Source organism: Dipodomys merriami, unplaced genomic scaffold, assembly GCF_024711535.1.
Source record: "Dipodomys merriami isolate MVZ:Mamm:240054 unplaced genomic scaffold, mDipMer1.0.p SCAF_15, whole genome shotgun sequence".
Taxonomy (NCBI): domain Eukaryota; kingdom Metazoa; phylum Chordata; class Mammalia; order Rodentia; family Heteromyidae; genus Dipodomys; species Dipodomys merriami.
This window is the reverse complement of record NW_027202826.1, coordinates 24,171,088-24,415,449: the sequence shown is the minus strand read 5'-3', so window position 1 is coordinate 24,415,449 and position 244,362 is coordinate 24,171,088. Positions and strand designations below refer to the sequence as shown.

The following is a 244,362-nucleotide window of genomic DNA, read 5'->3' as shown; positions in this document are numbered from 1 at the left end:
AGGAACTAACTGAACTCCTTTCTGCCTGAAATTAAAAACTTGTTTCATCCTATGTAACTAATCAGATTAAGTACTCTGTGGTTGCCCACTTGAGCTGTTAGATTTCAGTTTCCTTTGTGTTTAACAATTTATATACTTAGAGGTAAAGAGTAACCTATCCCCTCTGTATTTTCATATCTCACTCCCTTACAGGTATCAATATTGTTTGGTGTAAATCCTTTTAATGCTTTACTTTGCTTATACAAACATCCATTCGTACAAATGTATATGTATGCTTGTTTACAAATGTTTGAGGTTTCTCTGGCTTTTTTACTTTGATTTTTTTTTGGGGGGGGGGGGGTCCAGTCGTGGGGCCTGAACTCTGGGCCTGGGCGCTGTCCCTCAGCTCTTCAGCTCAAGGCTAGTGCTCTACCGCTTGAGCCACAGTGCCACTTCTGGCTTTTTTCTTTTTGCTTATGTGGTGCTGAGGAATCAAACCCAGGGCCTCATGCGTGCAAGGCAAGCACTCTAACACTGAGCCACCTTCCCAGCCCCGGCTTTTTTACTTTGAAACAAAATAGAGAATATATTATGTATTATCATTGTGTTACATATAACCATTGTGTGTGTATAAGTTATATAGCTTGCTTTCCCTTAAATACCATACTATAAATCCCAGGCTAATAATCCTAGGTCTAATTTTACTAATATCTATATATTTTGCCACATAGATATACCATGATCTACTCAACAATCTATCCTACATTTTGGTACATGCATAGTAATTAATATTGTGTAGTAACAGTAATAATGATCAGTAAAGTAACTGGATTCAATAGCTCATTAATCCTGTAAAGCACAAGTTAATTTTACTATTGTTTTGCTGTTATAACCAGAAAAAAATGGATCACAATCTAATGTGACATGCATTGTTAGAATGAGAAGGTATGCCCTAATGTCTTTTGTCAATATTCTTTATACCATGTAAAATTACTCAAATAAATACCACTCGTTAATTTCTTACAAATCAGTACTACCTGAGAAATTCTTTAATGTGCCAAAGGTAACAGTGCAAGCATAGATGAGAACCACTAGAGGGCTGTATTTGCCCATTTACTTACTTTAATTTTATAACTGAAGATTTATCTCTTTTCTCATATAAACTCGTTAGGAATAGTTGATAGTTTCAAATCTTATAGACATCAGATATAAAAGTAGTACTTATTTTTCTTTTTCGCTGATGGTAGAGCTTGAACTCTGGGCCTGGACGCTGTAACTTTGTTCTTCAGCTCAAGGCTAGTGCTCTACCACTTGGGCCACAGCACCACTTCCAGTTTTCTGAGTGTTTTATTGGAGATAAGACTCTTCATGGACTTTTCTGCACGGGCTGGCTTTGAACCACTATCCTCAGATCTCAGCCTCCTGAGTAGCTAGGGTTACAGGCATGAGCCACCAACGTTGGGCTTAGTAGAACTTTTAGGAGTACCTATAGCTAGGTGCTGCTGGTTAAATCCTGCAATCCTAGCTATTTAGGAGGCTGGAAGCAAGATGATCTAAGGCCAGCCTGGGCAGAAAGTTTCTTGAGATGCCATCTCAGCAGCTGAGTGCCAGTGGCTCACGCCTGTAATTCTATGTATTAAAATTTGAAAGCCTAGCCGGGCCCTGGTGGCTCACGCCTGTAATCCTAGCTACTCAGGAGGCTGAGATCTGAGGATTGCGGTTCAAAGCCAGCCCGGGCAGGAGAGACCATGAGACTCCTGTCTCCAATAAAACCACCAGAAAACCGGAAGTGGCGCTGTAGCTCAAGTGGTAGAGCGCTAGCCTTGAACTGAAGAGCTGAGGGACAGCGGCCAGGCCCAGAGTTCAAGCCCATGACCGACCAAAAAAAAAAAAAAAATTTGAAAGCCGGGCGGCTCACACCTGTAATTCTAGCAACTGAGGAGGCTGAGATCTGAGGATGGCAGTTCAAAGCCAGCCCGGGGAAGGAAAGTCCATGAAACTCTTACCTCCAATAGACCATAAGGAAACCGGTGGCGCTGTAGCTCAAGTGGTAGAGCACTATCCTTGAGCTGAAGAGCTGAGGGACAGTGCTCAGGCCCAGAGTTCAAGCCCCACGACAGACAAAAACAAAAAACAAAAAAACCCAACACAGGTGCATTGTCTATATCCCAAGCTATTCAGGAGGTAGAGATCAGAAGGATCTTGGTTCAAGTCTAGCCTGGACAATAAGTGAGCAATTTCAACCAATAACACTGTGCTTGGTGATGAGTACCGGTCACCTCAGCTATTACATAGGAAATGGAAATAAAATCACAGCCAGTCTGGTCAGGTAAAAACCCTCTGGATGTGTGGCTCAAATGGTACAGCATGGAATTAAGCTCAAGTCAGGTGCCAGTGGCTCACACCTGTAATCCTAGGATCTAAGGATTGTGGTTCAAAGCCAACCGGGGCAGGAAAGTCATAAACCACCAGGAAACCGGAAGTGGTGCTGTGACTGCAGTGGTAGAGTGCCAGCCTTGAGCTGAGGGTAGCCCCCAGGCCCAGAGTTCAAGCTCCATGGTGGACAAAAAAAGTTTAAGCTCAATGACCCCCATCCTGTACCACCAAAAATGAAAGGCTGGACAGCTTGTTCCTATAGCTGAGTTTTAGAGATAGAAGCACAGTAGGTAATTCCAAGTAATTATGTTTCCTGCATGAGTAATACAGAAAAGCTATATTGGGAGGAAGCTCAGGTATGTGAATGTAAGTGTATTGTGTTTATATAGCCCACAACACTTAAAAATTTCATCTCTTTCCTCAATCAGTCAAATAGCAACCTTCCTCATACTTCTTCACAAAGGTTAAAGTACCAGGAAGTATGCATGCTAAATTTTTGTTGCCCTAACAAGGACATTTTTGGCATGAAAGCAATCAAGAATGCTATTCAGTTAGCAACCAAAAGATATAAAATGTGATCATCAAAGTATCTTTTACAACAGAATTTACTGATTATTACCACACTACCAAATTCAATGCTAGGCTCATAACTATGCCAACTTAATTCAAAACATGAAATACCCCAAAGCAAATTCTGCATATTACTATAGAAGGTCAAATGAGATATGGAAATGTTTAAAGATGGTCATTGACCAAAAAATAATCATATATATATATATATATATATATATATATATATATATATATGGGAAATGAACAAAGTGGCTTCCATCATTTCCATTTTAGTTTAAATACTAAACACCAATAGTAATGTTGAACTATTATCTATCCTCTGACAGTACTATTCTTATCTATGGTTAGGACTATTTACAAACTGCTGGGCTGGGAAGGTGGCTCAGTGGTAGAGCGCTTGCCTTGCATGCCTGAGGCCCTGGGTTCGATTCCCCAGCACCACATAAGCAAAAAGAAAAAAGCCGGAAGTGGTGCTGTGGCTCAAGTGGTAGAGCGCTAGCCTTGAGTTGAAGAGCTGAGGGACAGCGCCCAGGCCCAGAGTTCAGGCCCCAGGACTGGACCCCAAAAACAAAAAAAAACAAAAAAAACCACAAACTGCTAATACTTTCACCCCACTGATTTGGAATCTGCCATCTTTCTGAAGCTGTAAAAGCAATATCCCCCCCTTCCTGTATTATTCAACATTCATATTTATGTTCTATGTATCTATTAATCCTGCTACAGTTAATAAGAAAGGATACCTAAAATCCAAAATATGAACCCACGCAAAATTATATGAACATTTAAAAATCAATCATTCCGAGGGAGGGGGGAACAATGTTCAAAAAGAAATGTACTCATTATCTTGCCCATGTAATTGTAACCCTTCTGTACAGTATTTTCACAATAAAAAAATAAATTAAAAAAAATTTCATTAGATTTTAAATTAGGACAAATAAAGTTCCATCGTGATATGGCTCCTAATAAATTCAATTTAAAAAAAAAAAGAAATGTATTCATTACCTTATGTAACTGTAACCCCTCTGTTCATCATCCTTACAATAAAACAAAATAAAAAAAGAATCATTCATGTGAAAAAATTCAAAAATATCGATATTTCCTTCTGAGAAGTAACAAGGAAGAAAGCAAGTCAATAGTAATGGGCAAATGGTTCCATACTGAGGTATTCAAACATGCTATTATAGTTACTTCTTAATACTAAACTAGTAATGGAGACCCAAATCAATTTCATTTTAACAATCTCAGTGTCTAAACATGTGCTAGGGATCTAAATAAATACAGTAATGCCTTAAACTTCTATAGAATCACTTTATTAAAAAAGGAAAGAACCTTCAGTAAGGCCTTCAACATCACTGAATAATGAAAATAGAATTTTTCTTTGGAATTATAGTTCTTACTTAAAACCAAGCTACTCAAATTTTAAATTGCACATTAGATTCTAATTTTATAGTCATAATCATTATTAATAACCACACAAAAATATTTCAATTGAAGGTATGGAACTTGAACACAGGGCTTATGCTTGCTAAGCAACACTACATTTGAGCCATGCCTCTTGCCCTATAATCTATTAACTGCCTTTAGAAAACGGCTTTATTCTATATACTAATGCACATAAGTGAACTAGTCTTCTCTCAATTAAAAAGGCAAATATTTGATAGAGGTGCTAACTTATAATCTCAAAAGTATTGCTCTACTAGCCTGTTACATGGAATATTCTAAGTACATAAACATTCCCTTTCTATAATCTCCTGGGTTTAAGCTTAAATTCCTTCAAATGTCCAAAAGTTAGTTTGTTTAAATAAACACACTCTAAAGAATTTAAAAGGAATAAAATGTTTATTTAAAAAATTCAAAATATGGTTCAAATGAAAATTCCTGTCCATTTATTGAGCACCCACGGGGTGCTAGGCATTGTACCACACTGTTAAGACTTGTTCCTGCTCTTTTAATCGATGGTTCCAATACATCTGACTTTATATGATGTTGCACTGAGTCCCACTGTCAAAGACTGCTATCTCCAAATGGCTCAAGACACAAGTTCCTTATCCACAGTAGAAGCAGATCACTCCGTCATCACAGAACTCAACTGGCCAAGTCTGATTACATCTAATGTCCTCTCCCTAGTCAAAAGAAAAATCAAAGTGTTAAGGAATATTTAATAAACAGAACTATCACAGTCAGTATCACACTTAAAATCAATAGTAGTTTCTTTAATATCCAATAAAAAAACCCTAAGTTTAACTGTAATACTATTACATATTGTTTAAACTAATAGCAACGTAAGTTGAAGGTGGTGAAAAATTAAAAGGGAAATGCAAAGAAGAGTGATTAACAAAGACATTAGTTAAGCAAAAACATCCATGTGCTGTATCAGTGCTAAGAGAAGAAAATAAAGACCTATAGAGAAACTGACAGTTTCTTTCAGTAAATAAATCCAGTACTTCACATAGTCTCATACTCACCTCGGAAGCCACCACCCCCTCTTCCTCCTCTGAAGCCTCCACCTCCTCTCCCACCTCTAAAACCACCTAGAACAGAAAATAAAATACTAAGTATCCATGGTCTTCCATATTCCAGTAAATTCAACAGATTGTTATAGTCATAAAGAATGTACACTCTCTTGTCTAGTTTTAAACATTTTTTAAAAGATAAAATACAGGGCTGGGAAGGTGGCTCAGTGGTAGAGTGCTTGCCTTGCATGCATGAGGCCCTGAGTTCGATTCCTCAGCACCACATAAGCAGAAAAAATAAAAAGCTGGAAGTGGCACTGTGGCTCAAGTGGTAGAGCACTAGCCTTGAGCTGAAGAGCTGAGGGACAGCGCCCAGGCCCAGAGGTCCGGCCCACGACCGGATCCAAAAAAAAAAAAAAAAAAAAAAGATAAAATGCAAACAGCAAGTGCAGTGGTACAACACATGTCACTTGGGGTTTATGGGTTTGGTTGTGAAGATTCTCTGAATAACTTGTTGGACTACATATGGCCCAATGTGTTTGAGACATCTCCCCATGTAATCCAGACAGTTATGGGAGCCCTGGAGGGTCTGAGAGTTACGAATGTTACAGTATTGTCTACAGGGTCTGTTTCATCCAGCTTGGAAAGTCAGAGATGTATATTGGAAAATTTACAACTCCAGCTACATTGGTTCAAAGGACGCTCTCACAGCACATTACCCAAGAATCTACAATGATGCTAAGAACACCTATATTTGTTATGAACTTGACTATATCTTGTAACTTTGTTTATTTTGTGTCTAATACACAGCTGTTTTACACCTTAAACTTGCTTCAATTTGGTGATGTAAACTTTTAAACATTGCAGATCAGTATAGAGCTGGTCATAGAGGAAGAACTAGAAATCCAGTAGCATTATTTTTAAATAACCTGTCTTAGTTTTTGATGTTAAAACAGTAAACAGTAGTGACCAAGAACTCAGTGATTACACACGCTATACTGGAGGGATTTCATTTTTAGTTCATCTTTATGAAGATTTAGAATTCATTCCTTGTGTTTAAAGGGAATGTTTAATTGAGAAATAAACATTTGTGTACAAAATGCTAAAAAAAAAAAAAAAAGACAAAATGCACCAGTGGCTCATACCTGTAACGCTAGCTGTTCAGGAAGCTGAAACCTGAGGACTGAGGTTCAAAGCCAGCCTGGGCAGAAAAGTCTGTGAGACTCAAATTAATCATCCTCCGGGAAATGGGAGTTGTGGCTCAAGTAGTAGAGTGTTAGCCTTGAGCACCAAAGCTCTGGGACAATACCCAGAGCTACTGGCTTGTGTTTCCTCTGTTGTATTGGTATTATAGTGTATTCCTTTTGCTTTCTAAAAAGTTCGCTGTAAAACAGTATGCCACATGGTATAACAAAGATCTCATATTTACTGTCTCTCAACTGCATCAAGAGCCCATGCTGAGTGAATAACCCACACCATGTAGATTTGTACAATTTCCCTTTATGATAGTTACACAACAATGAAATTGCCTGATAATTCATCTCCAGACTGCATCTCTCTCATTAAGCAATAAAGGATTAATTTATTAGAATCCCTTAGACATCCCCTCAAATTAAAATACCTTAAAGTACACTTAAGATTTTTAAAGGTGTTAAAAAAGCATTATATACAATCTGCCAATATTTGAAAGGTTTACTGAAATAAATATTGAGAAGTTTGCCTACAAGTAGAATTATATGATATGAATTAAATGTGTCTATGAAATCTGATTAGAAAATTTCCCCCCAAAACTTACCACCTCTGCCACCGCCTCTGCCTCCTCCGCCTCGGCCTCCTCCACCTCTTCCTCCTCCTCTACCTCCCCTGCCACCACCTCTCGGAGGTCCTTTTTCACCTGGAGGCCGAGGTAAAAACCTCTGCAGTGGCAAGAGCTTGTATGGGTCTATGTAAAACTGAAAGTTTAACAGAAGCAATTAGGCGATGACTTACTTGGGAATAGCAGAATACAATCAAAACTGCCTGTGTTTAAAGCCACCCATACCACTTAGTGTGTGTAGCTATGGGCAAGGACTTATTTTATACTACCTGGTTTTCTTACCTATAAAATGTATAGAGCAAAATACCCATCACCGTATGTTTTGTGTAAGGTTAGCAAAACGATGTTATTATCAGCACTGGTCTTCACACTAATAATCCAGGCTGGATCAGGCAGGGCTGAACTTAAACACAGCAATGAATTGGAAATGGAATACATGCCCAATTCGTTAGACATGACTTAAAAGAAAAAAAAACACTAAATAACATATCCTCAAGTAAATAGTAGTGTGAGAAAAGTCTGGGATGCAAATCAACTCAGGTAGCTCTAAGGAGCACTTTATCTGGTTACCAGGTGATCTATTCTCAACACTGTTTATCCGTAGACTCTTCAGCCCCAGGCACATCTTGTTAAAGTTTTCACAACAGAAATGCCTTCCATTTCATTTCTGACTCTATAGTCAGAAATGGGCCACCACTCCATTGGCCACTAGTGCTTAAAGTCTTTAACCTCTATGTTGTTGGTAAATCCAGTGAGTCCCTTCTAGCACTGTGCCACAGTTGAGTGCTCCCTCTACAGATACTCCCTTCTATTACAGATTTTACTTTTTGTTGTTGGGGCTTGAACTCAGGGCCTGGGTACAGTCCTTAAACTCTTTTGCTAGCACTCTACCACTTGGAGCCACAGTCCCACTTCCCAGTTTTCTGATGGTTAATTGGAGATAAGAGTCTCTCAAACTTTCCTGCCTGGGCTAACTTTGAACAGCAATCATCAGATCTCAGCCTCCTGAGTAACTAGGATTAAAGACATGAGCCACCAGTACCCAGCATACTGCTGCCTTTTTAAGTTGTTCACTGTCTCAGAGATTTTGCCTAGTTTTCTGTAATCAGAACACACCTTTCCTGTGAAGAGCTGAGTGGGTTCCCAAGTGCTTGTCCAACTGCATCAAAATTATTCAGGAGCTTTTGCTTTTTAAAACTGAATCTTGAGCCCTATTTCAGAGCAACTAGGTCACATTTCTAGTAATAGAATCAATGTAAAAGGACATTCACTATAAAAGCTCTTCCTTCCTCACCACTAACTGTAATAGGCTAAAAGACTTTCCTAGTTGGGGCTGGGAAAGTGGCTCAGTGGTAGAGTGCTTGCCTCACATGCATGAGGTCCTGGGTTCGATTCCTCAGCACTACATAGACAGAAAAAGCCAGAAGTGGCACTGTGGCTCAAGTGGTAGAGTGTTTTGCCTTGAGCTGAAGAGCTCAGGGACAGCACCTGGGCCTGGAGTTCGAGCCCCATGACCGACAAAAAAAAAAAAAAAAGAATGAGACTTTCCTAGTTGACTTTCAGGTCTCAGCTTTAAGATCACTTCCTTAAGGAAGCCTACTATAAACTAACATGGTCCCACTGTGAAGGTTCTCACAGTAGCTTGTATTCTCCACAGCACACATCATGTCACTGCAGTACTTGTGTAATCCTTTAATATCTACCTCCTCCAAATATGGGGTTTTGTGGTGCAGAGAGGAAAACAGAGCAAATTGGTGCCTTATACACACTAAGCAAGTGTTTTACCACTGAGCTAACGTTCCCAAATATGATTTATAATTCAACATTTTGCTTAGAAGGTTTTGCTTCTATAGGCTTTGACAGGAATTTTAAATAAATTAAAAAGCATAGTCAAATGTTGCTAATATGAGTAAGGAAAGCTATATCAATTGCTCTTAAAGATTAATGTCAATGTTTTAAAGTACAGAACACATCAGTGTAAGAGCTTCAGTAGTGATACACCAGGGAAGTATAAAGTGACCCGAGTAGCACTATCTCTCGTAAGGCATCCCGTGGCTTGCACCTGTAATCCTAGTGACTCAGGAGGCTGCAAGCTGGAGGATGATGTTATAAAACCAGACAAAGCAGTGAAGTTTGCTAGTCTCCACTTTCAAACAACAGCAAAAAACCAGTGGTAAAAAGCCACAACTCCAGTGGTAAAGTGCCAGCAGAGCAACCACAAGGACCTGAATTCAAACTCCAGTACCAGTAATAAAAAAATCAAAACAAGGATCCAAATTTTATAAGCTTAACTCACCTTCTGTAGTTTTTTAAAGGAACCTGCCTTCATGTTTTCTGACAATTTAACTGAAAAATACTGTTAGTTTTATTAAGGAATAAATTTAAGATGAAAGATATTAAGTCTTCTGAATTCATGTATAATTTAAAAAACAAAATTAGAATGTATAGACACATAGGAAAGAAATGAGTTTCCAAGAGGAAAGAAAACTTTCTTTAAAATACAAAAAAAACTTCCAATTCTACCATACTATTATAATGGCACCGTCACATCCAAAGCACCCCAAAAAATATCCCTGTGTCCTACTCTCCCAAGTGGGAAAGTTTATAGAACTTTTGAAAAATAATCTCTCTAGGGTTTGTCATTTCCATACATGGATGAATACATTCTCTCCTGATTCTTTTCATTATCTAATTCTGTAGCATTGTTATTTTAGGCAATAAATTTAATTTGTATTTAATCTTAAGAAAATAGTAGATTCTCAATGTACTAGATCACGCAATTAGTAAGGATACAAAATCTCTAAGTTGTCCAAATATTTCATCCACCTTTCCAATTTGTTCTTTGTTTTCTAAATAAACAGGGGCATTGAAATAAGGAACCTTATTTTCTTCTGTGGTACATTTACAAACTATGTCATCTTCACAGGGATGCAGGAATTCTCCTAATACTGAAATGGGAAGAAAATATTAAAAATATAAAACATTTTTTCAAGTAATATTGACCTCTCCTTAAGATTCCATCTTCCACTTGGAATTTTATCCTATCTGTTCTCCTCTAAAGTAGATGAGCAATTACTAACAACACATTAGCTATAGCATTCTTTTAAATATGGGACTAATAACATTGTCAGTCACATGTACACCTGACCAAGTAAATGAATGTCAAGTCCTTTGAACAGTGTGTGGCAGACTAAGACCATTCAACCTATGACAGTTACTTATTATAGCTACTATGATTTCATTGAACACCATACTTCATTCTCCTTTCTTCAGCTCCTAAACGGGACTCATTCTTTGCTCTTGTCTATTTTTCCCACGCTTTGTCAATGATTCTTAGTTAGAAAAGTCTACAACTCCAAAATAAGTACCTTCGTTTCAACTAAAACATCACAAAAGTAACTCCCTAATCCCTACAGCCAAGCTTTTATCCCCACTATTAACTAAGTTCTCCTTATTTTCTTTCCTTTGAAATCTTTCACCTAATCCTTTTTTTTTGGGGGGGGGGCTGTAACATATTAAATCATGCTTTCAATGTCTCCTATACAGATTGTTTCAACAGTTTGTAGGGTGAGACCTTTGATTTGAGCTATTGCTTCCTTCAAACCACGATCATACAGACCCACACACTCTTAAATACTGTCCCTTCCCTCCCCTTCCTTTTTTGTATTTATTTACGGTAGTACTGGGATTTGAACTCGGGACCTGGCACTTAGTGGGCAGGAACACTACCACTTGAGTCACATGCCCAGTCTTCTTCTTTCCCCTTTAGAAAAAGTTGCTACTAGCTGGGCGCCGGTGGCTCACACCTGTAATACTAGCTACTCAGGAGGCTGAGATCTGAGGATCACGGTTCAAAGCCAGCCCGAGCAGCAAAGTCGGTGAGACTACCTCCAATAAACCACCAGAAAACCAGAAGCGGCGCTGTGGCTCAAGTGGTAGAGCACTAGTCTTGAGCTGAAGAGCTGAGGGACAGTGCCCAGGCCCAGAGTTCAAGCCCCACAACAAACAAACAAAAAAAAGGTTGCTACTACCCAAGATGTCTTTCTTTCTACGACTTCCTTTAATGAGGTCTGTTTCTTAGTTTTCTTTTCTCTCCTGTAGGTTACTTCCTGAACAATTTTTATTTCTCACAACTTACTTCTTAGTAACTGAAGCACAGACTATGGAGTCTGAAAAACTAGTTTGCACTTAAACTGTACCATTATGTGATCACTTATCACTCATCTGTTAAAAAGAGCAGCCCCTTCTAACAACCTCCAATGCAGCATGCGATATTGCCTAATTTCATCCTTTCCTAAGCTCAAGTTCCACCTACATCATTGCATTTTTCGGTATCCTTCAGATTTCTTCACTACCTCCACGTACTCTGGAGTAAGAACTGCAAGTCAGTTTACAGCACAGTCCACACAGACTTGTTTCCCCGACCAAACTGCCACCACCATGGGAGAGCCAACCTTCAGCCCCCAACACCCACTGGCTAGTAACAGCAAACTCGCCAATAGCACAGACCCCTAGGCTAAGCCTGGAAGCCGACGTACGGACTACGTGATCCGGGGGCCCTTGATCTTGGCCTTTGTTAAAGCCTCCGCGGCCGCCACCCCGGCCGAATCCTCCTCGGCCGCCGCCGCCGCCGCCTCTGAAACTGCCGCCGCCGCCTCCACCTCGGAAGTGGTTGTTGCTACCGCCGCCCCGGTGGAAGCCGCCACCTCCGCCGCCCCGATTAAAGCCTCCACGACCGCCTCCTCGGAAAGACATCGCTCCTGCAACGCAAAACGGAACAGTCCGCTCCTGCCGGTGACTGTGTTCTCTCAGGGCACACCGGAGCTTCGCTCCCAACACCAATCGCAACGCTGTCACGGCGCCACCTCCATGCCAAAGCCTACGAGAAGCGGGCGACCTGCCCCGGGCCCAGGGCGGGCGCCGACCGGCTCCGCGCCATACGTACTCAAACGCTCCATCCCCTTCCCTCTTCCCACCCCAGCACCCTCCACGCCGCGGCTCCCGCCAACACTCACCGGCGCCACGTGCGGCCCGGACTCGGGCTCAGAGCGCACACCCACCCGCCGGGCACTTCCGGCCCGCCGGGACCTCCTCGGCCACCGTACCGGTAGTTAAAAGAAAAAGAACACGACCAGAAACTCAAAGAACTAGTTCCAAAACGAAATGAAATTAAACAAAGCCTGCCCCCCCCGGAAGACCGGGCGGTCCTAAATGCCAAACAGAGTCCGTATAACACCGGGAAAGGCAGCGACAGCTAACTCCCGTCGCTACGAGAGCGAAGACCACTTCCCGCATGAGGGCGGCGGAAGTGACGTCAAAGGTCCGCGTCCCTTCGCGCCGAGTCGCTCCCGGAAGTGCCGCGGCGTTGGCGCCGGGTGGAGATGGCTGTTGCGGGAGGCGGAGCGGGGGCCGGTGTTGGTATCAAGCTGGGTTCGGGGGCCTGCGGTCGGGGGACCCCCTTGCTGCTCAGCCGGCCACGCGGTCCCCCCAGCCTTGCCTCTTCGCTCTGCTCGTTGCCCGCTGCCACGGCGAGGGCGCAGCCGGGGCGGTCGGAGCTGCGCTCTGCCCACAGGTGGGTCCGGCCCGTCCGGGGGGGACTCTTCTGCGGCCCGGTCACCGCCCTGTCTCTTCCTGATTGTCTTTTTTTAATGATGTCCTTTTGCGTGCTGCCCTGTGGCCGTGGTTTCGCTGGTTTTATTTTGTTTTTGTGCCAGCCTTGGAGTTTGAATTCAGGGCTGTCCCTGAATACTTTTGTTCAGGCCGAGCGCTCTGTCACTCGAGCCACGGCTCCACTCCCGACTCCTTGGTGGTTAATTGGAGATAGGTATCTCACAGACTTCGAACCACCATCCTCCTATCGCAGCCTCATGCTGTTATTAGTTAAAGCAACAAAAGCCGTGTATGTGCACGCGTTTAAGGAAACTGTTAATCTGGTAGAAAACCAAACTGTCATTGAATGTTTTGTACCAGTTTATTCGCTCATCAAATAACTTTTTTTTTTTTTTTGGTCAGTCATGGGGCTTGAACTCTGGGCCTGGGCGCTGTCCGTCAGCTCTTCAGCGCAACGCTAGCGTTCTTACCTCTTGAGCCACAGCGCCACTTCCGACCTTTTCTGTTTAGGTGGTGCTGAGCAATCGAACCCAGGACCTCATGCACGTAAAGCAAGTGCTGTACCACCGAGCCACCTTCCCAGCCCCTCAAATAATGTTTTGAGCCTTGGTAGTTCTGTGGGCCAGCCTGTTCTAGAAGCTTCCCGGCCTGGCCTTGAACCTTTGATCTATGACAACTCTTCCCATTCACCTTCGGTCGTGGGGGCTGAACTCTGGGCCTGGGCGCTGTCCCTCAGCTCTTCAGCTCAAGGCTAGTGCTCTAGCTTGAGCCACAGCGCCATTTTTTTTCTTTTTGCTTATATGATGTTGAGGAATCGAACCCAGGGCCTCAGGCATGCAAGACAAGCACTCTACCACTGAGCCACCTTCCCAGCCCTAGGCCTTTGCCTTTATATTTGATATAGTCTACTTCCACTTCTTTGACATTGATACCCACTTTACATGGGGTTTGAAAGACCTTTGTAAATTTTTTTATGGAAATACTAGGAATTCCTTTAAATCATCTAATATCTAAGCTTCCTAAAGGAGCGCCGAACAGCTCCGTATACACATGGAATTTGGCAAATTATTTATTTTTTGTCTATGCTGGGACTTGACCTCAGGGCCTCTAGTGAACTTGGGTTTTTCACTCATGGCTGGTGCTTGACCATTTGAGCCATGCCTCCAGCCCAGCTTTTTGCTGGTTCATTGGATGGAGATGGAGTCTCACAGACATTGCTGCCCTGGCTGGTATTGAATCATGATCCTCAGACCTCAGCCTCTTAAGCAACTAGGATTATAGGTGTGAGACACTGGTGCCTGGCTGTTTCTCTTCTGTGAAGGACAGAATGCTTTTCTTTCACAGAAATACAGAACTTGTAAAAGGGCAACCAATATGTTTACTTTCTGCTTACAGTCATTAGTGCACAAAGTTCACCTTCTCTCACAGGTGTTCAGGCTGAGAAGAGTCAGGGAAGGGGCCCTCATTAATTCATACACATGTGTCAAGGTGAACAAAAATACGATTTAATTTGTTCTCTAATTCTCCCAAATAGTTTTCAGAAAGACTTAAGACTTCCTCATTCTCAACTCCAAGCAGAAGTGGAAACATTTTGAAACAAATATTTTTTGCAACATGACTTTTTCCAAATATTCAATTTCCACTTAAACTGAGAAATATTGCTGAGTGCAAATATTTTCTCTAGGTCCTTGAAAGTACTTGTTTGACTAGTTCATGTGATAAAACAATATCTGTCAAGTAGGCTTGTTTCTACAACCATCCTTTAAAGCATTTTACAAAGTCTGGACCTACTGTTTTCTGGGAATTACTCCTATAATTCATCTTACAACTCAAACATGCTTTGAAGAACTAAAGCCTGTATTTCTCTTACCAGGTAATAAATTACCCTGACACTTGGTGACCAAAAGAACAAACATTGTCTTATATAGTTTCTGTAAGGCAAGGATTCTGAAATATTTAGCTGGGTGGTTCTGTCTCAGGGTTTTTCAGGAAGTTGGAATCAAAATGCCATTCTTTGAAAGCTTGACTAGAACAGGAGGATTCTTTTCTAAAGGAGCTTGCTGCCAAGCCTGGAAACCTGACACTGCTCACCTGCAGGAAGTCTCAGTCATGTGCTACAGGGGCCTTGTTTTTTGATGGTACTGAGAGCTTGAATTCAGAGCCTTGCACTTAACTAGTCAGGTACTCAACCACTTTAGCCACATAACCAGTCCTTTTTAGATAGGGTCTTAGGCTAGTGTTGGACCATGATCATCCCAATGAGCTGTGATTACAGGCCTGAACCACCTTGCCCAGCCCTGCACAGTTTTCTTTATGGTATGTCTGACTACATGTCATCAACTGCCTTCTTTTAGAACAAATAATCTCCTAAACCATGAGATTTGACAAGTATATGTTGAATATGAAATGACCCCACAGGTTCATGTGTTACATGCTGGCTTCCCCACTGGTAGCAGTATTTTGAGAGGTGGTAGAAACCTTGGGATATGGGACCTAGCCACAGGAAGGGGTCCCTGGGAGCTTGATTTTGAAGGTTATACCTCATCTCACCTTTCTTTGCTTCCAGGCCACTGTGATGTGAGCTGTTGTGCTCTGTGCCACATTCTCCCCACCATGATAGACCAACACCTCTGAAACCTGGAACCAGAATAAATAATTCTCCCCTTAAGTTGTTTATGTGAGTTATTTGGTCAAAACCACATGGAAGTTGGCATCATCCAGAAGTTTTATGTTGTTTTGGGTTTTGTTGTTAGTTGTTTTTTTTCTGAAACAGGGTCTAGATATGTGACCCAAACTGATTTCGAGCCCATGATCTTCCCACCTTAGCCTACTAAATGCTGGGACTACAAATGTGCTTTATACACCCCATTCATTCATCCAGAACTTTTTTCATTTCAGTACCAGGTCCTGACATCAGCATTTCTGTGGAAATAAAGCATGTGCTGTAAATACCTTGCTTTTATTTTACTTTCTTTTACTTTCTTTCCTTTTCCTTTTCCTTTTCTTTTTTCAACAAAAGGTGAAACCTAACAGGGAGTTGATCATTAATGGGCAACATCCATTCAGATATCGACATACTTCTTCCAAGATAAGCCTTTTATTTTCAAAATGAAGATAACACTAAATATATCTTCACCTTTGCTTTTGGGGACAGTATTTTATTTTATTTATTTTTTATCAGTCGTGGGGCTTGAACTCTGGGCTGGGGCACTATCCCTCAGCTCTTCAGCTCATAGTGCTCTACCACTTGAGCCACAGTGCCACTTCTGGTTTTCTGAGTGGTTTACTGGAGCTAAGAGTCTCACGGACTTTCCTGCCCAGGCTGGCTTTGAACCGCGATCCTCAGATCTCAGCCTCCTGAGTAGCTAGGATTACAGGCGTGAACCACCTGTGCCTGGCTTGGGACAGCATTTTATAGCAGAAAATATTTCTTGAATTTTGCCCTGATTTTCAAATATTACAAATACTGCTGTTATTCAAGTCTGATGATTCATCAACTTGGATAAGAACTTGGGGTTTCTACTGCTTTACTATCTTGTGATGTGTCTTCAGTCTTACCAGTTTATCAAACTTTGAAAATGAAACCTTTCAGTTTCCATATTACATCATGTCCTTAAATTTATGATCTATAATTGTACATGCTAGTACGTGAGGTTTTCACCAGCGGTAAGTGAGGGTTTATGGTTAAAAAGATAAAGTTGGCTCAGTAGTAGAGTGCTTGCCTTGCATGCATGAGGCCCTGGGTTCAATTCCTCAGTACCACATAAGCAGAAAAAAAAACAAGTGGTGTTGTGGCTCAAGTGGTAGAGCACTAGCCTTGAGCTAAAGAGCTCAGGGACAGTACCCAGGCCCAGAGTTCAGGCGCCATAACCACCCCCCCCCAAAAAAAAATCTAAATAATTTACTTCTATACCTTTTTATTAAAGGTCATGTTAAAAAGTTAAAGCCAATTTCTTTATTCTGGGCTTCCAAGTCACCAAGTTTTCTGTTTATTGTGACTCATAATTAAGTGCCTTTCCAGTTTTCCCAAAGCCATTGCTTCATTTATAAGTCAGAATTCTTTTTTTTGTGGGGGGGAGGGTCCAATCGGCCTTAACTCTGGGTCTGGGTGCTGTCCCTCAGCTCTTCAGCTCAAGGCTAGTGCTCTACCACTTGAGCAACAGCGCCACTTGTGACTTTTTTTTCTGCTTATGTGGTGCTGAGGAATCAAACTCAGGGCCTCATGCACGCAAGGCAAGCGCTCTACCACTGAGACACCTTCCCAGCCCATAAGTCAGAATTCTTTATCACGATTCTCTTCCTTGTTCTAGTTCATCAGAAATCACCACCACATTTAGCTGGTTGTTGTGGCTCACAGCCTGTAATCCTAGCTACTCCAGAGGCTGAGATCTGAGAATCTCCATTCTGTCAGCCTGGTCTGAAAGGTCTGAGATTCTTATCTCCAATTAACCATAAAAAGCTGGAAGTGAAGCTGTGCTCTCAAGTGAGAGCACTAACCTGGGCACAAAAGCTCAGGGACAGCATTCAGACCCAGAGTTCAAGCCTCAGGACAGAAAAAAAGAAAGAGAGAGAAGAAGGAAGGAAGGAAGGAAGGAAGGAAGGAAGGAAGGAAGGAAGGGGGAGAGAGGGAAGAAGGGAGGGAGGGAGGGAAAAGAAAAAGAAATCACCATGTTAGACTAAAGTTGTGTTTATAAAACAAATGCTAATAAAGGAAGGAAAAGAAAAGAAAAATCACCACATTAGACTATAAAGTTGTGTTTATAAAACACAAATGTTAATAAAGAGTATTGTTGGCCTAAAAGGTAAATTGAGCCACACCAATTATGAAAATACCACAGTTTATTCCAGCCAAAATGAGGATGATTAACAGGAGAGAATCATCGATGCTCCCTTATATGACAACTAGGGTTTTTTTTAATATAAAGTTTTAAAAAGAAGAAGAAAGTTACAGCTAATTTGTTACAACTGTATTGGTTGGCAAGAACAATATAGGACATTGATTGGTGATTGATCACTTACTCTTCTAGGTACAAATTGTGATAGGAAGGAAAAGGCTTTTTAGTGAGTTAAGTTTTTTCTTTGTGGCATCAGGTAGTCTTTAGAAACCTGCAATGCTAGGTCAAAATGACCCAGGTAACTAAGGTCTGTGCCTTATGTTTCTCTGGCCTAAAGAAGTTTATACTGGTGAGATTAAAAATTGTTTTAAAAAAATTGTTTTAAAATATTTTCTGTACTAAGATAATATAATCAAAGCACAAACAATGTATGGCAAAAAAATAGATTTTTTTGTTTTTCATGTATTAGAATGTTTTCAAATTGATGTGCTTGTACTCGTGTCTCTTTCGGAGTAATTTATGTCTTGTATAGAAAACAAGGCTGAGATGTGACTAAAGACTAGGGCAGTGATCTTTCCTGGAGTCCACAGTTCCTATTGGTTACCTCCGTCTGCTTGTTATTGGGAAAGCTCATTTGGTTTCAGTTCCAGTAAAACTCTGGGTTTTAGTCCATTTAAGAGTTCAAAAGTACAAAGCACTTTGGGAGGCTTTTTCTTTTTTAAATATTTTTTCAGAGGTTAAAAATTAAATTTCAAAAGCCCATCTGGGATGGACAAGAGTCTTCAACAGAGACACCTTACCTGAACACCTCCGACATGAAGCTCATTCATATTGTTTTGTTATTTTTGTGCTTCCACTTAAATCTTTGTGTGGTAAGTAGTTCAATCTTTATGCAGATTATATTAAGTAAGCATTTTAAAAATTATAAAAATATGGCAAAATTCTTAAGAGATGTGAGTTAGATAAATATCACATTTCCATTAATAAGAATGCTAAATAGTAATAAGTATGTTAATTTCATTAAAAATTAAAAGTATTATATGCTTGTGTATATGCATAGACATTAAACTGAACAGGAATTTTATTAATACATGCATTTCATTTATTGTCACATTAAGTCAACAAACATTTACCACACTCCTATATATGTAAGGTCCTGTGCTAAGAAACTAATAAGTCTAATATCTTTCTTCAGTAACCTTCTAGTACAGGTATTGAAAGATAAGATAAATATATCATTGGGGAAATAATAAAGGAATTAACAATGTACTTAGGCATTATGCCCTAATAAACCCATCATAACTAGAATATGTTAAGCCAAACATGCACCATAACCTATTTTATTGTTTGATTTGTCCTTCTAGTTTTTTCTTCACTACAAACACCAGCCTATTTTATTTTTATTTGTCCTTGTAATTTATTACTGTGTCCTCAGCATTACAAACATTGTAAGTGATCAATAATAATTAAGGAGTACTCTACAATAGTTTCAGAGGCAATATTCCTTTCTGACATTTTATTAGCATATGCAATTATACAAGGGAAGTCATTGTGAGATTTTCATACATGCGTACAGTGTACCTGATGTTCACCCACATACTCTCTCGTTTTGCCTTGAAACGATTTCAGTAGGTTTCTTTTTTTTATAAACCTTATTTTATTGTAAAGATGCTGTACAGAGGTGTTACAGTTACATGAGTAAGGTAATGAGTACATTTCTTGTCGAGCATTGTTACCCTCTCCTTTGTTTTTCTCCTACTATACCTTCCCTTCCCCACCTCCCCACTCCTCTTCTACCACCACCCCACCCCGCCTCACGAAGTTGTAAAGTTCATTTCCAGCATAGTGTCTTGTGATTATCATTGTTGCAATGGGTCAGCCTGTGTCCTTGTTTCAGCGTTTTGTTATTCCCCTTCCTCTCCCCAAATTAGATAAATGTATATATAAGATGCAGGGTACCAAAATCAATACAGTGACAACAGGGGATATACCACAGGAGGAAGAACATACAAAAGAAACAAAAAAAATCACATAGTACATTAAAAACAAAAAAACCCTCGTGTCCATATCTTGGGTTCATTTTGCTTAGCATCATCTTATATGGTCATATGTACATAGCTTTTGAGCTTTTCTGCTCTTCTGATAAAATTATTCTAGATGTATACTAATTATTTGAAAATGAGAGAAAACATGAGACCTATATTTCTTTGGGTCTGGCTTACTTCACTTAATATTATTTTGTCCAAGTCTTTCCATTTCCTAACAAATGGGACAGTGTCATTCTTTCTGATGGAAACACAGAATTCCATCACATATATCTCTCTATATATCACATTTTATTGATCCATTCATTTACTGAAGGGCATCTGGGTTGGTTCCATATCTTAGCTATCGTGAATAATGCTGCAATAAACATAGTTATGCTGGTAGCTTTAGTATGGCCTTGTTTGTGATCATTTGGGTAAATCCCAGAAGTGGGATTGCTGGGTCATAGAGGAGCTCTATCTATAGTCTTTTCAGGAACCTCCATCCTGCTTTCCAAAGTGGTTGAACAAGTTTACACTCCCACCAACAATGAAGTAAGGTTCCCTTCTGTCCACATCCCCTCCAGCATCTGTTGTTGTTAGAGTTCTTGATTATAGCCATTCTAACTGGGGTGAGGTGGTATCTCAATGTTGTTTTGATTTGCATTTCTTTTATGGCTAGGGAGGTTGAGCATTTCTTCATGTGTCTATTGGCCATCCTTCTTTCCTCTTCAGAGAAGTTTCTCTTCAAGTCTTTAGCCCACTTATTTATTGGGCAGTTGTTTCTTTGAGGATTTGTTGTTGGGGGATTTAATTTTTTGAGTTCCAAGTATATTTTAGATATGAGATCCTTGTCCATTGTATGGCTAGTGAAGATCTCCTCCCAATCCGTGGGCTTTCTATTGATCTTGCTAGCTATGTCCTTTGCCATGCAGAAGCTCTGCAACTTCAAGCAATCCCATTTGTCCAACCTTTCTTTGATTTGTTGTGTTTCCGGGTCTCTATTCAGAAAATTTCGGCCTGAGCCAAGGAGACCTATTCCATCCTGTAATGTTTCTCCTATTCCATCCTGTAATGTTTTTAGAGTGTCTGCTTTGACTCCTAGGTCTTTGATCCATTTGGAGTTGATTCTGGTGCAGGGTGATAGATAAGGATCTAGCTTTAGTTTTCTATAAGTAGTTAACCAATTTTGCCAGCACCATTTACTGAAGAGGCTGTCTTTCTTCCATTCTGTTATTTTAGCTCCCTTATCGAAGATTATTTGGCTATAGGTCTGTAGGTTCATTTCTGGGTTTTGGAACAAGATGGATGCCGCTGCTGCCATTTAGGCCGGAGTTTTTAGGGAAGCTCTCTACCACCCAGACACATTCCCAGGCCACTTCATTGAGAATGTCTCAAGGAGGATGGCTGAAGGATGGATGGCTAATTTTACTCAATCTCTCTTTCTTCTTCTTTTGCCAGCCCCTAGACTGGCAAAACAAGTGGGGGAGGGCTGGGAAGGTGAAGAGCACAGAGAGAGAGAGAGACATCACCCAGCCCGAGTTTAAGCCTCACACCCGACACACACACACACAAAACATGAAAATAGCTGGGCACTGGTGGCTCGCGCCTGTAATCCTAGCTACTCCGGAAGGTGAGATCTGAGGATCTCGGTTCAAAGCCAGCCTGGGCACGAAAGACCGTGAGACTTTTATCTCCAATAAGCCACTCAGAAAACCGGAAGTGGTACTGTGGCTCAAGTAGTAGAGCCCTAGGCTTGAGCTGAAGAGTTGGGGGACAGTGTCCAGGGCCAGCCAGGGTTCAAGCCCCACGTCCCGGGAAAAACCAAAACAAAAAAACAAACAAACAAAAAAAAACCATTTCTGGGTTTTCAATTCTATTCCATTGGTCCTGAGGTCTGTTCTTATGCCAGTACCAAGCTGTTTTGATTATTATGGCTTTATAGTAGAGTTTGAAATTTGGTATTGATATTCCACCAGCAGTGTTCTTTCCATTGAGGAGCATTTTTGCTATTCGAGGTCTTTTATTGTTCCATATGAATTTTTGGATTGCCTCTTCTATTTCCTTGAAGAATGAGGTTGGAATTTTGATAGGTATTGCATTGAATTTGTAGATAGCCTTGGGAAGTATTGCCATTTTTACGATGTTTATCTTTCCAATCCAGGAGCATGGGAGGTTTTGCCATTTTCTAAGTTCTGTTTTGATTTCCTTTTTCAAGATTTTAAAGTTTTCATAATAGAGGTCCTTCACTTCTTTGGTTAATTCCTAGGTATTTTATTTTTTGAGGGGCTATTACAAATGGAGTTACTTTCCTAATTTCAGCCACACTTTTCTCATTGTTGGCATACAGAAAAGCCATTGATTTTGGGGGGTTAATTTTATACCCTGCTACTTTGCCAAAATTTTGGATCAGCTTGAGTAATTTGGGAGTGGAGTCTATGGGATTCTTTAAATACAAGATCATGTCATCTGCAAAAAGGGAGAGTTTTATTTCTTCTTTCCCTATTTGGATCCCCTTTATGTTTGCATCTTGTCTTATTGCTGTAGCGAAGCATTCTAATACTAGATTGAAGAGAAGTGGAGAGAGTGGACATCCTTGTCTTGTTCCTGAGTTTAGAGGAAATGGCTTTAGTTTTTCACCATTAAGTATAATGCTGGCTGTATGTTTGTCATATACAGCCTTTATTGTATTGAGGAATGTTTCATGGATTCCTAATTTTTCCAAAACCTTCATCATAAAGGGGTGTTGGATCTTGTCAAATGCTTTTTCTGCATCTATTGAGATAACCATGTGGTTCTTATCCTTGCTCCTGTTAATGTGATGAATAATATTAATTGATTTGCGTATATTGAACCAGCTTTGCATCCCTGAAATGAATCCTGTTTGATCATGGTGTATGATTTTTTGGATGAATTGTTGAAGTCGATTGGCCAAAATTTTGTTGAGAAGTTTTGCATCAATGTTCATCAAAGAAATGGGTCTATAGTTCTCTTTCTTTGATGAGTCCCTGCCTGGTTTTGGGATGAGGGTTATGATGGCTTCATAGAATGTGTTTGGTAGTGAACTTTCTCTTTCAATTTCATTGAAGAGTTGGAGGAGTATTGGTGTGAGCTCTGCTTTGAAGGCCTTGTAGAATTCCGCTGTAAATCCATCAGTCCTGGACTTTTCTTAGATGGGAGGTCTCTTATTGCTATTTCTATTTCTATGGTTGATATGGGTCTGTTAAGTTGGGATAACCCATCTTGGTTTAGTTTCAGCATGTTGATATTGCTAGGAAAACGTCCATTTCTTCCAGATTCTCAAGCTTATTAGCATAAAGGTTTGAGAAGTATTCCCTTATAATATTCTGAATCTTGGTTGTTTCCGTGGTGATGTTTCCATTCTCATCTCTGAATTTATTTATTTGGGTGTGTTCTCTTCTTTTTCTGATAAGATTTGCTAAGGGTCTGTCAATTTTGTTAATTTTTTCGAAGAACCAACTCTTTGTTTTGTTGATTCTTTCTATAGTTTTTTTTGGATTCTAATTCATTTAATTCTGATTTAATTTTAATTATTTCTTTCCATCTACTGGATTGGGGTTTATCTTGCTGCTCTTTTTCAAGGAAGTTTAGATGTGTCATTAAATTGTTGGTTTCAGATCTCTCCAATTTGTTGATGTAGGAGCTCAGAGCTATAAACTTGCCTCTGAGTACTGAGGCAAGGCTTTCTATAACAGACACAAGTCTACTTCCATGTATGAAGCAAGGTAGATGGGAAGTGCTGACCATGCTGAAGAACTAAGGCTAAAAGGGACCTAAAACTCCAATGGGAAAGTTTCTACTTGGTTGTTCATGCTTAGGATCCAAGTAGCTCCTCCAGGAAGAAAGGGTTTGTGTGATTGTATTTTTTAATTGTACTCTATTTGAAGCTTTCCCCCCATTTTTTGTCCCTTACTGTTTTCCATGAAAATTAGCGTTGTACTGATTGGTTAATATCATAGTAATAAAACTACCCTAAAATCTCATTGGTATTAAACCTTATTTAATATATGTTTGTAGATTGGCTGTGGACCAGATAGCTGATGTACAGTGGACTGAGCTAGGATGATTTTCTCTTCATATTTTTGCCCTCCTGGCCAAGTTTTCATTGCTATGGTGGAGAAACCCAGTGGCACAAGTACTTTCCTGGGTTCTCGTGAGTCACACTGGATGACTTCCCATTAGAGCAAGAAATAAGGCCAGTGCCAGAATTAAAGTCAAAATATAACTTGACCCAGAAAGAGGCTGCAGAGGACTGGAATAATAGGGTAAAAAAATTGGTACATTATGCAATGTACCACAATTATACATTTAACATATGTATATATAACATTTATATAGGGTCTCAAAGTCTATTTGTATTTTTTTCATTTGATCTTCACAGTAACTCTGTGAGATCATTGTTTATTTCCACATTTTATAAAAGAAAAAACAATCAGAAAGGTAAAGCCTCTTACCCAGAGTCATATACCTTGTTATCCATAGAAAGGGACTTTATAATAATTTCTTTTTTAAAGAAAAGTGGGGGCTGAGGGAAGTGAATGCTATGTGACAGGCTGAGGCAGGAGGATCTGGGACCAGATCTTAGGACCAGAGGATCAGAGGATCTTAGGACCACCCTGGGACTACGTAGTAAGAGAAAAAAATTTTTTTAAGTTAGGCATGGGGTGGAAAAAGAGTGATGGAGTTTTTCTTTCTTTGGCCATTGTTGATCATCTTTTTCCCTTTGTATACAGGATAAAAGAAAAGGCAAGGAGAGCAAAAGGGAAACAAAACCTGAAGTGAAGCTAAAGACCTGATATGGTTGTTGTTAAGGCCTAGCCTGAGAAGTTGTTTCTTGTTTTTCTAATGACTATTTTAGGATTCATGGTACTCCTGTGCAGAGGGAAAAGAGACATCATTATATTAAGGAGGAGGGTCAGAAAGAAAACGAACTCATCCATTCTGATGTAGCAGCAGCTAAGGATATAGGGTACACATTTGGAAGATACTAGGTTACTGCTGGACACTTTTGACTATGTGCTCGTTCTTAGGATATGTGAATATACTTATTTATAAATGATGAGTGCACTGCTATACAAATAAATACACCTTAAAACAAATTTTGTACATAATATTTTTAATTTAATATTTTAATAATTTTACAACTAGTCATTCATGGGATATCATCCATCATCCTTTTTACTTTGGAAGTTGTGTTTTTTTTCCATTTTGGTGGCATAGTAACTGAAAAAGATACCTTACAGAGAACAACATTTACAATGACTACACAGGGAGAGGGGTCATTATTGTTGGTATTGGAAGATAAAATAGTATTTCACAGTCTGTGCTACTGACAGTTGGAGATAAAAGTTGGCTGGCATCATTCATTCACTCAACATGAAAATTTAGAAACTGCTGGGCATGGTGGTACACATGTGTAATCCCAGCTTTCAGGAGGCTCAGGCAGGAGGATCATGAATTCAAGGCCAGCTTGGGAAATAAGTGCTCACATAGACATAAGGAAACTGTCTCAAAACAACAAACCAACCAAAACAAACCCTCTAGGGCCTTTCTTCTCCCCCTACATGGAATCCTTTGTTGAATCCCATTGTTTTACTTTGTTCAAGTCCCTCCCAAACCATGATTGCATTCTACTCTTGCTGCCTCTTCCTCCCAGGTTCTCAATCGGGCACCATTCTCAGCACCATTCACTCCAGAGTCAGGACAGCTCACTACTCCCCGAATATGTCTGTACTGTCTTTCTGCCAACACAGCCCTCTGACAATGCTACCCATCTTTCCTGGCCTTGTTCAAATACTACCTCTAGGAGACCTAGAAAGCCATTCCCCCTACTCTGTGTCTATATTAGGTAATGTTACATTATTTAACCACGGCCTACCTCACATCCTACTAATGTGAGTTTCTATCTTATTGCCTAGATATTAAGTCCTTAAGACACAGACCATGTCATACTAGCTTACCAAGAGGTCAATAAATTATTTTGCATTTAGCAATAGATGAATAAATGTATGCATCTAATTCAGTCCATGAGATTAACTTTAGCACCAAGTTTGACCCTCCTTTTAATAGGACACCAGAGACTCATCAGTGTGTTAATGACTGGATTTTGTCAGCCCTAGGATATTAATAGCTCCCACTAACTGTATGCCTTGTGTGTGCTAACCATTACACACATATTACTTATACTCGTTAAAATAAAACTGCAGAAACCAGGAGATATTTATCATCCTCATTTTACGGATTAGGAAATGCATGTTTCATGAGGGTAACTTGCCCTTATAACTCCAAGTATCCCAAAACTGGGGCTAGCAGCTAGGTTTGTCTGGTTCTTAAAACAGCAGACCATAGCATCCTTGTGTGGGCTGGGTCCATTTTGTTTTGTGGCAGAGTTCAACGTCAGACCCATCTCAAGAGGATCCGGTGGACAGCAAGTGCTTACTGAAAAAATATACACATCTTTCCTGCACTAAAGTCTTCTGCCAGCCATGGCAGAAATGCATTGATGGAACCTGTACTTGTAAGCTCCCTTATCAGTGCCCAAAGAATGGCACCTCCGTGTGTTCAACCAATGGAAAAAGCTACCCGACTTACTGTCATCAGAAGAGCTTTGAATGTCTTCGTCCAGGGGCAAAGTTCTTAAATCAAGGAACATGCACAGCTGAAGGTAGGAAAGCTATCCTGTGGCATAAGAGGGTCATTGTATATCATTTTTTCTATTAGAAAATCACTTTACTATAAAATGTTCTGAAGACATCCCAAAAATTTAGACTCAATAGCAATGGAGAAATATAGTCACTAGAATCCAGCCATCCTGTGAATTCAGAGTACAAGATTTGAGGTGCCACTCACTACTGCCTGGTGCCTTAGAATTGTCCCCACTTTGTCTGCTTAATTAAAGGGATCATTCCCAGAGCCACTCAACTAGTTTAGACTTCAGTGAACAAGTAAGTCTTTTTTTGGGGGGGGGGGGTGTCCGGTCGTGGGGCCTGAACTCTGGGCCTGGGTGCTATCCCTCAGCTCTTCAGCTCAAGGCTAGCACTCTACCACTTGAGCCACAGCGCCACTTCTGGCTTTTTTCTTTTTGCTTATGTGGTGCTGAGGAATCGAACCCAGGGCCTCATGCATGCAAGGCAAGTGCTCTACCACTGAGCCACCTTCCCAGCCCACAAGTAAGTCTTTATATGAGATTTGTTCTTACATGTAGTAAAGTAGCCTAGCTAGGCCTCAACTCCCCTTGGATCTCTAGCCTTAGGGTTTCTTCTAGCATCTATCTTCTCAGGTCTTTCTACTCCAGGCCCAAACCATTGTCTCTGACTATCCAAGAAACTTGAGACAGCACTGATTAAGGATAACACATTCCTTCCTACCAAACTTGGCGTGTCAGGCCAGGAACTTGTCTATATTCCATGGCAGGTGATGTGGTGAGAGGCTGGGACCCTCACATGTGGGTTAGAAGATCGTTGAAGATTGGGAGATTTCACTGACATTTAGGTTGAGCTTCAGGTTCCTCTAAGTCCTTCCTCAGTTACTGACAATCTGTGTGACATCTGTGCAATGTAAAAATCAACAAAATGAGGCACAAAAGCTCTCTGCACAGTGCTCAGGGCACAAAGAAAGTGCGCATTAAATTCCAGCTCTCATAGCAAAACTCAAGTTCATGTTCTTCTGATAGGAAGTTACTGCAGATATTTCTGAATTTACAGAGGAATGCTGACACATTCTTTGTAAAGTTACCATGACACACCTCAGCCTGTGATTGCCTATTTAATTTCCTGGTGTTAAGATGTCAAGGTACTGTGGGGAACAAAGAACAAAGCTCCCTGGCTGAGCCCGTCTCCCCTCCCTGTTGACTGGAAGAAGGAAATAGTTGAGTTTATTTTGTAAATGTCTGACATTAAATGCTTCAAATTTATGAAGAGACATAAATCCTCTCTATAGTGTTGTTAATTGTTTAGCTTACTTTAGGACTGTGGACTTTGGAGTAAGATAAATGAAGCAAATGTCAATTCCTGGCTTCACCTCTGGGGCTGGTAATAACTTCTAGACAGGTTCTGTGTGTCTGAAAAAGGACGTACAGGCTCCATCTTCAGAGAGATGATGTTAATGTTTAGTGATATTTTTCCTACATGACTGGGCAGCACAGCCATTGACATAAGCACTCATAAAATGGTTGCTTTAAAGATTTTAAATTAGGGCTGGAAAGGTGCATGCATGAGGCCCAGGGTTCGATTCCTCAGCGCCACATAAGCAGAAAAAGCCAGAAGTGGTGCTGTGGCTCAAGCAGTAGAGTGCTAGCCTTGAGCACCCAGGCCCAGAGTTCAGGCCCCACGACCGACAAAAAAAAAAAAAAAGATTTTAAATTACAAGGGGAGAAAGTGAATGCCTGAGTATTGTTGGTGGTTTTTATTTTAGGAAAATTTAATGTTTCCTTGAGTTATGGGAACACAGATTCAGAGGGAATCGTTGAAGTAAAACTTGTGGACCAGAAGGAGAAAATGTTCATATGTAAAAGGAGCTGGAGCATGACTGAAGCCAATGTGGCCTGCGTTGACCTTGGATTTCAACAGTAAGCACTTATATAGATGGGGATTTTTCTCAGGGTTGATTGTATTGTCCCAACTGTTTGCTTTCTGATTATTTAATCTTCCCATGCATCACTTTCCTCCTATGTAACCTGGGAGCATTAATTTCCACCTCAGAGCCTTGCTGGGAGGATTAAATATGTTCATGTTTGTGTAACACTTAGATCCTGCTGAGCAGGTGATTCTGCAGACCACCTGTAAGCTTCCTTAAATATCTGCACTGAATCCCTTAGTGACTCTCAAAGTGTTAAATGCAGTCATTACTGTCCATTTCCACTTATTCTTATTGAATGTTGTCTGTTTATAGCCCCCTTTTATTTTTTGCCTGTCCTGGGGCTTGAACTCAGGGCCTGGGCACTGTCCCTGAGCTTCTTCTGCTCAAGGCTAGCATTCTATCACTTGAGCCACAGAACCACTTCCAGCCTTTTCTGTTTATGTAGTACTGAGGAATTGAACCCAGGGCTTCATGAATGCTAGGCAAGCACTAACCACTCTACCACTAAGCCACATTCCTAGCCTTTGTTGTTAACTCTTATGTTCAAGTCTTTTTCTATTTCTTTACTTTTAAACTTTCTGTATCTCCATGGTAAGTATTTTTCCCTCCTTCCTTCCTTTCTTCCTTCTTTCCCGCCTCTCTCCTCCCTCCATCCTTTCCTTCTTTTCTCCCCCTCTCGTTCCTTCTCTCCTTCCTTCTTTCCCTCCTTTCCTCCTACCTCAACCTCCCAAGTGGACGTGACAAACAACCTATAGTTTTAACCTAATAGTAAACTCTCTTAATCTTCAGTCTCTCGGTGTATTTTCTGTTGCCACGTTTTGCATAAGGACAAATTTCTCTGCTTTCAGCTAGTGAGAACTTCTCTTACATCCTTAAGAGCTCCTTGAGTTTATTTTATTATATTTTTATAGTATTGTTAAGTTGTGAGGTCTTTCTTATTTATCTATCATATTGTCCCAAATGGCTCTTTTTTGTTATTATGGATTAACTTCATAACTACTGTATCTTCATTATGTATCTAGAACAGTAAGGAATACAGTACCCTTTTGTTCTTTTCATTTCAATTAGTCTGAAAATTAGATTGCCATTAGTGTTTTATTTCTGGTTCCATTTGTCATAGGTATCTTCGCTTACTTTTAGTTTTCAACCTAGTTTTTCTTATTTGCTTTTAAAGAATAGCAGAAATTATTGAGTATGGTAGAAGCCCGGCTCATTGTAGGATGTTGGGGAACTGAGGCCTTCTTTGCACAAATTCTTAGCAAATTTTAAAGTCTAAGTAACAGTATAGAGATGCTAAAATCAATACTATATCAAGGTTGAATTGAAGATGCAGCTTAGTGTAAAGACAAATTGGAATGATTAGAGGTAAGCCAACTTCATTTACTATTTCTTAAGCAATAACGTGCCAGGTAATTAAGCCTTATAGTATGATGCATGTAGAGAGACTCCCATAAGGCAAAGATGGAAATCTGAGCAGAGCATACCTGATTTATATTTTCTTAAACCTCTGATCAAATTAATCTACTCCCTCTCGTGGAAAGAAAATCAACTTAAAAAGAGAAGACATGTCAGAATAGAAGGAAACCTTAGGAATGAGAAAGTGGCATTCTTCCTTAACAAGAAATAGGAATGGGAAAACTAATTGTTGATGGAGAACTTGACATTTTTTGAACCTTGGCTGGTTAGTTCACATGGAGTATTTTAGTTAATCTATACAAAGTCTAGTGAGATAGTTCTATTCACTATTTATGTATTTATGTATTTATGGAGCTGATACTGGGGCTTGAACTCTAAATGCTTTTTCTTAACTATTTCATTTAAGGATAGCACTATCACTTGAGTTACAGTTCCACTTATGGCTTTTTAGAGGTTAATTGGAGATAAGAGTCTCATGGACTTTTGCAGCACAAGCTGACTTTGAAACATCATCTTCAGATCTCAGCCTCCTGAGTAGCTAGAATTATAGGCATGAGCCACTAGAGTCTGGTTTCTATTCACTTTTACAAATGAAGCTATTAAGGCTCAGCGAATGTATAATTCATCTGCTTACAAAATAAAAGTTACCTTACCTTTTACAACAGGACTGTAAACTCTAAAGTGCTAATTATTCTGCCATTATGTTTGATTTATTCTGTTTGCAGGGGTGCTCTTAGTACTCAAGGAAGGTTTTATCCACCTACAGATCTCCATATTAACACCACTGAATGTCTGCATGTGCAGTGTCGGGGATTAGAGACCAGTTTAGCTGAGTGTACTTTTACCAAGAAAAGAACTAAGATTTACCAGGGCTTAGCTGGTGTGGTGTGTTACACACAGGATACAGGTTGGTGACTTACTTGTCTGATGTTTTCTATTCCTTCAAGCTTGCTTCTTTCACACCAGGCTTGTCAGTTCAAGGAGACTTTGTTTTGGGCTTTAGTGTCTACACTGATGCTTTCCCCCATTATTCCTTTTAGCCATTCAAATATTACTCCTCTCTAGTTCTTTGATCAGAGAAATCTTGCCCAATTCCCTTCCGCTTCCTCTAAGATCTATATTAAAGTTACTATAGCAAACATGAGGATAAGGAGAACTTTCAGCATCTCCTTTGGGCATTCTAGCTTATATGTCTTTCTTTACAATGTTCAGACAATAGCTCCCTTTCCAAGCAGTCACTGCTACTTTGCTCCTCCATCCTTTTACTGGAATATTTTGGCCATATGTTTGGTGTTAAACACCAAAGCTATACCCTGTTCAATCAACCTGGAAATGGCATAGTACACGTGTGCTCTGGAAGTAGGGGTGGCACTAGTATTGTAGCACTAAGAAGAAAAGGTGAGCACCTGTGTTTGCTCAGATCAGCTAATGCTCCTGGCTCCAGTAATTACAAATTGCCACAACCAGTACTGGTTTTTCAGAGGTATTGAAAAAGGCCCCCATCAGCCAGTTTTGACATTTATTGTCACCATCAAACACATGTCATATGTTAATTCTACCAGTAGATTTTACATCGTTTTTATCTTAATGACTCCATTGTTCCAAAACATGTGATGAGGCTATGATGTCACAATTCCATTAATAAATTTCACAAAGATCATTCCTGTTTTACAGCTTCTCCGACAGATCGGTCCTTCCAGTGTGTGAATGGGAAATCCATTGCCTGGGAGAAGGCATGCAATGGTGTCAATGATTGTGGAGATCAAAGTGATGAGCTGTGCTGTAAAGGTAGATAGATAGAAGGCTGTCCCCTGCCTCCCACATTCATTCTTCTGACTAAAAAGTTCAAGCAGTTTTACTGTTGAATTTCAGTTTCCTGTTCATTCTGTTTGTGGTGGTGGTGATGATGATGATGATGATGATGATGGGAATTGAACCTAGGGCCTTTTTCACATCTAGGCAGGCACCCTGACACTGAGCTACCCCAGCATCCTCCCCATCCAGTTTCAAGAAGTGGAAGAAACTTCTGTTTGTGTTTGCACAGGATGCCGAGACCAAAGCTTCCTTTGCAAGTCGGGTGTCTGCATCCCCAGCCAGTATAAATGCAATGGCGAGGTGGACTGCCTTACGGGAGAAGATGAAGTTGGTTGTGAAGGTAATCTAAAGTTTGTGGCGTCTTTTCCTGTTCACTTTTGAATCTAGAGATTCTGAAACTTTTTGTGGGGCAAATGAAAATCTCCTTCACCACTGTGATACCAGAGACTGAACCCAGGACCTTGCACTACGAGCTAAGCACTGGCTTCCATTTGAGCCTGGATCATAATCTTAAGTGACAGTACCAATAAGGATATTTCTGAGGAGGCATTTAAACTGTGGAATGTTCATCTTATATCTACTTGTTATCTCAAAACATTTTAATTTACTTATTTTTAATTAAAAATTTTTTTTGTCAGTCATGGGGCTTGAACTCTGGGCCTGGGCACTGTCCCTCAGCTCTTCAGCTCAAGACAAATGTTCTAACACTTGAGCCACAGTGCCATTTCTAGTTTTCTGAGTCGTTTATTGGAGATAAGAGTCTCAGGAACTTTCCTCTCTGAGATGGCTTTGAACCACAATACTCATATCTCAGACTCCTGAATAGTTAGAATTATAGGCATAAGCCACTGGTGCCTGGTTAGAACATTTTAATTTAAAAAGATTCTCACATATGCAAGAAATAAAAAAAAAACCCTGATCTTCTGTGAACCCATCCTCCAGCTATAAGTTATTGATAGCTTGCTGGTCTTGTTCATTTCCCTTCCTGCTTATTTTCCTGTCTGTGGCTTTTTTGTTACAGTATTTTCAAAAATATCTCAGATTTATATGTACATATTAGTATATGTATACATATATACTATATATGCTGAACACCATTCTCTCTTAAGTATGCCAACAAACAGTACTACAAACAATAACATCATTTAATAACAGCCACGTCTAAATTTTCCCATCTCAAAAATGTCCCTATCAAGCTAATGAGTTCAAATCAGGATTCTAAAGAATACAGATGCTGTATTTAATAAATTTAAATTTTTTCTTTTAGTCTTTAAGTTACCTCACCCATCTCCCTACTCCAATGTTTTCATGCAATGAAGATGGGTCCTATGTCTCTTAATCTGGATTTATGAAATTGGTTAGATGTAGGGTTCAATATTTTGGGCTTGAATTCTTGGAATATTTGGCAGAATACTTCCCATTACTCATAATGTCTAACTGTCCAGTTGTCTTATTTCCAGTGATGCTAACTGACATTGATCCCTGGGCAACTTTGATGGCATGATTTAAAAAAATTCCCCACATCTTTTAGCCAATGTGGCGATTGTGTCTCCATCTATTTTGTCAGTAGAGGCTATAAAATGTCTATTCCTAATTGCATGATTCTCTTTGCATATACTGACTGAAACTGTATGGGGAAAACTTTTTTTCATCAGCTATGCTTTGTTTCCATGCAATGTAATTCATAGTAGAAAAGTAGAATAATACCTATTCTCTCCCTTTACTAACCAAGTCTCAGAGCAATGAGCTGGTGTTCTGGACAGCCCCCAATGGTGAAAAATAATCTCTGCCACACAGATGGACATTTTACTCCCAGCAATGTTTTCTGAAGAGCATTTTTCTTTAGAGTATCATATTCACTTTACTTCCCCCATGAGCCTGTATTAAGTTCCTGAAATGTGTGCCAGGAGGTTTCAGTAGCAAATCACATTTAAAAAGCCTTGACCTTTTACGGATCTTATATTGCAATGAGGAAACAATGACAATAAATATGAGAAATAAGTAAAAGACAGGTTAAAAAAAGTACTAAGCAAATCTTATGCAAGGAAATTGTTAGAAGGAAATTTTTTTTTGGGGGGGGGAGGTTCAGTTGTAGGGCTTGAACTCTAGGCTTGGGTGCTGTTCCTGCACTCTTCAGCTCAAGGCGAGTGCTCTACTGCTTGAGCCACAGCACCACTTCCGGTTTTCTAGTGGTTTATTGGAGATAAGAAGTTCATGGAGGGCTGGGAAGTTGGCTCAGTGGTAGAGCGCTTGCCTTGCATGCCTGAGGCCCTGGGTTCCATTCCTCAGCACCACATAAACAAAAAGAAAAAAGCCAGAAGTGGCGCTGTGGCTCAAGTGGTAGAGTGCTAGCCTTGAGCTGAAGAGCTGAGGGACAGCACCCAGGCCCAGAGTTCAGGCCCCACGACTGGACCCCCCAAAAAAAAAAAAGAAGTTCATGGACTTTCAGGCCATGCTGGCTTTGAACCGTGATCCTCAGATCTCAGCCTTCTGAGTAGCTAGGATTACAGGTGTGAGCCACCAGCGCCCAGGTAAGTTTTGAAATTTTAAATAAGGTGTTATGAGAAGGATTCAGGGAGATGACTTCTAGGTAAAAGTCTACAGAAGAGTGCCCCAGACAGAGCAGTAGCAGTGCAGTGTTCCCCTCCCCACAAGAGCATCCCTAATTTGAAGAAGAGCAGCAAGGAAGCTAGTGTAACAGGTGGCCCAGTAATGGGATTAGAGACAAAGCAAAAGAAGTGAGGGTGGAAGGTATCAAGGTGGATAAAATAGTGAAGTCAGGCACAGTGACATAGTCTGACTTCTACTTTAAATCTAGAGTTCTCTGACTGCTAGGTGGGGAATGGTTCTATTAGGATAGAGGAGAGGCAGAGACCCAGTTTGGAAGCTACAGCAATCATTCAGAGAAGGATGTGTGACTAGGATGAGTTGAGAAACAGCAAGATTCTGCATTGTTTTTGAAGGTAGAGCCAGTGACACCTGTCAACTGATTGGCTGGGTGTTGCAAGCAAATGAGCCATGAAGAGTGGTTCCAATATGTTGAACTTCAAGTTGAAAGGATGGGGCTGCCTTCAATGAGCCTGGGGAAGGCAGGGGAGGATCAGTGTGCATAGCTACCCTATTCGTGGACTGTACCAGCGGTGTACTGGGAAATGCCTCACAGCCAGCTTTAGAGAGGAAGTAGAAGCCATGTTTTGTTTTGTTTTGTTTTTTTGGGGGGTCCGGTCGTGGGGCCTGAACTCTGGGCCTGGGCACTGTCCCTCAGCTCTTCAGCTCAAGGCTAGCGCTCTACCACCTGAGCCACAGTGTCACTTCCGGCTTTTTTCTTTTTGCTTATGTGGTGCTGGGGAATCAAACCCAGGGCCTCATGCATGCAAGGCAAGCGCTCTATCACTGAACCACCTTCACAGCCCAGGAATCCATGACTTGTAGCTTTTGCCAATGTTTGTGGCATAAATAGTCCACCATGGTAGTTTCAAGCCATTGACATGTGGTAGAAAGTTGGGAAGTAAGAGGCACCACAGGCTTTTGAGAACTGGTACCAGGCCACACCACACATCACCGGGTTATTTCAACTGCTTTTCATGGGCTTTGTGCTTGCCTTTGCTTCTCAACTGTTTACTTAAAAATAGAATCTATTCAATTATTTTCATATTTCAAATATCCTCAGGTAAGTGCCTCACACATAAGCATTAAATACAGGTCGACAATATTTGTGAGTAAATGAACTGATGTCAATCATATTTGGCATTACTGAATAGGCCAGTGACATCTTCTTTAATTTTCCATTGATATTTGATCTTGGTTCTTAAAGGACAGATGTTTAGAATATCTTTTTTTGAATTTTAATTTTATCTCATTTTTTAAAGGAGATGAGGAAAAAAATGCTTTTATGTTCAATTTAGTTCAATGCTTAGTTGAGAGAGGCAAAGAAACAAGAGATTTCATGTAGAAGAAGAGTTAGCCATAACTCCTGGCAATGAAAGTCTACACTAAATCTCACTTCTTTAATGTAATAATATTTTAGACTCTGTCCTTCTTTTCTTTTTGCACCTGCTCCCTGCTTCTATTTAAAATTATGAATATTAAGGAAAAGAGATACAATGTGCTAGTTTTATCAGAGAAAAAATGCACCAAAAGAAATAAACTACAAGCTGGGCACTGGTGGCTCATGCTTGTAATCCTAGTTACTCAGGAGGCTGAGATCTGAGGGTCATGGTTCAAAGCCAGCCTGGGCAGGGCTGTGAAACTCTTATCTCCAATAAACCATCAGAAAACTGGAAGTGGTGCAGTGGCTCAAGTGGTAGAGCACTAGCCTTGAGCTGAAGAGCTAAGGGACAGTGCTCAGGCCCAGAGTTCAAGCCCCATGACTGACAAAACAAACAAATAAATAAATCAACTACAATAGCAAACTTTATTTTCATGTAACTTCTGAATCTTTGTTAAAAAAATACACTTACACAGTTAGCATTGTTATTTCAGTTTACTCTTCCTAGCACAAGCTCCACCTTTATATCTGATCAATAGTTCTTTTCAACCCTCCCACCCAATACCACGCTAACATTGGGAAATGACAAGTAAAGGCAGAGATGTAAGATTAATACTCACTAGTCTCTTATTTAAGGGGACATAAATCAATAAATTATAAATCAAAGGACATTTGGAATGTATCTTGAGTGTTTCTCTTTTATAAGCCCTTCTTTTATTAATACACATTAAAAGTTATAAATTCTCTATAATTCTATAGTAAATTTGCCCCTGAGTGGGTATTCAAATGGACCTAAATGTTATTCTTTTAAATCTAAATTAAGATGATTTCTTCGGTTGTAAAATTGGTATATGCTTAAATGCAAGGCAAAAATTCTATTATACACTATTAAAATTTAAAGTAAATGGCATTACTGTTTGGTTTTCTTTTGCATTTAGTAACTATTCATTTTGAACTTTTATACTATGTTTCTAAAATATTAATGGTGTGGGTATATTTTACTCAAGTGAAATGATTTTATTGCCTTAGTGAGTATTTTGTTTGATTTTTGTTTTAGGAGCCAGACTTCCTGAAACTCAAGGTAAACACTCTGTGTGTGTGTGTGTGTGTGTGTGTGTGTGTGTGTGTGTGTGTGTGTGTGTGTGTGTGTGTGTGTGTGTGTGTGTGTGTGTGTGCGTGCGTGCGTGCGTGCGTGCGTGCGTGTGTGTGCGCGCGCGCGCGCGCGCGCGCGCGCGCGCGCCAGTATTGGGGTTTGAACTCAAGGTCTGGGTATTGTTCCTGAGCTTATGTTGTCCAAGGATAGTACTCTACCACTTGAGTCACAGCTAAACAACTCGTTGGTTGTTTATTGGAAGTAAAAGTCTTGCAGACTTTCCTTCCCAGGCTGACTTTGAACCATGATCCTCAGATCTCAACATCCTGAGTGGCTAGGATTACAGCCATGAGCCACTGGTGCCCAGCTAGTAAATCTGTTTTTATAACAGAAAATTTACATAGCTGTGGAAAGCAAGGTGTTTCGATCTTTATGTTATATAGAGAGAGTAATGTGTTCAGGGTTTTATTTACACACATTAAAGGAATTCAGTATAAGGGAATGGGAACTGTGTACAGATTCTCCACATTGTGAAGCAGTTCTGCATGTATTGATAGAGTGACTAGAATATACGCCAGTAAAATAAATGTACAGTTGTATCAATATGCTAACATGTTTCCCTTTGCTTTGGTAAATGTTTTGGTTTTGCTTTTCTTCAGGACTTTCACACTCTACTCAAGGTAAAATTTTACTGCAATATTACAATATTCAAATCTTGAAACAATTGCCTTTTAATATTTTAATGTCAATATTAACTAAGCATGATTTGATGTTGTCTTGCCAATAACTGAGCTTTCCCATTAGTTTGGGCACAGAGGGCTTTGGTTGAGTGATGAAACTTTCAATCTCACACTCTTATCCACCGCCTGCTGACCAGAAAATCACCCAGAATGGGACCAGCCCTGCACATTTCACCTTTGCCAAATATTTTTCTGCCCTTCCTTTAATTTTTCTGTTTCAAAATGTAGGCAGCTTCTAAAGAATTGTTATCCGATGAAATATATCATATTTTCCAGATATCCTCAAAGCCTCCAGCTCTTCGGAGCTCCTTTCCTTAGTTACTCATGTAGAATGATCACGTTCAAGCCTACAGAATGCTCATCGTTCATGGCCCTCCTCAGGACGTTAGATTTCCTGGGAACTAACCCACTCAGAGCCACTCCGTCCCTGCAGTGCCTCTCACTCACCATTTGCCCCTCTGAAGCTGCTGTTCCCTGTCCTCTCTGACCCCATTCATTCTTTTTTTGTTGTTCCCTTTCTCCTTTCCTCCCTTCTTCCCTCCCTCATCTCAGATCTCACCTCAGAGGAGTTAATGATACTGCTCAATTCATTGTATATAATCATCATTTCTTCAGCCTTGGCCCCCTCTAGCTTATTTTTTCCCCCTTTATCCCTCTACTTTATTCCCATTCCCTCCCCCTAACACACACACACACACACACACACACACACACACACACACACACACACACACACACACATCCTAATGTGATTTAATGCCTATGCCATTTTATTTGTGTGCTGTGTTTCCCAATGTTCATTATTCTATAAGCATACAGTTTTAATTCATGTGTTGTGAGTCTCGTGTTTCCTTTTTTCCTCTTTCTTTTCAAAATTTCACACCTTAGAGATCTGTCCACATTCTTATATATTCATCGAATCTATTACTTTATGCCTGTATAAAATACCCTGTCACATTCATCTTTCCCAATTTACTCTCTCTGCTTCTTCAGCCACGGACTTGCAGCCCACAATCACACTGTAATGAATATCTTCTGCTTCAGGGTGTATGGGTGCATTTCTTTGAGATATCTAACTGGGCAAGGGATTATTCAGTCTTGAGGTATGCATATCTCTAATCGGCCACTTGTACCTTCATGTTCTTAAGACAAAGCTGTTATGCAGCAGTCCTCCCTTCTACCAATACTACCTGGGGATTCTCCTCACCCCAACACCAGCTAGCACTAGCCAACTTTCTGACAACTGTCAAGCAATAACATTGTTTATTTGCTTATAGTCTGGTAAATACCAGTGATTTTTGTTATAGACTCATGGGTAGAGTAGCATTTTGAGTTTCCTCTACTTTTCCTTTCCTCTCTCCTTCCTTTCAGTAGTCCACATCTTTTGCCTAATTTTTTTCTACTGCATTGTTCTTCCTTACTGATCTCTAATGATTCTCTTTGCATTCTAGATATTCATCAATTGTCAGTTTTAGACACTGCAAATACTTTGTTCTATTCTCTCACCCCTCTATCTGTTAATTCTATTCACCCTGAAATTTGTTGAACAAAACCCCTTAATTTTTATGTAACCAAAGACATCAACTGTTTTTCTTTTGTACTTTTGAGGGTTTGTGCTGCTTTTCTAAAACCCAAGATAGTTGAGCTACCCCAGATTTCCCCCTACTTTCCTTTTTGAATGTTGCCTCTCATTCACAAGTGTACCTTGTATACTGCTGAACACTTTCTTGCCCTAGAAAACACTTAGATGCATGCTATACCAGACAGATGTAGCTTTTTCCCACAGAGAACTTGGGAAATCAGAAATATAAGCCAGGATTGCTTCATCTAAGTAACATTGCCTTTTCTGGGCTATGCTGTCTCTATCACATCCCAGACACCCATCAACATGTCCAGGCCAAAGAAATCATAATTCTATCTTCTGAAACGTGTAGAGCAGCAGAGTGAGGATGGAAACATCCTATCTAACTTCAAGCAAAATGAAGAAAAGGAATATTTCCTTTGGGATTTAGAAGTAAAAATAAATTTGCTGGTGGCTGGGAAGGTGGCTTAGTGGTAGAGTGCTTGCCTAGCATGCATGAAGTCCTGGGTTAGATTCCTCAGAACCACATACACAGAAAAAACCAGGAGTGGTAATGTGATTCAAGAGGTAGAGCACTAGCCTTGAGCAAAAGAAGCTCAGGGACAGTGCCCAGGCCCTGAGTTCAAGCCCCAGGACTGACAATAAATAAATAAATAAATAAATAAATAAATAAATAAATAAATAAATTGCTACCTCTATCTACTCCTAAAACCAACAATATATATTTGTAGGCATGACCCCTATAAGAGATGCATTATATTGTACAACATGAAAGGACTCTTAAATGATGGTTCTGCTCTCTGGTACATGCCAGTGACTGCTTTCTTTTCATGGAGTTTTGACTGCAGAGTTGAGAAAAAAGTCTCCTCTGCGTTTAATAAGGAAAAGTGTAGCATCCAGAGTATTTCAAAAAAATTACTTTAGGGGCTTGGAAGGTGGCTCAGTGTTAGAGCACTAGCCTTGCATGCATGAGGCCCTGGGTTCAATTCCCCAGCACCACATAAGCAAAAAGAAAAAAAACCGGAAGTGGCACTGTGGCTCAAGTGGTAGAATGCTAGCCTTGAGCTGAAGAGCTGAGGGACAGTGCCCAGGCCCAGAGTTCAGGACCCACGACCGGACCCAAAAAATTTTTTTATTTTATTGTAAAGATGGTGTACAGAGGGGTTACAGTTACATGAGTAAGATAATTAGTACGCTTCTTGTTGAACATGTTACCCCCTTCTTTTTTTCCTACTATCCCTTCCCCCCACCTTTCTCCCTTTCTCTCTTGCCCCCTACCTGCACCGAAGTTGTAAAGATCATTTTCAACACAGTGTCTTGTGAGTATCATTGTTGCAATGGGTCATCCTGTGTCCTTGTTTCAGCATTCTGTTATTCCTCTTTCCCTCCCCAAATCAGATAAATCTATATACAAGACACAGGGTACCAAAATCAAATACCATGACAACAAGGGTTATACCATATGGGGAAGAACATACAAAGAAACAAAAAAATGCATAGTACATTAAAGACAACAACAAAGGAAAACCTCTTGTGTCCATATCTTGGGTTCATTTTGCGTAGCATCTTCTTAGATGGTCACATGTATAACTTTCAAGCTTTTCTGCTCTTTGGATAAGATTTCTAGACCTATATTAATCATTGCAAATAAGGGAAACCATGGACCTATATTTCTCTATGTCTGGCTTACTTCACTTAATATGATTTTTTCCCAAGTCTTTCCATTTCCTAACAAATGGGATGGTCTCTTTCTGATGGAAGCACAGAATTCCACTATATATAGATATAGATAGATAGATAGATAGATAGATAGATAGATAGATAGATAGATAAATAGATAGATAGATGAGGTTGGGAAGGTGCTTGCCTCACATGCATGAGGCCCTGGGTTCGATTCCTCAGTACCAAATAACAGGGCACTGTGGCTCAAGTGGTAGAGTGCTAGCCTTAAGCTGAAGAGCTGAGGGACAGTGCCCAGGCCCAGGGTTCAGCCCCATGACCAACAAAAAAGAAAAAGAAAAAAAAAGGAAGATAGATATCTACACACACACACACACACACACACACACACACACACACACACACACACACACACACACACACACACACACACACACACACACACACACACACACACACACACACACACACACACACACACACAATTTTCTTGATCCATTCATCTACTGAAGGGCATCTGGGTTGGTTCCATATCTTAGCTATGGTGAATAATGCTGCAATAAACATAGTCGTGCTGATAGCTTTAGTATGGCTTTGTTTGTGATCATTTGGTTAAATGCCCAGAAGTGGGATTGCTGGGGTCATAGGGGAGCTCTATGTGGAGTCTTTTGAGGAACCTCCATACTGCTTTCCAGAGTGGCTGACCAAGTTTACACTCCTACCAACAGTGCAGTAGTGTTCCATTTTAGCCACATCCCCTCCATCTGTTGTTATTAGATTTCTTGATTATAGCCATTCTAACTGGGGTGAGGTGGAATCTCAATGTTGTTTTGATTTGCATTTCTTTTATGGCTAGAGAAGTTGAGAATTTCTTCATGTGTCTATTGGCCATTCTTATTTCTTCTTCAGAGAAGTCTCTAAGTCTTCTTTTTTTTTTTTTTTTGTCGGTTGTGGGGCTTGAACTCTGGGCTTGGGCGCTGTCCCTGTGCTCTTCAGCTCAAGGCGAACGCTCTACCACTTGAGCCACAGCGCCACTTCCAAGTCTCTAAGTATTTTAGCCCACTTATTGATAGGGTGGATGTTTCTTTGAGAATTTGTTTATGGGGGGTTATTTTTTGACTTCTAAGTATATTTTACACCAAAAGACACCTCCAGTTTGTGCCAGCAAGAATTTCTACCTTTATTAGCCAGAGAAAGAAAATCAGATGACATACTTTGAAAATTCTGTATAGTCATTTTAAACAGGAAGACAAATTTGAAGACGAAATTATTGTCAGAGTTTAAATGATTTCATTTTCTCTGTAAACATAACCATAAACACTGTATCTTTGTTTGCTTATTTTATCATAGAAGAAAAAGAAATAGAAGAACTTTTGACTCCTGATATGGATGTGGGTAAGTTAACATCATACTTTGTTACTTTTTACTGGTGGTTCATTGGTCTCACTTAAGTTCACAATTTTAATGTCTGTGTATGGACATTAAATATGGCTATGTTGTATTTGTAATTTATGCAAATACTACTTAACTTATATACATTTATAAAATGTTAATTGTATAAAGGAGTTTCTTTGTAATATTTCCATACCTACATCTAAATGTACTTTTATCAAATTCATCCCTACACATTTTTGGTGTTCCCCATCTCCTGCAAACATTTTAATGACTCCAATATTCCATTTTCATACATGCATATAAAGTACTTCAATCATGTTCAACATCACTTCTACCTTCTTTTCACACTTCCTTTCCCACTGATTCTGACCCCAATATAGTCCCCAATATATAAATTGAAAAATGTATCATTCTTCTTCTTTTCCTGTCACTTTTTTTGGGGGGGTCCGGTCATGGGGCCTGACTGAACTCTGGGCCTGGGCACTGTCTCTCAGCTCTTCAGCTCTAGGCTATGCTCTACCACTTGAGCCACAGCGCCACTTCCAGCTTTTTCTACTTATGTGGTGCTGAGGAATCGAACCCAATGCCTCATGCATGCAAGGCAAGCACTCTACCACTGAGCCACCTTCCCAGCCCCTCCCTATCACTTTTAAGAAAAACAAGCATGAATGGTCTTTTGTCTTTTGTTCGTGTGGCTTGAACTCAGGGCTTAGACACTGAGCTGCTTTTGCTCAAGGCTAGTGCTCTCCACTTTTGAGCCACAGTTCCACTTCTGGTTTTCTGATGGTTCACTGGAGATAAGAGTCTCATGGACTTTCCTGCTGAGGAACCATAATTCTCAGATCTCAGCCTCCTGAGTAGCTACGATTACAGGCGTGAGCCACCAGTGCCCAGCTCAGCAAAAATGATTTTGAAAGAACTACTTTTGGAAGTAGGGTTAATTCATACAATTATTCTTGAAGTAAATATTTCTCCAGACCCACATAGAGGCTTTCTATTGGATCTGAACTTTGTCAGGTTAGTTTTGTCAAAATGGCCAACTTTCAAGCATGATTTACAATGTACCTTCTGAAACAAAAATAATCGATGTTAATTGAATTAATCTGTTATTCTGCAGTGTTGAACGTCATGATAAGAGGAAGGATTGAAGATCCATATTCTGGCTAGTTTTGCATGAAAAGCCAAATTATGTTAAAATATTAAGTTATTTGTGTTAAATTTTGACTCAGTGAAAATCTTAAGTTATTTGTTATTCACTTTAGGTTATATACAATTGGGAATAAAATAGCTATCTGTTTTAGAACTTTTTTTGTGCTACACTTGGGCACTGTCCCTGAGCTTCTTTTATTCAAGGCTAGCACTTTACGACTTTAGTCTCAGTTCAACTTCCAGGTTTTTGGAAGTTAATTGGAGATAAGACTCTCACAGATTTTCTTGCCTGGGCTGGCTTTGAACTCTGATCCTCATATCTCAAACTCCTTAGTAGCTAGGATTACAAGCATGAGCCATCATTACCTGGCTATGTTGTAGGACATTTTAAATGAAGTGTACAATACTCACTTCTGATTGCCAGATCCCAAATTCGTTAAATTAAAAGAAAATCATTCGAAGGGTGACAGATTGAGACCTCAAAGCTACAAATACTAATCAAGAGCATTATTTTTTTCTATTTTTTCTTCAAGATTGTGTTACTTTTCAGACATTACCCAAACAGGCTTCAGCTGATAAGGTCTTTCTCTGTCAAAAGTCCAAGCAAATGTTAGTACTTGCCACCATTCTCTTCTTCCAACCCAGGTTTCAGATGAATGGCACCAAAAACAAAGCAAAAGAAAACTTCTATGCAGATTCCTTCTCACTTGAATATGCACAAAATCATTCATGGTAGTACTAAGTTTCCTTGCTCATTTGGGACTGAAAACAAGTTTACAAAAACTTTTCACGAAGTGATTCATATACATAGAAAATTAAGATAATATGTTGTATTTTCTTCTGTCATCGATCCTCTTTCAAGCTCATGTATTAAGCTGTGATATTCTCAGTGACAAATGTGCCCGGTGTCCATGCTCACACAAGAAGGAAATATCGTCCAGTGCCTTATGTGTCCTGATCTTTTAATTGTCCAGGGTTCCCAGCATATTGCTTCTCAGGGCTAATACGTTGCTTAAATGATGCATACCATATACAAAATACTCAGTAGGGAGTTGGATATAGAGTACTCACATTTTCATAATGTTAACATAAGTAGTATTAAATAGCTGTGGAAAGGAAAGACCGTGATAGGGAAAGGATGTAATTTTCCATATTATCTGTTTATTCTGACAATTTCAAAATGTGACCCGCCCTGCCCCACCTATCCAGAATTCTCATTGCAATGATGCCTGGACAGTGGCATTTCTCATCTGCCAGCAGCCTGTAAATGTTTAACTCCTTGGCCAGCTCCTTTTTGCCTCCAAGGCAACCTTTGGAGAAAACTTCAGAGAATCAAGTCAAATTTAATAGTAAGCCAGAAATATTCAGCAAGTATATAGTAACATTTGAAATCCAAAACAATTTACTCATGACTAGGGCTTCAACCCTGCTGATTCTGTGGCAAAGATAATCAAGAAGTGGCTGGACAGATGTTAACAGGTTCAGGATAATAACAATACAATCTTTCCTTTCTTGAAGAAAGAAAATGGACAAAATCCTTATTGCCTACTGTGTCCTGTGGGATCCCAAGAAACATGCACATCCGAAGGAAGCGAGTAGTTGGAGGAAAGCCAGCACAAGTGGTAGGCCTGCACACCAGTCACATGTTCTTCCTGGGAACAGCCAAGTCAGGAGAATACAGGGAATGGTGTGATTATAGGAGACTGGACAATGTCTGTTAGAATGGCAGTGAACGGCTGTGACCATACAAATGTCTTTTACAGGGAGAATTCCCATGGCAGGTGGCAATTAAGGAGGAAGAAAACATCAACTGTGGGGGAATTTATATTGGTGGCTGTTGGATTTTGACTGCTGCACATTGTGTCAGGTAAAAATAAATTGTCTTCAGTATGTTTTAGCTTTCCTGAAACAATGAAAAGGAGTAATGGAGACTGTGGTGGATGATAAATAAAAACATCTATGAGAAGTCACTAATTTTCACTTCATTGACTGCTAAATACTTGCTGGTGTTCAAAAGCAGGAGTCTAGACGCCAATTCTTCAGACCTTTCTGTGTTCTCCACAGACCAGATTGTTGATTCCATTGCAAAGAGCTGACCAAGTGTACAGGGACCAAATTCCTTCCTTGGCTTATTTGCTGGTGTGAAAACCAAAGTGTTTAGACCAGTTTATGACTGTTTATAAAGCTGTGATACTAACTTAGCATTTTCTGTGGTTTTGCTCAAAGAGGTTTAAAGAGCTAGCCTTACTCTGAAAACGCCTTGTCCCCAAATATAGTCACATGGGGACCCAATCTTTGTGACAGACAAAACAGTCTATAATCATGGCTAAATGGCACCATTCAAAATGTATTTGATTAATAAATTAAGATTAACGTGGAGAAGGGCAAAGTTCAAGATTCCAGTCTCAATTCTGACTTAGAGTAAAGGAAATGACATGTATTGAGTATTTCATACAGACTCAGTACTGAACCAGGCCATATCTTGTTGAGTATTCTTAAAAGTCATTCTTCCCATTTTGTAGGTAAGTGGATTGAGACTACCTAAATATTCTAGCCCTTGAGCCACGCCTCAAATTGGCTTTTAGTCCATTTTTTCAGATAGGGTCTCATCTTTTGCTACTGCCTGCCCTGGCTGCAAACCATGGACCATGATTCTCCTACCTCTGCCTCCTGATATTTGGGATGCAGACACAATCACTACGAACCATCATACCCAGCTGGCTATGGGGTTTTTGGGGAGAGAGAAGCAGGGGGTTCCAGTACCATGGCTTGACTTTAAGGCCTTGCACTTATTCGGCTTGCTTGGTAGGCTGGTGCTCTTCCACTTGAGCCTCCAGTCTATCTTTTTGCTGGTTACTTGGAGATGGAGTCTTACAGATTTTTCTGCTCAGGCTGTTTTCAAACTGTGATCCTCCAGATCTCAACTGCCCGAGTAGCTAAATTAGGCATCATCTATGAGCACCCAGCTTCCCAGCTTGTTTTTGAGACAGAGTCAGCCTAGGCTGACCTCAAACACAATCCTCCTATCTCTACCTCCTGAGCTACTTTAATTTCTAAACATTTAATTCTCAAAACTTCTCTTCTCCTCCATTATTACCCTGCTCTCTCACCTGTCATTGGGATTAAATGAACGGCCTCATATTACTTAACCTACATTCACTCTGTCTACCCACTGCCCACACCTATCTGTTCTTTCCTGTGCAGTAAGAGTACCATTGCTATACTTGGTTTTACCACTTAACACTCAGTGGTTTGCAGTCTAAACGTAAAAGAAACTCTAACACAGCCTATTAGGCCCTGTATGAAGCCTCAAGTCAAAGCCCACTTGTTGATTGAAACAATTATGTAGTGTCTGTGCTTCACCTGTTTTATAGTAGAACATCTATCTTTTTCAGTGTCATTATCTATTTAGTGTTGTATCATTTGCTGAATTCCATGAAAGCAGGGGTGATTTTTGTATTTTACCACCAATTAGCACCAGTGCCTTCCTGGTACATGTAATAGATACACCCAAAGTATAGTTGAGTAAATTGAAAGAATGAGCACATTTAACCATCAGACAACATTCAAGATCTTGGATACTGAAATGTAGCCAAAATTAATATGGAAGACAGCTTTCTTAGGACACTTCAGTGTAAATAAAAGCATCCAAACATCTCATGAACTCCTAAGACTTCTCTGTTTAAATGTAATGTGAACATCAGAATCATTAATATAGAAGGATGAATTCTGTTTAGTGTTTGTTATTTGAGACGCTGGAAGGTATATAGATAACACATGTGGGTGCCAGTGGCTCACACCTGTAATCCTAGCTACTCAGAAGGCTGAGATCCAAAGGATCATAGTTTGAATGCAGCCTGGGAAAAAAGTCCATGAGATTCCACCTTCAAAAATAATTAGCAAAAAGGTAGAATCGGAGATATGGCTCAAGTGGTAGTGCAACAGCTCAAAGCAAGTGCAAGGCACTGAATTCAAACCCTGGTACTAACAAAAAAATCCATTAGGTTGTTAGACTTGGAAGATGAAGAGGGGAGGGCCTGTTCTCCCTAACATATGTTTTACTGCTTATAGAAAATCCATTTTTTGAGCTGCTTCATTGTGGAGCTGCACTAGACTACAAGATGGTAGGAAGAGTGAGTTAGATTGGCCATCTCTTCATTTCCCAGTGATCTAGTTCTCTCCTGAGTAAATTTAATCTAACTTCTTTATGACAGCAGGATTTTTTTTAATCTAGGAAAATGAAAATTAAAAAGAGAATATAAAGATGAAGTATTACAACTCAAAACTCGTATGTTTTTCTCAATATATAGTATTTCCCTTTTCATTTCTCTTATAGACCCAGTAAAGCACACCATTATGGAATATGGACCGGATTAGTAAGCCGGGTAAAATATACTACAGCGTCAGCGATTCAGAAGGTGCAAAAAATTATTGTCCATGAAAACTATAATGGATCCACCTACCAAAATGACATAGCTTTGATTGAAATGAAAAAAAAAGCCAACCACAAAGAATGTCATTTCTCTAATTCTATCCCTGCCTGTGTCCCCTGGTCTCCATATCTATTCCAACCTAACGACAGATGCATCGTTTCTGGCTGGGGGCGAGAAAAAGGTATTTGTTTTGTTATTTGGGGTGGGAAGTGAAAGGGACTAGGAGGAATAGAAAAGCATGGGAGTAAACCTCTTAGAATTAGAGAGACACAGGCTGGGATGTTGGCTCAGTGGTAGAGCGCTTGCCTTGCATGCCTGAGGCCCTGGGTTCGATTCCTCAGCACCACATAAGCAAAAAGAAAAAAGCCAGAAGTGGCGCTGTGGCTCAAGTGGTAGAGTGCTAGCCTTGAGCTGAAGAGCTGAGGGACAGCGCCCAGGCCCAGAGTTCAGGACCCACGACCGGACCCCCCCCCCAAAAAAAAAAAAGAATTAGAGAGACACTATCATAAAGTAGAAGAGTGAGCACACAGGCGGACTGGGCTTGTGATCTGTGCATTTGCTCAGCAAGGATGTCATGAGCAGGAGAATCCCAAGACTGGCTTACTGGTTCTGCTGTCCTGTCACTACCATGAAGTTCTTCATGAGTTTTCAAGGGTTCCCATCCCACATGTCCATTTTGCACTGGGTCTTATACATCACATAGCCAGTCCCTAGGCAGACATTCAAAGGACACTTAAACCCTGATTGTGAAGTTGATATTGAGAGGTCAACATGAACCAAGAAGAAAGAATAGACAGGATGTCCAGAAAGTAAGGATTTTATGGATTGGTTGGAGTGATATAGACAGACGGTAAAAGGTTTGCAGAATAGGAACAGAATAGTGGTCCCTAAGACTGGGAAGGGAAGTGAGGAGCGCAGGGTGGAAAGCAGCTAAGGGAGGGGCTCCAAATGTCTAAAGTGGAGGAATCACATCTGTTGTTTAGCACTGCGGCAGCTAAAGCAATCTACTTTTCAAATGTGACTATTTTCAAATGAGCAATTTTGTGGAGAGCACAAAATTCCCAGCACGTAAATAACATTCATGTTTAAAGAGAAAGGTATGCTTGTGCTAATTTATTACCCGCTGTATACATATATTGAATTATGAATAATGTACCCCATAAAGTTAGCTTCTTGGAACTGTGGGTATTGAGGAAGATAACATCCAGTGATAAAATACACCATAAAAAGATTGCTGTGAACTGGGGGAAAAAATAGAGGGAGATGGGACAAAGATTGATCCCATGAGGCATCTTATCCTGTGTTCTTGTGTTTTCCTCATTTGTCTTGGTCTGAAAGTCAGTAGTACCTGGCCCCTTTCCTTCCATGGACAAATATTTCAAGAACCTAAATGGTCACTTAAATATAAGGCAAATTCTAAGTCCTCTTTCAAGTGCTTCAGATTGCCAAAGAAATGGATTTCCATTGTAAAAAAAAAAAAGTTTTCAATTTAACAAGCTTGCATGAGGTATTCAGGAGCTGTAAGATTTACTTTGTGAGAAGAGATCATTACCAATATCTAGCCAATTCCCCTGCTAAACTCAGTGACCTGAGGGGAAGGATTGTACCCCAGTGATCTCAGCATACCAGGCCTTAATTAAGCAGTAATGACTTCACCTATAGGCTTTCCCTTGACTTCACCTGCAAAGACAATTATAGCACTAAGCATTTGAAGAGCATGTGACTAAATGTGCTAAGACATTGTTCTCAAAAGTTGATATGTGGGGCTGTGATGTGGCTTGGTGGTAGAGTGCTTGTCTAGCATTCATGAAGCCCTGGGTTCGATTCCTCATTACCACATACACAGAAAAAGCCAGAAGTAGCACTGTGGATCAAGTGGTAGAGTGCCAACCTTGAGCAGAAGAAGCTCAGGGACAGTGTCCAAGCCCTGAGTTTAGGCCCTAGGACTCACACAAAAAAAAGTTAATATGTGTCTTAAAGAATATATGTCATATATATATGTATATATATATAAAGACATATATGTATTTTCATGTATACAAACATGTTCTATATTTGTGTGTGTGCCAATATTCAGGCTTGAACTTGGGACCAGGATGCTCTTTCTTAGCATTTTTGCTCAAGACTGGCACTCTACTACTTGAACCACAACTTCCCTTTCAATTTTTGCTGGTTAATTGGAGATAAGAGTCTCACAGACTTTCCTGCCTGGGCTGGCTTCAATCATCAAATCTCAAATCTCCTAGGTAGCTAGGATCACAGGCATGAGCCACTATGCTTGACTTTATATATGTTCTTTATGTTATTCTTTATATTATAGATAGATAATTTGCTACACCAATGTTTTACTAAGTTATGAGACCATTTATTCAGATTTTTCATTTGTGATTTCTAAATGTCTGTTTCCTCATTTTATTTAGACAACCAAAAAGTCTTTTCACTTAAATGGGGTGAAGTTAAACTAATAGGCAACTGCTCTAAGTTTTACTCAAATCGCTACTATGAAGAAGAAATGCAATGTGCAGGTAAGTGCCAAGTGGTTTATCTGAGACATATATTGTATTAATAAGCTGTCATGACTTTAATAAAATAACTTAAGCTGAACATTGGTAAAGAAAAGAGAGTGTAGAAACATGGGTCAAGTGGTGAAGGACCAAAGCACCAAAACTGTTGGTGCAAAGCAAGTATATGTGAGCCCCTAAATTCAAGCCCCAGTACTGGCAAAAAAGAAACGAAGCTCATTTAGTTACAGAGGCTTAAGAGCATGGTGTTGGTATCAGCTGTCATGAGCCTTTCAAGGCAATGTACCACAAAAGTTCCAGATCAGAAGTGAGGTCAACTGAAAGACAGGAAGCAGACAGGAGATATGCATTGTAAGGACTGAGGTTTGAGGTTCTGGGCAAAAAAATTACCAAAACCTCATCTCACTAAACAAGCCCCAGATGTGGTGGTTTACATCTGTGTTCACAGCTATATAAGAGGTGTAGTAGGAAGATGGAGGTTTGAGGCCTTGGCAAAAGCTCAAGAATCTATGTGGAAAATAATGAAAGCATCAAGGGCTCGGATGTGGATTCCAGTGGTAGAGCACTTACCTAGCAATCTGAAGGCACTGTAGTGCCAAAAAGAATTTTTTTTAAAGGAAACAAAAAAGCAATATGGCCTGGGCTTACTCTATCGTTGAGAACTAATTTGGAAGTCTAACAAGATCTTAATCCCTCTGAGATTACACCTCCCTGATCTAAGGACTTTTTATTATCACCACACTGAAAACCATCGTGTGTGTGTATGCTGAACAAACAGCTTTTTGCTAGAGAAATTAAAAAAAAGAGTCTGACTGATTTATCTGCCCTGGCTGGCTTTGAACCTTGATCCTCAGATCTCAGCCTCCTGAGTTGCTAGGATTACAGGCAAGAGCCACACATGCTCACCACATGAACTCAAACTACATCCAACCATGCTTTAAAGTTACTGGAGGTAGAGCACCCACCTAGTAACTCAGTACCATCAAAGAAAAAAAATGTGGCTGGGAATGTGGCTCAGTGGTAGACTGCTTGCCTAGCACGCATGAAGCCCTGGATTTGGTTCCTCAGCACCACATAAACAGAAAAAGCCTGAAGTGGCACTGTGGCTCCAGTGGTAGAGTGCTAGCCTTGAACACAGAGTGACTCGGGGATAGTGCCCAGACCTTGAGTTCAAGCCCCACAAATGACAAAAAGATAAAAGAAAAGAAAAAAGAAGGTCAAAGGTCCTGAGAAGAAATTGGCCTCCCGTATTGAAATAGAGCTCAGGATTTTACTGGGCAAAGAATTGCTTTTGTGAAGAAGACAAACTCTGAGCTCTGGTTGCCTGCAGTCTTGCCAGCCACTTGTGAGCTGGGTTAACTTGGACAAGTTAGCAAACCTCTCTGTTTATTGTCTCATTTGTAAAATGAAGAAAAGCATGAATCTTACTCATCAGGCTGTGGTGATGATGAAAACATTGCCTAACACTCCGTAAATCCCAGGTATTCTATTGCTTTCCCACTTGGTGTGTGATGCTGTGATGTAATCTCACATTGGTATACAATTGCATAGAGAACACAGGCAGAAAGCAACTAATAATTTAGGAGAACAACTAGAACACTTTCCAATCTGCCAGCCCAGGAGAGGCCCAGAGAGAGGGAGAGCCCCTGTCACATCCTGACAGGTGAGTGCAAGAAAGCCAGAGTTGCTATATTCTGGGTGTAGGAGGCAGGAAGGAAGGTGGTAGGGCTGCTTAGAACAACAGCGGGAAACAGGCAATTTCTCTCTCTCAGGTACAGAGGATGGATCCATCGATGCCTGCAAAGGAGACTCCGGAGGCCCCTTAGTCTGCATGGATGCCAACAACGTGACTTACGTTTGGGGCATTGTGAGCTGGGGTGAAAACTGTGGGAAGCCAGAGTTCCCAGGAGTTTACACCAAGGTGGCCAATTATTTCGACTGGATTAGCTATCATGTAGGAAGATCTCTGATTTCTCAGTACAATGTCTGAAATGGTGACCTCCGTCTTCCTACCCTCCTTCGCGCAGTTCCATTTGGATGGGAATAAAGCTGCATAATTAATACAGAAAATGAGGCAGAGCTTACAGCCTATTGACATTTCGCTGTGTAATTCCCGAATAAAATACTTTGGCTAAGCATGTTAGATTTTGTTGTTGTTATCACTGTTTGGTTGAGGTTTTGTTCGGTGCTGGAGACTGAACCCAGCCTACATGCTCAATACCCTCAGCCTAGGGTTTCTGTCAGAAAGCTAGATTGCCTAACCCTTCTTCACACATTGTGGCCGGGGTGACAAAATATATATGCACAAATACACACATCCCTAGTTTTTTTAAAACAAAGTACTAAAATAGGTATTTATGGCTCTCGTACAGTTCCTGGGGTTTGAACTGAAGGGTCTGGGCACCTGTTCCTGACCTTCTCTTTGCTCTAAACTAGCTATCTACCATTGGAGCCACAGCTCTACTTCCAGCTTTCTGGGTAGTTAATTGGAGATTTTAAATACGAGTCTCATTGACCGCCCAACCCGGGCTGGCTTTGAACCGTGATCTCCAGATCTCAGTCTCCTGAGTAGTTAGGATTACAGGTGTGAGCCACCAGCTCCCAGGCCGGGCTCGCTTACGTCCAAGGCGTGGCTCCAGAGGTGTGGTCACGTGGGCAACGCGGCCGCGGCGCGCTGGCGTTCCGCCCCGCCCTCTCCGCTCGCCCCGCCCCTCTCCGCTCGCCCCGCCCCGGGCCTCCCCAGCTGCGCACGCGCCGTCCTCTGCTCCGGTGAGCACGCTGGTGGCGTCGCACACCTCCCCTCCAGTCAGTGAAGGCAGCGCGGGGCCGCCAGCTCGCCCGCCCAGAAGGCGCGGGCATGGAGCCCGCTGCGGTTGCGCCCGGGGCCCACGCCGCTGCGTAGGGCTCGGCGAGGGCGAGCGGTGAGCGGCGGGCCCGGCCGCGCGGATGGCCCGGTCCCCGCGGCCCGCACTCGTGGTCCTCCTGCTGGTCCTGACGGCGGCCGTCGGGGGTCAGGAGCCGGAGCCCGAGCAGAGCCCGGACTGGCGGGCCACGCTGAAGACCATCCGCAACGGCATCCACCGGATCGACACCTACCTGAACGCCGCCCTCGACCTGCTGGGGGGCGAGGACGGGCTCTGCCAGTACAAGTGCAGCGACGGTGAGGACGCGGGGGGTCGCGCGGGGTCGCGCAGGGGCGGGGCCGACCTTGACGCCGCCCTCTGCGTGGGGCAGGCCCAGAACGGATCCCGGCACTCCGAGGGGGGCGGGTCCTCCGGGCTCCGCTGCTTGTCAGCTGCTTTATTTCATTCTTAATTATCATCATCATCATCATCATTATTATCATCATCATCATTATTATTATCATCGTCATTGTTATTATTATCATCATTATTGTTATTATTATTATTGCAATTGCACAAAGTTGCCCAAGGCCGGACTGATGTAAGAACCCTGAGAACAGACTGATTTTTAACTCTGTTTTTGCGCTGGCAAACGAGTCAGATAAACATGCCATGCTGATGGAGGATTTATGTAGTTGTTACAAAGGGGATGCGCAAAGGGGTTCCAGGTACACGAACTAGGTGAAGAGTTCACGTCTTGTGGGACTGTGTTACCCCTTCCCGCACTCTCTTGCCCTTCTGTCCCCACCCCCAAGTTGTGTCGTTTGTTTTCCACAGAGTGTCTCGTGAGTGCCCCTGCTGCATCTGTTCACTCTTCGTCCTGCTAATGGAGAAATTTTAAGTCAGGCGTCCTCTTACTAGCTTCCCGGAGGATGGGCATTAAAAGCTTTTTTTTTTTTTTTTTCCTGCAAAGCTGTGGAAAAAAATCAGTTGCGACCTTTGTACAGATTCCTCATGTACTCCACTGTTGAGAGAAGTGTAAGGGATTAATGAGAGTTCTGATAACTTGTAGAAAATCGTCCATCAAGGCTTGATAGTTTTCTTACCTTGGATATCACTGATCCCTGTTACTCATTTTTGGTCCACATTAATATATATGTGTATATATATATATATATATATATATATATATATATATATATATATAATTATTCACTTAAGGCTTTCATGTTTTAAAGCTTTGACTCAACATTCTTGTTTGGGGAAATTATGGTGGTGATAAAGTCAGTATTTCAAGGCCGAGAGTTTGGGAATGTATAAGCAGTTGAGGTTCTTTGAATGCTTAAGTGTTTTAAGAGTTCAGAAAAGAACTTGGGCTACTGTTTGGAAACATGTTAAGTTGGTACTTGGGAAATCATGTTTCCAGTAAGATTAGCCAAGATCTGAGCTAGTTAATGCCAGGAACTCCTTCCACGTCAAACTGTGATGCCACTTGTTGCCTGTAATTCCCTAAGTTATCGAGTCATTTCTAGTTTTCTGTTACTGAAGACATGGGTTGTATCTAGGATGCCTGCTAATTCTAAAGCAGGTGCTAAGCTAAAGTTAATTAGTTCTAAATGTTTCCACCATTGTGTATCAGGAAAGATGGCTTTGTTCTTGTGGAGCTTGTAAGAAGTAAATGAATAATTTAGGAATTAGATAGTAGTCTTTCCTGAGGTAACAGAGTTTTACTTAGTCATTATGCAAATATTAGTGTTCCATCCACGGGTCCGCTATTGCTCTACTAATTGGGAGATCCATCAATGAAAAAAACAGACAAAATCCCTGACATGGAGCTGATGTTCTTGTTGGGGAGAACCCATGAGCAAAGCAGTAAACAATTAAAATGCACTGAGTATGGACTGTATTCAGAGCTCTTAGTAAGCGGGTGAGTGAGAATCACTTGGAAAACAAAGACTGGTGGGCATAATGTTCAGGAGAGTATTTGAGAAGAACCTGAAAATGGGAAGGATGACATTGATTATCTGGGGAAATGTGTTCCAGACAGAGGAAGGGGCAATGCCTAGGACCTCAGAAAGAGCCTACAAGGTTGACTGAAGGTTGTGTCATGAGCCACAGGGAAGCTGCAGCTGCTATTTACAGAGATAGGGAGGACTTGGACAGAGGAGTCTTTATAAACTTAGCTATGAGTAAAGTGTCTTTGAAGTTGAGTGCATACTATTCTTATTCAATGACTGTTCTACATTTTCCTTTTACTTCATCTGGTTTCATCTTCCACCAACCCCAGATCTAATACAATTTGCCATGGTGCGGGGGGGGGGGGGGGGAGGGGGAGTCTATTTGGAGTTTAGAACAAGTTCTACAGTACAAAAAACACAAATGAACAGGAAGATTATTTGAAAGTGAAAGAGTCATGAAAGGAAAGTAGTGAGAGTCTACATTTGGAGAGGGGTCTCAAAGAGGAGCCCGATAAAGTCCACATCAGAGCTGTGCACTGATTGCTTGATGGCTTGTGTGTGCTCCCCCCTGGCTCTTTTCATTGGTTGAGCTGGCACCTAGGGCCTAGGTACCATGTTTTCAGTGAATGTAGTTCAGAGCCACCGTGTTGATAATTCCAACAAAGCAAAACATATCTATTCTTTTAATTACCATCACTTGAGACATCTTCCTGGAACAATGTTGCAAAATCTTCACCATGCTAGTGACCAAAGCAGAACCAAACAGAAGCAGACAAAACCCAGATCTAGAGGAGTACAGGGATTCCCAGAAGATGCTCTGTGTTCATTCAGCAAATCTTGCTTTACCCAAGGGCCTGGCATTATGGAGACCTGCTTCCTTACTTTTGGCCCTTGTCTGTTGGGTAAGAAAAAGGCTTTAGTAAAATGATTTAAGGAATGAAGTATGATGTTTTCCATTTATTCTTGACCTTTTTCTCCATGACAGCAGAGAATATTTGAACAAGAAAGCCTTTCAATTTCTCTTGAAAAATAGAAAACAAAATAGGCTTACAGTTTTAGAATTCGAAGTACGTTGTTAATTCATTCAGTGCCGTAAACTTTAAAGTATACTATAACAAGGTATTATACTAATGAAGCTAGGGATCAAGAGAGTTAGGGAGGGGAATGGAGGCAGGGTGCACAAGTCCAGGTAAAAGATCTTGGTGGTTTTATTAAGTCGGGAGCAACAGAGGGCCTGAGAAGTGTTTGAATTTAGATAGATTTTTGAAGGAAGAGCCACTAAACTTGCATATGGAAATAGATTGTGAGTAGGGCCAAAAAGAAAAAAATGGTGCCAGTGTTTTTAGCCTGATCAAGTAGAAGGACAGACTTGGGGTATTTAGGAAAGATGAGGATGTGTTTGAGAACTTTGGAGAATGGCTGAGTAGAGGCCCTGTTGAAGAAGAGACGATTACTGCAGTCATATCCTCAAATAAATGAGTCATGGCTTAAATCAATTACCTCAAATTCTTCCCCTCTTCTAATTGTTTTTCCCCATGGTGTAATTTCTTAGGTGCTCATTACGTGCTAGGCATCTTCTAGGTGGGCTAAAGTTCCATCCTCATAGGAACTGTTACACTCATGTGGTCAGGACACACTGGAAAGAAAAGGAAAGCCAATAAAGTGAAGGAGGAAGGGAGGAGTGCTATTTCACATGGGGCAAGCTTGGAGGACCTCTCTAAGGCATTACACTTGAGGAAACCCAAAACCAGTACTCACAACTATTTTGCGACTTATCCTAAGGAGCCAAATTACCAACACTTATATTGCATCGTATGCTATCCAGTGTTTCACCCACAGCAGGTACAGGATCTTTATCACTCAGTTTTGCCAACTTCCTTCAAGACAAGTATAAGCCCCAGCCCTGTTAGAGACAGCTCCTTCCTCCATCCTCACACCTCCATGTTCATTTTGCCTAGCCCTTATCTGTACTGTCTCTTTTCCTCTTTGTTCTTCAGTCTAGGTATGTCTGCCGACTTGTTCTTCCTCTCTTACTTTGTTTCTGATCATTTTCCCATTTAATAATAATCTTACAAAGGAGAAAATGGCTCCAGTATTAATATACTTAGATACATATGCACAAGTTATCACCACCTACTATTCTACTATTCACCTGTCAGAAAGCTTTGTTACAGACATGATATCAAGGCCTCTTTCGTTCAATGCAAAGGGAAGGAAAGACATAAGTATTGCAGTTGTATTAACATTGAGGGAAATAGCTTCCTGGTAACAAAGTAAGTAGACACCCCTCTGCCTTTAAACTCTAGGACCTTATTAGTTAGTTGTCTGATGTCATCTGCAGTGGTCATCTGATGGTGCCAGAAGTCTATAGATCGGCAGGTGAACAGGAAAGGGAGTACATATAGGACCACATAAGACAAGTAGTGTCATTTCCACTAATAGACAACATACATCTTTCTCCAATTTCCAGACAATGTTTTAGATGATACATTTCTAAATGTGAAACATTGTCTAGTTGTTAACCTGAGAGATAGAGTAAATACTCTAATTTTTCTTGTTTGCAGAAAGCATTTTTTAATATATATTTTTTTATTGTAAAAAGATACTGTACAGAGAGGTTACAGTTGCATGAGTAAGGTAATGAGTACATTTCCTATCAAGCATTGTTACCCCCTCCTTTGTTTTTCCCCTACCATCCCTTCCCTCCCCACCTCCACAATTCCTTCCCCCCACCCAAAGTTTGTAAAGGTCGTTTTCAACATAGTGTCTTGTACATCTCATTGTTACAATGGGTCAACCTGTATCCTTATTTCAGCTTTTTGTTATTTCCCTTTCCCTCCTCAAATAGAAAAATGTATATACAAGATGCAGGGCACTGGAATCAAATACAGTGAAAACAGGGGTTATACCATGGGGGAGGAACATACAAGAGAAACAAAAGAATCATATAGTGCATTATAAGTACATTAAAAACAACAGCATGAAAGATAAAACCTCTTATGTCCCTATCTTGGGGTTCATTTCACTTAGCATCATCTTATATGTGTCATATGTACATAGCTTTTGACTTTTAATGCTTGTCCTAGACATTTACTAGTTATTGCAGATAAGGGAAACTATGATTTATTTTATGATTAGTGTAGAGTAGTTTTACAAAGCACTTTTTGAACACACTAGTGCATTGTACTTTTTTGAGAAGAACAGTTTGACTTATTGTTTAATACACATAAACTATATAGTTAAAAACCCAGACAAAAGACAGCTTTCTAGAAGGAAACTACAATGGATTCCCCAAGAGTATAAATCTGATTTAGCCTCTCCTTGTGATGGATTTCAGTATGATTTGTCCCCTCCAAATGTCATGTTGCAATGTAAGCCCCATCAGTAGATGCAGTATTATGAGTGGGACTTTAAAAGATGCTTAGCCATCTTTCCTCATGAGCGGATCCACTTCTGCAAGAGGGAATCTTCTATAAGTCACTGGCTCAAATGGCTCAAGTGCCTGCCAGCAAGCATGAAGCCCCAGCACCACCATCAGACCCCCCCCCCAAGAAAAGTTTGGTTCAATCAGACACGTCTGTCTCTTACTATGTGATGTGGTCTGCACCACCTCAGGATGCTGCCAGCAAGAAGGCCAGCACCAGATCCTGCATCAGGGCTGTGAACTATCTGACCTTTGTGGCACACCTCTGTGATCTAAACTGCTCAGGCGGCAGAGATTGGGAGGATTGTAGCTTGAAGCCAGTCAGACAAAAAGTTAGCAAAGCCCCATTTCAATCAATAAGCTAATTGCAGGACATGCCTTTCATCTCAGTGATGCAGGAGATACAGATAGGAAAGGATTGTGGGGCTGGGAAGGTGGCTCAGTGGTAGAGTGCTTGCCTTGCATGCATGAGGCCCTGGGTTCGATTCCTCAGCACCACATAAGCAGAAAAAAAAAAAAAAAAAGCTGAAAGTGGCGCTGTAGCTCAAGTGGTAGAACACTGGCCTTGAGTTGGAGAGCTGAGAGACAGCGCCCAGACTGAGTTCAGGCCCCATTACTGACCAAAAAAAAAAAAAAAAGGATTGTGCAGCCAGCCCCTCCTATTAAATAACTAAAGCAAAAATGGACTAGGGGCATGGCTCTGGTGCAGGGCTACCTTCTTCTAGGCAAGGGTTCTAATGTGGCAGGCCAAGAAGTGTAGTTTCTCATGATGCTTTCAAGGGACATATAAACCTGACAAACCTTGATTCAGGTAAGATCACATAACTGCCTAAGTGGTCTAGCCAAGGGGTTAGCCATGGCTGCTCAGAGAGGGCACCCAAGGCCACTTCTGTGGGCCTTTGAATGTAAGAAGCCACATAATAAATAAGTGCTCTGCCCCCCCCCCCCCACTTTCCACTAGCTGTTTGTGAAAAGTCACCTGGAGTGGGGGGCGGAATAAGCAGCCCTGTATATCATCACTGAATGGCTCCAGTCTTCCTTAGCTCAAAGGTTTGTGTGCAGTGGAGCGTTTGCAACAGGTTGGGAAGATACAGTTCATGCCTGAGAGATTAAACCTATAGTCTTTGGGAGTTGGAAATTACAGGACAGCAGCCTGGATTTATTGCTCCTACATATGGACCCAACTGGCATGTACCTTTGAAATCGACAGTGGTCCAGAACAAGCTTCTGTATGTTTTAGACATACAAAATAATTATTAACATACTGTGCATGTACATGTAAGTGCCCTTTTGTAAAGGAGCCATATTCTTCATAGGAGAAATAAAAACGAGACAGACTTAGCATTCTTAATGTTCATTAGACTAAAGACATAATACTTTTTTTTTTTTTTTTGTCAGTCATGGGGCTTGAACTCTGGGCTTGGGCGCTGTCCCTGCACTTTTCAGCTCAAGGCAAGCACTCTACTGCTTGAGCCACAGCACCACTTCTGGTTTTCTGAGTGGTTTATTGGAGATAAGAGTCTCACAGATTTTCCTGCCAGGCTGGCTTTGAACTGTGATCCTCAAATCTCAGCTTCCTGAGTAGCTAGGCGTGAGCCACCGCCTTCTGGCTAAAGACATATACTTTTATGTCAGCATCCAACTAAATATTTCCAGGGCTAGCCTGGTATATTGTAGACCTTTGTAAGCATGTATTTTATTTCTGTTCTTTGAGAATTATATATTTATGTTTTATAGAACCCATTTGTGTTTTATAGGATCGAAGCCTTTTCCACGCTACGGATATAAACCATCCCCACCAAATGGATGTGGTTCTCCATTGTTTGGCGTTCATGTAAATATTGCTTTTTATTTAATAAGCTTTATGACTGATAAGCTATGTAATACTTTTAATAATGTAAGACTTAATGTATTACCAAGTTCACAAGTAATTTTCCTTGTGGTAAGAGTGATCGGATTCATTTTTTTTTGGCAAAATATTTAAATTATAGCAAAACTATAGAATTTTTTTTTATCTTGTTGGTTGGTGTCAGTACAATTTAAATTACATTTCCTAATGTTGTTAATCGAACTTAGAAGTATAAGGTACAAAAATAATACTATTTAGAAAGGGGACAGGGTAGATAATGCAAATTTCTATATTGAAACAAGGCTTCATGGGGTCCAAGTGTGGTTATTGTTGGGGATGGAACCTAAACCCGTAATTGTGCAGGGAAAACATTGATGAAAATGATTTCCATGCAAGGGCTTATGAGTAATTTAAAATAACTATAAGTTATAGATAATACAGAAATAGCACCTTTGGGGTACGGATAAGTACTTAAAATTTCAAAAACCTGATGTGACTTGTAATTTATATCTCTTGTATACTTTATAGAAAGTGCATTTTATTAAAGGAAAGAGTACAGAATATCACAAAAAAAATCAAGAAATACTAAAAAAAAATGTATTTGCTTAGCTACCTGAGGAAATTTTAATTTCTTGGCCTTATGCCTTAGCTGTGCACTGGTGGCTCATACCTGTAATCCTAGCTACTCAGGAGGCTGAGATCTGAGGATCATGGTTTAAAGCCAGCCCGGCAGGAAAGTCCATGAGACTCTTCTCTCCAATTAACCACCAGAAAACCAGAAGTGGCTCATGTGGTAGAGCTGAAGAACTCAGGGACAGCACCCAGGCCCAGAGTTCAAAACCCACAACTGATAAAAAAAAAAAAAAAAAAAGAAAAAGAAAAACTGTGCCTTGAGGTTTGGGCAGTTGGAAGTATGTTTGTTCCTGGCAGATGTGTGACTAAACTAACACTACAAAACAGGGAGCATGAGGCAGGTGAGGTAGGGCAGGGTGGGTGTGGCTACTGTCATGGGTATATAACGGGGATGGATAACACAAAGCATTTGTGGGCAGGAATGGGCTTTTGAATGGCCTGGGCATCCGCCATTGCCATTCATTTCTATTAAGTCTATCTGGATACAGCAGTTAAGCAAAGGGGCTTTGCACATTGCTGGCAGTAATCCATCCAATTGCTCCCGGCAGCTCAACATTGGCATCCCCTCCCTGACAAAGTGCTGCAACCAGCATGACCGGTGCTACGAGACCTGTGGCAAAAGCAAGAATGACTGTGATGAGGAGTTCCAGTATTGCCTTGCCAAGATCTGCCGAGACGTGCAAAAAACACTAGGGCTGGCTCAACACGTTCAGGGTACGGACTGGCCGGCTGGGGACGGCTGGTGTGTGTCATGGTTTAGTGTAGGATTTAGCCATAGAACTTGTGCGCATTTGTTAACTATACCCATACAGCCTCTTCAATCTCCTGATATGAGGAGCTTGGTTTTATAATCCGAGTTTCTATGTGGTCAGAGAAAACTTGGAGGAAAGTTGTCTGAGACATCTATCTGTGCCCTGGAATATGTCCGCAACTGTTCAGAGGCTGACGCTCAAAACCTGGACTCCAGTTGACTTAGTCCATTTAGGCTGCTGTGACAAACTGCAATAGGTATAAAATCAAGCCATCACTCCATACTCGTCATTCCCAGTGATACAGGGAAGTACAAATGAGAGAATCACAGTCCACACCGGAGTAGACATAAAGTGAGGCCCTATCTAGAAAAGCACCAGTATGAAGAAGGGGTAGCAGAGTGGTTCAAGTGGTAGACTGCCTGCCTAGTGAGTATGAGTCCCTGAGTTTAATCCCAGAACCCCAAGAATAAAAGAAATGGTAAGAAGTTGAAAAATACTACCAGAAATCAAACTTGAGTGGGGTTGGGAATGAAGCTTAGTGTGGAGTACTTGCCTGGCATATATGAAACCCTGTGTTCAATTCCTCAGTACCACATAAACAGAAAAAGCCAGAAGTGGTGCTGTGGCTCAAGTGGTCAAGTGCTAGCCTTGAGCAAAAGAAGCTCAGGGACAGTGCCCAGGCCTGAGTTCAAGCTCCAGAATGGGCACAAAAAAAGAAAAAAAGGAAATCAAACTTGATTTCTGTGATGGCTCATTGCCAAGTCAAAAGTAGATACTGTTCAAGGGGAAAAAAAAAACAGATTCCATTTACTTTAAGCATCTTACATGTGATCACTTTTTAGAAGCCATTGACAACAATAACATTGAGGATCTGTGTTTGTGTGTGTGTGTTTGTGCTGGTACTGGGGCTTAAACTCAGGGGCCCCTGGGTGCTGTCCCTAAATTTTTCTGTTAAAGTCTAAAACTACCACTTGAGCCACACCTCCACATCCAGCTTTTTGATGGTTAATTGGGAATTAGAGTTTCACTGGACTTTGCTTCCCTGGGTAGGCTCAAATCTTGATCAGATCTGTCTCCTCAGTAACTGGCGTAACAAGTGTGAACCCAGCTTCTGAGGTTTTGTTTTTTACACTTGATTTATTCTGCACAGAAAATACCTTCCCAGAGTTGAGGATGTAACTCATTGTAGGCCATGTGCTTCCTTGGCAGCTTGTGAGACAACGGTGGAGCTCCTGTTCGACAGTGTTATCCATTTAGGCTGTAAACCATACCTGGACAGCCAGCGAGCTGCATGCAGATGTCGCTATGAAGAGAAAACTGATCTGTGACGAAGATCTGATGGTTGGGACACACGAGCATGGGAGAGTAGAACCTTTGCCAAAGAACTGACGTTTTTCACTGTCAGTACAAGCTGCCTTACCTTTGTGGAGTTGTCACTTCTAGACCTTACAAAACTGCACGCAAAACCTCAACACAAAAAGTATGGTGACGAGGCTCCGCCCTCCCAGGTGTCCTCTCGACTTTGCCACCTCCCCATTTCTTTGCCAAGCTCAGAAACAGGTATAGAAGCGTATAGAACTCAGTTTTCATAACCATATTAGTAAAAGCAAATGAGATCGAAATATACAATGTTTCCTAAGGTTTATTCAATGTTGCCTTATTTGAAAATACAGGAAAAATCTTCACTTAGGAGGTATTACTTATTTACTATGAAATTTTGAATGTACATTAGGCCTCAAAGGAGCGGACACTTCTTTTCCCTCTATTTTAGTTACATATAGTTATATGTTGTCTTTGGTAGCACAGACATAAAGACATGCTAGTTACCAGGTCAGGGGTTCTATGCCTGTGTCTCCCTGAAGATACGACGAACCATTGCAGATATCCTCAGGGACGGAGCCAGATTGCGGAAGCTCTGTGGTGCAGCAGAAGGCGGTGTGAGCAGGGTTCAGAAGTGCAGCACCTCGGGTCTGCGTGCCCCTCTCCACAGGGGTCACATTCTGCTGGAACCTTTGCCTGACTCAGGGAAAAGACAGACTTAATGAGAGAAGGGAAGACTTGCTGGCCCTCCCACATCAGAGTACATTTGCTGTGTGCTTTGGTGTTTATTCCCTAGCACCTGTTTTGTACTGTAGATTCTGGGGTATTCTTTTTTTTTTTTTTTTTTTCTTTGTTGGTCATGGGGACTGAACTCTGGGCCTGGGTGTTGTCCCTCAGCTCTTCACCTCAAGGCGAGCGCGCTACCACTTGAGCCACACAGTGCCATTTCTGGCTTTTCCTGCTTATGTGGTGCTGAGAAATCCAATGCAGAGCCTCATGCATGCAAGGCAAGCACTCTACCACTGAGCTACCTTCACAGTCCTCTGGGGTATTTCTTAAAAGACTTCCACCAGGCGCTGGTGGCTCATGCCTGTAATCCTAGCTACACTCAGGAGACTGAGATCTGAGGAACACAGTTCAAAACCAGCCTGGGCAGGGAAGTCTATGAGACTCTTATCTCCAATTAACCACCAGAAGTGGCACACACACACACACACACACACACACACACACATAATCGGTCTTCACACACACACACACACAATCGGTCTTCATATTTTTTTCCAAGTCTGACTGTAGAGAGGGTTTTATTTGGCTGACAGTTTAGTAGTTTCAGTCTATGGTCAATCACATGGTTCTATCCATTGTTTCTGAGTCTGTGGTAAGGCAGGACTCACTTAAAAGCAGACTGCAGGCAGAGATAGATAGAGAGGGCCCTAGACAAAATACATCCTGGATAAGATCTTTCCTGCAACTAAGTCACACCTTCAGTAGTTTTCACCACTACCAATCTATTCAGTTATGAATTTATTACTGATTAACTCCTAGATGAGATTAGTTTAGTCACCTCTCAGTAGCGCCACCTGCTGGGGACAAGACTTCAAGATTGGTTTGTGGAAGATGTTACATATCCAAACTAGAACATACATTTTTCTTAAGTGTCAGAATCACAGAAATTTTATGTCTTTACAATTTCTAATAAGGAAAAACATTATAAAATGGAGTCAATACTGAACACTGACCAAAGTTAACTTTTCTAATCATTTATGAACTTATTTTTATTAACTATATCTCATTCCCAAGATAGGTAACAAGATTTTCAATACTAGTGACTATTCAGATACAGGAAGAACTGAGCTATCCTATCTGTTTAGGGTGTTAATGTATCTGAGTTATTTCAATAAAACATTTTTTTCTCGCAGGGGAGTGCAGAGGAGAGAGGAACAAACACTTGGTAGAGCTAACTTCTAGATGATTTTCATACATACAAGTAACAGTGCTGGGCCCATCCCAGAGTTCCCAGTGTCAGCCTTGGGTAGACCCAAGAATGTGGGTTCTCGGGAGGTGTTAGTGCTGGTGGCTCAGAGACCATTTTGAGATGTGGTCTTATGCAGTCTTCATTAACTAAAAATAGTGAATGTGTTGAAAACTACGTACTTGCTAGGAATTTGGGATTCATTGTTTCAAAAACTCTCTGGAAGACATTTAGTCCACATTTTATAGAACAGAATGTGAAGCTGTTTAGGTTAAATTCCATTACCTGACCAATGTCTCGAGCCAGGATTTAGGGCCCCATCAGCCTGTTTCCCAGTCCCAGGCACTCACCTGTTTACCTTGGATCATTGTTGCGTTACAAGTCTAACATCTGCTTGTAATTCTGCAGTGAGTACTACTGCGGTTTGGATCTTGAATGTTTCTCCCCCCTCAATGGCTCACATGTGTCCTTGGCCCAAGGTGTTATTAGGAGATGACAGAACCTGAAGGGTCTGGGCTTAGTGGGAAGGTCATGGCATGACCTTGAAGGGGATCTGGAGACCCCCAGCCCTTCCCTCTGCTTCACAGTTCCCATGAAGTTGAGGATCTTCCTCGGCAGCCCACTCCTGTGCTGATGTGCTGCCTTCACCCGGCCCTACTAAATTAAAACCTTCACACTGGTAAGCCACAAAGAAACTTTTTCCTTTCTTAAGCCAATTTACCTCAGGTATTTGTTACACTAATGGAAATCTGACTAACAAAATGCATTAGATATCTTAAAATGGACAAAATGTTACATTAGAATGTGTAATCCCTGCACTCAGAAGCCTGGGGCAGTAAGGTCATAAGACCAGCCTGAGCTACATAACAAGACTTTGTGTCTCCAAAACCACAAAGGTAATAAAATACGTTAGCAGTGTGTACTTGGCTAGTAGAAGGCAGGAGAATCACACATGTGAGGGTAGCCTGGACTGTAGCAAAACCTCATCTCAAAAAATCTAAACTAATAAAGTAATAAAAAATATTTTGGCATAAAATACTTGAGAGAAAAAACAATTCCTTTCCTCTCCTTTCAGGTCAATGGAAGGTCAGCCTATGAGGGTTTTCCTCTTATCCAGCAAGAATTTTTAGGACTCAGGCGAAGACCTAGAAAGTCAGACCTAAGAACAGGAAGTTTGGGTAGCCAGACAACTCACTCTGGCTGGATGCGGTCCAGAGTGCAAATGTTGAAATGCTGAAATTCACTCTGTGGCTAAATATTTACCAAACATAAACACCTTCTACTGGACCATTGACTGGTAATGAGGAAAACAGAGAGCAAGTGGGTCTGCTTTCACCTAGCTAACAGGAGACGGTGGTAATAAAACAAATAACCACTGTTTGTGTACTTTCCACAGGGCAAGCACCGTCCAGAGTGCTGTGTAACCGCCACATAAGGGTGCACTTGATAGAACATGTTGGAATTACAGACAGAATGGCTGGCAGCTGGGAGGCAGTCTTAAAGGGGAAGGAGATGGCTTGTGCTGCTACCCTAGATAATCACTGAAGGCAACATGCTCAGACAAGCATAGACTTTTTCTAGAAAGGATATAGCATTTTGTGCACATCAGGAAATGAACAAATGCCTTCATTTGAATTAAACCTCTTCTTTTATACATGAATACATGCAGGACAAAGTGTCAAGTTAGACTTTATTTTTTCTCCCAGAAAATACAGTGAGCAAACTATATAAAAAATGAACTGGTGCCGGCCACTAGTGGCTCATGCCTATAATCCTAGCTATTCAGGAGGCTGAGATCTGAGGATTGCAGTTCAAAGTTAGCCCATGCAAGAAAGTCTGTGAGACTCTTATCTCCAATAAACCACTCAGAAAACCATAAGTGTTGTTGTGGCTCAAGTGGTAGAGTGCTAGCCTTGAGCTGAAGAGCTCAGGGACAGCACCCAGGCCTAGAGTTCAAGCCCCATGACTGACAAAAGCAAACAAAAAATGGACTGGTGCAATGGCTTACACTTATAATCCTAACTACTAAGGAGGCAGATCTGAGGATCTTGGTTCAAAGCCAAGCAGACAAATCTGTGACTCTGATCTCCAATTAACCACCAAAAAACTTGAGCTGTAGAGGTGACTTAAGCAGTAGAGCACTCGTTGTAAGCACAAAGGCCAAGAAATACAGGACTTGAGTTCAAGCACTAGCACAAGTACTAATAGGTGCTGATGGCTCATGCCTGTAATCCTGGCTACTCAGAAGGTTAAGATCTGAGGATCATAGTTTGAAGCCATCTGGGGCAGCAAAGTCTGATGCTCTTTTAACCACAAAAAGCTGGAAGTGGAGAGTGGAGTCCTTGCCTTGAGCAAAAATGCTCATGGACAGCACCCAGACCCTGAGTTCAAGCTCCAGAACTGGCGTAAAAAGCAACAAGTGAATGAACTGTGTCTTTCCACAATTTCAAAACCTGACAGAATCAAATTCACATGCTGTATCAATTTAGTTGGCATTCATTTGTCAAGTGCTACTGATTTAGCTTGGTTGTCCACAGCTTTTCTATTCCAATCTTAATCACTAATATTAAATCTCAGTCACGGGATTAAAGTGACTATAGAGTTCAGAAGCCTTGTAGGCAAGAGCAGATTGCTGCTAGGAAGCAAATAAACGACCTTCAGATGATTAGATATTGACCTAAGAAACTCTTTACAGGGCTGGGAATGTGGCTTTGTGGTAGAGTGCTTGCCTAGCATGCATGAAGTTCTGGGGGATTTGATTCCTCAGTACCACATAAACAGAAAAAGGCAGAAGTGGCACTGTGGATCAGATGGTAGAACTCTAGCCTTGAGCAAAAGAAACTTAGGGACATTGCCCAAGCCTTGAGTTCAAGCCCCAGGACTCGAGAAAAAAAAAAAAGAAAAAGAAACCCCTCACAGTTGTGAGGCCTGATGATACCAAAGCGTAGTGATGGCAAGCTCAGCCGATTCAGGATACAGGTTTCCAGGGCTGCTGGATTTGGATGGATGGCAAGTCCAGTGAGTTGCCTTAAACAGGCAGCTATCAGAGTTGGGAGCCTGGCATCTGTGCATGTAAGAGAAGAAAAAGCAGAAAGGGCGAATTCAACAGCCCAACAGGCTTGGGAAGGGTGGCAAAGTCTCCTCCATCCTAGCGGAAGGGGAAATGTTGCGCTCCCTTACAACTGGGGTTTTAAACAGAAGGCAGGAAAAGCAGTCAGTAGGTATGGATGGAAGCGGATGAGATGGAGGGGGGCGGGTGAGCGATGCTGTTTGACTGAGGAGTTTCAAGATTTCAACAGCATCTGTGTCCTCCAGGCATCAGAACTTCGTCAGGCTCTCTTCCAAGACCATGGGGTGCTTTTGTTCAGGGGGAAGGGGAGGGGAGATGATTCAGTAGTTCTAATATACGGCCCTTGGGGGAAAAGGTAAGTGCTTTCAGTGTAAGTCATTTTCTATCAGTCTTTCCTTTATATGATTCAGCTGAGAGGGTCTGGTGTGTTCTAAGTTTGTGGACCTGGTCCTTCCAATATAAATTTGATATGGTCACATGACTTAGCTTGATAAGTTCATAGGTGGTGATCTTTGATTTACAGAAACAAGTTATCAGTGATCTGTACTTGCTGGACAGGTTGTGGTTATTTGCACAAACAAAATGCCAAGTCATTCTGCCTCAGCCTTTACACTCAAAATGGTACAAACTGCAGGCCTGTCATCCTAGCTACACAGGAGGCTGAGATCTGAAGGATCAAGGTTTGAGGCCAGCCGAAGCAGAAAAGTGTTCAAGACTCTCATCTCCAGTTAACCACCCAAATGCTGGACTGCAGGCATGATTCAAGTGGCTCTAGGTTCAAGCCAAGTTACCAACGCGTGCATGCATGTGCATGCACACACAAAGAAGCAAACTGCTCTTTTGTAAAATAGAATCACTCAGGGCAATGAATAATTTGGAAGCTACCATTGTATACAGTAAGAGCAGGGCACAGCCTGTTCTCCCTTATTCTTGAATATCCCTTGTATTTATTTTAATGTATTAGAAATGGCGCCTTTGAAACAGAAGAGGAGGCCCACACTGCACAGACCAGCAGAACTATATGGCTGCCAGGTATAGTGTGTGGCAGACTTCATTCCTGAGCTTGCCCTTTTTGTCTATAAGTCAGGCACTGGTGGCTCACACCAGTGTGCTCAGCACCAGGGTCCTGAGATCTCAGGGCCTCAGCCAGCCTGGGCAGAAAAGTCCATGAGACCCATATGTCCACTTAACCTCCAGAAAACGAGAAGTGGAGCTGTGGCTCAATGTTGGAGCGCTAGCCTTGAGCAGAAAAGCTCAGGGACAGCTCCCAGGTCCTGAGTTCAAGTTCCAGGACCAGCCCCAAAACAAAAATTCTCTCCTTACCCTTCACTGGTCATTCCATGTACCACTCCTAATGCTGCAGCATTATGTCCTAATAAAGCCCTTTCATATCTTTTTTTTTTTTTTTTTTTTTTTAGTACCCATGATCTCTGTCTAGAATAAAGTGGGCTGAGCTGGTTGTATTGTACTAGGAGCAGGTAACTGGCTAGTATCAAGAGCTGCTAGCACTCAAGATACTTAGCCAACTTGGCCTTTTTGTATTATTTTTATGTGTATTTTTTCTTTGTAATACTGGAAGTTTGAACTCAGGACTGTCTACTTACTTGGGTTTCTTGTTCAGCTAGCATTCTACCACTTTTGCCATGCCTCCAGTCCTGCTTTTTATTTTGGAAATAGAAGCCTCAGAGTTTTCTGTCCTAGCTGGTTTCTATGGAGGATCCTACAGATCTCATCCTCTTCAGTAGCTAGGATAAAAGGCATGAGCCACCAGCACCAGGTGTTGTTTATTTTTTAAATGACAAGGTCCAGATATTGGAGGGGGGAGGGAGAGGAAGAGTGGCCTTTCATCCAATCTGAAGGAATTGTCGGGGGAAGCAGATTTGAGAATAGCCAACCAAAGAAGCTGAAAGTTATATTCAACACTGAGCTGCCCCAAGGCACCAGAAAAGCACGTTGTTTGCGTGGCATTTAATGGGTGAGAGAACGTGTGCTCTGCCTAAATTAAAGCCAGCATCTATAGACCCTTGCAGTTCTTCCATTTTCCCCATATTCCTCCAAACTAGCAATACTTCGGCAAGCCAGATGGGAAGATCCAGGAGCTGGCTCTCGTTTCTTTCCGCCCCACGCCTCGGTACAGACAACAACATTTATTTATTTTTTCTTTCTACAATGTTACTGCAAGTTCTGTTTCCGAGCTGGCTCTGGAGTGAGCGCTGCAGGGAAGAAAGCAGGAAAACAACGCTTCTCCCTGGGGGAGAGAGCGCTGTGGGGACTCCCGGGCAGTGCTCTGAAGATGCCAGCTCTTGGTCCTGGGGTGGCAACTGGCGTTTCCCCCCGGGGCTCCAGGCACTGGGCACTGGAGGCTGGACGGGAGAGCGCCAGGGGCAACGGAGGGGGCGTGGCCTCGCGGGAGGAAGCGGCGGCGCTCAGGGGGCGTGGCCGGGGCGTGGCCTCGCAGGAGGAAGGCCGTGGAGGAAGCCGCGGTGTACAGGGGGCGTGTTTGGGGGCGTGGCCTCGCGGGAGGAAGCAGCGATGCTCGTGGGGCGTGGCCTAGCGGGAGGAAGGCCGTGGAGGAAGCAGCGATTGTGCAGGGGGCGTGTCCGGGGGCGTGGCTTCGCGGGAGGTAGGCCGTCCAGGAAGGAGCCGGGCCTGTGCAGATCCCTGGTTTGCACCGCAGCAGCAGCTGCGGCGGTGGGCAATGACTGAGCTCGGCCTGGGGTCACCCGGCCCTCGCCCTGCAGGTAGGAGGGAGCGCCGGGCGCGCAGGCTGGAGCGCGTGCGTCTGTCTACGGGGCGCGCGCACGGGGGTGCCGGGGCGGAGGTCCCCGACTCTGCGGGTCCTGGGTGGAAGCGTCCGGGTGTGGGGGCCGGAGCAGCCCTGGGAGCCCGGGGCCGCCGCCTCCTGGCAGCGGCGGGGGCGGCGGGGCGGGCGGGGCCCTGCCGCCTTTGTCCTCCCGCGGCCGGCCGGGCCATTTAAACTTTAAAGGCCGCGCGCTCCCTCCTCCCGCCGGCTTCGCTCGGGACTCGGGCCGCGGCCCGCCGGCCCCGCGAGGGCCCGGCAAAGGCGGTCGTTCTGGCGGCGGAGGGCGCAAGGCCGGCCCGCCAGGAGCAGGGCCGAGGCTTCCTGGCACACTTGAGCAACGTCAAGCCTGCAGTCGGGGCCTTGGTTTCAGATCCCTGGCCTTTCTCCAGCGTTACAGGAGGCCCCGAGGTTGTGCGGGGAGTGGCCTTGCTGGACCACAGGACGGGGGCCAGTGGCCATCCATCCCTCTGCCGCTGTGCTGGGATCTGGGACGCCGGGCCACGTCCATGGGTTCCATTCCTTTCCTCGCCTGCTTCCTTTGCTTTCCTCACACCCTCTTGTGTTCTAGACTCGAGGTGGCTTACTCTGTAGTTACTGAACAGATGGTTGGCCGAGAATATGGGCAGTGTGGAAAGGAGGTAGGGCTGCCCAGAGACTTTCTAATCTACAGGTGGCTCAGACTTCAGTCCCAGCTCCATCCACAGCGCCGACCTTGGACAGGTGTGGCCCACTATCGCTGCCCCTTAGCCGTGGAACTGCCACTGGGCTATAAAGTATCGAAAGTGGTAGCTGTAGCCTTATCTGAGAGATTATGAAAAAAAAATTTTTTTTGGGTCTGGTCATGGGGCCTGAACTCTGGGCCTGGGTGCTGTCCCTCAGCTCTTTAACTCAAGGCAAGCGCTCTACCACTTGAGCCACAGCACCACTTCCAGCTTTTTTCTTTTTGCTTATGTGGTGCTGAGGAATCGAACCCAGGGCCTCAGGCATGCAAGGCAAGCGCTCTACCACTGAGCCACCTTCCCAGCTCAAGATTATGAAATTATTATACGGGAAAAACAATGAGAGTTTTAAACAACACACACACACACAGCAGGACTAGCACCAAAGGGGTGGGTTGGAACCAAGTGGTGATAAAAACTCATGTTTCATTACAGAAGAAATTTGTAAACCTCATTAAAATTACATTTTCCAGTGTGGTGGCTCTGCCTGCAGCCCCAGCTGCTCAGGTTGCTGAGGTGGGAAGATGTCAAGTTTGAGGCTAGCCTGGGCTACACAGTGAGAACTGGCCCCCTCCAAAATAGTTTCTCCATGTCAACAAAGCTGTTTATAGTTTCAGGTTTGGGTTTTCTTTGTTACCCAGCTGTGCAGTAACACTTGTTTGTTAAGTATGTTCTTGGAAGGTTGTCTGCTTAGCACTTCGAAGTACCTCAGGGTGGTCATGCGTTGCATTCTTTTCTGCAGTCTAGGTAAATTGATCAAATTCAAAGATGTTTGGAACTTTGTTTCTGAGATCTGTCTCCATGGCTTTCGGTGCTGACTTAGTACTCTGGAATGCCCCCTGTTCCTAGCCATAAATTGCTGCTACAGATATAGGATGCAATTCTATATTATAGGTTGGATCAGAACCAAGTTGTTTCCAGAGTCCTTTCTTTCTAGGTCCGCAGCATTCATAACAAAAGAAAAGTTTGTTGCAAGTGTCTCATGCCTGTAATCCTTGCTATTAGGTATCTGATCTAAGGATTGTGGTTCACAGCCAGCCTGAGCTTTCAAGAAAGCCCCTGAGACTCTTACCTTCCATTAACCACCAAAAAGCAAGAAGTGGAGCTCACGTGGTAGAATGCTAGCCTTCAGCAAAAAAGCTAAGGGACAGTGCCTAGATCTTGCTCCATTACCAGCATGAAAATGAAATCCATAGTTCTTGACCCAGCGGGAAGAAAATTAGAGATAACTGAATTCCCACCTTAAACTGCCGTAGCCAGAAAGTCCTTCAGATCGCTCAGAGAATATGAAGAACAGCTTTGAAGACCCAGTAAAGGATACATCTCCACTGCCATTACCCTTTGACCCTGGAGTTCTTTGGTGGTGGGGTGTGTGACACAGCATCTTTCAGGTCACTTTGTGCCTCCTTAGGCTTGGTGGTGAATGGTTCCAAAATGCTAGAGGAGGTGATCTGTCAAGTCTGGCACTTGCACCCCCTTTCCAGCCACACAAGAGGGTCGGGATAGGGGAGCAGTGTCATAGGTAATGGTTTTGTTTTTTTCCTGACTCAGTTCTCTCTGGCTTAGTTGGTTACTGTATAATTGGATACAAGATGAGGAGAGACCTGGACAGCATTTGAATGTGGCAGGAGGGGAAGTCTCTACAGGTGTCAGCTGTGCAGGGACTGCAGCCTGGCCTGCCTGTGGGGAATTATAGAGGTGACGAGGTGGAGGGTTGCTATGGCTACCAGAAGGTCAGTGCTGTTCTCAGGTCTTGTGTCCCAGGAGAGAATTTCATTCAAGATATGAAATGTAGAAGTGATAGCCAAGACTCTTTAGCACAGTACAGTGTATTAGAACACACTTCTAAAGGTGCTAGTGAGTGGTCTCCAAGAAGTTGAAAACCATTTCTCCAGTGGCCCAAGCTATGACATTTAGGGGGGCTTGGCACAAAGTCTCTCTCCAGACCCAGCCAACCCAGAGTGGATGACATGAGGCTGAATTATAACACATCTCAAGAACCACTTTACGCGTGCGCTTAGGCAATCTCCAGGACCATCTGAACCATATTTGTACAATGAGATTGTGATAACATGGGAATGGCTAGAATACAGTTCTGAGCCTACTTTAACTGATTGAGGCCAGAACTTGGTTTTCATTTGAGACCAGAGGTGGGAAGATGTTTATAATTTGCAGATCAAGGTGGAGAGGAGGGAAGGCTACAAGCAAAGTCTAAACAGCCGAAGAACAGATGGGCCACATTGTATGTGTTAGTGGGGAGACTCGAGTTCTGATCCTTTTGCAAGCCTGGCTCTTCCTTTCCTCCACCCAGAATCCTCTTGTGTGTAAACCTCAGGTGTTAGCCACAACCTGGATTCAGTTTCTCTGGTGACTCAATTTCTGCATAGCAAAGCAATTGCTTGCTTCATTCCCACTCCACAGTCTTGGGCATGTTTTGCGGTGGCTGTGTTGGTGTAGTATTTTCTCCACTTCCATGTAGCAGATGCTGGGGAAGCACTGAGCTTTCATCCATTGGTTCTTGAGCAGCTTCCTTCCATTTCCAAGGGTCATACAGAGAACGGAGGGGGAAGGGAGGTCTCTGCTATATTTTACTACTTTAAATCACAAAGTCAACTAACCAAAGTCAACCTTTTTTTCTTTTTTATCATTCTTATTAAATAGGCGAGGAACAAAACATGACAGAAACAGATGCCTTTTACAGAAGGTAAAGTGTGTTCCTTTCTAATACAGGTCATTTGCTGGTCATGAACATCTTGTAAGACTCCAGCAAGAATGGGAGCTTGAGAGTGGAGTCTGCCAATTTCAGCATGTGGGGAACTGATTTCTAGATTGCTTAGTTGCTGCCCCTGGTTGTCTAGACCTGGGATGGTGTTTAATAATTAACAGAATATGGCCTAGTGCTGTAGAGCTTGCATCCTGCTAAGCTATAGATCTTGGTCACTGGATCCTGGGCAGGAGGGGGAAAGATCCCTGTGGAGTGCCCCAGATGTGATAGGAAACTCATGGGAGAGATATGCCATCCAGCATGTTAGCCATCCGGGTCCCTTAACCTGCCCAGCCCCAGCGTGCATGTCTGCCTCAACCTGGGGGAAGCCACAGACCTGCATGGTACATGTACCTTGGGTGTGGAGAGGCTCATTGTTCAATATGACTTAACAATTGTTTTTTTAAACCTTTGATCCATAGGGAAGTGTTTGATCCAGAAGAAAAATACAAGATGGACCACAAGAGGAGAGGAATTGCCCTAATCTTCAATCATGAGAAGTTCTTTTGGCACTTGACTCTGCCAGACCGGAGGGGTACTTGTGCAGACAGGGACAACCTGATTCGCAGGTAGTGCTTGCTTCTGCATGTGAAAGATGACAGACACACTGAGCTGATCTGAACTTGCCAGTGTCACTGGTAACAGGTCAGGGGCCCTACATCCCCCATATACACCATAAGGTCTGTATGCATTGGGGGTGCAGGAATGTCAAGCGCCTAGGCCCACAAACTAGCACAAAACTCAAATTGGGGCCTTGCTTCAGAACTTGCCTGAACTAGCTTCCCTCCCATTCTGTTCATCCTGAATAAGCTCTGCATTGTCATTAACATATTTGCAAATTAAATTGCTCTCATTAGGGTTAAATTCTACTGTGGTTGATCAAGGAAAACCATCACATTCTATTTTTAGGGGTAGGGAGGGGCCTCTAAAAAAAGCAGACATATAATATGATATAAATGTGTGTAGCTGGTCGCTATTTTACAACTTGGAAAAAGTCCTAAGATAGTATTTCATTTAATGTATCATCACCAGGTTTTCAGATCTAGGATTTGAAGTGAAATGCTTTAATGATCTTAAAGCAGAAGAACTTCTGCTCAAAATTCATGAGGGTAAGTCATTTCTCAGTTAAATAGTTCATCTTGCTCTGATGGGATTGAGTACTTGTGGTATCCATAAAGACAGGCACAAATTATTCATTGTGTGACAAAACCAAAGTATCATAAGCTCAGGTTTGCAGGTCCTGGTCCTGTCCCTCTTTTTGGATTACCCATCAGATCTAGAGATGCTAGCAAGTATATGTCTGCAAAGTTTATTACCATGCCACTAGTTTAGAGTCTGTTATTCTAGATAGGGGTGAAATGGCTTCTACATTTGGTTTTGCCTTTAGTAAGATCTGAGTAAGTAGCTCAGGCTGGCCTCATGTTCACAGTATATTTACATGTATCTTAATTTTTGCAACATCATTTTGTAGGAGGCATTCTGATAACTTATCAGTGCTGCATGCCGTGGATTTTCAAATCAGCTGCTAATGGGCTATTGTTATCTACATAATTATTTTGAACTTTATTCAGAGCTTTGGAGCCCAGTCTTGTCTTGACACTCCGACGCTCTGGGTGTGTAGATACACCATGGAGGCATTTGGAGTTGTTTAGGGACATCATCTGGGTCTTTCCAGTCTGCTTTACGAAAGTTGAGACAATTTATTGCAACTTACTTGGATCTTTTTTGTGTATGTGCATGCATGTGCCTGCATGGGGGCTTGAACTCAGGGCCGCATGCTCTTGCTTGGCTTTTTTGCTCAAGGGGGGCGCTTTGAACTTTAATGATGCAGATTTTTAAAGATCAGAAAGAGTTTAAGATTTTAAAAAGTTGTGTTCATTGCAAATGTTACGTGTGTCTTGAAGGGTAACAAGAGCTACCACACCATAGGAATGTATCTGTTCTAGCGTTAATAGATGGAATTTCTCTGTAAATAACAAGCATCTTGTGTTCATTTCTGTGTGCTCATATGGGGACCTGCCTAGTATCAACCTCAAGCCACGCTGATGCTGACTGCTTTTTGTGTGTTTTCCTGAGCCACGGCGAAGGCAACCACATTTATGCTTTTGATGCCAAGATTGAGATTCAGACACTAACTGGCTTGTTCAAAGGAGACAAATGTCAGAGCTTGGTTGGAAAACCCAAGATCTTCATCATTCAGGTTAGACTGATCATAATTATCAAAATGCTTGGTTTGGTCCTTCTGATGATAAAGCTTCAAAGTCTATTTCCACCATAACTTTCTCCAGCAATTAGAAAGGCTTTTGGTGAAACCTGGCCAATCTGAGTTGCATCTGGAACAGTAACATCTGGATTGACCTTTGCAATGACAGGAACGAACCCAGGAGCTGCTGTCTAGCTGGGCTGGGTGTGGAGGTAGCCATGGGAACGGGAAAATGTCAGGAAAGAGGACCATGCAAGGCAGCTTGGTCAGACTCAGTTGAGGTCTTGGAGAGCATGCCACATTGGAAATGATGTAGACAGAGACTAGTCTGGGCATACCCTGCCATACTTCTAAAAACAAGACAGCTGCCTGCCTGCCTGCCCAACTGCCCAAAGTATCTCACTTCGTATATTAGGAATATACTTTTTGGTATAAGATAATTTGGCATCTCAATAGAGATCTTTTTCTTCCTTAACTTCTTTTATTATTAAGGAGTTGTACAGAGGCGTTACAATTCCATACGTCAGGTAAGTTAGTACAGTTCTTCTCGGACAATGTCACCTCTTCCTTTGCTTTCCCTCAGTTCAATAGGGATTTCAAACAAAAGGGAGCCCCAGTGCTGCAATTGTGTGCTTCCATTAGTGGCCTGAGGGAATGAAATTGTACCACATTCTGCCCTAAAGTTGTGGTATGGGGTGGCCATGCGGAACAGCTATACGAACAGCATGCTTGAAGCTTTGGGTTCAATTCTTCAGCACTACATAAACAGAAAAGGCTGGGAGTGGTGCTGTGGCTCAAGTGGCAGAGTGCTAGCCTAGAGCCTAAACAGTGCCCAGGCCCTGAGTTCAAAGCCCCAGGACTGGCAAAAATGAAACAAAAAACCAGGTAAGATTTCTGGTTTGGACTACTTCATGGAATATCCATGTTCTGGGGAGCTGGCTATGGAAGTCTAGAACCTAAGGTAGGAGTTCTGGTGGGCTGGAGAAATAGGAAGTAATCAGGAAATGGCTGGTCTATGTGAGTCACAGCAGTAGCTGAGTTTACCCAAGTTACATGAAGCTTGCTGAAAGGAGTGCAAAATGTAAGAGATGGGATTTCGTTGTCTCCGTCCTGGAGGCTGCGAGCCTGAGATGGTGCTGGCAGGGCTGGCTGCTTCTGACGCCTCTCCATGGCTTCCCAGACCAGATGTCCTTCTCCTGTCACATGGTCTCTCTTTGTGCATGTCTGCATCCTTAGTCTCCTCCTCCTTCATTAGAACACCTGTCTCATACTGTGTAGATTCTGCATCGAGCCTTCTGACTACATGCTGTCTTAATTCCCGTTGAAGGGGCTGGAGGTAGGGCCTTGGTGTGTGTGTCTTTACAGGCAGGACACAGTTCAGCCTGTTAGTACTCAGGAGTAGAATTTTGGGTTGAAGATTTAGTTTAGCACTAAGAGCTTTTAGTGCTTTCACAAGCGTGAGGTGCTCTGGATTTGATCAACACACACAAGTTTAATGATAGTGGGCCAGAATTTGACACACACACACACACACACACACACACACACACACACACACACACACACACACACACACGTTTAATGATAGTGGGCCAGAAGTAGTGCATACAAACCTAGAATCGTTTAATGATAGTGGGCCAGAATTTGACACACACACACACACACACACACACACACACACACACACACACACACACACACACACACACACACACACACACACACACACACACACACACACACACACACACACGTTTAATGATAGTGGGCCAGAAGTAGTGCATACAAACCTAGAATCGTTTAATGATAGTGGGCCAGAATTTGACACACACACACACACACACACACACACACACACACACACACACACACACACACACACACACACACACACACACACTCACACACACACACCACACACACACGTTTAATGATAGTGGGCCAGAAGTAGTGCATACAAACCTAGAACCTTCCTTCAAAGCGGGACCCAGAGGAGAAAGGCACACTGAAGGCTGTCTCAGGCCAGGCAATGTCATCTTGACATCTGAACTGTTGCCTGATGAAAAATACTTACGTGAATATATATATATTTTTTTTTTTTTTGGTCAGTCGTGGGGCTTGAACTCTGGGCCTGGGCGCTGTCCCTCAGCTCTTCAGCTCAAGGCGAGCGCTCTACCACTTGAGCTACAGCGCCACTTCCGGTTTTCTGGTGGTTTATTGGAGATAGAAGTCTCATGGTCTTTCCTGCCCGGGCTGGCTTTGAACCGCGATCCTCAGATCTCAGCCTCCTGAGTAGCTAGGATTACAGGCGTGAGCCACCAGCGCCCGGCTTACGTGAATATTATTAGCTTTTAACACAGAGTAACTCCCAGTGCTGTGGTATGATTAATAACATCAGAAATTCTGAAAACACAGTGGGTTTCTCCTTCTCTACCGAATACTTTTCAACATAGTTTGTGTATTTGGAAATACCAATTTTTTAAAAAATTATTAACTAAAAGAAAATAAGGAAACAGCTATTCATCCCTTGTCAGCCTGAATGCTTTCTGGATTTTGTTTTGTGGTACTGCAGAATGAACCCAGAGCCTTGTGCTTGCATGCTAGGTAAGTGTTCCACCTCCTCACCCATTTTGAGGTGTTTTGTTTTGGGGTTTTTTTTGGCAGGTCAGGGGCTTGAACTCAGCCTAGGGGCTGTCTCTGAGCTCCTTTTGCTCAAGGCTAGCTTTCTACCACTTGAACCACAATGCCACTTCTGGCTTTTTCTGTGATTAACTGGAGACAAGAGTCTCAGGACTTTCCTGCCCTGGCTGGCTGCAAACTGCGATTCTGAGATAGATCTCAGCCTCCTGAGTGGCTAGGATTACAGGCGTGAGCCACTGGCATCTGACCCCCTTTGAGTTTTTGTTTTTGTTTGCCAGTTCTGGGGCTTGAACTCAGGGCCTGGGCACTGTCCCTGAGCTTCTTTTGCTCAAGGCTAGTATTCTATCACTTTGAGCCACAGCACCACTTCCTGCCTTTTCTGTTTATGTGTTACTGAGGAATCAAACCCAGGGCCTCATGCATGCTAGGTAAGCACTGTACCACTAAGCTACATTCCCAGCCCCTTTTGAGTTTTGAGACAGGCTCTTACTACCTTTCTTCCCTGGGTTGGCCTTTCATTCATTCTTACCTCCATCTCCCCAGTAGTTGGTACAGGCATGTGTCACCATTCCTGGACTAATGTACTATTTACTTATCTTGTTTCCTCTGATCTTGATACAAGTTGAACTGAATTCCACATTTGGTACACAGTAGGAAGAAAACAGTAAGCAAAGAAATGTCTCCCTCCTCTTGTAGGCATGCCGGGGAAACCAGCATGATGTGCCTGTCATTCCTTTGGATGTGGTGGACCATCCGACAGACCGGCTAGACAACAACATAACAGAGGTAGATGCAGCCTCTGTGTACACGCTGCCAGCTGGAGCCGACTTCCTCATGTGCTACTCCGTTGCTGAAGGTGAGTGGGTGTTTCCTGCAGTAAGACTGTCATGGCCACTCCTGACTTCCCCTAGGAGTGAGCTGGGTCAGGTTTTTTGAGATTGAATCACCACATCCCAACAAGTCCAAGATGTAGAAGAGCTTTCTTTGATCAGATGGCACAGAGATCAAAGTATAGAAGAAGAAAAAAAGTCAGATGCCAGTGGCTCATGCCAGTCCTTAGCTACTCAGGAGACTGAGATCTGAGAATCACAGTTCAAAGCTAGCCTGGGCAGGAAAGTCTGTGAGACTTATCTCTAATTAACCACCTAAAACCCAGAAATGGAGTTGTGGTTCAAGTTGTAGAGTGCTAGCCTTTTTAAGCACAACAAAAACTCAGGCACAGCGCCCAGACCCTGAGGACAGGCACAAAATAAAAAAGTATAGGAAAAAATCATTTCTGCAAACTCTTGACGAAGTAACACTATTTAAATGCTACCACTGCTGTCAATTCCTAGACATGGTAGTCACGGGACGCCTTGTTGAGAAATGTTTCGATAAAAGAATGTCTTCTAGCTAAGCTCTAGCCTTGTCACACTCCCTGAAAATTCCCATCTTCAGACTTTTCTCTCAGAAATAGAGGAAATTTAAGTTCCTTCATGGACACATCTTAGTCTTTTCCAGGGATCTTTGAGAACTTGGACTTGTACAGAGATGAATGAGAATGGTGTTCCTCTGTCATTAAGAACTGAAAGAAAACTAGTTTGCCTCTCTCCTTCTGTTTTAGGGTACTACTCTCACCGAGAAACTCTGAATGGCTCCTGGTACATTCAGGACTTGTGCGAGATGCTGGGAAAATACGGCTCCTCCTTAGAGTTCACCGAACTCCTCACCCTGGTGAACAGGAAGGTATCTCAGCGCCGAGTGGACTTCTGCAAGGACCTAAGTGCCATCGGCAAGAAGCAGGTGCCGTGCTTTGCCTCCATGCTAACAAAGAAGCTTCATTTCCTACCCAAAAGCTAGGAAGTAGAGGCTGTTTTATCTATATTCATATTTACCTTTTCTACCTAGGTTGAACTGTATATGGTCTAGCGATTTAAAATGTTTCTGGGTCAGAGTTTAATGCCTAGCAGAGAAGTGCCTTTTAAAAATAAAAAAAATAGTTCATGGACATGGCAAAAGGGTTTGAAATGAAGTCCTCAGGAAATACTGTACATACCGATCTACAAGCATTTATAGCATCTATAAGCATTTTTAGTAAACTGCAAATATAAACAGTAGATATATGCCTGATAGAACTTCCATTTTATATGTAGAGTTTATAATGTTTTTCAACAGTTTCACAGCCTAAGAATGATTCCTTTAAGATATTGAGAAATCATGTTTTATAAATTTAATTCCTGTTGGAAATTGTTTTATAAATTTTGTAATTCATATTCTTGCTCATGTTATTTATGGTGGACTTGTTTTTCTGGGTCAAATGTTTTACTATTACTGTCTCATATACAAAATGATTCATAGAATGACTTTTTTTTGTGCAGTCCCTGAACAATTTTGTGCTCAAGACTAGGGTTTGACCACTTGAACCACAGCACCACTCCCAGTTTTTGAGTGGTTAATTGGAAATTAGAGTCTCACGGAGACTTTTCTACATGGGCTGGCTTAGAACTGTGATCTTTAGATCTTAGCCTCCTGAGTACCTAGGATTACAGGCATGAGGAAGTGGTGCCAGGCTATATGACTCTTTATACTTTAAAAATTAATGTACAAGCTGGCTGGTAGCTCACGCCTATAATCCTAGCTACTCAGGAGGTTGAGATCTGAGGATCACGGTTCAAAGCCAGCCCCAAAGTCTGTGAGACTCTGCTCTCCAGAAGTGGTGCTGGGGTAGAGTGAGAGCCTTGAGCCGAACAGCTCAGGGACAGCGCCTAGGCCCCGAGAGCAAGCCCCATGACGGAAAAACAGTTTTATGGCATTCTGATAAAATATAGTACGTAGTAATTCTTAGGAATCTGTTAGCATCAAGAGCCAACTACACAATTACTGCATTTTTTTTCTTAAATTAACAAACGATTGTTCCAGACCACTTCCCAGCATGGCATTTTGGCGAGGGACTGGCTGGGAGGAAGTCTAGGCAGCAGGCACTGCTTGGATGGAGCCCACAGACCCTGTGTAACATGGAAGTCAGGCAAGCCTGTAAACCAGGAGCCTCACCTGAGAACTTCTCACAAGACTTCTGTTTCTCCAGATTTATTAACTCAACTATGAAACCCTCAAATGTCTTATTTTTAAGTTACAAATGAATACATACAGGAAAAATCCAATGATGCTTAAAAAGGCAAGGATTCAATGAATTCTCCAATAGAGGGCATGGCGGATCCGGTCCAGGGATTCTGTAGCCTGTTGTGGGAAAAAGAAAAGGCCTTGTAATCTGACAGAATAAGGGGCAAATGCCAAAATTAAATTTTTTTTTTTGGGGGGGTGTCCAGTCGTGAGGCCTGAACTCTGGGCCTGGATGCTGTCCTTCAGCTCTTCAGCTCAAGGCTAGCGCTCTACCACTTGAGCCACAGCGCCACTTCCGGCTTTTTTCTTTTTGCTTATGTGGTGCTGAGGAATCGAACCCAGGGCCTCAGGCATGCAAGGCAAGTGCTCTACCACTGAGCCACCTTCCCAGCCCCCCAAATTAATTTTGTATGGTTATTTTTTTCTTTTGACTGTATTGAGGCCCTAGCAAACACTCTTACCCTTACATTTTGCTTCTTCAGCTCTCTCTTTATATATATATAATTTTGGTTTTTTGTTGTGAGGCTTGAACTCAAGGCCTGGGCACAGTCTTTGAGCTCTTTTGCCCAAGGCTAAGCACTCTACCACTTTGAGCCACAGCACCACTTGAGTTTTCTGGTGGTTAACTAGAGAGAAAGAATCTCAAAAGCCAGGCACTGGTGCCTCACTCCTGTAATGGTAGCTGTTCAGGAGACTGAGATCTTAGGATCATGGTTCCAAACCAGCCCAGGCAGAAAAGTCCCTGTGAGACTCAAAAACTGGAAGTGGCACTATGGTTCAAGTGGTAGAGCACTAGCCTTGAGCACAAAGAGGTTCAGGGACAGTGCCCATGCCCTGAGTTCAAGCCCCACAACCGACAAAAAATAAAGTTTCACAAGCTTTCCTGCCCAGGCTGGCTTTGAACCATGATCCTCAGGTCTCAGCTTCTTGAGTAGCTAGGATTACAGGTGTGAGCCACCAACACCCAGAACAGCTCATATTCTTGATCTCATAAATTACCAGCTTCCTTTTTTCTAGTTAGTTGATTGCCTTGAAAAAAGTGCACAGACTGAAGATAACACCCTGTGAAATAACATTCCTTAAGAGAATCTACAGGGCTGGGAAGGTGGCTCAGTGGTAGAGCACTTGCCTTGCATGCATGAGGCCCTGGGTTCGATTCCTCAGCACCACATAAGCAAAAAGAAAAAAGCCGGAAGTGGCGCTGTGGCTCAAGTGGTAGAGCGCTAGCCTTGAGCTGAAGAGTTGAGGGACAGTGCCCAGGCCCAGAGTTCAGGCCCCATGACCGGACCCAAAAAAAAGAGAATCTACAAAGTATAATTACCGGTTTTCTAGGCAATAATTATAATTATGTATGTCTTTAATTTCAGGGAGGGGTAGTGTTGCCCCTCACCCCCCAACGCTGACACTATACCACTCAAGCTACCTACCTCTGTTTCCCTGGGTTTTTGTTTGTTTTGTTTTGTTGTTTGCCAGTCCTGGGGCTTGAACTCAAGGCCCGGGCACTGTCCCACTGTCTCTGAGCTTCTTTTGCTCAAGGTTAGCATTCTACCACTTGAGCCACAGTGCTACTTCTGGCTTTTTCTGTTTATGTGGTACTGAGGAATTGAACTCAGGGCTTCATGCATGCTAGGCAAGCACTCTGCCACTAAGCCACATTCACAGCCATGGGGTATTTTTTTTTTTTTTTTGGTTGGTTGTGGAGCTGGGCCTGGGCACTGTCCCTGAGCTCTTCAGCTCAAGGCTAGCGCTCTACCATTTGAGCCACAGCACCACTTCTGGTTTTCTGGTAGTTAATTGGAGATAAGAGTCTCCTGGACTTTCCTGCCCTGGCTGGCTTTAAATCATGATCCTCAGATCTCAGCCTCCTGAATAGCTGGGATTACAGATGTGAGCCACTGGTGCCCGGCTATTTTTTTTTAACCAAAATTTTTTGTTTAAGAAAAAGGAAGCTAAGTGTGGGCTTGAAGCTACACCCATTCCATGGCTCATTTCACAGACCCCTCACTTCCTACCAGTGCACACAGCTGGGTGAGTGATGCTAAGAACACATTTCCTCATCTGAGAGGAATACCAAGTAAGTTTAAAATCCACCACCACAGGGTTTGCATTCCTAAAATTCCACTTTGTCTTTGCTTAGAAACAGGTTTCTATTGAAAACATGCATCTTACTATCACAAGTAGAGATACTTGCATATACATTGAAAGTGTGGGAGCCTCTGGGATGGGGAGGGGTGTGGTAGCTCATACCCAAGGAAGCATGAGCCTTTGGATAGAGCAATGACCTATCTCAAAAACAAGCAATGCAGGGGCTGGGAAGGTGGCTCAGTGGTAGAGTGCTTGCCTTGCATGCCTGAGGCCCTGGGTTTGATTCCTCAGCACCACATAAGCAAAAAGAAAAAAGCCGGAAGTGGCGCTGTGGCTCAAGTGGTAGAGCGCTAGCCTTGAGCTGAAGAGCTGAGAGACAGCGCCTGGCCCAGAGTTCAGGCCCCACGACCGGACCCCAAAAAAACAACAAAACAAAAAAACAAGCAATGCAAAAAGGGCTGGAAGTGTGGCTCAAGAGGTAGAGCAAAGCCAGGTGCTAGTGGCTCATGCCTATAATCCTAGCTACTCAGAAGGCTGAGATCTGAGAATTGTGGTTCAAAGCCAGCTTGGGCAGGAAAGTCCATGAGACTCTTATATCCAATAACCACTAGAAAGCCAGAAGTGGTGCTGTGGCTCAAGTGGTAGAGCACTTGTCTTGAGCTGAAGAGCTGAGGGACAGCGCCCAGGCCCAGAGTTCAAGCTCCACAACCGCCAACAACAAAAAAAGAGGTAGAGCAACCATCTAGCAAGTGTGATACCCTGTGTTTAAACCCCAATACCACCAAAAACAAACCCTGGAACACTCTCCCCCCCACACACCAAAATAAAAAGCTATGGTGATATCAGAGTACAAAAGATGGTAAGAATAGGCTATGAAACTACTATGAGGTATGTCAACCGCTTTGCTCAGTAATCCCCAAACACACAAATACAAGGCTTAAACCTTTCAAGACGATCCAGCCTTTGCCTTATTTCCCCACACCAAGCTCTGGTTCCAGACAAAACCAGCTCTAAGATGTGTTCGCAGGAAGATACCTTCGCCAGGTCTTCTTTCAACCTGTTGTACTTCTCCACATCAAAATGCTTCTGTTGTGATTTCTTGTGGAAGAACTGAAGAAACTGCCTACTCCTCATGGATGTGTAAGTGTAATTCTAAAACAAGAAAAGAATCCAACATGGTTTGAATGCCTGAGAAAGGCAGTCCACGTAGCAGAAGCCAGCACAGGTTGATCATTGAGTTTTCTCTGAGATCAGTGACTCCTAAGAGCAAGCAAGCAAGCTGAGCTAAGAAAATTGTACATAATGGGAAGAAAAGAAAAAAAATGTAGATTCTTTTGGCAAAATATCCATGAGCCAAAGCTAAAGTTACAGGCTGTTTTGCAACACAAATTCAATGTTAAATTGTTGTGTGTGTGTGTGTGTGTGTGTGCTGTGCACGCACACATGCACGCATGCACTCTAGTAGTGGGGCTTGAACTCAGCCTCACACTCTCATTGGGTTTTTTTTTTTTGCTCAAGGCTGGTAGCATTACCATTCAAGCCATGCCTTCACTTCTGTTTATCTTTTTTTATTTTGTATTTTTTCTGGTTAATTGGAGGTTAAAATCTCTTGGATTTCAGTGCCAGGTTTCAAACACTGATCTCAACCTCATGAAGAGCTAGAATTTTCTGTGTGAGACACCTGGCTTTTGATGTTACTTAGAATAATGAAACAGAACATAAACATGACAAATTTGCCACAATGGATTCACCCATCTAAGTTATATATGATTTCCCTGTGCTGTAAAAACTCTTCAGCCTTATAGACAACAATAATAAGGTACCAACTTTATGAAAACTCAGCCAGCAGTAACTACATCAAAAGGTTTATTGCTTCTCACTTGACTTGGATAAAGTGGACTTCTCACTTACCGGTTTTGCCAACTACTCACCTGTCGCGTGGTTATAAAGTATGCAAAAAAGACCATGGAATTCGCAAATGTGAGGAAGTACGTGACCGGCTCCATGATATCCCAGGAGTACACCCACCAGGTGAGCCAGGCCAGAGCCCCACCCTGCACGGAGAGCAGCGCTAAGCCAGCCCACAGGAGGCTGCTGGTTCTGGCTTCCGACTGAGCTTCGATACTAGCTTTCACCTGGGGTAGGAAGAGCCATTAATTCACGTTACAAGCACACCAACTTGGGCAAGAAGAAAAGCAGTGTTTGAACCAGTGCACATTGTGGTTCAACCAAAGTTGTACTTTGGTTCAAAATGTTGCTTAAGGAGATCAGGCATATAGAAAAACAATCTGCTTATTCATTTCCAAATCAGTTTATTGGAAAAATCTTAGTAACACCCTAAATACTATAGAAAAGTATCTAATGAGCAACTCAAAAGTCATTCTTGGAGAACTGGAATCACAGGCCTATTTTCTTTGACCCAACAGTACCACTTGTAGATCCCATCTCTCCCGTCCCCACCCTCCTGTTTTTGTCAATCATAGGGCTTGAACTCAGGGCCTGGGCACTGTCCCTGAGCTCTTTGTGCTCAAGCCTAGTGCTTGAGTGGTTAACTGGAGATAAGAGTCTCAAGAGAACTTTCCTGCCTGGGCTAGCTTTGAACCATGGTCCTCAGATCTGAGCCTCCTGAGTAGCTAGGATTATAGACATGAGCCACTGGTTCTCTTTTAACAGTAAGAGACGATCACATGCTATCAGGATATCATATGGTAACAGGGAAGCTCTGCATAGCAAAGGAAAAGGTAAGAATTGACACAGAATTACTCACGGGTGTGGGGTCACAGTAACTGGAGCAACTTTCTAGCCCCAATTCTCGGGAGCAGAGCCTGGGCTGGGGGTTTTACTCCCTGCTGCATCTCTGCCGGGCTTCTCATTTACAGAGATGCTCTCAGCTCTGGGTTCAGACCCCCTGAGTTCACGTGATTTAAGCTCTCCCTGTGTTCGGTCCATTTTCCCTACCGCCCCACTTCCTCATGGGAACTGAACTCGCAGACTCGGGAGGATGCGAGGGGGAACGGCATGGAACAGCTCAGGTGAGGAGTCCTCAGGGAAATATGACTTTCAAAATGGCCTGACTGTGAAGCTGCCCCACCTGCTCCAGGGGCCGCAGCTGCTCCTGCAGGAGGTCGATTTTCTCCAACAAATGGTGCTCCCTCTTCTTCTGAAACTCTTCTAAGTGCAAGACTGTGAACAGCCTGTGGACCAGAAATTTCACGTCTTCCAGCTCTGCCACGTGCTCATGACCGGGTTTTTCTGAGGAAAGAGCAGGGATGCAGGTGCAGTCACCACACTGCCTTCTCCAGGGGAGGCAGAACGCGATCAGAGTTCCTGTACCTGTCACGCCAGTGACAGTGCACTGGGGATGATCCTGGCCTCTGCTCCTGAGCCCATGATGACAATTTGTAGTGATCAGTTATGGCAACAAGCTTAAGACTCGGTGTTAGCCTTGTCTTTTCTTTTCTGAGTGTTGTTGCTTTAACAGTAGATAAGGGAGAAAATTAGGGGAGTGTCTGTTGACCAGAAGGCAGGCCATTTCTCCTCATTTAACCTCAGATCTGAGTGAATGCTGAGCTTGTTTAACCTCAGATCTGAGTGAATCTGAGCTCAGCTAGCTCCATCTTTCCAACAATTATTTCAGGATCCATAGGAGACAGTGGAGCGTATACAGACACAAAAATAAAAGTAAAACACATTTGAAAAGTAGTCTGAGCAAGATGCCAGTGGCTCAGGCCTGTAATCCTAGCTACTTGGGAGGCTGAAATCTGAGGATCACAGTTCAAAGCCAGCCTGGGCAGGAAAGTCCATGAGACTCTTATCTCTAATGAACCACCAGAAAACTGGAAGTGGTGCTGTGGCTCAAGTGGTAGAGTGCTCGCCTTGAGCTGAAGAGCTGGCCGAGTTCAAGCCCTACAACCGACTTAAAAAAAAAAAAAAGGTCTGAACTTGTAGGTTCTTTTAACAAGGGAGTCACAACAGAATACTTTAGGTCCTTACAGCCTGGAAATGGCATCTGCACAATCTTACTGGCTTGGATTTCTTTTTTCTTTTTTTGTTTGTTTGGTGCTGGTCCTGGGTCTTCAACTTAGGGCCTGGGCTATGTCCCTGAGGTTTTTTTTTTTTTCTCAAGGCTAATAACACATTATCATTTGAGCCACAGCTCTACTTCTGGCTTTTGGTGCTTAATTGGAGTTAAGAGTCTCACAGACTGTCCTGTCCAGACTAGCTTCAAACTGCAATCCTCAGATCTCGGCCTCCTGAGTAGCCAGCATTACAGATGTGAACCACTGGCACCCAGTTGGCTTTTTTTTTTTTTTTTTTTTTTTTCCCCCGGTTGTGAGACTTGAACTCTGGGCCTGGGTGCTGTCCCTCAGCTCTTCAGCTCAAGACTAGCACTCTACCACTTGAGTCCCAGCGCCACTTCCAGTTTTTTGAGTGGTTTATTGGAGATAAGAGTCTCATGGACTTTCCTGTCTGGGCTGGCTTTGAACTGCAATCCTCAGATCTCAGCCTCCTGAGTAGCTAGGATTACAGGTGTGAGGCACCAGTGCCCAGCTATTTTTTTATCTTTTAATCTGCCATTAAGCAGATCGATTTTACCTTCACCCCCTTTTCTGTCCCTATATATTTGCAGTGGTTAGGAATGAACCCAGGACATTGTATAAACTAGGTGCGTACTCTAATCCCTGAGTTACAACCCCCAGCCCTCATAGCATTCATTCTAGTTTGCCTTCAACAAATCATAAGAGGTCAGGTGTGGAGTTTTCAGTAAGTTGAATTTTGGAACATTTCAGATTTAAGGTTTTCAGATTAGAATGCATAAGCCTAGCTTGAAATTGAAGCTAGGGCTTCCAGTTTCTAATGTGGTACCCCCAAGGAGCTTAGAAGTCCTTAGTACATCCTGACATCCAACAAAAAGCTGAGAGAACTGGAAAACCTAGCTCAGACCTATAAGAAAAATAAGATCCGAAGGCAAACTACATCCCCTTCAAATGAAGAGAACAGTAGTTACAGCAGCTACCTGCAAGGTTGCTATGCGAACAGGAACACTTGAACTTCACAAGGAAACTAGGATCCTCAATGTGGCAATTCAAGTTTGTGTTTTAACTCCATGAACCTCAGACCTCAGCCTCCTGAGTAGCTAGGACTACAAGCATGAGCCATTAGCACTCAGTTAGTTTTGTATTTATTTTATTTTGCCAGTCCTGGTGCTTGAACTCTAGGCCTGGGCATCTTCCCTGAGCTTCTTTTGTTCAAGGCTAGCACTCTACCTAACACTTGATTCACAGCACCACTTCCAGCTTTTTCTGGGTATGTGGTACTGAGGGCTTCATGCATGCTAGGCAAGCACTCTACCACTAAGCCACCTTCCCAACCAGTTTTGTGAATTTTACCTCTAAAAGTGTTCATGGTAAAAAACAAAACAAAACAAAACAAAGCAAAAAAACAAAAAAAAACCCCACCACTAACAACAACAAAAAACTAAGAGAAACAGCCCAGATACCCTACAATGGATGGATACAAAAAATATGAGACATATGGAACTTCACACGGCCATTAGAAAGAATATTATATCATTTGCAGGAAAATAGATGGACCTAGAACAAATCATTTTAAGCAAGGTAAGCCAAGCTCAGAGAGACAAACAGCACCTGTTTTCTCTTACATGTGGAAGCTAGTTCTAATATACACTGGAACATGAAAGTTAAATATAAGACCCTAGGATTCACACACAGTAAGACCAAAGGAGGGGATACTCTTAGAGGAACACAAAAGCTCAATGCTTATGTGCCTCTGATCATATAAGATAATATTTAGCAAAATGAACTCTAGAAGAAGTAAAAAACAAAAACTAAGAGAAACCTTCCTCCTGCTTCCAGCAGGAGAAAAGGGGCATTGTGGAATACTTCTGTGATCAGGTCTCAACTATGCCCGCTTTGGGCCCTGCAAAAGCCCTGCAGCTAAACATGAAAGTTAACACAGTTGGAGAGCTGCATTTCTTACCTTTCTTAGGACATTGTACTTCATATGCTACTTTGTTAATGATAAGTTTAAAATCCTCCATGAGTAAAACATCCATTAAAGTTGAAGCTGGAAGAGCATTGCCATCTGAAAGAAAACAGTGTGAAAACATGTCTTCGCTTTAAAATTATTAGGATCACTTTCCAACCCATAGAAAATTACCAACCCACCCACGCTCTTGCAGGGCGAGGGAGGGGGGTTGGGGGGGGTGTCTCACACTTGTGATCCTAGCTACTCTGGAAACTAAGATCAAGAGAATTACAGTTCCAGTAAGAAACTATAGTAACCAAGCTGGAAACATGGCTCAAGAGATAGGTATGTACTCATTTAGCGAGTGTGAGGCCCTGAGTTCAAATTCTAGTATTGCCTGTAAGATAAACAAAATCAGCTTTTCACTGGCTATAGTGACTCATGCCTATAATCCTCCTCAGGAGGATGGGATGTGAGGACTGTGGTTTGAAGCCCTCCTAGGCAGGAAAGCTCTTGGGACCCTTATCTCCAATTAATCAGCAAAAAGTCAGAAGTGGAGTGGGCTCAAGTGGTAGAGCACCAGCTTTGAGAGGAAAAAAAATGCAAGAGCATGAGGCCCTGAGATCAAGCCCGATTGCTGGCACGTGTATGTGTACACACACACACAGTCACACACAGGAAAAAAATCCTAGTAGCGGAAAAGCACCTCAAAGTATAACCACTGCTTGAACACGGATTCACCAACTTCCTAGCTTTGGAATATACAGTGTTTGAAAAATCCAAAGGAAAGCCGGGCGCTGGTGGCTCACGCCTGTAATCTTAGCTACTCAGGAGGCTGAGATCTGAGGATCACGGTTCAAAGCCAGCCCAGGCAGGAGAGACTGTGAGACTCCTATCTCCAATAAACCACCAGAAAACCGGAAGTGGCGCTGTAGCTCAAGTGGTAGTGCTCGCCTTGAGCTGAAGAGCTGAGGGACAGCGCCCAGGCCCAGAGTTCAAGCCCCACGACCAACAAAAAAAAAAAAGAAAATCCAAAGGAAGTGAAGTGGTAGAGATAAAAGTGAACGTAGCTTAGAGTTAATAACCCCTTTGTACACTATAAAGATACTTTCAAAAGATTTTAATCAATATCACTAAGCCTAAGAAGTAAATTTCTATTTTGTGTGGTTTATTTCATGGACATGGAGAGGCAGGAGAGATTTCTATAGCAACTTGTAATATCCCAGTGATTTAAAAAAAAAAAAAAAAAAAACCTGCTGGGTGCTGGTGGCTCACGCCTGTAATCCTAGCTACTCAGGAGGCTGAGATCTGAGGATCATGGTTGAAAGGCAGCTGGGGCAGGAAAGTCCTGGAGACTCTTATCTCCAATTAACCACCAGAAAACTGGAAGTGGCATTATGGCTCAAGTGGTAGACAGGGGCTGGGAAGGTGGCTCAGTGGTAGAGCACTTGCCTTGCATGCATGAGGCCCTGGGTTCGATTCCTCAGCACCACGTAAGCAGAAAAAAAAAGCTGGAAGTAGCACTGAGGCTCATGTGGTAGAGCACTAGCCTTGAGCTGAAGAGCTGATGGACAGTGCCCAGGCCCAGAGTTCAGGCCCCATGACCAGACCAAAAAAAAAAAAAATCAAGTGGTAGAGAGATAGTCTTGAGCTGAAGAGCTCAGGGACTGTGTTCAGGCCCAGAGTTCAAGCCCCAAGACCAACCAACAAACAAAAAAATTCTGCATTCTACTAAATTTAATTACAGGAGCTAGAGGATGGAGTAAGGGAATGATTCTCCATTAGCTGCTGCTAATAAGACTTCTCTGTTCCTGACTGTATACTGAACTTTCCACTTTAATTCCATCACCACTCACCACCTGGTCGTGGTGTCTTACCCTCAACCAATGTAGATTCAATGCAAACAACTTATGCTGTCTGCCAGTTTCTCAGTGCAAAACACTCTTAGCTACTACCTAGCTCTGCTGCTGGGAGTTGTAGCAGCTTGTCCTAGGACAAGATAATTAGCCTTTTTATCTAAATGACTCAGTCTCAAGAGTTTTGGTTTAGCTAGGAACATTTCAGAAAGCAATTTCTTAAGAAAATGTCACACACACACACATACACACAATGGAATTTTACTCATCAGGAAGATTATGTCATTTGCTGGGAAATGGATGAATCTGGAAAAAATTAAGCCAGGTTTAGAGAGACAAAAGAGGCATATTTTCTCTCATATGTGGAAGTTAGATCTAAATTATACATATATATGTATGTAAGAAGAAAGGTACATATGCACATATGCACAACATAACTAAAGTATGGTGTGTGCAGGGAGGGTTCCAATCGTGTAACTCCTTTGAACAACTGATTTACAGTTTAACAAAACAAATACATGTTCCAGGAAGCTGGAACATGTGTTGTCAGGGTAGAGGTGAGGTTAAGGGGAAAGGGTAGAAGAATGGAGAGAGGAAGGGTGGGTGAATGTATTCATAGTATTCAATGTACACATGTGAAAATGGACTTAGGTAAATTGAGGGCATGGGAGGAGCTGGAAGAGATGGGAAAGAATGAAGGGGTGACACTGATCAAGACACATTGCACTCACAGACAGAAGTGTTGAATTGAAACCTCTCCATACAACTACTTAAGGGTAATAAAAAGAGAGAAAACAAATCTCTTAGACCTTTTTTTTTTTGTCGGTCGTGGGTCTTGAACTCTGGGCCTGGGCGCTGTCCCTCAGCTCTTCAGCTCAAGGCGAGCGCTCTACCACTTGAACTACAGCGCCACTTCCAGTTTTCTGGTGGTTTATTGGAGATAGGGAGTCTCACAGTCTCTCCTGCCTGGGCTGGCTTTGAACCGCGATCCTCAGATCTCAGCCTCCTGAGTAGCTAGGATTACAGGCGTGAGCCACCAGCGCCCGGGCTATTAGACCTTTTTTAAATGCAAGATGGTTTTTGGTTGATATAGCCCACTTCTGGTTTTGCTTTTGTTTTGAAGAAAGCTACAAAGTAACCCAGGTGTTAAGAAGGCAAATTCAAGCCAGTGCTGGTGGCTCACGCTTGTAATCCTAGCTACTTAGGAGGCTGAGATCTGAGGGTCACAGTTCAAAGCTAACCCGGGCAGTAAAGTCCATAAGACTCAGCACCAATGGCCCACCAGAAAACCAGAAGTGGAGCTGTGGCTCAAAGTGGTAGAGTGCTAGCCTTGAGCAAGAGAGCTCAGGGACAGAGTCCAGGCCCTGAGTTCAAGCCCCACACCAACAATAGCAAAAGGCAAACAAAGCCACCGGATATTGAGTAGAAAACTAGTACCAGTTGGGGTTTTCTCCATCTGAGTTCTGTGTATTTTGTGTATTCTGTCTAGCCGGGTGTTTGCTCAGCTGGGGTTCAACCAACTTCTCCAGCTGTGGTGTGTGCCTGGGAACATGGCTCCTGAGGTCAGGAAGAACCAGCTGCTGTTGCCACCTGGCTCTCCATGGATCTTTTGTTCTAGAAGGCAGCATGTCAAGTCTGCACCTGGCTCTGACGCTAGAGTCTGGCTGTTTGGGTTCCTGCTCATCATCTGGGGTGAGATCACTTCCCCAGGAATTGCCAAACAATTCAACCCACACAGTGAGCAGAACTGTGACTGCTCAGAATACTTTTGAGCCCAAGCAAATTTCACTCACAGAGTCCTCTCTCTCTCTCTCTCTCTCTCTCTCTCTCTCTCTCTCTCTCTCTCTCTCTCTCTCTCTCTCTCTCTCTCTTTCTCTCTCTCTCTCTCTCACACACACACATGGGGCTTGAACTCAGGGTCTGGGTGCTGTCCCTGAGCTCTTTATTGCTCAAGGCTAAGCACTCTACCACTTTGAGCCACAGTGCCACTTCCAGATTTTGAGTGGTTAACTGGAGATAAGAGTCTCACCAGGACCTTTCTGCCTGGACAGGCCTTGAACCACAATCCTCAGGTCTCAGCCTCCTAAGTAACTAGGATTACAGGTGTGAGCAGTCAGTGCCTGAAGTCTCTTAAAAAAGCCGGGGGCAATTAGCTCACACCTGTAATCCCAGCTACTCAGGCTATCTAGGCATCATGGTTCAAAGTCTATCCAGGCAGAAAAGTCCTGGTTTGACTCTTATCTCCAGTTAGCCACTCAAAATCTGGAAGTGGTGCTGTGGTTCAAAGTAGTAGAGTGCTTAGCCTTAAGCAAAAGTGACTCAGGTATAGCACCCAGGCCCAGATTCAAATCCCAGGATGAGAAAAATAAATGTGATACCTATACACAATGGAAATTTACCCAGCCAGTAGAAAGACTAATATTTTATATAATTTACAGGGAATGGATGGACTGAGAACAAATCATGTTAAATGAGGTAAGCCAAGCTCAGACAAATGGCTTGTTTTCTCTTACGTGCAGAAGCTAGATCTGAAATACACTGGGACATGCTTTTTTTTTTTTTTTTTTATCGGTTATGGGGCCTGAACTCTGGGCCTGGGCGCTGTCCCTCAGCTCTTCAGCTCAAGGCGAGCACTCTACCACTTGAACCATGGTGTAATTTCCGGCTTTTTCTGCTTATGTGGTGCTTAGGAATCGAACCCAGGGCCTCATGCATGCAAGACAAGCACTCTACCACTGAGCCACCTTCCCAGCCCCAGGACATGATAAATTATACAGGACTTTAGACAGTCACACACAGACCAAAGGAGGAAATGCTTAAGAGAGGAACACAAAGTGAAATGCCTATGTGTATCTGATCAGACAAAATAATATTTATCAAAATGGAAATGGAAACAACAACAAAAACCATTTTATCTAACTCTCCACATGCCATTTAAAACTTATGTAGAAATGACTTCAAATGAGCTTGTTAAAATATCACTATAAGAAGAAAGCAGGTGCCGGGCACCAGTGGCTCACACTTGTAATCCTAGCTGCTCAGGAGGCTGAGATCTGAGGATCACAGTTCAAAACCAGCCCGGTCAGGAAAGTCTGTAATACTGATATCTCCAGTAAACCACCAGAAAACTGAAGTGGCTCTGTGGCTCAAGTGGGCAGAGCACTAGCCTTGAGCTGAAGAGCTGAGGGACAGTGCCCAGGCCCAGAGTTCAAGCCCCATAACCAGGAAAAAAAAAGGAAGAAGAAAATAGAAGAAGAAAGCAGGTGCTGGTCACTGGAGGTTCATGCCTACAGTTCTAGCCTCCCAGGAGGATGAGATGTGAGAATCCAGGTTAGAAGCCCATCCATGCTGAAAAGTCTGTGAGACTCCAATTAATCAACAAAAAGCCAGAAGTGGAGGCATGGTTCAAGTAGAAGAGCACCAGCCATGAGCAAAACATCTAAGCCAAAGCATGAGGCACTGAGGTCAAGCCTGAGTACTGGCACAAAAAGAAAACATAATAAAAAGAAATGAAATCAAGTAAATATGGTGGAAAAACATTAGCCTTTATACAAATGTATGACAGCAAAAATGGACAGGAAACACTGTAAAGCAGCTATCTGGCTAAATTTTTCATGTACTCTTTGGCAAGTATCTGCTTAAGCCTTCAATAAAATGGAATTAATTAATGTCAGTTCTTAGGAAAAGATCTTCCCTGAAATGATTCCCCATCGGACTAACCACACGGTTTTCTTGAAATCTTACAGAATTCTCTCTGACTTATCTTGTCTCTTGCTTTGTGTTGTGTGTCAGCAAAGCTGTTTACTCTTTTGGAAAAAGCAGGATGCCCGTGAAACTCCTTTATTTCAGTCATTTAACAAATACTTTCTGTGAACATACCTACCCTTTCCCAGTGCTTACCTGCTTGCTTTCTCTAGAAAACACTCATAATGTATGACTTAATAGCTTTCTCTCTCTCTCTTTTTTTTTTTTGGTCATGGTTGTGCTCCACACTAACACTCTTACCACTTTGAGCCACAGCTCCACTTCTGGTTTTCTGGTTGTTAATGAGAGATAAGAGTCTCATGGACTTTCATGCTTGGGCTGGCTTCAAACCATTTTCCTTACAGCACAGCCTCCTAAGTAGCTAAGATTACAGGCATGAGCCACCACCAGCACCTGGCTACTTATTACTTTTTATTTGTTGTGTTCTCTTATGAGGCTCCATGAAGGCAGGAGACTGTAACTGCTTTGTTCCTTGGTCATCTCTAGTATTGAGGGAAGGGCCTGGCATGTGTTAGATGCTCAAGAAGTATTTGTTGGATGAACAAATTCTTTCATCTCCACTTTCCAGTTTCTGTATCTATCCTGAAATTGTTTCTAAACAAGAAAAATATTTTCAAAACTGCAACAGGAATCATTAAGTAATCATTTTAAGTTGATACTGTACATTTCATATTACATGAAATATTTATAAGATTATGTCTTTGTTGCCTTGTATGTCCCTCCCCCATGGTACAACCCCTGCTTTCACTATATATGATGTTGGCATATGTGGAAGGGAAGGGAAAAAACAAATTGTTAGAACAGGGATACAGGAGGACCCATTGCAACAATGAGATGTACAAGTCCTTAAGTCGAAAAACGAACTTTACAACTTTGGTAGGGGAGACGGGGTGGGGGGGATACGAAGGGCTGGGAAGGGGAAACAAAGGAGGAGGCTACAAGGCTTGGTAAGAAATGTACTCATTATCTTGTCCATGTAATTGTAACTCCTCTGTACAGTATTTTCACAATAAAAAAATAAAAATAAAAAAATATTACATGAAAATGGCAAGGTAAACTTATTAACTTGTATCAGGTAGCCCTCTCTGCATGCTGGCCTGTAGTGAATAATTGTTCATTCTATTTTAGGGGCGACTGGTTTAAGACCGTTTCAGGCCATGGTAAGAGAGAAGTCATATCCTCAATGGGTAATAATTAATATGTCTAAATTATTCATCACCTCTCAGCATGGATGGGGCTTGAACTCAGGGATCAGAGCTCTTGCTTGGTTGTCTTGTTAGCTGGCACTCTACCACTTGAGTCCTGCTTTTTGCTGGGTAACTGGAAATAGAAACTCTTGGGTTTTTCTGCCTGGGCTGGCTTCAAACACAGTCCTCTGGATCTCAGCCTCCTAAATAACTATGATTATAGGCATGAGCCACTGGTGCAAAGCCAGTCACCTCTGTTAGGATACACGTGTGTGTGTGTGTGTGTGTGTGTGTGTGTGTGTGTATGTGTGTGTGTGTGTGTGTGTAGGTACCTTCATATGTGTGTGTGTGAAATATATGTGTTAATATGTGTGTTTATAGCAAATGTATATACATAGTCTTGAATATATATAGTCTGTCAAAACATACTAGACTACCATTTCTGCATGACAAAATAAATGTACTATGTGTGCATTTAAAGCTGTTTAAACCAATGGACTATACTTCATTTCCTAGTTACTCCAATTTTTCTGCAAATTACATCCTAATGCTGATATGGAGGGGGTGGGGAGGGGGGAAGAACCACAAGGTATTTCTTTTTTGGGGGGGTCCAGTCGTGGGGCCTGAACTCTGGGCTTGAGCACTGTCCCTCAGCTCTTCAGCTCAAGGCTAGCGCTCTACCACTTGAGCCACAGCGCCACTTCCAGCTTTTTTCTTTTTGCTTATGTGGTACTGAGGAATCGAACCCAGGGCCTCAGGCATGCAAGGCAAGCACTCTACCACTGAGCCACCTTCCCAGCCCCACCACAAAGTATTTCTAAGTTGGGGGAGCAAGTAACTGAACTTACATTTCATCCATTTTGTATTCAAGGTGGTTATCCTTTTTAAAAATCACACTGATGTGTAAAAAGGAACTCAAGAAAGGCCAATGAACTATTCTATAATGATTTACAGAACAAAACTCTTTCTAGAAAAGAACCAACACCAGGTCCAGGAGACGGAGGAGGCCGGGACAGCGGTGCGGTGCATGCATCTGTACCTGCTGTGAGAACAGCCACATCTTTGACCCCTTTGTCTTCGTTCTGCACATCCTGAAGGAAGGAGGCCACGGTGGACAGCATGGGCTTGATCACAAACTGACAGCGCTCTCTTCTGGATGGCAAGGTGAGCGTGATCACGGGAAAGCCATGTCTATAACTCACTGTTATTTCTATTAAGACAAAAAAGGGAAACGACATAGCTGTGATAAACATATGCTTTTTTTTTTTTTTAAAGCCTTTAAACTACAAGGATTCTGCACAAAAATGGTGGGGCTGGGGGTCAACAAATGTAGCAGTGGCACTCACTTGACACTGTGTGGAAAATAAACTATACAACTTGTTGGGGGGGGTAGGAAATGGGAGGGGAAACAGAGAGGGTGAGGAAGGAGGGGCAGTTACAAAAGAAATGTACTCATTGCCTGTCTTATGTAACCATAATCCCTCTGTATATCACCTTTATAAGAAGACTATTTTTTTTAAAAAATATAAGAATTCTAAAAGGAGCCCTTACACATGAAACTCCTGTCTCTGAATTCCTGTCCAAACTTCCTAGGCTCATCCGGCGCTGGTACTGCTCAGCATGGCGCGGTAGCCTGTACCACACGGTGCTATGTTTCTGCCACAGCTCTCACAGTAAGCACTGAGTGCGTGAAGGAGAAACTATCTTACTCATCTCTAGCTACTGGGGTGGCCATGTGCCAAAAGACTCACTAACTAGAGATATTAGAGGAGAAGGAAGCCTGGTGCTAGTGGCCTACACCTGTAATCCTGGGTATTCGGGAGGCTGAGATCTGAGGATCATGGTGTAAAGCCATGACAGGTCAGGACAGTCTATGAGACTCTTATCTCCACTAAACTACATATACCGCCTCTCTCCTCCCAGAAAAAGCCAGAAGTGGTGCTCAAATGGTACAACACCAACCTTGAGAGGAAAAAAATAAAAGCTCAGGGACAGTGCCAGGCCCTGAGTTCAAGCCCCAGGACGGACACCACAAATAAGAAGAATTAAAGTAAAATAGGGAGGGGGAGACACCCCAGCAGGAGGCGGAATATGCTGGGGAGGAAGGGAGGGAAGAATGAGAGAGGGAAGAAGGGAGGATAGGAGAGAGGGAGGGAGAGCCAAGTCTGTTTTGCTCCAGCCTCCCAGTTCCATTTTCTTTTTTCTTTTTTGGGTCCGGTTGTGGGGCCTGAACTCGGCCTGGGCGCTGTCCCTCAGCTCTTCAGCTCAAGGCTAGCGCTCTACCACTTGAGCCACAGCGCCACTTCTGGCTTTCTTTTCTTTTTGCTTATGTGGTGCTGGGGAATCGAACCCAGGGCCTCAGGCATGCAAGGCAAGCACTCTACCACTGAGCCACTTCCCAGCTCTCCATTTTTCTTTAGAACAGAAATCACCAATTAGCACCAGAAGCAAAGAAGTGATAGGATGCTTACCATCAGGTGGCGCCACTGTCCCATAACGGTGTGATTGGGAGAATTCTGGATTTCCACACAGCCTCACACACAAAATCTGCAAGAAATATGATGATTTCTTTATTTTCTTTTTTTGGTCAGTCATGGGGCTTGAACTCTTGGTCGGGGTGCTGTCCCTGAGCTCTAACTCAAGACTAGCGCTCTACCACTTGAGCCACAGTGCCACTTCCATGATTTTTTCTTTAAGAATAAAAAAAAAGCAGGAGATCTGAAATAAAGAAGATTCCCTCTTGTTTGAATGCAAAAGTCTTTACACTTGTGGGGCTTGCTTGCTCAGCTTAGCATTCTGCTGCCTGAGCCATGCCTCCAGTCCAGCTTTTTGCTAGTTAATTGGAGATGGAGTCTCATAGACTTGAACCATGATCCTCCATGTCTCAGCTTCTTCAGTAGCTGTGACAACAGGTATGAGCCACAAATGCCTGGCCAGAAGATTCTTTTTTAACCTTGTATGACAAGCATGATGAAAAGCAAACCTCCCATCTACACTGGGGTAGGGCCATTCAGAAACACACTGAACCTTTCTGGCCATTTGCTTGCCTGCCATTCTGTATGCTGTAGCAGTATCACTGGGACAGGATTCTCAAAGTGGGGTGTGTATCAGACATACCATAAACAAAAAGCTAAAATTGCTACCTAAGTCTTAGTCTATGTCTCCCCTGAAAGCAAACCTAAGATAAGAATTGATGAATAGTTTTAACAAACATTGTTATTATAAAAATGATTTACATAGCCAGGCACTGGTGGCTCACGCCTGTAATCCTAGTATTCAGGAGGGGCTGAGATCTGAGGATCTCGGTTCAAAGCCAGCCGGGAAGGAAAGTCCTTGAGACTCTTATCTCCAATTAACCACCAGAAAACCGGATGTGGCTCTGTGGCTTGACTGGTAAGGGAGCTCTTCAGCTCAAGGCAAGCGCTCTATCTATCACTTGAGATACAGCACCACTTCCGGTTTTATGGAGATAAGAGTCTCAAGGACTTTCCTGCCCGGGCTTGTTTGGAACCTTGATCCTCAGATCTCAGCCTCCTGAGTAGCTAGGATTACAGGTGTGAGCCACCAGCACCCTGCTTAATTTTTTTTTTTTTTTTTGTCAGTCGTGGGGCTTGAACTCTGGGCCTGGGCGCTGTCCCTGCGCTCTTCAGCTAAAGCGAGTGCTCTACCACTTGAGTCACAGCACCACTTCCGATTTTCTAGAGGTTTATTGGAGACAAGAGGCTCACAGACTTTCCTGCCTGGGCTGGCTTTGAACTGTGATCCTCAGATCTCAGCCTCCTGAGTAGCTAGGATTACAGGCATCAGCCACCAGCATCTGGCTACTTAATTTTTTTTTTTAATGATGCACATAGAGGTTCCAGTTACATAAGTCTGGTAAAGAGTTCATTTCTTTTTAGACAATGTCAGGCTTTCTCCCAGTTTTTCCCTTCTGTCCTTCCCCCCCCCCCCACAGTGTCTAGTGAGTACCCCTGCTGCATTTTGGGGAGTCATTTTGCTGGTTGGTGATCCGATGAGGAGAGAGAATGGGAGGCTTGAGACAGGAAGGAAGAAAAGACAACAGAAGAGCAAGAGCCACAGACAACAGGAGACACATGCTGCAGGACTCATGAGAAATATCTCCAACCATCAGAGGTTTCCAGAGCCAGATAAATGGTGCCTCTCTTCCCTCCTTGGAGAGGTGTAGACATGGTGGCAGGGCTAGGATAGTGGCACGGTTCCATAGCTCTTCCAGGGTACATAAAGTCCAGAGACTCAGTGAACTCCCCAAAGAGGACACGGGAACAGAAAGCAGATGGCCTGGTGTGGCCCCCATTGGAGATAAGAGATACAACAAACGCATGTAACAACCGAAGGTCCCGAGACACATGAGACACAGAGCGCCAAGTGACACGTGAACACAGGACGACTCGGGCTATTCCCAGAAATGACAGCAAGCCACTGTCCTTCCTGATCCTCCCCAAACAGTCGAGAGCATCTTGATCTAAAGTATTAAAAACAGATTAAAAAAATAAAGAGGAGGGGGAGGAAAAATCCCTGCCTACTCCTTATTATGGGCTTAATAAATATCTAATTCGATTTTACCTCTACAAAGAGGTTTAACTGTAACATTATTTATAACAGGAAAAAGCTGGAAACAATCCAACCGTCCAATAATAGTTGGAGGGTTAAATAAATTATGAATGTATAAAGTATGATGATGCATCCATTAAGGTTGTTTTCAAAGGACCAGAGATGTAGCTTGGTGATTAAGAATACCTACCTAAAATGCACAAGGTCCCATTTGGTCCCCAACATGACAAAAGAAAATTGTTTTTGCTAGGTGGGGCTCATGCCTGTTAAGTCCCAGCTACTGGGAGGCAGAGATTAGGAGGATGACAATTTTTGCCAATACAAGTTGGTGAGACCTTCTATCTTAACAATTTGGAAGTGGGTGCATGTAAGAGGAACTGGTACATGCCTATAATCTCAGCTCTGTGGAAAGCTTAAGTAGAAGGATCACAGTCCAAAGTCACCTAAGCAAAAAGAGATTGAAAAATAACACAAAAGCAGTAGCCACCGGAATTGCTCATCACAGCCTAGATGTCCTGTTCAACAAACAACTTTATGATTCAATTCGCATCTCCAAGATACCTCAATACTAGGAAAGCATGGCCTTACTTACGACAGATAACATTTCTGACTGCAATATGTATTAGTGGGGTTTTTTTGTTTGTTTTTGTTTATTTTGGAGCCTGAACTCGGGGCCTGGGCGCTGTCCCTCAACTCTTCAGCTCAAGGCTAGCACTCTACCACGTGAGCCATAGCACTACTTCCCGCTTTTTTCTTTTTCTGTGGTGCTGAGGAATCGAACCCAGGGCCTCATGCATGCAAGGCAAGCGCTCTACCACTGAGCCACCTTTCCAGCCCTATTAGTGTTATTTTAAAAGGGGTCTAAGATTTTCCCAAGGAGAACTCAGTTCTCACTAAGGCCACCCACCACGCGAACTGACAAAATCAGACTTTGAGAATCACCAAGAATCATCTGTGATCATTCAGAGGCCGGGTGCCAGTGGCTCATGCCTGTAATCCTAACTACTCAGGACGCTGAGATCTGAGGATCATGGTTCAAAGCCAGCCAGGGCAGAAAAGTCCCTGTGCAGCTTATCTCCAAGGAACCACTCAAAAACTGGAAGTGGAGCTGTGGCTCAGAGTGGCAGAGTGCTAGTCTTGAGCACAAAGAGGCTCAGAGGCAGTGCCCAGACCAAGTTCAAGCCCCATGAGACACACACACACATACACACACACACACAATCACTCAGAGGACACACACACACACACACGATCACTCAGAGGACACACACACACACACACACGATCACTCAGAGGACACACACACACACACACACACACACACACGATCACTCAGAAGACCCCCAGAGATGAGGTCAAGCCACCTCCACAGCCTCTCTACTTGGCTTCCTCCAGTACCACTATAAAGGCCTGGACTTCTTGAAAACTTCATGCTTCTGAGTTAAAAAGACTGAGCTTTGGAAAAGGAGAGTAAAGGCTGTGCTATGGCTATCCCACCCCCAACCCCCTCAACTCATATTGAAATTGAATCCTCATTGTGAAATAAAAGATAGGAGCAGTGGGTAGGTGGTGACTGGCCGGGCCAGGGAGGCTCTGCCTTCACTGAGTAGTTTCATTCATGCATGGATTAAGGAGCTAACACAGTATCTCAACAGTGTGCTATGAAAGCCAGTTTGCACTGACTCTGGTGGGTGCCCTGCACCTGCACCGTCTGGACACTGCAGTTCAAAGGCCCTTGCCAGGTGGGCTCTCGGCTAGGAGATCCTGGCCTCGTGTGTTCCCTTATAAAGCAACCATTTGGATTGTTTCCACAACTCCCAAGAGACCTTAGCAGACATCCAGACAAGAGATCAAAGAGAAGGGTCAAAGTGAGGAGGGATGGACTGGGAGTGAGAATGGAAACGTTGCAAGTTTCATTGACTTGACTGCCAATTCCACATGAGCCACCATATTTACTTTGTCTTTGAACACAGAGCTTCAATACCTTTGGTTACGAATGTCTCTACTTTTACCTTTTTATTTTTTCCCCAAATGAAGAGACAGTTTGGTGTCTTAAAACACATAGACACACAGACAAATGTTAAAGACATTCAATAGTTTTTCATGCCATAGTTAAAATGTAAGCACCTTCCCCTGCTTCCCCAAAACTAATGCCAAGCCTGGCACAACTCTTGCTTGAAATAGAATGGCTGATTGACTCTCTTCTGTATAGCAGAATGTATAATGATATATTGAAATAATTTCATGAGTTTGCATCCCTAGAGAAAGAACTCAGGCCTCATCTTGCTAAGCAAGGACTCTACCAACCTGAGCCACATTCTAGTACTTTTGCTTTTAGTTGGCTTTTGAGATAGGGTCCCAAACTTTGCCCAAGCTGACCTTGAACGGTGGTACTTCAGCACAGCTGATATCACAGGTGTGTACACCATATGCAGCCCTTACAATTATCTTTGGGCAATGAAATAAAAGCAACCACTTGACTATGGAAAGAATATATACATACATATATATGTGTATATATATTTATATATATAAATGTTTACATATATCTATAATTACATTTATATTCGAGTTATTCCTTATTATTTACATATGTATAATGTATGTATTTCACAAGGAAGTTACTGGATGTGGTGGTGCATGTCTGTAATCCAAGCATTCAGGCCAAGGCAAGAGAATTTTTAATTAATGCAAAGCCAGTCGTAGCTATATAGGTTCTGTCCATCTGTCTGTCTGTCTCTCTCACACACACACATGGTAAAAGAGCTCACGAGAAGTCTCCGTTTGAAGCTCTCAAACAAATCCTTGGTAAATAGGCCTCATTGGTAATAGGAAAAACTAATTAAAATGGATCCAGTTTTCCTGAGATGTACACTCCCGCTAGAACACCTTTCCGGTGTAAAGTACAATGCATGCTGCGGGTAAGTGTGTGTTCTGTTACAGAGCTGGGGTAGAGAACGGTGTGAGCCGCGAGGGCAGCCCTTCCCTGCCTGGGTACAATCTGGGACACCTGCTCCTGCCTGCTTGTCCCTCTAGTCTCATTTCAGCTGTGCCGTCCTGTCTTCCAGGGACCACTGAGGGACTGTCTTTCTCTCTTTTCCAACGTCAGTGTCTACTACGCTGACAACTAGTTGGTACCTGGGCGCCCTTCAAAATCTCTCTTGGAAAACCGTGGGAATCTCAGGCGAATGGGCCGCTTAGGTGCCCTAATGCCCATTCTTGAAGAAAATATGTAAATGGATGCCACTGAAACCCTCACTCAGAGCCACCCTGCTCAGCAACCCATGAGGCCTTGTTTTAGACATGGGGCCTGCCTATATATAACTCAGGCTGGCCTTGAACCCTAGATTCTCCGGCCTCTTCGCTCTGGGATTGTGTATTACAGGTATTACAGTATTACAGGTGTGCCTCATCCCATGAGAAATCACGTAGCGTGTGCTTTATGGAATGCCCAGTCGCCACACAGATTGCATCCGGTGGTATCCCATAATAAGTCTTCGCTATTTTAGAAATTCTGAGGGATCAGCTGAATTTGGGAAAGACATGACAGCCTTCTTCTCCAGGCATGAACTATAAATGGAAAGACCCAGCTATTACCTAAGTCACGCTCCACCTTTTCCCTCAGGCTCTTCTCCTTCAGCGGGGTGAAGCACGGCCTAGCCAATAATTGGGGCTGGGAGTAAGTCGACAAGCACTCTGGAGTCCTGACACCACCCTGACACGAACAGCCTCCAACATCTGGAGAGGGAGCGCGGGGGAACGCCAGAGAAACGGAACACAGATGGAAATTTGGCTCTGACTTCTTCTTTTATCCGATAGGGTGCCAGGGAGTGAGTAATTGAGCTAAATGATCTGAAAAAATATTCACTGTATTGTAGGACTAAAAATTCAAACTAGTTTAAATATGTTGTTGTTCATACGGATGCCAGCTTTCAGTCTTATTTCTCATAAATAAAACATGAATTTTATCTTAGTGATGGTTCTTTATGCTTCTCAACCCCCTCCCCTCCTTCGCTGCCCCCCCCACACCCCTCTGCCGCCTGGGGGTGATACTACATGCAAATCAGAAACTGAGCTAGAGGGAGAAGTAATCTCTTGTTTATCAGATGCCACATCTATTTGAACGTCCTGTCTGGAGTCCCACATTTCTGCATAAGTCAGTGGCTTGGGCCCCGTGGACAAGTATTCACTTGTATCCTGGACATGAATCCACTAATCCACTGGCTAGACAGCTCACACAGAGTCTGCTCTGACACAGAGCCTTGGTGGTGTGATGGGTGGGGGGGGGAGGGTGGTACAGGGAAAGACTGGCTCTTACCCGCTGCCTGTCTGGGGCACTGAAGGCAGGAAAAAGAGCAGCAGGTGAACCTGGTTCAAATGCTCCTAAGCTGTGTGACCCTGAACACGTTCCTACCTATCTCTGGGCCTTTGTGGATCCAATGCAGATGGTACATAATTACAGTCTTGGAAGATGTCAGGAGCAAATGACTCTGGCTGCAAGGAGGAACTTGGAATCCCTGTAGGCCCTTCCCCCCCTGACTCGCTGCCCCCCTTTTTCCTTTTTTTTTTTCTCCTCCAGTACTGGGACTTGAACTCAAGGCTTGGAAGCTCTTTCTTGGTTTAGATCATGATTTGAAGCCAGTGCAGGCAGACAAATCCAAGAGACTCTCATTTTCAACTAACCAGCAAAAAGCTGAAGATGGGAAGTGCATTCAAGTGGTAGAATGTCAGCCTTAAGCAGAAAAGGCTAGGCAAGAGTGCTAGGCCCTGAGTTCAAGTCCCAGTGACTGACACCAAAAAAGAAAAAGAAATACCCCACACCACAACAAAGCAGACCGGAGGGGGTGTGGGTCTCTAGAGTCTATTTGAATCTTGGTTTCAGCATCAGTTGGCCAGTGCGCGGGTGATCGGAGCAGCAAGCACTTTCCCCCAGGATTGGAGTGAGGGAACTGCAAATAGGCCTTAATGCTCTTTGCTGAAGAAATTATGCAAATGGACCCCACTGTAACCCTCACAGCGGAGCGCTCGGCAGCGTTTGATACACACTGAGTAGGAGCCATCATTCTACATTATTATTATTAATCAAAGAAAAAGAGTGCTGAATTCAGCAGCTGCTGATATTAAAACATATAAAATATGTATAAGCTTGACTTGGAGAAATTTGCTCCATTATGCCCCTGACATCATCACTGGCGCTGAGAATTTGGCGATTTCCGTTTTAATGGCTGTTAATATCAAAAGGCATCTTTTCTGCGTGTCTGGCTTGATGCGGGGCTGTGTCCACAACTCCTCTCATCCACCCCACACCCTAAATCAGTCCTGGGCTACTGCACATCCCTCCTGATTCCTCTGTGAATAAGCCTTTGTGTACAAACTCGCCTCTAATTAGCCAAATCTGAGTGGCCATCTGTTTCCTGTTGGGACCATGAATTATAAATCACTTCAAACTCTCAGCATTCTAGAAGCTTCCATACCAGACGATGTTTCGTGCTTGGAGTACTATCCTTTTTCTGTCAAGATGAAGAAAAGGGGAAAATATTCCCTTTTTATCCCATTAAATTTTTTCTTAATATTTCTTTGCTTATGGTGAGATTGAGCTTTTTCCTATGTGTGGGCACATTTTTATTCTCTTTTGATATCACAGTCTTGGGGCTGGAAATGTGGCTTAGTGGTAGGGCGCTTGCCTCGCATGCACAAAGCCCTAGGTTCGATTCCTCAGCACCACATAAACAGAATATGCCAGAAATGGTGCTGTGGCTCAAGTGGTAGAGTGCTAGCCTTGCACAAAAGAAGCTCAGGGACGGTGCCCAGGCCTAAGTTCAAGCTCTAGGACTGGCTCAAAAAAAAAAAAAAAGTCATTAGAGATCACAGTTTTGTCTTTGGCCCATTTTTCTACCAAGATATTTGGTGATTTTCTTTCAAATCTGAAGGATCAACATTATCATCATAGATGGTAAATATAAATAGGCTTAGTGTCTAGATGAAAGGAATACAGATTTACCGTCTGGATAGAAGGAACATACATGCACCCAACTTACCTTCAACAGGAATGGAAATCTACTCTAAGGATAGAGGCCGTGGCTCACAGGTTCACTTAAGCCTTCCTTGGGCACGGGCTAGAATCGGAGACAGCAGTGCTGTACTGAGGTTGGAAAGTCCTGTGGGCCCAGGGTTCATCCTCCTTTCTGTATATCAACATCACCACAAATGGCTTCTCAAGCCATTTGTCAGGAAAATAACTACCCCCAAACAGCTCCAAATACAACTCCACTCCTAAAAGGGCATCCAGTGGAGGTGGCGATCCTAGATTCAATTCCAAATTCCTAGCTCAGCCAATTGAATGGAAGTCATGTTGTACTAAGATGGCCAGTTGTGTGAAACAGTAGGAAGTTTCCAGAAAAGCAAGGTGGCAAACATAGACCACAACGTTTTGTTGATGTTTCAAAACCAAAAACATTAATATGCTAAAATAGAATATTAACCATTTTAAGGGTCACCATTCTATCTATGAAAGATCTTTGTCTATTCTTTAATAGCTTTAAGGAAACAGGTCTAAATATTAAGAAAGATATTTCCTCCTTATTCACTGCCAAAGGTACATTCAGGTAATACACTTTCTCTCCTTTGATATTTTCACATAATTGCAAGCCTAACAAGTACAGGTGTTACAATGCTTAGTCACTGGCACAAGTTCAGACTCCACTAATTAAATAGGAGCATAGTCTCACCCAACAGTGTAATCTAATTAAATGAATCTTCGTGGATTCTATATGAGGTGAATTTCATACCTGATGGTAGAGCAGCCAAGCTCAGCAAGGCTAGGACTTAGCACCACAGCGCAGCCTGCTGGCAAAACCACGTAACAAACCTGCCAACCCCAAGCCTTTACAGAAAGATCAACAACTGCATAACAAGAAAAGACAAGACCGCTCCCACAATCAAACCAACTCAAAGGGGGCTGGGGGTTTAGCCCAGCGGAAGGGCGCCCGGCTGGCGCACCCAAGGCCCTGGGTTTGTTCCTCAGCCCTGGAGAGAGAGAGAGAGAAAAAAAAAAGCTACAAAAGACCAAAACAACTCAAAGATTTTTTTTTGGTGAGCACAACAGCAGGTAAAGAATGGGTACACCAAGGGATGAGTAGCTGCCTGCTGGCTAACTTTTATCTTGAGTCTCTGAACATCAGCAGTGGGTATCCAAGGGTGCTCAGAGATCACTGGAGGTAGAATGAACCTGAGGGTTGATCAAGATCACTCTAAGCTGGGCACCAGGGTGTCTCATGCCTGGAATCCTAGCGACTCAAGAGGCTGAGGATCGCAGTTCAAAGCCAGCCCCAGCAGATAAATCCAAGAGACCTTTATCTCCAATTAACCCAGCACAATGCTGGGAGTAGAAGGGTGACTCAGTGCTAAGAGTGCCAGCCATGAGCAACAAAGCTACAAGAAAACTCAAGGCATTAGTACTAGCATATAACAATAATAATTCGTTAAACTACTAAAAAAAAACAAAAAACAAAAACCTACTGACCTAGTCTTTCCAATCTTGAGAGTGGTTTTCTTTGCAAGCAACACAGAATGACAATCTTCTGGGGCTGGGAAGGTGGCTCAGTGGTAGAGCGCTTGCCTTGCATGCGTGAGGCCCTGGGTTCAATTCCTCAGCACCACATAAGCAGAAAAAGCTGGAAGTGGCGCTGTGGTTCAAGTGGTAAAGCACTAGCCTTGAGCTGAAGAGCTGAGGGACAGTGCTCAGGCCCAGAGTTCAGGTCCCACAACCAACAACAACAACAACAAAAAGACAATCTTCTTTCACACCATACTGTCTCATATATTGGAATATAAACATCTTACCTTCTTTTTGCTTTATTCCTTACCAGATTAAAACCATGTCTAGCCTCTTCAGTCATCTCCTATATAAATCTTCAATACATGAATTCACCTTTTCTGGGTGTCTCTGTCTCCACTGATTTGTCAGTGTCCTGTTAAACTAGTAGTTTAACAAAATGTAATGGCCCTGATGCAGCCTGGTCATCCCCATAAAACGTAGAGACCATCACTTCTTCCCGAGCTGCCACGCCGGTGTTCTGGAATCCCTCATTCTTGGGGGGCCTGTAGGTGAACTGGAAGTCCCAGCTCTCTTGTGCACAACTACCAGGTTAAGTATTGGCACACCCTGTACTGTTCTCTCTCACCCGCCACTCAAAGACGCTGCCTTTTCTAGCATTGTTAAGTTGGTCTTCTTCTATGATACCTAAAGCAATGAATTATATGCTTACTGTACCCAAACTAATGTTTTGCAAAGTGAAGGGATAACAATAAGAAGTCTTCAGAAGAATATGGTTCCTAGTATCTACAAGGATATTTAATGTTTTGATACATCCAGGCTCAAGCCAGTTCAAAATGTGTTTATATCAATAATATTGTATACATCCATATATTTCCAATATAATGTATAAACATATTCTATAGTACAGTTTGTCTGTGTATGTGTGTGCTAGTACTGGGGCTTGGACTCAGGATCTAGGTATTGTCCCTTGGCTTTTTAGCTCAAGTCTGGCATTTTACCACTTGAGCCACAGCTCCACTTACATCTTTTTAGTGGTTAATTGGAAATAAGTCTCATGGACTTTCCTGCCTGGGCTGATTTCTCTCCACAGTCCTTAGATCTCAGCCTCTGAGTAGCTAGGATTATAAGCATGAGCATCTTTTTTTCTTTTCAATTCAACCTGTCAATTTCTGAATACTCTGCATTTTGATGACTGTTTACCACTTCCATCATCTTCCCCTCACTACTCCATCTAACAGAACCCATTCATCTGTTATAATACAGCTCTTTACAGCATTTTTACTTGAAGCCTTACTAATGTTTCATGGACAATTACAGAACATCCAAGTTCAAGGATACAAACTATAAAGTTCAAGGATGTAAAACATGGCTATCTATAGCCATTTGAGGATGTCAAATAATGATCATACTGAAATACCTGGAAAGGCAACAGGAAATGAAAATGTCTTCTAGTATCTCAAAAGTATATATTAAAGACTGATCAGCAAGGCACTAGTGATCTGAGGATCATGACTGGAAGCCAGCCCAGGAAGGAAGGTCTGTGAGACTCTTATCTTCAATTAACCACCAGAAAACCAGAAGTGGCCTTGTGGCTCAAAGTAATAGAGTGCTAGCCTTGAGTGAAAAGCTGACACAGAATTCCAGGCTGGAGTTCAAACCCTACAACTGACTAAACAAAAAGACTGACAATACCAATATTCAAAGCTTACAAATTACAACAAAAAGCTCCATAGAAACCAAAATAATATGGTTAAATAAATGTGGTTAGAAAACATACAGGGTTTGCTAAAATGACAGTAGATTCATCTTAGTCTTATATACTCATATTTTATCCTCCCACACTGCATCTTTCAACTATCTTACATAAGTAGGTTTTTGTTGTTGCTGGTGGTAGTCATGAGGCTTGAACTCAGGGCCTGGGCGCTGCCCCTGAGCTCTTTTGCTCAAGGCTAGCACTCTACCCCTTTGAACCACAGCTCCACTTCCCGTTTTCTGGCAATTAATTGATGATCAGAGTCTCATGGATTTTTCCTGCCCAAGCTTGCTTTGAACTACAATCCTCAGATCTCAAACTCCTAAATAGCTAGGATTATAGGTGTGCACCAGCACGTGGTAACTAGGTTTTTATTTAAGACCATATTTATAACAAGCTAACCTATAAAACACCATTAAATTTATATTCTAGGTATAGATGATAGTTCTGAAACTTGCACCAGGGCTCATTATCTATAGATCAATCATGTCTTTTCCTAAAACCACATTGTCAGCATCTTTTCTCAGCTGCGTTTCTTTTCTGAGCAGGTATTGCTGCACAAACTTGAATCCTGGCCTCAGATCCTCACTGAGTCATTAGAATGATGTTCTCCCCCTTCTTCAGCTTAGAAAGCACCAATGATTCCACTCACTTTTCTATTAAGTTTCAGCCTGGAGGGCAGCTTTTAATGAACCCAGCAAGGTGTCCAGTGTTCCTGTCCCAGCCCAAATTATCGACCTGAAATTCTACCTTTCCTTCCCATAATTATCAGGAAGAAATAAAGCCAATGCTGAGTAACTTTTCTAAGTGAGTCTCCATTCCACCTTGAAATTCAGTAATTCCCTTAAACAAAACTACTTGCTCCCAGCCAAGGGGACTGAGGCGGTCACAGCTATGTGTCCACGTGAAATCTCCCAAGAGTCATCAAGTTTTTGCTGAAATAAGACTCTTGCAGCTTGCAGCCCTCCGGTGGTGAACAGCAGCTATGTGGCACATGAAATGAGCCATCCAATAGACTACAAGCTTGGTAAGAGGTCCTGCTTAGCTGGGGGATGGTGGCTCACGCCTGTCATCCTAGGTACTCAGGAGGATGAGATCTGAGGATCGTGGTTTAAAGCCAGCCCAGGCAGAAAAGTCTGTGAGACTCTTATCTCCAATAAACCACTCAGAAAACCAGGAGTAGTGCTGTGGCTCAAGTGGTAGAGTGCTAGCCTTGAGCTGAAGAGCTGAGGGACAGCGCCCAGGCCCAGAGTTCAAGCCCCACAACTGACAAAAAAAGGGAGCTCCTGCTTGGCAAGTGACATGTAACCCCTCAAGGCCTAACCCACAATAACTTGCAACACTGACAAACACTGCGCTCTTTTGACTTTGGAAGCTACACTTAGTAGATAGAGGAATAGGTCAGTTGAAGTTCCTCACAGTGTGGAACTGAGCCAATGCCTGGCTTTCATTTTTATTTTCTTTTTTTCCAGTGTTGGGACTTGAACTCAGGGCCTGGGCACTGTCCCTGAGCTTCTTTGTGCTCAAGAGTGAGCACTCTACTACTTAAATTCGAAGTGGATTTATCAGGAAGAAATAAAAATTTATCAGGAAGATTTGTATTTTTGAGTGGTTAACTGGAGATAAGGGTCTCATGGAGACTATTCTGCTAGGGCTGGATTCAAACAGTGATCCTCAGATTTCAGCCTCCTGAGCAGCTAGGAAGACAGGCATGAGCTACCAGTGCCTGGTTCACTTCAAGTTCACCACAGAACCATTTCTTAAGCAAGAAGAAAAAAAAATCTGGCATTAAAAATACAGAAGTGGCCAGGCTTACACCTGAAATCCTACCCAGGAGGCTGAGAACCAGAGGATGAAAGTTTAAAGTTATACTATATCCAATTAACCAGCAAAAAATGTGGGACGGGAGGTATGGTAGAGCACAAGCTGCAAGCTGTGTCTAAACTCTGAGATTGAAGCAAAGTGTTTATCAGGGCTAAGGGCTTGCAGACCAGGTTCTTATGAGTCACAGGGAAGACAAGATGCCAATTCATTCAAAAAGAGAGCTATTCTTGGCTGGGCACTAGTGGCTCATGCCTTTAATCCTTTCTATGTAGGATATATGAAAATGGTGGTTTTAAGCCTGCTGGGGCAGGAAAGTCTGTGAAACTCTTATTGCCAATTAACCACCAAAAAGTGAAGCTGGGGCTCACGTGGTAGAACACTAGCCTTGGGCAAAAAAGCTAAAGGACACCTCTCAGGCCCTGAGTTCAAGTCTCAGTTCAAGTTTCACCAAAAGAGAGAGAGAGAGGGAAGAAATCCTAGAATTCAGAAAAGAAACATCATTTGATATTTCAGAGCTGGATGTCATCCTAGTTATTTCAGAGGCTAAGACATAGAATACTGTGGCTAACAGCCAGTCTGTGCAGAAGAGTCCACAAGACTCTGTCTCCAATTAACTGGCAAAGGCTGGACTGGAGGCCTTGGACTGGTGTAAATACATGCCTTGAGAAGCTACATGGCAACCATAAATGCTTGCTGCCAGTAGCACAACTCTGATTCTAGAAGGCGCTATCAAACAGCCACTGCCAGACCTTTTGCCATCACAAGTGTCAGTCAATTCTGCATCTATTTTCTTCTAGGATTTCCTCATGCTTAGGCCAAAGGCAAAAAGCCATTCTAAAAACAAGGGAAATGCGGTCAATTCTAACACATGGACTGGGGCTTAACTCATAGTAACCGAACCCAGCCAGGGTGAGGGAAATAAAAGCTTACTTGTGGCTAAGAGCTTTCCAGGCTGAAGCAGGTCTTGGAGCTGGTCAGGATAGTGGCAGCAGAAGCCACGGCATAGACTTTGGTTAACAGCTGGAATCTCCATTTCACAACGTAAATGCCATCCTACTTACCCATTCCCCACCACACACCCCGATCTAGAGATATTGGGACACTGCTACAGTCATGATAAAGAACCTCCAGATCCATAGGTAAATGGCCCCTACTCACATTTAAAGATGCTTCCTTCGAGGCTGCAGATGTGAGGAAATGAATGGCAACCATGGTACTGGGTTCCCAGGCAACATCTGTGAACACTCAACAGCACTCAACACACTTTGCCATGTTCTCCTAAAAGGCCAGCTAAACGAGGCCCTGGCACTAGAAAACCAACAGGTAACTGTAGTCATGCCAACTCTATGGGCCCCACTTCTGGAATCTATTTCCTTCTATTTCTCTTTCTTTGGTCTATATTCGAGTATGAACTCAGAGCCTTGCAATCTTATGTAATTTTTCCACTAAGGATGCTACTCTACCACTTGAGCCACACCTCCACTTCCAGCTTTTTGGTGTTTCCTTGGAGATAAGGGCTTCATGGACTTTTCTGCCCAGGCTGGCTTTGAACCACAATCTTCAGGTCAACTAAGTAGCTAGGATTATAGGCATGAGCCACTAGCATCCAGCTATATTCCTTTTATAAATCTGCCATGTTTTACATTTCTGCCCAGGCGTAATATTTTTAATGCACAAACTATCTTTTGGTAGTATTGAGGTTCGAGCTCAAGGCCTCACACTTGCTGGGCTGGTATTCTGTTGCTGAGCTACACTGCCATCCCTGTTCCCCTCTGGATATTTTTAGGATGAGGTCTTGCTTCCTGCCTATGTGTACGCCCCACACAATCCACCTACTTCAGACGCTCACTCGTTGCTGGGATCCAACGAGCATGCCACCATGTCTAACTTCCCTCAGTGGAGATGGGACTTTCTTGTCCAGGCTGGCCTGCAACAGTGATCCTCCCAATCTCAGCCTCCCCTGTAGTTTGGGATGTTGGGTGCATACCACTGTGTCGGGTTGAGAAGGGGCCTCCACCTCTGATTCTCCTGTTCTCAGCCTCCCAAGTAGCTACAATGACAGACATGAGCCATGGACATCTAGATAACAATATTTTTTAACTTTGGTTTTTTGTTTGTTTTTTTTTTTTTTGTCAGTCGTGGGGCCTGAACTCTGAGCCTGGGCACTGGCCTTCAGCTCTTCAGCTCAAGGCTAGTGCTCTACTACTTGAGCCACAGCACCACTTCCAGCTTTTTCTGTTTATGTGGTGCTGAGGAATCCAACCCAGGGCCTCATGCATGCAAGGCAAGCACTCTACCACTGAGCCACCTTCCCAGCCCCAGATAATGATATTTTTATAGTTGATTTTTAAAATAATGCTCTAATTTTTTAATACTCTAGTATTTAAAGCTCATTGTTAAGTTTTCATGATTAAGCTTATTGAAGTAACACTGATAACCTTTGGCAATCACAGCACTTTACATATTTATAACAAATGCAATCTAATCTTCAGAATCCCACTAAAGATGATTCCTTGTCTATGGAGAAAATAAAATAATGCCTCTCCTTCATATAAACAGTTACCCTAACCACATGCCGTGCTTCCAAAATAGCCAAGAAAATGCTTATGCCCCAGGCTTTCCTTTTAGGTTTCATGTTTTGCTAAATTATACCAACTATGTTCTTTAAATATCCTGACAGACAAGCATGCCTGAAACCAAACAGTTAACACAAATATGATTTAGGACTATTATTTCCTTACAATAATATGTTTTAAAAAGGTGTCCAAAGATTACATTAATTTTTTTAAAAGAGCCTTGAAGAATTGGTTTTTATCACACGAAGTACCTAAGAATGTCTCAAGATTTCCCTCTAGATGAAGTGGATCTGAGGAAACTCAGATAAGACCTGAAAGGAACTTCACACATCACTGCATTCTTTGTCTTTCATTCCTCTACCTGACAAGCATTTATGATGTGCCTACTGTGCACAGGCCGAGGTGATCAGAGAGGTGGAGGAAAATAGTTCTGGGTCACGTGGTTCTTGGAACCCAGACAGGAAGTCAACGAGCACCGCTCAGGACAGTGATGTCACAGCTGCACAACGCCTGCAGCTCATTATTCTGTTTGCCATGACCTCTTTCAAAAGTGGGCTGGCATGGACTCAGAGTCAGGGCAAAGCACGTGGGGGATGGAGGGAGCCTGCTGTCTCAGGAGCCCCAGAAACAGTAATGGTGAGGGGTGAAAACTCAGGAGGAGCCAAAGGAAGTGGCCTGAGCTCAGCAGCCTGGATTGAGGGAGGGCATAGGCTGGCTGGGCATGAAGGTGGATGCACCAGAACTGGGCTCTAGATCAGCAGCAGCTCGACTGGAAGCTGGCTTACCTTGCTCTCAGGAAGAAACCTGTGAATGGCTACTGATGAGTTCCTTTGAACCTTTTCAGGGGAAAGTGAAAACTGCTTCTATGCATTTGCAGAAGTGAGTTATTGGGCTATAAAATGCCAGATTCCCTTCTAGCAAAGGCTAGCCAATGTTATCTGTTTGCAAACCATTCTCTGCAACCATTTTTCTAGGTTTATAGTCCTATTACTGTCAGCCTACAGAAAAAAGCAGTTTTTTCCAGCAACACCTGTTTCAAGCTTCCTTTTCAAGCATCCCATATTATCCAGCTGCAAGCCAGGCATGTAGAATATATATGCCTGCAATCCCACAACTAAAGAAGGTGAGTTTACAGGCGTTCAAGATCACCTAGCACAACACAGCAAGACAAGGCGCTGTGCAGAAGACTAGAATCAAATGCAAAGTACCTCATTTAGGAGGGGATTTTATACATCAAAGCCAAAAGTTCACTCTCTCTCTCTCTCTCTCTCTCACACATACATACACACACACAGAACACTTATTCCTAAGTGTTGAAATGGTAACGTTTAGTATTTAATAGACAAACTGATGTAGCACTTTGAGATTGAAGCATCAGTGTCTGTCCTTCCTTCCTTCCTTCCTTTCCTTCCTTCCTTCCTTCCTTCTTTATTTTTTTCGGCTGTGGGGCTTGAACTCTAGGCCTGGGTGCTGTCCCTCAGCTCTTCAGCAAAGGTCTAGCGCTCTACCACTTGAGCCACAGCGCCATTTCCAATTTTCTGGTGGTTAATTGGAGATAAGAGTCTTATAGACTTTCCATCCCCGGGCTGGCTTTGAACTCCAATCCTCAGATCACAGCCTCCTGAGTAGCTAGGATTACAGGCATGAGCCACCAGCACCCAGCATCAGTGTCTTTTCTCTAGTGCAAATAATAAATAGCAAAACCACCATGAAACCAGCATTGCAGACCCCAAGGCACCAGTTCCAAAAATAAATAAGCACCAAAAAGAGTGATATAAAAATAATTTGTAAGTTAACATCTCAGAACAGAATTGAGGGCTGGGAAGGTGGCTCAGTGGTAGAGCGCTTGCCTTGCATGCTCAAGGCCCTGGGTTCGATTCCTCAGCACCACATAAGCAAAAAGAAAAAAGCCGGAAGTGGTGCTGTGGCTCAAGTGGTAGAGCGCTAGCCTTGAGCTGAAGAGCTGAGTGACAGCGGCCAGGCCCAGAGTTCAGGCCCCAAAACTGGCCGCCCCCCCAAAAAAAGAATTGAACATATCCCTATGTTTTGTTTCTTTTCTTTTCTTTTTTTCTAGGTCCAAGACCAGAACTTAAACTCAGTACCTGCTGATTCTGCTCATTGGCTAGTGTTCTACCAACTGAGCCACAACCTCTAATCCCTAAATTTTGTTTCTAGATGTTTTTTAAAAGGCCCAGTTAATATATAAGCAATTGCAAAATATACAACTCCAACTCTCTCTCTCTCTATAACACTCTCTCTCTCTCTCTCTCTCTCTCTCTCTCTCTCTCTCTCTCTCTCTCTCTCTCTCTCTCTTTCTTTCTTTCTCTCTCTCTCTCAGGGAGGAGGGATTCAAATACTGTATTGGGGGCATGAAATCCTTTCAGGGAAGTTTCTTGATCTCAGCAGCAGAAAGGCACAGCTAGGCAAGAGCTTTCTGGTTCCAGAGAATTCACTGAGCATCTTGATCACTCCAGTCCTGACACACACACTGACATGCACACACACCCCAGCAGGAGCCACCGATCGCCCTGACAACCACCTAGCCAACCTGCTGGCAGCAGACATGTTGCGATCAGATGCGACCAAGACACCAAGCCATGCATCTGCCAAAGATAATACAAGACGTACAGATTCTCTAATCGTGCTCTTTTCAAAAACATGAAACATATCCACGTCAACAAACGGAGCTGTTTTCTCCCCTGCTCGTAAAGTACTGACTATTATCTCCCTATGAAAAAGGATGGGAACCCGAGATTTTTCAAAGTTACTAAATGTTCCTGGTAAGGCACACTCATAATTTCTGGAAATACCAATTACAGTTGGGAAAGATTTCTTTGAGATGCTAACTCATGACAAGTCCTTGCAAGCTAGGATTTTAGGAGCCACTGGGTTGCAAACCATATTCCCGCCCCCTCCCCCCCCCAGCTGATTTCATAGGCTCCAGAGGTTTGAATGTTTGTGGGGGGAAAATACATAGAATACTTGCCTTGAGTCATGGGACATTTCTGATCAATGAGACGATCAGTGAAATCTTAGCTTGAAAAATGATGTAGCAAGGTAATCTGATTTGCAGAAAAGCTAAACCTCCTAAGGGGCCAAGGCTACTTCTATCAATTTCCTTACAGTTAGATTTTAAAGCAAAGCTGCACAGGAGATAAACATGAGCATAGCTTCGTTCTTGGGGGAAGGGAGTTTTGGCAGATGGGGAAGACATGTTAACATTTCCACTTCTGAAGTTCCGTAAATTGCCTTGGACAGGTGGCTTAAAAGTCTGCAAATTAAAAACGTTCAAATGTAAGGCTTAAGAGCATCATTAATTACAGCCAAAGCACTAAGCACTGTTCCCCTATGATTAGGCCTAAGAAGCTCCACGGTGTCATTTTCTTTTCCTTCTTACAGCCTTCATACAGTGGCACAGCCAGGTGGTGGGAAATAATGGAGACAGGATCAGCCACTGCTGGAATCCATTAAATGCTATTTGAAGTGTCAAAGGACTAGGAATGTAGCTTAATGGTAAGAGTGTTTGCCTAGCTTGTGAGGCTCCTTGGTCCCATCCAAGTACCCCAACATTGTTAAATAGGCTTAATAGAGTACAATCATTTGAGCCAGGTATGGTGGCTCCTACCTGTAATCCTCAGTGCTCCCTAGGGCTGAGGCAAAAGTTGGGTGTGGAGTTTGAGGGTAGCCAGGGCTACATAGTCAATTCAAGTTTAGCTTATGCTATTTATGGAGACCCTGTGTCCAAAAAAAAAAAAAAAAAAAAAAAAAATCGAGAAGGGCCACATGCCCTTTTGAGAGTTAGAAATCAGGAGGATCAAGGTTCCAGGCTAGCTAGCCCAGGCAAAAAGCAAAACCTTATCTCAATGAAATAAAGCCAGTGTAGTAGTAGTGCCTGTCTGTCATCTCCGCTACAGCAGAGATACGGAGGATGATTACCAATCCTGCCAGTCCAGCCAGAGGACTTGGAGACTTAATTCCCCCCCCAAATAATGCAAGCAAAAAGGCACAGAACCTTGTCTGGGTCTGGCAATCATGAGATCCTGATTTCAAACCCTAATACTATCCCCCTTCCCCGCCTCCCCCCCCAAACAAAGAAACAAAGAGACAAAAGTACCATCACAAAAAGCATCTGTCCCCCGTCCCCCCCCCCCCCAATCTCTTTACTAAGTCTACCATATTAAGTCTACCATTTTACATCCGAAGGAGTTTGGCCCAGTTTCGTAATACCATGACCCTTCTTCCCCTGGCTTGCATTCAAGGGGAACCATTTTTTTTTTTAAATCTGTTTACACATTTCCTGCATCAATTCCACTTGGACGCCCTGAGACCCTGGGAGGCAAATAAAAACAAAGCAAGATCTGCCCCCCCAAACAAACAAACAAACAAACCAGGAAGTGGAAGCGACCAGAACCATCACACTGCCTACTTTGCATTTTTCTTCCATCGCCATCCGAAACCAATCTGAGCCTCGATGGAGAGAGGACGGGAAGTGCACCCAACCCCACGCCCCGGGCCCCCCCCCCTCCAGCCCGGGCCGGAGCCCTCCGACCCAGGTGTCGGTCTGGGTGTCAGGGTGTGTGTCTGTCCGGTCGGGGCCCGCAGCCCCCCACCCTTCCCCATGGAGGAGCGGGTCCTCGCGCTTTGCGGGAAGCTTCTGATCGGGGCACGGGGGAGACCCGGGGGGGACCCCGCGCCCCGCGCCGGCCCCGCCACCACCTGTGGGCCTCCGGGCCGCTCCCGCCAAAGTTGCCCGACGCAAACTTTCCGCCCGCCCGCCCGCGCCGCCTGGGGCCCCCCGCGCTTACCCGGGACGCCGGCGGACGCGCGGGGCGCGGGGCGCGGGGGCTCGGCGGCCGCCGCGGTGGCCCGCGCCACAGCCTCGTCGCGAGCATGCCGGGCTCGCGGGCGCCGCGGTGCGCGCGGGGCGGCTCCGAGCCGGCGGCCGGGCGCGGCGTGGGCGCGGGCCGGCGGGAGGGCGGGGCCCCGGCCCGGGATTTTCCCCCCTCCGACAAAAAAACAAAAAAAGGCAGAGAGAGCGGGAGCCGGGTCTTCCGCGGCTCTCCCGGGCGCAGACGTCCCCATCTGAACAGTACCGAGCCACGAGGGCCCCGGGGCCGGGCTCAGAGAGCCCGGGAAGGGCCTCGGGTTCGAACTCGAGCCAAGATCGAGCCAACGCTGCTCTCCCAAGCTGGGGTTTTGCAGGGCAGGCGTTTCCTGCAGATGCTTCTTTGGAACAATCCAGAACAAGAGATCCACACCTGGCCAACTACTGCTTTCCAGCGTCTCCACTAGTGCTAGGAGCCTTGCGCTGCCCATTGCAGCCCCGGCCTGGCAGGGTCCCCGGCGGCCCGGGCGGGATCGTCCAGGTCCCCCGCCTGGCAGGGGCCTCCCAGGCTCGGGCTGGGGTCTGATCCCGGCTCACTCGCCAGCGTTTGGGGCACAGCCCGGGTTGGCGTCGGTCTTCTGAAACACGCACTAGGCGACACTGCTCTCCTGGGATCCTGTGTTTTCATTGGCCCAACCTGCCAGAGCTGGGGCCAATGGATCAAAGCTGTCACAGAATACAGGTGTCCGCTTCTCCAGAGGATGATCATGAATTGAAAACAAAACAGAAAACCCCTGGAAATGTCTGAGATACTAAAACTTTTTCCACTGAAAACCAGGAAGAAAAAAAAAACTGGAAAAACAGGACTCAAAACGAGTGTTCTAAGTTTCCTAAATAAAGCCTGGGGATAGGTTTCACCTGCTCTCAACTACCATTTCCTAGACTATAGATAACATCTACGCCTGGGGGTGAGGAAGATAAGGCCCAGGCTGAATAAGTAAGACTGCTACTTAGGCTCTGTTTATCTCTAATTGCTTTAATCTCTTAATTGCCTTTCCCCTCCCCTGAGCCCACGAGTGTCCCCCAAACCCGAATCTCCACCCCTTTTCAGAGATTAGAGCACCACAGAAAGATCAACTGAGGCTGGTTAGGGAACAAGACCTTTAAAGACTAATTGAGTTAAGCAGCACTAATATCCCTGGGCAGTTAGTGTCCTGGAGATACAAAGTTCCTAGAGGAAAATAAATGACTTTACTTGAGTGGTTTTTTGCTATAAACTAGTACTCAAAAAAAATGTTTTTTTTTTTTCTTAAAAAGGAGGAAAAGAGAGAAGATGCCTATTTTCAGTTTAGAATCTGCCACTCGGACAAAGTCAGCAAATTGCTGAGCTCCCTGGGTGTTGTAGACAGCTGGGGTGTGTGGTGGATGACCTCCACAAGCATGTAATGGTGGACAAATAAACTTTTATCTGGTGCTGGTCCTGGGGCTTGAAAATAACACCTAGGCACTTTGTTTGGGGTTTTGTTTTTGTGTTTGTGTGTGTGCTCACAGCTGGCACACTAGTACTTGAGCCACAGCTCCATTTGTGCATTCTTTTTGTTGGGTGTTGATAGAAGTCTCATGAGCTTTGCAGCTCAGGCTGGCTTCAAACCAGCATCCTCACTTCGTAAGCAGCTCATTAATTTGAAGTTGCTAGTCCTCACTCTCTAGCACTTGGCATAATTACTTCCTGTCTCTGTGTGTTGTTATTCTGCCTTCTAATCTACAACTTCCAGTCACGTTTTAAATTTTCTTGTCTCATCTCTTCCTTCCCATAAGCATACTATCATTGTTTATCATTGACAGAATCTTTAATTTAAAGCAGCTACTACTGTGCTAGGCGCCCAAAGACTAGTAAAGCCCAGCACTGGCCCTGGCATGCATAATCTAACTGGGGAGGGAGACACGGTGCAAATAAATTCAGCGCTGAAGACTTCAAAGTGTGCAAGTGCTAAGTGCACAGGAGTAGTCATAACAGCAGTTAGGAGCCAGCACATTGAATTTACTCAGAAGCTAAGGACACTTAAGCTTCAAGCTGTTCACTTGCCAAAGCTCTCTTAAAGCCCAGGGATAGGAACGTGTGTGTACGCATAGCAATGTGGTTGGTCACTTGCTTATGTGACCACTATTTCTACAAAGATACCTTAATTGGAATAGCTAAAACTGCTCCATCTTTCCTCCCCAGCCTGTTCTGTCACACATGCCTGTACATTGGGTGGCAATGGGGGTCTACACAGGAGTAAGTTGAATTGGAGCTATCTTTAGTTTTGGTACAGAGACACATGTTTTTGACTCAAAAGTCTTTTTTCATATACTAATAAGTTGGCCAACTTAGTTTTTTGTTTTGTGCCCGTATGAGGGCCTGGCACTTGCGCTGGGCTTTTTCAACCATGGCTGGCATTTTACTACTGAGCCATGCCTCCAGTCTCCCCTTTTTGCTGGTTAATTGGAGGATTTGTTTGCCCAGAATGGCTTTAAATCACAATTTGCAGATCTCAGCCTCCTGAGTAGCTAAGATTACAGGTGTGAATCATCAGTGCCCAGCTCCAACTTAAGTGTTTTGGTTCAAAGTATAGGACCAGAGATTGTATTGCAATATGAACATATCCCACAGGGTTAGGTACTGGCTGTATGCAGCTTATGCAGAGGCAATTACAGACAATGTAAGCAAGGCAGAATGGTTCATGCTTGTAATCCTAGCTACTCAGGAGGTTGAGATCTGAGGATCAAGGCTCAAAGCCACCCTGGGCAGTGAGACCATTCAGTCTACAATGAAAATGTAAAAGATATTTTTGGGTCCGGTCGTGGGGCCTGAACTCTGGGCCTGGGTTGTCCCTCAGGTCTTCAGCTCAAGGCTAGCGCTCTACCACTTGAGCCACAGTGCCACTTCCAGCTTTTTTCTTTTTTTTTGCTTATGTGGTGCTGAGGAATCGAACCCAGGGCCTCATGCATGTAAGGCAAGTGCTTTACCACTGAGCCACCTTCCCAGCCCCATGTAAAAGATTTTATTGAGCACCAAAAGTGCTGATGCGCCAGGACCACACCTGGAGTTGGGATCCCAGAAAACGGCCCTGAGGGCCAGCCCATATGGGCTTTTAAGCATTTTGGGCTAGGGCAGGGAAAAGGGAGGCTTGGGTGTTGGTTTTAGCCAATGATTACAAGAAATACACACCTTAAGTTTAAATTTCCTGCCAAGGTTTTGCTGGTGGAAAGCAGGGGAACAGAACAAAGGGTGGGAATGGTCCTCTGGGTTAGGGCCCCCATTGCTCAGAAAACAGCAGAAGCAGAGTTACAGTTATAGGGTTATGGAGTTACAGAGTTACAGTTACTAGCTAATGAGTTACCAGGGAAGTCTTATTCATAGCACACTTACATTTATATCTTAAAAATCATTATCCATTTTACACAATCCAAGTCAAATATCATATTCCATCTTTACGTCCTCCACCATATCAGGCAGAAAAGTCCATTAGACTCATTGCCAGTTAATCAACAAAAAGCCAGAAGTGGAGCTATGGCTAAGTTGGTAGAGCACTACCCTTGAGCTAAAAAAGCTTAGGAATAGCTACTAGGCTCTGAGTTCAGTACCAAAAAAGAAAACAAAAATTCTATCCAGGAATATGTTTAACAATCGTTTTTTGTTATTACCTTAAAGGAAAGTGACTATCTTACTTAATGTAACGTGCTATTTCAGGGAGCTTTTTTTTTTTTTCCTTTTATCAATCGTGGGTCTTGAACTCTGGGCCTGGGCGCTGTCCCTGAGCTCTTCAGATCAAGGCTAGTGCTCTACCATGAGCCACACCACCACTTCTGGTTTTCTGGTGGTTTATTGGAGATAAGAATCTCACGGACTTTCCTGCCCAGGCAGGCTTTGAACCATGATCTTCAGATCTCAGCCTACTGAATAGTTAGGATTACAGGCATGAGCCACTGGCACCCAGCATTCAGGGAGCATTTGTAAAAGGAATTTTTTTTTAAAATTTAATTTTATTTGTGAACATACTGTACAGAGGAGTTACAATTACATGGGCAGGATAATGCGTACATTTCTTACCAAGCATTGCAGCCTCCTCCTTTGTTTACCCTTCACATCCCTTCCCAGCCTCCCTCCTCCCCCCTAAAAGGAATTTTTGTAAGGACATTTCAGCCATTACAATGTAATGATGGAAAGGTAAAATAAGCAAGCAATGGAACTGCTTTCAAAAGATGCCAAATCACTGTTTATGTGTATTTGCAATGAGCAGTTTTACAAAAGCCAAAACATAAAGTGTGCATTGTGCTTATACTTCTGTTTTCCTGCCTTTTTTGTGTGTCCTCAGGGCTTGAACTCTGGGCCTGACGGCTGTCCCTGAGCTCCTTTTGCTCAAGGTTAGCTTACTATACCATGTAAGCCACAGCACCACTTCTAGCTTTTCTGGTGGTTAACTGGAAATCCAAATCTCACAGACTTTTCTGCTTGGGGTAGCTTCGAACTGCAGTCCTCAGATGTCACCCTCCTGAGTAGCTAGAATTACAGGTATGAGCCACCAGTGCCTGACAACTTTCCTACTCTTTAGATATAATGGATACCATGGACAAAATTTAAATAATTGTGAAATATAAAAAATTTTTTATTGTTCCAAGTAACAAATGAACATGTCTACATTTCTGTTGGAGCAGTAATTTCTGAGAAATCTGCAAGTAAATATATTTTACAAGCTATAATAAAGCACTTCATCCTTGATTTCATCCAATACAAATTTCTTAATAAGCTCATTAAAAAAAACTGGTATGACCATAAAACTCCAAGATATAATCTAGAAAAAAATAAACATGATCTTGGGTATAGCAACAACTTTTAAACAAAGGACCAAAAACCAAATCCAGGAGAAGGAATCATATACTGGCCTTCATTGAAATGAACAGCATGGGTAACATCCATCAGTAACGTCAGTACTCAAAGGCACAGGCAGGCGGATCACGGGTTCTGAGTCCTGGTCCAGGACTGCAGGTTTGAAAGAAGGGCTCTTGGTTTCCTTAGTATAACACTTTTCCTAATCTGTAAATTTCCTGACCACACTAGTGTCATGCACATAGACACATCAACTAGTATCTGACACACATATTTACATAATGTATACATGCTCTTCTAAGATACAGTACATATCCCTGGTCAAGCCCCTTCTCAAGTGGTCAAATATGAGATTTGGGGAGTGATGGATGTATTTATAAAAAGTTGTCCTGGGAAAATCTTTTCCAATTCTCAGCACCAACACTAAGCAACACTGACTTTAATGAGTTTCAACTAACTGCCCTCCTGGAAGCATGCCTTTTGCTCTCACCAACACTTGGCCTCACCAAGCAAATGGCTTATGACTTACCTACATCCCATCAATCAATCCCATCATGCCTCTGCCAAGGTAATTGACTTCAGCCTCCACACACTGCAGGTTGAGTGACTTCTGAGGACTCCACCTCCCTTGCACACCTTCCAGGGAATGGCTGGGTTTGATTCCACACTCCAGGGGCACCCTCTCTTCCTCATTTGTAGGATACAGATTCTTCACTCTTGTCTGCTTTAGGTCTTCCAACTCAGGCCATCAAGCCATATCATACCTGCTGCCACTGCCAATTTTTTATAAACCTCCCATCTCTCATCTCTACTCCTGTCATTGGAGGGAGATACACATAGATGATCCATGTATAACTACTTAGCTCTGACCTCCTCCACTCTTAAATACCTCAACTGCCCAGTGACACAGACATAATCCATCTAACACCAGCAGTATTTAACTCCCCATATTTTAAATGCAAGCACCTTGATTATCTCTCCAATTAATTCCTCCTGATATTCATACTCTTAACAGCTTTTTGGCCTCAAAGGAACCACACCACATTCCTTAGCTCACTGATTTTTACTACACATACAAGTCCCTTTCCCCTTGCTAATTTCTTAATTCCTCTGCTTCTGTTTTCTTGTACCCAACCCTGATTAAATCCAACTTTTCACCAAGCATTAAACATGCTTAGGGAAAAGACACTAAGCAAAGCTGTTTTCCCGGAGTCTACGATTTACAACTCCAGATGGCCTACACTGCTGCCAGGCCATTGCACTGACCAGCATGGTCAACTGGGCACCTTGTTCTTCTAGGAGACAGACACGTCACTCTTTCCAACTGCTCTGCTGAGAGTCTGCAGCATCTTTAAGCAAAAAGGGCAATCTGAAGGCACAATCATCTAGCACCCAATTCCTCTATTTAGCTTTTCTTCCTAAAAAAAAGGCACTCACCTTTCAGAAGGCCCTTCCCTGCCATGGTCAAAGCAGCATTAACCCAGCCTTCTTACCCAGCCTCATTTCTCTTCTTGGAGTCATCACACTTTGCCTCTGCCTCCCATTCTCCATGTGGACCTAAGCTTTGTTGACGTGGTGATGTTGTTTTGTGCCTGGAAATAGTATCTGGCAAGCATTACCTGCTCATAAATATTGTGTGAATGCCAAAATATGTTTTTGTCTTTCCTACTGTCAAATGTCAGTGTTTAGTTGCAGCTTCTCCTGATGCTTAGTCAGTACTATTCTTCTTAGAGGGATAAAGTATAGTGCTGGGGGTGGGGGGCAGAGTGGGTGTAGGTGGTGGGTGGGGAGAACATTTGCCTCTTATTACCAGCTCTGTCACTAATTAGTAAGTAATGTCACTTAGGGTGAGTCATTTAACCTCTCATTTCCATTACAGACTGTGAGAGCTCTTTTATTTTTATCTAAAAGAAAAGAGATCCACCAAAGCACAAAACCAACAAGAATTATCAACACCCACTAATAGCTTTTCTTCAAAAGTCACCAACGGGGACTTTTGTGGTAGACAAGATAAAACCGCATTCTAAACTCAAAGTGTTACTACGTCCAGCAGTTTTTTAAATTATAAATAAGCTATTAGTGAATAAGATTTGATTAAAACAAAAACACTATCAAAATTCATGATGTAATCTTCAAGTCTAAAAGAATAGTCAAGTATGTTATTAAAGTTTTCTTATGACAAGTATAAGGGGAAATGCTTAATTTAAATGAGTAAGACAGTTTAAGATTATGCTTAGTAATTACATATATGTATATTTATATATATATATATATATATACATTTTTTTTGTTGTTGTTGTTGTTGTTGTTGGTCATGGGGCTTGAACTCTGGGCTTGGGTACTGTCCCTGAGCTCTTCAGTTCAAGGTGAGCACTCTACCGCCTGAGCCAAGTAATTACATATATTTTGAAAATGGCACCATTTGTTTCTAGAATACCAACAGATAACCCATGAAATGTATGGATTTACAGATTCCTAACTGAAATACAGTAGCACTGTATTTCCTCTAAGAAGTAACTTCATTGGAGTCTATCTGTAAAAAGACCATGAAATCCCAAGCACAAAAACTTCTAACCAAAAAACCCAAACAAACAAAACAACACCAAACCATTGTCAAGCAAAATATTTTTAATTAGTAGGCTGATCATAAATAAATCCACATAAAAGATTTAACAGAATTACAAAGGATTTTGTGTTTCTTTTGTGGACTCAATTCATAATATGCATTAGTCAACCTCATTCTCTAACTGCGACAAAAAGAGTTGTCATCCAACAATGTAGCACAGTTTAAGCAATTCATAGTCTGTAGTTACATTTTTTACATTTTCTTTACAAATGGAACGCTTATGTACATTATATATATATATGTATATATTCTATAGCTCATGTACTGAAATTCTATTGTTTTTACAGAGAAAATGTTCAATTCATTTAATGAATACGAATCATTCCTTGTTAAAAAGTAATTCATATAAACGAGTAACACAGTACCACTGCCTTTTGGCATCTCTTGTCAGAGTTCAAGTCCAGAAATGTTATATTAAGGAGAAAAATGATCTAATGTTACATTATGACATGTCATTCCACACAGCTACATAAATCTCCCGACTGTACTACTGGAAATGTGTAGAAACCAACTGAAACATACTTAGTGAAACAGCATCATCACTGCCCTTAACATAGGCCAAGCCCTCATTCCCCTCCCTCCTGCCAGCACCTCCGGCAGAGCAGGGCGCTGCTCAGTAACAGAGAACACTTTCTTCCCAGCCCGCTATATGCTCCTCTGGAAGATCAGACTTCGCCTAGGCTATGCATCTTTGTCTTCTTGTTCAATTTTATTCTATTTCACTTACAAATCTGCTGCTGAACATGAAGCAAAAATTCATAGTAAGAGAATGCGGCTTCTGTCCGATCTTCAATTAAGTGTTGAAAAAATTCTGCTTTGGCAGGACTCTCATCTCTGAAAGAGAGCAAAGGGAAGAGAGATTCATGACAGGACTCACTGGCCAGGGAACGATATTCTATCCTGAGGATGTATTCTGGTGTCATTTAATGTCTACTTTGAGGATAAGAAGTCTTGCTCAGACTATCATGTCCACTGCAGACTTTCCACAACCAAGGTATGGAATCGGCCCAGATGTCCCACAGTGTATGAATGGATCAAGAAAATGTGGCACATGTACACAATGGAATTTTACTCTTCCATTAGAAAGAAAATTATATTATTTGCAAAGAAATGGAAGGACCTGGAAAACATTATGTTAAGTGAAGTAAGTCAGGCCCAAAGACCCAAAGGTTCCATGTTTCCTCTCACATGTAGAGGCTAGAATTAGTTTATAAATATGTAAGTAAATATATTGGGTGGTATTCAAGTATACACAAATGGATTAACTGAAATATGGTAAGATTCAAGGGAGAAAGCAAATAGTGTAATTTCTTAGAAAGGCAAAGACAAAGTTGAACAAAATAAACACCAGGAAACAGGTACTTAACAACAATGGGGTGGTGTCAAGGGAAGAGGGGCAGAGTAATGAAGGAAGGGGAAAGACTGCGGTCAAGAATTCACTGGATAGCCTACATTATTAAGAAAAGTGAGGGAAGGGGTGGGCCAAGAGGGAGGAGGGAGGATGCTGACAGGGGTGGCCGTGATCAGGATGTATTTATGCGCCGCTTTGTTGAATGCAACTCCTTTGTACAACTACATAAAGATAACAAAAAAATAAAGACGAAGAAATCCTGCTCAGTTTGTGCAGGAGAAGTTGTAGACATACTTACTTTACCATATGAAGGACAGGGCTTAGCGGTCTGCTGTCTCTGAGCCAAGTTATAAAGGACCTGGTTCTTTCGGACGAAAGTGTGTCCAGCTCTGGAAGATGTGTCTGTTAAGAAAAGCATTGTTAGGAAATTATTCTGGCAATTCTGCAGGCGTAACACCGAATCACACCACACCAATGAAGTTTAGCTTGCAGCAAATCAGTTTAAGCCATGTTTACTAAGAGATGTGTCATTACATTTTACCTGAATATACTTGTTAGACAAGTGAATAAAACCATCCCAATATCTACGTATCACAAGCACTACGCCACATCTTCATACTTCTTATGATGGTGATAGTCACATGAAGGTGGCTAACACAAAGTTTCCAACCCCAATAATAGTCATACATTGTACTTCATGTGAAAAACTACTACTCTGGGAGAATTTCATGTTTCTTTCATTTAAAATTTTGAAGCAAGGAATGTAAGAACAGGGTGGATGTATACATTGCTTTCTCACTTGAAACATGCCTCAAGTCCTTTTTGCTTGGGCTGTTTTGGACCTTTTTGCCCTTTCCAGCCTTGTCTTCAATTCTTATTTATGTTCCCCACTGTAGCTGAGATGGCAGACATACCACCACACTCAGCTACTGTTTCAGAAGGGATCTAGTGAACATATTTTTGAAAATAAAAATGGATCACACTATAAATTTTTTCATGTTAATATCCCTTTTCAGTAAGTGCCCAGATATAACCTACCTATTTAATGCTATACACATTTGTGTACCTAGCTATATTTTTATGAGTATATTTATGATATTTATGTATCTATGTATCTATCTATCTATCTATAATTTTTTGCCAGTCCTGGAGCTTGAACTCAGGGCGTGGGTACTGTTCTTGAGCCTCTCTTTAATCAAGGCTAGTGCTCTTCCACTTGAGCCAAAGTGCCACTTCTGGCTTTTTCTGTTTATGTGATAGTGAGGAATTGAACCCAGGGCTTCATGTATGCTAGTCAAGCACACTACCACTAAGCCACATTCCCAGAACAATTTACTGAATCATGTAGTATAGGATTTTAATTTTAACAGATATTGTCAAATAGGTCTCCACAAAAGTTTAAGCATTTTTTTCAAAAAAAAATAAATAAATAACAAAAAATCTGACTACCAGTGGTTCAGGCCTGTAATCCTAGTTACTTGAGAGGCTGAAATCTGAGGACTGTAGTTCAAAGCCAGCCCAGGTAGGAAAGTCTGTTGAGAATCTTACCTAATTAACCACCAAAAAGTGGGAAGTGAAGCTGTGGCTCAAGTGGCAAAGTGCCAGCCTTGAGCAAATAAAACTCAGGGACAGTGCCCAGGCCCTGAGTTCAAGCCCAGGACTGGTACAAAAATAAATAAAAATATAGATAATCTCATATTTTTATTGCTTACCTTTTGGCTTTATTAAAAATAGAAATGTTTTATATTTATTCTCTGAGATATGTTAATTTTTTTGGTAAATGGCTTCCAAAGGTCTTTGAATTTTAATACTATATATGTATAAATGTTTCATTTGACATCCTCCTAGGATTTTTTAAAAATTTATTTTATTTTTATTTTTTTGGTGGGTTATGGGGCTTGAACTCTGGGCCTGGATACTGTCCCTGCGCTCCTCAGCTCAAGGCAAGCGCTCTACTGCTTGAACCACAGCGCCACTTCCAGTTTTCAAGTGGTTTATTGGAGATAAGAGTCTCAGGATTTTCCTGCCCGGGCTGGCTTTGAACCGTGATCCTTAGATCTCAGCCTCCCGAGTAACTAGGATTATAGGCATGCGCCACCAGTGCCTGGCTTAGGGTTTATTTTTTATCTTTACCAGAACCTGAACTCAGGCCTACTGCTTGCTAGACAGGGATTCTACCATATGAGCCACATTCTCAGTCCTTCTTTGCTTCTAGTTATTTTTTGGATAGGGATATGCTTTTTGTACTTGGTCCTCTAGCTATAACTCCTATGAAGCTGGGATTATAGCTGTGTACCGTCATGACTGGCTTGTTCTGAGATGGGGCAACTTTGTGCCCATGTTAGTCTTAAACCATGAACCACAATCTACCTGTTCTCTGCCTCCTGAGTAGCTTAGATTACAAGTGTGTGCCACCACATCTGGCCTCTTTTTCTTTTAAAAAAATGTTGAAATGTTCTCTCTATTTGAGAGTCATATACTGCAAGGACTAAGGTAAATATCCAGCTGTGCCTTTTCTCCTAGTGGCTAATCAATGGTCTCAAGCTGATTTTTGTAATATTCTATTTTACCACAGTGATCTGAAGTATTGTTCATGAATCAAAACCCTTTCTTCACTCTTAACTGGTTCCACTGATTTGCTTACTGTGCAAGTATCACCGTGCTTAAATAACTGCAGCTTCAGATAAGGTTTACTATCTATTTAGTAAGACGTTTTTGTCATATACCTTTCCCCTTTCTTGACTGTTCTTCCTTTTTAAATATTTCCTTAATACTCTTGATTTGTTGTATCTTAGAAATGGGATTAATTTTCAAAGTAAAAAAAACAAAAGATCATAATAAGGACTAACCGAATGACTATGAATTGCAGAAAAAAAGAACATATTTACAATACTCAAAAATAAAGTAGATCTTTCATTTCAATTAAACATACAGAGCTGCTTTCAAAATCCTATTTCTTTGTGTTGATTAAGGGCATACTGAAAAAAATAACATTACTTTAACCAACAGAGTACTTTAATAGAAGTCTGCAGATAATAATTTAAAGTTAAAATTGCTAGGGAGAGTTTTGCAGTTCCATCCTTGGTGTGGATGTGCAAGTGCTGAAAATGCCAGGGGCACAGCTTGCACACAAGTCTTCATGTAGCGTCATTCAAAAAAGCCTCCCTCCCAAAGAAACAAAGCAAACTTCCAACCACAGACTATTTCCAGTCATAAAGAACAGAGTACTCGTGTAAGCCAGGCATGAAGTGAAAGAGGCCAAACATAGAGATCACATGTTGAGTCATTCAACGTGACATATCCACAACAGCAAGCTAATGAATAAAAAACACAGCACTAGCTGCCAGGGAGAAAGCAAAAATGAGTACTCTGTGATGAAAAGAAATGTTCTGAAATTAGATGGTGGTAATGGTTGTAAAACATTATGAATATACTAAAAGCCATTGAAAGCATACACATGAAAACAGCTAAGCTCACCACATAAACCTTATGTCAACGAAAACATTAAAGACAAGTAATCTTAGTTACTCAGGAGGCTGAGATCTGAGGATTGTGATTCAAAGCCAGCCCACGCAGGAAAAGTCTGTAACAATCTCATTTCCAATTAACCAGCTGGTTAGAGCACTAGCCTTGAGCAAAAAATTCAGGGACAGTGCTTAGGCACTGAGTTCAAGCCCCAGTACTAGCACACATACACAAAAAGTCTAAAGTCCACTGACCATTTTCTGTGGTATTGATGCAAAATTAGGACATCCAAGCACTTCCTCTATGAAGTTATTGTCACAGCCTTTGCCAATCCAAATGTAAAACACCTAAAACAGAAATCAACAAAATATTTAAATGCACCAATAGTTAACATTAATTACAGTTAATTCTCTTACAATTATCACACATAACTTTATGTAAGAACAAGTTAAAGAACTTCAATGAAAGCTGTTGATAAATAGGGAGCTACAGAGGTGAGAATGGAGAAACAGGCTCTGTTAGGGACAGTGGGAGGTACAGCTACAGGGAGTTTAGCTAACAAGAGGATGAATATGGTCAGAGAAGATGACCTGCATATAGGAAAATTGAACAATAAAACCTGTTCAAATTGTTTTAGGAAGGCAAAGTAATAGGTTAAAGCTGATTGCAGTACAATGTGTGGAAAAGTCACAATGAAACCCACCTCCCTGTATAACTAATAAGAGAAGTTATGAAAAAAAGTCAAATGAATTATTGAAAATACAGTCAAAAGAAACACAATTTAAAATACTGTAGGAGAAACATAAAAGAAGGAATGAAACCCGAAATCAGCACATGGTGGAGCTACATAGAAGGATCCAGGTGGTAGTTTACACCTTCACTTAAATTTCAAGGCTGCCTATTAAATGTATTTTACCTTCTCCTTCACTGATTTCCCCACAAGAAGGTAATGCTGTATTTCAATCACTTTCTGTACTTTCAGCTTTTGGGGGTTGTCCCTCCTCTGTGGCCATCCAAACCCTTTTCCTGCTCATAGGAACAATTTGCAGCTGTCTGGCCATTCTGACACTCTTTACCTGCCGGCCCCATCACATAGCAACTTCTGAATCTCTTGAGATTTCTGACAATTGGTATAATTTGAACTACTCTTGAGGTCATTTTGAATTTTATGATTCTCAGGGTCTTGTTTCTCTTTATCAAGCATATGCAATCAACGATAATAAAAATGGATTAACCTATGAAAAATAAGAAGATGTCCAAATAGAAACGTCCTAAGGTAGGCTCATGTGAGTACCCATTTACTGTCTGGCCCTGGTCCTCTTCCCTCCCTGCAGTGGCACCAGTGCTTCCCATGGACCCACTGGAACAGGAGAACATTGTTACAGAGGTGCTTACAGAGCCGCAGTCCAACAGGAAAGCACCTTCTCTAGTCAGCTTCTCTGCAGATAATTTTTGAAGGGGCGGCTGAGGCACTACCCTGTCATTAACATGTATTGCACCCTGAAAAAGAAGGTAGAATATGAGTGAGCTAACATTCTGTCACTACATCTGGGAATTAGTGGCCACCTTAAGAAGTATTAAAATGTGACAATTGAGAGCTTTGTATAATGTAAAGACTATTAATTCTATATTAGCACCTTGGCTGAAGCACTGCAACCATCAAATGTATTCAAATTTAAAAAGTTCAAACACAAATGCATCTGTTTCATTCATTTCTCTTTTGGGGTCAGAATATACTAAAAATATGACTAGTGACTCTGTCACATAGCAAGATACATTTTTCTATTTCCCTACTAACATATTATTATGCTTAGAATACTAATGTCAAAGAATGTTGTTTTCACACAAAAAGAAAGAAGTACTACACATTTGCATGCTGAAATAGCTGTTAGCTACCAGATTGGGTTTTCTAGTAACTGATCCTGCAATCTGATCATATCAGAAACTGCCAATATCTATCAAGTACAAATGGAAATCACTCTATACTTTAGCTTTGTAATAATAGTACATGAGTTAAATTACTTCATGTATGAAATTCCCTAACTGCTGATTGATATAGTTTCTGAGAATCTAAGCATCTAATTAGATCCAAATGTCCTTTTTTAATGTACTATTATCACACAAGGGAAAAGAATAGAGGAAAATGTTGACAATGCGGTAACTGTACAACTGTAACATTCAAAGCATACCTCATCTGTCAATCTGTCTATCCTGTATAAGTTGGGATGAATCATTTTCATTAGATGAACAAGTGGCTGAGACTTGATCTGACACATGGCATACACACGATCATCCAGGCGAGTGCTTGTACCTGTTCTAAATGCTTTCTACAAGGAAAAACAGACAAGTTTCCAAGTCAAACACACACAGTAGACTACTACCAATCATAGAGCATGTCTTCAAAATGACAGGCCTGGATTCCATTTAAGCTGACATTTAATAAGAAAGTGAGCAAGTTTCTCTGGGCTATATTATCATCGTAAGAAAAACAGAGAAAAGAATACTTACCTTTCTATGGTAAGGATTATAAGATGATGAACGTGTTGGACACCTATTGTGGTGTTCAAAATAATGGGAAGGTAGTAAAAAACTAAAGCCCCTCCTTATTCTGTTTTCAGAAGCATGTATTAAGAGTGGGCCAGGACCACATAATACTCACATGGATAATGGAGATAGAGAGGGCATATAGATGGTTTCACAAAAGTCATAATGTATTTTTATACCTTCATTTCCCACTTATGTTTCCCAACACTGAAGTGCATTATTCCCCTGGCTAAGTTTAAAATAACCACCTCTCGGCTTCCTATCTCTATATGCAAGTAATATGAGATTTTTTTTTTAACTTTGTTAAATATAACCACGTGTCGAGAGCTACCTGTTTGAGAAGGGCCAAAACATAGAGTGGGAACAACTTGAGGGAGCCAGGGGCAATGAGCGCTGAGTGCTGCAAGTTGGAGACAGTAGAGCCGTAGGCAGACAGCGAGTCCACTACTGCATTCACCAAGGCGTCCCTGGCATCTGACAGACTAGATGAGACCGAGCGATCGACAGCTGCAAAGCAACCCAAATGGAAAGGCACTTAACCATGAGATCCCTGTGAGCACCCAGAGAGAACACAGACGTGAATCATCTAAGAGACCAATAGAATGCACTTCATCTGTTCCCTCAGTAAATAATTAGTTCATTACCTATTTTTTCTGAACTGAATATGATAAATCAGAACAAGTCTAGGTTCCCGCATTCTTCTGGACTTTCGTTTTAATCTCTTAAGTTTAAACACTTGGCTATTCTTGATAAAAAGAATGTATATTGTCCATCTATTTCTGATACAGCACTGGAGATGATTCCATTACTCAAAGCAAAGTCACATGTGTAAAGAACCATTTTTTTTCTGTACAACTGATGTAAATTACACAATTTAAGTAATCTCTTATGATCCTCTAAAATCTTCTTTACAAAAGCATTCCAGGTCAATAGATTAAAAAAAGATGCAGTATTAAGAGTTTGAACTCATGGCCTGAGCACTGGTCCCTTAGCTTTTTCACTCGAGGCTGGTGCTATGTAACTACTTGAACCACACTTTATAGGGTTTTTTTTTTTTAACTTAAAATTTAATTGTATTGTCATGGTGATGTACATAGGGGTTAGAGTTACATAAGTAAGGTAGTGAGTACATTTCTTATTGAACTTGTTACCCCTCCCTCATTTACCCACTTTCCCTCACAACTGTGATTTTTTGCTAGTTAATTGGTAATAAAGAATCTTACGAACTTTCCCCACCCTGCCTGCCTTCAAACCACAATCCAAATTGCTCAGCATTCTGTATAGATAGGATTACTGACATGAGCTACCAGTGTGTAGCTAAATGTGAGTTTTCATATAAAACGAGCATATTTAATTTACAATATAATTTTTTTTTTTGTCAGTTGTGGGGCTTGAACTCTAGGCCTTGGCACTGTCCCTGCACTCTTCAGTTCAAGGCGAGCACTCTACTGCTTGAGCTACAGCACCATTGCCAGTATTCTAGTGGTTTACTGGAGATAAGAGTCTCACAGACTTTCCTGCATAGGCTGGCTTTGAACCATGATCCTCAGACTTCAGCATCCAGAGTAGCTAGGATTACAGGCGTGAGCTACCAGTGCCCGGCTACAATATACTTTTTAGAGCTGGGAGTGTTGATTCAAACTTTAGTCATTGTGATATGGGGGCGGAGAATGGAGGATCATGGTTTGAGAGACCAGTCCTAGCAAAAAAGAAACTTGTGAGACTCCACCTCAACCATGGCTATGCTCAGTGGCAGCTGCCCCAGCTACCAGGGAACTCATCTAGAGACACACCAGCTGTCATCTAGAGACACAAAGAAATGATATCTTCAATACAGGCATAAAGCAAGACTCTAGCTGGGTGCTGGTGGCTCATACCTTTAATCCTAGCTACTCAGGGAAGTTGAGATCCGAGGATCATGGTTCAAAGCCAGCCTGCGCAGAAAAGCCCATGAGACTCTTATCTCCAATTAACCACAAGAAAATAGGAAGTGGTGCTGTGGCTCAAAGTGGTAGAGCACTAGCCTTGAACAAAAAGAGCTCAGGGACAGCTCCCAGGCCCAGAGTTCAAGCCCTGCCACCATCACCACCACTACCAACAACAAAAGCAAGACTCTACCTACAAAATAACCAGGTCAGAAAGGGCTAAAGCCACGGCTCAAGTAGTAGAGTATCTACCCTGAGAAGCAAGACCAAGTTCAATCCCAGTACTAACAAGAAAAATGAATCTATAAATATGCCTATGTACTAAAAATAAAGGTATTTGTGGTGGTGGTGGTGGGGAACCTTATTGTATACATAATTCAAAATCTCCACAGAAAAATGATGCTTGAAAAACTGAGATCCTGAGATGGGTGAGCACAGCTCAGTGGGGAAGCGGTTGCCCAAATGTGCACACAGCCCTAGTTTTTGTTCTCAGCACTGCCCACCTGCAAGAAAAGGTCCTTGAATAATGTTATTATAATTTTGCCCAAACGACTCCAGATCTGTATTGGAAAGAGCAAGGATCACTAAAGGTCTAAAATTATCAATAAAGATTTGTTAAAAGCTGGGCGCCAGTGGCTCCCACCTGTAATCCTAGCTATTCAGGAGGCTGAGATCTGAAGATCATGGTTCAAGGCCTGCCTGGGCAGGAAAATCCATGAGACTCTTATCTCTAATTAACCACCAGAAAACAGGAAGTGGCGCTATGGCTCAAGTGGTAGAGTGCTTGCCTTGAGCTGAAGACCTCAGGAACAGTTCCCAGGCCCAGAGTTCATGCCCCACGACCACCAAAAATAAAAACAAAAACGAAAAACAAAATAGTATACTGATTCCTGAAATTAAATGGCAATGCGGGACACAGCCTTCTGAATGTTACTTCTTTCCCTCAGCACTCTTCACAAGAGGTGCCCATGCTGATTTTAGGACCAAGAGCTCAGTGCTGAGCTTAGTCCACTGTACAACACTTGAGTTTGCTCATACATTCATTTAAAGACATTTCGATTTTTTTTTAAGTTTTCAGCAAATATTAATCCCAACAGATTGCTAAACTAAGAATTAGTAAGGAATATAAGAACAATCTACTTTGTGCTGCAATAATTGGAAATATAAAACATACTCTCTAAGTGAGGGGTTTCTAGGGCAGAAACACATCCCACCTTCACTTCACTGTCTAGGCTGGCGAGCTGTGCTTGATTGGCCACTTGTTCCCTTTCACTCACCCATGTTTGCCAGAAGGCAGATGGCGGCTTGAACATCCACTCCGGCATACACATCTGCTAAGGAACTCACCACCGGCAAACAAAGTGTGTGGACTCTGATCCTCCGCTCACCTAAACAGATGTGCATAAAGTGATGCAGAACACTGTAGGCCAAGTCTTATTTAAATTACTGTTTTTGCCAGATTAAATCATCAACAGGATTTTGAAATGTAACTCAAAGTTTTAAAATGAACATGGTTAGCATGTTCTTATTTCTTTGTTTTTGGTACTGGAGACTGAACCAAGGACCTCGTGTATGCTGGGTGAGCATTCTCACACTGAGCTACATCCCCAGCCTAACTAATATGTGTTCAAGATAATTAAACACTCTGACTTTGTAGACTATGAATACATAAAACATGTGTAGTTGAAACTTACATTCTAGTTTTTATTTTGATGTTGCTCGTTTTTGATTACCCAACAGAGTAAAGTATCAGAAAACTTAGGCTTTCAAAATAACACAAACAAATGCCTTAATTTACAATGCAAAAAATAATGCAAAGAATGGCTTTAGCTTAGCAGAAATGTATTTTCTGAGGAATGCAAGTTTTCCAAGCATGCAAGTACTTGCACATATACACATACAAACATATACAGTGTATTATTTAGTGAACATTAGTGTTAACAACAACTTATCAGAACATACTTTTGGTTAAGTGCTGAAGCTGCATTAGTTCCCAGTACATTCATTCCTTCTCCTCATTCCACTAAGTGGAAGAGGCTTCTTGCAGGCCTCACTTTACTTCTGATAGCCTTACCTTTACTCGACGTGTATAACAGTGCCGTCTGAAAGCACACTAAGGAAGTATCCGTCAAACTTTCCTCAATTGATAACTGCACTGCAAACCCAGCATCAGGATTGATGTTGGCAAGAGATAACAAGTCAGTGGAACGCACAAAGAAGTTTCCATGAAAAGTATGCATTGAAAGACCTAAGAGACAGAGAATGTGGTACAGAAGATGAGTAACAGTAGTTTCTTTACCACAGGCTAGTTACTTTCAAAATAAATAAAGTCAGCACCCCTGATTTTAAATCAAAGGGGATATTTTGGTCATTGCTAACCTATCAAACAACATCTTCTACAAGGAACAGCTGGTAGCATAGGTAGACCAGAAGTAACAACATCACATTTATAAGTTCATACCTTTAGTGCATCTTATCCTCATGACAGCTTCAAATCCAATTTTTCTTGTGAGATACCGTTTTAGGTCTTTTTGTAACTTTTCTGCTTGTGAAGGGTTGTGATTATAGTGGAAAGATGGATAGTAATAGATGCATCCTGCCGAGTACTTGGACATGCAAGCTTCAGAGAGAAACATAACTATTAGCTGCAGAGGCAAGAATATTCTACTTGTCTAGCAGTAGTACAGATTCTAATGAAATCTGAATTATAATGAAAAGATCTAAGACAAATAACATGTAAGTCTCGTACAACAAAAATATTTATAAAATAGAGAAAAAAGGTTTACTTTAGAGCTTTTAAACAAAATACTGTCATTTTGTATTTGTCTCGGGCTTTAAAGTTTACAGATAACCCTCACAGACATTAAACATCTAATTCACATGCCTTTCTCTCCCTAAATTGAGAAGAGTAAAAGAATAAGTTCAGATTTGATCATATGTTAAAAATGTATACATAAGCAGATAAATGCAATGACATCTTACCTAGAGAAGCAAGATCAGAATACTGTGAACTCAAAAGGAACAAATCCACCGCAGTCTGCTGTCCTGAGCAGTCTAAAGCAAGTTTCTTATAAAAATCAGTCGCAGGGCCAAGGTGTTGTACTACCTAAGTCAATAGATCAGAGTAAGAGCTAGAAACTTCTAATCGCACACACTTCTATGTCTCTCCTGCATCAAAAAGGAGGATGTCCTCTGCTCCCCTACCACGCTATGGGTTTGTGAACAGACTCCCTATGACAATAATTGCTAATATTTATAAAAAACACTTTCTGCCAGCACTGATTCAGATGTTAGACATAATTTCTCATATATATCCCATAGGATATACACACACTAACACACAAACATACATACATGTCTTTTTTATGATGGTGAGGCTTAAACTCAGTGCTATGTTTCCAGCCCTTTTTGCTTTAGGTTTTCTTCTCAGATAAGGTCTTACATTTTCACCTAGGGCTGCAATCTTCCTATGGCTCCCTCAAAGCTAGGATCAATCATTATACTCAGCTTTTTTGTTGAAATGAGGGGGGATCTTGCTAATTTTTTCTTGTGACGGCTTTGAACCTAACCACGATCCTTCTGATCTTTGCCCCCCAAGTAGCTGAGAATACAGGACTGAACTACTGTAACTGGCCTTCCTATAAGATTTTAATTATTAACTAATGTTAGGGATTGCACTGAAGACTGCACCTGCTAGGCAGGTACTCTATTACTGAAGGCCATCCCAACCATTATCTATCACAGATGAGAAAACTAAGGCAGAACTCATTAAGTAACTTGTCTAAGATTACATAGCTATGGAGTGGTGAATGCTGGAAGAAATCCAAGGACTCTAACTCTGGACTGGAAATGTTACTCCATACTGCTACACAACAGGGCTTGAAATAAGGACCTAGGTTCTGTCCCTGAGATTTTGTGCTCAAGGATAGTACACTACCACTTGAGCCACAGTTCTACTTCCAGCTTTTTGTTGGTTAACTAGAGGTAAGCATCATGGACTTTCCTGCCCTAGCTAGGTTTGGACGGTAATCTTTAGGTCTCACTCTCCTGAGTAGCTAGGATTACAGGCATGAGCCATTGGCCGTTTACTCATTTTTAAATGAAAGACTAAGTGACTTCTAAATTTTTACAACTTTTGCAAACAACAACAAAATTTTAAAAAATCTGAATTAATCTCTCCCTATTTACTATTAGTATTAACAAAGTTAGAAAGGACAATGAACAAGTCCTCACACAGTTTGTAGATATGACAGAGAAACTAAACATAGAATACCTTTGTACTTGACCTTTGATTAGGATCTTCTCTGGACTGCAGAAGTCCTGCACCCAAGGAAGGTAACTGTGTCTGAAATACAGACACACGGCCCCCTGTTGGAGACATTAATTTAAAAGCAGCCTGAAGGGCAGGACCAAGGGCACTGTGTGTTTCTCGTGTATTGGTGAACATGTTTGGTAATGCGTTCAGTAAGTCTTTTATAAGCTGGGAAAACAAAGATTAAAATTTGAATTACTGAAAAGATAAGACAATATTCTTTAAAACATTCCAGAATATAGTGTCACTGCATCTCTAGGGACTGTAAACTAAAGAGTCCACAGACATTCTATCCACATTGTCTACTGCCTGATATTACTGCATCAGGTAAACACGTTAATATCTAGCCACCAGATGAACTGACAGACACATTCTAATATTCTGAGGAAATAAATCAATCTCACCTCTTTGCTTTCATATAGATTCACAAGTAGACTATCCGGTGTAGGTAGAAAAACATCTATAGGGAAAATAATCAACCAATCAAGTCAAAAGAATACAAGAAATTAGAAAAACTTATTTTTTAAAAAAATCAAGATGTCACACATAATATGCATTCTATCACTGTGATAATATACACTGGGTACATATTATCTATACACGTGTAGGCTACATAATATACACTGGGTACATATTATCTATACACGTGTAGGCTACATATACAGGTACAGCATATGACAAATGTGTTGTAAAATGAAGCAGCCCATGACCCAGAATCTGTAGTTACTTTGCTGCCTGCTCACCGTCTATGTCAGACACAATCAACATCTGTGGCTGAGACAGTCCCTCCTGTAAGTTGTAGAAATGAATAGTGCTGTCAAAGGTCATGAAGCCTATTCTTGTTCGAGAATCGCCTGGAAGCCTGGAGATAAAAATGGCAATTTAAAATTCAAAGTAACATTTTATTTCAGAAAATAATAAGATAGTAAGTCATGTCAAATTTCAGAGGAGATAAAAGATGTATCTCTTTATCTAAATTAATATAAACATAAAAAGAATGATGAACTATTTAATTCTCAGATGAAAGTGTTTCCATGTTTAGAATCTATACTTCCAAAAACTGTATCACTATTTAAGTAAGATTATGGCACAGGGAAAAGGGGAATAAATAAAAATACATTATACGCAGGTATAGAAATATTATAGTGAAACTCCTTACTATGTACAATTTAATATATGTGGGCTGGGAAGGTGGCTCAGTGGTAGAGCGTTTGCTTTGCATGCCTGAGGCCCTGGGTTCGATTCCTCAGCACCACATAAACAAAATGAAAAAAGCCGAAAGTGGCGCTGTGGCTCAATAGGTAGAGAGCTAGCCTTGAGCTGAAGAGCTGAGGGATAGGGCCCAGGCCCAGAGTTCAGGCCCCATGACCGGAACCCCCCCCAAAAAAATTAATATATGCAAATAAAAAAAGTAGAGTTTGGTACTAGTGTGTAATCTTAGCCTTTGAGGAAGCTGAGACCTGGAAGATCGGGGTACAAAGTTAATCTAGCAAAAAAAGTCCCATAAACTCCAATTAATCAACAAAAAGCAGGGCTGGAGGTGTGGCTCCAGTGGTAGAGCATAAGCCATGGTTAACATACATTTTTTTGAGGACATTTCAAATCTCCTTAGTATTTTTCAAGTACAATAAACTAACTATAGATATCACCTTGAGTGGATCCTCTTGTGTAATTAAAATTCTGTCTCCTTAGACCAACATCTCTATGATCCAACCCTGTCCTCAACCATGGGTTACTCAGCTTTCAGTGACTGGCTTAGGTTACTCAACATAATATCCTTCAGATCTAGCCATGATATCTAGTCATCCAGACTGTTTATACCCAGGCTATGTTATTGCTTTCTGAGCCCCAAGGTTCACATGATTTTAGTCAGAGGGCAAGTTTGGAAATACCTAAAATTTTTACTAAATTTAAAAATTTTTAAGTTAACCTAGGCGCTGGTAGCTCATGCCTGTAATCCTATATATACACGCAGGAGGATAAGATCTGAGGATTGAGGTTCAAAGCCTGCCCAGACAGCAAAGTCCATGAGATTCTTACCTCCAATACTTAACCACCAGAAAACTGGAAGTGGTGCTATAGCTTAAAGTGGTAGAGCACTGGCCTTGAGCCAAAGAGGTCAGGGATTGCACCCATACCCTGAGTTAAAATTTTTTTATGTTATTAAATTGTAACAACTCAAGTAGCTGGCTCCTTATTCTATGGCAGAAAGTTTATAGATACATATGACTAAACCTAACAAAACCCAAACCCATAAATTACAAATAAACTCTTCATGTCTTTTTCTATATTTATATACATATATGTAACTGTCAACAAAAATATAATCTTACTTGTCTAAGTTTTCTAACAGGGATTGGCACAAAATAGTTAAGTAGCCAGTTTCCTCTGCGTTGTGGGACACATCTAAGACAAACAGGTAAACTGCGGGCTGAGGAGGACGAAGCTGAAAGAAAAAAAACCAACAATGCAATTTATGTAGAAAGCTCAATTTGTTCTTTTTGGGTTTTTTTTTTTTTGTCTTTTCTTTTTTGGTACTGGGGATCGAACCCAGGACGTTGCACTTGCTAGGCAAGCGCTTTGCCACTGAGCTACATCCCAGCCCTCAATTTGTTCTTTTTACATCACTGTTACTACTGAATATTTACTGAGTATTCTGTACCAGAAATGCACAACAAACAGGATTGCTATTTTCTAAGATCTTACATGCTTTCCTTAAATGAAATTCCTCTTAAACAAAATTTGTTGGGGTTTGAGCACAAGAGACAGTTGTCACAGTTGAACAGGTGCATTAAATGTGTTCCTGATAAGGAATGTTGGCAAAGAGATCATTTAAAGGTGGCCTCATTTATTATTAATACAAACTACTGAATAATTAATACAAACTACATATAAAATGCTTGTTTTTGGCAGTGGTGAGGATGAGCCATCCATGCACATGCTATCTGCCACTTAGCTATGTTCCCAGCCCATGAAAGTTTCTATTTTTTTCTTCAAAACAATAAAATAAAACTTGACATTATCTCTTTGGTCACCGGATAACGACTGAATCCTAAGGTAAAGTGCTAAGTATAAAGAAAGTCCTTGTGATGGTATTACAAGCATATTTTTAAAAAGTCCATATTGGTCAGAAAAATATACTGACATACTGTGGGTATGATGATATGATGGCTCAGATTAGCATTTGTAAATTCCAGGGAAGAAAAGGAGAAAGAGAAGTAGCTAGGCTAACAGACTAAATTCTTCCTTATAGTGATAGAGTGTACATATGAGTACATACCAAGACCTCTTTTTTGCAGTCCTAGAGATTTGACCCTCATACATGCTAGACCAATGATCTACTCTACCACAGAGTTACCCCTCAAATCCATGAAGTGTTTTTTTTTTCAATGCCCATGAAAGGTTATATAAATCATAAGAAAAAAAATTAAGATCTTTTTTGCTTTGCTATTTTAATTAGATCCCAAAGTTGAGAACATAGTAAATTATAAAGGTCAGAAGCTGAGAGAAGTGATAAAGAGAAAGTTTACTATAGTCCATTGGAAATAGACACAGAAAGTGCCATTACCTCATAATAGGATAAATTACACAAGATTACATAAGAGATAATAAACATTACAGAAGATGGGAAAGCACATCTGTTATTCTTATGCAGCTTTCTCTGCTAGCAGCACTAAACTGCTACAGCCATCAAGGATTAGAAATAAAGATATAGGAAAAAACATAGCTACTATACATATATTAAAACAGGCTGTGGCGTGGCTCAAGTGGTAGAGCACCTGCCTGGCAAGTGAGGTTTGATCCTGAGTTCAAACCTCAGCATCACCAAAAAGGACCTCTCCAGAAAGTATTACAGGGGCTGGAAATATGGCTTAGTGGTAGAGTGCTTGCCTAGATTCCACTACTCAGTACCACATAAATAGAAAAAGCTGGAAGTCTAACTGTGACTCAAGTGGTAGAGTGCTAGCCTTGAGCAAACAAGCTCAGGGACAGAGCCCAAACCCTGAGTTCAAGCCCCAGGACTGGCAAAAAAGAAAGGAAAAGAAAAGAAAAGAAAATTACAGAGAAGGCTAGGAGTGGTGGTTCATGCCTCTAAACTCAGCTACTTGTAAGGCAGAGATTGAGAAAATAACAGTTTGAGGTCAGCCTGGGCAAAAAGTTAGTGAGACCTCAATCTTTACTTAATCAATAAGCCAGGCATGGTGGTCTGCATTTGAAACCCCAGCTGCATAGAAATGTTAAGTAGGAGAATTACAGTTTGAAGCTGGCCATGATTAAAACTGTTAAAAAGGCTAGAGTACCTATCTAACAAGTGCGAACCCCTGAGTTCAAACCCCAGTACTACCAAAACAATAATAAAATATGACAAAGTATATGAGCAGGACATAGGCTGATTTTTTTTGTGTATGTTTTTTTCCTGCCAGAGGTTTGAACTCTGAGCCTTGAACTTGCTGGGCTTGCTTGTCTGGCTCATGCTCTATTACTTGAGCCATACCTCCAGGCTGGCTTTTTGTTGGTTATTATGGGAGATGGAATCTCTTATTAGACTTTTCTGTTGGAGGCTGGCTTTGAACTTCAATCCTCCAAATCTCCTGAGTAGAAGGGATTACCAATGTCAGCCATCAGTACCCAGCTGTGTTTGCTTGTTTTTGTAGCTGTTTATGTGCCCATGTACTTAGGACCTTCCTGTCTGTGAACCCAAGGGCTGGGATTACAGGAGTGAACCACCATGCCCAGCTGTAAAATGAGATTCAGCGTCTATATAATTCCAAGAGCACAGAGAATTTGCTGATAGTACAAGGAAGGAAAAAATTGAGTGAAAGTACTGGGAGAACCAGTGATATCTTTAAGACCCCTAAAAACTGCAGTTTTTGGCAAAAGCAAACATTTTCTGTTCCAAGTTACTTAAGTTTAAATGGTGAAAGACTGCATATCCACTCTAGGCAAATAATCAAATCCATATGGACACAAACTATAAAAGCTAGCACTTATTTAACCTGGTAATGTATGTTTAATTATCCCTTTCATATCACTTTAACATATTTTTCCCTCATACTTTAATATAATTTTGATGGGAAAAAAAAAAAAAGCTAGCGCTTACCATAAGACACTGCAAACATTTCTTAGTGACCTAATACATTCTGGGAGATCACATAACATTTAGAAAGTGTTTTCTATTTGCTAAGTGCAAACTTTCACTATTAATTAATGTTTAAAAATTAATAGCATGGGCGACTGAAATATGGGCAAGAATTCACAGAAAATTATAATTAGCCATGACTAAACTTTTAACAGTGAGTGGTTACCATGTAATCTGAAGAGGCGATGAACTCCACGGTGGAATTCTGAACTTCTGGCCGCTTATGAGGCTCTCCATATGATCGAGTAAGGGGGTTATACATGAATTCTTCAGGAACTGGATAAGAGGGAGGAACATGTCTAAAGTTCAACACTTAGCAGCAATATTTATGAGGAATACCAACAGTTTTGTGAACATTTAATGACAAAAAACAAATCCCTTAATCTTGCTTGAAAAAGGAGAGGGGGCTGGGAAGATGGCTCAGTGGTAGAGCGCTTGCCTTGCAAGCCTGAGGCACTGAGTTCGATTCCTCAGCACCACATAAGCAAAATGAAAAAAGTCAGAAGTGGCGCTGTGGCTCAAGTAGCTCTAGCCTTGAGCTGAAGAGCTGAGGGACAGTGCCCAGGCCCAGAGTTCAGGCCCCACAACTGGACCCAAAAAAAAAAAAAAAAAAGAAAAAAAGAAAAAAAGGAGAAAGAAACTTATTTTCTAAATTATGCGAGGAGACCAGCTCATAGGTACCCTTGCTTCTTAAGTCTTCTGTCCTATTTATTACATCACATTATACAGAAGGAAAAATCAGAGACACAGAAATATGAAAGCAATTATAATAGGGAGATATGCAAGAAATATGTAAAGAGGCTGGGCACTGATGCCTCACACCTGTAATCCTAGCTATTCTCGAGACTGTAATCTCAGGATCTTGTTTCAAAGCCAGCCCAGGCAGAAAAGTCCATGAGACTCTAGAGCCAAGGGAGAGCACAAAGACCTGAGTTCAAGTCTCAGTATTAGCACAGTCTTTGGAGTTTTTGTTTTTTACTCTGCCCTGTCAATTTTCTTTACCTCCATGGCCAGCCAATATTAAAATACCCTGGTCTATAATCTTTCCATTAAAAATGGCATGAAAATTGTTTTTAATGCAATAGGGAGAGGAATAATGACAAAGATGTAATAAATAATACTAAAGCACACTACAATAAGAGTCAGAAGCTCACCATCATTTACTCTATAGCATAAGTTGCACTTCCATCTACGCTGATCAATGAAGGACACAAACGGGTTGATGTATGTTCGACAAGATCGGCACCTCACAATGGTATTTGATGTTATCACTGGTAATTGCTGGGAAAGAAAATAAAGATGTTGTAACAACAAGAAGAACCCCAGGGAAAAACAGAACACTAACTGCTCTACTCCATATATAGAGCAGAAATCACAGATGGATTTTTGTGTGCTTTCATGTTGAACTGTACTTATTAAATGCAGTGCAGTGTGAAACCACACAAGCAGCTGTGGTTTTCTTCCTCGTTGTAACCATAACAACACAACAACAAAGTCACACCAGATGAAATCAATGTCACTAGCTGACAAGAAAGCCTAGTTGGCTATGAAAATGATGTAAGCTACAGCTCATCAGAGACTCAAGAAAAACCACTGAGAGAAACCAGCACTTTACAACAATGTCTTTGTCTTGTGCACTGCAAAAAGTCCCAGGTACCTGGTATCACACTATCTGACGCTGCTCCCACCCGGAGGGAGCTGAGGCCAGAGACAGCCAAACACAATGTGCTAGGAAGTGGCGCTGTAGCTCAAGTGGTAGAGCGCTTGCCTTGAGCTGAAGAGCTGAGGGACAGCGCCCAGGCCCAGAGTTCAAGCCCCACGACCGACAAAAAAAAAAAAAAAAAAATTCATCTCCATGCTGAGCTGGGAATGGAACTTTATATTCAAGGTAGAAAATGTGAAAGTATGGAAAAAAAGATTAAGAGGTCATATATTACTTATTCCACACACCAGAGTTAACCTCTTCTCATTTTAGTATAATTTATCCTGGCTTTTATTAATAACATAGGTTTTTATTTCATTTTTAAACACAAATATTATATTTTTTTCCACATATACTACTTTCATTATGTAACTATATCAGGAAATGTCATTAACTAAAAATGAGAAAAGAAATATGTTCTTGGAATTCCAAATCCCAAAAGACATCAGTGGTAACATTATAGTGTTAAATATATGGAATATATACTGTCAGAAGGTATTGTGTATAGAAACTGTATTTAGAGAACACTCACCAGAAACACTCACAGAAAATTGCCTTAGCTTAAGGATAAAGTTGTAATAGCATGGACGTGACTAAATGATACTGACTGAAAGCATAAACTTAGGGTACTTATTCCACATTACAATTCTACTTTCTATTCACTGTGATCCTTTCTACACATTCAGTATGGAATAAACTCCAGCAGGAAGTGTAATCATCTTTATTCCAGCATCCAGCATGGAAGCGGGGTGATAATCTTTGATGACAGATTACAAAAGAAAGCTGTGGCAACTGGATGGATAGAAAATCACACTAGCAATAAAGGGTGAGAGATAGAAGCAACTTGTAAATAAAATATTTCTGACAAAATATTTTTGTGAGGTTTTAAAAAGTGAGGATGTAGGGGCTGGAAAGGTGGCTCAGTGGTAGAGCACTTGCCTTGCATGCATGAGGCCCTGGGTTCGATTCCTCAGCACCACATAAGCAAAAAGAAAAAAGCTGGAAGTGGCGCTGTGGCTCAAATGGTAGAGTGCTAGCCTTGAGCTGAAGAGCTGAGGGACAGCGCCCAGGCCCAGAGTTCAGGCCCACGACTGGACCCAAAAAAAAAAAAAAAAAAAAGTGAGGATGTATAAAAATGTTTAATAACTAGTTATTAAACCAAATACACTGTAGAAATTTTGTTTCTATTCAATAATCCTAAACTGTTCATGCTTTCCCTACAGTTAGGAAGTTTATTTGCTCAATTTGGAACAATCAATTTTCCTTCTAACCCAGACATCAATGTATCTTTTTTTTTTTTGTCGGTCGTGGGGCTTGAACTCTGGGCCTGGGCGCTGTCCCTCAGCTCTTCAGCTCAAGGCTAGCGCTCTGCCACTTGAGCTGCAGCGCCACTTCATCAATGTATCTTAATAGAGGACTACTAAAGCTTTTGCACCATGCATCGCTATGGAGCTTGACATTTCCAAAAAACTTAAAGAAAATCTTTGTTACTGCATTCAAAGAGAATTACTTCTTATACTATAATCACTGTTAAATATCCTTAGAATGTGACTAATTACATGTATTAATTACCCTGAATATAAATTTACATCTTGATTCCCTGCTAGGTAGGAACTTCTTTGGGAAAGGTCATTTTATTATTAATGCTTAGTTTAGGGTCTACTGGAAGAAACTAAGAATATGCTTATTGACTTGAATTTACAAATGATTATTTGTAACTTCAGATAAAATAAGATCAACATCCTTTAATCTCCGGCACCACAAAAAATAAAGATGACAATCTAAAAAGTATCAAATATGAGTATCTTTTACATAAACCCATGTCAGAACCCAAGATACTTAAAAACATTACTTTACCGTTAGATCTCTAAAGGGATGTAACAGCAATCCTAAAGGAAGTTTAGCTTTATTCAATAAAGCCTGTGTCTGTGGAATATTTGTCAAAGTACACCGAAATGAGCTGCAATAAATATAAACATGGAATACGTTAGCTGTCAGAAAAAATATCAAGTAGATTGGATAACATGTAAAGGCATAGGTGAAAATCACTTGCACATGTTATTATGATGATACAGAGGAAGATCCTGGTTACTTTACCAGGCATACATATATACAGTTGTCCAAAGACCTAAGTGAAGGACTGCATATTCCTGGGAGGAAAGCACAACACATTCAGGAAAAACAGACTCACTATGACTAGCCTGTGGGACTGGGCACAAAGTAGAAAACAAAGTAGAGAACAAAGGCACACTAGGCCTCTAACACCGCTGCTCCTGACTTCCCCGCCCGTTCCCCAGCTCCACTCTGGACTCAAGACTCCCTACCCATGCCAAAAAGAATGACTTCTTTCTGATTTAAACTATTTGTTTTTTCCCTTCCAAACCTTACAACTTTGGGGGGGGGGGTCGGTGGAGAAGGGAAGAGATAGGAAGGGGAAACAAAGGAGGTGGCAACAATGCTTGATAAGAAATGTACTCATTATCTTGCCCATGTAATTGTAACCCCTCTGTACGGTATTTTCACACACACACACACACACGTTTTCACACACACACGGTATTTACACACACACACACACACACACACACACACACACACACACACACACACACACACACACACACACACACACACACACACACACACACACACACGTAGTCAAGAGGTTTTATTTCCCTCTAAAAAATTTTTAAAAAAGAATGACTTCTTTCTGAGCTCTGAGGTATGCTTCCACTTCTGTGCTACTCATCAGTCTGATCTGCTTTAGTTAGCTGAGTACCTTGTCTGCCTTTCCCAGATATCAGTCATTCTGTCCTGTGTTGCCCTACTAGTGGTGTAGCACACACTGAGGGCTATAACCTATGAAAGTGAAAGTTAACAAAAAAGGACCAATAAAGGAGAAGCCAAAGAAATAGCACTAGTGCTTGGTAACCAGAAAGGGTTATTTTAAGCAGTGTGGGTAACAGTGTGTAGGGCTATGTATTTACTCTAGGCTGCGTTCCTAGAACACACCCAGGTGTTCCTGCTTCAGGACTTCCTCTGCTGTCTAGGCAGCTAAAAATACTTCTTCCTGGTGCCCTGTGGCTGCTCTTCACTGCATTCAGAATTCTGCTCATACACTAACTCCTTGGGAAAACCTGCATAGACCCCTTAACTAAAAATAGTCACCTACCATCCTCACTTCCACTTCTGTAATATTCTGATATTGTATAATACACTTACTACTTTAATGGTACATATTATGCTTTCTCTAATAGAATGAGTTCTATGATTCTATAGAGATCTTTTGTTTATCTCTATTCCAAACATAGAAACAGATGCTTATGCTTAACTTAGAAGGTAATCAGTAAATATTTATTGAATTAATGATTTATCTTACTGTGTAGGCACTATTACTACAGGTTTTGCCAACCCTAAACTGAAAATATTAAACATGAAAGGCACCAAAATCCAAAATATGATATATACTTGACAATATTGACATTTTATGGGGTTACATAAATTGCATCCTCAAACTAGTAGATTTGTTCAAACGTTTTAACATTTACTCCTAATTACTTTACTTTTGATAAAACATACACAAACACATAAGTATCCCCCTACCTATTTGGTCTCTTATTTTTATTTCCTTATTTATCTATTTTTTATTTTTATGTCACTCTTTTTAAAGGGTTTCATTATGTGAAACTCTTATGTGTCTCATCCTCCTGATGCTTAATCCTTCTGATGCTGAGATTACAGGCAAGATTACCATTTTGCTAGGCTAAGATCACTTTTACCTATACATACAGTATTGGGAATACCTAACCATTCATAATACCAGGCTATAAGCAACTTGAGCACAGACTACAATCATAAGGATAGGCAGTTGTCGTCAATCTACCACCCATGATTTACTGAGTTTTCTAGAAGTGATCTGAGTATTCACTGCCTTAATCACCAATGGGGTGTCTGCTATATTATGAAGAAGGAAGGGAAACAGTCAGAGGTTTCACTTCCTGTTCTTTAAAAATTTTTGTTTTTAATGGTTCAAACCCTAGGGTTTGAACTCAGAGCCTCAAACTTGCTTGGCTAAAGTTCTACCACCAGAACTACACCTTCAATCTGGCATTTTACTGGTTAACTGGAGATAGAATCTTGTGTTTGCCTAAGATGCCTTTGAACCTTGATCTTCCAGATCTCAGCCTCCTGAGTGGTTAGGATTACAGAGACCAATGCCTGGTCATCAACTTCCTATTTTGCATATTTGAATCATATTTAAAGTTTTGGATGTAAGATAAGTTTTCAGTTTCTTTTTTCCCCAAGAGCTGCAAACTATTGCCTTAGGAGACATAAAATACTGACATTAAAAAAGTATCAATTTCATAAGGCAAGGAACAAGATGATGTTCTGGGAATGAATTTACTTTGTGAGGATAAAGTCTAGGAGCAGTATAATGGCTTCTACAATGCATGTGGGTACAGAGGAATAAGCTATTCTTAGATGAAAAAGTACTGAAAGTAGGCAAGACCCAAGAACATCTAGTTTGGGAGGCCCTGAGAGGTGAACACAAAGCTGGACACACAGAAAATATACAAGGATTTGGTGGCACTAGATGTAGTAGCCAGCTACTCTTTTCCAGGGGGTGAGAAAATTCTTCTTAGTGAATGAAATCCAAACCTAAACTCAGATTGAATCAATAAGTTGGGGTTAATGGTCATCTCATTTCTTTACAGGGTGTGAAGATAAAATTCAGAGAGACACAGGCTTTATCTAAACCTGTTCTTGAGTTCACATAAGCAAGGTCTGAAGAAGATATGTAAGCATTCTTACTTAGGAGATATACAGAAATTAATTCTGGTATAAGGTGAGGAAAGAGATTTAACAAAATGAAAAATGACAGTCGTGTCTAGATACCTAAAACCCTACTTCAATCAAAGAGACATCATCACTCTAGTATTAGGTGACAGGGGCCTAGAACCTAATCTGCATGTTCCAACATGAACCAAAGCTTCCACTGGGGAACACATACCACACTACTTCTATTTTTTAAAGTTATACAATATTTTCATTAAAGAATATTACTTGAGAAAGATCACACAATAAATGAATACTTACTCTGGGCTACAGTTTAACTTCTTGAGTTCTAAATTCAAGTTAGGTATAGGAGCCCAGACTGGAGTGGGGGGTAAAATATCCTTCTCCTGAGTGAGGTTTACAGGCCTCAGGCTTTCTGGCTGTGGAGAACTCTGAAGACTCAGTCCTCCTAGACTGGAAGAGAGGTGGTTCACACCAGGATACTGCTGAAAAGACAAACCCAAAACAACATAAAATAACTTAACAGATGTGAATAGAGCTTTTTATATAAGATTTCAATATAAAGCAAAACCAAGAAGGTGAAGAAATTTAAAGCTCATTGATAGAATTACTCAATAGAGCAATCAATTTAAAACAAACTTGAAATACTGAATACACTTAACTCTTATCAGAAAGACCAACTCTAACAACGAAACTCCAGCAACAACTGTTCAACATCAAGAATGTATTTTTCTTAAATTGTTCACACTGAAAAGGCAGGACAAATGCTTAGATATTTTCAATTACCAATTTTCAGCATGAGCTGATGACTAAGAAATTTGTTCACTGAATTTTACATTGCCCATTTTTCTTTTATTTTTTTTTTTGGGGGGGGGGTCCAGTTGTGGGGCCTGAACTCTGGGCCTGGGCACTGTCCCTCAGCTCTTCAGCTCAAGGCTAGCACTCTACCACTTGAGCCACAGCGCCACTTCCAGCTTTTTTCTTTTTGCTTATGTGGTGCTGAGGAATCGAACCCAGGGCCTCATGCATGCAAGGCAAGTGCTCTACCACTGAGCCACCTTCCCAGCCCCCATTTTCCTTTTCTGTTCCTTATATTTTTAGTAGGAGTTCTTAGCTTTGTGGTTACTCAAATTAGTTTAATGAATTACTCACTAGTTGATGTTCAAACTACTCAATCTTTGGCCAATGAAAGTCCCTTCAAGCTGACTCCAGTGCCATTTTACTTCATTTATTATTACTTACCCTCCAAGCTCCCAGTAACCTTTTAATAACCCTAACAAGCCTTTGCTGTTTTCTTGCAGGAATCTTATTCTTTTTAAATGAAGATGATTATCTAGAAATCAGAATCTGGGCTATAAGATTGCTTAGTGCTAGTGTACTATATTGCTTCTAGATTTTTGAAACTGGTAGAAATAGAAACAGTCTTTTTTGTTGTTGTTGTTTTTAACAAAGAAAAAACCTTGTTTCCATTTCCAGGAGCTCATTTTGATAAATATTTTATATAATCAGATGCTGCCTTTGTATTCCTCTCTTAATAATATCATCCTTTGGTCCCACTGTGTGTGAATGTCTAGAATCCTGTTAATTAAACACATGAGTTTAAGAAGAAAGAAAAAAAATGAGTTAACATTGATTTCTAGAATCAATTAATAATTTTACTTTTATTTTATATCTGTAGCTCTCTTTTGATGAAAATTTTAGTTCCTATTGGTAACAGCCTGATTGATGATTATCCCTTGATACCCATGAGGGATTAGCACATCTTCCTTTCTAGAGTGTTTATAATCTAAATCTTACAGTGTAAATGATTATGCACATGGTTATTATACTATATTATGTAGAGAATAAGGAAAAAAAGTTTGTATATTTCTTTCTCTGTCTCCTCCTTTGCCTTTCCTTTCAAATTGAACTGAGGATCTTGCATTTGTTGGGCAAACTGTCTACCACTTGTGCCTCATTTCTGACTTCCTCAAATAGTTTTAGTTTGCCAGGTGCTGGTGGCTCATGCCTATAATCCTAGCTACTCAGGAGGCTGAGATTTGAGGATCTTGGTTCAAAGCCAGCCTAAGCAGGAAAATCTGTGAGACTCATATCCAATTCACCACCAAAAAACTGGAAGTGGCACTGTGGCTCAAGTGGTAGAGTGCTAGCCTTGACTGAAGAGCTGAGGGACAGCGTCTGGGCCCAGAACTCAAACCCCACAACCAACCAAAAACTGGCAGTTACCTCTCCACAACTGACTACCAACCACTGATCAACCTGACATGTCTAATGTGTGATAATTTTAATTTTTTTCCTTATAGAATTGTTTTTTAATTTATTTGTTTGTGTTAATCATGGGGCTTGAACTCAGGACTTGGGCTCTATACCTGAGGTGGTTTTTTTTTTTTTTTTGGCGCATGGCTAGTATTCTACCATTTGAGCCACAGCTCCATCTTTCCTAAAAAAACAAATTTGAAAAAATTTCTCCTTAAAAGTTTTCTAACATGTAAGATCATCTCAAATCAAATCACTACAAAGAAAGCCAATAGTTTTCAAAACCATGCCACTATGCTTAAAGTATTATAAAGGTATTATAAAGTATTAAAAAGGTATTATAAAAGGCTGCGCAGAGCTAAACTAAGGTACATTATCCTTATTCTATCCTTATTCTACCACTTCAAACTCCTTAAAATTGGTTTGATAATGTTAATCATAAATGAAATGCAACCATACTTTCTTTTTTTTAAATAGAAAATAAGATATTTATTTTGTAATAAAACAGAAAAAAACAGAATATAAAGTATATTACTGTTTGTATTTCATACATTTTGATTGTGCTGAAATTTATAAATTTAACATTAGTTAAAAATAATCATTAAATTACATATTTAAATAAGAAATGCCAAGTACATGATTAAGTTTCTTTTTTGTTTGCTTTTGTTTTGTTTTGTTTTGGTCATGGGTCTTGAACTCTTGAGCCTGGGCGCTGTCCCTGAGCTCTTCAGCTCAAGGTGAGCACTCTACCACTTGAGCCACAGCCACTTTAACCACACTTTCTTAACAGACACAGATAAGATTTTAAGCTCTAGCTGGGTGCTGTGGCTTATGACGGTAATGCCATCTACTCAGGAGGCTGAGATCTGAGGATCGCAGTTCATAGCTAGCCCGGGCAGAAAAGTCCATGAGATTCTTATCTCCAGTACTACTCAGAAAAAGTGGAAGTGAGCTGTGGCTCAATGGTAGAGTGTTAGCCTTGAGATAAAGTATCTCAGGGACATTGTCCAGGGCCTGAGTTCAAGCCCTAGGACCAGCACTAAACAACAACACCGAAAGAGTTAAAGGTCTGTTACAGGTTGTGTATGCTCAAATCATAACTTTATCTATAGATAATACGTAACATAAAAGAATGGGAATTGATATATTCCAATAGTCTCATTCACAAAAACAGGCAGTAGGTCAGATTTGGCCACAGGTCTAAACCCTTGCCTGAAAGAATTATAGAACATCCTTTACTGATGCAAAATAAATTGTTTTCTTCTTGTCCAACACTTCCAAGAATCAATCTTCTCTTTGTACCGTTTCTACTTCTAATTTTCAGTCTTAGTTTAGCATAAGATGTAATTTCCATAAGACTAACTATAAACAGTTTAAAAACAGTTGTTCCATTTCAATCATTTCCCTGTATTTATTTTTGTTCCATTTCAATCATTTCCCTGTATTTTCCTCTCAAGATAAAAATGTGAAACATTTATTGTTTTGTGCACAATTAAACTGATAAAATCTTTTAAGAGGTGGCTTTGGAAGAAGTCATGTCAGACTGGTCCTGGCAGCAGTTAATGAGCATGGGAGGTCCATGTTCTGTGCATGGAGGCTCTCACCAGGGTCATTTTCGTGTCACAGAGAATGCTTCAAGTGAAAAGCAGGGACTAAAATAAATCCTAAGCCATATCCTACTATGTCATTATCTGAGGACAATGCCAGCTTACATTTTTTTAAAACTTAACATTTAATTTCCTGATTATAAAATGAATACTTGTGCACTGCAGATTGAAAGCTAAATCTAAATCTAGATTTAACCTCTTTAACATCTGATCACTAGGGAGAGGAGAGAAGGAATAGGAATATGGCAGAGAAAGTGATTTTGTTCAAAGCACTTCAGTGAGTGTATAGAAATAACGCAAATGCATGCTGATTCAAGAAATTTAAAAAGTGATCATTAGTTGGACAGTCTTCACATGGCTGAATGCATACCTGAGGATACTGCTGGAATCCAGAATACACAGGGTTAGTAGGATGTACTCCAGCGCTAAGCGGCGCTGTTGTGTGCTGATAACCAGTGTTCTGATAACCAGGCTGAAGAGTTGGGTAACCATAACCAAAAGGCTTAACCATTTTTGAAGGGTGAGGAGCAGTAGAAACAGAAGCTGGAGCAGATGCTGAAGAAGGAGCAGGATCAGGTTCAGGGCCAGGATCAGGAGCAGGACTGCTTGCTGATGAAGAATGCATATCTAACAAGGGGGAAAACATGGTGTTTACAACTGAAAATCAAAGACTTGATCCTGGCAAACAATAACCTTTTCTTTCATTTCCCCTTTTCTTTTCAAAACTTTATACTCTGACAAATTCTAAATGCACGTCAAGTAGAGGGAATAACGAACCTACATACCAACATCCAGCTTTCTCACTTTTTTTGCTAGTTTTACAGATTGCTCCACACTAGGTATCATTTAATCAATACATTCTTTGGTTAGTACAGCTTATACTGCTTTTTGTTGTTGTTGTTCCAAGCTATTATTCTCTTAGCAGGATTGAGATTAAGAGGCAACCATAGCAAAGCAGCACTGTCAAAGCGGGACATGTGGCTCACACCTGTGATCCTAGGACTAAGGAGGCACAGCAGGAAGATCCTGAGTTGGAGGATACCTGGGCTGTTCCTGAGTTTCATACAGAGATCCTGGCTCAAAACACAGGAGTCTCAACTACCATTTTTCCCCCCTAACTTGTCTTTTATCTGACCCTGCCAAGTATGTAAATGTGTCCATGGTAGGAGTAGCACATTTCCAGAATCCCCTAAAAAGTATTTTTGGCAATACTGAGGTTTGATCTGAACTTGGGCTCATGATGTAGGCTCTCTACCCACCTAAGTCAAACCTCTAGCTCAGTGTGATCATTTTAACTTTTCCTTATAAAATTATTTATTTTTGTATTAACCCTGGGGCTTGAACTCAGGGCCTAGACACCATCCTTGGGCTTTTTTTTGCTCAAGGCACGTACTCTACCACTTGAGCCACAGCTCTACTTCGGGCTTTTTTGATGCTTAATTGGAGAGAAGAGGCTAATGGACCTTCCTGCTCTGGTGGCTTTAAACTGTGTTCCTTAGATCTCAGTCTCCTGAATAGCTAGGATAACAGGTATGAGCCATCAGTGCCCAGCTTAAAATTGGTATTTTTTTATTAGCAATAAGACTGCAAACATACATCCTGAAAATTAGCTGACTTAATATTTTTTTAAAGTTCCTTGAGGAATTGCATCTTTCTGTTCAGTCTATTGCCTCTAATTTTGAAAACACACTTCTGATGATCATTCAGCTATCGTCTGTCCTGAGTACACAAGGCTCAACTTACTGGTGTTCTGGTAAACTCTTAAGGCTTCTTATAAGGATTAGCGCTTTAATACAGTTCATAGTGCTTTCTATCTCTGGGAACATAAGTAGAAGGCTCTTTTAACATGACAAGTCATCAATTTAAGAAACAAAAAAAAACTGAAGTCGTAAACATGAAAGTTAAATTTCTCCTTTCAAAAGTTCTATAGATCAGTTCTATCCTAGCAGTAGGATAATAGATAATAATAGGGTACAATAGGCCTTTAGTTCATTTACTATTTTTACTACAGATACTTAAATATTTCCTTTACTTTAGTGAAGAATAAACAGCTACTAGAAAACTTGTGTTGAAGCATAATTTATTATAAGATTATAATTTGTTGATAGAATATCATAGACAAATTGATGGCTGGTAAGGCCGTGGTCTTTTAATTGTCACAAGTGACATTTCATTTCAGGTTAATTCAGAGCTTGTAAAATGCTAGAGTTGTAGTGCTCACTGTTTCAGTGAGTGGAGTAATTCCCTAACACTTCAATGGTGATTGCTTTTGGAACTCTTTGTAACTTTACATGTATACAGCCATTAATTTCTAAGAAAAATGTTTAATTTGAATTTGAATATCTGAATATTCTTGAAAAAGAAGATATTTTGTGGTAAGCTGACAGGATTAAAGTTTTCTACGGATTCACAGAATAGTGATGATGGAGAGCATGCAGTTAAGTACAATACTCCAACTTTAGTTAAACTTCATCCTGGATTATAATCAAAGTGGTAAGAAATGAGGACAAAATTATTTGTTCTATTAGTCTTTAAGTGTGAGGGGTGGGTATCAGCCAAATAGTTGTACTTTCTTTCAATACTATCCATTACTCCTGTATTCTTATATAATCATTAAAGTTATTTCTAGATATGGCTAAAAGTGATGCCACCAAAACCTATCTCCAGTAGCTATTTACCAAGTAGAGGCACCCAGAGGCCACAGGGGGAATAGTCAGAGGCTAGCTGAAAGGAATTCAAGGACCTAAACATAAAAACAAAAATAGAAAATTTATTTAAGAAGTTATTTTGTTAAAAAAAAAAAAGAAGGGGAAAGAAGAAAGTTACTCACTATTAAATGAGGCAAAAGAAAAAAACCACTAAAATAAGATAACTTCCTTAGGCCTCCTAGAAACAATACTCACAGTTATCTTAAGACAATGGACATGATTAAATTAGGACTGAGAAATGTCAGCAAAATGTCCTCCCACTCCATTTTTTTTCTGTCAACTAATGCGACTAATACAACAGATGTTTCCTTTGAAACCAACTGATAGTAACTTTTAAAGTGAACAGAAGCAAGCACAAAAGAGATACCTGGGTAACTGCCTCCTTCCAGGGCGTCATAGCTATTGGGCATGGGTGAGGCACTGCTCGTAGTAGAAGAACTGTCCATACCTGCGGGAAAACCCAAATAATCTGTTGAGTTTAAAACTACAGTGCATCTTACAACAGCTGCTGCAACCTGTTGTGTTCAACTAGGAACATTTCTGACAAGAAGAAATTAAAATGAAACATTTTTTAAAACACAAATTTATTAAATCAAATAGAGATAAGCATGGGGAGAATAGGAAATTGAGCAGAATGAAATTCAATTAAACATATTTAAGAGACTAGATATCCAGGTATAAGATTATTAAATCTTAATGAATTTTATACAACAAGCTTTCTGAAATGTTCTAGGAGTTCATGACATGAGCTGATTCCTAGCATATTACTAAGCTTTCATGTGCCTCAGTTTATTCATGTGCAGAATGAAATAATGCCTGCCATACTTAGTAAGGGAATATGAATGAAGGCTATCTAATGAGGGTTAAGTGTTAAGACTACAGGAATCTTTATTGTTTGTATTCATTCAAAACCTGAGCAATTAGGAGTAAAGTTGACTGGCAATTTATGATAAAATCTGGTGACAGGACACATTGACAAGAAAACATAAATGTATTTCTCTCATTCACACAAGTGTTTTATTGGAAACCTACAAATACCTAAGTAGATGTGCTAGAGCATATACTTACATGTCAAATAGAAAATGCATTAGGCCCTTCTTGGAAGTAGACTTGGGTCTACTTCCGAGTGACAAAATTCCTTAGTATAGAAGATAATCTTTGGCTCTTAATATCAACATTATAATCAATGTTTAAATTACAGTTGAGGTTGAAAAGAATGAATATGCATAGCAGTATTTCACTAAGTAACGAGAATTAAGCATATTGATGAAGGGCATAATAGCTACAGTTCTTGGTGTAGGAACACTCTTCTCAGCAAAGAACATGATTTGAAGGCACAGACTGGGAGACCACAAAATTCTGTCATTTACATGCTACATAACTGTGGCTAAGCTACAATAATATTGTCTTTAGAATATGAGTGTGTTTTCCTTAATGTCCTGTGATATTTCTAATGTTCTTGTGAGGCTTAAATGAGATAGTGGATATGAAGCTATTTCATATCCACATATGAAGTTATAAGTAATAAATAGGTGAAAGACACTAATATTTATTATTAGGCAGCCTGCTTTGTTGTAAAAAGAAAATTGCTGCATATATATACATACACACACACATATATATATATACACATACATATATATATATATATATATATACATTCTGTTAATCTTAATAAAGTAGTCAGTCTTCCTTTTTGAACTTTTTATGAATTTATAACAAAAGCAGAACACTGATATGCTGTGCTGAAAGTCTTACAAAGTTGGGGTGTTGGTACATTCCTGTACATGGGAGACGAGGAAGGAAGAACATGACTTCAAGGCCCATTGATCTATATATTGAAACCCTTTATCCCCCAAAGAAAAAAGTCCTAAAGTAGTAGCATTAAAAAAAAAAACAAACCAAAACTCAAATGTTCATCAACAGATGAATAAACAAAATGTGATAATGTTTATATAATGATCTATTCAGTCCTAAAAAAGCAATGAAGTATTAATAATACATGCTGCAATGTGAAAGAAATTTGAAAACATATTAAGTGAAAGAAGAGACACAAAGGCTACGTATCTACATGAATGTTATGAACAGTAAATCTACAGAGTCAAAGGAAAGACTGGTGGCTCCCAATTTATGCAGAAGGCTGAAATGAGGAGTTACTGCTTAATGAGTATAAACTTTCCATTTGGGATGATCAAACTGTTTGGCTCTGTCTAGTTCAAACTATAGTTTAGGACATAGAACTAGACAAGCGGGGTTGCACAACATGGTAGATATTGTAAATGCCACTTCAAAATGGTTAGTTTGATGTTATAGGAATTTTATCTTGATAAAACCATTTACTAAGACATTGCAGTGGAGAAGAATATTCTTTTCAGAAAATGGTATTAGAACAATTTGTCATATCCATATGCAGAAGAATGAAGCCAGACCCTTTTCCTATACTGGTCTTGACTCAAAATAAACAGTAGGCCTAAATTCAAGTTATAAAATTCTTAGAATATGGAAATCTTCATGATCTTGTGTCAGACAATGAATTCTTTAATATGGCACCAATGCAAAAGGAATAAAAGTAGGGGCCTTAAAGTTAAAAATATTTCTGCTCTAGCAGGCTTATTCATGTAGTCCTAGGTACTCAGGAGGCTGAGAATGAGGATCACAGTTCAAAGCCAGTCAGGAAAGGAGAATCCATTAGACCTTTATCTCCAATTAACCACCAGAAAACTGGAAGTGGAGCAGTGGCTTAAAGTGAGAGAGCACTAGCCTTAACAGAAAGAGCTCAGAGACAGCATTCAGGCCCTGAATTCAAGCTTCACAACAGACCAAGACAAAACAAAACTGCGCTCAAGAGTACAACCAAGAAACCTGTATTGCCTACATCTGACTCTCTTTTATTTGAACAAATTTTACTATGTGTTTAGTAAGACACAACAACACATGTGTTTGCTATATCTTAAAATAAGAAAAAATAACCACGTAGAGACAAGTTGCAAGGCAGAAATATTTATAATCATATTATCTAATAAGTATCTAGAATATAAAAAGAACTCTTAAAAATGATGATAAAAATGGAAAAAGATATTTCTCTAAAGAAAATAAACAAAACATAAGCATATGAAAAGATGTTTACAGCATTAGCTGTCAGGGAAATCATAATTAAAACAATGAGATTCTACTTCACATCCACTACGTTAATTATATCCAAAAAGACTACTAATACCAACCTTTGGCAACATAGGAAAGTATAACTTATTTGGTATAGATATTTTTAGAAAACAGTTAACTTCTCAAAAGGTTGTAACCCAGACTTTCTACGCAAGACAAATGAAAACATACGCCTATATTAAACATTTGCTGACAAATGTTCGTAACAGCACAATTTGTAACAGTGGAAAGATAGAAACAACCCAAACATCCAACTCATGAATGGATAAAAGGAAGGGAACCTACATACATAATATTTTCAAACAATAAAAAGGAATGAAATGCTCATACTTGGGCTAAGAGAAAGAAGTAGAAGTAAAAAGCAATATCATGTACTCTTCATGAGATGTTCAGAGACAAATTATGGAGACAGAAAGTAAATCAGTGCTTGCCTAGAGCTGTGTGCTGCTCAGCTAGACTTTAAAGTTCTTCTAAAACATAAGGGGTTTCTGTTTGGGGGTTATGCAAATGTTCTAGAATTAGTAGTGATGGCTGACAAACTTTGTGAATATACTAAAAACTGAACCGTAAGTACAATTTAAGTAAGTGGTTTATGGTACGTGGAGTACAATGTATATATTGTTATTATTATATATATATATATATAATATATATTGTTATTATTATATATATATTTTTTTGACAGTCCTGGGGCTTGAACTCAGGGCCTGGGCACTGTCCCTAAGCTTCTTTTTGCTCACCACTTGAGCCACAGTGCCAACTCTGGCTTTTTCTGTTTATGTGTTACTGAGGAATTGAACCCAGGGCTTCATGTATGCTAGGCAAGCAATCTACCATGAAGACACATTCCCAGCCCTGCTTTGTGGATTATAGCACAATAAAACACTAAAATACTATGATAGTTCTGAGAAAATTTAAATGTATATAGTAATAATTTTGCTTGAAAAAAGCTCAAAGATAAAATGTTACTTATATATATCAAATTATTTCAAAGATCAAATGCTACTTAATCATGCTGCTGAGCTTTTTATGCCTCATCAGATGTAAATGTTAAACTTTAATGATTTTACAGAAACATTTTCTATCTTATTGAATTGCTTTACATCTGCTAATAGATGAGTCTAAGTTCACAAAGTTAAACTAAATAATTAAACTTTGCTAAAATGTATTATGTAAATTAGCATGTTTTAATTATGTAAATTAGCATTTTCTTTAGCTCATGCCATCACTGCCAACACCAATCCAATCTGCATTAAAATGAAAACAAGCACACACAGAACATGAATCTTTTTTTCTTTTTTTGTCAGTCGTGGGTCTTAAACTCTGGGCCTGGGCACTGTCCCCTCAGCAATTCATCTCAAGGCTAGCACTCTACCTACCACTTGAGCCACAGTGCCACTTCTGATTTTCTGGTGGTTTATTGGAGGTAAGAGTCTCACCGACTTTCCTGCCTAGGCTGGCTTTGAACTGCGATTCTCAGATCTAGCCTCCTGAGTAGCTAGGATTACAGGTATGAGCCACTGGTGCCCCAACAGAACATGAGACTTTTATGTTGACATTCTGAATATGCTTAAATACCTCCACTATTTCCCACCATCCTAGATAATAAAGGTGCCTGCACACTGTTGGCTTGCCTTTCACCTGCATTTCTCAGACATGCCTGTGCCCTCTTCGGTCATATAAAACGTCTATCATCCTATACAACACTTTCCCCTTGGTGGAGTTCCTTTCTCTATGTGGTCTTTTCCACTATTTTTCAAATTCCAAATACTTTTCGAAATATATTTTATATGGCTGTGGAATAAGACATTTTCTCCTTTCCAAGTTATATGATACATAATCATATGTACTACCTGCTTCCCTACCATACTAGAAATTTTTGAAGGACAGAAGCTATGCTACTGCACTGGACTTTGGAACTGCAATAGCAAGGAAAAAATAGGTTAAAAAAAGCTCTGCTTGGGATCAGAAATGTTTCACATTTCAGTTTCTTTTTCAGATTTTGAAATAGTTGCCAAAAGGGCCGGGCTATCTTAAAATCAAGTCTGAATATAAAACTCACTTACATATCATTTATGTTAGGTATTCTATACGGTATTTCTAGGGTGCCTGGGTTGGATTATGACGCCTCATGAGGTAAAGGTGGAACTGTCCACTGTGGTGCCATGTTGGGACTGGAAATTTGGAATTTGGGAGCACTTTCGGTTTCAGATCCTCACATTACGGTGCTGGTTTCATGATTATCCACTCTAAACCTTAGGTGGCTCTGGGTTATTCTCCACACCAACACAGTGACAAGAATGATCAGACCACTGCTACAGAACTAGGGGGGACGTTTCCTGTTCATTCCTTTAATGACTCTGTTACAGCTTCAAAGGAAAAAAAAGGAGCTAAATTCTGAGAAAGGAAGAAAGAGAACAGATCAAAAGAATCCTTGAAGCTTGTGAAAAATGTAAGAAAACTTAAGATTTTATTCTCTCTAGAAGACAAGTGACAGAGGTCAACAAAGGCCAATAAATTCACTTTGGTGCTCAACTTGAAAATAACCAGGTTTTAGTCCCGCACAGTGGGGAAAAAAACATGAAAAAAGTATAAGCCAAATTCCATGTTTCCACTTAACAGGAAGGGAAAAAGATGAAAACTTCATACTTCTGAGTTGTTCATTATTATTGATAATGACAGGTTTTATGTGAATACCAACTCTGCATGGTGACTATCAAGATTAGACAGGTATAGCAAACAAACATTACAGAGATAAGAGAAAAAAGACTCAAATATTCTTTTCTCTTTCTCTATTCCCAATATAGTGCTATATATGGGGTAGGGGGAACCACACAAGAATTCCTTCACTGATCAATCTAATTATCTTTTCTCAGATTTCAGCCAAACTCTGCAAACATCACACTGTTCAATCTAATTATCTTTTCTCAGATTTCAGCCAAACTCTGCAAACATCACACTGCATTTTGGTTTCTCCACTAAAGGAACCAGGATCCTAGCTTCTCCAAGCAATGGCTCATTCCAGGGTCATTAAGTACACTTAGCCTGCTACAAGAACCTAGAAGTAAGCGCTCAAAGACTCATGGAGCATTTCAAACTACTTTCAGGGCCAGTCTGAAAGAACTACTATTGGCCAACTCCAAGACAAGGCAGGTATCAATGATTCTTTATCATGAAACTCCAACTCATCAATGTAGAAGGCTCTCGGGAGTTTGAAAAACATCAGTGAGTATTAGAACAAATGGGTGATCATTTAATAGGTACAGGACACTGTCTGAAAGAATGTTGTTACATATTGCTCATTAATTTCCAGAGGAAAATGTAGTTAACTTTCCAGTGGAGAAACTAGATCATTCTACTACAAATTAATCTCATCAATATAGGAACAAATTAACATTACCTGCCTCAGATAGGATGAAATATCACTTTTGAAATCCTGTCAAAATTCATGATCTGAATCTCATCAAGAGAAAACATCTATTAAGTCCAGATTGAGAAACACTATAAAATAACTGGCCTGTACTCTCTGAATATGTCAAGGTTAAGAACTGTGATTGGAAGAGTATAAAAAGACCTGGCAACTAACCTCAATGCATGAACATGGACTGGATCTGGACCATTCAAATAGCTATAAAAGATCTAATTAACAATAAAAAATATGGTTGAGACAACTGAAATACTTCACAATGGGGCTGTGCATAAGATATTTTATCTATGTTCCATTTCTTGATAACTATACTGAGGTATGTAAGACATTGTCTTTATAATTGTGAAATATACTTCAAAGCATTCAGGAATAATGTTCATAATTTGTCTCCAATTTACTGTAAAATGGTGTAGAAAAACAAGTGGAGAAGAAATAGTTTATCTTGGTGAAGCATATATGAGAGTCTTTCAATATTTTCACAACTTTTCTGTTAAATTATTTTAAAATGTTGGAAAGGTAGCTAGGTATTTATTTATTTATTTAGCCCGTCCTGGGGCTTGAAGTCTGGGTCTGGGCATTGTCTTTGAGCTTCTTTTGCTCAAGGCTAGCACTCTATCACTTGAGCCATAGCACCACTTGCAGCTTTTTCTGTGTACGTGGTACTGTGGAATTAAAACCATGGCTGCATGCATGCTAGGCAAGCACTCTGCCACTAAGCCACATTTTATATTTAGAGTAGAAGAGCTATTTCCCACCTGGTACCTCCTATTTTATCCCCCTCAAATCATGCATAAAGATTAGAATATTTTAAAACATGTACAGAAAATTAAACCATTTGGTTACATAAATTTGTTTTAGGACAAATTTGATAATAAAACCAGAGAACTGTGATCTCTTACAGGAATTTGACAGATCATCAATTCTTGGTTCAGTCTTTGTTAACAGATGAACTAAACTGCTTATATTCAGGAGTATTCTATTTATCACGATAGAAAACAAACAAGTTGCATGTACATTACTTCTTTTTGTTGTTGTTATTGGTCATTGGGGCTTGAACTCAGGGTCTGGTGCTGCTCCTGAGTTTCTGTGCTCAAGGTTAGCACTCTACCATTTTGAGCCACAGCTCCACTTCCAGTTTTCTGGTGGTTAAGTGGAGCTAAGAGTCTCACAGATGTTCCTGCCCAGACTGGCTTTGAAGCTCAATCCTCAGATTTAGCTTTCTGAGTAGCTTCGATTACAGGTGTGAGACACCAGTGCCAGGCTGCATGACTTCTCTGAGATGCTATAAGCAACTAACTACTTTATAAACAAGAAAATAACTATAAATTCTGAGTTTTCTAAGTATATTACAAGATATACCAAGAGGACCTCATCTATTTCTCTATTCAAATGGTTCATTTTGATTAAGTTAAAGTTGCATGCAATGCGGAAAACATTATTTCCAAAAGGGAGCTACAGCAAGGGCTTCAATCAGGACGCAAGGCTTTACACAGGACATGAATACAATTGGGTTTCTGAAAGAAAAAAAGCACCTGCCATCATGAAAGATGTATTCTATTACTAACAAAATGGTAGCAATAGTCAAAGGAGGAAAAATAAAAACATATCTCATTTCAACTGTCTAAAACCCAAATTAAGTATATTCATTGTGCTAAATCTCCAGAGACATTTTCTTTTTTAAAGGCTAAGACTGTAGAAATGAAAGAAAATGTGAGTAGGAAAAGAGTAAAAACTGGTGTAAAGCTAAAGCAGACCTGCTTCCTCATCCTCCTCCTCCTCTTCCTCATCATCGGAAGTTGATGACAAGGGAGTTGGTGCGGAGCTAGCTTGATTATTAACATATTCACCATACTGCATGCCTGTAAAGTGGAAAGCACAAACACAAGAGTCAAACCAACATGAAGGACGAGAAATAAAATTGACATTGCATTAAAAGTGAGAAAGAACTCTGACATTCCAAAGAACATCCAGCATGCACTGTAATATTAGCAAATGTATTATCAAAACTAGAACCATTAGAAAACTTCTGCAAAGCAGTTTAGTAAAAGCAGTTTTAATATGAACTAATCAGTTAAGTATGAAAAAGTAACATGTATTAAACTGACAATATTTAGAAACTACATCAATATTCTAAGAAAGCATTTGCCTTTTTTGTTACAAACCAGCTAGGTGGGGTCCTTTTGTTCTACCCAGATAGAGATTATGAGTAAATGAGAAGAGCTACTTCAGTTACTCCAGGTCCTCGTGGTACTGCAGTGATAGATGACAGTGGGCAGTGACAGTCAGTCCTCAAGCTTTGACAGGTAGAATTGTGGCACAGGATTCAGGGCCTTAAAGTATTAATCTCCTGCAGCAAGAGGGATCTCTCCACCCAAGAATCTCAGACTCCAGAGAACCTGAAGCCTTCTACCACACACCAATCTTATCTGTTGCCACTTGCTGCCTGCTCTGCTGCACAGCTTCTTGCAAGAGCAGCTTCCTCCCTTTCACTGTGGTTGCTTCTCTTCTTTTTCTTTGTGATATCAGCTAAAGGGGCAAGATCACTTGGGAGAAAGTAAGTGGAGCAACAAGAGTGTCTCCCAGTTGTTGACAAAGTGAGCTGAGTTTCCTACTATATAGCTAGAAGGGGGAAGGAAAAAGTGTCTGTAGCAATTGCAATACAGTTCGTCTGTTATGCAAAGGACTGTGTTTGCACCAAAAAGTCCATTATGCAAATGAAAGATTTCTTTACACCAATCACAAGTACTCTGTTCAGCTGAAGTCCCCTCCGCCCTGTCTTGGGTAGCAGTGCCAGTTGTGACAGTTAATCTTCTGTTGAGCCAGACTCCAGTTTAAGCTGCTTGTGGGGCAGTGTCTTCTGGAGCCAGTCGTGCTCAGGGATTTAGCATGAGGCCAGTCAAGCCTCCCTGATTGGTAGTCCTCTACTCAAAGCTACTGGGGCAGCAGAAAAAGGTCAATTAGGAACTTAAGCCTCCTTAACACCCAGTACCTTAGCACATTTAAAGAAAAGTACTTCAATGGGTGCTAACCACAAATGTTTATCAGTAACAATACTTTAACCATACAAAACAGTGCTCTAGCAATGTTTAACCTCTATCTTAGGGAGGAGTGGGTACCTGTCATACCTTTCACTTTGATCTAGAGTCACTGGTTTATTTCCTCTGGGACTGTGCATTCTTGGTGGAAAGTGATCATGTGTACTAAACAGTATCTATACAGCACATAAAACATACTCAGACACTATATTCAGCACAATTCCTGGCCCACAGTGTACCCTACAAAAGATCCAAGACCCTTAGTAACTGTGGCCTTGTAAATGTGACAATTACAGAGTTGGATCACCTGAGTGGTGGTCATCAATCAGGTCTGACATCCTATTTCCTATATGCGAGTGTGAAGGAGGTAAGACCTTCTACACCCTGTGGATCAGCTCCTACACAAACAGACTCAGTGGAAAATATGCATCTTTGGTACTAGGAACTGTTTAAGACTCCCCTTGATTGGATACTTTTGAGACTTAGTCTAGTGAAATCAAGACATAGAAAATTAACATCCATAAGTTCGGGTTTTTTTGTTTGTTTGTTTTTTGCCAGTCCTAAGGCTTGAACTTAGGGCCTGGGCCTTGTCCAAGGCTAGTGCTCTACCACTTGAGCCACAGCACCACTTCTGGCTTTTTTGAGTAGTTTATTAAGTTAAGAGTCTCATGGAGTTTCCTGCCCAGGCTGGCTTTGAACAATGATCCTCAGATCTCAGCCTCTGGAGATAAAATTAAGAGAGAAAATAAAATTAATCTTAAGAATTAAAAGACTTTATGAATAAGAATGAATATGTTTGTAAGGAAAATTTTATAGTTCTACTTTGAAAATAAGAGTAAAGAAAACCCAAGAAACCTAATGAGATTTCCAGAAATGCTTCCTAGCACTGGAAGCACGAAGAAGCTCTGACACAGCAAAGGTACACCGCCATGCCACGCACTCTTCACTGTGTTTTCAGGGTAACCTCTACCATTGTGAAGGAATAAAACTCATCCCTATTGTAAGAAAAAGCTAGTACTGAGTAACCAGCCTAAAAGGAAGCTGAGCTTAGAGTATACATGGGTGAAGCTTTATCTTCCCACCATGTACTAAAAACAGCATGGAAAATCTGCTACCTTGCTAAAACATTTTTGTAAAATATAGATTATGTAGCAGTTATCTCAAATTCATCTGACAGTAAAACAATATACCAGGAAGTTTTATGATTTAACAAGCCAGTAGTAAAAAGTTTAATAGGAGTTATTCTTTAAGAACATTGTAAAGATCATTCCTTTCTTCTTTTCCTTCCTCCCACTCCATTATTCCTCCTTGCCTCCCTGCCAGTCTCCTTCCTCTTCTGTTTCTTCTTTTGCATTTTTTTTGGGGGGGGGGCGGTGGGCAGGACACACAGGATCTCTTTCTGTAGCTCATATTGGCCTTGAGCTTTAGGATCCACTTACCTCTACTTTGTATGGACCTGGGATTACAAGTCCATGCCACTAAGTCCTACTTAAAATAAAGTGCTCAAATAATATTAGCACTGCACTTTAAAAGACATACATATGAAGCCAGGCACCAGTGGCTCATGTCTGTAACCCTACTCAGAGACTGAGATCTAAGAATCACGGCTGAAGTTAATCTGGGCAGAAAAGTCCATGAGACTTGTATCTCCAAAAAGTCAGAAGTAGAACTATGACTCCAGTGGTACTGCACTAGCCTCAAGCACAAAAAGCTCAGGGATAGCCCCCAGGACTGGCATATACACACACAAAAAGACAAAAAAACAATACATATGCACATGTATATAAGAGAGAGAAAGATGAAACAAGAACAAATTCTGTTCACTGTACTGAGACAGAGGAGGCCACAAAGGATAAAAAAATTCAGAAGAAAATCACTCTTCAGGACTGAATATGACTGGTTGCTGACATGAATCATAGAACCCAAAACACAAGATTAACATACATATATACATACATACATACACACCTGTATGTGCATACACATACATTTATTCTAACGGGTATTAGAATAGATTTATCTCCAGATTACTGAATAAAAACATCCCAATGCTTAATTGACAGCAAAGAGATGGCTATCCAATGATAAAAAAATTACATAGCAGCTATATAGTGCACTGAATAAACTTAAAAAACAGTACACAAATATTTATGATTTTAGATAATACTCTGGTTGGTAATATACTACATTAATAATGTTAGACACTTTTCTCCAACTGTAACTCAAGTTTAGAATTTACTTCACCTTTACTTGTCAAGTAAATTCTGTTAAACGCTTAGGAGTATTACTGGGCAAGAGCACGACACTTCAGTTAATCCACAAAGAAATGGTACAAGCTGCAGAATAATCATTCCACATTCATCTGCCCTGCTGGAGGTTTGTGCAGCGGATACACACTGCAGCGAACAGGGAGTTAGGGTCACAAGGCAACGAACAACTGCATCAGCTACTCTAGGATACACCAATGGTTATGAATACAAGAATGGCACTTCCCAAAGTGCCTCTATTCAGGCCCCCTCTAAGTGCCAGAGCATACTTATAAAAAATACATAGGTTAAATATATGAGGAGAGAGCTCATAGTGAAACCCAGTGTAGAAATGTACATACAGTACCTACAACCACCAGCACCATCAAAGGGAGAGAGAATACTAGATTCTAATTCATTCTGCCATAAGCAGAGTTTCCAATCTATGAATCTAGTTAACCAAGAGGCCAAGAAATATTCCATAGACCCTAACATGATAAAGAGCTCTGCAATGAACAGACCCCAGTAGTTAAAAAGACATTTTCCTCAAGAAAAGGAAAGAAGAGAAAGAAAAAGGAGAGAAGAAAAACTACAAATCACTGAAGATTGAGAGTTTGCTTGGTGGCAGAGCACCTGTCCAGCCTGTGTAAGCACTGGATTTGATCTCCCCAAGGGTGAGATGATATTTTAAAAAAAGGACATGCCAATTAAACCACTTACTAGTAAAGATACCTTAGGCAGAATGCTCCAGGAGACCATATCCTCTGGGACTGCTTAATCAAAGTTACCTTTGCTGTATCCCTAGGATGCATCTATGTTTGCAATACAGCAAATTGGTCTTAAAAGTACTAGTAGAGGTTAGTTTTTTTTTTAAAAAAAATTCAATTGTTTTAAGCAACTATTACCTTTCCTAAACTATTAGAAGACTTTCAAGAGTTCCCTCCCAAAAACTATATTTTCAGAAATCAATTTCCAGGTATCAATTTCTATACTCTCTTTCCTAAAAAAGTACCAGTGTTAACAGCCTTTCTGTTTTACTTCCTAAAGAAAGCATGGAACCCAAATCTCTCTGGCACTAAACCAAACACTTCCTCCTGCCTCCAGATCTATGGACCTTTCCCATGATGGACACACCTCAGAGAGACGGGTAACACAGATTAAACAGAGGAATGGTTCTCATATAGCAAGTCTACATTCCAAAATATGAAAACTAAGGTGGTACCAGAAATGACAAAGTTATTTAAATAATAATTCTGCCTTTACAAAGGTCCCAACCTGTTCCCTAGTGTCCAAGAATTTTCTGCTCTTGAAAGATCCCCTGAGAACAAAGTGAGAAGCAAATAAGAACTACTGAGTAGAAAAGCGACATAACCATGTGGGAAGATGGGGACTCAGGTTCCATTTTAATTCTAGAGTTGTGTCCTGGCCAAGTTACCAACCTCTCCTCATCTTCACATAAATCATATGGAACATGGAGGGATAACTAACTCAAGTGGTTTTAAGGTTTAAGTGAGTAATATATTTCAAATGCTTAGACATGATACCTCATCTGCACTAAACACTATTAGCCACTATCATTAGGTTGAACCTTAAAAAATGTCTTTTTTTAATATATTAACACAAGTATCAGTTATTGTTAATATGCATCTCTAAGAAAAGTCATTAGCTAGAGGAAGAAAAAAAAACCTTCCAACAATCTTGACTCGTGTACTAAGAAATGCTAGTTCATTTAGTTTAGTTTTTATGGTGCTTAAAAAATTATTAAGTAGTTGTACAAAGAAATTACAAGATCTCACCACATAGCCAAGTTCGACTGCAACTGGACATCCTCCCGCCTCATCTTCTCAGTGCTAGGTTTACATGGTTATGATGTTATGTCCACTTTAGCATTGCTAGTTCTTTGAAAATCAAATATTTTCTTGGGTTACTAGATTTTTCCATGACATACTAGAAAAACCCTACAAGGTTGAAGGCTGTAGTTCAGTGGAAGAGTGCCCAGCATTTGCAAAGCTGTGATCCCCAGAACCACAAAAATAAACAAACAAGTTAAAAACAAATCCTATCAATCCTTCAGTCAATGACAAAAGTATAAGTTGTGTATAAAAATTAAGCTGCTATAGTTATAATACAGCATTAATCAATTGTAAAAAAGTTCTCACTTTGTTATAGTTTGTATTTACTACTTTTGGAGTCCTTTCAACAATAACAAACTTGCCAAGAGACAAACCTATTACTACTCAGGATTGTATGTTCACTCCTGTTTTGACAACTGTTTTTGCCCATAAGGTAATAGGGACAAAATACCTTGATGTAACCCATGACCAATATCTATTTTTTTCTCTAGAATACTGGAAGAATATGGTTAAGCACTGAGTGGCTGTTTTGTAAAGAAACATAAAACTCTGAATGACAGCTGGTAAAGGAAAAAGGAGCAGCTAGCCTGGAGGGAAAAGGTCAGTGCAAGTCATCCCTATCCCCTGAAAGTTTGTTAGTCTCTGGGTAGGAAAGTAAGTGCTCTAAATTTCAGGTTCCTTCTTTATGAAAGGGAAATGAGGCAGGATGTACCTGTTTCAGGTGATGAACAAACCAAAAGCACTTATGAAGTTCTAAACTGCTAGATCAAAGTGATAATAACACAACCATCTACAACCTGGAAAACAAAATCTAACCAGTGACAACTTCAGAAACGTGACTTAGAGGAGTAAAAAGACGTAAAAAATAAAATAAGATTGCTTTAGTATGCTTTGGATGCTTCCAATACCATTCTTACTTTGTGTGAATGACAATACTGATTAATTAGGTGTATAAAGTTGGAAACTGGAATCAATGAATCACATCCAATCCAAATATAAATATCTAGTAGAAAGGAGGCGAGCCCATTCATCTCACTGAATAATGCATTTTAATGGGCTGGGAATGTGGCTTAGTAGTAGAGTGCTTACCTAATATACATGAAGGCCTGGGTTTGATTCCTCAGTAAGAAAAAGCTGGAAGTGGTGCTGTGACTCAGGTGGTACAGTGCTAGCCTTGAGCAAAAGAAGCTCAAAGTCAGGGCCCAGGATCTGAGTTCAAGGACCAAGACAGGCAAAATAATAATAATAATAATAATAATAATAATAATAATAATAGCCAAGCTGGACACCTGTGGCTCACACCTGCAATCCTAGTTACTCAGGAGGCTGAGATCTGAGGATCACAGTTCAAAGCCAGCCGGGGCAGGAATGTCCATGAGACTCTTATCTCCAATTAACCACCTAAAAACTGGAAGTAGCGCTGTGGCTCAAGTGGTAAAGTGCTCCCCTTGAGCAAAAGAGCTCAGGGAGAACACCCAGGCCCAGAGTTCAAACACCACAAATGACAAAAAAAAAAAAAGCCTTTCATTAAAAATACACTTTCTATATAAATAGCATCATATCCATGATGTTTGTGCTATTTTCACCAATTATGTATAGTATTTACAATAACAGCTCAAGCCAAAAGAAAATTCTGTAATAACAACTTATCATCATAAACAATAAAGATATAGTTTCTAAAGTTTCAATTTATTTGTTAGTGTGGGAGCAAAATACAACAGTATTTAAAGAATTTCTAGCTCAACAGGACATTTTACTTTCAGAAAAGGTTACAAATAAAAGGAAAAGAGGAGAAAAAAGCCTTTCCAAATGTTAACAAATGTTAAAGGATGCCAGTGTCAATGGATACACTTAAAAGAATAACATAGACTGGGGATACAGCTCAGTGCTTTCCTAACACACGAAACACTCTGAGTTCAATCCCTAACACCACAAACAATTAAGAGTGATGTTACACTTCTGGTTTATAATCAAGACATTACTATAACTTTTGACAATTTTAGATGTTGATCTCAAAAAATGTTCAAATTATAGTTTTTGGTATGACATCTCCTCTCTTCACCAGCAGTAAATGTTTTTACCTGGAGGTAGGTAAGCCTGGGGATCTTTGCAGCAGAAAGAAGAGGTCTCAGGGGTAAGGAGAGGAAGAGGACAGACAGTACAGTATTACATTAAGAACAAAACTCGGACTTTCAGGGTCTTACAGTGGTAGGCCAAAAGCTTGTAACTGAAGGACTACTTACCAGGAATGGCTTGGGAAATTAATAGGTATTGAAAATAACACTAGGAAAATATTAATTGAATTTATAAAACCTTTCAGGCTCCATTAAAAGACCAAATCTAGCCAGGCGCCAGCGGCTCATGCCTGTAATCTACTACTAAGGAGTCAGAGATATGAGGATCATGGTTCAAAGTTAGCCTGGCCACAAAAGTCTGACACTTATCTCCAACTAACTACCAACAAAAGCTGGAAATGCAGCTGTGTCTTAAATGGTAGCGTGCTGGCCTTGAGATTTTTAGCTCAGGGACAATATCTAGGCTATGAGTTCAAGCTACAAGACCAGCACACGTGCGCGCGCGCACACACACACACACACACACACACACACACACACACACACACACACACACACACACACACACACACACACACACACACACACACACACACACACACACACACACACGATCAAATTATAAGTGTAGAAAGGAAAGAGATACAAAGTAAAGACAGAGAACACATTCAATACATTAGTAGCAGAAAACTTCCCAACCTTGATTTTAAAAAAAAAGGGTTATCCAAATGAGGAAGCATACAAAATATAAAATAGGCAAGATCTGAGAAGAAACACCCCTAAAAGTATTATAGTTAAAATACTAAGTGTCTAGAATAAAGGAAAATACTTAAAGTTGAAAAAGAAAAGACACATGTTCTATACAAGGGCAAACCCATTAGAGAACAGATTTCTCAGCATAAACTCTGAACATAAGGAGGACATGTAAGGAGCTAATTCAAGCCACCTCCCCCCCAAAAAACCCCAAAACTGTCAGTCTAAATTAGTGTACCCCCAGTAAAACTATCCTTCATTCCTTCATAACAGAGGTAAAAGCTTAGAAAGCCAGAACTGGTAGCTTAAACTTGTAATCTTAGCTAATCAGGAGGTTGAAATCTGAGAATCACAGTTCAAAGCCAGCTAGGGCTGCCGTGGTGGCTCACGCCTGTAATCCTAGCTACTCAGGAGGCTGAGATCTGAGGATCTTAGTTCAAAGCCAGCCCAAGCAGGAAAGCTGGGAAACTCTTATCTCCAATAAACCACCAGAAAACTGGAAGTGGCACTGTAGCTCAAGCGCTAGGGACAGCACTCAGTCCCAGAATTCAAGGCCCACGACCGACCAAAAAAGACAAAAACAAAAACAAACAAACAAAAAAACGGCCAGAGCAGGAAAGTCTGGGAAATTATCTCCAATTAACCACCAAAAAGCTAGAAGCAGAGCTATGGCTCACGTGGTAGAGTACAAGCTTTGAGCAAAAAAGCAGTTCTCCATCCCTGAGTTCAAGTTCTGGAATTGGCACCAAAACAAAACAAAACAAAAAAAGGCTAAGGAATTCATTACTACCAAACCAGCACTACAAAAAGATACTTAGGAGCTGGGCACTGGTGGCTAACGCCTGTAATCCTAGCTACTCAGGAGGATAAGATCTGAGGATCATGGTTCAAAGCCAGCCCGGACAGGAACATCCATGAGACTCTTATCTTTAATTAACCACCAGAAAACTGGAAGTGGCACTGTGGCTCAAATGGTAAAGTGCTTGCCTTGGGCTCAAGGACAGTGCCCAGGCCCACAGTTCAAGCTCCACGACCACAAAAAAAAAAAAAAAAAAAGATACTTAGGGAATCCTATCCATGAAAAAAGAAAATAAAAACCAGGAAAATACAAGAAAGAATAAACCCTAATACATGAATAAATTTTAATACATGAATAGATTAGTAAAGGAGCAATAGGAAAGAAGTATAATTTCAAAGAGGCAAATACTTTTGCTATAAGTAGAAACTAGACCTAAAAAAACTTATTTATAAACCTGTATATTCATATATATACACCGAAACACCTAAAATACACACACACACACACACACACACATACACACAAAGAACATAATTCTAATTGTAGAACTCTTTAGAGGGATAGAGGGAAGGGAAAAAGATGGAGGGTAAAGAATTTCAAAATTTTACAACTATGTATGATGATGACATAAGGAATCTCAATGAAAACTAGTGGTCAATAAAAAATTAAAAAAACTGGGCTGGGAAGGTACTCAGTGGTAGAGCGCTTGCCTTGCATGCATGAGGCCCTGGGTTCGATTCCTCAGCACCACATAAGCAGAAAAAGTCGGAAGTGGCACTGTGGCTTAAGTGGTAGAGCACCAGCCTTGAGCCGAAGAGCTGAGGGACAACGCCAAGGCCCAGAGTTCATGCCCCACAACTGGCAAAAAAATAAAATAAAAAATAAAAAATAAACCTATTGGAAAGGTGGAGAAAGATAATGTAGTAGTGGGCTATTCTTAACAAAACATATGCACGTTTGAAACATCATGGTGAAACTGTAACCCCATGGTACAATTCAAAAAGAATGACAGGAAAGTAAAATAGGCTTCGTTGTGGGCGTGAGTACTACTAATGAAGATGGTGAATGAGGATGAATATAATCACAGAAGTTTATCTGCAGGTATGAGAATAGAACAATGAGATCTGCTGCAATTATTTTAAGAGGGGAGGATGGTAAGGGAGAGTAATGAAAGCAGTAAGGTGGTACGTTTGATAGGTACACATTGAAAGCATGTACAGAAATGTCTCAGTGAAATCCCTCTTGTACAATCAATGTATGCTAACTTAATAAAATTAAAAATAAGAAAGTTTACAATATGTAAACTGGTCAATTGACAGAAAGGTCTCTGCTGACCACATCAACATTCAGCACATACAAGCAGTGAAATCAGCCTAACATGTTCCAATGCTGTTTCCTTTCCTGACTTTCAGAATATAATGGAAGTGTTCTTCAAGCTCAATTTCAAAGAAACGTTCTTAATATATTTCAATAGTTGCTCTGCAGATACTAAAGATTCCTGAAAACAGTTCAGCTATTTCAGATCCAATGAAATACAGTACATTAACCTGAAACATAAATATGCTGGAATTTTAGCCAGATAGAAATTAACCAAGAATACTTCTGAAAGACAAGACAATGTAGAGAAATAGGAACAAAACAACACATTTTTATCACTAGTCACTTACTTATAATAATGAGTAATAATAAACAATAGATGAGTAATAAATGAGTCAACTTTGGTCTGCAACCATGCAATAGTGTGGGTTATAATTTCATTTTCACTCCTCAAAGTTTATTTTTCACTAATAATAATGACAAGTACAGAAATCATTGAACAGCGTAAGATTCACTAAATAAGGAGATCTCAGTTGCTTTATCTCTAAAAATAACCTTTAATAACCTTCAATAACAACAAGAAAAAAAAAGAAATGGCTCATAATAAAGGGATGGATAAGTAAATCATAATACACCAACACAAAGGATTTTGTCATGAAAAATGGTGAAAAAAACTGCATACATAAAAACTGTATAGTTTAATAAATGTAAAAGCAAAATACAAAATGGTAAGCTATCATTGTAACTTTGTAAAATAATCATAAAAAGACACTGGAAATTAAAACATAAATAGGCACAGTCACAGTTGAATTGAGATCATAAATTAATCTTCTCACATTTTCTTAGATAAGGGTTACACAGTATGCTTTTTCAAATCAGCTATTGGTGTGTATGTGTACATACGTGTATATGTGTGTGTCAAACAACAAATTTCTCCAATACCTTTCTGCTGGAACAGCTCTGAGGGCTGTGTGACAGAGGCCATGGGCTCGGCCGGGTGCTTCGCAGCAGGAGGCATTCTTGTTGATGGGGCTCCTGGCAGAACAGGGGGAGCTACTGAGCTGGACTTGGGAGGCATACCCGGACCAGACAGAGAATCTGCAACTGAAGACAGGATTATTCATCCACAGGCAACATATGTGAAGAACATTAAAACAGACTTACGAAAAAATGCAACTTGCACTACCATCTCACATCTATAATCCTACTCAGGAGGCAGAGATTTGAGGAAAGTCCTCCTGAGACTCTTATCTTCAATTAGTTAACAACTCAAAAACTGGAAGTGGTGCTGTGGCTAGAGTGCTAGTCTTGAGCAAAAGAGCTTAGGGACAGTGCCCAGGCCCTGTGTTCAAGCCCCACAACTGACGAGAAAAAAAAAAAAAAAAAAGGTAGTCTAAAGAAGCGACTTTACAAAAAAACCCCTAAAAATCCTATTCTCCAAGTATGTATATACATGTATGTATGTATGTATGTATGTATGTATGTATGTATGTATGTATGTATGTATGTATGTATGTATCTATCTATCTATCTATCTATCTATCTATCTATCTATCTATCTATCTATCTATCTATCTATCTATGTTTGGGGGGAGTGCTACTGAGAGTTGAACTCAAAGCCTTGTTCTTGCTCTACCTCTTGACTAGTACACCCATACCTACCTATCATGTTTGTGGTGATACTAGAGTTTTACTCAGGGCCACATGTTTGCTAGGATGGTGTGATACTGCTTAGCCATACCTCTAGCCCATGTTCCAATTTTTAGTGACAGTTTTTCTAAAGTATCTCATAAACCTCCTCACCTTATTAGACAATGAACACAATGACCATTACCATTAACTGTTGTACTATGCGACGGCGTGTCAGGCAAGAAGGTAAGTGAGGTTACCTGACTATAGTAATATGACTTCTGAATTACAAAAAGTATCTGCTCAGCTACCAGCTGCATTTTTTTTTTTGGAACATGGTAAACTGCTACCTGTCATATGGTGGTTTTAACTAAATTCCTTATTTTTTTTTTTAAAAAAGGGCTTCACCATAACACTAGGTTGGATGTCTTAAATAAAGTATATTTGATTCACAGTAGCCTTTGAGATACTTCAAATTAGCAAATATATTGCCTGTAGTTATAAAAACATTGACCTATAGGATCACCTTTAAAATTATCCAATAAAGAGATCCCTGAAAAACCTATGGTAAAGAACAGTGATCAATAGGGACCATATTATATAAACAGACATGATTATATGGATATTTGTACATATGCACATACACACACCAATATGGGAGATATATGTATGTATGTATGTATGTGTGTATGTGTGTGTGTGTGTGTATATATATATATATATATATGTATGTATGTGTGTGTGTGTGTGTGTGTGTGTGTGTGAACACATAAAGCAGATGGGGGAAGGAGATGGAAAGTAGTCTTTAGGAAGATTTTCTTTGCCTTACTTGGGAATTCCTCCCTGGTGAAGACATGTGAGTTTCCTAGGGCAGTTACACAATGTATGTGCCAAAGGTTAAGTGGAGGTATGTAGCTAGAATACAGAATCCTCTAGCCCTGGGATCACGCTGAAGGAAATGAGGCCTTTGGTCCACAGAGAGATTATATAGTCTATTTAGCCCAGTATCACAAACGTTATTTGCCACAGTGCCACACATACAAAATAGCAAACAGTGCTCTCTTGGGTTTCCTTGCTCAGTGTAGTCTACGAGATAACACCTCGTATGGAAACTCGCTAGACATGTAGACTCTGCAGACTCTTCAGCCAGGCCTAACAGACCTGGTGAATCAACCTACCTTTTAGTAAGATTCTGAGTGACTCATATGCATAAAATTTTAAAAGGATATTTTTCCATTGTCCCATTTGTTAGGAAATGGAAAGACTTGGGAAAAATTATATTAAGTGATTGAAGTAAGCCAGGCCCAAAGAAACATAGGTCCCATGGTTTCTCTTATTTGCAATAACTAGTATATGTCTGAGACAAGCAGAAATGGTCAGATAAGTTGATGTGAGGTGAAATGAGCCCCAAGATAAGGACTGAAGTGGTTTTTCTTGCTTGCTATTGTTTCATATTTATAAGGTGATTTTTTTTTGTTGCTTTGTATGTCCCTCCCCCACGGTATAACCCCTGTTTTCACTGTATTTGATGTTGGTATAATTTGGGGAGGAGAAGGGAAAAAACAAATTGTTTAAATAGGGATACAAGTAGACCCATCGCAACAATGAAATGTACAAAATGCTATGTTGAAAAACAAACTTTACAACTTTGGTGGAGGGATGGGAGGGCAGGGATGGTAAGGGGAAACAAAGGAAGAGGCAAAAAAACTTACTTAAAAAAAAGGGTATTTTTCCCAGAATATTTAGAAGTGAAACAACAGTATTTTAAGATATGTATTTTAAGATTTTATTCCTCTAAGGTCAGTTTCCTAACTAATAATTCACTATACCTTCCTACAACAGTGCTAAAGTTTCCAGTTATTTCACACCTTCAGGATGCCTTAGTATTATTAGACTTTCAAATGCCTATCAATCTGAAGCTCTAGGTATGGTGGCTTATAACTGTAATCTTAGCGACTTGGGAGGCTGAGATCCAGAGGATCAAAGTCTAAGGCCAGACTTGTGAAAAGTTCATGAGACTCCATCTCAAAAAAGACAAGCTGAGAAATGGGGGAAAAAAAGAATGTAATTTTCCATATACACAAGTAATAAATTAATATGGAAAACACAACCAAGTGAGAAAAATACAGGAATAACTATTTCACACATCAAATGTCCTTTCATTTTAAGTTGTCTTTTCAATTATGAAAACTTGCTTACACAAGGGAGGATTTCATGGTTATATCTTCATATTATGAAAAGTTTATTTTTTTAGAAATTACTCGTTTATCATGCTTACCTTTCATGACTAGCACCAGATATGTTAAGAATTCCTTCTTTACTCTCTTTTGAGACAGGCTTCTATATTTTCTCTTAAGTTTTGTCTTTCTGAATTTAAATAATTTACCTATAATTTCTTTTATATATGGAGAATTCATCTTCCATCTTGTAGCCAAACTATCACTTTCTCAGACAAAACTGCCCTAAGCTTTATGACTAACTTCAGACTAAGCTTCATGATTAACAGGTCAAATATACCTGAAGTAAGCTCTATAAGCACCATAGGTCCTTGCTTCATGACACTCAAATAATGGCAACTCTATCCATTCACATTTGTGTGGATGTCTGCTTCCACAGAGATGGGCTGCGGAGTATGTATTGATAAGAATCAAGCCTCTTACTCTTTAATCTCTCAACACTAGATGAATCTTGGCACAAAGTAGGCTTCTAAGTATTTGTCGGATGAAGGCAAATGTACCAACAGTAAGAACCAGAAAAGCATGCCAATCAAAAAGGAATTGGTTCTTTCCCAAAAGGAATGGGACAGAAGAAACTGCTGTAAAGGGATAAAGATAGAAATCACAAAGAATAAGTCTTTTGTCTGTTTTTAATATTAAAATAGTCTGTAGATAGTTCCTAGTAGCTCTTTAGTTCTTTGTAAATTACATATAATTCACTTCCTCATATATGATAATATACAAGTATTCGGTCTCTGGACAGCCTCTCCAAAGATTATTCCTTTATAATTCCTATAAAAGTAAACATTGCTGAATGCCAGTGACTCATGCCTGTAATCTTAGCTACTTGGGAGGCTGACATGTGGGGATCAAGGTTCGAAGCCAGCCTAAAGTCTGTGAGACTCATCTCTTACTAGCCACCAGAAAGCTGGAAGTGGAGCTGTGGCTTAAATGGTTCAGTGTAGTCTTGAGCACAAAAGCTCAGGGGCAGCATCCAGGCCCTGAGTTCAGGTAGCAGAACCAGGAACCAGCATGCATGTGTACACACACACACACACACACACACACACACACACACACACACACACACACACACACACACACACACACACACACACACACACACACACACACACACACACACACACACACACACACACACACACCATATATATATATTTATAATATATAACAAATTTACGCACATATATTTTTACATATATACTATAATTTTAAAACTAAGTCATTTAACTACATCTTTGGTTTAGGAAGTTCAGAAAGGCTAACCACCATGATATCCTTCCTTTATGTACTTTATTTCCATCTTCTTTATCCTGTATCCTAAACTGCAATTTGAGAACAAAGCAGTTTTTATGTGTAGGAGGCACCCTAGAGAAGCCATTGTAATGTTGTAGGTCTTTACTTTTCTAAGGTCCTGGATGGATCCAGCTAACCTAGAATGAAAAAGAACGTGCCACCCTGGCATTTCCCTCAAATGGACCCCCTCCAATTTGCCCTATACCAAATTCACACTAATACCAACTATAGTAGAGGTATGAATCCATTAGCATTCGCTAAGAACCCCATCATGACCAGGAATAAGCTATACAGGGCGGATGGTCAGGTGGCAAATTGTGAGTTGGGGGAGGGAGTGGAGTTCAGAGATATGCCATAAAATATCTCAACTGAAACTGCAAATATACTGCTCTGGTGAACTAATTTTTACCTTTTCTATTAGGCAAATTCATCTTTAACCTTCATATAAGTTAACACCTGATTGGAGATGCACTGATTTTCAACAGTGTTTTGGCAACCTACCGGTACTTGTTGGGTTGTTGTTGGGTGAAGCCAGAGATCCCATGTGGTTTTGGATGAGATTGTCTTGGGTTGACGGAAGGCCTGGAACTGCCCATGGTAGGGTATTATATCGTGAGAGATTCTGCTGCTGATGGTGGTGCTGTGGAGGAGGAGGAAGTGGTGACGGATGGCTGAGAGCTGGATTTTGGCCAGAAAATGAATTATCTTTAACTGGCCTGACAGCTGGAGCATTCTGTGAGGTAAACATTTGCCCATATGGATCACCAGCAGGCAGAGAAGGATATGAAACACTAGGATACACAGCATTAGAAACAGTTGCCATAGTATAATGACCACAAGTAGAGGGAAATCCCTGAGAAGCAACAGACGAGTTGGCAGAGTACATGGCTGGGCTATTGTAGTGATTCACAAAAGAGTATAACTGGGAGGCACTCGTATGCAAATGGGATGCTGATGATGCAGCACCTTGGAAAGATCCTGGAGTGGATCCCACAACATGAGGGGCAGAAGGACCCCTGCCATACATTTGCTGTGTTCCTGGTTGGTTGGCTGTGCTTGGAGTCACCACATTTTGTGTTGGTACTGTATACAGACCAGAGTAGTAATCATTACACTGGTTATCCAATGGCATTGAGGTCATTTTTCCAGGTTCTTGAGAGTAATGTCCTGAGGGGGGAAGATAGTTCTGATGATGCAATCCATACCCAGAGGGAACCTGCATTTGACTCTGTGCTGGACCTGAAAAACAAAGGAGCAAATATTTACGGGTATGAATAAACATAAATTTGTAAATAGTTACTATCTAAATACTGACCAAATTCAAACTTTCTTCTCATACCATCAATTTATTACAAAAGAAACACATTATCATAGACCTTCTGTTGAAGCTAACCTTCAAGTTGGTCCCTAATGAGCTCCCAACCTTCGATATTCAAACACTTACGTATCTCTCCCTCATGGACCAGGATGGCCTGTATGACCAACAGCAGATGACACGTCACTTCTAAGATTTGCCTAGTCTTCGGTTCTGGCTGTTTCTCTCAAGACCACTCATGAAGAAATAAGCTACATTATGAAGAACTTTCAGGAAAAGGCAATGTCATGAGCAAAGGAATTCTCTGGCCAACAAAGATAAAACAGGCCTGCCAACTATTACAGGGGTGAGTTTGCGGGCGTCCTTCAAACTCAATAGTCTTAGTATATACATTTCATTAAAAAAAAAAAAAAAACTACACTTTTCCTCAGAGCTGCGTGAGGCATGTGTCGTGGTCTCCAAGTCTCCTGACAACTCTACTACAAAGATGGTCAACGTACCCAAAACCAGAAGGACTTTATGCAAGAAATGTGGCAAGCATCAGACTCACAAAGTGACCCAGTACAAGAAGGGCAAAGATTCTCTGTATGCCCAAGGGAAGAGGCGCTACGATTGGAAGCAAAGCGGCTATGGTAGGCAGACCAAGCCAATATTCCAAAAGAAGGCTAAAACCACCAAGAAGATTGTGCTGAGGCTTGAATGTGTTGAGCCTAACTGCAGATCCAAGAGGATGCTGGCCATTAAGAGATGCAAGCATTTTGAACTGGGAGGAGATAAGAAGAGAAAGGGCCAAGTGATCCAGTTCTAAACTTTGGGGGGAGGAGGGAAGTGGGGTCTTAATTTTGAGGGGAAGATCTTGAAGCTATAAAATTACCTGATGGAAAACTAATAAATCTCAGAAAATACCCCCCCCAAAACAAAAACTACAAACAGAACCATGACAAACTTCTTTGCTTATATTACTTAAAATATACTGGTATCCTTTCGTATTAGATATATAAATCCTCACTTTAAAAATGTACATGTAGGGGGCTGGGAAGGTGGCTCAGTGGTAGAGTGCTTGCCTTGCATGCATGAGGCCCTGGGTTCTATTCCTCAGCACCACATAAGCAGAAAAAAGCTAGAAGGGGCACTGTGGCTCAAGTGGTAGGGTGCTAGCCTTGAGCTGAAGAGCTGAGGAACAATGCCTGGGCCCAGAGTTCACCTCCCAATACCAACAACAACAAAAAGTACATGTAGTTGGATGCTGGTGGCTCACATCCATAATCCTAGCTACTCAGGAGGCTGAGATCACCAGCCCCTGCAGGAACATCCATGAGACTCAACTCCAATTAACCACCAGAAAATCTGAAGTGGTGCTGTGGCTCAAGTGGTAGAGCCGCTAGCCTTGAGCTGAAGAGCTGAGGGACAGCACCCAGGACCAGAGTTCAAGCCCCATGATCGACAAATAAATAAATAATAAATAAAATTATACATGAATTTCATTGGAGGTAACATTATTTACTGAATCCTCACTGATATTTATTTCAGAAGGTAAACTGAAAATTAAAGTGGTCAATTTCTATGATGAATCTTTGTAAGTCATCTAGCAGTAAAACTGGATTGTGCTGGGCTGGGAAGGTGGCTCAGTGGTAGAGCACTTGCCTTGCATGCCTGAGGCCCTGGGTTCGATTCCTCAGCACCACATAAGCAAAAAGAAAAAAGCCAGAAGTGGCACTGTGGCTCAAGTGGTAGAGCACAAGCCTTGAGCTGAAGAGCTGAGGGACAGTGCCAAAAAACAAAAAATAAAACAAAAAAAAAACTGGTTTGTGCTTTAAACTCAACTATTAAATGGGACATGGTGACACATACCTATCATCTCAGCACTTAGGTATGAGCTGGAGGCAGGAAAGTTAAAAACTACCTTCATGACAGACAGATGAGTTGATATTTGTATTAAGGATAAGAAAGCAAATGCTACACCTGCTCTACAAACGGAAGCAGTGGTACCAAGCAACACTGTAATTATCCTATTCTTCACCACATGCAATCACAGGGGAAATAGCTATTGTAACAAATGTCCTACTTTACAGAGAAAAATTTACTAATTTTATTATATCTCAACCTGGAGTAAAGTTTTCTAATAAAAATAGGAATAGCATGAAGCAAAAGCACTTGTATTACATGCTTATATATAAATATTATCTTGAGGAAAAGTGATTATTAACTTAGTTTCAATCTTTTTTTGTGTGAATAAAAATATCAGTAAGTGGAATACAGCAGAGTATACCAAAAAAAAATACATTATTGGCAAACCTGTTCACACCAGAAATGTAAGGCCATTTCAACACTGGAATCCATCAAATGTAATTCTAGTAATAGACGTAAGCCATATAATTACATCAATAGATGCTAGAATACAAGAATACATTAGGTAAAACCTAATATCCATTAGTAATAATTTTTTAAAAGCCTCCTAATGAAGTAAGACTAGAAGGAACTTTTTTTCCTTTTTCTTTTTGAGATACTGCATATCAAACACAAGGAGTTCAGATGCTAGGTAAGCACTAAATGATCTTGATCTAATATGGAGTAACTATTAAATCCTACAGCAAACATCATCCTTAATAATAAGATCGAGAATGCTTCCTAAAGCTAAAGAAAATGAGGAGATACCCTCTTTCTCCACTGCTATAAAACAAAATATTTACTCCATCAAGCTAAGAAAAAAAATAGCCACAGAGCAGAAAGGAGATAAAACCCCTTTGATTTACAGAATCACATGACCACAAAGCAATTAAAAAGAATGGTGAAAACAGATGCAGATGCCAATCTGAAAAGGCTGTTGGAAATAATGTAGACATAAGTAAATGTAATTCAATTAGAATTCAAAGAATAAAATATTTTAGTTCATAATATGAGTGACTAAATTTTAAAAGGGAATTAATAGTCAAAGCCTTCCATAGAGAAAAATTCCAAATAATGAATTCAGAGGAAATTCACCATTAGAATTCCATAGTAATACCTGCTGTAAGTATCATTAGGGAATAGCAAAAATTAGTGAAATTTTAAGGAGAAGTAGGACAGAATAACATCTATTTCCTCAAGAACAGTTATTAACTAGTATGATAATTTTAACATGTACAAAAAAATTATTTAATACATCTCATTCCAAGAGCAGGGGCTTATTTCCTCTTCTTCTGAAGCTATACTGGAGCTAAGGAAGTCACTCTAACTACACAGTAATAAAAGGAAAAAACTACCTTCATTCATAGTGGAGGAATTTGCTAAACACACTCTGTGATGGACTGAATGTTTATAGCTATTCCTCTCCAAGACCCCCCCCCCCCCCCCCCCCCCCCCCCCCCCCCCCGGCTTTCCCCACTTAGAATTCTTGTGTTGAAGCCCCAGCACCCACTTTGATATTAGGAGGTAAAAGTCTTTGTAGGTAATTAGGTTTAGGTTAGGGCCTGAGCATCATGATGGAGGTAATGGCCTTACAAGACAAAAGATCTCCCTATGCACACATACCAAGGAAAGGCCAAGTGAGCACATAGCAACAATGTAAAAGGAAGCCTTCCTCTGACCTCAGACTTCCAAGTTCCAGAACTTTGAGAAAGTAAATGTCGGCTGCTTAGCTACCCAAAGTATAGGAGATTTTTTTGTTTTTGTCGGTCATAAGGCTTGAACTCTGGGCCTGGGCCTCAGCTCTTCAGCTCAAGGCTAGGGCCCTACCACTTGAGTCACAGCGCCACTCCAGGTTTTCAGTTGGTTATTGGAGGTAAGAGTCTTATGGACTTTCCAGCCCACGCTGGCTTTGAACCTTGAAACTCAGATCTCAGCCTCCTGAGTAGTTAGAATTACAGGTGTGAACCACCAGTGCCCAGCTAGCTATATGGGTTTTATTGTTGTCCTTGTTATAGCAGCCTGAGCTAAGATCCACTTTAAGTTAAGGTTAACATGAGTAGCAATAAAAGAAACTGATACCATGTAAACTCGGGTATTTTACCTGTATATTCTTCCTATCCTCCAATCTAATCATGAGAAAGCATCAGAAATCCAAAATGAGGAACTGAAAACAAAATATCTACCCACTATTCAATTGTCTAGATCAGAAAAACAAGAAGAAGAAAAAAAACTAGAACAAAACAAGAAGTTGTCACAGACTAAGAACAAGAAACAAGATAACTAAATGTAACATAACATCTTGAACTAGATCCCACAACAAAAAACAAAACAGTAGAAAAACTGATGAAATGCAATTTAAGAAATAAATGATCAGTAGCATAGTTAATTGTATTTTACCAATTTTAATTTCCTGGTTTTGATAAATCGTCTAATGTATCATCATTTCATAAGCTATTAATATTAATGCTGAGGGAAAGGTATTATACTTTCCATACTACTTTTGAAACACTTCCATCTAAACGAAAAGGGATTTTTAAAGCATCTGTGGGAAAAAATTGTTGTGAATGACCTAGTAAATTGAATTATATGACATAATTTTTTTGGACAACCGCTATGCCAAACATAAACAGAGTAATTTTCCTGAAAAGCAAATCTGATAAAGCTTTCCAATGGTTTCTCTTACCATTAAGAAAAATTTAAATTCTTTAACATGGTCAATAGAAGACATACATCTATAACCTTACCCATGTAACTGTAAACCCTCTGTACACTATTTTACAATAAAAAACATTTTTAAAAAGACATACATCTATAACCTACTCTCTGGAACCTGTGAATATGGGAAGTCACATGGCAAAGGGAAATTAACCAGATGAACTTTACTAAAGAAGCATAGCTTCAATTATCCAGGTGGTCCCAATGTAATCACCAGATTCCTTAAAAGCAGAAAAGGGAGGCACAAGAGAATCGGAGGGCGATGTGACTATAGAAGACTTTCCGAGATGCATGCAATGTTGCTTGCTGGCTTTGAATATGGAGAAAGTGGGCCATGAGCCAAGGAATGTGGAGAGCTCCACAGACTGAAAAAAGCAAAGAAAATGATGCTGCCCTAGATCTGCCAGAAAGGAAAGCTGTCTTATAGAGAAATCTTGGTTTTAGTTCACCTGAACTTCCAACCTACGATTAATAAATCCATACTGTTCGGAGCCTCCAACATGTGGCAATCTGTTCCAGCAATGAACAGAAAAACACTGCAAAGGCTCTTCCCCCTGGGATCTGTGCCTATCCGTCCTACTTCCCAGCTAGCTCATTCTTTCACAAGACGACTTTCAACAGGTGTGCCTTAGCATACACGGGCACTCTCTAAGTCCTTCGCATCCTCTGCCAAAGGCTGATCGGTAAACAAAATTACACTAGCTACAACTAAAGATGCATGATTCTGATACGAAGGCAAACAGAATATTGAGCAGGTGGGAAGATGCACAATGCTGCCACCCCCCCCACCCCCAAACACACACAGGCAAAGGAGTGCAAGTAAGAACTATGCCTCAGGGGGCCCCAAAAGAGGCTGACAGGGCAGAACAATTTTACTTTGCCTTTTAAAGGCTTTAGAAGGGGATCAAATATATATTGTCTGGAAACTTCCGTTTTTCTATGTACATGTTTAAAGACTAATTCTTTTTAGAATGCCACTAAAAATGAATGAAAAGGCTGAGAATCACTGTTCTACACACACTTACGAGATTTTAAAATTTGGCTTTGGCAGTACTGATGTTTGAATCAGGGCCTCACATTTGTTAGGCAAGCACTCTACCACCTGAAAAACACGTACAGCAACAAATGCAGCTAATGTGTCTTTTGCTAGTTTCTTTTGCTAGTTTTTTGACTGCACAAGGGTTTGTACTCAGGGTGCAAGATTGCTGAGCTTGGATGCTCAACTGGTACTTTACCACTTTAGCTATTTTGGAGTTGGAGCCGTCAAGACTTTTTCTGCCTAGCGTGGCTTCAAACCACCATCCTCCTTATGTCAGCCTCCTCAGTGGCTAAGATGACAAGTGTGTGCCACTGGTGTCTGGCTATACATGAGTTTTCTTAGGACACATGAAATATGATTTGGTTTGGAAAATTTCAAAATGCTCTGACTTTCTTTTGTTCTACTTTCTCTACCCTCTAATGCATGACAGTTGTTTTTTTTTAATTTTATTTTTTTTGTGAATATACTGTACAGAGGGGTTACAATTACATGGGCAGGATAATGCATACATTTCTTATCAAGCATTGCAGCCTCCTCCTTTATTTACCCTTCACATCCCTTCCCAGCCTCCCCCCCCCCCCTCCAACGTTGTAAAGCTCGTTTTGGACATGACAACTTGTACTTCTCTAATGCATGACAGTTGTAACCAAAGTGCTTTTTAACATTTCCTACCACACAGTCAGTCTCCATTGGCTTTTCTCCGATCCAAATGAAGTTCAAACCTCCTACCTTAATTTCCAAGAACCTCCAACAACAGTGCAACATGTCCTCCAATACTCTTCTTCCATTGCTCTCTCTCCCATATATTTTTAAAGCTCCTTGCTTTGATCCACACATTCCTACCTGAGCTTTCAGGTCATAATTTTGGACACAGCTGATGCTCCACTTGACCTCCTATTACAAGTCATGAACTGGACACTGGCTAGACATTATTTTACTACTCCACCTCTCTACTTCCTCATGTTTTTCCTTATTCTATTACAAAAGGCTTTTGACATACAATCTTTAAATTGAAAGCAATCTAACCCATCTTGCTGCAAAATGACTAGTTCAGGTAAATGGCCTATTAGCCTATTAGTAGAAACCTTACAACAGTGGATTTATGGGAGAAAAGTCTGGAAAGTGGAAGAAAATTAAAGACCAAAATAGTGACTGACCCTTTAAGACAGGAAGGGAATAAACTCCTCTTAGTGGCAAGTCTCCCAAAACAATAAATATGAAGCCAAGGTCACTTATTCAAATGAGTTCCTACAGTGTAATGCTATTGGAAGTATGAAGAAAGCCTACATCATCTTTGCCATTCATAGATGGAAGGAATAAGCTGGTGCTCTGGAGAAGTGGAATTGAGGGAACTTCCATTGCTAAACACCAAATACTATCTCAGTTAATGCAGTCATCTTACTAACTAACTCTACAAGAAAGGAATCTGTATGCCAAAGCTCAAGGATCTCAGAGATGCTGGGTACCTTTTCTCCACAAAACCTTGAGCAACCTTTTCATCAGTCCACACCTTCTGGGAAATTCTGGGTCTGCTCAGTCTATTGCAAATAGTGCTTCTCTAGGGCTGAACATGGATGACATCATCCTCTAACAATGCTACAGTGCTTTCTATGAAAATTCTTTACTCCTAGCAAAGTCCACAAAGCTTGACTCACCTCTGTCCCACTTCAAAGTCTTTAGCATCAAACACTTTAGGGTTTACAAATGAACTAAAAGAGGACATTTAATGACAATGATTGTAGTTTACAAAATTATTACAACTATTAGCTCAGAAACCTTGAACACTGCCTATAAAGAAAGCAATAAAGATTTTAAAAAGTAATAAACCTGGATAAAAGGTGCTTGTTTATACACAGAGCAAATACTTTGTAAAGATCCTTGAGATATCTATTAATCAGTGTAAAAAAAAACGCAGAGAGCTATATTATACCGTGGTAATCTATATTACACCCATATCTTTATGAGAGATCCTGAGGCTTCTGGGTAGTAACAAATGCAGACCAGAAACCCAAGACACTGGTCAAAGGGAACATACTTCAGACACATTGGGGAGACTAGCATCACTTTAAATTTTATATGTGGTCTCAAAGCTGAAGGGTTTCCTGTAACTGATGAACCAGATACTGTCTGGGTGAATGGTGTGTTTACTGATCCTTTTCATAATGAATTTTAGTAATACTCTCATCTCTTGCATTACTGACAATTAAACTGATGAAACTGCCATTAGCATCATTCTTGGAAAAGACATATGGTGGGAAGAAAACACTTTCATGCAAAAAATTTTAACCTAAAAGTGAAAACAACAACAACAACAACAAAAAAAAGGAACCATGTTGTTGTTATATCTAATCTTGTAAAAAAAAAAATCCTTCTATGCTGCAAGGGTGTTTTTGGTGTTGTTTAACTTTGAGACAGGGTTTCATTTGATGGTAGTTTGTTCTCCAAACTTTTGATCCTCCCACCTGTGTGTGCTCCACATTATCTATCCAATATATATTAAAAAAGACCCTTTCCACTGGGCCCTGGTAGCTCATGCCTGTAATCCCAGCTACTCAGGAGGCTGAGATCTGAGGATATAGTTTGAAACCAGCGTAAGCAAGAGAATCCATGACATTCTTATCTACAATTAACTACCAAAAAGCCTGAAGTGCAGCTGTGGTTCAAGTGATGCTAGCCTTAGGCAAAAAGCTCAGGGACAGCACCTAGGCTCTGAGTTCAAACCCCAGGATGGGCACACATAGAAGATCCCTTTCAAGTGTGAGGGCAGAGCCTCACATCTGTAATCCCAGCCACTCAATAGGCAGAGATCAGGATTTGAGGTCAGCCTAGGAAAAACATCAAGATCCCAATCTTAACCTGGGTATCATCAGCCACCAGCTCAGCCAGTATGTTGATGTCTCAGCTACATAAGACACAGTTAAGTAGAGAGATCTCAGTCCAGCCTAGGGCAAACAAACAAAACCCAGCCTGAAAAATGCTTGGGGGTGTGGTTCAAGTAGTAGAGTATTTGTCCAGCAAACACAAGGCTCTGAGTTCAAACCTCAGTAGTACCCCAAAAGAAAAAGAGGGGGAAAAAAAACCCTTTATGTTCAAGTCAATTGAGACTAATTCTGGAGCTACAAAATTATCAGGTTATTAATTCATTCTACCCGCCTATGTTTGATGACTCAGCTTTAAAAGAAATCTCAAGAAATCTCAGAGGAAAAAAAAAGTGGAAAATATTAGTGGAAAATATTCCACTAATAATTTATATGGAAATACAAATAATCCCGTATTTACTCAATGAAAAACTGAAGTGTGGAAATATATTCCAAGGAAGGAAGTTTAATAGAAAAGATTTCACATACTTAATGAAGTCAAATTATATCTTCGTTAAGCCAAGACAAAGCAAGCTAGTAAACTAAGAAAACTAGTAAAAGTGATGAAGACTCAAGTGTTCTGCCTCTCTGTACTCCACCTTTCACAAACAATTCTTATGGAGAAAGACATGGACTTGTTATCAAGAGAAGTGGTTAGACTTCAGCTGACAAATGTTTAGTGAAGGCCTATAACCTGCCCAATACTGATTTCTAGCCCTGGAGACAGAGAAAGCAATGGACAAACTGCCTCTCTGGCAAAGCTTTCCCAGAATTGAAAATGTACCCACTTAGCCTTTCTGGATCCTGACTTCATCTGAAAAAATAGGGCTAGGTGTGTTACAAACTTTTTTTGTTGTTGTTGTTGTTCTCCTGATTCCCTCTCAGGACTCTATCTACAATTTCCTTGGAAAAAACAAATGTTTTAAAAATATTTTCTAAAGTATGTTACAAAAGGGAAAAACTCCAACTCTGCAGAGAAGATTTGGGTATTGAGATGAGTGGAGTTCCCCAGTGGACACCAACTGGACATCCTCTAAACGAATTCAACTCCCACTCCAGCAATTCCTGCTCCACCGTGCTGAAGTTGGAGCCAGGTCCCACAAGCAAAGGCCTCCATCCCAGGAGACAGCCCCCACTTTAGAGAAATACATCTATCAGTTCACTATCAAAGAGAGAAATACATCTATCAGTTCACTATCAAAGATATTATAAAGTACAGAGAGGAGGGGCTTTGGCTGTAACTCAGGGGTAGAATGCTTGCCTGGCATAACTGAGATATGGGTTCACTCCCTAATACCACAAAAATAACTAAACAAATAGAGATAGGTAAGTAAAAAAAAGAAAGGATACAAAGAATTGCCAGTGGAGGAGATTGACAAAATAAGGAATGGGAGGAGGGAGTAAGCTGCCTGCACCTCCCCCTTTTCAGCAACCCAGAAGATCATCAAATCTTATTGTTCAAATTTTTTTAGATTGTAATCCTCACCTGGCCTGGCCCAGCCCAACACAGAGACACAGAGACACACAGAGACACACAGACACAGAGACACACACAGACACACACACACACACAGAGTCTCTTTCTCAGAGGTTAATGGTAAAGACCAAACTTTCTAATGTTTTCGTCTTTCTGGTGACCAATCCCATCCCAAATCAATCTAGGGGCCCACCCTAAGTCACTTCCTTAGGTGTGACCCAGATGGTCCTACAATTAACAAGACAAACTGCTAAGTGGGGCACCAGTGGCTCAGGCCTGTAATCCTAGCTACTCTGTGATCTGAGGATCACGGTTCAAAACCAGCCTGGGCAGAAAAGTCTGTGAGACTCTTATCTCCAATAAACCACTAGAAAACTGGAAGTGGCGCTGTGGCTCAAGTGGTAGAGTACTCGCCTTGAGCTGAAGAGCGCAGGGATAGTGCCCAAACCCAGAGTTCAAGCCCCATGACCGGCAAAAACAAACAAACAAACAAAAAGATAAACTGCTGTCACCCAGGTAATTCTGAAAGTTTTAGAAGCTCTAAAAACCAGCACAGGGCTGGGAAGGTGGCTCAATGGTAGAGTGCTTGCCTTGTATGCATGAGGCCTTGGGTTCAATTCTTCAGCACCACATAAGCAGAAAAAGCCAGAAGTGGCTCAAGTGGTGGAGCCCTAGCCTTGAGTTGAAGATCTCAGGGTCAGTGCCCAGACCCAGAGTTCAGGCTCCATGATTAGCCAAACAAAAAACAACAACAAAAACAAAAACAGCACAAAAATCAACTGTATTTCATGTTCTGTCTTCCATGGTGTTTTGTACTCTTTATTTGGCCTATTCCATGTCTGGAATTCCAGAAATAGCAAAAAAGCAAAGTGGTTAATGGAAGATCATAGAATAAATTAGAAACCCAATAGCTACCTGATTTTTATGATTTTTCTTTCTGAAATTAGGAAACAAAGCAAAAATAGATTTAATCTTGTTGCTTCTCTACTTAAACTAATCCCTTCCACAACTGCAAATGTGACCCTAGTTCTTTATTTCCAAATTCCTGAGCATGGCATTTTAAGGCCTTTCTGCATCCTGGCTGCCCTGAAACCACTGAGCTCCCAGCACCATGCTTTTCTCTGCCACTCCTACCTTTGCTTTCAGTTTTCTGAATATTTCACTCCCAGACTTTTGTTCCTGCTGTACCTTCTTTGTACAGGCAGCCAGCCACTCCCTCCTACCCCTACCTGTTAAAATCCTCTCCAACCCAGCCCAAGCCAACTTGCAATGTCACCAAAATACAGGTCATGTTAAAAGAGGGTTTTGTCTAATCTACTATCCGAACCTTGGTTGCCAGGCAACAGATGTTGAAATGACTGTTGCAACTTCAAAGAAAAGGAATGATTATAAACAGTGGAAATCAAGCATCTTTTATGCTTGGAATCAAAACACTGATTTGTTCTTACAAATTTATCATCCTGGCATCTCTGAGGAGCCACAAAAGTTATAAGGCTAAAATAAACATTTGCCAGGGACTGGGAAGGTGGCTCAGTGGTAGAGTGCTTGCCTTGCATGCATGAAGCCCTGGGTTCAATTCCTCAGCACCACATAAGCAGAAAAACCCAGAAGTGGCACTGTGGCTCAAGTGGTAGAGCGCTAGCCTTGAGCTGAAGAGTTGAGGGACAGCGCCCAGGCCCAGAGTTCAGGCCCCAAAACCGATCCAAAATTAAAAAAATAACATTTGCCACTTTGAAAAACTGTCAGCCAAGCCAGGCACTGGATGAACATGAACTCAGGAGGCTGAGATCTGAGGATCGTGGTTTGAAGCTAGCCGGGGCAGAAAAGTCCATGAGACACTTATCTCCAATAAACCACTCAAAAAAGCTGGAAGTGTGCTGTAGCACACAAGGATTTGTTAAAACAAAATGTAACCAAGAATTTATATTAAGATTATAAAAATAAAAACTACTCTCATATTTTTACTTATCTTTAGGACAAGTGTAAAACACTAGCAACACTGTTCACATTCAAACCCCTTTATTCTAAGACTGTTGGAAATGAAGTATGTAATATTGACAAAGGACTATGAAAAGACTCCACCTCTGATTCTCTGCATGCATGACGAATTTCATGTTTGAAAGGCACCGGCTGTAGAACTGAGGATTAGCTGGTTAATCAGACTAGCGTCAACCAAGTTTTGATTAACAAATTAGGCAAGGCAGGCTGAATGATCAATTCCACGTTTTCACAAGCATCAGGTGCAAAACAGACGTGATTAAAGTCTAGTTAAATTTGGACTAACAAATCAGATAAAACAGGTCAATCATTTGGAAAGTAGTTCTGTTTGCTTACCAACACGGAACAAAAGTGCCTTCTAAATCCAATTCATTAACTTTCGAAGGTTTTCATCCGACAGTACCATCAAGCCGCTAAAGAGATCTCCCCTCCCCCATCCTATGAGCAACCCAGCACTCCAAATCTCCACAGGCCAGCTGTCCTGAAGATGATACTCCTGCATAGAATATTAGTATGAAATCGGTTTTCACGTCGCAGTGGCCCATGCTGGAAGTAAGGCCTAGCCTCCAAGCAGGTGACAACCAACTGTGGTACTTTTTTTCAATTTCTCAAGGTGGATCTAGACAAAGGAGTGGCAGGAGGGCGAGAATCCCACCCCCCCCCCCATCTCAAGGTGGAAGTGCCCTGGGATCCGTGTGACACGGGCTCCCTTTCGGAGCCCCGATGGCCTGGGAAGGCCTGGCCCCTTACACAGGGCCAACCAGCCAGCCACTCTGGCACGATTTTCTATTTCTGAGAGTGGAACTGGGAAAGAAGGGGGGGGGGAATCACAGCCCCCCCGTTATCTCCAGGTGTTGGTTTTGGATCCGTTTGACCCCTGGCTCCCTTTTCAAAACCCACGGCCAGCAAACTCCAGATGCAGCAGCCACACAGAACCCGGCAGAGCGGCGAGGACGGAGCTTGAGAGGGCGGAACTGGGTCAGGGTTCCACGGGTGACGCTCGGGGGGGGGGGGGGGGGAAAGCACTATTTACACCCCTTTACCTACCAAAAGGAAAAAGAGACAACAAAAAGCCGCCAACACCGGAGTACAACCTGAAGTTAGTCCTGCCGGGCGGGCGGGCCGGCCGGCCGCACGCTGGCTGGGCCTCGAACCCTCAGAATCCACAGCCCAAACCCGCGAGGGTTCCCGGCCGGCCCGGGAAGGCGGGAGGCCGCCACACCAGACCGCACACGCACGCGCGCCGTGGCTGCGGCCCGGCTCCCCGCGGGTCGGGTGGACCCGGCCCTCCCGGCCTAGGGGTCGCTCGGGGCAACTCGTCGGCCCGCGCCCCGGACGGACGTCACGCTCCCACCGTACGTGGGCTCCCATTTCCTCCGTCCCCGGCCTCCGGTTTGGGGGAGGGGGGCTCCCACCTTCCTTTCTATAACTAGCTCGGTCCCGGCTTTCCCACACCCGGGGCGCCCCCTCCCCCGCGCGCCCCTCCCGGCCCCCCCACGGCATCAGCGCCCCGCGTGGCCCCTCGCGGCCCCCGTACCGCGACCCCACCACGGCCCCCCGGGGCCGCGCCGCCCCGCCCCCAGCCCCGGCCGCGGCCCCGACCCGGCCCCGCCGCGCAGGCCGCCCGGCCCGCACTAGGCCCCGCGCCGCGCCCGGCCCCAGCCCGGCCTCACCGTTCTGCTGCGGCGGTGCCGGGCCCGCGGGCGTGGCGGCTCCGGAAGCGGCGGCGGCGGCTCCTGCGAACTTCGGCGGCATGCGAGCGCTGGCGGCCGGGTGAGGGGAGCCGGCGGAGGCCGACATGACGGCGTCGCGGGCGGCGGCAGCGGCGGCGGCGGCGGCTCGGCCCGGGGAGGTGGGCGGAGGGAGGAAGGGAGCGAGGGCGGGGCCCGGCGGCCGGAGGAAGGGGAAGGAACGCGTCCGCGTCACCCCGGGAGCCGCCCGGGCTGCAGCCGCCCTGGGCCACGCTCGGTGTTTCCGCGGCCACCAGAGGACCCCCCCCCCCCTTCCCCCCGCGCCCTCCTCCGTGCGCGGGACCCCGGCCCGGGGCTGGTGCGCGCGCGCGCCACCGCCGCCCCGCAGCGCCCCCTGCAGGCCGGAGCCCGACAGCGCCGACCCCGGACGGCCGGGCGGGTCGCGGGCCCGCGCCGGAATCCCCGCCTCCGCCCGGGCTCCGGCAGGCCGCAGGGCCCGGGGGACGCGGGAGGCCGGTGCGAAGCGGGCAGAGTGAGATCCAGAGCCCCGGACCGCATCAGACTAAGAATCCCCTGGACCCGCCACCCCTGCGCCCATGTGTGTGCCGGGCTGGGGGCTCGAACTCGGGGCCTGGACGCTGTATCTGAGCTTTTTTTGGCCCAAGGCTAGTAGTTCTCAACCGCTGGAGCCACAGCTCCTGCTTTGGGGTGGCTAATTGGAGACTTTGCCGTCTGGGATTCGAACCACGATCCTCAAGATCTCAGTCTTGGGGAATCTTCAGATGTCAGCTTTCTTCCAGTCCGGAGCCACTGGTGTTTGGTTTTGGTTTGTTGTTGTTGTTGTTGTTGTTTTGACCTTTTAACCTATTGTTACTGATTTTATCTCTCTCCTTACCTGCAAAGGGAATATGGCCGTCGAGCTTTTTATGTCTGTTGGTAATGTATCCTCGCTCGCAACACATCTGTGTGAGAGACACAAGACTCTCACGAAGAATCGGATGCTTCCCAACTTTTCCTCCAGCGACTTCATTTGCTAGGAAACAGAAAAGCAAAAATGAAGTAAGAAAAGGCTAGGAGACATCTTTTTCTTTTTTCTTTTCTTGAGGGTTGGTTCGTCCTGTTGGTATTTGGAAGGAGCTGTGGCATCCAAAAGTTGTCAGCTCTCTGTATTTAAGTGAACTGGGCCCTCCCCCTCTGCTAACGGGAAAGCCTCTAAGACTACATTGCCCAAGCCATTTTGGCATTTGTGAACTTTGGGTAGGCAGACATCGTTCTACGCCAGAAATGGAATTGCTTAGATCCAGATTGGGGTCTAGCAAGGTATTTTTCCAGTATTGTTTATCAGCCTTATTTTCTGCAAGACCATGCAAAGTACCAAGTATATTACAGTCCTAAAAGAATGCAAAGCCTTTCTTTAGTTGTTGCCATGAATTAACAAGGCTAGTTGATTTACTTTGGGGGGGGGGAGGGTGGTCGGTTGTGGGGCTTGAACTCAGGGCCTGCAAGCTGTCCCTGAGCTCTTCTGCTCAAAGCTAGCACTTTATCTCTTTGAACCACAGCACCACTTCCGGTTTTCTGATGGTTAATTGGAGATGAGAGTCTCAGGACTCTGCTGCCCTGGCTGGCTTTGAACTGAGATCCTCAGATCTCAGGCTCCTGAGTGGCTAGGATTACAGGCATGTGAGCCTCCAACACCCAGCAACTGGTTTCTTTGCTTTAATGTATCAAACAACAGATCGAATTTTGTAGTTGGATTTGTACTTTGGGGTTCTAGGATTTATAACTACACTATGTTCCAGACACATGTTTTTCATGGCATTTGCAGCTTCTCCACAGCTTGCTCCACACAGGGCAAAAGAACACACTCTACTTCACCAAGGAGATTACACAGTTGCAAATTCCAGCACTTCCCAGGAGTCCTTTGAGCTGGAATTAAGGGCTGCCATTGTGTGGATAAGGTAATTGCTGGACAATTGGCTTTAAATGTGTCCTCCGTTTAAGAAACATTTAAATGAGGAGGATTGGGATCCCATATTTCCATAGATTTATTCTATCATCCTTAACACTTTAGCTGCTACCAGTTGTCCAGTAATTCATTATAGTATTCTAGCATGTTTGTGACAATGTTTAGGACATGCTATACAAAACAACATATACCATAATGAGTATTTGAAGCTGAAGGAATTTGAGAATGGCACATATACTCTGGCCTTCCCTGATACGTCTCCTAAGAACTGCATGTGAGGGTGCCCTCCCCCACCTTCAGGACAGAAGCACCCTCAGCCCTGAAGATATGAATGCTCAGAGGCGTCTCAGTGAACAAGCCTCCAGCTTGCTTTATCCACACACATTTTCCTGTGACTCTCTATTGTTCATCGGTTTAAAAATCATTCAAATCTTTCCTACAAGTCTTCGTTTCCTTCTGAAGCCCCCAATGTCATGTAAAATGGGCAGGGGATATGTTTCGTTAGTCTAACTTTTGTTAGACTTTTCCCAGCTGTGAACCTAGAAGAGCAGAAGGAAAAGATACTTTCCTTTTCCTACAGGTGGAAGAATCTTTTGCATGAGGGGCTCTATCATCTTTCTGAAAATATGTCATTGCACTGCATTCCTGAAAGTTTCCACACTTCAGTGAGAGCAGGAAAGGAAATGGTGGAGGAATACTTACTGGATACTAAGCACTGCAGTGGTCATTTGGTTTATTACTATTATTTATTGTTACTATTGTATACAGAATAATGCAAATATAAATGTATAGACTGCAAATTATTTTTTTTTTTTTTGGGTGAGGCCTGAACTCTGGGCCTGGGCGCTGTCCCTCAGCTCTTCAGCTCAAGGCTAGTACTCTACCACTTGAGCCACAGCGCCACTTCCGGCTTTTTTTTTCTGCTTATGTGGTGCTGAGGAATCGAACCCAGGGCCTCATGCATGCAAGGCAAGTGCTCTACCACTGAGCCACCTTCCCAGCCCCTGAAAATTTTTTTTTTTTTTTTTTTTTTTTTTTGTCCAGTCGTGGGGCCTGAACTCTGGGCCTGGGCACTGTCCCTCAGCTCTTCAGCTCAAGGCTAGTACTCTACCACTTGAGCCACAGCGCCACTTCCGGCTTTTTTTTTCTGCTTATGTGGTGCTGAGGAATCGAACCCAGGGCCTCATGCATGCAAGGCAAGTGCTCTACCACTGAGCCACCTTCCCAGCCCCTGAAAATTTTTTTTTTTTTTTTTTTGTCCAGTCGTGGGGCCTGAACTCTGGGCCTGGGCACTGTCCCTCAGCTCTTCAGCTCAAGGCTAGTACTCTACCACTTGAGCCACAGCGCCACTTCCGGCTTTCTTTTTTCTGCTTATGTGGTGCTGAGGAATCGAACCCAGGGCCTCATGCATGCAAGGCAAGTGCTCTACCACTGAGCCACCTTCCCAGCCCCTGAAAATTATTTTTATTCTCATAATCTGTCTGCCATATTTCTCTAATCCCCATCTTTCTGGTTAGTAAATGAAGACTTCCAGAGCTCAAATAATCTTAGTTAAAAATCATGTACCTCTAGTGAGCAGAACCAGAGATCAAACTCAAGTCTATTTAGCTCCAGTACCTTTGTTCTGTTCATTACAACTGCATTGGGTTAATCTAGGTTGCTACTCATGAAGCTGTCCAAATTGTAGTATCCTATTTTGCCTGTCAGACTCTTTTTCAGTTTTGCATATTTAGGCTGTGTTCCAGTGTTCTTTAGAATGGTAGCTCTCAAAGGGTTTGAAATGCAAATTGTGCCCAACCTCAAACTACTGAGTCAGAACCCTAGCACAGGGGCTCAACAAGCCTCTGTGATGATTCAACCTGGACTGGATTGAGAAGTGCCTAGGAAGTAGTAAAGCGCATCTATGGGTGTGTCTGTGATGTCGGGACTAGAGATGAGGACAGGAGGGCTCTCTCCTGATGGATCTGTAATCCATTAGTGGATCTGAACTTTGAGTAGGCTATTTGGAGGTGACAGAAGTCTGGAAGGAAGTGTCAAAGTGAATGAAGTAGGTCACTAGGGCAGGGTTTTGAAGGATGCAGCGTGGATCTGGCCGCTTCCTATTCCTCATTTTGCTTTCAGGCTGCCCTAAGGTGAGCAGCTTTCCTCCATCACACCCTTCCTCCATGATGTGCCGCTTTCCCGAGCCTGCCTAAAAGCAATGGAATTGAGAAGCATGGATGGAAACCCATGAAACCCTGAGCTCAAATAGATTCCTGTTGCTGTGATATTTTGTTACAGTGACTAACACATTCTCCAAATAGCCCTGAGATGCAGGAACATTTTGAAAACGTGCTGCTTTTGAATAGCAAAGTTAAACTGAACTGGTTCGTTCATCTTTATTTAGTGAGATGATGGTGGTGTTTGTGTGTGTGTGTGTGTTTTATATTAAAGAACTTCTCTCCAATCTTCTGCAAACTTTTACAAGTGATATTTTGTACATTGGTGATTACAGATCCACAAATGCCAAATGTGATTGTTTGGGGCAGTTTCTGGTACTTGGTATACTTGTTGCAGATGCTAAGGCCAAGAGAATACTCTGTTCCATGGAAGGAATGCTATACCATAAGCCCACAGCTGCCACAAATGAAGAAAGGATATTTCTGACATGTCACTATTTATCATCCTTAGCTTTGGCCTCATTCTGTGTAGCAGAAGTAGGACACTTGAGCACCTACCTCCCCTGTCCAGTTCTTTCTCAGTTTTAGTCCATTCTCCCCCACAATTTTTCTATTCTCTAGTCTTAAAATCACATTTGACCTCTGTAGAACACCCTTTCACTTACATGTTCCCCTCCCAATTAAAAAAAAGTTTTAGTTAGGATTTATTTAATGATTTGTTTATGTGGTACCAAGGAATTGAACCCAGGGTCTCATGCATTTTATGCAAGCACTCTTCCACTAAGCCACATTCTCACTCTGATTTCTCCTTCTTTATCTGAACTACTTACAAATCTATTGCATTTTTATTAGGTCATGATATAACGATGAATAAATGTATGCAGAATCTTATGTGTGTTCTTACTGAATTTATTTGTGTTTATTGACTTCTCCAAACTTGCTGACATTATCTTTTTTACATTATCTTTTCTTGTGACCCTTTTCTCACTTCTTGTGAATACCTGTTGCTTCTTTCTGTTCTAGCATTCTAGTTGGAGCTCTAGCACTCTTTTAATCCTCAGTGAAAAGAAGTAACTTCACTGCCCTTCCTGTTTCTTCTCTTCATTATTTGGGTGATGTCATTTAACCATTATTTATATCTCACCTGTCTAAGACACAACTTTAGCTTCTGAAAGAAAACAAAAGAATGGAATTGTGAGGCAAATAATTGCCCCAGAGTCAAACTCTGCACCAGTGTGCATGCACTATGGAGAAATTCTCACATAGAACACTTGATTGTTATTTTTGACATGCTGTAGTTTCTGTAGATATCCATGCTGCAGTATAGCAGAAACAAGGGATGATGAGCAGGGGAAGGAAATGCTGTACTTGGAGGTAAGTTGACAACAGCAGCCACTATTTATTGGCAGAGTAAGTACAGGGAAGACAAGAATATTAGGGAGTAGAAGAGTTCAAACTTCATAGGTGTCTGATGCAATTAGTGAATTTGAGCAACCCTACATATTCCACTGGGAAAATGAGAATCACAGCCCATGGGCTATGCCATCTAAGAATTTATAAGCTGAGATTCTGAAGGGTCTGGGTAGAAGGAACCATCACTTATTGAACACCTGCCACATAACTTGATAGCTTCTTTAGGATATACCAATCAATCAGTTTATCTACTATTTTATTTTATGTATCTCCAGACCAAAACACACTCAGAGCCTTCAACCTCTCAATTACAAAGAAGAAATATGCTCTGCCTTATTTTTCAGGGAGGTTATATGTAGGCCATTTCTAGAACCTTCTAGAAATTTCTTTAAAAAAAAAAAAAAAACTTACGGTCCTCTTTCCTCAGCCTCCTCAATAGCTAGGACTACACCTGGCTTTATGATCTATCAATCATGTTCTATCAACCAAAATCTGCCGTATTATCTCATTTAACCCTGACAACCTCTTTAAAGGCCCAAGCTGCAATACATGGCTGGAGTGGGGGGGGGGGTGTGGTGGTGGAGTGGGTAGGACTTCAATATATCAGTTTGTGAGGGACACAAATGTCCCATAATAAATAGCCTTTTCTTCAGCTCTCTTCTTACTTTCAAATGGGTTGTCTAACATGTATTTATTATTCAGTATTAATGAAAAAAAATTTTTTTTTGGGTCCAGTCGTGGGGCCTGAACTCTGGGCCTGGGCGCTGTCCCTCAGCTCTTCAGCTCAAGGCTAGTGCTCTACCACTTGAGCCACAGCACCACTTCTGGCTTTTTTCTTTTTGCTTATGTGGTGCTGAGGAATCGAACCCAGGGCAAGGACTCTACCACTGAGCCACCTTCCCAGCCCCATGCTCTTGATTTTCTAGCTGTTTGACCTCAAAGGGTTGGGCCATGCTGACTAGGATTACCAAGAGCGATCTCCCCTGCCACCTGCTGGAAATAGACAGAATTGAGCTACTATTTCCACCAGAAAGTATATTTATTGTCTTTATGCAACCATGTAAGCTAAACAATCCTAAGAAACAATGCTTTCTGCTATTACAGAGGGTTTGATTATTTTTCCTTCGTATTAGTTGAAAGAATCAAACTACAGACACACTGAAACAGCACTTTCTTCGGGAAAATGCCCAATTAAAAAAGTTATCCTGAGTGCATTGGTATACTTCAGTAATCCCATCACACAGGAGAATTACAAGAAAAATCCACAAAACCCTTTCTCAACTGACAGGTGAGCAGGGTGGCATGCACCTGTTTTCCTAATTATGACAATTGCCCAGAAAGGAAGTCAGACCTATCACAAAAATAATAATTAAAAAAAAAAGGTTCAAGGGCTGGTGGCTTAGTGGTAGAGTGCTTGCCTAGCAAGCCCTAGGTTTGATTCCTCAGTATCACATAAACAGAAAAGTCAGAAGTGGTGCTGTGGACCAAGTGGTAGAGTGTTAGCCTTGAGCAAACGAAGTTCAGATACTGAGTTCAGGCTGCAGGACTGGCAAACAAACAAACAAATAAATAAATGAAAGGTTCAGGGTGTGGCTCAGTGATAGAGCACCTGTTTAGCAAGTACAAAATCCTGAGTTCAAACCCCAGTTTTGTGGTGTGTGTTTTTTTTTTGTTTTGTTTTTTTTTGGGTCCAGTCGTGAGGCCTGAACTCTGGGCCTGGGCACTGTCCCTCAGCTCTTCAGCTCAAGGCTAGTGCTCTACCACTTGAGCCTCAGCACCACTTCCGGCTTTTTTGTTTTTGCTTATATGGTGCTGAGGAATCGAACCCAGGGCCTCAGGCATGCAAGGCAAGCGCTCTACCACTGAGCCACCTTCCCAGCCCGGTGTGTGTTTTTTTTTTTAAACAAAAAACAGAAAACCACCATCCTCTTCATACTGACAGATGACTACATAGCAAATTACAGAGGATCTAGAGTTTTCTAAGTGTCTCATGTAGGGCAGGTAACTTCGGCCATTTCCCTGGCTCCAGTCACTTTCCTTCTTGTCTCCCTATCATCTTGATCGCAGACACATCTCCTAGCCAGGCTTTTGTGGTGTGATCTTACAATTAATGGGACTACAGTGATATCTTTGGCACAAACAACATTTTGGAATCTTCAGTGGAGGAGCTGATTTTCTGGCCTGTGGCGGGTCATTGTCAGCCGGTCAGAATGAATGCTTTTCAGCAATCTCTGTCTTTTCCACCTTGAAAGTCTGTTATTGTGATCTGTGAAGAAAAAGGGAAAACACAAAAGACTGGATAAACAGGGAAAAGACACTGCTGCCAGCAGTTAAGACCTATTCCAGACTCTTGGCTCTGGCCCATGTCCACAAAGTAAGAAACACTCCCTTTATTTAAACCAACCTCGGAGAGTCTCTATGTCTTCTAGAAATGAGTAGAAACCAGTACCCCAAGGTTTCTACATGCCTCCTGCTAACATTATAAGAGAAAATCTCTTTAGAGACAATCATGAAATTACTTTTACTATATTATAATCATCTCTTATGAATACAGCAAACATTTATTATACAATATGCAGCAGTTATCAATTGAGAGTGTAAATAAAGTAAAATAGTGATTGATTCAGATTTTTTGGCACAGGTTTTTAATTCAAGATCTTTTGCTTATTAAGCAAACACTCAACTTTCAAGCCATACTCCCTACCCCCCCCCTTTTTTTTTTGTCTGTCAAGGGGCTTGAACTCAGGGCCTGGGCACTGTTTCTGAGCTCTTTTGCTCCAGGCTAGCACTTTACCACTTCTGGTTTTTGGATAGTTAACTGGAGCTAAGAGTCTCATGGACTTTCCTGCCCAGGGTGGTTTTGAACCGTGATCCTTAGATCTCAGCTTTCTGAGTAGCTAGGCTTACAAGTTTGAGCTACTAGTGCCTGGTCCACTAGTTCTTTTTTGACTGAGTATTTTCAGACAGACTGGGTATTTTCCTGTCGGAGATGGGATCACATATTCATGAGATTACCTGACTAAAGTACTAAAAGTGAGTAGGTGAAAGCTTTTCTTCTGTGACTGTAGGGGGGGGGGTGCTAAGAATCCCAAAAGGAATACTTTCCATTTGAATAAGAATTTATTTTGGGGGCTGGGAATGTGGCTTAGCCATAGAGTGCTTGCCTAGCATGAACTGTGTATGTACCACATACACAGAAAAAGCCAGAAGTGGCATTGTGGCTCAAGTGGTAGAGTGCTAGCCTTGAGTACAGAGAGGCTAAAGGACAGTACCTAGGCCCTGTGTTCAAGCTCCAGGACCGGCAAAAAAAAAAAAAAGAAGAATTTACTTTGAAGCCAAAAGAAAATAATGGTATTTTAACCAAAAAGATTACCATATGTTTTGCTATTCATGAAAGACTGCTCTTGTCTTTCTGTTCATGAATATTTTGCCTTACTTCCCACACTCTTTAGAACCTTACTTGATACATAGAAGGGGTTCAGTAATGAATCATTGCAAGAATATTAGCCAAGTGTATCACACTTTAGCTTCTAAATTCTGAAGAATGGCAGATTTCAATGAGCACATATAAGCAGTTACCCAGCTGTCTGAACTACCTTCCTTCCTTCCTTCCTTCCTTCCTTCCTTCCTTCCTTCCTTCCTTCCTTCTTTCCTTCCTCCTGTCATCCTTACCTTCCTTTCTTCCTCCCTCCCCCCCCCCGCTTTCTTTTCTGCGCCAGTCCACTGGAGCCCCCACTTCTCACTTTATTTTTTTTGGGGGGGGGGCAGCAGTTCATTGGAGATAAGAGTTTCACAGATTGTCTTGCTCTAGCTGGCTTCAAACCACGACCCTCAGATCTCAGCCTCCTGAGTAGCTAGGGTTACAGGCGTGAGCCCGCTGAACATTCCTTTCTTTCCCTTTGTCTTTCATTCATCTTTGGCCTTACTCTTTCGAAGTGTCAATTGCAGATGATTATAATCTTCTGGCCCTCTGAGGTGGGTACTTCCAAAAATTCTCATGATGATCTTTAGCACACTTAGCCATTTTTTTCATCTTCATGTCCACTCCGCTGAGGGCTCCTTTTCTGTCTGTTACAGATATAGTCTTTGCTGACACCCCCCCCTCCTCTTTTTATGGCTATTCTTATGGCATTTCCAACATCTGGTATGCTTTAGAGAATCCCTTGTTTAGAAACGGTTCTTTCCAGACCACAATATAAATTGTGAGTAAAAGCAAATAACTGGAAATATAACAAGAAGAAATCTTTCATTAGGAAGTTGCCCTGGAAGTGGCTGCTGTAGTAGAAGCAGAGATTGCTCTCACTTCGTCTCAGATGCCTGGTTACTGCCGCCCAATCTGGGCATTTGTTTTCACATCGTGTGGTTTGCTCTTCAGGCACTGGGTAGACTGCATTACAGTCTGCATATTGGCGCTTGTTACCCAGCAAGTACAAACACCTGGCTGCCTTGCTGTTCATCCACTGCCAAGATCTGCTTCCTCATAAGACTCTAACTGCTTTTGCAGGGTATAACATCAGTGGGTGGAACATCAAACATTTTTATCTAATGGTTTGTTAATGGAACACTATTTTCCAGATGTTTGCTTAGGCTGTTCCTTAGATGTGGATTTGTGGTGGTGTTGGTAGTTTCTTTTTAGAGCAGTGATGGTTAATTTTGTTGGGGGCGGCAGGGGGGAGGGCTGTCTTTTCCAAACCCCTTGTTTCTGATGACACACAGCTATTCCGTGTCTCCTGTTAACCCCTATGGATGTGGTCCAACGGTAAACATGACTAGGGAAAAAAAATAGTGTTAGAAGAGCTGATGCACCAGATCTCTATGGCTGTGGAGGCAGCTAGATACGTTGATAGATCATAGGCCTGCTGGTTATAGAGAAGAAATGCTTTCAGGCCCCTCCCTTTTTAAAAAAATTCACAATAACATAACGGGAACAAACTCACAGGTACCAAGGGATGCAAATGTAGGCCACACAGCTTGATCTTAGTAAAATGATACCAGGTCTCCTAGGTCCAGCAGGGTGAAAACCTTTTGTGTTCTTTTTCAAAGCATTAATCTCTTCCAGGGACCCCCCAAATCCCTTCACTGGCAAAGATATTTCTTGGTATCTTGATATCACTTTTCTTGATATCACTTATTCTTAAGTTTAATTTTTGTATGAATACTTGACCTTGAACTCAGGTGTTTGTGCTCTTGCTTAGCTTTTATGCTCAAGGCTGGTGCTCTCCCGTTTGAGCCACACTTAACACTTCTAGCTTTTTGCTTGCTAATTGGAAATAAGAGTCTCTCAGATTTGTTTGTCTGGGCTGGCTTGGAACCTTGACCCTCAGATCTCTACCTCCTAAGTAGCTAGGATTACAGGCGTGAGCTACCAGCACCCAGCTTCTTGATCACATGTTGAAGTAGGACAATCTTCTGCTGCAGGTCCCTGCAGGTCCTCTTTGTGCTTGTCATCAGCCATGCTGCAAAGCCACTGCCAGCATCCTTCCCCTTCTGTTTGCAGCGAAATACATGCAAACACACATTGCCAGGAACTCTTTCCTTTTTCCTCTTTTTTTTTGGTTCAAAATCAGAACTCAAACTTGGCATCTGACACTTTGACTCATTGATTCTCAGCAACTCTTTCTACACTTCTTCTCTCCAAATCCTTCTCTCTCTCCACAAAGTCTCTTCATTGCCCAGAGCTTATGGGCTCTTGAACTCTCTCTCTCCATCCTAGCGGGATGGGTGGTAAGAGAGAGAAGCAAGTTCAGTCTGTACGAGGCCAGAAAGTACTGAGAACATGACCCTATGTATATAACATAGGGTAGACGCAGCCAGCCATGGGGAAGTTTATGTGGGAAACACTAGCATTGAGAAAAAAAAATGTATTCTTTGTGAATGAAGAATGACAGCACACAGACCAAACCCCCAAAGCGGAACAGAAATTCACATAAAACTCTAGGTAGGTTTACATTCTGTTACACAAGTTTTAAATTCTGGAGTAGAGCCGAACACATCACCTGCTTTTAGGTCTCCACAATATGCTACAGCTAATACAATCGACCAAGAGAACACTTAACGATTTGGTTGTAATCTATCGACTGTCAACTTGGGGGGCAACTGGGAAAGTGCTTTGTGGTCTCTTTTTGTCTGTTTTAATTGATGGATTTTTCTCCACCGCTGGTTTTACAGGAGAAATTGAAACGCAGCTGCTGTGTTATAAATCCACACAGTAAAATCAATGGTGTCCAGCAAATAACAAGGTTTCAGCATAGCTCCCCTACCAGCCCAACCTGCTTCCTTTACTGGAACTTTCCTTGTGGGCTTGGTGATGATTCATGCATAGAGGGACCAGGGATGTGGGACTAAGAGGGAAGAAAGGAGTTCATAGCACAAGTTTGAAAACTAGCCAAAAGAATCAATAATAACTTAGAAGCCCAGGAATATGAGCTTCGAAATCCAAGTCAAAGCTCCCCTCTGTGAGCACCTACCTGATTCATCTTATTTGATGATGTGAACTTTTACTATTTGTCATCCTATCAGCATGCGTGTGCTTAGATTCGTTAGTTCCATTGTCCCATCCATCTATCAACCCAGGGCGCATTCCCAGCCAGTAGGCTATGAGTATCCAACTTGCTATACACGTAAGGAGCTAATCTCTCTCCTGGCATGCCAGTCTCAACTGCAGGGTGCCATTACACTACCAGGACTTCCTGTCCCAAATGCCTGACTCAACAGCTCCACCCCCTCCACATTCCATTTTCTCTCAGAGGTGGTTCTTCTCTGTGATTTGGGTTTTCTATTTTTCCAGCTCCATGTTTCATGCAGTCACTTCTGGCTTTGTGTTTGATTTCTCTCTCGTCCCCATTTTCTTCTCTTGCCTTGATTTGAAGCACTCACAATCTCAGGATGACAAAGCCATTTTCCACTTGGCTTTGGTAACCTTACCCATGAGATTGCCTGGCAACCTCTCTCTCTCTCTCTCTCTCTCTCTCTCTCTCTCTCTCTCTCTCTCTCTCTCTCTCTCTATTATTATTATTATTATTATTATTTTAAGTAGTTGTACAAAGAAGTTCCCACACTACAAAACAGTATATGAGTACAAGGTATCTGACAACATTGTCACCCATCCCTCCTAACCCATCCCTTCTCTCACTTTTTTAAAAAAAAATTGAGATTAGGTGATTACATAAATTTCACAGTATTGTGGAACAGCCATCCTTAGTTAAAGTCGCAAACACATTTTAACCTTCACAAGGCAATTTGTCCTTATCATGGTCTATAAAGTTTGTGAATTCTATGAGCTTTGACAATACAAATTATTTCTTCCACATTGGGTGATGTTTACATTTCTTTCTGCTTATTGTAGGCTGTTCCCTCTTTCCCTCTCATTCCTCCCTTTCCATCGCTGCCTTGGGGTTGCTTAACTCTTTTTCTTCTATGTCCAGTGAGCTGATGGGCCCCTTTCTTGTATATTTTTCTGTTTCCCATTTATTCTGTGTCCTCCTCCTGGCTTCCCTCCATTGTGTGCATATATCTACCATATATAGGGTCAAGAACATGGAGTCATTTAGTAATGATATGACAAAATGAGTGGCTCTCCTTTGTTTCTCGAATCCTGTTTACTTTGTCATATTTTCTTGGATTTTGGCTTGAGCATCCACGTATCAGCGAGACCATGTGCCATTTTTCTCTTTGTTCTTGGCTTACCTTGTTCAAAATAATTTGCTCTAGTTCCATCCATTTCCCTGCAAATACCTTTATTTTGTCCTTTTTTTTGTTTTGTTGGCCGTGGGGCTTGAACTCTGGGCCTGGGCGCTGTCCCTGCACTCTTCAGCTCAAGGCGAGCGCTCTACCACTTGAGCTACAGCGCCACTTCCAGTTTTTTAGTGGTTTATTGGAGATAGGAGTCTCACAGTCTTTCCTGCCTGGGCTGGCTTTGAACCGTGATCCTCAGATCTCAGCCTCCTGAGTAGCTAGGATTACAGGCGTGAGCCACCGGCGCCCGGCCTTTTTTTTTTTTTTAAATACATTTTTTTTATTATTGTGAAAATATCATACAGAGGGGTTACAATTACATAGGAAGGGTAATGATACATTTCTTATCAAGCATTGTTGCCTCCTCCTTTGTTTCCCCTTCCCATCCCTTCCCATCTTCCCCCACACTCACCCCTTCTCCCCCTATCTTCCTCCCCCACCAAAGTTGTAAAGTTCGTTTTTCAACATAATGTCTTGTACATCTCATTGTTGCAATGGGTCCACCTGTATCCCTATTTAAACAATTTGTTTTTTTCCTTTCCCTCCACAGTATACCAATATCTATTCCATTGTATATAGGTACCAAGTTTTTGGCCTATCTCTTTCAATGAGACCCAGATTCTGTTTAAGAAGTGAGAGTAAATGGAATGATTGCATGGGGCTGGGGGAGAATGATGAAAGGGATGACATTGATCAAGATGCATTGTGCTCATAAATTGATATGTTGAATAAAAACCCCTTTGTACAACTACTACTTAGAGATAATAAAAAATAGAAAGAGGGGAAAAATGAAGTGATAGTGTTGAGTAGCATTTTAAAAATGTTATTACTAGAAGAGAGCCTCAAGTGGGAGATGCAACTGCAAGGCCATGAGTTTAAGCACTGCCAAAAGATGGGCTGTCTTTAGGGTGTTGAAGTAAAGAGATTGTGTAGCTGAGTGCTGATGGCTCATGCCTGTCATCCCAGCTACTCAAGAGATCTGAGAATCATAGTTCAAAGCCAGCACGGGCATATTTTTTTCTCAATCATGGAGCTTGAATTCTGGGCCTGGGCACTGTCCCTCAGCTCTTCAGCTTAAGGCTAGTGCTCTACCACTTGAGCCACAGCACCCACTTCCAGCTTTTTCTGTTTATGTGGTACTGAGGAATTGAACCTAGGGCTTCATGCATGCAAAGCAAGCACTGTACCACTGAGCCACCTTCCCAGCCCAGAATATTTTATTCTGTTGGTCATGGGACTTGAACTCTGGGCCTGAGCACTGTCCCTCAGCTCTTCAGCTCAAGGAGAGCACTCTACCACTTGAGCCACAGCCCCACTTCTGGTTTTCTGGTAGTTTATCAGAGATAAGAGTCTCAAGGACTTTCCTGCCTGGGCTGGTTTTGAACCGCAATATTCAGATCTCAGCCTCCTGAGTAGCTAGGATTACAGGCATGAGCCACCAGCGCCCAGCTAGAATTTTTTTTTAATTTAATTTAATTTTATTTGAGAACATACTGTACAGAGGTGCTACATTTACATGGGCAGGATAATGCATACATTTCTTACCAAGCATTGCAGCCTCCTCCTTTGTTTACCCTTCGCCTCCCTTCCCCGCCTCCCCCCTCCCCCCACCCAATTATACCCCCCTCCCCCCACCCAATTATACCCCCCCCCCACCGACATTGTAAAGCTGGTTTTGACATGACATTTTGTACTTCTCATTGTTGCAACAGGTCCACCTGAATCCTTAAACAACTTGTTTGTCCCCATCTCCTCCACATGTTATACTGACATCAAATATAGTGAAAGCGGGGGTTACACTGTGGGGGAGGGACATACAAAGCAACAAAGAAATAATCTTATAAATGTGTTAGAAACACATGCATGAAAGAAACGAAAACATTAAAATACATATTTAAGGGTTCATTTTCCTAACATCACATTATCTGACCTTTTCCGCTTGACTCATACCTATACTAGATATTGCAAATAAGGGAAACCATGGGACCTTTGCTTTTTTGGGCCTGGCTTACTTCACTTAATATAATCTTTTCCAAACCTTTCCATTTCCTAACAAATGGGGAAATGTCGTTCTTTCTGATGGAAGCATAGAATTCCATTGTGTATATATACCACATTTTCTTGATCCATTCATCTACTGAGGGGCATCTGGGTTGGTTCCATATCTTAGCTATGGTAAATAATGCTGCAATAAACATAGTTGTGCTGGTAGCTTTAGTGTGGTCTTGTTTGTAAACATTTGGGTAAATGCCCAAAAGTGGGATTGCTGGATCATAGGGGAGATCTATGTGAAGTCTTTTGAGGAACCTCCATACTGCTTTCCAAAGTGGTTGAACAAGTTTACATTCCCACCAACAATGAAGTAAGGTTCCTTTCTGTCCACATCCCCTCCAGCATCTGTTGTTGTTAGAGTTCTTGATTTTTGCCGTTCTAACTGGAGTGAGGTGATATCTCAATGTTGTTTTGATTTGCATTTCTTTTATGGCTAGGGATGTTGAACATTTCTTCATGTGTCTATTGGCCATCCTTCTTTCTTCTTCAGAGAAGCTTCTCTTTAAGTCTTTCGCCCACTTATTTATTGGGCAGTTGTTTCTTTGAGGATTTGTTGTTGGGTGGTTTAATTTTTTGAGTTCCAAGTATATTTTAGATATGAGCCAGCTAGAATTTTTTTTTAACATCTACAGATAACAAGCAAAAAGTTGATGTAATAGCCAATTTTAGATGAAGCACCAAAGGGAAGTTCAAGGTTCTGCATTCAAACCCCAGTAGTGGTGCATGCATAATGCATGTGTGTGTGTGTGTGTGTGTGTGTATGTATGTGTGTGTGTGAGTGTGTGCGCGCACGCACATGCACGTGCACACACACTACCTTGTGCATAGATCTTTCCTGAAAGTCTCTCTGTTTCTCCACAGATGTGGTGTTTTTCTATTTTCTGGATCCTACCATGTTCTAACTTTGTTTATTTGTGTGCACACCTGAGCTGGGTACGCAATGCTTGCTCTAGGCCACACATCTGAATTTTAATCCCAGATTTGGTTATTTATGTGACTTGAGTACAATGCCTTCTTTAGTCTTAGCTTCTTTGTTGGTAAATTGATGGTAATCATAACTGTGTTATAGGAACTTTTTCCATATATATATATATATATATATATATATATATATATATATGTAAGTCGTGGGGCCTGAACTCTGGGCCTGCACTGTGTTCCTCATCTCTTCAGCTCAAAGCTAGCACTCTACCACTTGAGCCACAGAACCACTTCCTTCCATATATATATTTTATTGTAAAAATATTGTACAGAGGGGTTACAGTTACATGAGCAGGGTAATGAGTACATTTCCTATCAAGCATTGTTACCTCCTCTTTTGTTTTTCCCTTACTATCCCTTCCCACTCCACCTCCCCAACTCCTCCCTCCCTCCCCCTCCAAAACTGTAAAGTTCATTTTCAACATAGTGTGTTAGGCTAGGAAGGTGGCTCAGTGGTAGAGTGCTTCCTTGCGTGCATGAGGCCCTAGGTTCGATTCCTCAGCACCATATAAGCAGAAAAAGCCAGAAGTGGCACTGGCTCAAGTTGTATAGCACTAGCCCTGAGCTGAAGAGCTGAGGGACAGTGCCCAGGCCCAGAGTTCAAGCCCGACTGACAAAAAACAAACCCAACATAGTGTCTCGTACATCTCATTGTTACAATGGGTCAGCCTGTATCCTTATTTAAGAATTTTGTTATTTCCCTTCCCCTCCCCAAATTATAAAAATATGGAACGCTTCAAGAATTTTCGTATCACCTTTGCGCAGGGGCCATGCTAATCTTCTCTGTATCATTCTGATTCTTAGTATATGTGCTGCCGAAGTGAGCACTATTGGAATTTTTTGTGAAGACTGAATAAGATAATGAATATGTATGCTTAACCAGTTTTGAGTTCATAGTACATGGTCAGAAATTATGTTATTGTATTTTTACTTATTGTTTGTTTCCTTTTTTTTTTTTTTTTTGGGTCCGGTCGTGGGGCCTGAACTCTGGGCCTGGGCGCTGTCCCTCAGCTCTTCAGCTCAAGGCTAGCACTCTACCACTTGAGCCACAGCGCCACTTCCGGCTTTTTTCTTTTTGCTTATGTGGTGCTGGGAATCGAACCCAGGGCCTCAGGCATGCAAGGCAAGCGCTCTACCACTGAGCCAACTTCCCAGCCCTGTTTGTTTCCTTTCTAGAGCCAAACTTCATTTGTAGTAGATATTTTCCTGTGGTAGAAGGTCAGCAGGTAGCATTTCAGGCTGCCAGATAGTCTTTGCCTTCTTTTTCTTACAAGCATAAAAATGTAAATTCAGCCTGGCACCAGTGGCTCACGCCTGTAATCCTAGCTACTCAGGAGGCTGAGATCTGAGGATCACCGTTCAGAGCCAGCCCAGGCAGGTAAGTCCATGAAACTCTTATCTCCAATAAACCACCAGAAAATGGGAAGTGGCGATGTGGCTCAAGTGGTAGAGTGCTCTCCTTGAGCTGAAGAGCTGAGGGACAGCGCCCAGGCCCAGAGTTCAAGCCCCATGATGGAAAAAAAATGTAAAATCATTTTCAGATCATAGGTTATATAAAACTCAGGCCACAGGTCTGTTACAGTGTTCGGATTTGCTTTATCTAGTCTATACTACAGCAAGACTATAATATATTAATGTTAGCTGACAGATGCTGTATGACTAAATAAATGCTTACATGATTGGATTTTTTTAAATTTAATTTAATTTTATTTGTGAACATACTGTACAGAGGAGTTACAATTACATGGGCAGGATAATGCGTGCATTTCTTACCAAGCATTGCAGCCTCCTCCTTTGTTTACCCTTCACATCCCTTCCCAGCCTCACCCCTCCCCCCCAATCCCAATCCTTCTCCTCCCCCCCCAACCCCGCACCGATAAAGCTCGTTATGGACATGACAACTTGTACTTCTCATTGTTGCAACAGGTCCACCTGTATCCTTAAACAACTGGTTACATGATTGGATTTTATAAGGATGTCTTGATTCTGTTTTTACCCTTTGAAAATTGCCCAATTTTTCTCCCTTACACCTTTCAAGGTTCTATTTCTAGTGAGACTTTCTTGCCCAGGCTGGCTTTGAACCTCAATCTCAGATCTCAGCCTCTTGAGTAGCTAGGCTTGAGCCACTGGCACATAGCTTTGAGTGCAATTTTTTACATTAGGTGAATTCTATGTAAGTTCACACATTTGCTTATCAGAGCAATTAAAAAAAATAGAATCACCAGCAATAGCATACAAATTTCATTCTTCAAAACAAGCCAATTTCAGACTTTGAAGGTAAACAATTTGTCACTGAAACTACAAACCTGTCCACTAGGTGTCGCTGCAGTACCTAAATTAACAAAACTGGGTAAAGAAATAATTTATCTGCAAATTTATTACCATCCTTTTAAACATTATTAGGAGAATGAAGAAGAAAATAAATTTTATTTTTATATGCTTTTTAAGAAGCTATCACTTACAACTTTTGTTCTGGATGTGGAAAAAAATGGAGTGAGAAGCTGTCAATGCTAATGTTCATTATTTCTAAAGGAAAACAACCAAAAGGAATATATGGAAAAAGGAAGTTTAGAGAGTGCAGAAAAGTTAAATAAACTATGTAAATGGAAAAACTTTATACAATACTATATTATTATGATTGTTTTATTTTGGCTGTTTAGAGTTTGAACTCATGGCTTTGCCTTTGCTAGTTAGGTACTCTACAACTTGAGCCATACCACCAGCCCTGCTTTTTGCTGGTTAATTGAAAATAGAATCTGTTAAACTTCTCCACTCAGGTTGACTTCAAGTCTTGATCCTCTGGCTCTCAGCCTTCTGAGTAGCTAGGATTACATGTGTGAGCCACAGGTATCAGCTCAAGGCTCTTTTAACAATGCCGAAAAATGTTTGGTAATAAAAATTGCAATTCTAAATCTGACAATTTGGTAAAAGTCTATAACAATCAATCCAAGTTTAGTTAGAAAAAGGAAACCTTACTTCTGGCTCAAAATTCAAGCTCTATTCATTTTATTTCCAGGCTGATAAAATATCAAGCATAACTTGTACATTTTATGAGCCCTGCTCTTATTACCTTTTAGTATTGAGCTGTTAAAGTTCCATGATCAGATTGGTTAAGAAAATACCCAGGGTTGGGAAGGTGGCCCAGTGGTAGAGTGCTTACCTTGTATGCATGAGGCCCTAGGTTCGATTCCTCAGTACCATATAAGCAGAAAAAGCTGAAAGTGGCTCAAGTGGTAGAGTGCTAGCCTTGAGCTGAAGAGCTGGGGACAGCGCCCAGGCCCAGAGTTCGGGCCTCATGACTGACTCCCCCCCCCCCAAAAAAAAAAAAAAAAGAAAGAAAAGAAAAGAAAAGACCCAAGCTGGGCGCTGGTGGCTCATACCTATAATCCTAGCTACTCAGGAGGCTGAGATCTGAGGATCGTGGTTCAAAGCCAGCCCAGGCAGGAAAGTCCTTGAGACTCTTATCTCCAATTAACCACCAGAAAACCGGAAGTGGCGCTGTAGACATGAACTCAAAGAAGGCCAGTACAGTGTGAAGTATTTCTCTTTTTACATTGGTTTTTCACTTTTTGTAGCCTATGGGCAATGACAGCTATCTACACTGTCCATGTGTGTGTGTGCAGTGCACATGTGTGTTGCTATCTGTGCTTGAACTCAGGGCCTCCTTAGCTCTTTTGCTCAAGGCTGGTGCTCTATCACCTGAGTCCACATCTTCACTTCTGGCTTTTCTTTTTCTTTTCTTTCTTATTTATTTATTTATTTATTTATTGCTGGTTAGTTGAAGATAGGAGATTCATGGACTTTCCTGCCCAGCCTGGCTTCCAACTACAACCCTCAGATCTCAGCCTCCTATGTAGCTAGGATGATAGGCATGAGCCACCGGCCCACTTTGGCCCTCTTCAGCAGTGAAGCCCAGAAGAACAGTATCACTGCATATTCAAACTCCCCTCTCCTGGAACAAACTTGCAAGGTCTGAGGCTGTGACTCATGGTTCAGGCATGACCCACCTTCCAGAAGCAAAGATGAAGAAAGAAGGATATTATGTGTTTAGTCGTTATTTTTACCTTCTGGTTTTCAATTAAATTGTGACTTACAATCAGTGGGTTAGGGTGACTTATTCATTCACCAAACAGAAGTTCCATTTGAGTCAAAGACTCTTTTTTTTTCTTTTTTTAAACTTAAGAGAAAATAGATCTGTATGTTTTTATTACATTCCCTGTAATATGTTCTGTTATTTAGCTAGTATTGGCCAGGACTCATCATAGATTTAAAAAAAAAATTAGAGTTTTACAGGAGTGAGTAAATAGGAGTTAGTGTTTTCATTAAAATGAGCAAATAAAGACAAAATTGGGTTGTACATTTTTTTCCTGGCCATGCTCATAACATGTATTAAAATTACTATTGTATCTATGAAGTGTTTTTTAAGATTAAAGTTGACCCTAATGTTATTGGAATATTTGAACCTTCTCTGGTTGTATTATGTAGTAGGGACCTCATGCCATATAAAATATCATTTATATAGTTAATGTTCATATATTTCTTTAGCATCTGTCTTTCCCATTGACTATAAACACCACATCAGTGTTTCATTTAAACAGTGTCTATCCAAATCCCAGCTTAATTTTTTTTGTAGAATAAATTTAGCAATAGACAAATAAGGCTAAACATTGCTGAATTAAAAGGATATTATTTAGAATATCAGCCAAGAGAGGTTAAATTTAATCTTAGTTCAAAAAAATGTAAAAAAATTAATCTTAGTTCAAAAGAATAATTAGTAAATGTGGGCAAGCTAGAATCTTCCTAAAACTAACTACAGAAGTGGTTTTGGTAGGAGAAATATTTAAGTCACTAAGAAATTTACCATCTTGGTTGGCTCTTAAATTTATTTGATCTTAATTTCCTTTTTGGAATACAAGTTTTAGCACCGTGTTTTCCCCTTCCTTTTCCTTCTCCCTCTTCCTCTTGTTCCTTTTCTTCTTCCTCTTCCACTTTCTCCTCCTTCTTTTCTATCTTCTTGTACTGGGGCTTGAACTCATGCCTTCCTGCTGGACTCCTTCAGAGCTCTGCCACGTGAATCACACTTTTTGCTTTTTGCTGCTTATTTGGAGATAAGAGTCTGGAGAATTTGTCTGCCTTCGAACCTCAATTCTCAGATCTTATCCTTCTAAGTGGCGTGAACCACCAGGGCCTGCCTGGTACTTTGTTTCTTTGCTATTTCCTAACACTTGGATCTCTCTGGCCATTGGTCACTTCAGATAGGCCTGGCCCATGAGAACACAAGGTGATTGCATTTGTGCCAGTAAGTAGTACTGTGCGCATGGTGCTGGGCTGGTATGCCACACACATAGGGTGCTCAGTTCTGTTGTGTCTTTTCTAAGGCTGGCATTTCTCTCTTGAAATAACTTCCATCTTTTTCCCTTGTGAAACCACTACACATTCTTGAAGACTCATTTCCGATATTCCCTGCCCGGTGCATCCTTTTCTGAGCCAGGATTGTAAGGACTTGTTCCCGGGAACAAGAGGATTTGATATATTGTTTAAGTACACAGGAACAATCATCTGTTTGTTTGCCCGTATTCCACACATAAGCCTATGAACCCCTCAAAAGGAAACAATCAGAAATAATTGGAAGAAAATGACCTCCTATTTCCATATCAAATATATAAACCTATGTATATCGATACCCAAATACCCTACTTACTTATGGGTACAGTGGTAAACTGTCATTGATTCTTCTAAGGCCAATCTACATGGGTACTTCCTACTTCCTTTATACTTAATTTATAGTATAGGTATAAAATCCTAGTTTGGAAAATTTTTTTTTTCAGAATTACGAAAGTTTTTCTGTGGACTTTTTTTTGAAGAAAAGTTAAAATATTTTATTTTATTTTTTACTATTGTGAAGATACTGTACAGAGGGGTTACAATTACATGGGCAAGATAATGAGTACATTTCTTATCAAGCATTGTAGCCTCCTCCTTTGTTTCCCCTTCCATTCCTTCCCCTCCTCCCCCCTCTACCCCCGTTCCCCCACCCAATCCTCCTCCCCCGCCAAAGTTGTAAAGTTCGTTTTCGACATAACGACTTGTACATCTCATTGTGACTTTTTTTTTTTAATGGTTCTGAGATTTAGACTAAGGCTCTCATACTTGTTAGATAGACACTTTATAACTTGTGCCAACCATGCCAATAGTTCTGTTTTTGTGTTTTTTTTTTTTGTGGGGGAGGACAGGGTCTTACTATATAACCTAGGCTGTCCAGGAACTCAAGAGCTTCTGTCTGAACCTTCCAAGGTTCAGATATTGTAGGCATGCACTACCATACCTGGGTTTCTGTTGACTTCTTGTTTGTAGTGTCTGGAGATTGAAACCATTCCTAACGTTTCCTCCTCCACTCCCCTTTAAAGAATACCTCTATGTTCTATTATTTTTATTGTTCATTTATTTTAGAACTCTATATCATAGAAAAAGTTAAATATGTTCAAAAAGATAATAATGTAACAAATCCCCACATAGCCACCAGTCCGACTCAGATCTACAGATAGAAATGTGGCTAGGCAATATACTACCCAACTTTTACTTACTTTGAATCAAAATCCAGAATCCTACTATCTCACGGTAACTATTCAGCATTCACCTCTCAAAGGGATGAGCAGTCATGGATCTCACCCATTCCGTGTCATTGCTTTCATGCTCTGTGAAACCTTTAGAGAAATTATTTCTTGCTGAAGTCCTGAAACTTTACAATGACAAGTTCAGGTTTCTGCTTCTGCAATCCCTGTTTTTGTCTGTAATCTCTTGTTTGGGGTTTTAAAAATGCTCTTTATTTTTTGGTACTGGGGATTGAACCCAGTACGTTACACCTGCTAGGCAAGCACTTTGCCACTGAGCTACATCCCAGCCTGTAAAAAGAAAAGTTCTTAAAAATGAGTCTTTGACGATTTCTTTCCTCATTACAAAAAGGAGCCTCTTGCAGTGATGTTATAGCTTTCGTTTCTGTTTGTGTGTGTGTGTGTGTTTAATCATCTTTTTGTTCTACTGTGTGTGTGTGTGGTGTGTGTGTGTGTGTGTGTGTGTGTGTGTGTGTGTCAGGCTTGAACTCAGAGCCTGGCCTTGTCTCTTAGCTTTCTTGCTTAAGGCTTGTACTCTACCACGTAAACCATAGCTTTAGTTCCAGCTTTTTGCTGGAGATAAGAATCTTACTGACAACTGGTTTTTCCCCATCTCCTCCACAAGTTATACTGACATCAAATATAGTGAAAGCAGGGGTTATACTGTGGGGGAGGGATATACAAAGCAACAAAGAGATAATCTTATAAATGCGTTAGAAACACATGCATGAAAGAAAAAAACATTAAAATACACATCTAAGGGTTCATTTTCCTGACATCACATTATCTGACCTTTTCCACTTGACTTATACATATACTAGATATTGCAAATAAGGGAAACCATGGGACCTATGTTTCTTTGGGCCTGGCTTACTTCACTTAATATAATTTTTTCCGGATACAGGTAGACCTGTTGCAACAATGAGAAGTACAAGTTGTCATGTCCAAAACTAGCTTTACAAGGTCAGTGCGGGGGGGGGGTGGGAGAAAGGGGGGAAGGAGAAGGATTGGGATTGGGGGGGAGGGGGGAGGCTGGGAAGGGATGTGAAGGGTAAACAAAGGAGGAGGTTGCAATGCTTGGTAAGAAATGTATGCATTATCCTGCCCACGTAATTATAACTCCTCTGTACAGTATGTTCACAAATAAAATTAAATTAAATTAAAAAAAATTATAAAGCCTAAAAAAAAAAAAAAAAGAATCTTACTGACTTTCCTTCCTGGGCTAGCTTTGAACTCTGACCTTCAGATCTCAGTCTCACGAGTGTCTAGGATTACAGGCGTGAGTTACTGAAGCCTGGCTTTGTTCTAACGTTTTGGAGACATTGGTTTAGCTTTATCTTCTGACCCATCTATTAAAATTTTTGATTATTCTATATGTTTTTGAGTTCTTTTTCGCATTCTTTTCTATATTCCCTGAATATTTCCTTTTAATGGTCTCTTGCTTTTGCTTCAATTTTTTTTATTATTTCAGTTTTTTTGTTTGTTTGTTTTTGGGTCCAGTTATGGGGCCTGAACTCTGGTCCTGGGTGCTGTCCCTCAGCTCTTCAACTCAAGGCTAGCGCTCTACCACTTGAGCCACAGCACCACTTCCAGCTTTTTTCTTTTTTTTGCTTATGTGGTGCTGCGGAATCGAACCCAGGGCCTCAGGCATGCAAGGCAAGCGCTCTACCACTGAGCCACCTTCCCAGCCCTACTTCAGTTTTTTTCTTGAAACTTTTCTTTCCTCCAAAATTGCCTCGACCTCTGTGCCTCACGCTCTTGCCTGGCTTTTTCACCCAATGCTGCACTCTACCATTTGAACCACAACTTCATTCTCACTTTTGCTGGTTAATTGGGGAATAGGAGTCTTAACAAATTTGTCTGTCTGGGCTGGCTTCAAACGGCGATCCTCAGATCTCAGACTCTGGTGTAGAGGATTACAGATATAAGCTACCAGGGTCCCAGATCAAAGCTAATGTATTTTTGAGTGCATATTCTAGTTCCATTTTCTGTGCTTGGGATTTTCTTTACTGGGCCTGTAGTTCTTTATTCTCTGCTCATGGCCAGAAAAGTATGAGACTGAAAATCCATTGGCACCCAGAGCTTATGGGCTGGCCATTTGCAGGGGGAAACTCTGAGGTTAGTATCTTTAGGTCTTGCTCTTGGGTAGGTCAGAGTCTGAGGTGGAGAACATTTTCAATTTGCTTTCAGCAGGGCAAACATGTGGCTACCAGCCTCCTGGGAGTTGTTGTAAGGAAACAGAAGAAAGATGTCTGTGTTCAGTACTAGTCTTGTGATCATAAGTCATTGTTTGGTCTCAGAACTTTCTCTGTTTCTCAGAACTTTCTCAGATCCTTTCTCTGTTTCATCAGGTTAGAAATGAGGATTCGGGAAATATATCTGCTTCTCAAGCAGCTTTTATCCATAGTTTCTCATTTAAAAACCCTTCTAATTCAGTTTTGGATTTTTCTGGTGTGGTTAATTTGTTTTGTTTTGTTTTTGTTTTTGTTTTCTTTTCCGTAGTGGGCTTGAACTCAGGGCCTGGGCACTGTTCCTGAGCTCTTTTGCTCACTGCTAGTACTCTACCACTTTGAGCCTGAGCAGTACTTCCAGTTTTCTGGTGGTTAATTGGAAATAAGAGTCACATGGACTTTCCTGCGTGGGCTAGTTTCAAACTTCAGTCCTCAGATCTCAGCCTCCTCAGGCATGAGCTACAGGCACTTGGATTCTGATCACTTTTAAAGACTGAAGTGCAGGGCTGGGAAGGTGGCTCAGTGGTAGAGTGCTTGCCTTGCATGCATGAGGCCCTGGGTTTGATTCCTCAGCACCACATAAGCAGGAAAGTGGTAGAGTGCTAGCTAAGGGACAGTGCCCAGGCCTAGAGTTCAGGCCCCACAACCAGACCTCCCCCCTGCCCCCCACAAGAAAAGGACTGAAGTGCACATTATTTTGATTGTGAATTGTTCTGCAGCTAAGGATTTGGGTTTCTTGGGAGCAGTGCTAAAGCAATTGGCACCCATTTATCTGCTTTCCAACTTCCAACTTCTTGTTGCTTCAGTTTCCTCTAATTTTTTTTTTCATGTTTGCAGGTTAAACAAGAACTTGTGTTATACTCTCACAGGACTTCAAAAGGAGAAAATAGGTTACATGTTTACATCACATTAACCTGAAAGACAGCCAGTTCTCCTCAATTGATGTATGTATGTATGTATGTATTTTTGAGCCAATAGTGGGGCTTGAACTTAGGGCCTGTGCACTGACTGTCCTTTAGCCTTTTCACTCCAGGCTAGAGCTCTACTGCTTTACCCACAGCGTCACTTTCTGCTTTTTTAGGGGTTCATTGAAGAGTCTCAGAGATTTTTTCCTGACTCGGTGGGCTTTGAACCACAATCTTCAGATCTCATCCTTCTGAATAACTATAGTTATATGTGTATAGTTATATGTCGGAGCCATTAGCACCCAGCCCTTCACTTTTGTTTTTAGATCAGGTTTCATGGTGTGCCCCGCGTTGGCCTTGAACTCATGATCCTCTTACTTCATTCTCCTAAGTGCTTGGTGTACAAGCATTCTCCCATCCTCTCCTGGAATATGACTTTTTTTTTTTTTTCAGAAGTGGGATTCAAACCCATGCTTCCAGGGGCTACTGAAACCTGAACATACCCCGCTTACACTCTTGGACTATTCTGACATTCTCCCCCACCTTGTAAAAATCTTCAAATCCACAGCCATGGCTTAATATAAAGGTGAGCCTTGTGCTTCATGGCAGGCTTATTGGTGGGATTTCTGGCAGCCAGCATGGCACCAGGGCTTCTGAACTCACTGGGTTTTAGTGAATGGAGTCAGCTGCCCACAGACTCTGGTCAGATGAGGTGAGGATGCCTTTGATCTCCTTCTTAGAAGCCCCATCCGCATATTCCTGGCACCCAAGGCTTTGGAACTGGACCAGCAGGTGTCTTAAATCTGGGCCACATAAGCATAATTCTTCACACAAGCACAGTGTCTGTGCCAGGAAGCTACTCTTTGTAGATTTAGTGGCTTGTCGCGCAGCTGGCTTGCTTCAGTCATCTCTGGGAGCGACCTGTTTATCTTGTTTATCTGTTAGCACATTTGCAGCGCGTATCAAGGCTAAGATAATCTTCTTGTGTCCCCAAACCTTCACTGATCGCACAAGTGTAGACAAGAGCTTCTCACTATGTAGCTCTGCACCCACAAAAAGAAGAGCTTATTCCCTCCCCCCCCTCTTTTGGGGTGGGGAGGGCTTGGGATGAAACCCAGAGCTTCATGCATATTAACCAGGTGCTCTAGCAGCAAGCTATACTTCCAGCCCCTTTCTTGAAAATGATCTATTTCACTTGAATTCCAGCTTCCTATATTTGCCTATTTTTGATTCCTATCCTGTTAGCCATCCAGTTAAAAAGTAATCCTTTGGCTGGGTGCTGGTGGCTCACACTTGAAATCCTAGCTACTCAGGAGGCTGAGACCTGAGCACAGTTCAAAGCCAGCCTGGGCAGGAAAGTCCGTGAGATCCTTATCTCCAATAAACCACCAGAAAACCGGAATTGGCACTGTGGTTCAAGTGGTAGAGCACTAGCCTTGAGCTGAAGAGCTGAGGGACAGTGCCCAGGCCCAGAGTTGAAGCCCCACAACTGACCAAAAAAAAAAAAAAAATCATTTGACAAGTATTTGTTGAGTGGCTTTTAAGTGCCAAGAACTGCTTTAAAGGATGGTGGAACAATAGTGAATAGAACAACTAGGTTTCCCTCCATAGGACTTATATTTATCTTTTCCTTTGCTGAGTTCTGATTTTTTATTCTCACCTCCAAAGGTTAGTTTGCACTTTCTCTGTTCTTCTTTAGTAATGATATTCAGTTCCATGGCTTGAAAATATCTGTAAAATGGTAGCTCTGGGAGTTGATAAGGTACATGCTAAACTCAATCCCTGGATATGTCCTCTGCATGCACAGCTTCTAGGTTTAATTCCCAGCACAAAACAAGTTAGTGCGTGTGATGTGTGTACATGCACACACACATGTACATGTGCACTAAAATAATCTCCAATTTATATTCCCAACCCTGATTACTTTTCTGAATTTGAATCCTCTACACCCCATTTCTACTCAATACACTATATGGATATTTGTAGTGGGCTGACTGATAGCCCCAATAAAATATATACACTCCCTTATCCTAGAAGCCTATGACTCTTATCTTTTCTGGAAAAAGATCTTAGCATACTTAAAGATGTTGAAATTAGATTATCTTTGATTATTTTGGATGGAGCTTAATTCTATCTTTATAAGAGACAAAGTAGACTATAGACACAGAAGATAAACCAGGCCAATACTATGATTTAATTATTATGCATTGGATACATGCATTAAAATATCAAACTGTAACCCAGGAATTACTATCCATAGTATAATTACTACCTTTTAATGAAATTTTTTTGTTGTTGTTGTTGGTTGTGGGGCTTGAACTCTGGTCCTGGGTACTGTCCCTCAGCTCTTCAGCTCAAGGTGAGTGCTCCACCACTTGAGCCACAGTGCCACTTCAGATTTTCAAGTGGTTTATTGGACATAAGAGTATCACGGACTTTCCTGCCTGGGCTGGCTTTGAACTATGATCCTCAGATCTCAGCCTCCTGAGTAGCTAGGATTACAGGCATGAGCCATTGCTACCCCACCCATTAATGAACATTTAAAAAATGTCTCTTGGCTTAGCTCCATTTTGATATCCATGATCTCTTCTTCTAGAAGGAGCTGTTGAAATTTTAGCTCACAAACTTACTTGTTCTTTTCTTTTTAAAAAATTAGTAATGGGGGGGGATTTCATTGTTTTATTTCCACACATGTTTACAATATATTCCTATCAACCTCATTTCCTCTCTAGCTCTCCCTTTCCCCCTTATCAAAACAATTTCAATGGGTTTCATTGTTTTATTTTCATAGATGCAAATAATCTACTTCAACCATATTCACCCTCGTTCATCTTCCTTATTCCTTCTAATATCCAGCCTATTTCTCTTTTCTTGCCTCTTCAATCCCTTATTTACATTTACTTGTTCTGTGTTACAATTCCCCTCTTTTATTTCTCTCCTCTGCCTTCAGCTTCTTAATCTCTTCTAGCATCTAAAACTTTATTTTGAAAACCAATATTTCTGAGGGTTTTGCAGAAGGAATATTTTCAGGTTATATCATTCAAAATATTCCCAGATATTGAAAGCTTCAGTATCCCTCATACCTATTTCTGGAGGTAAAAAGGTTTGACCATTTTTCTTAGCACTTGGAGACGTCGTGCAAAATTGCTTCTTAAAAGATTGTCCAATTTATACTCTCACCTACAGTTAATGGAAATGTCTCTTTTCTTGACCTTGCCTTGGCACCTGAGCTATCATTTTTAAAATGCCAATTTGATGGGCTAGACTGTTATCTTCTTATTTTTAACTTGTACTTTAATGTTGTGATAAATTGGAATCTTTAGCCATATGACTTCTTTTTTTAAAATCTGTTAAAAAAATAAACATACATGAGAAATACACTGAACCAGGCCCTGGTGGTTTATGTCTATAATGTTATCTCATTGAGAAGTGGTTGTGGGGATTGTGGTTTGAGATTAGAGTAGATAAAAATGTTCATATGACCCCATCTCAACAGAAAAATCCAGGTGTGGTGATATGTGCTGTTATCCCAGCCATAGAGGGAAGCAAAATGGGAGGATACGGTCTAAGCAAATTCAGGCAAAAAGTGAGACTCTATCTTAAAAATAGCCAGAGAACAAAAGGGTTGGAGCTGTGATTCACGTGGTAGAGCAACTGTTTAGCAAGTTCAAACCCTGATACTAAAAAAAAAAACCCAAACCAAATGAAAAGAAATACATTGATTGTATATCACCACATATGATTGAAGCCATATAGAAATATACAAATACAAGATAATAAACAATGTTAGATAAGAAATCTGCATTTTTCATTTTATGTGTATTTTCCCTGTTTATTATTACCTTCAAATGATTATACAGAGGGTTTTCAATTCAACATATCTATTCTTGGGCTGGGAAGGTGGCTCAGTGGTAGAGCGCTTGCCTTGCATGCCTGAGGCCCTGGGTTCGATTCCTCAGCACCACATAAGCAAAAAGCAAAAAGCCAGAAGTGGCGCTGTGGCTCAAGTGGTAGAGCGCTAGCCTTGAGCTGAAGAGCTGAGGGACAGCGCCCAGGCCCAGAGTTCAGGCCCTACTACTGGACCCAACAACACAACAACAAACATATCTATTCTTGGCCAGAAAGTCACCCTGTCTACATCCTCCTCCCTGTATTTTTTCATAGTTTCTGACTTTAAAGCAATTAAAAACTACCCTTTCTCTGTGGATTAAAAAAACAATTAACTAATAATTCTAAATCTACATATGTTTTGGATATGTCATTGATTTAGGAATCTGTTTATCTGCTCTATCGGTCCAGTGTAATGCCAGAATTACATTGTCTAGATATTTTTGCTTATGAAGTTTAATTCCATTTCTTATTCTTTCATTATATAGTTTTAGAATTGCAAATTTCCTTAAAACAGAAGTATATTTATAAGTGGTATTTAGGGTATTTGATATTTTTCACTAATTTTTTTTCTCCTCTGAGTATTTTACTCCGTTTATTTAGGAGTTCTTTTAGAATCCCCAGTAAGAATTTGTGTTTTTCTTTATGTCCTCACTGCATATTTCTTGTTAAGTTTCCTCTAAGGTACGTGGGATTTATAGCCCCTTCCTCAATGGCTGGGTTTCTTTGCTGTGTTCCCTCGGTCCTATCCTGTCATTCAGTGTCTGTAATATCCCTGCTGTCAGAGTGGTTGATGGGAGCTTTGGTTGCCATAGGTCTGAGGGGCATTGTTTATTCTTCTCATGCTTGCAAGTACCCACTTCTTATTCTTCTTCTGTAGCCTGCAGAGAGTTTACAGTGACCTATGGCCGGGACCAGGAACTGGCATGTGACCCGGATGTGTCCTTCTCCTCCTTCATTAGCAGAAACAGCTAATTGGTTGGCTGCCAGATTTTATTGTGCCATCCCACAGCGCGCCCAGACACCTGTGCTCTGATCCCTGCTTGGATATCTGGTTCCAGCACTTCCTTCCTCACAGGCTGTATCCCCACCCAGGGCCCCTGAGCAACCCAAGGAAAACTCCATTGCTTGTTTCCACTTGAACCAGGAGACTTGCTCCTAACACTAAAGAACTATCTGGTATTACAGCACAAATAAAGAACTTGGTCTTGAATCAGGAAATTCCAAAAAGAAAAGCAATAGCCCCTTTCTGACTAGCCCTTTTGTATTGAAACTGTCTATAAGCGGTAGTATTTGTGTGTGTGTGTGTGTGTGTGTGTGTGTGTGTGTGTGTGTGTGTGTGTACACGTGGGACTTGAATTCAGAGTCTTGCACTCATTCTAGACTAGCTTTTTCACTCAGGGCTGGCACTCATCTCTCTCTCTCTCTCTCTCTCTCTCTCTCTCTCTCTCTCTCTCTCTCTCTCTCTCTCTTTTTGTCAGTCATGAGACTTGAATTCTGGGCCTGAGTGTTGTCCCCGAGCTCTTCAGCTCAAGGAGAGCACTCTACCACTTGAACCACAGTGCCACACTCATCTCTTGAGCCATACCTGGTTAATTGGAGGTGAGAGTCTTACAGACTTTCCTGCCTGGGCTGGCTTCAAACTGTGATCCTCAGATCTCAGCCTCCTGCATAGCTAAGACTACAGGTATGAGCCACTTGTGCTCATTTAACATTTTTCATGTTTAAAAACTATAATATGGTACATATTTACCACCTTAATCTTTACTTTTTATTATTTGTTTGTTTGTTTGTTTATACTAGGGATTACACCCAGGGCCTCACAAACATTCTACCACTTGAACTTCTCATTCTGAAACTCCGGAGGGAACACCATTCTATTTTTTGGCCTGTGAGTTTGACTACAATATTTATCCTTTTGTGTGATGGTGGTACTGAGTCTTTGAACTCAGCGCTTTGCGTTGGCTAGGCTGGTGAGATCCCGCTAAGCCACACCTCCAGCCCTGTTTTTCACTGCTTATTTTTAGGATAGGGTTTTGTTTCCTACCCAGGCCATGGAACCACCTAATTTCAGGCTTCTTTTCATTGCTGAGATCATAGATGTGGGCCACCACCTCCAGCTTTATCTTGTGGAGATGGGGTGTCATAGATTTTTTTTTTTGTCTAGGTTGGCCTATATTTTGATCCTTCCATTCTCAGCCTTCCAGGTAGTCTGGGATGATAGGAACATGCCCAGTCATGGGTTACAAAGAGGGTCTCACCAACTTTTCTGCCTTAAACTGCAATCCTCCTGTACTCAGCTTCTCCTCCTTCTAAGTAGCTAAGAGTACAAGAGGAGCTACTAGCTTTATTTTTCTATTAGTGGCTAATGTCCTATAGCAGATAAGACAGGCTTTCCTTCTTTTATAAGACTAATACTCTATTATATATACATATATTAGAATGTTATTATACATGTGATATATAATGTGATTATACATAATATATAATGTTATTCTGTATAATATATGTGATTATACATATACATATGCACATATATGAATATGTACACATACCTGTGATTATATATGTATATCATATATATATATATATCACATTTTACTCATCCATTATTAGTCAGTGGGCTTTGGGTTTGCTTCTGTCTTTGGTTCTTATGACCAACTGCATTGTGAACATGGGTATACACATACTTTTTCAAGATTCTGTTTCAATGACTAAGTATTTTACTTAGATTTATCCCACTTCATAGGACACGAATCAATTACTGTTATTATACCAACTTTACAGTTGTGGCAACTGAGGTATGCAGAGCTTTAGCAATTGGTTAGGTAGTTGCAATTCCAGAACTCTCCCCCTTCCCATTTTTTGGTGCTGGTATTGGGGCTTGGACTCGCTTGACATTTACATTCAAGGTTGGCCCTCTACCATTTGAACCACACCTCTACTTCTGTCTTTTGCTGTTTAATTGGAGGTCAGAGTCTCTGTCCAGGCTGACTTTGAAACATGATCCTCACATCTCAGCTTTCTGAGTAGGTAGGATTACAGGTGTGAGCCACTGGCACCTGGCTTGCTTTGTTTTTAAATGGAAGTTATATTAAAATAGCTCCAAAATGCTTTCCTCATTTACTTTCTCCTGCATATATCTTTGAACAATCCCAAACTCATCAGATTAGTGAAACATTCTCCACCTATCTTGAGGATAATTTTGTAGGAACAAGTATTAAATGATTTCCACCTCTAGAAAGGACTACATTTTTTAATGAAATGTGTTTTGGTGGATATAAATTTTACATTCACTGAAAAAAATGTCTGATGGTAAAAGAAATTGAAGAGGAAGTAAAATACAATTTAGCCTAAGAAAATGACTAAAATAATTTATTTGTGGTGGGTGGGGGAGGAAACAAAAACATATTTATATCCTGATCCTGAAAATATAGCTGTGTTTTGAGACCTAAGGAAGATGGATGATTTTAACGTGCAGCTAAAAAAAATGGAAGGGAAAAAAATCAAGATATATGCACCACACACTTACTTTATAGACAACCCAATCAAAAACAGTTCCCAAAACACATGTTTATGTTTCCCATGAGATTTTGGAATCGGTGCTGCAAAAGCATATGTGGGTCAGATGCAAGTTAAGACAGTCCAATCAATAGGACAGGACTAAGTACCGTGGGATGATGGCTATAGCTAGTTTTCCACATACCACACTGGCTGTTTACTCTGAAGAGTCCATTGTTCAGGCTCATTTATCTTTCATAGAATAATATTGCAAATGCTTATATAGGATACTTCAGTGTATAAGAAATATCTTAAGAGCAATACTGGTAGATAGCATTAGTTTAAACAAGAAGCTCTTTCACAAAGTTTTCACAGATCAGTTATTTTCCCTCTCTTCTATCTATTTTTATCATGGCTGTATTTGTACAAACAAGCTTAATTTTGACATAGCTTAATTTTGAAAACATGGAATAGCCTATTTTACTTATATTAAAGCAATGATCTGGATAACAGTTGTTTTTGAAAGGTAACTTAAAAGCAGGGTGTTGCTGGAATTATTGTGAAAGTTCTTAATTATATCATTTATCATGTCAAAATAGAACATGTACATAAATTTGATGGTACATGCTAGAAGCAATTCCTGTCTCTTACATTTCAGGCAGACAATGCAAACATGATTTTCATTTCTTGTCTTTTTTTCTCACTCTCTGTTGTGTGACACCTACATTTGTATTTTAGAAATTAGTATAGAATAGTATTAAACATGGAAGTGGTTGATACTATTAGCACTCATGTGGAAGAGTGCTAGCCTTGAGAGAAAAAGCTCAGGGACAGCTCCTAGGCCTGGTGAGTTCAAGGCCTAATACCGGCAAACACACACAAAATGATCATATCTATGTGAGAGGATTTTAGAATGATAGTGCTAAAATCTCATCAGAGGAATGTAATATCTTAATATTTTTTTGTTTCATTTAAGAGGAGTGTTTTGTTTTCTTATTTTTTTGTCTTTGATAGGAATGATTCTAATGTGTTGAGAAATACGGGTGATCTTTTTGTTGTTGTTGTTATTGTTGTTAGTTGTGGGGCTTCCTGGGCATAGGCCTGGTACTGTCCCTGGGCCTCTTTGTGCTCAAGGCTAGCACATTTGAGCCACATTGCCACTTCTGATTTTTGAGTGTTTAATTGGAGATAAGAGTCTCACGGGGACTTTTCTGCCCTGGAGTGGCTTCGAACCATGATTCTCAGATCTCGGCCTCCTGAGTAACTAGACTTACAGGCATGAGCCAGGGGTTCCTTGGCTTGTAAAGGTGATCTTAAGTGCTCACTGAATCCAAGGGAAGATTGCCCAGAAAAAGCTATGACTGAGACTCAATTGGAATTAAGGCTTAAGATAGTCTCAGCCTCTCTGTCTGTTTCTGTCCAAGTTAACTTCCTTCTCCTTCACTATAGACTCCACATAGCTGGAAAATCAGCCCAACAGCACCTTCCTACAATTTCTACCTTTAGCAACTCTCCCAGATACTCGTATTACACTAGCCTGTACTTGGAGCCTGTTTCTAAGGTCACCTGCAACTGAGAATTGTTCTCCTGTACTTTGCCTGTTTCCTGTCTCAAGCACTTGCATCTTTCTGCCCAAGGACATTCTCTGGTAATGTGATGGAATGGAGCAGACAGGGCAGGATAAAACTGGTTAATACATCTTAGGCAAAGAGAGGTGGGAACTGGTAGGTTTCATTTTCTTTTTTTCTTCAGGTAGATAATTGTAAATTTTGCTCAATGGGCATCTCAGCAGATTTTCAGCAAGACTAAACAACCTGTTCTTGTTGCTTTCCTCCTTTCCCTGCCTCCCTTTTCTTCTCTCATGGCATGCATGCTTGTCTCGGCATCCAATTGAACTATTTGTACCAAAGTCCTTGTTTCAAAGTCCCTTCTCAGAAGAACCAAAACTGGGACAAATGACAAAGAACAACTGGTCTGGAGTTCATTTTGACCCAATGGGAAATCCATGGAGCAATTCTCAGATTGGACATCTTGGATCAGGTGCTTACTTATGCGCTAATCAGCTACAGTTGTGTCATTGAGAACACAGTAGCTGTAACATGACTAGGATAGAGGATAATGTATTCTGAGTTAGAGATGAAGAGAGTGGAGAAGAGTAGGCCACAGACACAGGAGAAAACAATTTGATGCACATTGAGACGATGACTTAGTTGGGTTCCGAAGACAAGATTTTATAAGTTAGCAAATAATATTTGTTATAAAACTTTTGTCCTGAGCCCAGTTTTTGTTTTTTCAGTCATATAGAAAAATTAGAACAGTCGGGGGCTGGGAAGGTGGCTCAGTGGTAGAGCGCTTGCCTTGCATGCCTGAGGCCCTGGGTTCGATTCCTCAGCACCACATAAGCAAAAAGAAAAAAGCCGGAAGTGGCGCTGTGGCTCAAGTGGTAGGGCACTAGCCTTGAGCTGAAGGACAGTGCTCAGGCCCAGAGTTCAGGCCCCACGACCGGACCAAAAAAAAAAAAAAGAAAAATTAGAACAGTCAAGAATGTTCATGTACAAGTTGTCTATATTTACTTAGTTTGTAAGTATTTAAATATTTTATTTTTAATTGATAGTTCATACATATTTATTTATTTATATATTATTGTTAGTCACAGTGCTTGAACTCAGGGCCTCAGCTCAGTCCCCAAGCTCTTTTGCTCAAGGATAGCGCTCTACCATTTTGAGCCACAGCTCCACTTCTGGTTTCCTGGTGGTTAATTGGAGCTAAGAGTCTCACAAACTTGCTTGCCTGGGCTGGCTTCAAACTGCACTCCCCAGATTTCAGCCTCTTGAATAGCTAGGGTTATAGGTGTGAGCCATCAGCTCCCAGCTTATTTAAATATGTTTACTCTTACATTTCTCTCTCTCTCTCTCTCCATATATATATACATATATATACAGACAGAGTTATTTCAAAGTTTCATATATATTTGTATGTAATGGATATTGATATTTCAATATATAATATGCTGTATAATCATCAGGTCAGTGTTATTGGTGTACCTATCACCAAAGATTTTATCATTTCTTTCTGTTGGAACATCTAAAATCCTCTCAATTAGCTATTTTGAAATAATAGAGGAGAAGATCATGGGCCTCTGAACAGGAACCAAAGTACACCACGTATTTATATGAAAGTGTCAAAATGACACTGATTATTTTGTTATAATTAATATGCATTACCAAAAATGTGATAAAAGTTCCTTTTTTTTTTTTTTTTTTTGGTCCGGTCGTGGGGCCTGAACTCTGGGCCTGGGCACTGTCCCTCAGCTCTTCAGCTCAAGACTAGTGCTCTGCCACTTGAGCCACAGCACCACTTCCGGCTTTTTTCTTTTTGCTTATGTGGTGCTGAGGAATCAAACCCAGGGCCTCAGGCATGCAAGGCAAGCGCTCTACCACTGAGCCACCTTCCCAGCCCTAAAAGTTCCTTTTTATCTACATCCCTGGCAACATTTAGTTTTTGTCTTCTTGATATACCAGCCAGTCAACTATGTTAGGTAGCTTTTGGTTGTGGTGACACAGTACCCAAGAAAACCACTGGCTCAAAAGTTTTGAGGTTTCAGTATAGGATCAATGAGCTCTATCACTTCTTAGTCAATGTAAAACAGAAAATCATGGCAGAAGGGTGTGGTGGAGTAAAGCTGATTGCTTTGTGGTAAAAGGAAGGGGATAGGGCTGTGATACACCCAGACATAACCCTAATCTTAGCTACTTAGGAGACCGAGATCTGAGGATTGTCCCTCAAAGCCAGCCTGGGCAGGAAAGTCTATGGGAGTCTGATCTCCAATTAATCTCTCTCTCACACACACACACACACACACACACACACACACACACACACACACACACACACACACACAATACACACAAAGCCAGAAGCAGAGCTGTGGTTCAAAAAAGCTAAAAAGCTCCATGTTTGGCACACAAAAAGGGACACATTCCAGTAACCTACTTCCACAGGAAAATTTTATCATTGGTGGCTCGAACTATTATCTAATTGATAGCTCACATTTAAGTGTTGTTAAATTTCTACTAAGGTGTTTCAAATAGCTATTTTCCCCTAGTACAGGATCCAACCCAGCACACCCATCATATTTAATTACCAAGCCTCTTTATTCTCATTTAACCTCTAACTATTAATTCAACTTTTCTTTGCTTAGACAGTTTTGAAGCACACTGTCATGTGTTTCACGTAAAGTCCTTTTACTATGAAAGCAATACAGCTTAGAGTACTGAAGGAAGGGAGAAAGAAAGAGAGGGAGAGAGACACACTCAGACAAAGAGACAGAGAGGCAGAATGCTCTTTAGATAGCTCTAACAATCAATCCATTTCTTTGTGCCAAGGCTAGAACTTGAACTCAGGGCCAAATATTCACACTCAGCTTCCTTTCTTCTGGCTGAGACTTTACTAATTGATCCATGCCTCCCGCTTGAATCCACTAATTTTGAAGCATTTTCCACTCTACCTTATATCTAGCCATGGGTTGATTAAAACAGAAGGAGAATGTTCACTGACTTAAGATAGACAATGAAGTATTATTGGAACATATGGATGTAATCAAAGTGTCAGTGATGAATTCAAATCATTCTTTTTTTTCTAAACTAATAATACTGTTCAAAGGTGGTCTCTAACCAAAATGTCTCTACAGCAAGTGGGTAGGTGGCATATATCATAGAAATTTATAGCTGACTGGAGCTGGAGGTTATTTAGTACATTCTATAGAATAAGAGCTTTGGATTTGCTGAGCTTAAGATATTTGCCTATGGTCATCTGTGGAAAGCCAATACTGGGTCCCTTGTCCTCCTGACTCCTTGTCCAGGGCTCTTCTATTATGCCGGTGACTAAAACTACACTTCTCACTGTCATCTGTCTTTTCTTTTCCCTTCTTTCTTTCCTTTTTCTCTCTCCTTTCTTCCTTCCTTGCTTGCTTGCTTCCTTCCTTCCTTCCTTTTTTCCTTCCTTCTTTCCTTTCTGTCTGTCTTCCTTCCTTCCTTTTTCTCTTCTTCTTTCTTTTTTTCTTTCACTCATTATTTTAAAAAAATAAGCCAAGCCAATGCTGGTGGCTCATACCTATAATCCTAGCTACCCAGGAGGCTGAAATCTGAGATTCAAGCCAGCCTGAGCAGAAAAACCTGAGAGATACTTATTTCCAATTAGCCAGAAAAAAAACCCCAACCAAACAACAAAAATCCTCCAAAATGCAAAAAGCCAGAATTGGAGGCCTAGCTGAAGTGGTGGAGCACCAGTCAAGTGAGGGCAAGAGGCCCTAAATTCAAGTCCTAGTTCTGCACACACACACACACACACACACACACACACACACACACACACACACACACACACACACACACACACACACACACACACAACCACCTGGTACTAAAACTGCCCAGCCTGGCAATGGGTCCTGTGTGAGACCCAGCAGTGCTTGGGAGCTGGGTGTAATTTGTGCACTTTAGGGGGGAGCTGTCAATCACGGGCCCCCAGCGAGACTCACTCTGTTGCTGTCTTTATTTCAGAAAGAGCCCAGCAGGTGAAGGAAAAGCTCTAACAGCTGAAAATAGAACCCAATAAGACGAAATGTCAGTATTGGGTGGCGCGGTGTAAACTTGATTTCATGGGTAATCTATGTGGTAGGACATTTTCTTTACTGCCTGGATTTTTATCTGTCCCATAGCTGAGCTTTCGCTGATCAGTTCCTGTCTGGTACTGAGCTTTGCAGCCACATGCTATTGCCCATGCTGAGAGTGCTTTCATTTTGCACAGGGCTGGCGTGTGCAGGGACAGGAGGAGGGACAGGAGCGCTGGGAGGGAACAGCTGTCCATCACCCAGTAAACAGGGGCGGCTGCAGATCAAGGGCCAGCTACAACACATGTGAGCTTTGGGGACAGAGCAGGGCTGCTGAAAATTGAATCCTTCCTCTCAGCTCCTGACCCAATCAAATCACAACCCAGGAGTGATTCCAAATTCCAGATTCTTTATTTTTATTTTAGTTTGCACAGTCGCTTCTGATTCTGACCCATCATAACCCACAGAAGAGTGAAAAAAAAAAAGTAACATTTCAGGGACATGAATGTAATACTCTCCTCTGTATGCTCACTTATGCTAAATCCTGGAGTTGCACAACATGCAGTGATTTTTCCATGGCCCCAGTCCCTTGGCATGGCATTTAGAATGATACTCTCATTCAGCTAGTACTATGCCTTGAGTGTACCCTATGGTCACTGTTTATTTTATACCAGTGGGTCATAAATGTGAAAGACTAAGGTCACTATATGTTTATTTACTGTGGGAGATGACTTTAAGAAAACAAGCAAACTTAGTGGCTGCAGGAATGAAATGTTTAGTCATTACTGAGTACAGCAGTGACTTGAGGAAGTTGTTTACCAAGTTGTACACACTGACGACCTTCAGGTCTTAGAAATGCTAGCAATTAATGCTCCTTTAGGGTTGTTCTACCTACTTAAAAGGGCGATTCTCCCCATCAGCTATGGTTTATTGATTGATGGTGTTTTCTGTGCCAAGCACTCTTCTAGGTTCCTCAGAGGAGACCCAAAAAAGAACAGAAGTGCTCATTAAATTGTAAACTCTCCTCCCCAGGAGCTCAAAATTTAATGAGAGAACCAGAGAGGAGATGAATAGATGGCTGCAAATATATCAGACAAAAAAATATCAGCTCCATTCCCTGGAGGGGACTGGATTCAAGATACCATTGCTTCGCCCAACGGTGAAGATACCACTTGGGTGTTCAGGAACTTCATCTTCATAGTATTTTTCCCCCCTCTTGGTAACTAGAGTTCCTAATGAGCAAAGTAAAGCAACCCAGCTTTGACTCCGAAATAGCAATGTTCTCAAGGAACAGAAATTATGCTTGCATTTGGCAAACCCTTCAGTCCCAATCGTGTAGTAAATGTGTTCCATTGTGAACCAAAATGGCCAGAATAACATGTGTGGGGTTTGGAGGAGAGATTGTGATAGTTCCACAGTCCAAACTAGGTTTGTTAATTGCATTAATTCATTCAATAAACATTTACTGAATGTCAGCTCCCTGCCCAATGCCGTCGATGTTGGAGATTTTAAGAATGAATCACAAGACTTTCTTTCATTGAGTTCACAAGTGTGGGAAGAGGGCATGAAGAGGTGAGGAACGGACAGAGTGTAAGAAAGCAGAAAATTGTATTATCACATGGGAGTTACTATAATGGTTTTTATTGTCCATTTTGATATTTTATGGCAGGACACAGAAGGGTTGGAGCTGTAGTCTGTCTGAAATTTCTAGGGCTGGGGGATTGGGAGTGGTGAGGGCCTCTTTCTGGTCGTGAGTGTTGAGACTCGGAGAACTGCAGAACAAGATAGAGTCCTCTGTCTTTTGGAATGCAGCATTTCCAGGGTGGTGAAGTTCTCAGATGGGACTATGTGATGGATGAGAGTTTGTTACAACCATTGTCAGTCCACTGTCAGTGCCTGGTCTGTGTCCTTTTTGCCTTGTTGTAACTCATGACTGCTTAACTTCAGGCTTTCTACAGCAGCATTAGTATACTGCGTATACTAGAGATTTAATGCCCTCTTTTACTATCTTCAGCCCCATTAACAACTGATAAAATTAGGCCTATATAGATGTGTCTAATCCATTCGCTCCTCCAGTAGGCTAACTCTGAGTCTTGATTGGCAGAGCTCTAGACAGACCAGAGCCTAGTTGCCTACAGTGGTAGGCTTGAAAACATGCCTGAATTAGTGGACTTCTTCCCTCCCTCCCCTTCCTCCCTCCCTCTCTTCTCTTTCTCTCTGTCTCTGTCTCTGTCTCTGTCTCTGTCTCTCTGTCTCTCTCTCTCTCTCTCCTTCCTTTTGGTGCTATGGTGTTTGAACTCAGGGCTTCACATTTCCTATGCAGTTGTTCTACTGCTTATACTACACCTCTAGCCCCCTTTGCTCTGATTGTTTTTTTAGATGATGGGGGTGGGGGTCTTGCTTTTTTTCCTCCTAGACTGGCCTATATCACCATCTTCCTGTTTAAGCTTCCTTCCATAGTTGGTATGGCAGGTGTACCCACTGCACATAGCTAATGGTTGAGATGGGAGTCTGTTGAACTATTATTTTTGCCTAGGCTGACCTTGAACTTTGGTCATCCTGATCTCCACCACCCATGTAGCTAGGGTTATAGGTGTGAATTACTGTGCCTAGTTTCTATCTTCGGGATTTTTTTTTAAAACTGGGATGATACCCAAATAAACTATGGCTCTCAAAACCTTGTCTCAAGATCTGAACTGGAGGACTCTAACCTTTGCAAACAATTATTCACTGATAGTGTATCTGAAAATTACTTCAGCTGGTGATTGGTGGAAGTTTTTAGGGAATTCTAGAAACAAGTTTATGAAATGTTTATTCACTCGGCTTCTCAAACCATCTCATATCTTTGCTGTGCTTGAGCCAGACACCATAAAGAATGTCCATAGGTAATGCCTGTGGATGAACAGTCATGTTCTGAAGCCTTAGCCCCAGACTCCAGTTGAGCAAGGCAGCTTTTCACATTTGTTACATGTAATTGGTCAAATTCCATACCATGTAACCTTGCCTTGTTGCTATAAATATAAATAGATCTAGGAGTGGGCCTAAATTTCATTCATTCCAAAAATACTTACTCTGTGCCAAACACTATGCTAGGGATTCTGAAGATGAAGGTAGGTCTAAACGTACCCTCAAATGCGAAGCCTACAGAGATGCAGAAGAAAAGGGTGTGGTGGCTGGCAGGAGTCTACGCATAGACCATGTAGAAATGCAGAAACCACAGGAGAGAGGGAAGGTTCTAGGCAGGGAGAACAGAAATCATTTGGCAGTGGAAGAAGAAGCTAAGAGGTGCAGATGCAGAAATGGAGAGTCCCAAGGTCATGGAAATCATACAGTCTAGCATGGGAACTCAGAAGCCTGCCCATGAGAAGGCAGCCAGTAAATGCTGTAAAAGCCACATTGAATTCCAAGGACAACATTGTTCTCCACCTCCATTCTATCTCTGAGAACAGGCTGTGATAGAGATGTTGTGGTCAGAAGACCAAAGGCTCTTATTTTCAGACTAAAGAAACCTATGAGTGAATTCTTTTTTTTTTGTTGTTATTGTGGGGCGTGAACTCTGGGCCTGAGCACTGTCTCTGAGCAGTTCAGCTCAAGGCTAGCGCTCTACCACTTGAGCCATAGCACTACTTCTGGTTTTCTGGTGGTTTATTGGAAATAATAGGCTCACAGACTTTTCTGCCTGGGAGGCCCAGTGGAGTCTCCACTTTTGAGGAGCTGAAAACCCTGACTCCACATTCCAGGCATCTGAGATCTTTCTAGCAATCTCACTAACGTGAAGAGGTCTAGAAACAAGGTCCTCTGCAGCATCTTGCATTGGTATTACATACAGGTTTCAAACAAAGACTCATAAGAATCCTGTATATTTTACAAAGTTTGTAGTGGTTGGATCCATATTTAGCAGTGCACTCCTCAATCTTGCTGGTTTGGTTTTGTGCTATTCCACGCTGGCCATGCAATATCACCTGGGATCTTGTTAGAGAGGAAAAACTTCAGGGCTTATTCTGAACCCAATGAACCAGAAAGTCAAAGGTAGAGAGAGCTTAGCAACTTGTTTTGAAAGACTCTGGGTAATGCAAATGGTATACTAAAATTTCAGGATCACTGATGTAGGCTAAAAAAATACTTGAATCCGCTTGTAGAAAATATTCTAAGTACATTTCACAGACCATCAAAAGACATTTTTAAAAGAACAGACAGTATATTGTTTATGAAATCCATTCCACTGATACTTATTAGACTTGTTTTTTGCTGCTGCTGTTTGTATGATAATGATGATGTTATATTTGTCTCTGTGTTTTTCTTAGTTCTAAATACACCAAACCCAGTGGTTTTTCAGATAAGTAGTTAACAACCAGAAAAGGGAAAAAGAGACACCTTATTTGTAGGTTTGTTCATTTCTCTAGTGTAAGTACTTCTACCATAGTATATTTCCAGCTACTAGAATGGTATCATTGAACATAATGACAGAGTAATGGGAGGGTAAATATCACCAAATACCGTAATTAATTCCCTTCTATATATCATTAATATACACCAATACAAATCTAAAATTAAAAACTTAAATGAATAATGAAAAAAATCCAAAAGCAGGAGAATAAAAGAAAAGGATCTTGGAAGAGATCTGGACTAGGGAAGAGCATGTGACCCTCAAATCTGTATTGGGTATCATCCCAGGAATTTTGATTCTATACATTTAAGCATAAAGTCTAGCTGAAGGAATTGTGAAAGAGTACACTCAAGATATGACACTAGAATTATTTTCTTTTTTTTGTGAGAAAATTTAATGGGAATTAAGCCTTTAATGTCTCTTACTAAATTTTAGTGGTATCACAAAAGTAACAACCAAAAAGACAGCAGACTTAAAGATACACCGACTTAGAATCTATTAAGTAGCCTGCTTCAGTACATACTGCAACAGATCAGACTATCTTAAAAACAGACCGTTTTTGACATAGCACTTTATGGCAATAAAACACCTTGCAAATCAATTTTATTGCTCCTCTCTGCAGCTTCAAGAGGTAATAGATATCAGTTCCTTATTTTTACAGATGAAGAAAGTTAGGCACAAGGAGATCTTCAAACTTTCACGTAGTGTGTTAATAGAAAAAGTGGGATTAGGACTTAAGACCTGGAATTTCCCAGCCATAGTTGATTAGGTTATGTTTTCTGAAATGTGGCTAATTTAAAAATGGGGCTTTCCTTGGCTTCAGTCTACAGGAACGTTCTGCTTTCTACTGGCATGCTGTACTAGGCCTGAGGTTCCTTGTGATGCTTGCCATGTTCCTTCTGGCCACCTCTGAAATGCCCACGGTCCCTGCTTTCTTACCCCAATATCCACCCATCCCTCAAACCACAGCTGCTCCACTGGGAGGTGAATGCCAGAGCCATGGTGGTTAGTTGGTCAATAGATTGTCCTGTGGCCTAAACATAACAGTGAAATCACATGCCTCTCCAGAGTTCAGAATGAGAAAGGATTAGACAACTAGAAGGGGAGCCAAGACATAAAAGCCATAGTAACTAATACACTAGAAAGGCATGGTTGACGGTAGGTATAGTTGTGAGACAGATGAAATTACTAGTCAGTAGAAGGCTTGACTTCTTGGATAGCAAGCAGTGGGATAAAGAATCAACAAAGGAGGAAAAAGAGTCAACCACACACACACACACACACACACACACACACACACACACACACACACACACACACACACTATAAAAAGAGCCAGTTCCTTGGGCTGCTCTAGTTACTGGCAGTTTCTAAGCTTCTTCTTGTGTGTATGTGTACAAGTTCTGCTGTATAAAAGAGGCGATTCTTGCACAACAAGAACCTGAAGATATCAGCTCAGGCCAGGTGTAGAAGTCAACTCATAAGGTCTGGAGAAACCTTGCTCAGAACTCCCGAGTACATCTCCCCACTTCTCAGCATCTTGCCTGCCACAGAGTTGGCTCAGACCTCTTCCTCATTTGGGCCCTTAGATCTTTCTTGCCTCTCAGACAGTGCAGGAACAATTCTCCACTTCCTCCCTTCCATCATCAGTTGCTCTCTCTGTACTATGTCCCACCAGCATGGAGACCTGGAATTACCATGTTGTGGATTCCTTCACAACTCTTTGGTGTGACTTTCCTTGCTCCAAGTGTGTGCTTGTCAGTCCTCATCTGAGGTGCTTCTATCTGGGAGTCCTGGAAGCTCCCAGGGGGACGTCTTTTCTTCTTCATTTACTTATTCTACAGATGCTTACTGGACATGAAATATTAATACTTTCTAAGGCAGTGAGAATAATTTCACAAAGTCGACACACTCCCTGCTCTCTTTTTGCCTTATATTTTAGTGGAGTTGGACAATAAGTGGATAAAAATCAGGAAACCAGTCAGCATATTCTCAATGAGTAAGTGATCTAGGAATATGCATACATGCATACTTGCATCTGTTAGGACAGTAGCTGGGGGAGCTTCAGGTGTGAGGTTGTGTATGGGGATTCTATCCTCTGTCATCCTCTCCTGAGCCACAGGTTGGTTTTGTGACAGAAGGACTTGTCACAGAGGCTGCATATGACATGCTTCTCTCTGTGTGAGCTGTTGGATGACTCATAGATCTGAGGCCTAATGGAATCCTTTGTGATACAAACAAATCACCTCACTCATTCCTGTGTCTTCTCTGGTGAGTTACAAATTCACAGAAACACCCAAAGATCTTGAAACTCACCTATGTATGATTTAAGGGCTCTGTGGAATCTTCCTTGGTGTTCTTTTTTTTTTTTTTTAAGAATTCTCTTTCTTTTCTTTCTTTTTTTTAGATTTAGGATCAGGACTCAAACTTCATACTTGTCATTTTTACTCATTGGCTAGTGCTTGAGCCACACCTCCAACCCCTTGGTCTCCCTCTCATGTGGAATTGCCTTCATTGCTGTGGTGAATAGGGTCAGGCTCAGTGGAGGACTGGACTGGTTTGGAGAGAAACCCTGGTTGCATATCCCTAGGGCCATATTGATACGAAGTTCCCTTTGGGAACCCTTTCTGGAACCTGGTGGTGCCTGGCCTTTTACTTCTAGAGTTATGTGGATCCTTGCAAGAAACCCTCCC

General features: G+C 41.4%; 7 protein-coding genes, 2 long non-coding RNA genes and 1 other non-coding gene across 16 annotated transcripts; 6 read left to right on the top strand and 4 right to left on the bottom strand.

The window, feature by feature from the left end:
• Positions 1-4,748: 4,748 nt before the first annotated feature.
• Gar1 (GAR1 ribonucleoprotein) lies at positions 4,749-12,487 on the bottom strand. The gene is made up of 7 exons (XM_070022454.1): positions 12,213-12,487; positions 11,736-11,957; positions 9,991-10,145; positions 9,494-9,553; positions 7,177-7,333; positions 5,394-5,459; positions 4,749-5,051 (listed from the first exon to the last, which is right to left on the bottom strand). Exons 2-7 carry the CDS (start codon positions 11,950-11,952, stop codon positions 5,038-5,040), a joined length of 669 nt encoding a protein of 222 aa, XP_069878555.1. The 5' UTR covers positions 11,953-11,957; positions 12,213-12,487; the 3' UTR covers positions 4,749-5,037.
• A 76-nt stretch (positions 12,488-12,563) lies between these two features.
• Positions 12,564-15,475, top strand: LOC138826990 (uncharacterized). Its single transcript, XR_011371921.1, has 2 exons — positions 12,564-12,769; positions 15,374-15,475. It is a non-coding gene; the product is annotated as an uncharacterized lncRNA (long non-coding RNA).
• A 2,901-nt stretch (positions 15,476-18,376) lies between these two features.
• On the top strand, positions 18,377-52,220 carry Cfi (complement factor I). Of its 2 annotated transcripts, XM_070022451.1 has the most exons (14): positions 18,377-18,514; positions 26,075-26,351; positions 28,100-28,253; positions 30,406-30,587; positions 31,355-31,468; positions 31,725-31,835; positions 36,541-36,564; positions 37,236-37,256; positions 41,929-41,973; positions 44,641-44,744; positions 44,886-44,989; positions 47,459-47,736; positions 49,976-50,080; positions 51,850-52,220. In XM_070022451.1, exons 1-14 carry the CDS (start codon positions 18,458-18,460, stop codon positions 52,065-52,067), a joined length of 1,794 nt encoding a protein of 597 aa, XP_069878552.1. In that variant the 5' UTR covers positions 18,377-18,457; the 3' UTR covers positions 52,068-52,220. The 2 variants fall into 2 exon arrangements, with proteins under 2 accessions (XP_069878552.1, XP_069878553.1); XM_070022452.1 differs by lacking the exon at positions 37,236-37,256.
• Positions 52,221-52,855: 635 nt separating this feature from the next.
• Pla2g12a (phospholipase A2 group XIIA) lies at positions 52,856-63,181 on the top strand. Its single transcript, XM_070022453.1, has 4 exons — positions 52,856-53,237; positions 60,060-60,136; positions 61,333-61,498; positions 62,746-63,181. Exons 1-4 carry the CDS (start codon positions 53,024-53,026, stop codon positions 62,862-62,864), a joined length of 576 nt encoding a protein of 191 aa, XP_069878554.1. The 5' UTR covers positions 52,856-53,023; the 3' UTR covers positions 62,865-63,181.
• A 7,350-nt stretch (positions 63,182-70,531) lies between these two features.
• Casp6 (caspase 6) lies at positions 70,532-81,256 on the top strand. The gene is made up of 7 exons (XM_070022450.1): positions 70,532-70,642; positions 74,085-74,127; positions 74,610-74,756; positions 75,220-75,296; positions 76,212-76,387; positions 79,727-79,886; positions 80,634-81,256. Exons 1-7 carry the CDS (start codon positions 70,600-70,602, stop codon positions 80,867-80,869), a joined length of 882 nt encoding a protein of 293 aa, XP_069878551.1. The 5' UTR covers positions 70,532-70,599; the 3' UTR covers positions 80,870-81,256.
• Positions 76,894-120,203, bottom strand: Mcub (mitochondrial calcium uniporter dominant negative subunit beta). Of its 3 annotated transcripts, XR_011371919.1 has the most exons (10): positions 120,099-120,203; positions 99,482-99,557; positions 98,050-98,220; positions 90,215-90,319; positions 87,306-87,466; positions 86,146-86,349; positions 85,250-85,366; positions 82,158-82,246; positions 78,353-78,446; positions 76,894-77,857 (listed from the first exon to the last, which is right to left on the bottom strand). XR_011371919.1 is itself a non-coding variant. In XM_070022448.1 (9 exons), exons 1-8 carry the CDS (start codon positions 120,183-120,185, stop codon positions 82,193-82,195), a joined length of 975 nt encoding a protein of 324 aa, XP_069878549.1. In that variant the 5' UTR covers positions 120,186-120,203; the 3' UTR covers positions 78,298-78,446; positions 82,158-82,192. The 3 variants fall into 3 exon arrangements, 2 of the variants coding, with proteins under 2 accessions (XP_069878549.1, XP_069878548.1); XM_070022448.1 differs by lacking the exon at positions 76,894-77,857 and having other exon boundaries at positions 78,298-78,446; XM_070022447.1 differs by lacking the exons at positions 76,894-77,857; positions 78,353-78,446 and having other exon boundaries at positions 82,064-82,246.
• On the top strand, positions 93,667-98,086 carry LOC138826987 (uncharacterized). The gene is made up of 4 exons (XR_011371920.1): positions 93,667-93,750; positions 94,497-94,533; positions 96,952-96,983; positions 97,982-98,086. It is a non-coding gene; the product is annotated as an uncharacterized lncRNA (long non-coding RNA).
• A 7,395-nt stretch (positions 120,204-127,598) lies between the features above and the next one.
• Sec24b (SEC24 homolog B, COPII coat complex component) lies at positions 127,599-198,438 on the bottom strand. 4 transcript variants are annotated; one of them, XM_070022442.1, is made up of 24 exons: positions 198,213-198,438; positions 183,752-184,489; positions 179,031-179,192; positions 167,765-167,869; positions 159,789-159,869; positions 157,084-157,340; positions 153,151-153,335; positions 149,911-150,013; positions 147,506-147,632; positions 146,518-146,627; positions 143,545-143,657; positions 141,955-142,073; positions 141,616-141,671; positions 141,173-141,379; positions 139,882-140,005; positions 139,361-139,519; positions 138,974-139,147; positions 138,177-138,287; positions 135,306-135,481; positions 134,620-134,757; positions 133,826-133,930; positions 132,685-132,777; positions 129,264-129,367; positions 127,599-128,448 (listed from the first exon to the last, which is right to left on the bottom strand). In XM_070022442.1, the coding sequence occupies exons 1-24, from the start codon at positions 198,337-198,339 to the stop codon at positions 128,334-128,336; spliced, it is 3,789 nt and encodes a 1,262-aa protein (XP_069878543.1). In that variant the 5' UTR covers positions 198,340-198,438; the 3' UTR covers positions 127,599-128,333. The 4 variants fall into 4 exon arrangements, with proteins under 4 accessions (XP_069878543.1, XP_069878544.1, XP_069878545.1 ...); XM_070022443.1 differs by having other exon boundaries at positions 153,151-153,332; XM_070022444.1 differs by lacking the exon at positions 167,765-167,869.
• On the top strand, positions 185,031-185,466 carry LOC138826984 (large ribosomal subunit protein eL42-like). Its single transcript, XM_070022446.1, has one exon. It carries the CDS (start codon positions 185,053-185,055, stop codon positions 185,371-185,373), a length of 321 nt encoding a protein of 106 aa, XP_069878547.1. The 5' UTR covers positions 185,031-185,052; the 3' UTR covers positions 185,374-185,466.
• A 16,817-nt stretch (positions 198,439-215,255) lies between the features above and the next one.
• Positions 215,256-215,363, bottom strand: LOC138827058 (U6 spliceosomal RNA). Its single transcript, XR_011371934.1, has one exon. It is a non-coding gene; the product is annotated as a U6 spliceosomal RNA (small nuclear RNA).
• Positions 215,364-244,362: the final 28,999 nt, after the last annotated feature.

Bases quoted from the DNA above. Each gene is read 5' to 3' on its own strand.
- Gar1 (XM_070022454.1), bottom strand. From the start codon at position 11,952: ATGTCTTTCCGAGGAGGCGGTCGTGGAGGCTTTAATCGGGGCGGCGGA. The intron at 7,334-9,493 runs GTGAGTTAAGCT...TTAAACTTTCAG, and splicing joins CCTTTAAAAAACTACAGAAG to TTTTACATAGACCCATACAA. The intron at 5,460-7,176 runs GTAAGTTTTGGG...TTTCTGTTCTAG, and splicing joins CAGAGGCGGTGGCAGAGGTG to GTGGTTTTAGAGGTGGGAGA.
- Cfi (XM_070022451.1), top strand. From the start codon at position 18,458: ATGAAGCTCATTCATATTGTTTTGTTATTTTTGTGCTTCCACTTAAAT. The intron at 37,257-41,928 runs GTAAAATTTTAC...ATTTTATCATAG, and splicing joins ACTTTCACACTCTACTCAAG to AAGAAAAAGAAATAGAAGAA. The intron at 44,745-44,885 runs GTAGGCCTGCAC...TGTCTTTTACAG, and splicing joins GAGGAAAGCCAGCACAAGTG to GGAGAATTCCCATGGCAGGT.
- Sec24b (XM_070022442.1), bottom strand. From the start codon at position 198,339: ATGTCGGCCTCCGCCGGCTCCCCTCACCCGGCCGCCAGCGCTCGCATG. The intron at 159,870-167,764 runs GTCTGCTTTAGC...GTTTTCCCGCAG, and splicing joins GGAGGAGGATGAGGAAGCAG to GTATGGACAGTTCTTCTACT. The intron at 128,449-129,263 runs GTAAGTATGTCT...GCTCTCTTTCAG, and splicing joins CCTGTCCTTCATATGGTAAA to AGATGAGAGTCCTGCCAAAG.
- Mcub (XM_070022448.1), bottom strand. From the start codon at position 120,185: ATGCTCGCGACGAGGCTGTGGCGCGGGCCACCGCGGCGGCCGCCGAGC. The intron at 98,221-99,481 runs GTAAGCATCCTA...TTGTCTTAATAG, and splicing joins GACAGTGGCGCCACCTGATG to AAATAACAGTGAGTTATAGA. The intron at 90,320-98,049 runs GTACAGATGCAT...GTTTTCTTTCAG, and splicing joins TGTGGCTGTTCTCACAGCAG to ATGGCAATGCTCTTCCAGCT.
- Pla2g12a (XM_070022453.1), top strand. From the start codon at position 53,024: ATGGCCCGGTCCCCGCGGCCCGCACTCGTGGTCCTCCTGCTGGTCCTG. The intron at 53,238-60,059 runs GTGAGGACGCGG...TGTGTTTTATAG, and splicing joins CCAGTACAAGTGCAGCGACG to GATCGAAGCCTTTTCCACGC. The intron at 61,499-62,745 runs GTACGGACTGGC...CTTCCTTGGCAG, and splicing joins GCTGGCTCAACACGTTCAGG to CTTGTGAGACAACGGTGGAG.
- LOC138826984 (XM_070022446.1), top strand. From the start codon at position 185,053: ATGGTCAACGTACCCAAAACCAGAAGGACTTTATGCAAGAAATGTGGC.
- Casp6 (XM_070022450.1), top strand. From the start codon at position 70,600: ATGACTGAGCTCGGCCTGGGGTCACCCGGCCCTCGCCCTGCAG. The intron at 74,128-74,609 runs GTAAAGTGTGTT...TTTGATCCATAG, and splicing joins ACAGATGCCTTTTACAGAAG to GGAAGTGTTTGATCCAGAAG. The intron at 79,887-80,633 runs GTGAGTGGGTGT...CTTCTGTTTTAG, and splicing joins GTGCTACTCCGTTGCTGAAG to GGTACTACTCTCACCGAGAA.